Source organism: Lynx rufus, unplaced genomic scaffold, assembly GCF_022079265.1.
Source record: "Lynx rufus isolate CCGP_SWC_20201006 ecotype Redwood Valley unplaced genomic scaffold, mLynRuf1.p SCAF_6, whole genome shotgun sequence".
NCBI lineage: Eukaryota > Metazoa > Chordata > Mammalia > Carnivora > Felidae > Lynx > Lynx rufus.
In genome coordinates, this window is record NW_025814878.1 from 45541620 (window position 1) to 45829977 (window position 288358).

The window sequence follows — 288358 nt, forward strand, 5'->3', positions numbered from 1 at the left end:
ATCAAAGTGAAAAAGAATCAGCAGAATTTCCTGTCAAGGTGACACAGTAAATTCATGCTTCAATTCATCCTGTATACTCTAAACACACAGTAATGACAGATACAATAGAAAAAGAGAAACCTGAAAGGTCATTGCGGGGCTCAAAAAACAAGATAAACATCTTTGTGGACCAGAAATACAACAAAAATGCAAAGCAGTGAGCTGGGCTAATGCTGCAGCCTATCAGGCTCTGACTCTTAAAGCTGCTAGTGGCAACTGGAAATTCAGCTCTGGTGGAACAGTGGGGCTAAGATGCTCTACTCAAGATGGAGACCAAAGCCAGCATTGTTACTGAAAGCCAGGAACTGGAGCAGACAAACAATCCTGGTTTTCCCATGACTGTCCCTGTTTTAGCCCTGAAAATCCCAAGTCCCAGGATAACCCCTTAGTTCTGGGCAAATAGCAATGATTGGTCACTTGACTTTCCCTAGCCTCATGATAAGAAACTGAATGAAACTACTGCCAACATACTGCCTGGAGCTGTGGATTTATGGGAAGCAGTGGGCCCATAAAAGCAAAAGGACAAAAGACAAACATCAAGACAGCAAATGAACTGAGATACCAGCTGGCTTAGACACTAGATCAGCCATATTCCTAATATGGATAAGGAGCATTAATGGCCTCTAAAGCCATTTTAAGGTCTTGTTCTAGAGTGGGGCATGGAATGGAGAGAAGGGCAGGTGGGAAATAGTCATCAAATAGGAGATCGGTTAAGAAAGGATGACAGAAATAACTCTCACTCAACGTGACTGTGCAAATCAAAATTCCAAAACATATAAAGAAGTTAATGCTAAAAGAGACAGTTGGGCAATGATGGAGGAAGTGGCACTAGACCACTGCTCCTGCTATAAACAGTTATAAAAATAGGCTATATATAACACAACCATTTTCAGAAGTTGAACAACAAGCACTATGGGACTGTGATCCCTGGGAGAAACAAAACAAATGAGTTCCATGAGTGCCCCAGCTTTCTGCCTGGAGGCTCTCTGTGGATCAACATACAGAAAGGCAGAACTCAAGCACAGCACAGTGATTTTGCTGTATTTAAGAGTGATTGGAACTCAGGAAAGTGACCACAATCTGAGTAACAGGGTACTGGAAAAGAGAAAGATATGCAGAGACAGAGCTCCAGAAATCTGCCTAAGGGTCACCTCGAGTGTTTGAATATTAAGATGCATAAGCATAAGGGAGGACCTCATAAAGCCAGGCAAAACAACTACTGGGAGAAGAATAGCACTCGGAGAAAGAATTACTGGGGATCTGAGACTTGGGCAACACTTTCACAACCTGGCAAGCATTTGAGTTCCAACCAGTGGAGGGTCCTCATAAACATGGGGGGCTAAGAGACGATCTTCCCTGACATTTCTCCATGTCGGTTCTCTTCTGACAACCGTTGTCCCTATCTTGCTAAGGATATTTGTATAGTCAATAGCCTTTGGAAAGTATGGTATCACCTTCTAGGAGAAAGGGCAAATTTGTTTCCTGACCAAGATAATGGAAAATACCTCCTCCCAGGGCGAAGTTTGGACAGATTTGCTAGCAGCTATCTTATAAAACGAGGTTTTCTAAGCTCAGGATTCTACAGCTGTGATTCAGACCCATGGTGTATGTAACATCCACTTGGACCCACTCTGCATTTGCCTCATGAGGTTTGAGGGACAAGGGAAACCAATAGAACATGGAGCTCATGCTGCCTGCTATGCTGTGAGTAGTAAAGTCCTTTGTCTCTGACCTAGAAGTCTCATGTCTTCTGCCAGCATCTAGGCAATCATTACCGGCTTGCAAGTAGGGTAAAATCTCAGACACTAACTAGCCCCTGACTTGACAACAGGCATTTAATAGAGACCTTAGAAAGGCCATCCAGCCTACAAGCTAAATCCAACCTATAGCCGCATTTTGTATAGCTTTTGAGCAAAGAGTATTTCTTTCTTTCTTTTTTTTTACATTTTTAAAAAGGACATAAAAAAATAAAAAACAACCAAGAATATGCAAGAGACTGAATATAGCCTGTAGAGCCTAAAATACTTACTATCTGGCCCTTTAAAGAAAAACATTGTCTACTTCTACTTTAGAACCATCTTAACCAAGCTTTAAAATACGACTTGAAAGGATCAAGCTGATGGGCAAGTAATTAACTGCTGGCTGAAACAATGCACTTTTAAAAAGAAGACAAATCTAGAAATTCAACAGCATGGTAAACACAGTGTCCAGCACCAATAAAAAATTATTAGACATGTAAAGAAGCAAGGAAATGTAACTCATAACCAGGATCAAATCAGTCAATAGAAACAGAATTGACAGCGATGGTAGAATTAATAGAGAAAGACTTTAAAACAGTTCTTATAAGTATGTGCAAAGATATAATGGAAAACATGAAATAATTTGGAAACAAATCAGGTATCTCAATGGAGACAGTAAAAGAATTTTTAAAAAGGACTATATATGGCTTTTAGAGATGAAGATATATTATTTAAAATAAAAATTTTTAATTTCATTGGATGGGCTTAACAGCAGCAGATTATATACTACAGAAGATCAGTGAACCTGAAAAATGGGCAATGGGAATTATACAACCTGAAGCACAGGAGAAATGTAGGAAGGACAGAGCCTCAGTGAGAAGCAATACCGAGGAGCACGGTTCAGAAGAAGAAAGAGTATGGCAGAAAAACATATCTGAAGAAATAAAGGTTGAAATGTTACCAAATTAGGTGAGAATTTTAAACTCACGAATCCAAGAAATTCCATTTCTATGGAAACAAAAGAAAAAAATAAAGGTTAATGATTGGAGAAGATGGTAATCCCAGTTTCTGAGTCTTGAAGGCAGCCAATTGAGATTTCTAGATGTCAGGCTTTTAGTATCTTCAGATGAAGTGAGGGCAGAAAGTGGCAATCTAATAGATTTCCTGGTTTGCAGTTTGAATGTCTCTGGTGATCTCTCTGAGTGCCCACACAGTTAACAGGCACAAAGATTTGTCCATACATCAGCTGTCGTCATTTCTCTTAAGTTTATATCAAGTCGTCCCACTTTTGTTTGCTTGGCTTTGGGAAAAGGGTGGTTTTAGTTCTCAATTCCAAGCCAAAGGGTGGGAGAAAAAGCAGAAATATTAGTTTGAAGAGTTATAGTCAAGTATACGAGGAAATGAGAAGAATTCAGGATCCAGTAGAAAACAAAACCTCAAAGACAATAGAACTAGAATCTAATATCCACGAGTATGTATTATTCTACTGAAACATAACTTTTCTCTCTACAATCACCCTTGTTCCTATCAAAGATAATTGTAGTAAGACTAATTTTTTCCAAATGAAGTCTGGTTTCAATATACTTGGCCTGATTATTTACATAAATGCAACAAAAATAGTTATTGACCATTTAGGTCCTAAGTCTGCTTTGCTGGAACTTTTCATAAGGAATCTCAAGTTGAACTTTCAAAAGCCTCTCAAGGCTAGGAAGCCAGGCCAAGGACTCATCATCAGACTTTGCCTGCAATATCTATGGATTTGGGAGAATTCCTCTCTTTTTTGGGGTCCCCCCAAATATCTTTAGGTTCCTGCACCTACCAGGAAGCAGCCTTCCTTACTCACCTTGCAAGATGGCTGGGAACAGTATAATCAAGATACCAGGCAAAATTTTTCAAGGGGCTTTATTGGCTCCATAAAATCAACCTTAGTTCCTTAAAGCTGCCTGGTGATATCTGAGTTTGTACATACCACTCTCAAATATGACAATAAAATCAAAGCCTTGGTGATATAACCAATGTTTCCAAGTATGTCCTGTTACAGAGAGAACAGATTGTCATTGAGCTTATGCAAATAACTATATTGCCATGAAAATAAGAATATTCACTGAGAGTTTCTGAATCCTGGAAAGATTGGGTAAGGGGGAAAAAAGTAACTGTTCCATCTTTGTTTGCAAAGATACCTTACCAAATTGCTCTGAGTCATAGTTAGCTAAAAAAAATAATAACAACAAATAATTTTTAAATTTTTAAAAAATTTCCTTAAATCTAGAAAACAAAAGATTAAAGAACCAGCAATGTTTTGAACAAAAATCCTATAAAATTAGAATCAACTCACTGGCTTATTCAGTCCTATGTAATTAATTTTTTAATTTTTATTTATTTTTTTAAAACTTTAAAAAAGTTTATTCATTTATTTTGAGAGACAGCATGTGCACAAACAGGGGAGAGGCAGAAAGAGGAAGAAAGAGAATCCGAAGCAGGCTCTGCACTGTCTGCAGAGTCTGATTGGGGACTGGATCCCACCAACTGTGAGATCGTGAGCTGAGCCAAAATCAAGAGTCAACTGCTTAACCTACTGAGCCACCCAGGAACCCCTGTAATTAATTCTTGATCTTGATCTTTTGTTAGCAGTTGTATGAATTCGGTTTTTCCTTAGAGTTCTGTAAATTCTTTTTTTTGTTGTTTTAAATGTTTATTTATTTTTGAGAGACACAGAGTGTGAGCAGGGGAGGGGTAGAGAGAGAGGAAGACACAGAATCTGAAGCAGGCTCCAGGCTCTGAGCTGTCAGCACAGAGTCTGACGCGGGATTTGAACTCACAAACTGTGAGATCATGACCTGAGCCAAAGTTGGGCGCTCAACCAACTGAGCCACCCAGGCGCCCCCAGAGTTCTGTAAATTCTTATCCTGTTCAGTGGTATGATCTGAAAAGTCATCAGAAACCTATACTTGTCAGAATCCTTTTCATGAATCTCCTCCAAGATGGACTACTTTTGAAAAGCATCAGAGTAAAACAATAAAGGTCTGTAAATGACAAAAAACTTAAAAATGCCCATGTTTAAGATCTGATGAGAGTTCATTATGTTACTGACAGAGAAAGTTGGTTATTTCTGTGACAAACATTCTAAGAGAGTAACTAGAATTACAAATGTTTTTAGGTGAACTTTTCTGCAATTATTATGTTATATTATGTCTACTGAAAAATAGTTCCCCAAATTTTTGGTAGGACATATCAGATTTCTAGGAATTTCATACAATTTCTAGAACACTTATATAACAGCATTTGCCCATGTAATATAACCTAAGAAAGTTTATCATCACTCATTTGATTATGTTTCCCGTGTAATTTAATATGACAATATATGAGAGAGAGAGAACAAAGTTTTTGAGATGTTCCAGGGACTCTCTAAAAGTCTTAAGTTAGGTGTTGCCTGGGTGGCTCAGTCAGTTAAGTGTCCAACTTTGGCTCAGGTCATGATCTCACAGTTTGTGAGTTTTAGCCCCGCATCAGGCTCTGTGCTGACAGCTCAGAGCCTAGAACCTGCTTCTGATTCTTTAGTCTCCCTCTCTCTCTCTCTCTCTCTCTGCCCCTCCACTGCTTGTGCTCTCTCTCTCTCTCTCTCTCAGAAATAATAAAATGAATCAACTTTAAAAAAAGAGAAATTTTTGAAAAAGTCTCAAGTTAGTATGAAATAAAAAATAGTTCATTTAGAATTTGAATTTTATAAGATTTGTCAAAATATCAGAAAGGCTTGGATGCAATACTTAATTACCCATTTAAAGTGACAAAAAAAGATTTCAAAAGCAAATATACAGATGAACATAAGGGAAGGGAAGCAAAAGTAATATAAAAACAGGGATGGGGACAAAACATAAGAGACTCTTAAATATGGAGAACAAACAGAGGTTTACTGGAGGGGCTGTGGGAGGGGGGATGGGCTAAATGGGTAAGGGGCATTAAGGAATCTACTCCTGAAATTATTGTTGCACTATATGCTAACTAACTTGGAGGTAAATTAAAAAAAAAATTAATAAAAAAAAATTTTTTTAACTTTGACCAAAAAAAAAAAAAAAAGGCAAATATAGAAGGTTACATGGTTCTGAGCAAAACTTAGCTCTTTTAATACAGAAGACTTGGATTAAGTAATCAAAGACCCAATAAAGACAGTGAAGCACAGTTGATAAGACACAAAACCTTGACTTTCTAAGCTGATCACTTAAAAGGTAAAGAAAAGCCTTTGTTTAAATTTTGTGTTACAAGCAGACCAAAAATCTAAGAAACCTGTCTTTTGGCAGATGAAATAAAAATTAGTTTCATATAAGCACACTATTGGTATTAAAGCTTAATTTTAAAATCCTTATAAACAAGAATTCCATTTTCAGCCAACTCGACCACACAAGATTCTGTCTCTTTCCCCCCACCTCCTCCCTCCACCCCTCCCTTCTTTCTAGGTATGTAGTTTGTCCTTCATTTTCTCCTTTCCCATTCTGAAATAACCAGCTTTATTTTAGATCAAAATCCCTTTCATTGCCCTCAACAAAAATGCATCTCCATATCTCATACCTTTTCTAACAAAAAAAAAAAAAAAAAGGAAAAAACCAAAACAGAACACCATACATCCTCCTTTTCTCACGTACAGAATTGTTTCCTGTATAATGTCTAGTAGCTTTAATTACATACATTAGAATCCTTAACACTTAAAAACTTAATTTCTAGTGAAAATTAATAAGTAGAAATTGTGAACTGTTACACCAGTACTCTTTAGACTGGCAAATTTATGAATACATTTCATGATTTCTAGAAACATACATTTCCTTATAGTATTTTTTTTTTAATGCAGCACAACATATGTTTTGTAACAGACCCAAATATCTTCATTTTCTCTGCAATAAGAGGTCAAACATAGGTAAACTTAAGTTTGTTTAACAATTAATGTTTCAGTATTTTATCTTATATGGAAATGATTCAGACATTCAATGAATTCCCATCATTTAAATGAACTTAGCAAAATTCTAAGGGTGGAAGTTACCAAAGTTTGGGAAACTATTTTGGTGTGGGGTGCAGGGAAGGGTTTATTTTTAAGTAGACATAACATAATGATTGCTGAAAAGTTCACTTATCCCACTTACATCTATCTAAATTATTTGCTTCCAGCAATTGTGTTTAGACCACCCATGAAAACTTCATTAGACTCCAGACAAAGTCAGCCATCATACGAAGCTACTTTTCTAGCTGACAAATGTTGTAATAGAACATAAATTTGTTTGACTGGTAAACTCAGGTAGAATAAAAGTTGTTTATCTGCATAATATTTAATGCTGACAACTCTGAAGACACCCGAACTTAAACTAGCTTTTATTTACCAAAGATTATGCCAGATTGCATGAATTTGAAAAACATTTGGGTTAGTTTCCATATTTCTGAGTTTTGGAGATACTTAATACCTAAGCGTTTCTTTCTAAGCCGGTTAAATAGGGCTCTTTTACAAATTAATTTTGGCAATACCATCCAGAGTTAGAGAGAAAGAAAAGAACAAGAAATCACATACATAACTTACATCCGCAGACACACAGAGAAACACAGATATAAACAGAGACCCTATAAGCTTCCATTTCAAACTTTTAGCCATGGGTCAGATACAATATAAAATTCACTAGTTTATGAAAAACAGTTGAATCCAAACTGCTTCTGACAGAGGAACAAGTTATGGTTACCCACTCCATGGCTAAAGTTTTTTTTTACTCTTTGTAGAGAAGACTTTTAAGTCTTTGTATTTGCCCTTGACAAATAATGTTAGGGATCATTATCAGCGTTTGGACAAGAGACCTTTCATAGCAGTTTATATTTTAAAAGGCCTCTTACCTCTGCCCCCCTTTTTTTCCTGCAATCTCAGGCGGCGTTTTAGTTCCCTCCTGGGGTGTTTACATTACAAAGACATGGTAAGATTTACATCTTCAAGGGACAGAGGAAGAATGTAACTTTTCTCCTGGGAGTTCCAGTGCCCTTTGGATGGTTTTGCAGTCCCCCCAAAATGTAGTAATGCCCTACTGTAGTTAGGGTGAGTGCCCTATAAAAATAATTCTCAGGGTCAAATGGGGCCTCTTTAGGTTGGAAATGCAGAAGGGGTCATCTGGGTCACTGTGTCATGGGAATGATGAACGCATTGGATCATGGGAATTTTGTGCAGCAGGAGATGGGCTTCCTCTGTGAGCCTCAGCAGTAACCATGGTGATGGAAGGACGGGTGCAGTACCAGGCAGTATATACCCAGGTGAGTATATATCCAGGGAGGGCTCGGCTATGAGTATCAGTGGCTCTAGGGGCCTTTGCCTTCCCAGTTCCCTCTTCCTCCTCTAGGAGAGGCCTCGATAATCCTGTCAGCTCTTCCCTTGTTGGAAGGGACACCTCGTGAGGCATGCTTCTAGTGGAAAGCTGTTCAGTGGAAAGCCGAGGGGGCTCAGGATTTATGGTATCTCAGAAGGAAGGACAATATAGCCCAGATGGATCTCTGAGAAAGTTATGGATTTTAGGGTCTTTAGATACTGGCCTGTCAGTGCATTTTGGCCACTGTGAGGCATTTAGAGCCTGTTCCAAACAAACAAGAAAATCCACAATAGCCAATTAGCTCTCTTCTTTCCTTCCTGCTGCATAAAATCTTTAAGCAAGGTTTGAGTTTCATTAAGGTATAGTTTTTGATCTCGGTTTCTACGTGTTTTTTCTCCTGTGACCTTAATCTTCCATGTTGTTACCAGAAAATTTTGGATGACATCACTGTCAGCCCTCTTCATAGGTGGTCGCTTTCTTTTCCAGGGTGTCCCAATAGACATCTCCAGGATTGGAGTCTGTCTTCAGTAGCATGATATGCACAGGCTGTTTGGGAAAAGTCCCTGGGCCTCTGGAGCATAAACCAGAGTCTTGGCATGTTGGCATGCATGACATTGAATAATACCCAGGAAGCATCCATGGGGTTTCACATTCATCAAGGAGCTGGTGTACCTCCTCGGGGTTCTTAGGAGGTGCTGGCTCCAGATGTTCAAAACATTTATGTTTGTTCACTGATTTAAAAAAAAAAATTTTTTTTAATGTTTATTTATTTTTGAGACAGAGAGAGACAGAGCATGAACGGGGGAGGGTCAGAGAGAGGGAGACACAGAATCTGAAACAGGCTCCAGGCTCTGAGCTGTCAGCACAGAGCCCGACGTGGGGCTCGAACCCACGGACCGCGAGATCATGACCTGAGCCGAAGTCAGCCGCCCAACCGACTGAGCCACCCAGGCGCCCCAACACTGACTTTTTTTAGTAACACCATACCAAGGAATTGAACCCACAATAAATATCTCATTGGGTCAGGAGAAAAGAGCAACAGTAGTGAATGAAGGGGTGACACAGAGGCTGTAGGCCTCTGTTGTATTTTCCTTCTGTGATGCCATTGGCTTCCAGTTGCAACACTATTTCACCCTTCTGGGTTAGGACACAGTCCCGGCACAACCCACCGACTCAGTGGTCACAGACAGAGGTCTCCCATCCACACCGACAGGAATCTTTTTTCCTGCCTTTAGCCCAGAGCCCTCCTTGGGCAGTGACAACAGCCTTGCAATCTAATCCACCCTCCTTACCTCTCCTTGGTGTGGAGGACCCTTATGCAAATTAATGGTCACTTAAGGCCTTTGTAACTAGTGTTCTAATCATCTAGTTATACCATATGGCCTGATCACACTGCTCTGGGAAGATTGTTGGATTATTATGCCAGCCTCTTGCACTGGATACTGTAGGCAACACACGACAGAGGCAATATGTGAAAGCACACAGCAGCATGACAGACCCCAGCTAGTGGTGCTTCTTTCTTAGATGGTGTTACCCACCTGAGTTTGGCAGTCAGTAAGCAAGTCGCAGATAAAGACGTTTCCCTCAGTTAATTGCAAGGGCAATCATACAATCCTGCCAACTATGCCAGCTGTGTATTGGTTCCAGCCTGTCAATAACCAGTGTTGTGGCCAGAGCGGTCCTTATGGTTCTGATCATTACTAGGTACCCTTCAGCAATAACTATCAGGAAACTTAAAAAAATATATATATAAAGGTTTATGACTCAGAGGACCTGGAAATTACCCAGCACATTTGGGGCCACACAGCAAGGCCATGGGTAGAAAGAGGAAGAGAGCACGGTGCATGCAGGGGTCTGGGGTTCTGCTTTTATTGGGCGTCAAGGTGGGAGTCGAAGGTTTCATGCTCACGCTTTATTGATGAGTTTAAAATGTAAAAGCAGGAATTTAAAGACTGGAAAGAGGAAAAAACAAAAAAACAAAAAAACAAGTGGCCCAAATGGTCAGATATCAAGATCAACCAAGATCTCTAAAACAAAGGAACCACACTTCGGGGAGGTGGCCTGGCTCTATGTCCAGTAGTGTGGCTGGTCAATGTATTTGTTAGATATGGCCATCTTTGAAGTGGATGCAATCAAAGCTTAAATAAGGCACTTGCAAACTAAACCAAAACAAAACAAAACAAACCAAAACACAAAAAGCAATCGTCAGGGCTTATACTACACCCATGTTATTTTCCAGTTTTCCAGTTACACTTTCATAAAGACAGATTCATTCTTGGGGCCCCTGGGTGGCTCAGTTGCTTAAGCGTCCAACTCTTGATTTCAGCTCAGGTTATGATCTCTTGGCTCATGGTCTTGAGTCCCACATTGGGCTCTGCGCTGATAGCGCAGAGCCTGCTTGGGATTCTCTCCCTCTCTCTGCCCCTCCCCAGCTCTCTCTCTCTCTCAAAAAGAAATAAATAAACTTATTTTTTAAAAAGAGAGATTAATTCTTTCAACAGATATGTATTGAGAATTTACTATGTGCAGCATGCTATACTAGTAATATGGAAAGGAGGTAAAAAGGGGAAAAGATGTCCCAACCACTCATGGATTTTATTTGGGGTGAAGGTTACGGGCAAACAGACTATAAACAGTAATTAACAAGTGAAAACATATAGTATTTCACCACATCTAGAGAAGTGAAAAATAGAGCGGGAGAGGTAGGGGGAATTACAATGTTCAAGAGTGGGCAGAAAAGACCTTATTTGAGAAAGTGGTGTTTGAGGAAAGATCAAAAGAAAGGAAGGAATGGGGCGCCTGGGTGGCGCAGTCGGTTAAGCGTCCATGTCTGACTTCAGCTCAGGTCATGATCTCACGGTTTGTGGGTTCAAGCCCCACGTCGGGCTCTGTGCTGACAGCTCAGAGCCTGAAGCCGGCTTCAGATTCTGTGTCTCCTTCTCTCTCTGCCCCTCCCCTGCTCGTGCTGTTTCTCTGTCTCTCAGAAATGAATAAACATTAAAAAAAAAGAAAGAAAGGGAACAATCCATGTGAAAATCTGGAACAAGAAGTATGTAGTATCCATGTGGCTGGTGCAGGAAGAGCCCAGGGAGAGCAGCAGGAGATGAAGTGCAAGTGAGAAAGGGAGGGGGAGTCCCTTCATCCCTAAACACCACTGTAGGGACTCCAGTTTTTATACTCATACATGTGAAGCCTCGGGAGGGTTTTGAGCACAGGGGTGACAAGATCTCCTTGGATTTCTGCAGAAGCATGCTGGCTGTGGTGAGGAGTACAGACTGAAGGGGAGCAGAGGCTGAAAGAAGGAGGCCAGTTAGGAAGCCCCTGCAAGAATCCAGGAGAGAGCTGATAGCTGCTTCCACCAACAGTTATGTGAATGGGAATGATCCAGTAGAAAGGGAGGGAATGATAACTGTGGGAGAGAGTTACCGATTCACTATCCTGGAGCAGGGCAAGGGATGGAATCTGGCATACAAGCCGCAGAGATGCGGGGCTAGGAATGTCTCATTCAGAGTAACAAACAGGAAGACAGGAGGAGAATCTGGAGGCAGGCGCTGGTAGGTGACTGTGGCACTGGCGGGGGGGGGGGGGGGGGGGGTCTGTGAAAGTTCTTTTCAGATTACTCCTATTTCCCAGGGAGATAGGAAGCAAGGGCTGACAAAGAAGATGGGGGAGGAGGGATTGCTGGCTTGAGGAGGAAAAAGTATGAACCAGTAGAAGAGTAAGAAAACTAGTAGTTTGGGATTTGCCATGGTTGGTCTTTTCAACCCAACATACATTTGAGATGGCTCTCTAAACATTTTGCTCATAAATCTATGGACATGAAGAAAGCATCATTTTGAAGCCAAGTAATTATCAGTGCCTATCATCTTTATTATGCCCCTTCTACTCCGGAGAGAGAGGGAAAATTCTGCCCTCAGAAATGTATAGCTAAACGTGAATGGAATGCTGGCAGATTTGTAGCTTTCTCGTACTTTCGCAGAAACTAGATTGAGTTTCTGTTTTGAATTCCTTCTTTATTACAAGACTCCTTTCAAAAGAGAATCAGCGTATTAAAAATGTAAATGCACTTATTATTATACTTCCCATTTCCCCTAAAATTACAGCTGAAGTAAGCACTTGAAGGAGAAATTAATGTCGTAGAGGGGAAAATGCTTAAAGGGCTGGTTATTAGAAATTTTTTCAAAAAGGCCATGAAGCTTTCTAATGACCAGCTACCATGGAAAGCTTAGAAAAAAATAAGTGGTCGTTTTTTCACAGCCTGAAGATAGCATCTAATAATTCATCTCAAAATAAATAAGGGTGTAAGTTGTGTCATAAATAAGCTATACATCAAAATTATAAATCTAGAAAACCTATGATGAAGTGACAAGACTAATTATCATTTTATATTTTTTCTATGGATGCAACTCAGGAAAATAGAAAAGCAATCCTGGTGGTTTACAAGACATGAGCTGTGTTGATTCTTCTAAGACATCTTATCCTCCTAACACTCTGTATTTGAGGGAAAAAAAATCACACTTAAATTACATTATTGGACTACATTTACATGTATATATTTTTCCAGAATCTAAACCTTTTGTAAATGTCTCATCATCCCAAATCCCCCCATTAGGGGATCTTTATGACAGGAATTTCAAGACAAGAATCTCCTGCACCCTGCAACATGGGGATCCAAAGAACACGTATCTTTATAACTGATGACTTTTTAACAAGGAAATGATGAGTTTTCCTTTTGTGCATGGTGGGGTGGTGAGACAGCAGATTATTATTTTTAAAAAATTAGGCCACTTCCTATAAAAAATTTACTGCTCATGCTTGGGACTGAGGTGTTTAAAATATCATTAGGAATATTCAAAGCCAACCGAAGACTCAATATATTCTACCTTTTGGCATGAATGAAGCAAAATCAAGGAAACAAACTCACTGCTTGCTAGCAAACATTTAAGGTTCTAGAAATGCTGTTTCAATTACTCTTAGAGGAAAGCAGTTATAATTTTTAGGCAGAACTATTTACTCAGCTTAGTTCAAGTTTTAGTTTTGAATGGCTTCAGGCAGTTTTTCACTCTTGGGCAAGGCCCATTTGGCCATTCGTAGGTAGGTTTGACTTTTTCCAGATGGGCAATTTAAAAAATATTAGTTGAAAATGAATAATACAAACGTTCAGATTAGATCCAACCCACGATCACATGGCCATTGGGTCTGTGCATGTAATGAGGGACAGGTTAAAAATACATACCAAAGCAACGTGGATTCCTTTAACTATACTATAAATGGTTGAAACATGGCCGGAGGGCAGGGAGAAGACTCAGATTTTAACTAAAACAATAAAAAAATTTAGGGGTTATTTATATTTTCAGCCCATACTATGTCTTAAACAAGAATTTTCATAATTCACTGAAATGCTTTTTTTTTTTAAATGTCTATTTTTGAGGGGGGGAGGGGATCCAAAGTGGGCTCTATGCTGACAGCAGACAGCCCAGTGTGGGGCTCGAACCCACGAGCTGTGAGATCATGACCTGAGCTGAAGTCCAATGCTCAACCGACTGAGTCACCCAGCCGCCCCTCGCTGAAATGCTTTATTATTTATTCTAAATTTGTCTTTTCACTCCTTCACAGAAAGGGAGTATAACTCAGACAACAAACTTCAGTTGTGATGTCTCTGGTGTAAGCTATTTTTGATAAATAAGTTTTAAAAAAATCACTAAAATGAGCTTTTTGTTTTATTCATAGCTTTTAATCACCTCAGCACTTCTTGCTCCTCATTTGCACACATAATTGAAGGTTGATGGTACCGCTGCTACGCTCTGAATTTCATTCTGCCGCCATCAACCACGTTCAGAGTTTCAAAGTTTCTCAGGTGTAAACATTTGTGCTTTCTGGTAATTGTGTCTTTTGTGTGAAAGAGGAGAGGGGACAGCATGCCTTATGTTGATTATTTAAATAATAGTTAATCCTGAAGTCTCATTTGCATCATTAATACCAAACAGAAGCTATCAAACCTGGGGAAACTTAGAGCCAGCCCAATAAGCCCTCTCACGCGGGGCTTATCTGATTCTTCCTCAGGAAAATGGAGGCTGTGCTGGCCTCTGTGTTTGTGAGTCCTCTGTCAACATGCCTCATGGGGTCGTGTTACAGACCACTGTCATCATTCTTAGCTTCTTCAGGGGAGCCTCACTGTTGTCACTTACCTATCATGTAAGTATCTATTCAGCACTTACAGATATGAGGTACTGAATCCATCTTTGTCAAACTGATAAAGAATTCCATAAGACAAGGAGTCTGAACTTGATGACCTCAGAGTTTCCTACCTGGTCTAAAATTTTATGATTTTTATTTGTCTCAATCTCTACCTATAGATTTTCCTACGAATGCGAATATACAAAAGTTGCCAGTTTGGTCATTCATGGGGTGTGAATCCTTTTCCTCCATTATGTTGGTGAGCTTAGACCCAGAGTGAAGTAAAATCCTATTAATAGTTATTCTAGATGAGTGCTATCCAATAAAAATATAATACATGCCAAAAATACAAACCACAAATGTAATTTAAAATTTTCTAGTAGTCATCCAAATGATAAAAAGAAACATGTGAAATTAATTTTAATGATCTATTTAACACCATACATCCAAAAAATCACTTCAACATATATTAATATAAAATAATTGTTAAGGTGTTAATATAGTCTTTGTGTGTGTGCGTTAAGTCTTCAAAAACCAGTGTGTATTTTACATCTGTACATCTCAATTCTGACTAGCCATATTTCAAAGACTTAATAGCCACACGTGGCTAATTAGTGGCTGCTTTCTTGGCAGGGTAGTTTTAGAGCCTTGATACTCAAAGTTCTCTGTGGACCAGGAGCAGTGGAATCATGTGGGAGCTTGTTAGAATTCTAACACAGATTCTTGGAATGAGAATCTGCATCCCAGCAAGCACTATGGCTGATATATGTGGACTTTCAGAAGCACTGTTTTAGAAGGTGTATCCAAATTCTTTTTTTCAGTGATACTTAATTTGAATATTTTTATAACATTCATATTTCTCATTTGTATACATTTTTTATGAGTCAGTATGCTTCCAGGTCTCCCCCCCATTAAAAAAAAAACCTATTTATTTATTTACTTATTTATTTAGAAAGCAAGCAAGCAGGGGGGTGGGGGGGGGTGGAGAGAGAGAGAGAGAGAGAGTGTCCCAAGTAGGATCTATGCCATCAGCACAGAGCCTGATGCAGAGCTAGATCTCACCAACTAGAGAGATCATGACCTGAGCTGAAATAAAGAGTGGGATGCTTAACTGATTGAGCCAGCCAGGCACACACCCCCGTCATTTCTAAAAGTAACTCGTTTTTTTCTAGTTACAAAAGCATAACTTGTTTATCCTGAAAAATTAGAAACTACAAACAGGAAAAAAGAAAACAAAAACCACTTGTCACCCCACCAACCAGAGATAACTACTATTAACATTTTGGGTGTTTATCCTTCCAGTCTCTAAAATGTTGTTTCTTTCTTAATTACATAACACATAAATAAATTATTAAAAATAATTCACAGGGCGCCTGGGTGGCTCAGTCAGTTAAGTGTCTGACTCTTGACTTTGGCCCAGGTCTTAATCTCATGGTGGTGGGATCAAGCCCTGTGTAGGGCTCCACACTGGGCGTGGATCCTGCTTAAGAATCGCTCCCTGCCCCTCCCCCACTCACACTCTCTTTTCCTTTCTCTCAAGAAAAATAATTTAAACAGTAACATATAAAATAAGATCCCTTTAATTACTTCCCAAAATGCAGTCCCTGCCTGATTCACTCATCAGGTGAAGACCATTTGGATTGTTTGGGGCAATTATGAATAGAGTTGCTATAAACATTGACTTCCAGGTTTTTTAGTAAATACACAGGAGTGGGATTGCTATTAGAAAATATCTTTTTTTTATGCCACATTGTACTTCAGAACTTGAATGTATTTGAAGATATATCCAGTCAACAAATACTGAATATGTGCGCTGTATTAGGCAGTAAGAATATAGCAAATGTAGTACGGGTCAGTGTTGGACCCAATCCTCATAGAATTTTTTTTAATGTTTATTTTTGAGAGAAAGAGTGTGCGAGCAGGAGAGGGGCAGGGGTGGGGGGAAGGGGTGGGACAGAAGCAGGCTATGCACTGAGAGCAGAGAGCCTGACACAGGGTTCAAACTCATGAACCGTGAGATCATAACCTGAGCCGAAGTTGTACGCTTAATCAACTGCGCCACCCAGGCACCCCTAGAATTTATTTTTAATAGAATCTCTATTAATAGACATTTATTTTCAATTTCCCTATTATAAACAATGTGTTTTAAAATTTCAGTTCAGTCACTACTGATCATCTGCTATCTGCCCAAAATTCTCCTAGGAGTTTTCAAGGAAAATAACGAGCAACTAGATAGTCTTGGTTGACAGAGTCACCTAACTCTAACCACTGAGCCTAGCACTGGTTAGAGTTGGGGCGGGGAAGAGGAGGGGAGACTCTACCCCCAGGCAGGTGTTGTAGGTGAATTCTAGGTTAATGTGGAGAACCAGGGATTCTCCTTCATCTTCCTAGGCCAATAGTTTTCACACTTTAGTGTATATCAGGATCACCTGGACAGTTTGTTAAAACACAGATTCTTAGATCCCACTTCTGATTTAGGAGGTCTGGGATGGGCCCAATAATTTGTATTTTTAACAAGTTCCCAGGTGAGGCTAACGCTGCTGATCCCAGGAACATACCTTGAGAACAGCCCGCTGCTATTTCTGGGAGTTTCTGGCCCTGATACCTTAAATTTGTACTCTCCTTCATCAGCAGTTAGGAATTCAGAGATCTAGAAGTAGCCATCCTTGAAGTTACTGAAGAAGTTACCGACGCAGAAGAAACTTCAGTGCGCCTAAAAGCTCCTTTGTAGGACTGGCTGACAACTCCAGTTCCTAGCATTTTATTTCTATTCCTCTTGAGCTACTACTTCATGCAGGCTTTTCCCCGAGTTGCACTGCTTGGCCGGGGAACTTGTCCTCCGGCACTCTCAGCACCCTCGGTGGGCAGGGAGGGGCTTCGCACTTGAAGGGTTCTTCTGGAACAGCATCTTGATATCAAGCTCTAGAGTTTCCTCCTCTGGGTTAGAGGGGACTGGGTTTCTGGTGGCAGGAGCCTTGTGAAAGCTGCAGGCCATTCTCCTGAGACTTCAGAAGGGCTGGGAGAGGACAGGCTTACCCTGAATTTGTGTGTGGGTGGGGAGGCCCTGAAGAAATGAGCTAGCTCTGGGAGCTGCAAGGGTCCAGGTCCCACAGGCAGAGGAGCCAGAGTTCTCAGAGTGGCTGGTGAGGGTAAAGCTAACCGCATAGAAGCCTTCTTGGTTTTCTCTCCTTAGCTAGCTTAGTGGGCAGGTTTAAAGAAGGGATCTGTAGTTCATTCTCCTCATAGCAGGGTTGAATGCAGTTTTACCATTCACTAACTCCATCACCAACGTTCCTAGGAAATTTCCTCATCTGTAAAATGAGGACAACACCCCCATCCTCAGGGTTACTGTGGCGATTAATACAGTAACATAAGTAAAGTGCCTCATTACTACAGTACTTAACACACAGGCCCCTCTTTATCTGATGGGAGCACGGGTCAGTAGTGAAGCTGTTATACCATGCCATGAGACCTTCAGTGGACTCAACACAAGAGGTTCTTTTTGTACTTAAAAGTATGGGCATCATTTCCTCTGGAAATGAGGCTAGCTAGCTTTGGGGGCCTGTTGTCAAGTGCTAACAAGCATACACGTGGGGCCTAACATAGCTGACAGGGTAACAGTCACACCATGCTAGCATTTAAGGACTTTACAGGGTCTACGGTGACAATTCACAGACGGGACTTTTAGAAATAGGGCTGATTCATTTCAATCATTCATTTTACTATTTTGGGAGGTTAAATGACTGTCTCAGGCTTAGAGAACATTGTCATGTTTGGAGTTCCCAATTCTGAGCTGGTCTTGTTTTCAGCTATTCCACACTTTCTGGATCTTGACTGTTGCTCTGTCTATAAAGCACTTGCTCTATTCCCCCCCCCTTTTTTTTTAAATGTTTGTTTATTTTGACAGGGGGAGGGTCAGAGAGGGAGAGGGAGAGAGAATCCCAAGCAGGCTCTGCACTGTCAGTACAGAGCCCGACACAGGGCTCGAACTTATGAACTGAGAGATCATGACCTGGGCTGAAATCAAGGGTCAGATGCTTAATTGACTTGAGCCACCCAGGCGCCTGCTCTATTTCCCTTCTTATTTCATACTGCACACAAAGGGAGGAGAAGTTGATAAGCGCAGTTCTGCGGCTCCAAGTTCTTGCTTAGAGAAGGGTTTTGGAAGAATAAGAATTTAAGGTCAGTTTGCAGGAGTTAGAGTATAGGTTGGCATAATGAAAGCATAAGAGCCCATCTTTCTGTTTTGTCATTCCCAGATACTCTAAAACTTAATGCTACCTATAGGTTCCTATAAACATTATTGCAACAACCTGATTTTAGCTTATTGGCAATTTGATACTTATGTTTATATTACAATTTTCTGTTTTAGTAGTCAGGAATCTTCTTGTTATTTTAGGTATATCTCAGCAGTGAAAATAGTTTTCCTCTATGTCAGAAACTTACCCAAAGAAGAAAGTAATCATAAGCCTACTTCTAAAAGTCTGTAAAATGTAAACTTTAGATACGACACAGAGTATTCATTTTATAAAGGAAGGTTTCTTTTTGATTTTTTTTTTTAAATAAAAAGGCCTTAAAAAAAAAAGGCACAAACTCCACTAGCAGAAGAAAAGGTAAGTAAATTCAGAATGATATGTACAGAGTGCAATCCCACCCCCACCCCCTCTTATTGTCTTCTCAGCGTTCCCACTGGTGTTGCGGAGAGAATCAAGAACGCATCATGGACACGAATCTCCATCACAGGTGCCTGACTCCCCACTTTCCTATCCCCCATACTTAGTAGAAGGGAAGATGGGTAGCAGTTGTCTGTAGCATTCCAACTGCAAAGGAAGTATTTTCCTACTGAAACGATGTTAAAAGAGGTGCACGGACTTCCCTTAATGTGAATTAGATAAATCACTGAGAGTTGGCCTGAAAAGCAAATAGCCATTTTAAGATTATTTCTACGAGAATCATATTTATACATCCAAAAATTAGCTGACCATCAACAAACATTTGAAATACAATCTGTCATAGGTTGGGAAATAGTTGGATATTTTTAAAATTTTGATTTATACAAATTCTTTCAAATATGCATTAGGCCACAACCATTTCTTGAGTTCCTGAACATCTGTTGCATTAATAAATGTGGTACCTATATTAACATATCACTTAAAGCTCAAACATAACTTGGGGGTTCATCATACTATTTGCTCTGCTTTTGCATATGTTTGAAATTTTTTGTAATAAAAAGGATATAAATTTCAAAATTCCCCAAGGATTAACCTAGGGCAAAATTAGGTGGCAATACAAAAAACTCTAATAAGAAGTAAAAACTTGAGGCGCCAGGGTGGCTCAGTCAGTTAAGCATCTGACTCTTGATTTCGGCTCAGGTCATAATCCACTGTGGTTTGTTAGCTGGAGTCCAGAGTCAGGCTCTGTCTTTACTACCAGTGTGGTGGCTGCTCGGGATTCTTTCTCTGCCCCAGTCCCATGCACGTGCACATGCACAAGCTCTCTCAAAATAAAAAAAACATTAAACAAAAGGTAAAAACTTAAATTAAAAAATTTTTTTTTAAACTTGAATTTCTAATTGCATCCATTATATAGACAGCAAACTAGCTATCAAAACATTGAAACTATTTCAAATGTGGACCTATTTTAAAGCCTCCAAAATCTCACGTCACTATTGTTTATAATTAAGAATATCTTTCAAATGCCTAAGTATGACATTTTTAAAAATCCACAGCAATTAATATAAAAAGGAAAATTAAATTCAGATTTTAAGCCTCTCTCTTTACCACATTTATCTCTTTAAAATATAGTTTAACAAAAAAGCTACTTCTTAAGATATAATTTTATTAAATTCAGAGTTAAAACATTTACTCTTTAGATATCTGCAATCGGCTAATAAATTTTCTGTAACATCCTTTCATAGCTTTTATAAACAAAATATTTTGAAGACCTACAGCGATATGATAGAAAAGAGCAATAATTATAGTAGACAAAATAATAATAAGTGAAAATAATAAGTGAAATATGATATAGCTTCTGCTATACACCTATGAGTTTTACAGAGTAATCATTACAACAGATGTCCTTAGAGAACAAAGAGGAATGAGAAAGTAAAAGGTGAAGGAAGGCATGGAAGATATTTTCTGTTATCTTCTACTGTGTGGTCTCTCGCTGCACTATTCTTTAAACAAAAAAAGGTCTCCACAAGGGCAGGTCCTGTTTCAAATGTCCCCTTACCCTTCTGACTAGAGAATAATGTGTTTGTGTAGTATATGATTACACCAGACAAGGCTGTGAACACATGTGACTTACTCAATGATCCTATTCTGCTTCCTTTTAAAGATAAAGAATGCATTTAAGTCGATTGTGTATGAGACTCTAGTAATTCCTTAGAAGGCTCCATTCAAACAGAGAATAATATTACCTTACTTTAAAATGTTAGGAGCATGGCCATTTCCTCAGTCTTCATTTTCTTTCCAGACAATATGAATTAATACTTTCATTTATTTTGAAGGAGAAAAATAGGACACATGTAATTACTTTAAAATAGTTTTAATTTTTCTTTGTATAAGCAAAACACCCCCATAAAACATTTACTTTCAAAAATGTTTATATACAAATAACTGTAAGATGGAAGAAACAACTAAAAAAAAAAACACAGCCACCAATACAACTCCTAACAGTAGGCCAAGTCAGGGTGCAGATCTCATGAAAACAAGCTGCTCACATTCCCAGAACCACAATCTCTTGGGAGGAATCTTGTCCTGTTTAACTCGCTGGGTGGTGGAGCCCAGAGGAATTAACTCAAACTATGAAAATCCCAAAGCATGGTCACCTATGGGGAAATGAGGAGAGAGATATAACTCGAGCATGGTAATTATTTTCTTGTAGTAACGATAAAGAAAACAACTGTAAATGGTAAAGGTTTTGTGGGCCCCAACCTCCACAGGTAGCTAATTGTGTATTTACCAAACATAAATTTGTTGGCTATGGTGGAAAACATACAATGTGTGATTGCCATTTGTCTTTAAAATGATATTCTCTAGAGCACTAACATTTACTGATTATAGATGCATGTAAGTAGTATGTAAAATAATAAAACACAGCCCAACATTTGAGGGTTTACTGTGTATCAGACATACTCTTCTAGGTTCTTCATATGGTTTGTTTCACCTAATCCCCACAAGAACCCTAAGAGGTAAGAACTATTATTATTCCTATTTTTACAAAGAGCTAAGGCATGGAAAAGTTAAAGTTTACACAAATAGAATGCAAAACCAGGTGCCTTGTCTGCAGAGCTCTTGTTTTTCATTTAGGGCCAATGCTGTAATGTGAAACTGGATTTTATTTTTACTTAAAAAAAATGTTTATTTAGGGGCACATGGGTGGCTCACTCAGTTAAGCAACTGACTCTTGATTTCGGCTCAGGTTGTGCTCACACCTGATGACAACAGTGTGACAACAGGTTCAAGCTCTCCCTCTCTCTCTGCCCCTCCCTCTCCCCCAAATAAATAAATATTTTAAAATAAAATAAAATGTTTATTTATTTTGAGAGAGAGATTGAGAGAGCAGCATGTGGGAAGGGTCAGAGAGAAAGGGAGAAAGAGAAAATCCCAACCAGGCTCCATGCTCTCAGCACAGAACCCAACACAGGGGTCAATCCCACGAACCATGAGATCATGACCTGAGTGGAAATTAAGAGTCGGACGCTTTGCTGACTGAGCCACCCAAGCGCCCCTGAAATTGGATTTTAAACCCCATTATCATACAGAACTGTTCCTCCACAGAAAGTCCATTTCCTTGTGAACTTCTACCTCCTACTACCACTCTGACTCACTGTTCACCTTCTGCTTCCCAAGTCACCTTCTGGTTTCACCTGCTTCCATATACAACCTGGACCCCTAGTCATTTCAATTATACCCCAAAGTCCTGCCCTGGCCTCTCCTACTGAAGTCAAACCAAGGTGGTGGCCTGCACCAGCAATCTCTGGTGCTATTACTGCTCCCTAGCAGTGAAACATTACTGCTGATTTAATTCAAGAAAAAGTCATGCTTCCTCTTGCTAAGTGGGCCTTCACTGCTGCTCAGCAATTCTTTCATTGACACTTCATAGCATCCACAGCAGCTGTTCCCAACTTCTTCCAGAACTAAATCCCCAAATGCACCCATCTATCCCTTTGTAGATTATTTTACTATGGATTTACTTAAAACTCATCCAAAGTAGAGTTGCCAGATAAAATACAGGATGCCCAATTAAATCTGAGTTTCCAATAAAGAAGAAATCATATTTTATTTTAGTATAAGTATGTCCCAAATATTGCATTATGGAAATATTTATATGGCATGTAAAATAATAATAATAAAAAAAAAACCCAGCAAGCTAGGTACTGAGAGCCTGCCAAAATTGTACAGAACATACCTAATACTAAAAATTTGCTCATTGTTTATCTGAAAATTGAATTTTACCTGGCATCATATATTTTAATTTGATAAATCCAATCCAATCAAATTCCCTTCTTTCCATTCCCAGAAGTACCCTTCCTTTTTTCAAAGGTTAATTCTTCTCTGAGCTATGGTACTGGTCTCTCTCCTTAGTTCACTTTCTTCTTCATTCTACATATTCCTTCTTTTCTACCTTCAAGAATGCTCAGATCATCCCTACTACAGTATTAATGATCCTAATTCTATACCCCTCCAGGAGTCCACCCATGCCCTTTGCCATGTCACTTTGCCTTTTCTCTGCAAAGGTAAGTTCTACTTCCTTAAATCTGAACTTAGCCATATCATCTGATCTGGTCAATAGAATGAGGCAGAAGTGCCAGTGTGTCAGTTTGGAATCCAGGTTTCCAGGGGCCTATGTATTTCTGCTGATCTTCTTAAAATTCCTTTCCACCTCCATGAGAAGAGTATGCCAGGGTAAGCCAGGAAGGAGGAGGATGTCAAGTGAAATAGAGTCAGCATAGAGCAAAGTCCCCCAGTAGGCTTGTAGATGCACAAGCAAGCCTCACTGAGATCAGCCAACCCTCAAGTATGACCTATAATTACAGTCTCAAGTCAGTGAGTTTTCAAGTGTTTGTTATGCAGCAAAAGCTAATGGAAATATCTACCCTGAAAAAGATCTTCTTGACCTTACTATTCTAACTTTTCTTTCTTGCACCCCCGAACTGCTGCAAAAAGTAGTATTTTTTTTTACCTCTGCTCTCTCACCACTTATTTTTGTTACCTGTACCACTTCTCTTAATTGATACCAAAAACCTCCTAATGGGCGCTCCTATAGCTTTGACTCTGTCCTGATCCACCTTGGCCTCTGTATAGCACCTGACACTGTACATCACCTGACACCTCTGTTAAATTTCCCCCTCCCTGATTGTACTGCACTGGTCTCAACGTCTTTGATTATATTGTCTATGTTTATTCATTCCCCCAACAGTAACTATCATACATTTGACTCACACATCTTTATCTCCACCCCAAATCTCCTTTCAAGCTCTAGTTGAATTGGTTCTCAAACTATAGTTTGAGTGCATTAGAGTCACCCAGAGGGCATACTAATATTCAGGTTATTAGGGCCCCACTGCTTGAGTTTCATATGCAGTAAGTCTGGAGCAGAGCCTGAGAATTTACCTTATTAACAAGTTCTCAGGTGATGCTGATGCATGACTTTGAGAACCGCTAGTTTTATATTTCCTACTACATAACAGTCTCCACCTGGTTACCCAAAGGTGCCTCAAACATTACATACAGGGTCAATTCGGTTTTTTGTTTGTTTGTTTTAACTATAAGCCCTGGGAACCAATTTGGGCTGGCCAAAACAAGAACCAAGAATATATCGGGGAGCTCACAGAATCAGTGTGAAGGCAGATGAACCATGCTCCAAATAAGGAAACCAGAAAACAGACTACTTGACAGTAGGAGCATTTTCTCTAAATCTGAAGAAGTACACAGTGTTTCTTGTGTCTTAGTCCCTCTGTTCAAGATTCAATTCCAAACAAGAGTCCCCTACCCATCCTTTAGTTGTACCAGGGCAGGGATAGAAAGGATTATATCGGAAGTAGCTACCAAGGATTGCTCGTCTTTCATACTGTCTTTATTCAGGCCCTCACAATCAAGCGAGTGGATTACTACAACAACCTCTTAACTGGTTTTCTTGCCCCTAATCTAACCTCCAATTCATTCTCCACATCAACCTCAGTTATCTCTTTAAAACACATGTCATTTTCTTCTTCGCCTTGTCTGGTAGTGTTCCTGTCTTATCTTGTTTTAAGTAATAAATTGCTTTTCTTTATGTGCAAGTGGATGGGATACTTCTGCCTTAGCAGACTCATAAAATGGAAAAGTAGTTTTAAAAGGTAGGAAATACATTTCGTTGTTAAATGAGGACCTAATTCCTTAGTATCCAGGCAAGGGTCAGAAGTGGTCCCAAAATAGAGACCCTTCTAGGAGCCTTTAAAAGATCAACGCCTCACCAGATTGAAAACCCCCTCATGACATGGACTAGTCCTCACTGCATGACCAGCACCTAGCTTATAGCAGGCACTTAATGAGATGAATACAGTCTTCATCTCTGGGCCCTCCCTACTTCAGATTACTGCATTAGTCTCCTGACTTCCTGGTCTGCAATCTCTGCCTGCCTATCTCCTCACTACCAACTCCTTCCTGAATACCACTGTTAATCAAGCCAGTTATCATTTCCTGCTCGAAACCTTCTGACTTCCAGCTATGTTTGCCAACTCTAACCTTCTTTGTACTCAAAGCCTTCCATTATAATCTGGTTCCAACCAGTTTCTCTAAGCTTTCTTTCATTTCTACTTATACTGTCCACTACTCTAGATGAATATTTTTAAAAATTTTTTTTTTCAACGTTTATTTATTTTTGGGACAGAGAGAGACAGAGCATGAACGGGGGAGGGGCAGAGAGAGAGGGAGACACAGAATCGAAACAGGCTCCAGGCTCTGAGCCATCAGCCCAGAGCCCGACGCGGGGCTCGAACTCACGGACCGCGAGATCGTGACCTGGCTGAAGTCGGACGCCTAACCGACTGCGCCACCCAGGCGCCCCTAGATGAATATTTTTTAAACACAATTTACTTTTTCTGTTCCTGTTTGCTTGGTTCTACTTTTTGGGATGCCTTTCTCCCATGGTGTTTATCCTACCCTACCTTCAAAGTCTGTTAACTTAACCTGTCAGTATTCTCAATCTTTTTAAATCCATGACCCACCACCCCAGGTTCTTTTGGTCGTGTCCCCTGGAACCCCATATCCCTCATTCCCTGATTAGAAAGTTTTCTATTTGAAGCTTTTGTTAATTGATGTTTTATGTGTATACATACTTCCTAAGAGTTGAACACATACTATCTTAAATTATCACTATATACTTTTGTCTATTTGTCCTACCCAATTTTAAGAGCTTTCTATCACTAATTAATCTTCTATATTCCTCCAGAAACTACTCTGGTGGTTTACACATAGTAGTGATGAATGAAATCTGTTGAGCAGATGAATAAATGGATGTTTAGATTATGGGCTAGTATTTGGGGTTGGTCTTGAGGCAGCAGCCAGTGGCTATGCTAGGAATTCCAGAACTGCTAGAATCAAGGGGTTTTATACCCTTGGCAGCTTGGAAGTAGGTGAGTCTAAACCAAAGATGATCAGATTGAGCACAGAGTCAAGTGCCAACAAGCCAAAAGTAAGCATCAAGTAAAAAGATCCGAAGGTCAAACCTGACTTGAAGGGTAGAGCAAAGAGTTTTGGAATCAGGCAAAGACACAGTAGAAGCAACAATAGTTTAATATTAGGTTGATGGGGATCTGGAAAAGTGGACTTCTTTTAGGGGCTTGTGCAGAGGATTTATGGAATTAAAATGAGTGGTTTATTAGCAAAATGGAGTTGCCTAGGAGTCAGAAGTTGAGTGGGCAGCCATTTATCATTTCTAGCAAAGAAATACATGGAAACAAATTTATAATAGCAAATATGGTGAAATATAAATAGACCTGCTTTGAGAGTATTTCATCTGAGTTTCATTTTCTTGCTTCTGCCCTGTCATTTTAATTTGTTTCACACATTTGCATAAGTTCACATCCAAGTTCTAATGCATTTTTGATCCCTCCATATTATAGGTAAAGAAAAATATGTTTTAAGAGATGTAATATCATAGTACCCAATACCAAACACAAAAACTCACAATGTTTTTGCTGTATATTTTAGACTTTTAAAGTATCAGTCAATAAAGCTACAATAAGAATGCTGTACCTAATAACAACTGATTTTTTTTTTCCTACACTAACTGTTCATAGACTGGAAAAATCTAAGAATATTTTACAAAGGTTTAAAAAATAAAATGTAAAACAAAAAAAAAATCCTATTTATAAAAAATGCATATTTTACTATTGAGAATTCTAAAAAGTTTAATTCCTACACCTACCTTTCCCTATAAAGAATTTGTTTGCTTTCAGTCTGTGAGGCTGGATCGAAGAGCTCTCTGCCACACACAGTGTTTCCTTGTACTAATTAGCAGCAAGCATTGTGGCAAAGACTAATGTCCACATGAAAAGCACAGCAAAATTCACTTTAAATCCTACTGTAAATGTGCAATAGTCCTTTGCATGAATTATAAAATAAATTTTGTTATTTTGAATTAAACAATGAATAAAGTACACTTTTCAAGCCTATTTTATTCTTCCTGATAAACTCCCATATTAGTTCCTTGATAAGTTAATATATTTTGGCAGGCAACATAGAAGAATAGTAAAATCACTTATCCAGGAGCTAGGTGACCTTGATCCTACCAATTATATGGGGTCTTAGGCAGGTCATTTATTCTAAGTCTCACTATCCTCATCATAAAATACAAAGACTTGAATTACTTCAGTGGTTCTTGCAAGGAAGACTGCATTGGGATTGCCTGTGGACATTTTATTTTGACTTGGTAGATGTGAGAAGGGAGGGCCTCGGTAACTGGAGCTTTACAACACTTCATAAGTGATTCTGATGCATAAGATTGGTTAAAAACCAATGGTCTAAATAATTTCTTGACTCTTTTGCAATTCTAAAAGTCTACTTTTTACATCCAATCAATGGAATTTTAATAGCTCCTAGCTTTCATCATTAGTCTCTTCTTGTAATGAATAAATGTATTTTAAGAAATAGAGAAGCTGCCTCTAAATTATGAATAATAGCTTACAGTTACTGAGTGCTTACCAGTTCTAAGGTATTAACTCATTTACTATATGGAATTCAATCTTCACAACAGCATTGTGAGGTTGGTACTAGTATTATTCTCTATGTATCACAGATGGGAAAACTGAGGCATACAGACTAATTTGCCCAAAGTTACAGAGCAGGTAAGTATAGAAACTGGGTCATAGAGCCTGCACTCTTAACCAGTATGCCATGGCCATTCAGTAAGTAACCTACACCTGCAAACAGTACCCACCACTGTTCCCTACCCAAGTAGCACTGTTTTCTCTGTCACTTGCAGAAAAAAGAGGGGTCTGTTTTTAGAAAATTTGTGGGATCAAAAATGATGGGAGGGGGAAGCTGGGAAAGGCAAGAATGAAATGACTCAAGGGAGCTGAGCCTAAGGCCCTTGACCTAGAGATTACTTAGATTCACAAAAGCCTTGCTTTCTAGGGTAATCATATGCAGGAGTGATTTTCCTTCAGTTATTACTTCATCCCATAATGTTTAAAACATGTCCTTTTGGACTGGTCAAATATTAATTAAAAAAAAAATTAGAAATTCACCTTATTGGGTGAACTAGACCCAAAACTATAAAGTTAAAACAGGAAAGGGGCGCCGGGGTGGCTCAGTCGGTTGGGCGTCTGGCGTCGGCTCAGGTCACGATCTTGCGGTCTCTGGATTTGAGCCACGCGTTGGGCTCTGTGCTGACAGCTCAGAGCCTGGAGCCTGCTTTGGACTCTGTGTCTCCTCTCTCTGCCCCTCCCCTGCTCACACTCTCTGTCTCTCCCTCAAAAATGAATAAACATTAAAAAAAATTTAAAAAAAAAACAGGAAAGTAAGCACAAAAGCTAGGATAGAGAGTCAGGGAGAAGGTAATGACAATTGAAATTATCCAGTCTGGGGGCGCCTGGGTGGCGCAGTCGGTTAAGCGTCCGACTTCAGCTAGGTCACGATCTCGCGGTCCGTGAGTTCGAGCCCCGCGTCGGGCTCTGGGCTGATGGCTCAGAGCCTGGAGCCTGTTTCCGATTCTGTGTCTCCCTCTCTCTCTGCCCCTCCCCCGTTCATGCTCTGTCTCTCTCTGTTCCAAAAAAAATAAATAAACGTTGAAAAAAAAATTAAAAAAAAAAAAAAGAAATTATCCAGTCTGTTACTAATTTGGGGTATATAAAAGAGAATTTATGACAACTGTACTTTGGCATATGGAGTAGAGTCTAGTGCATTATAAGGATAACCTTCCCTTCCCAACATCATGGACACAGTGACCTATCTGGTCTGTGGTCCTGGATGTGCAGTATTAAAGCCAATCTGCACAGCCAAGCTATCTCTTCCTAACTGGGTGCATGCACTTAGCAATCTGGGTGAAGGCACCCAGTTAGAGCTGGTGTTTTGCCAGGTCAGTGACAGCAGGGCAAGCAGGGCAAAGGAGATGTGGTTTTTGGCAACAGAGGCAATTTAAGCTAGAATGCAGCAAAAAAAATCAAAGGGAGTGAAGGAAGGAGAAGGCTGATAGGGAGAAAAAAGTGAAGTCTGGATCAGAGGTCTCACGTCAGAGAAATCTGAGAAGGACAGAAGGCTGAGGTAGAGAGAGGAAGAACACTGGAGACATCAGGGAACTGAGAATGATGTACTGGGAGGAACTGAGTGAGAGAGCTGGGATGAGTGTTGTGGCCAGAGAATGTGAAGTCTGCGTTTATGGAGTTAGAGGGGAAACAGACTGGGTGTATGACAAGATCTAGCGTGTGGCAACAGAAATGAGTGACTGAACATCACTGGAGATGAGATGTCAAGGAACTTCAAGACTGGTATTCTGGCTTTTTTGGTGATGCATTCACTCAGGACGAGGGTAGTAGTTAAGGGAAACAGGAAGACTGTAAGCCATGTGTCAGACTTTAATAATTTAAGTCTTGAAAGACTTTGGATATGCTTAGTATAGGGGACTGGATATTCTAGAAAGGGGATCATTCCCCCCTTATCTATGAGTTTTCAGTCTAAAAACAGTTGATACTACTGCAGAAGCAAGCAGCAGCTTAAGAAAAATAAGTAATGTTTTCCTTCATTCTTAAGACTAATCTTTGCTCCACTTTTCAGACTTGGTAAGAATCTGTGTTTCACATTTTCATCCTAGGGCTAGCTTAGTATTTTGCTAAAACTGAATAGAGAATGAAATTAACCTGCTAATTCAGGCAAGAAAAATCTCTGTTCCCTGTTCTCATAAGTTTGTGAAAATAAAGTTTAAAAAATAAATTACAACTCAGTTGCCCCAGTCCTGATTTGAAAACATCTGGTGAGGGGTGCCTGGGTGGCTCAGTCGGTTAAGCGTCCGACTTTGGCTCAGGTCATGATCTCATGGTCCGTGGGTTCGAGCCCCGCGTCGGGCTCTGTGCTGACAGCTCAGAGCCTGGAGCCTGCTTCCGATTCTGTGTCTCCCTCTCTCTCTTCCCCGTTCACGCTCTGTCTCTCTCTCTGTCTCAAAAATAAATAAACATTAAAAAAAAAAAAAAAGAAAACATCTGGTGAGATCACTGGGTATAGCTTCCCACCACATTTTTAAGTGTAAAAAACACACGTACAAAGGTTTCTTATAATCTTGAAAGAACAGGGTGGCATGCTATTTACTGACAGGTTGACCTTTACACAAAGAACCTTCACCTTCAACAAGCTGAAATTACTGTTACTGATGCCTTCAGAATATCATTGCCTCAGAATGAAGCATGTTTTGTCCAAGCCATACAGAAGTGTCTAGATAGACACTATTTGTTCACCAAATGGTGCAACGCAGAGGGTAGGGGCAAATTATTTCTACAGTACCAACCATATGGCTGATGCTGTGCAAAGAATAAAAAAGGAAATGTCAAATATGATTCCTCATACCAAGAAGCTTACAATTTATTGGTCAATTACATAATACTTGAGCCCAGACCCATGTCTTACATTTTTGTAATTACTCACAGCATCTAACATAGGAATTTATATATATCAGTAAGAAGTGAATAACAAAATAACAATACAAAAAGTTTAGAATTAAGTAATAAAACACACGTTTAACATAGGTGACTGAGAAAAGAGAGAGAACAGTTGAGCTAGTGTCATTGTAATCTGTGAGAAATCTTGTTCCTATTCTATTTTGAGCAGTTACTGACACAGGAAGGTCCCTGTTCCTACTCACTGAAATCTTTAGGGAAGAAAAGAATCAGGTCAGCTTTTCCTACAGGTAGAAATTGAAGGTCAGGTTTATCCTGCGCTAGGGCATCCAGAGGGGCTGTGTCCTTACCGGCATCTTTTCCCAGTTAGCCAAGGAAACTGGCCTTGAGCAATAGCTCTTTTAAATACATAAAACTATTGGCCAACCTGTTATTGAAATCCTTTCCCTCTTGGATTCTTTGATTTTACATTGTTAACCTTTCATTCATTTATCAAAAAATTATTGAGCACCTACTATATACCAGCAATGTATTCCTATCTTTGTTACTTCTGATTCCTTTGCTACCTCTTTTCTACTCTATGACCCCTCCCCTCCACCTCTTGTTCAGCTCTCAGCTCTATTCTCTCTCTGTATCCCATCCTTCAAAAGGTGAAGTTTGCTGAGGTTCATGTAGCCTTTAGGCTGACATCTACCAACCAACATATCCTACACATACAGATGGAAGAGGAGGTTCGAGTGTCTCCAAGGTCTTAAATTTCCTGCTACTGGTATGCTTCATTGATCGTTCCTTCTCAGTCTTTCCTACTGGCAATGCTTCCTCTAGACAGTATTAGTTTTTGAAAATTTGTCAATACTCTGAATCTGTCTTTGCCCTCTATACTTTATCCTTACACAATTTCATCTCCCTCTCCCTATCACTCTCCAAGCTTAAGAATGAATTTCTTTCTATTCTTGTTCTTTCTATACTTTGGGTCTTCATTGAGTCTGTTGCCCCTGCTTTATCCAGGTAGTTCCTCTTTCTTAAGTTTTAAGTCCTATTCCTTAAGGAAGTCTTTGTTCTTCTCCCTCAACTAGGTTACACAGCTCTGCCATGTGATTTTATTGCACCCTGTCCTTTTCTTTTGAAGTATTCATCATCTCATATGATCTGTGTAGTGGTTGTCTTGTCCAACAGACCAGGAGTAAACAATGCATCAAATCCAGCCCCACTGCATGTTTTATTGGAACACTCTTATGTATTGTTGACGATTGCTTTTGCATTTCAAAAGCAGAGTGGTTGTGAGAGAGGCTATATAGCCTGAAAGCCCCAAATATTTATTATCTGGGCCTTTACAGGAAAAGTTTGCCAAATGCTGCATTAGACTATAAGGACCATGAAGACTAAAATCATGCCTGTTGTTCTCATTTCTATATTCCCAGCACCTAGAATAATGCCTGACACATCAGTATTTCTGGACTAACTGTATTTCAGTCTCAAGCTTTAACCCATCTTGTCAGTGATCAGAATGAGATCACATTAATCAGCCTCTGTTTATAACAGCATTATAATCACTGCTTATCCAGATAATGATTGTAGTATTGTAGTCTAAGGGAAATTAAGTAATATACAAATGAGTAGATTATTACAACCAGAGATAAGTGCTATGGAAAAAAGGAACACTGTACAATTAGAATATATAACAGAAAACCATAATCAAATATAAAGTTTGGGAAGACTTCCTGGAAGAAGTGGCCTTTGACTTGAAATCTAAAGAGTGAACTAAGTGGGCAAAAAGAGGTAGACAGAAGGAACATGGTATGTACAAGGAATTGATGCTCATGTCAAATAATACACTATAAAGTAAGTTCCTTGAGAAGTTAAGGGTAGGGTTCAAAATGGAGCAAACGCTCAGTGGGACATTTATTATAATGTAAAACCTGAAACACTGTTGTTGGCCAACAGTGGCAAAATGGTGAACTATCAAATGTCCATAGCCCAGTATATTCTGTATCCATTAAAACAATGGATATGAAGAATTTTAATGTATGGAAAATGATTTTACTATAATGCAAAGTTAAAAAAACTGGGACATTGTTTCAGCTAGGTAATATATTCATAGAAAAATTTTCTAGAAGAAAAATGGACTAAAATGTTAATTATAACTGCCTCCAAGTGGGAATGAGTATCCTATATTTTCTTTATGGTTTTCCTATTTTTTATTGAGAAAATAAATAAAAGCGTTGATCTTCATGCACACATCTGAGGATAGTCTTTCCTGAACCCTGGAATGAGGATGTAAAATGACAATCAAAACCCAGGAGAGTTCACTGTCAATAAAGATTATTAGTGGAAGTTTTCTTGGAATATGATTTAAACTGTAGGTATAAAAGTGCAATAGGGACATTAGGACCCCTGAGATATGGTGCTGTATATAGACACCTTGCTTCTGGGATTCTGTATCTTGACTAGTTAAATTGGGAACTTAATCTAACCTTACTCTATGTGTGTTTGGTCTCTTCCTGCCTAGCCATAATCCATCAGAAATGCTCAGTTTCAATTCTGGATACATAATTTAAATGAGGGTCCTGGAGAGCTCATGCATCAGTTCTAATACTACTCTATTCTGAAGGCTTCTTTTATTTTTTGTTCTGCAAATATCATCTTTAATTTATAGGCTCATTGGTCTCTCCCTTAAAACTATTACTGCTAATTTATGGAAGTGGGTGAGTTGAGAGTTGTTTTTTAAAAGTTTTGCTTCTTCCTGTAACTGAAATAAAAAGAGAAGAACAGAAATTCTCACCACAATGATTAATTTGACTTCCCTCAAGTTAAAAAAAAATAATAAAACTCCATTCTTCTGGTTAAAATATATTTTATTAATCATTCAAGCAATACATATTTATGTGCCTATCTTATACCCAGGCAGGCACTATGAATCCTTTGGGGAAACCTGCATGAAGTCTTTTCATAGTGCGTAGTTATAGCAATTGCCTCCAGAGTTTGCCATACAGGGCTTCCAAATCCCTTTTGGGAGAGGGATGAGTTTCTTTTCCATCATGATTTCCTACAGGCAACAGAGTGGATGAAGGGCTTAGTAAAAACTTCCTTTAGACTAGACTAGATCAAATTTGGCTCTACTGACATTTGGGGTCAGATAATTCCCTGTTATGGGGGCTGTCCTATGCATAAGATATTTAGCTGCATCCTTGGATGCTTACCTACAGGATACTGGTAGCAATCTTTCTGATATGATAATCAAAAAGGTGTCCAGACATTTTACCAAATGTCCTCTGGGGGTGGGGAGGACTTTCACTGAATTTACTGGAAAACAAACAAAAGCAACCAAACAAATTGGAAGAAAGAGAATACAAATTTTGTCAGATCACTATGCCCTTCTGGTTGTTCCCTAGATTAGAGGTGAATGGAAAGACACTGACAAGACAGGCTGTTGTACAACAGAAAGGATTGGCATTTAAACACTACTCAGAAGATTCTCTGCAGTAAGGAGTAAAAGTAATAGATCTGGAGTTAGAAGACTTGGGTTCTCAATAAATAGCTTCATTTCTTTGGGACTCAGTTTCCTGATCTGTAAAATGGAGGTGGAGGGGGAAGGCAGTAAGAAGAGTCGTAAAAAGATCTTTTAATTAAAAAAGAAAAATTATGTTCATTTATTTTTTAACGTTTATTTATTTTTGAGACAGAGAGAGACAGAGCAGGAAAGGGGGAGGGGCAGAGAGAGAGGGAGACACAGAATGGGAAGCAGGCTCAGGCTCCGAGCCATCAGCCCAGAGCCCGACACGGGGCTCGAACTCACGGACCGCGAGTTCGTGACCTGAGCTGAAGTCAGACGCTTAACCGACTGAGCCACCCAGGCGCCCCTGTTTATTTATTTTTTGAGAGAGAGAGAGAGCGCAAGCTGGGAGGGGCAGAGAGAGGGGTGGGGGGAGAGAGAAACCCCAAGCAGGCTCTGCACTGTCTATGCAGAGCCCGATGTGGGGCTCGAACCCACAAACCGTGAGATCATGGCCTGAGCTGAAACCAAGTCGGATGCTCAACTGACTGAGCCACCCAGGCACCCCAGATCTTTTAATTTTTTTTTTTTTTTCAACGTTTATTTATTTTTGGGACAGAGAGAGACAGAGCATGAACGGGGGAGGGGCAGAGAGAGAGGGAGACACAGAATCGGAAGCAGGCTCCAGGCTCTGAGCCATCAGCCCAGAGCCCGACGCGGGGCTCGAACTCACGGAGCGCGAGATCGTGACCTGGCTGAAGTCGGACGCTTAACCGACTGCGCCACCCAGGCGCCCCTGATTTTTTAATTCCATTAATGTTGAAGACTTATTCTAGCCACTATACATGTATATGAAAGATAAAAAGGGTCTCTTTCTTCAAGGAGATTATAGTCTTTTAGAATGACAAACAAATAACTACAGTAATCTAAGAGTCACAACAGAATCATGTACAAAAAGCAGTGGAAGCCTGGAAAGAACACCTAAATTTGCTTGCAGAAATGAGGGAGACCCTTACAAGGGAAGTGGCATTTTAACTAAAACTTGAAAGATGAATAAAAATTTTGACATGAGACAAGGGGGAAGACATTCCAGTTAGAAAGGCAAAAGCAGAGAAATCTGATGCTTTTTCCGGGGGGGAAAAAAAAAAAGTGTATTTAGGGAAATATAAGTACTCCAGTGGTGCTAAACGATATATGGAAAAGGTGAAATTACATATTCTACTGTAGATGATAATTTAAAATTTATGTGATCTATCACCCTTGCAATACTATAGAAAATAATTTTGGAGAGGAATGAGCCAAGAGGCCAATCAAATGACTATTACAATAGTCCACCTAAAGATAGTGAAAGTCTACAGAAGGCCAATTATGTGGGTAGGAATGGAGAATATTCAGAGAGAGAATGGGCAAGATTTGTAGTCAGAATGTTGGAGGGATTATAGCTAAGACTTATTGAGCATTTTGGTAACTACTTTTTGTGTGTGTGCAATAGCTCATTTAATCCATATAATAAGCCTAATAAGTATTTGCTAAAAGTTAATTTGCCAAATGATCAGGTAGTTAAATTTATCAAATACTTGTTTTACAGAAAATTCACATTAAATTTATTGAACAAATGTATTCTTTGGTAAGATTACTTTTTAGTGCATTGGCTTTTGGTGAAATGATAACCTAAGATAATATACTATTATCCTCATTTTACTGAGGAGAAAACTGAGGTTCGGCATTAGCAAAGGTAAGACCAGGTCTGTAGAGCTAGTGCTTTTAATCTCTACGTGGCTAATAATAGTATGGCGATAAAGGAAACAAATGATCTACGATATCCTGTTTCAGCTCTAATATGCTATGATTTTAATAATCTTTTTTTTTAAGTTTATTTATTTTGAGGGAGGGGGAGGGGCAGAAAGAGAGGGAGAAAGAGAAACCCAAGCAGGCTCTGTGCTTGAGTTCCCAAACCGTGAGATTGTGACCTGAGCCTAAGTTGGATGCTTAACTGACTGAGCCACCCAGGTGCCCTATGATGTTAATATTCTTAAATCACAAACCAAAACTTAAAAAAACATAGACATAATGAAAACTAAGTTCAAAATCTATTAAGAGTACCATAGCTTCTTATGGAAACTTCCTTAATTTTTCTGGAGAGCATTTAAAATTTTTCTCCCTTCAGCCCATTGACGAAGATAATGACAGTAAGATGGTTTTACTTTTCTGTAGTTCTCTGCTCTTTTTCTTAACTATCAGACATTGCCTTCTATCTGGAGTCAACTACCATCTATACCCATGTGACACATAAAAACCCACTGATCACCTTTAAACTGTCATCCCAAATATCTGTTTCATCACCAACGCAGATGGTATTATTTTTCTAACAATCGGAAGAAGGTCACCATAATTCTGTCCTCTCAGATATGAGACTTGTGAAATTTTAAAAACTCAACTTTGTATTTTTCCCTGCCTGAGAATCACTCGCAAAAACTGCACATGACCTTTCCTGGATCTGTAATGACCATGGTTCCCAGCTGCGGACAGTGGAGTGCACTCCAGTTCAGTGGAAAGCAGTAACTCCTATTTGGGCACATTTTCGTTATAGTAGCATGTAGTGCCCAGGGGCCAGGATGTTAAATATCCTGCACAATGTAGAATTGTTTCACCTAAAACATCAGGAGAAGCCCCCCCCCCTTGAGAAACACTGAGCTCAGGGTCCACTTCATGGGCATGTAAACTGTGCAGTCCTACAGGGCACAGTGCTTGGTTTAGTGCTCTGCAGTCACCATTTTGAAGATCTTCATATTATGTTTGAACATCTATTTTATAAATGAAGTCCAGTGGTACAATGGATCACACACGCAAGCAGAGGAGCAGAGGAAGTGAGGCAATGTATGCCTCTTTCCTTCCTTGCCACCCCGTTTGCATATAGTCTTCATGGTGTCTCATAAACACAGGATTCTGATGGACCTAATGAGGTGTAGGAACTCAGAGAGTCACAAAGTGATTACAAGGCAAGCATATTACATCTATGGCTGATTTAGTGGACTCTTCCAAGAGGCTACACTTTCCATTTGAACCAGAACTTGCTTCAGATGCAAAAAGAAGGCAATGGCATCCTAAAAAATACACGTGACAAAAGAATCCTGTCATATCCTTTCTTACTAGTGCATATTACTTCCCTGTATTACTATTTACATTGAAAATGATGACACAGAAGGAAGGGGAGAGGTAGAACAACCCATGGTTCCCTTTCCTTTCAGTCCTCCCATATTCAGATTGGTAGGATGTATGCATATCAAAAAGGGAAACAAAAACAGGTGAGTTGGTTTTGTGCAGCATTTACGCATTCTGATAAGCACAAAATGCATATACATGTAAAACTAGGATATGAATTGTGTACTTTTAATGATTTTGTGTATGAGTTAATTGGTTTTTATATTTGCATTTTAAATGGCATTGCACAAAATAAAGATGAATGGTAAAATTCATTCTAATAATTTAAAATTCTAATTTTCCTTTACTTAGAATGACATTAAAAAGCAAATAAAACACATCATTACAAGTCAAAAGACAGATGACAGAAGAAAGAAAAAGCTTTATATTTCAGTACATACAATGGTACTTTTTACCTGCTTTTTGAGCAAGGGGCCCCACATTTTTCATTTTGCTCTGGGCTCAGCAAATTATGTAGCTGACCATGACAGAGCTAGTTTAAGCAGAAAGGGATTAAATGATAGTACTTAGCTCACAGATCTCAGAGAGGACCAGAGAACCAGGCTTGGATAATACACAGCTAGCTAGAAACAACATTCAGGAAAAACCAAACCAGGAAGAACACTCATCCCACCTCACCAAGCTCTTCTAGTGGAAAACTATCCAAACACCAACCGCCAGTCAGCACCTATGACTCTAAAAATATGAGAGCCCTTCCTCAGCTACCCAGAAGAACCAGACATCTCCACTATGGCATTTGCCAGAAAATCCCATATCCCTGAATGCACTTGCTCACCTTCACAAACAGGTCTTGAATGGGTGCATCCGATTACTGGAAACTAGGTCACATGTACTGATATGCTGAAGCCAGCTAGTGATTGTTAGCATCTTGTCCAACTAACTCCACATTCAGTGAAGTCATTTTGGTAGTTTGGGAGTATTCACACCATGAAAACTGGTCAATGCAACAAATCAGAGTTTTTTCCCTCCCCCAGCCGTTAGTAAACATTTACCAGCACACCATCATCTACAAGCGGCACTCTAGATTCAAGGGAGTCTAGAAACTGTTGTTTTTAACTTGCTAGCTTCTAATGTACAAGCTAGACAGGGGCTGGATGAGTGCTGGGTAAGCCATTGTATAATACCTGCTGAAAGATTATAGCATCCATTGCCTTCTGCTCTAAATTGCTAGTAGGCAAATACTAATAGAGGTTGAACAGTTGTGGTACAGAAGGTTGGGCAGGCTTTTACTAAAAGCATGACATGATGAGTATACATCAGTGGACTAAAAGAGATATATATCAACTGATATCACTAAAATACATTTCTATGATGCTACACTATAAACTCTGTAAGAGCAGGGGCCATGTCTGTTTTGTCTTTCACTATATCTTATATATCACCTGGCAAATAGAAGCCACTCAACAATAACAACAACAACAAAAATAACTTTAAGAATAGAGAGAGTTCAGTTTTGGCATTTCCCTTATTCTGTGCACATAAGACAATGCCATATGATTTTATTTACTCCTTTTAGATGAATTAAACTTCTGGATGTCAACAGTTTACAATGATACTTTCACAGGTTATCTCATTTGCACCTAAACCATCCCTGAGAAAACAGGAATTACTATCCATTTCATAGATGAGGAAACAAACTCCAAAAAATAAAGTGATCTTTCCAAACTCATTTAGCTAGTAAATGATTTAAAATTTTCATTTCCTAACTCAAAATTCCAGAACTCTTTCTTATGTCAGGAGACTGTATTTATAAAACACATTTGATAATGATTAATTAGGGAAGTATTTTCAAGTTTTCAATTTGAGCATCAACTTAAACTCAGTTACATGCAATGGACAAAATATCCTGATTTCATGCCACAAATGTTTTTCTTCAAAGTGAACATTCTTCCCTTGGCACTTTAGAAGGATTAGAATTGTGGTTGCAATTATCTTTTCTTAAAGTCAATGATGTTGATTCAAGAGGTAGGGGGAAATAAACCCTTTTCTAGAAATAGCTAATCCATGAATTCTATGCTTTTACTTTTTTCTAGCTAGGAATAGTATAACTTAAATGTTATGATGTACTTGGATTAAAATATAGTACAGGGACTCTCAGTTTTATATTACTTTAGAATCATGAGTGGTGGGTGAGGAGGTTGCTAATACAGATTTCCAGGCCTCATCCTAAAAATGTGACTTTGTAAAGGCCAAAATATTAAATTCTAAAGAACACTCAAGAGCCCAGAATACTAAGAATGGTGCCTCTGACATTCAGGTTGTACAAGAGTATCTATTTTACCAGAAAATGCATTTTAGCATGGTAGTGCTATTTTTAAATCACTTCCATAGCCTCCTAAAACTTAAACCAATTTAAGAGATTTGCCTCTTAAAATTATTAGGTAATTTCCTGTATATTAGAAATCTTGCTGCCTATGTTATTACAATCATGCTCCGAGGTTGAAAACTGCAGGTTAATTTACTGTCCTAATCAGTCTCAAATCTCTTTGAGTATAAATTCCTACTAGCATTATGTCATGGAATTTATAGACAGCTTCTTACCAGTGATCTGTCCCTTTGAGCCTTTTGATTTCCCATTTGAAGAGACACAATGGTTCCAAACGAGGATCTCTTACACCACTTAAAATACATGGCAAACTACTAACCATTAAAATACACCAGTATAATACATAAGAGTGGATGCATGATCTCTAATTAGGGTAGACTGAAAATGACTGTCAAAAGTCCTTTATTCAGTGCCATACTTCGAACTTGAAACCATGGTTTCTCTCTCCTGCTTAAACCGTTTTGATAAGGTTCACCTAAACCGTTCTGGATTTAAGTGAAACTCTCGTTCCAGGGAGGAGAAAACTAAGGTTCCAAGAAACCAAATTATTTGTCCAAGGTCACACCCAGTATTAGTGACCAAGTCAGACAAAAACCCATCGATTCCAATATAATGGCCAACCCAACTCCTTCTGTTAGTACCCCTTTTTTTTTTCGATTTCACAACTGCACCCCATCTCCCAACCTCTTTTTGGATAAAGTTGTTTTGTTTAACAGTCCTTCCCCACCCCACCCCCGTTTGCTTTCATGCCTTTGGATGATAAAACCTCCCATGATCAGTTAGTGAATAACACTGGGTGTCCATATCTAACGCGATGACTTTCACGGGCCTTTTTCTTTGGCCGAATATTTCTCTGAAAGGCTCTTAATCCTGGATTCCGCCGGGGGAGGGAGAAGGGAAGGGAGGTCACCCAGTGCTGACAAGTCCGTACATGTACAACGCGCGCGGGACGCAGCCTGCGGGGCCGAGGAAGGATATATTAGGGCGGAAGGGCAGAGGCGGAAGAAGAACACCGTGGTGGGAAACCCCTGTGTACGGGATCTGTCAACCCCTGGCAAAGCTGAGCAGAGCCGAGCGTGAACAAACCCTTTTAGGTGGCCAGGCGCAGACACTGCAGCACAACGCAAAGGGAGGGGGTGCGGCGGCTCGAGCCGCACGATCGGGAGGGAGCGTCCGGGCGGCCCTTTTATAGGCCGAAGCCCGCGCTCGCGCGCCCCCGCCCCTCGCGCCGCCCCCGGGCCACGCGCGGAGCCGCGGCGTTACCTGAGAAGGGCCGGCTGCGTCCGCGCCCGGCCCCGCCCGTTCCGCCGCCCGCCCTCCCGCGAGGCCGCGGCGGCACGAGATCTGCGCCTCGCCTCCCTCCTCCCGCGGGCGGGTTTTCTTACCTTGTGAAAAGCCGTCTCCACGGCTGCCCCCGCCTCCTTCGCAGGATGTGAAATGGCGGTCGGCGAGGCGACCGCGAGCACCGCAGCTCCGGCCAATCCCGCCTAGCCACCCAAACGGCCCCGAACACTGGCGGCCCCCTCCCGCAAGCCCCTACGAGCCCATCCATGACATCGGCGCTCCGCCGCCCCCCCTGCTGCCCCCGCCCAGGTGGCCGTGCCCACCGGCCGAGTCATCGATTCCCCGCGCCAGGCGCTAGTCCCGCTTTCCACCGGCCTCCTCCCTCGCAGCGAGCCTGGGGGCGGGGGAGAAAACACCTTCTCGGCCCCCGCCTGGGTGTCCCGCTCGGGCGCCCGCCCTGCTCCCTCCCTTTCCCGCCGCGTCCCCTCCCCCAACTACTCACCGCCCTCCCTTCGCCACACACACAACCCCATCTCCCCTCCCCCAGTGGTTGCGTCCGTGACATCATCATCATGGCAACAAGAGCTGCAGCCTGGGACCGAGGAGCCCGTGTGATTCCCGGCGGCGGCGGCAGTGGCGGCAGCACCAGCACCGACGATAGCGCCAGGGCTTCTCTCCTGTTGCCCCTCGCCAGGTGCTCCTGAGGAGGCGGCGGCAGCAGTGCCAACACCGCCCGGCCCGCCGCCGCTGCTCCCGGTGTCTGTGTGTGAGGGGAGGGGGCCGAGCCGAGGAGGGGAGGGGGCGCCGCCGCCGCTGCTGTGGGGCCGTCGCTGCGGAAGAAGCCGCCGCCGCCGCTGCTGCTGCCGCTGCCAGATCGCTCGTGAAGAGAAGGCGGTGGCGGCGGCGGCGAACATGTTTTCAGTGAGGATAGTGACTGCCGACTACTACATGGCCAGCCCGCTGCAGGGGCTGGATATCTGCCAATCCCCCCTCACCCAGGCCCCTGTCAAGAAGGTGCCCGTGGTGCGAGTCTTCGGAGCGACCCCGGCAGGTAAGCGGGCGCGGGGCGCGGGCGGGAGCCGGCGGGGCGCCCGGGCTGCCCTCCCCGCCGCGCACACGCGCGCACACCGCCGGCTCTCGGTGCATCGCTGCCGCCTCTTCCCTCCCCTCCGCCCTCCTCGCCTTTCCCCCGGTGCGTGACAAGAGGCGCAGAAATGTGGGTCCGCGCGAGCGCTGCGCCCCCTCCTCCCCCGGCGGGGAGGCGGCGGGCGCTGAGTGCCGAGTGTTTACACTGCGTGCGGCGGCCGGGGACCGGATCCGCACTCCGGGTCTCGGGCAGGGGGGAGCGAGCGCCGGCGAACAGCGCTCTGGCCCTGCAGGATGGGCCAGGTGGCCGCGCCATGTCCTCCGTGAACGGGTTCACAGGGCTGCGCTCAGAGGTCGGCCGCTGGTGGGACTGCAGACAGCCCCCTGCGTCTCCCAAGTGCCCTTTCTGGAAATGGCTTTAAGAGGAGTGAGGAAGTGTCAGCTCTCTGTGGTCTGCCTCTCCTCCTCGCTTCTCGCCTGCGCTCTCCTCTGCCCCTTCCGGAGGTGCCGTGGGCTGAAGAGTGGCGCCTGGGGCCAAATAATCTTTCTCATTGAAGTGACCATGTGGTTCTGCTGTGAGTGCAGGTCGTGACTCCTTAGAGTTTAAGCCTCAGAGTCTGGGGACAGGGCAATATCCTCAGGTGCAATGCTTTGACGGAAACGTGGATCCATGGAAGTGGGAAATGTGTGTTTGTTGCCCAACGTAAAATAGCCCACTCAGTAGCGTGAATTTCTTATGAACCACAGCTGAACTCAGCAACACAAACATTTAGAAATGCTCTATGCTGAGTTGCAGTATTGCGTTTTAAATGCACGTATCTTTAAAACGAAAACTGTTTTTGATGAACGAGTGGGGTGGGGAGACAGCAGTGACAGAATCTGCATTCTCAAGAGCTCTTGGGGACTTACGATAACATAAATAAGTAGTGGCCAAATTTACAAGGTTTTAAATTGTTTTGGTTTTCTACATGCTTTGAACTGTCTGCGTGAAATAACGGAGCTGCCTCCTAGAAAGGGATGCACCTACCTCTAGCGATGTATTATTGCCCTATGGGATTTTAGAAGGCATTTCCCACTTGATGCTTCTTGCCCTAATCACCATTCCTCTTATTACTACTGTTTCTGTGGACCACCCAGATAATAACACTTTCCCAAACACAAGCACTCATTTTCAAGCAGTTATCTTTTACTGTGAATTCTCTTTGTTAAAAATTTCAGCGGTGTTAGTGAGATTTGACAGAGCATTCCTTTTTAAAAATAACGGAAACGATTTTGATGATAGGGACCCTTGTAAGATGGGGAATTTGAGTGCTGTTAATTTGTTGAAAGGGTAACACCTGAAATTTTGGAGGCTGGAAAATAGAGGCAGTAGAGTTCTGAAGGATAGATTTTCTGCCCTTTTATGTGTTTATCGGTGCTGTCTTTGTTTCTAATTGGAATTTCAGTGTAATATACTATTTGTTCTCACTTCAGGTACAGAGAAATAATAAGGTAGTGACGTTGATATAGCTCTGTTTAGCCAGATTTCCAAATCGTAAAGTGACACGTTAATAGGACATACTGTGGCATCTCTGTGTATTAAAGTTTGTATGGTTTGGATTACTTTTCTACACATAGTTTTTTTGTTTTTTTGTTTTTTCCCCCCTACATAAGTCATTAAATATGTATCCCTGAGTGATTTTCAAGCTGTTTTATAGAAAACTTTTGTTTGTGGAAATGGGTGAAGATCTACTGTGATCTAGCAGTAATTCTGTAATGTAAGAAAACATTCTTCAAGAAATAATGATGATGAGGTACTTTTGTGTTTCTTAATATAAAAAAAAAATAGACACAGGGACTATTCTGTGTTAAATATTTATTTCTTCCCTCCTGGACATCTTACAATTGATTACCAGCTCCCTTAAAAAAAAAAAACTTTTAAAAAATATACTTTGAAATGTATAATGTAAATGAATATGAAATACTTTTTTGTACATACATTGAAAGATAAGAAACTTAATACAAAGGAACTGAAACTTTTAAAGGTGTATCAAATTGAGTTTGCTGTAAATATAGTTCAGTTACAAACAAAACTTTTGTGTTTCTTCAACAGGTGAAAAATTTGAAGTCACTGGCAAACATTTAGAGTTTATAGCTTTCAGAAATTAAGCCAGCATTTTTAACATGTTAGAAACTCCCAGTAAAATGAATATTAATCATAAACAAAAAGTGTACAATATCTGCTTCCAAATTCTCTCCCCAAAGAAAACTAGTCCAGTTCTCCTAGTAAAATAAATTTGAAAATAATTAACATAAAAGGTCAATCTGGCTTAGTAATAAAAGTCTGAATGCTAGAATTTTTAATGAAGACCGTTTTATCGTTTGAAAGTATAAACTATGTTTATGAATTATATAAATTAATGAAAAATAGTAACACATGATAAATCTATGTTATATAAAGTACCAGAAACTTAAGTCTTTCATATATAAGAGGTAATTTTGGAAGTCCTTAATTCTTTATCTTGGTTTGGAGAAAAGCTGTTTTTAAACTGAGTTTACTTTTTATAAATGAGTCCTGAAAAGTAGAATTTTCTCCCAAATAATGAGGCCATTTCATATTTGTATTATAAATTCTGAACTGATTTATTTTTCACATTTTTACTAGTTCAGTTTTTCTATTGCATAAAAGGTGTTTTTCTGCTTTAGAAAACAGTCCAGTTGACTTCTGATTGTCGTGCGTTTTGAGGGCATATCTTGAGTAATTTAAGAAATAAATTAACTATCTTAGGTTTAAAAGCTCTTCTTGTATCTTGTGTTGCTGAAATTTGAAAAGGTATTTAAAAAAAAAAAAGTGGCATAGTCAAATTTGAATGGTAAATCCTGACTGATTTAATCCCTGAGGATGTTGATTCCTGAGAGAATCACTTAAATTTTCATGTGAGTGAGTGATGGAATTATTTTTACAAAAACCAAAAAACCTGCTTTTCTTCACTCATTGAAAAAATGTCTTGAGCACTGTTTTGATGTCACAGTGTATTGAGCAATGTTAACAACAGCGTTTTGGTAATATGTTTTAATGGAGAGAAGCAAGGTTATAAATAACTAAAGTACAGGGCAGTGTTTTTTCACTTGGATTTGAATACGGGTGTAACTGCTCTGGGAATTCACTTCAAATGAAATCCTAAGGCTTCATTGTGAGGACCTGACTCAGGTGGATCTGAGTTTCCATATCCCAACTCTTGCTTAGTTGCTTGACATAACTCCATGTTGAGCTTAGAAAGCTCTCTCAGTTTTCTCAGCACCAAGTTAAACAGAATTATCCTCTCAAAAAGCTTCCCTGCTGAGATGCAGAGTAGGAGTAAATAGAAGAGTGTGAGTGAGATGTTCACATAGCAAGTAATTAAACAAAGTAGGCCAAACAGACTATAGAGGGAGCTGCTTGTCTTTAAGATTACTGTACAGAACTCTGCCACTCCCCCCCCCCCCCAGTCTTCCTCCAGATAATGAAAATTTTAGTAGATTGTTCTGGATGCTAGCTGTTAAACATGAAATCAAGTTCTTCAACATAAGAAATTGGTTATTCTGAAATGCTATATATAAGTTTATGTCGTTGCTTAATACCTTCACTTTTTTTGTGAAGTGGCAGATCAAGTTTGAGATGAGTACTGTTTTGAAAACTATAGCGTTTATCGACAACTCAAATTACAGATAATTTCTCTAATAGTCTTGCTTGTTCACAGCCTTTTAAAATTTTTTTTCACTTAAACCATCTAAAAAAATTTAAGATCACATAATACCGATTTGATATAATTATTAGAAAGGTTTTTTTCAGGAGCACTGCTGAAATTTAGTGATTTTCCACAAACAAAATTAGTCACTCTATTTAGTAGGCATTTGAAGCCCTGAGTACCAAATTTTATTAGCTTTAAAATCACAATCAGTAAATTAGAGGCTAAAGCAGGGAGGTCCCTCTTAAATCTGGACACAGTAGAATCTGGTAATACTCGGTTCATTCAGTGAACACTTAATGAGAACTTACTATGTATATTGAGCTATTTTTGGTGTGGTCATTTTAAACAACTTTTATCCTTTAGACTCTCACAATATAGTAGAAATGATAGACATGTAAGCATAAGTCAAATGTAGTTTGATTATGACAGATGTGTATAAGAAAGCAAGGACTCAAAGGAGAACATGTTAGTGACCAACTAGCAGGCAAAAAGGGGAGTCAGGGAAGGCTTCATGAAGGAAGTATGGATTAAGACATTTTAAAGGAATTTCAAAAGAATTTTAAAATTCTGATAGAGGAACAGATAAAAGGTAATTCACGAATGCGTAAACTGCTCTTGGCAGGGCAGCTTGGCAATGCATATCATAATCCTTGAAATGTTGTTTTTTGACCCAATAATTCTAGCTTTAGGGATTTTAATCTATGAATGTAAATCTTTTGGCAAAATCTGATTATCTTTTGAATCCATCTACTTCTTTTCATTATCCATCACCACCTTAGTCTAAACTACTAGCATTTTTGGATGCATTTACAACAGTAGCCTCCTAATCTTGGCCTACACCCAGTCCACTCTGTTCCCTTCTAATCTGTTTTCTACACTGTAATCAGAGGGATCTTTTCGAAATGCAAACCTGATTATATCACCCTACTACTTGGTATGCTTCAGTAGCTTTCCATTGCATTTAGGGTAAGGACAAAGCTACATGTCTTATGTGGTGGCGTCTACATGTCTTACAAGGTCTTGCATAGTCTGGCCCCTACCTTTCTATCCAGCCATGGCTTGAGCCATGTTCTTCTTGCCTTGCTCTTTGTGTTCCAGCCATATTGGCCTTATTTCAGTCCCTTATTCTTGCCATGCTCCCTTCCACAATGAGGCCTTTGTACCTGCTGTTCCCTCTGCCTAGAATGTTTTTCCTTTTCCTTCACCTAAACTCTGATTTACCTTTCCTCAGGGAAGCCTTCCCTATCATAGACTCTCAGAATTCCATAAACTCTCCTTCATAACACTTGCTATAGTTGTAATTTTATATATGTTGGAGATTAATGTCTGTTTTCCCCAGTAACCTCCATAAATGCTGGTAATGTGTTCATTTTTTGCACACTGTTATACAATCAGTACTTACCACAGTGCTTGAAACTCAAGCATTTTTGCAAGAATTAATCAATAGATGATAGTTATCACAGGGCACAACCTCAAATATTCAACAATTGGGAAATGGTTATATAAATTGGGCACATTCATATAGTAGAACTTATGTCATTAAAATGATATTTTAGAAGAATATAGAGTAATATGGGACAATGCTGTTAGTATATTATGTGAAAAAATCAGCTTGCAAAATAGTCATTTATTAAAATCCAGAAAAAAATACACCAAAATATAAAGGTTGGTTATCTCTGGGAGATGTGTTTTGAATTTTTTAGATTGTCTACAGAGACTATGTATTGATTTTATAATTTGGGGAAAAAACTGTGTACAAACTTAAGGAAAAACTGGCTTTTTAGGTATGGTACATAAATATAGCAAGAAAGACTTGAAGTTCATATTGGGCTCCAAAAAAAGTATCAACCACAATGCATGATTGATTGCATAATGATAGTATGGAACTTTATTCTATAAATTCAGTTTAGGAACTGCAAAATGATTCTTACATTAAAATAGCCGATAAATTCTGGCTTTTTAATTTTACCATTTATATGTAAATTGATTTTAATTTTAAAATGTTTTGAAAAGTAATGCAGTTTTGGCACATGGCAGCAGTGAAACAGAGTGGAGGCCAGAAACTGACTTAAACATAAATAAGAACTTACAGTATCAAAATGTATGCTACCCTTACCTATTAGTATGGAAAAGAGTTATTTAATAAACAGTGTTGAGATAGCCAGTTAATCATCTAGAAACATAGAAAGTTGGCTTCCAGGTGAGACAGAAGATTTAAATGTGAAAACGAAACAAAACAACATAGGATAATTATTTGTAATGTAATCTAGGAATGGCGAAGACCTTTCAAAGTATAAAACAGAACTGAAGCCAGATTGCTCACTTTTACAACATAAATGAAATTCTATACAGAGAAAAAAAAATCATAAAGTTAAAGAGAAACAGATTAGTAATAACTTATTTGTATACTTTTCACAAAGGAGTCCTTTCCTCTTGATACATAAACAGCTTCTAGAAAATAACTCAGTAGAAAAAATGAGCAAAGAGAATTCATATGAAAAGATGTGCAATTTTATTTATAAAGAAGATATAAGTTAAAACTACAACATACTATTTATCACCTATCAAATTAGGAATAATTGATTACATAATATAACTTGGGGAGGTTGAGAGGAAGGGGAAATGGGCATTCTCATATTGCTGGTGGGGATATAAAATGTTCATTTTCTATGGAAAGCAATATGGAAATCATTTTAATACAAGTATATTTTGATTTAGCAATTTCATTTAAGGATTTCATCCTCAAATATTTTACATATGTGTTAAATGAACATATGAAAATATTTGTGGCAGCATTGTTTGTCATTGCAAAAAATTGGAAACAACCTACACATAAGTCAGTAGGGGAGTGGTTAAGTAAATAATGGTGTATCTTTTCAATGGAATACTAGGCAGCCTTTAATGTAATGAGGCAATACTATGTATTCGGCTATGGTGCCATGTCTAAGTTATATTAAGAGGAAAAAAAGCAAGATAGGAGACTCCATGTTTAGTATGTTGCTATTTGTGTGGTTTAAAAAAAAAAAAAATATATATATATATATATATATATATATATAATACAGGGGTGTGTGTGTGTATGTGTCTGTGTGTGTGTCAAAGGATACATGAGAATTTGGTAACAGTGGTTGTCTGCAGTGAGGGGAACTGGTAGTCTAGAGGACAATGGTGGGAGACTGTAATTTTGGAATATTTTTTATCATGTGCATGTAATACCTCTTCAATTTTAGTTTTTTAAATTATGTTGTGTTTCCAGGAATTGGTAAGGAAGAACAAAACAAAAGTATAATAGTTGTAAACAGTTATCAAATGATTACTCCAATACTGTTTAATTTTAGATTTTGCTAGAGGTCTTCTAATCCAGTGCTTCCCATTGATGTTATGTGGCTCACTGGAGGGTGGCCCTAGTGGAGTGGGATCTGAAGGAAGACTGTGGGGTTCCTTTGAGCAGATAACACAATGAGCAACAACCCACAGTTACTACTCCTTTTGATATTTTCAACGCATTAGAGGAGGTGCTTTATTATTTGGAATCTACTTCAGCTAACTACAGAGTATGCAACTGCCTCTTGTGGAGAAGGGATCATGGAGCTACTATTGGAGTTTATATTCCCGGTGCCTGATGAGCATGTCACACAGCACAAGATGTAGTCCGCTGTCAATGAGAGCAGAGGGTAGCAGGGATGTTGGTTGCCCTGGGAAGCTCAGCTCTAGGCCTGAATTTCTTTCCGTATTCACCTGTATTGGATTTCCTAGTCATGTGCATCTGATGTGTCATTTAGCTTGCTGCAAGATGACTGCTAATAGTGCATGTATGTTCTGCAAAAATAAACACCATTGTTATTTTGAAATATTGTTCCTGATGTGAAAAAGGTTGGATTTGAAATTAATTCATATTACTACAAACCTCATTTAAATTTTAATTTTCTTCTGTAATTATGTAAAGGAAATGTGATAATTTTTTCACAAAATACCGTGTTGATGCCTCCAAATGCTCTTCTGTTGGTCTGTGTGCCGAACAAATATTATTTACAATGTGAAAAAGATTGGGAAACACAGTTCTGGTCAAATCTTCTCATTTTATATAAAGAAAACTGGAATCTAGCTAGGTAAGCTCAGAGATCTGTCCAGTGTCCAATAGTTGCTTGTGTGGGCTAAGTCTGAAAACTGGGAATCTTGACTCTCAGCTCTCACTGGCTCCCCAAATCTAAGGGGAAATTAGAGAAAGGCATTGATGGTAATTGAAAGGCGAACATACTGTACCTTAGAGGAATTATGAGAAGACCCACATGTGCACAGTTTAGAAATCTTTAAGGGCCTACAGTGTCCAATAGTGCTTAGAATCTTCCTGTAGAATAGGTTATAGTGGGGTTTGTTTTGTGATGACTGTAGCTATCTTCTTTAAAAAATATATAGTAAAGGCTAGAGTATAGTAAGAGGAATTTAGGACAAAATAAACAAAAATTGATACTAGAGGTATGTGTATATAGTTTTCCAAAGAAAAAGAGAATGTATCAGGAGGCCTTTCAAGTTCCTCTGGTGCTTTAATTTTCTCTCACCTTGTTTTTGATTGGATTAGAATTTGTTCAATAAAAAAGTGAATGAAAATTGATTCAGGTTTAAGGAGGTTGGGGTTAAATAGACTTCAGAGGGTGTTGTCATTAACCCTAGACATTTCAAAGAAATACTTAGCAACTTAGTAAGATATGGGATATGGTATATTGTATGTTACATTGGTACCTGGCTGCCATTTCAATGCCACAGTGATACTAAATAAGAGAGGAAATAATGAATGTTAAGGTACAGTAAACTTTGGGTAAAATGTGTTAATTAATAGTTTCCAGGTAAGATACAGATAGGGAAGGAGGAGTAGGTGTCTTAGGCAATTAAAACAAAGCTCCACTGTTAAAACATAAAGTAAATACATTTTTGAGATCAAAACAAATCATAAGTAAAAATCAAACCCTCTTAAATACAGTCTATTTAACCTTTTGGTGTGCAGGTGTGGTTTTTATTTTTGTTGCTTTTTGGGGTTTTTTTTTGTTTTTGTCATTTCTTTTAAGTTTTTTCACATGATCGTCTATATTTCTTCCAGTTGTCTGTAACTTTTTAAATATTTTTTCAATGAAAAATATTTTGTTAATTAGTATTGGCAAACTGGACTGTTTTCTGCAGCAGAAATTGAATATATGCCTAGCACAGTAAATTCTGAGAAAAAAGGGTAGTAATTGTCATTGTAAATGTTAGGGTTTTTGTTTTTGTTTTTTTGGTCCAATTCTATTTTCTTTTTAGATGATAGTTGTGGGAAATACTAAGAATTTGAGGTCAATTTCCTTGGGGGTAGTTATTTAATTTTCTTTGGGTTGAGAGAGCATTTACTATATAAACGATTCAATAATGAAAGAAAGCGTGTTACCTCAAAATGCTTGTGTAATATATAACAATATAACGAGAGTTTTCTATTTTTCTTCCATTTATTACGATTACCAAGGAAGTATAATTATAATTAAAAGAAATATTTTATTTTGCATATATATTTACACTTCAAAGCAATTTATATATTAAATTAGGTTTTGTTTGAGATGGTGAAATGAAAGATTTTGTGAGTAAGAATACATGTTGATATGTGAAAAAATGTGAAGTTAAAACATGTTGGCATACTCCTAGTTTCTCAGAACAAGAAAATGACTAATCTAAATTTCATTTCAGAATAAAAACCAAGACAAGCCACATAAAAGCAACCTAAAAATTAAACTGTCATCATATTATTTGTTTTAAAACTATGGAATAATATATCTGAGGAAGATTTCTCTCAAAATTGTTTTTCTCAATTTCAAGTAAGTAATTTATTTTGGTTAATATATTGGGGATGAGGGGGGTTGGGGGTGAGCCTTGGCATTGAAGTTGGTAAATCCTACTCATCCTTAAAGTAACAATTAAAATATTAACCTCTTTTAAAGCCTTTTGTGACTCCTTTGCCCATTCCCAAAAGGTTATCTCTTTGGTTTCCCGTAGTCTTAGCCCCCTTTCACATGGCTGATAAAGGACTTCCTACACTGAGTGTTGTGTTTGTCTGTAGGGATAGTCACATGGCACTACCCTTGTGTGCCTCCCTGCCCCCTCCCCGCCCTTGTACCCCCTACACTGCCTTCTGTTCAGAGACCCTCAGCAAGTTACTTTACTTCTATGAGCCTTAATTTCCTCATCTGTAAGATGAGTTTTAATAATTTTTACCTCATTGGATTATTATGATTAAATACAATAATCATCAAATGTGTGGCATAATAGTAATATGTTATTTTCTTTGCCCTTCTATTCCAGAATCTGCCACATTACTTCATATGTAATAAGCTCTCTTTAAAATAATTGAAATTAAAAATGGAATATTTGTAGCATTCCTTTCTCACAATAGGGCAAACTAGAATACCTGCACATTGTGGAATAAAGCTTTTTGCTGTTGGTCACTGACTCATATATCTTCAGGCTAGGTAATTACCTGTTTACAGTACTTTTTTAAAAATTGACTTTTTTTTTTTTTTAACCTACTAGGCCTGATTTTTCTTTTTTAACTCTTGATGTATATATAGAGATAGAAAAGTGTCCAGGCCTGATCTTGCCTTGAAAAAGGGCAATGTTAAGCCATTGATCCAAGGAGTAACTATGATTTTCCAATGCTACAAATTAGGTTAAGTTTATTTCTTGTGAAAGAGCCTTATTTTCCAAAGCCTTCAGTAATGCCTTCTTTTTTAAAAATGATGGTAGAATGAATTGAAAGTGTGTGTTCCAGAGATCACAAAGGTGGCAATAGAATTTATTCATCTCTTATTTTTGCCTTTTGTGAATTCGGAAGACACAAGAAGCCTTTGGTATTTAAACCTATGTAGGATTGTGGAATGTGTACCAAATGAAGTAATTCATTATTGCCTGGAGTTTGAATTTCTTCACCAAAATTTTTTATACGTATTCCCAGATTTTGTTTAGTTTTGTTTTAATAATGTTGTCTTTTAAATTTTTCGTGAAGTCATTAGAAAGATTTTCAAATTAATTTTAATGAATCACAGTTTGTTTGATGATTTTACAGTAGAAGCCAGGAAAGGGCACCTGGGTTGCTCAGTCAGTTAAGCATCGACTTTGGCTCAGGTTGTGATCTCCCCTGTTTATGAGTTTGAGCCTTGCATCAGACTCTCTGGCTGTCCATGCAGAGCCTGCTTCAGATCCTCTGTCTCCCTCTCTCTCTACCCCTGCCCTGCTCACACTCTCTTTCAAATAAAAATAAAAAAAAATAGAAGCCAGGTTGGTCAAGAGACATTACTTTTACATCATTTTACTGACAGAGGTTATAGGCCATTAATTGACCCCTTACTATATGCCCAATGCTAAATTGTTTTAATCTGTACAACAACTCTATAAAGTGAGTACTATTATCCCCATTTTACAGTTGAGGAAATGAGGCTTGGAGAGGTTAATTAACTTTTGCCTAAAGTTATTCACATATTTACCGCATAGCATGTGAGGATTAAAATGAGGGAACGTGTATTAGCCTAAACAGAAGGAACAAAGAAGCAAATTATGAAATGTATGTGTCCTAGCACTGTGGAATTTGATGATAACCATTATTGAGACATGACAGTGACCATGAATATATTCTTACTCACTTTTTTGTGTGTGTATGATAGTATACCCTGCTATTCTATACTGACCCTTTTTTTTCCTGAGCAATATTAATGTCTCCTCTCAAACTCATGTTCCTATTTGGACTGGATTGTTTTGTTTTACGTGTATGTTTTTATAAGGTGTTAGTGGGACTTTGTTATCAGTCTGATACAAAATATCTTTGTAAGTTTAGTTTGATTAAACAAGTAGTGTATGAATATATTCTCGTCGTGAAATTTAGCAAACAGAAACAGGTAAAACATAAATTTTCCTTAATCGCCAATCCGACTGCCCTCTCCACTTGTATGAGTTTTTGCGTAATAAACCTCCCCAAAACATAGTGGTATAAAGCAAGCCTTTTGTTGACCTATGATTCTGGGATGGGCTCAGTTACGCAGTTTTCCTGCTGCTGGCTGGGCTGCTTATGTGGCGCAGTCGGCTGAGAGTTCAGCTGGACGCTGGTTGGTCTAGGATGGCTTTGCTCACATGTGTGGATATTGGTGCTAGCTGTAGACTAGGATGGAAGGCCATGTGTCTCCAATAGGCTAGCCTTCACCTGGAGGCAGTAGTAGGGTTTACAGAAGCAGCAAGTAAAGGCAAGCCCCGTATATTTTATCTTGTCCCATGGGCCACAAAGCACATCACGTGGCCAAGCTGAGTCCGTGTGGCAGGGGTTTCCTAAGAGTGTGACTCCTTAGGGGGCCACTATTCCAATAATCTACTATATCACTATTGCTGGCTGACTCATTTTTCAGGAAACGTTTGTCAGTGTGACAGTGTCCTGCTCTTCTTGAAAGAGTATAGTGTTTAAAAATTTATTCAACAATTCTGATAAATCTAGCTAATTCCTTGTTCTTAGTTGTTTTATTCCATTCTCATCACCCCTCAGCATCATTCCTGGTCCCGTTTACCCAACAAATACTTACTCTGAGCACCCACTAAATGCACAGTAAGGTATCAGGTGAGCAGTAGATGGAGCAAGACCACTGTGATCATCATCCAGGTTTCTTTTTATTTTTTTAAAGTTAATTTTGAGAGAGAGAAAGCATGAGTGGGGGAGGGACAGAGAGAGAGAGAGAGAGAGAGAGAGAGAGAATCCCAAACAGGCTCCACACTGTCAGCACAGAACCTGATGAAGGGCTTGAACCCACGAACTGTGAGATCATGACCCAAGCTGAAATTGGACACTTAACCGACTGAACTACCCAGGTGCCCCAATCATCCAAGTTTTTAAAACTTGCCTACCTTTCTGCTTCATTATATGAACAGAATTCTATAAAAGCAGGCAATTATAACCATTTTTTGAAAACGACCAACAGCCTACACTAGGCAAAATATATCTTGTGTACTAAATTTTTTAAAGGTCTTACAAGAATATCTTCAAGAGAAGAATAAGTGTAACTCAGAGATTGTTTTGATCTGTACTCCCACCAGCAATATGAGACTTTTTCCATCCCCTTACCAAGATTATGTTCTCAAGTGTTTTGATCTTTGCCAATCTAATAGATAAAAACATGGATCTCAGTGTAGTTCTAATTTGCATTTCTTTTATTATGAATGAGATCGAGTGTCTTTCCATATGCTTGAGAGCCATTTGTATTTCCTTTTTGGTGTACTACGTGTTTATTTTTTATCTACTTTCTGTTTTTGAGTTTTGGTCTTTTGTTTATTGATTCCTAGGAGCTTATCATGTAGTAGGAAAATTGGTCTTTGTGAATGGACTTTCTGATATTTTTTCCCAGTTTATTCTTACGGTAAATACATTTTATTTAAATAATTTTTTCATTTTATAAAGAACTTTTTATATCTTACATGAGGCTTTAGCTCACATTTAGTTGAAATTAGTTTTAAAACATTAGGCATGGGAAGGGAAGAAAAAGATCCTGACTTTATCACTTCTTCTTTAAAGAACTTACTTTTTAAAATGTTACGACTCAACTTAAAATGAACAGTTTCAAAAGGATCTTATTTTTGATTTTTTTCTAAGTTTGGGTCTATTGTGAGACCACTCCTTTTGGGGCTATTTTTAGATGATTAGACTGTGTAGCATAGGTGGAGAAAATTTGTGTTACTTAGAATAACTTGTTAATAATATTGCTTTGAGTCTTGTTCAGTTTGTGTGTGTGTGTGTGTGTTTGTGTGTGTGTGTATAATGTGCACACAATCATAAATAACAGCAGTTCAGGCAATGCTCTGACTCATATATAACTCTTTACCTATTTAGCCAGCCTTTACCTAATCAACCATGTAGCTGTATTAGAGTGGCTAGATTAGACTAGCCTTTGCCCGGTGGGCCAAATAGAGGAAAGACAACAGACTCTGACCTTTTTTGAGAAAGTAGTAATGCTGCCCACTATCTAAACAGTTTCATTTTTAATCAGATTGTAGGGAGGTAGGAAGAGGGTAGCAGACGCATCTATGATCTCCTGTGTGGCATCTGACATTGTGAAATACTTGGACTTTTCCCCTTGACTTCTGTATAAAAGGGGATTAGAAAACCTCAAGGCTGTAGACATGAATGTGTCTTGAGTCATTTAATGTAGTTTTCAAAAGTTTTTAAAGTGGTCAGACCTTTTCTTCATACATAATTTTACCCAGCAGGATACAAAAACAGAGAATCCTAAGTGACTTATAGTGGGAAATGGTAGAAAACTAGTTTTTGCCACGCTTTAGTTTTTAATTTTTCAAAGTTGTTGAAATGTTCTTTAAGGTCTGTTATGTCATCAGTATTGTTATAAATATTTCATTGACAATTACAAGGTTTTCCAGATGGTAACTGTAATTAAATCATAGTGAGCATTTCATAATGAATATAATTGTTGAATCATGGTTTTATACCTGAAACTAGTATAATATTGTATGTCAGCTATACTTCAATAAAAACAGTTGTCCCTTTATTTGATACCAAATTGTGAACATATAATTCCTTGATTAAAAGAAATTTAGGTATTTCTGAGGTTGTAATACATCTTGCAGTGTATATATTTAACACAGTAATTTTCCCTTCTGAAAAGTTAATATTAAGTTGATGGGACATCTTCTAATGGACGACTTCCTAAAAAATATATATAACATTTCATGATATGTTTTCATCCTCTGTATACTTATACTTTTACATAATTACATCATGGAATGAAATCGCTTCTCACTTCATTTTGTTCTTCATTTTTGCCTGACATCTCTAATTGTTTTAACTTTATATATTTTGTATATTTTGATGTTGAATTATTTGGCACATAAAACTTCACAACTAATGGGTCTTTTATGGCAGTGCTTTCAAACTGTAGTGAAGAATAAATTTCTTTCTAATACATTAGAAAATGTACTTTAAAATACATTAGAAGTGAATTACTAGAAAAATGAAACAAGGAAGAAAAACCAAGCAAAATACAAGCTTCCTTTTTTAGCATTATATTAAACAGGTATGCAATTCCCCTGTCTGGTTGCACTAAGAGTTTCTAAATGCTTACTTTCAAGTTTTAAACTTGTCTTGTCCCAGACCAATAACAAACAGCTAGTTCATACACTGTATTTGAATAGCTTTGTAAACATTGTTGTCTCAGTTTACAGAGACACTTTAATTCTTTTCTTCTTGAATCCTACTTTTTCTCCAACATCAAAATTGTTATTCCTGTTTCCTTTTAGTTTTACTATTTCCATGATAGTATCATTGTCTATCACTATTTCTAATCTTTTTTTTATGTCATTTCATTTTTTAACCCCATCTGAGGATTTTTCCAATAGAAAGGCTTTAAACAATAAAAATTTGTTGTTATTGATATTTTTGATTTTTACTCCTATAATTTTGTACATTTTATTAATTTTGTTTTACTTTTGGCTTTTTGCAAGATAGTTTTATGTTTTATTTAAAAAAATACAAAAATCATCTTAAAAGCATAAATACAGAAATGTAGTTGTAACTATATAATTTAAGAACAACTCAAAAATATTTTTTCTTTTATGTAACACAGGGAATTTAGCTTTTTTACATTGTCAGCTTCCCAAGTTAATATTTAAGACTAACTTATAAATGTTGAATATTTTAGATTGTATATCTTCTTTTTCAAAAAAAAATTATAGCTTATGTATTAAATTTCGGTAGAACAACTTAGACTCAACTCTACATGCTAACTTGGTATGGAGTACCACCACTCATCTATTTATACCATACCACTTATACTCATTCTTGAGTTCCAATTTCGACTTTTTTTCCTTTGGTTGCCATGAGTATGTTTTCAGGTACTATTTTTCGGAAGATATTCTTGTGGGTTACTTTTCCTGAACCCTTTGAATATCTGAAAATGGCTTTTTGTTGCACACATATATTAATGAAAGCCTGACTCAATATGGTATTCATGTGTCCCAGGCTTTTCCTTTATAATTGTCTAGCCATTATTCTGGTTATCTTTCATTTTTGACTGAGACAAGAAAGTCTTTCTGTTGTAGAAATGCTGGTGCTTTTTATTTTGGGATAGTCTTCTATTATACCTTGGAATATCGCTTTCATTTCACTTGTTAAGCCTTTTTTTAAAAAAAAAATTAAATACCTCTTATTGGTGGATTGGTTCACATTTCTTTTTTATACCTATCTTCTTATTTTTAACATTGTCTTTGCATTCTCGGTGAACATTTTTATTTTCATCTTTTACTTTACTGATAGGTTTTTTGCAATATTGATTCTGTTGTTTCTCATCTCAAGTGCAGAATTTAATTTTGTTGTTTATTCCTGTCATTTTTCTTATTTCTTAGAGTATAGGTTTGTATCTTAAGTCTGCATACATCTATTATGTTCTCATTTCTTCTTGGTGTCTTTTTAATGGATTATCTTTCCTTATGAAAGATATTTTATAGGAAATTAATTTTCTTGTATTTTACTGAGACACACAGCAAATACTTTCTACGTTTCTTTTGTTTCTTAATGTAACAGTTGACAATTTAAGAAGATGTTTTATCTATGCTGCCATTTGTATAGGTCCCTTGTTTATCCTTCTATGAACAAGAGGCCATTTATTCATTCCTGGTGTTTGCCAGGAGGCAGAGTATGGAAAATCTGGTTAATTGTCTTGTTTTCCACTTCTAAGCTGATAGAACTGCCCTTCCAGATACACAAAATTAATAATTGTGCACAACATACTTAGATGAAAACATTCATCTAATAGGTTGTGGTCAAGTCTTTCCTCTGTTCTCACTGTGCATCCTCTCTATCATGTGGAAGAAGAGAACTTATTACTGGATAACGTGAGATGGTGTTTTTGTTTTTAATCAGAGCATTACTTGAAAGTCTCCAGATTGTAAAGGCCCTTAGGACTTTTGGTGATTTCATCAGTGATGGAAACTAATTTAACATCCGGAATGAAGAGAGCTATGCTCCCCTCAGTTACATTTTTAGGTGTAAAACATTCCCTGGGTTTGATAACTCTTGTAATTGAGCAAGTCTGTTGTGAGGCTCAGGAGACAGTCTGTGGAACTGGAGATAGTGGTTGCTATTTGATATTTCTCAGCTAGGGTGGTTATTGCACCATCCTCTCATGCTTTACCTGCCTCCTATGGAGAGCCAAAGAGAGTATCTCTGAATTGCTCTGCAGACTCCTGATGAAGACTAACTACCTGACACTGCCTTGCTGGCATGTTATGTCATGTTTTATATCCTGTTAAGTATAACCATGTGGCCTTTTTGAGTCATGTGAGTGTCAGTGTCTAGTTGGGCCTAATGTATGTATTTGTATTTCGTGATTTTTTTTTTGGCTTGTTTTTAATATTTGCTGAGTGAATCAGTATTTATTGCTTATTCTTTGTAAGCATTTTAAATTATAAATATATAAAAACATGAGAGTATCTATAGTACATACAGATTAAAGAATATAACAATTATCTATTTTAATACCTAGGGTGAGAAATAGAATATTATAGATATCTTTGAAGTATTTGATTGCCTCCTTCTCTCCTGTCTAATTTTGGTTTTGAATTTTGGTTAATCATTTCCTTGATTTTCTTTATAGTTTTACCTCAAATATATATGTCACTAAACAATATGTTGTTTTATCTTTCTGGAGTTATTTATAACGTGCTTGTTCTTCTGTCATTTTTTTCCCTCCAACATTATGTTTTTGGACATTATCTTTGTTGAATTATATAGCTGTAGTTCATTCATTTTCACTGCTATATAGTATTGCGTTATATATGACTATACCACAATTTTATTTTTTCATTCTCCTATCTTTGAACATTTGAGTTGTTTCCTGTTTTTCTTCCCCAATTACAAACAATGATGTTATGAAAACTGTTGTGCATGCCTTCCAGTGCATGTGTATAAGAATTTATATGGTTATACTAGGGGTTGAATAGTTGAGGTAAGAGCATGCACAACTCTCCTTTACTAGGTAATGCCAAATTGTTTTCTAAAGTGGTTCTACCAAAGTGTATTCCCACCAGCAGTGTGCGAGAGTTCGGATGTTACGCATCTTCACCAACATTTAGAATTGTCAGACTTAAGTTTTAAATTTATTCTTATAGGCATAAATGATATCTCACTGTGAGTTTGTATTTTTTTCTCTCACTAGTAAGGTAGAATTTTTCTTTATGTTTATCTATCAAATATTGAGAGAGATGTGTTGAAGTCTCCAACTGGTGGATTTGTCTAATTAATTTCTCTTTTAGTTCTCAGCTTTTGCTTCATGTATTTTGAAGCTTAGTTAGGGCCTTACATATTTAGGATTATTATGTTGTCTTGGTGAGGCGGCCTCTTTATCCCTGCTAATGTTCCTTGTTCTGAAATCTTCCTTGTCTGTTGTTGATATAACCATTCCAGTTTTTTTTTTTATTAGTGTTTACGTGATATATATCATGTCAAGAATGAAGTGTTTGAAATTTTATCTTCTCGCAAACTAATGAATTAACTTGCCACAAATTTCATAGATACTGTTAGTAGACATGAGATTTCTGGGATATTCATTTTTTTTTTTTCAACGTTTATTTATTTTTGGGACAGAGAGAGACAGAGCGTGAACGGGGGAGGGGCAGAGAGAGAGGGAGACACAGAATCGGAAACAGGCTCCAGGCTCCGAGCCATCAGCCCAGAGCCTGACGCGGGGCTCGAACTCACAGACCGCGAGATCGTGACCTGGCTGAAGTCGGACGCTTAACCGACTGCGCCACCCAGGCGCCCCATGGGATATTCATTTTATTGACTGCAGATGGGAGATGGTTGCAGATAAAGTATGGAGAAGTAGATTGAAAAACTGCTACCCCAACAGAGACCAGTGTAGAATCGTCTCCCAAGACATCTTTTTTCATCCATTTACTTTCAACCCATTTATGCTTTTGTATGGGTTTCTTGTAGAAAGGATCCAGTATATAGTTGCGCTTATTCATTTAGTCCAGTAGTCTGTCTTTTAATTTGTGTGTTTAGATTGTTTACATTTAATGTGATTAGTAATATGGTTAGACTAAAAGTCTACCACAGTCCTAGCTGTTTTCTACTATTATCTGTGTTCTTTGCCTTGTTTTCCTGCTTTTGGATTACTTGGATGTTTTTTATTCCCTTTCTCTCCACTTTTTGCTTATTTATTTATACCTTTTGAAATCAATTTAGTGGCAGCTGTAGGTTTGAAATACACATTTGTAACTAAGCACAGTCTTCTATCACACAATAGTACATAGTTTTATATGTACTATAAGGGTACCCAATTCTTCCTGCTTATTTTTTGTGCTTTTGTTGTCTTACATTTCACTTTTATATATACTATCAACACACAATATGTTGCTACTATTTTCGCTTTAGACAGTTATCCTCTTTTTTTTAATTTTTTTGATATTTGTTTATTTTTGAGAGAGAGACAGAGCATGAGTTGGGGAGGGGCAGAGAGAAGGAGACAGAATCCAAAGCAGGCTCCAGGCTCTGAGCTGTCAGCACAGAGCCTGACGCGGGGCTTGAACTCATGAACCGCAAGATCATGACCTGAGCCGAAGTTGGACGCTTACCCGATTGAGCCACCCAGGCACTGATAGACAGTTACCTTTTAGAGCAATTACAAATAAGAAATAAATGAAGACTTTCATTTATGTCATTTCTAGTGTTGTTGATTTCTTTGTGCGGATCCAAGTTTCTGTCTTGTATCCTGTTCATCTGCCCCAAGAACTTTCTTTAACATTTATTGTAGTGCAAGTCTGGTGGTAATAAATTATCCCAGTTTTACTTTTCTAAAAGAGACTTATTTTTCCTTTATTTTTATAAAATATTTTTGCTGAGTATAGAATTGTGGGTTGCTTTCCCCTCCCCTTTAGATACTACTCTGCTGTTGTCTGGCTTATGTAGTTTTGCTGTAATTCTTAACCTTTGATTCGATATATTACGTGTCTTTTTTTTTTTTCTATCTTTAAAATTTTTTGTCTTTGCATATTATTTGCCTTTACTTTTGAACATGATATGTCTGTTTGCTTTTGCTTGGTGTTCTCTGAACTGCTTGGTTCTGTGGTTTGGTATCTTTTATTGAATTCGGAAAATTCTCAGCCATTATCTCTTCATGTATTTCTTTCGAACCGTTCTTTCTCTTCTGTGTGATTTCAGTTAAGTGGATGTTAGAGCATCAGGTACTGTCTCATAGCTCTTACATGATTTATGATTTTTTTCTTATTTTCCCCCACTTTTTTTTTTTTCTGATATGAGATTTATCTTTTAGGGAGATTTCCTTGATGATAATGATTGTTGCTATTGCTGAAGTATTAATATTTCAGAAGGTGACTCTATAGTATAAAGTCATGTACTTTTTTGGCATATCCTGAGATCTTTCAGATTATTAGTAAAAGTGTAAGTTTATAATAAATTTTGTCCCTACTGAAAACAGTCTGATTAGATTTGAGGGCCATGAGATTGTGGCTATTGTTATGAAGATAGAATATAATTCTAATGACTCAGGGACCACAGTATGTTTTAATTTTACGTTTTATGTCTTATTTTTCTATTTATGTTAATCCCTTGAAATTCACTAGATTTTTATTCTGAGCCTCAGTTATTGTGATAGTACATATTTAATTTGGAATAAAAAATTAATACTACATATTATGAAGTAGCTAGACTCACATATGTTTGTTTATTACGCTCCTAGGACTATGTAGAATTTTTTTTTTAAGATTTTATTTTTACCTAATCTTTATTCCCCAGGGTGGGGCTCATACTCACAACCCTGAGATCATGAGTTGCATGCTGTACTGACTGAGGGAGCCAAGCACCCCTGGGACTATATAGAATTAAATAGACATGAGGTACAGTACAAGTAAGAAATCAATATGTTTTGGTTTTTGTGGTCAGTTAATTGAGAAAGTGTTGGAAGTTATTGGAAGTGTAGATGGAAGCTTTAAGATCACTAAAAATTCATAAACCAACTAGTATAAATAAAACTTGGGGGGCGCCTGGGTGGCGCAGTCAGTTAAGCATCCGACTTCAGCCAGGTCACGATCTCGCGGTCCGTGGGTTCGAGCCCCGCGTCAGGCTCTGGGCTGATGGCTCAGAGCCTGGAGCCTGTTTCCGATTCTGTGTCTCCCTCTCTCTCTGCCCTTCCCCCGTTCGTGCTCTGTCTCTCTCTGTCCCCAAAATAAATAAACATTAAAAAAGTAATAATAAAATAAAATAAAACTTGGAAATTTCAAAGTATGGGAAAGTTTTTTGAATATATATATATATATATATATATACTTTGAATTATCAAAAGTGATAAAAGACTTCTAGTGTTTTATTTTATTTTTTGATTATTTTTTAATGTTTATTTATTTTTGAGAGAGAGACAGAGAGTGAGTGGGGAAGGGGCAGAGAGAGAGGGAGACATGGAATCTGAAGCAGGCTCCAGGCTCTGAGCTGTCAGCACAAAGCCCGACGCAGGGCTTGAACTCACAAACTGTGAGAATATGACCTGAGCTGAAGTCAGACGCTTAACTGACTGAGCCACCCAGGCGCCCCAGAAACTTCTAGTTTTTTTTTGTTTGTTTTTTTTGTTTTTTTTGTTTTTATTTTTTTTGGGACAGAGAGAGACAGAGCATGAACGGGGGAGGGGCAGAGAGAGAGGGAGACACAGAATCGGAAACAGGCTCCAGGCTCTGAGCCATCAGCCCAGAGCCTGACGCGGGGCTCGAACTCCCGGACCGCGAGATCGTGACCTGGCTGAAGTCGGACGCTTAACCGACTGCGCCACCCAGGCGCCCCGAAACTTCTAGTTTTTTAAAGAATTATATGGTAGATGAATAAAAAAAGTAGTGTTATCTCAAAAAGAAAGTAAGATATGCCAATTTTTTTCTTCTACATCAATTGAGATGTGTCAGATTTACTAAATACAGAATCTTTGTATATGTGTGATTCAAGAATTTAATATTTAATTATAAAAAATCCTTTTGAAATCTGAAGCTTAATGGATATTAGTATTTAAAAAAAAATGTTAGGTGGAACTTGTTCATTGTAAGCATTTTTATGTGATCTCAGCTTTACCTAGTAAGATTCCTTGTCATGATACATTACACTTTTTCATAGAAAGGAAAAATGTTTTGTTTGACCCATGTTTCAGTAGCTGGCAGATTTTGAAATGGGGAGATCTCCAAGTTGATATTGGACACTAGCCACATGAAAGGACGAGGAGCCAAATGCATGAAACATTTGCTTTTTTGGCAGAAAGCCCCAGTATATGCAGATTCTTTTTAAAAACTGAAGTAAACCTGATCACGGGCAATTTCTTGTGTAGTGTGTTAAAATACCACTACAGCCCCAGCTTATAACTTGAGAACAGAGGGTCAAGCTTTTGTTGACAACTGTGACTCTTTCTGGCTCTACTTTTGTAGTTGTACGTTCAGAATAGGGAATTGTTTTTCCTCTGATGAAAAGGAAGACTCTAAATTACTTAAATGCAATTGGAATCCTGATCCTACGCATGCACATATACACAAATAAAAGAAAGTGCAAATGCGTAGTATTCTTCTAGTGTATTTTTCTTAGTAATCATTCTTTGATACATTGTCGGGCTTTGGTAAACATTTATTGAAGAAGAGGAATTATTTCTTTGTATATAATCTTAAACAGATGACAAATCTTTACATGTAGATTGTAGACTATCAAATCCACTCTCTGTCCGTTTCTATTATTACTACTTTGAGTAAAATTTTAGGCCATCGTAATAGCCTCTCAGATTATCTCTGAATTCACCTCTTTTCAAATTCAGCCCTTATGATGTCACTAGAGTGATCTTTCTAAAACCCACATTTTATCCAAATGTTGACATATTGACAGTGGTATAGGAAACTAGGTGAAAAATTGCTAATAACTTAAGTACTTAAAAAAAGGGTAGTTACATCTATATGATGCATGTGACCTGCCAGACAGCCATCAAAAATCTTAGAAAGAGGACATGTGCACATGCATGACTAAGTGAAGAACATAGAGTTTAGTCTGTACAGTATGAACCTTCTGTTGAAAAGTTTATATAGGGGCGCCTGGGTGGCTCAGTTGGTTGAGCGTCCGACTTCGGCTCAGGTCACGATCTCACAGTCCGTGAGTTCGAGCCCCGCGTCGGGCTCTGTGCTGACAGCTCAGAGCCTGGAGCCTGTTTCAGATTCTGTGTCTCCCTCTCTCTCTGACCCTCCCCCGTTCATGCTCTGTCTCTCTCTGTCTCAAAAATAAATAAACGTTAAAAAAAATTAAAAAAAATAAAAGTTTATATAATATAAACATTAGGAAAATAATAAACTATTGAATGTGAAGGTTATGGATTTGAGTGGTGTTTTTCTTTTTTGGGCTCTTTTATATCTTATAAAAGCATGTATTACTTTATAAACGGGGAAAATTAATAAAACATATAATCTGTTCACATTATTGTCTGCTTTGAAGCCATCTTTAGTTTCCTGTTTTCTACAGAGGTATTTCCTGAAAAGTAGTTCATGGATATACTTGTTTTAGAATCACCTGGGGTACTCATTAAAAATACAGATTCCTGGGGCTCCTAGGTGGCTCAGTTGGTTAAGTGTCCGACTCTTGATCTCAGGTCATGATCTTACGGTTCATGGATTTGAGCCCCATGTGGGGTTCTGCACTGATAGTGCAGAGCCTGCTTGGGATTCTCTCTCCCTCTCTCTGCTCCTCCCCCACTCGCTCCCTTGCTCTCTCTCAAAACACACACACACACACACACACACACACACACACACACACACACAAAATAACTTTAAAAAAAATACAAATTGCTGAGGTCCATCTCAGACATATGAAATAAAAACCTCTGGGGTTGTCTAGGAATGTGTACTTCTGGCAAGTGCCACTAATGATTCTTATATATTCTAAAGTTCTCAAACTGGCCTACAGTATAGAGTAAAACTCTGGATGACTTTTCCATAATCTGATACCTGAATCCCTTCCCAGCCTCATCTTATTTTTCCCCAAGCACTTTGCTTTTCAGTCTGAACTACTTAACTCTTCCTCGGATGTGTATCTCATGGTTCTGCATTTACTTTCAGCTTAGGGGAAGCAGGAACTTTGGCTCTTGTAGGTGTGGAGTGCTGGGTGTAGTGTTGTCCTTCCTTAAATGTTTGATGAGTGAATGAATGCCATTCCTCTGGAGGAAATGACCATTTCCATTCAATGAATTCAATGAATATTTTAAAATGTCCTGAGACGTTACCTCCATTGCGAAGCTTTCCTGACTTTCCTGAGTTAATTAGTCCTTTGTGCCACCATTGTACTTTGTACCTCTGTTAGAGCTGTTATCACACTGACTTGCAAGGTTTTGTTTTTGACTTGTCTGACTTCCCTATTAAAGTGTAAGTTTCCTGAGGGCAGATTAGTATGCTGCCAGTCTTTGTGTCCCTCAGGGCTTGGTTCCTAGAGATGTATTAAGAATTAGTAGAAAATACTCATGATGGAAGGACAAATATTGTATGATTCCACTTATATGAGGTATGTGGTATAGAGAAAGAAAGCAAATTAGTGGTTACTAGGGCCTGAGGAAGGAGGAAATGGGGATTTAATGTTAAATGAGTTTCAGTTTGGGATGATCCAGATGTTCTAGAGATGAATGGTGATAATGGTTACACAGTATTGTGAATGTGCTTAATATCACTGAATTGTACACTGAAAAAGTTAAAATGGTGAGTTTTATGTGTATTGTAAAACATACACACACCACCTCATGAAGGTAAAGAACTTGGCTATTCACTCAGCTTTGTTCTCTACAGTTCCTAACATTGTTTTGTTTCATTATTAAATTGTATTTTCTTTTGACGTGATTTTAAAGATGTTTGAAATTAAGTTGAATATACAGAGAAAGCCCATAGGAAATTCTTTAACAAATCAACAGAATTTATTAAGAGGAGAATATAGCATATGCTTTTTAAAATCACATAAAGAAACTATTGTGATTTACAAATAGTAATTAAAATCAAAGTGGCTGTCACCTGCTACTAACAACTAGATAGTGGTGAAACAGAAGCAATATGGCAACATGGAACTTCAAACTTGGTATGGTCTCGGGTCTTTTTATTTTCTTTGCTTAGAAATTGTCTATTTAAGTCCAGGGTGATTGGAAGGCAATACATTGAGTACATTGGGAGTTTCCTAAATGGTTTTGGTAGATGATCTCTTTTGAGATGCTTACATCTCCAGGAAGTAATTAAGGATGATTCTCTGTTCCCATAAGGAAATCATACGTTAGGGGCGCCTGGGTGGCTCAGTCAGTTAAGCCTCCGACTTCCGCTCAGGTCATGATCTCACAGTTCAGGACTTCGAGCCCCGCGTTGGGCTCCGTGCTGGCAGCTCAGAGCATGGACCCTGCTTTGGAGTCTGTGTCTCCCTCTTGCTCTGCCCCTCTCCTGCTTATGCTCTGTCTCTCAAAAAATAAATAAACATTTAAAAAATTAAAAAAAAAAAGAAACCATATGTGCTGTTCAATACTATTGACTTGGAGCTTTTTGCAAACCTAAATTGGGTATGTGTGTATGCAAGCACGTGTGTACATTCCTTCTAGTACAGTGGTTCTCTCTGATTCGGTTTGCAAGATAATTTCTGCTTCTTTTTTTTTTTTTTTTTTTTTTTTTTAAGATTTTTTATTTTGGAGCACCTGGATGGCTCAGTAAAGCATTGGAATCTTGATCACAGCTCAGTTCATGAAATCACTGTGGTGAGACTGAGCCCTGGGTTGGGCTCTGTGCAGGGCATGGAGCCAGTTTGGGATTCTCATTCTCCCTCTCTCTCTGTCCCTCCCCAGCGTATGTGCTCTCTCTCAAAAAAATAAAAAAAAAAATAAATTTAAAAATATTAAAAAAATTTTTTTAAAAGGAGAACAGAAGTTTTTGTTTTTTTTTTTAAGTTTATTTTGAGAGAGAGCACAAATGGACTAGGGGTGGAGGGAGGGAGGGAGGGAAGGAGGGGGAGAGAGAGAGAGAGAGAAAGAGAGAGAATCTCAAGCAGGCTCCGTGCTCCAGGCCGAGCCCTACATGGGGCTTGATCTAATGACCATGAGATCATGACCTGAGCCAAAATCAAGAGTCCAATACATAACCGACTGAGCTACCTGGCTGCCCCAAGATTTTTTAATTTTAAGTGATCTCTGCACCCAACATGAGACTCAAACTCACAACCCTGATATCGAGTCATATGCTCTACTGTCTAAGCCAGCCAGGCACCCCACAAAATAATTTCTTTGGGAGCAATTTAAGAGGTAGACTGGGGACTGCACCTAGAGTTTCTGGCAGAGAAGGTCTAGGATGCTTCTGATTTAGGTATCCCTTAGAACATAATGGAAGAAATACTTTTAACAACAAAACATATTTTGGACTGGTCAAGGTGTCTTTTAGAAGCTGATTATTCTCATTTTTGGAATGGTTGAAACCTAATAAAAATGGCATATTATTTCTTCATTTGATTGCATCATTCCTATAGACTCCCTATCCTTTCTTGTCAATGATTTCCATGTCTCTGCTTTCCTACCTGCTGCCATTTTCTGTCAACCGTTGAGAAATCCTGGTGAGTGACAGATAAGATGAAGGAAGATGTGTTCATTATTTTTCCTTAATTAGTAGTATTGAGATATAACTTGTGTACAACAGAACTGACCTATTTTAAGTATACAAATGGTGAGTTTTGGCAAATGTAGCAATCCTATAACTACTGTCACCACAATCGTGATATCTAGAAAATTTATCACCCTAAGAAGTTTCCTTGTGTTCCTTTCAGTCAAACCTCTCTCCCCACTTCCAGCAATCATGGATCTGCTTTGTCACTATAATTACTATAGTTTTGCCTTTTCCAGAATTTCATGTGATGGAATCCTACAATATGTAGTCATTTGTGCCTTTATCCATATTGTTGCATGTATGAGTAGCGTGTTCCTTTACATTGCTAAGTCATATTCCATTATATGGATATACTGCAATGGTGTATACTGGACATTTGGACATTGTTTCCAGTTTGGACTATTATGAAAAAGCTGCTGTGAGCAGTCATGTACAAGTCTTTATGTGACTGTATATTTTCATTTCTCTTGGGGTAGGATTTCTGGGTCATATAGTAAGTTTAGGTCATAAGAAACTACCAAACTCTTCCAAAGTAGCTATACCATTTTGCATTACCTCTAACAGTGTATGGAAGGTCCAATTTCTCCATATTCCCAACATTTGCTTCTGGTTTATTCTTTTTAAAAGTGTATCTTTTTCTGGTGGGAATGTAATGATATCTCGTTGTTTTAATTTTCATTTCTAAGGACTAAGGATACTGTAAATCTTTTCATGCGCTTATTTGCCATTCACATATCTTTCTTGGTGAAGTATCTATTTAAATCTTCTGCCCATAAAAAGAAGATTGTTTTCCTTCTGTCCAGTACTGGCACCCCCCCCCCCCCCCCGGCTTCCCCACCTGCCCCAGATTCCATTACTTGGCCCTGCTCTCTTTTTCTGTGTCCTTTAGAGATCTGATTTCTTACACTTAGAACTTTCCAAACTCTCAGCTCAGGCCTAGGCATTTCCTTACTCTTCATGTAGAACTGTGCATCTCTTTTATCTTATATGGGAATTCTTTGTGGTTCCATCTCCTTTCTGCAGTTCTTATAGCTCATGTGGGATAAATTTAATAAGCAAATAGTTTCTCTGGCTCTTTATCTTGTGAGCTGACTAAAATAGTTTGTAGTTAATATCTTATTCCGCTCTTGAGCACTCTTAAGATTTAAAGAATGAATAATTTGCTGTCCCCTTTTTAAAACTTAGTTGTTCTACCCAGGAGATGCTATCTTAGTTTTCTTGGGTGTATTAGCTTCTACATAACACAGTTTGGTTGGTTGTCTTTCCTAGCCAAAACAACATAAGCAACAGATTGAACAAAGGCAGATATGAGAACCCAGCTTTCTCTTAGTAAGCCAGACATTAGAGAGATGTACAAAAATGTAAAACAGTTTGTATCTTCCCACCAATGTTTTTCTTTTAAAAAACAAAATGTTGCTCATGTGCACATGTAATAGGTTTATTAATTTTAATGAATGAAAATGTCAATACTTTATATATTTCTCAGTTTTAATATCTAATATGGTAAATACTGATAGACTGCCCACATAAAATTCTTTGGGGTCCTCCATAACTTTTTTTTTTTTTTTTAATTTTTTTTCAACGTTTTTATTTATTTTTGGGACAGAGAGAGACAGAGCATGAACAGGGGAGGGGCAGAGAGAGAGGGAGACACAGAATCGGAAACAGGCTCCAGGCTCCAAGCCATCAGCCCAGAGCCTGACGCGGGGCTCGAACTCACGGACCGCGAGATCGTGACCTGGCTGAAGTCGGACGCTTAACCGACTGCGCCACCCAGGCGCCCCGAGTCCTCCATAACTTTTAAGAGTGAAAAATAGTCCTGAGACCAAAAGGTTTGAGAACTGCAATAACCAGTATTTATTAAGCACTTACTACATGTCAGAGTACTTTCCATGTTTTAACTCATTTAATTCTCAAAACAGCCCTATTAGATAGGTACTACTATATTCTACAGTTTGCTAATGAGGAAACTAAGGCAGAGAGATATTAAATAACGTCTCCAACTTCGTATAATAAGTAAAAAATCTGGGATTCAAACTTAGCTTGGTCATTTTCGAAATTTAAACTTCTTAAATTGTCCTTTCCAGTATATAGTTAATCATGAATTCCTATTATTTCTTCCTTTAAAATGTTTTCAGTTCTCTCTTTTCTTACCATCACATCCTAATCTGGGTCCTTACTTCTTTCTTAAAGGCAGCAGCTTCTAGCTGTGTTACTTGTCTGCCATTGTCAGACAAATGCCATTGCCATTTCTTTCCTACTCTCCATAATCCATTAGAGCTTGCTCTTGTGTACTACTTTCAGCCCATACATCCCTATCTTTCTCTTTCTCTCTCTCTTGCTTTTTTTTTTTTTTTTTGTAATTTTATATAGCACTTATCCTCCATCTTGAGGACTCAGATTACAAGTATATGAGACTGCTTAAAGCTCATGTGTAGGTTACTAACATTTTCATTTTTTTTTTTTCAGGCTTATTTTATGCCTCATTTTGAGTAATTTCTATTGCTGTTTTCCAGTTCTTAATCTTTAATTCTACCATTTCTAATATGCTATTAATTCCATCCATTGTATTTTTCATCTCAAACATTTATTTTTCATCTCTGGTAAGATGAAAATTTTGATTCACATTCTTTTTATGTTGTCCACATCTCTGCTTAACATGTCCAAGCATTCCTCTACCTTCTTCAACATACAGATTACAGTTATAAGAACTATCTTGATGTTTTTATTAATTCTAGTATTTATCAGTTTTTTGCCTTGTTTCTATTGCTGCTTTTTCTTCTCATATTTTTCTATTTATTTTCATGCCTGATAATTTTTTATTACATGCCAGACATTGTGAATTTAACCTTGTGTTTGGGATATTTTGTATTTCTAGAATACTTTTTTTTTTTTTTTTTTTTTGAGAGAGAGAGAGAGGGAGGGAGAGAGTGGGGGAGGGGTGGGAAGGGGAGAGAGAATCTTGAGCAGGCTCACGCCCACAAAGATCCCCATGTGGGGCTTGATCTCAAAACTGTGAGATCATGACCTGAGCTGAAATCAAGAGTTGGAAGCTTAACCGATTGAACCACCCAGGCACTCCTAGAAGTAGTCTTTTTTTTTTTTTTAAATGTTTATTTATTTTTGAGAGAGAGAGAAAGAGAGAGACAAAGTGCGAGTGAGAGAGGGGCAGAGAGCGAGGGAGATACAGAATTGAAGCAGGCTCCAGACTCTGAGCTGTCAGCACAGAGGCTGACGCGGGGCTCAAACTCATGAATCGTGAGATCATGACGTGAGCCGAAGTTGGTCACTTAACCGACTGAGTCACCCAGGCACCCCACCCCTAGAAGTATTCTTGAGTTTTATTCTGGGACACTGTTATTTGGAAAGAGTTTGACACTTTCAGTGCTATTTTTATGCTTGTTCAGGTGGAACCCAGAGCAAACTTTATCTAGGACTAATTTTGTGCCACTACTGAGACATTATGATTGTTCTGCCTGATGTCCTGTGAAATATGAGATTTTTTTTTCCTTTCTCGATGAAACAAATTATTCTTGCCACTGTCTGACCCCCTGGGATTGTTCCCTCTGTTCCTTTTAGTTCTTTTCCTAGCTTTGGGTAGATTCCTCACAAGTATGTGCTGATACTATACTACTCAATAGTCTTGACGGGGCCCTCTGCAGACCTACTCTACTATCTCTCTGCGACTCTCTCCTCTCTAGTACTCTCCCAGGCAAATTCCAGCAGTCTTGGACTCATACTTTCTCAGCTCAGGGAGATTGTTGAGCTTCCACTTGGCTTCCTTCTCCCTCTGCTCCCAGGGTTCTGACTTTGTTTCCCTTCTGTCAGGGATTACTCTCCTATACCAGCCATTGTCCAATGTGTGGAAACTATTGTTTCATATATTTCTTCTGTTTTTGTTGTTGTTGTTTCAGGCAGGATTGTAAATCTGTTCTCTATTACTCCATGTAGACTAGAAACCCTGTCTTCATTTTTTAAGAATTCATCTCAAATATTAACTCCTCTCCAAAATGTTTCATAATCCATTTTCTAGTCAGGAATCATTTAACTGCAAAGAATAGAAGCCCTTTCAAAGAAGCTCTAATAAAAAGGAGATTTATTATTATAATGCAGAGAAATCTCTCAGATCTTCACTGCGTGGTACAGACAGTTCTGTCTTTTCTTCCATTCCCTGCACACACATCTTCTCTGCAGGGTTCTTTCCACCTGCCTTTGACTCTCACTTGCCATGGTATTAATCCTGGCTTTAACTCAACATGACCTTTCAGCTCCAGTCCTTATACTATGTAATCAGATTACCTATTTATGTAAATGGCCTGGAAAAGCCAGAAAATTAGTATTAATCTTGGGTAGGCAGAGTTCAGTAGTGACATGATTAATATTACAATTAAAGTTTTTTTTAATGAAAAATATTTATATATTTTATGTGAGAAATATCAACCTATGAACTCTAACTAGAATAATAACTCACATAATACTCAATAAGCACGATGTTTGTCCCACGGTAGCTCAGATATTTTGCTTCTTTTTTGATTACTAAATAATATTCATCTATAAACATTTTCAGAGCATATATTATGTACCAGGCACTATCCAAGACAAGCGTGATAAAAAAGAGCTTATATTCTAGAAAAGAGCTTATACTCTTATACAGCCCTGAGAACCAAATCCAGTTGTAAGTAAAGTTTTACTGGATCACAGCCCTTTCCATTCATTTTCATATTGTCTGTAGTTGCTGTTGTGCTTCAGAAGGATAAGGATAGGGGTGCCTGGGTGGCTCAGTTGGTGGAGCGTCCAACTCTTGATTCTGACTTGGGTCGTGACCCCAGGGTCATGGGATCAAGCCCTGCATTGGGCTCCATACTAAGTACACAGTGCTCTCCGTCTCTCTTTCTCCTCTCCAAAAAAAAAAAAAAAAAAAAAAGATGGAGAGAGATATGGATACTTGAAGAGACTCTATGGCCTACAAAGCCTAAACAATTTACTATTTGTCCTGTTAGGGTAAAAGTTGACCAACCCCTGGCATAAGGTGATTATAAATATAAATATTTTTTAATATCAAAAGTTTTGGCTTTTTGTTGTGGCAAGACCTTTTTTATCTGGTCTTAGACTTTGACCAGAATGAATATTTAGAGAGAAGTTAAATTAGGGGCACCTAGGTGGCTCAGTTGGTTAAGTGTCCGCCTTTGGCTTAGGTCATGATCTCATGGTTCATGAGTTCGGGCCCAGCTGTCAGTCTCTGTGCTGACAGCTCAGAGCCCAGAGCCTCCTTCAGATTCTGTCTCCCTCTCTCTCTCTGCCCCTTCTCCGCTCATACCCTGTCTCTCTTTCAAAAAATAAATAGGGGACACCTGGGTGGCTCAGTCAGTTGGGCGTCCTACTTCTGGACAGGTCATGATCTCACTGTTCTTGAGTTCAAGCCCTGCATTGGGCCTTGTGCTGACAGCTCAGAGCCTGGAGCCTATTTCAGATTCTGGGTCTCCCTCTCTTTCTGCCCCTCCCCTCTCATGCTCTGTCTGTCTCTCTCAAAAATAAATAAATATTAAAAATAAATAAATAAACATTAAAAGAAAAAGAAAGCAGTTAAATTATTTTCCTCAAGTACTGACATTAGAAGTTCTTGGTTCGCTTGTTTCTTCCTTTCCCTGTTTTTCTTTCTTTCCCTTTTTCTTTCTTCCACTTTCCCTTCTTTTCCCTCTTTTTCTTTCTTTCTTTTTCCTTCCTTCCTTCCTTCCTTCCTTCCTTCCTTCCTTCCTTCCTTTTCTTTTCTTTTCTTTTCTTTTTTTTTTCTTTTTTCTTTTCTTTCTCTTCTCTCTCTTTCTCTTTTAGAAGTTCTTTGTTTCATTCATGAAGACCATATTGTTTTGTCTCTTAACTTCTGGATGGATTTGAAATATCTCATATAAGGGCATCTGGGTTTACTGGTGATTCAGAACACATGTGATGTGGTATTTGGCAAGAGGTTAAAGGCCAAGTGTTGCAACCACCCACATAACAAACCATGAAGTGTTTTCTGTAATTTTAGCAGTAAAAACATTTTTTCTTTCTTGTAGTGTATTAAAACAAAAAGAAATATGCTTTGAGATGGTTGGTATAGTTGAAAATTAACCTGTTTTCAAATAAACACAGAAACTCTGGGAATACCATCTAAGTCTAAATGTGCTTTTGTGAGGTTAGTAATCAGTATGTAGTTCCTCTGTGTTCATGGTTGCTGTTAAAGAAGTCTGACAGATTTGCATGAAGTTATTCACCCTTCAAGTCTCTTACTATAAAAAGAATAGGTCTGTTATTCATTTTTAATGTGTGCCTATCTCTTTAAAATGCCATAGCCACTAATCTCAATATCAAATACTAGATTCTTCTCCTGCTTCATAGTAGGAGTTTCCCACTGAAGAGAATCTAAGAAAGAAAAAGTAAGGAGTCCCTTTGATTTGGGGAGTTTTTATAACAAGGTTAACAATCCACCCCAGTTTGCTTGGGACGTTCCTAATTAATACTAGCATAATTAATAATAGTTCCCCCCCTTTATTCTGAAAAATCCCAGTTTAGATGACAAATTATATGGTTACCCTATTTATTCTATAATCATATTGACCATTGAACAGCTGAATCTATTAAAATTTAGTGTTTAACTTGCTTCTGCATTTATTCTGATTCTAAATCTTGCAGAAGAGTTGGTGATTGATGGCTGTAAGATAACACAGTTGTTAAAGTGAAATTTAACTCGTACACAGGCTCATCTGATAGTGGGAACCTAGATTCTGTGTGCCTCTAAGGCTCAAAATAATTTGAATCCCCACTGCTAAAAATGAACTTTTTGTGTAATGTTTAGGGACTTCCTCAATCTCTTTTTCAATCTGCTTTTCTAGGCTTTGCTTTTCTTTAATTTTATTTATTTATTTTGAGAGAGAGACAGTGTGAGCAGGGGAGGGGCAAAGAGGGAGGGAGAGAGAGAATCCCAAACAGGCTCTACACTGTCAGTGCAGAGCCAGATGTGGGGTCAGAACTCACAAACCGTGAGATGGTGACCTGAGGCGAAACCAAGAGTTGGACTCTTAACCGATTGAGCCACCCAGGCGCCCCTCTAGGCTTTTCTTTTCTCATTTTTGTCTCCCATTACTATGAACCCTATATTCCGGCCCCACTTATATACTTGGATTTTCCTGAATATATCCTACACTTTTTCCTAATTTCCATACCTTTCATATATTATTCCTTCTGTTTTTTTTCTTGCTTTACCTTTTTCTGTCTTTGCCTATTAAATTCTTGCCCATCTAAAGCTCAGTGTAGGGGCGCCTGGGTGGCGCAGTCGGTTGAGCGTCCGACTTCGGCCGGGTCACGATCTCGCGGTCCGGTCCGTGAGTTCGAGCCCCGTGTCGGGCTCTGGGCTGATGGCTCGGAGCCTGGAGCCTGTTTCTGATTCTGTGTCTCCCTCTCTCTCTGCCCCTCCCCCGTTCATGCTCTGTCTCTCTCTGTCCCAAAAATAAATAAACGTTGAAAAAAAAAATTAAAAAAAAAATAAATAAATAAAGCTCAGTGTAAATAGCACTTTGGTGAAATCTTTTTTGCCACATTCCTATTCTGAATAATTTCTCTTTTCTCTAGGTTCCCTGGGCATTTTGTTTGCCACTTCTGTAATGTTTTATATGTGTCTTTGTGCCCCAAACCCTATCCCGAGTTGGGGATGGGGCAAGAGACTATATTTAATTCATTTTAAAATCCATATTACCTATAAAAAACCATTTATGTACTATGTGTTCAGTAAAAATGTATGGTTGATAGTTTATTCTAATTTCCGTACAATAGGCAAGAAAATATTTTTAAAAGATACTTTCTTTGTAAGCATAATTTTAATAATCCAGTTTCTAAATTTATTTACTACCTTTAATTGTCTTTATTTTACCTGCATTCTTAACACTTTTTTTTTTTTTTTTTTTTTTTAACATTCAGATAGAAGTATATTCTCATCGACACTTTAACTGGGACCAAAAGTTTCCATTTTTCCTTCCCTTCCAAGGCAATTTGCTGTGTTCCAAGAGTTTATGTTCTTTTCTCATTTCTGTCTTATTATCTCCAGTTAATTCTGGGAGATGATGGGATGATCAGTTGCCTGACTACCTAGGTTGGTTCTGTGGATTAATCATTGCCTTCCGTAAATCTCCCTTATTTTGGCCACTATATTTCTAGGGAAAGAAATAGGATGTAAATTATTACATTCTCTGCCAGTTGAGGAAAGTATGCCTTAAACATTAACCTACTTTGTAAAATTTTTCTAATAGCAAAAAGGAAAAATGAGCAGGTAACATTACAGGCCTAGCATTTTTTTTTCTTTCAAGTAAGCCTAATTTCATTATACGTGGAGTCCAGCTGTTTAGACATGTTATCTTGGCTATATCAAAAATTTCAATTAAAGTAGAAGTTCACAGGAATTTTCAAAACCTAAAGCCAAAAGATGAAGCCATATTCTAAACAGCTGTCTTTGCCATAGCTGTTAATAATGAAACCATCATTTGTCCTTGATCTAGTGACTGGCATTGGGAAGTTTTGTTATAGAGTTTTATATTCACCACTCTGATTACATCTTAAATGTTTCATTTTCTTCACTTAAAATAATAATTGAATTTTATTTCATATAAATTATGAGCTAAGGGTTGTGGCTTATAAATGAAATAAGATAAATCAGTTGGTCTCATGTACCTTATTCATGTCATAGACTAAGTTCTTGGGCCATCATATGTATGGTAGATTAGGTCTAAAGTTAATCTGTTCTCATGTTAGGAAAATTAGGATAATAATCCCTAACTTGTGGGAGCATTTCAAATTAAAATAGCATCTACATGTGCTCAGTACTTCAAGGTGCACTTTATACTTCACCATGTTCTTATGAGATGGATGTTGTTTTGGAATACCTGAGAGCTCTAGAAACCTATTAGAGGGGAACCATACAGTGGAACTTACACCAAATATAATAGATCCATAGATCCGTTCATATCTTCTGAGGAAGAGACCTCAAATTTTCCATTACTTCATGTTAAGCAAGTTCATTGAGATTGGGCCAAGATACAGGGTATGTATGTTTGGGGCAATAGAGGAGGTGATGGGACAACCCAACCTAATGGCAGTCTCCCTCTTGGTAGTCTACTTTTGACCCTTCAGTCTATGGCAGTGACTTAAGGTCATGTTGAATGGTGCTACCATAAACTTTCATCATTAGGGGAAAGTAGTAGCATTTCATGCTACAGAAAAATTATCATTCTTAGATCAGAATTAGTCAGTTGTAGTTTGAGAAGGAGCTTAAAGATTATGGGTTGAAGAAGAACTGTCTTTTATGTTATGTTTTAAGGAGAGATAGATTGATGGATTTTCTAAGTAGGGAATTAAAAATGGATGATTTGGCAGACTTGAGACACTCAGAAGGCTAAAAATTGCTTACAAATGTTAGAATTAGGAGAGTATTCTTCTTGGTAGTTAATAAGTTTAAACTGAAGACATTAGTGAATATACAAATTACTTTCCTGTAATTGACTGAAGATAAGGTAAATGTTTAAGAGATATTTGAGAAATGCCAGGTAAATTTGAAATCAGCATTGGCAGAAGTAAGGATTAGGAAGGAGCATGGATTATGGAAGAAATGTCAGTGTTGTCACCTGTACAGATAGATATTCTTAAAGATTTAAAAATATTTGATTCAATAACCTTTTAATTTTGGATATTTTTCATTTCCTACTAAGAATTTATTGAAAATTATCACAGTGATTTTTTTAAAAAATATTACATCTGTGATGTGATTATATAGGTATTTCCTTATAAATCACTAAATTTATATGATAAAAAATATATCCCTACAGTTTTTGTTGTTATTTTAAAAATTTGTTTGAAGTGGTGCTTTTGTAAAGTGAAAAGAACACCACACTAAGGATCAAGAGTTTATAGTACTTGTGGTTCTGAAGTCCTTGGAATTCTTCTCATCCAATTAACTGTGTGACTTTAGGCACTTTGAATCTCTTGTCTCATATATAAAATGGGTAAACAAACTGATACATCCATAGAAGAAGTTACCTCGGAATAACAAAAAGGAATGAATTACTGATACATGTGACATCCTGGATGAATATTAACATCACAGTGCTGGGCAAAAGGATTCAGGCACAAAAGAATATTATACAGTGTGATTGCATTTTTATGAAGTGCTAGACAAAACTATTGTGAAAAATCAGACCACTGATTGCCTCAGAGGAAGTGGGGATTGACTGAAAAGCAGTACAAGGGAATTTTGGAGGTGATGAAAATGGAAAATGTTCCATAACTTAATAAAGATACACACATTTGTCAAAATTAATAAGGTATAGTTATTGTGAATTTCATTATCTGGAAAATTTACCACTCCTCCCCCCTACAAAGGAAGAATAAACAAATTTGCCAATCATCCTTGCACGGTAGGCCATGCTAATCTTCTCTGTATCATTCCAATTTTAGTATAGGTGCTGCCGAAATGAGCACTAAACAAATACTTTGAATTTTAGTCAGTATATGTGCTTTTCTTAGTGGTAGTAGGTAGTAGTTCTAAAACTACTTTTTATGTTTTTTAGGATTATGCAAACGAATAAATATATTAGGAAAATAAAAGCCAGGTTTCTCACTGTTGGACAAGAGAAAAACATGGATATAGGGACAGCTAGAATGTCTCTGGGGTGTTGGGTTGAATTTGGAGGTAGGAGTATGAACTGTTTTTACCATATGCAGAGAAGGATAGATGGATAGAGAAATATGGGATGTGTGTGTATGTATATAAATATATAAACTTCTCAGTGCGGTGCTTAGAGGTTCTAGAATTAATGATACCCCCCATAGCAATGAGTATACTTTGTATCCACATCTTGATTTCTAAACAATATTCTCCACTAAAAGTAACCAAGACTCCCTTGAGAAAACTACAAGATGAATCTGGAACATCTTATTGTTCCAGAAAATAAAGTGTACAAGGAATGATGGAAAGACATCAAAAGGGCGTAAAAATTCTGGTTTCCACTCAGACATGAAAGAAAAGTCACCACTCTTGTCCTTAAAACAGGAACAAAGTTGAACAAACTAAAAGGCAACAATTCTTCTTAGATACATCAGAGAACTGAGGTCACAGAGTAAACTAATGCCCCCCAAACTGGGGAGACAGGTGAATACAAAGAATCACAGCTTGCTGGGAGCATAAGCTAATGTAAGTAGGAAGTGGTAGGAGAACTGTAACTGATGACCAGCCAGAAGCTGAGTGTGGATTAGCTTGATAGTTAAAAACTCCTGGGGTCCAGTTTTAGGAGGGCTCCCCACACTTTTGTAAGTTTTTCCTCCACAAGCTCCACCAGGTTCTCACAGTTAAGATTGGGGATACAGTTATTTCCTCATGCTTCCAGCAGGAGAGGAGTAGTCACCATGTTGCAGTATGCTCACAGCATTCTGTTCTCTCCTTGCCCAAAGGGGAAACTCCCAGAACCTAACCAACTTGGGGAAATCAACTTCCTCTCTAGTCTTGCTGTCTCTTCTAAGAGGGGAAAAAAGACAGGCACTTTCAAAAGCACTCTAAAAGACTCAGACCTCATCATAGGGTTATGGAATACTTCCCTTCCCCCTACATTTTACATCAACAGGGCTCCTGTGTAATAATAAGGGATTACAGGTTAAAGAACTATGAGGCTTGCACTTTAAGGAGTTTCTAGGGAAACCCAAAGACAACAAGGAGAGATAAAAACAAGGACCTTAGGGGGACCTGGGTGGCTTATTTGGTTAAGCATCTAACTCTTGATTTCAGCTCAGGTCATGATCTTATGGTTCATGAGTTTGAGCCCCACATTGGGCTCTGCGCTGACAGTACAGAGCCTGCTCGGTATTCTCCCTCTCTCTCTCTGCCCCTCCTCTGCTTGTGTGCTCTCTCTGGCTCTCTAAATAAATAAACTTAAAAAAAAAAAAAGAACCCACAGCCTAATTCCTAGTGAGATATAGCAGAGATTTTGGAATTATCAGAAGGTGAATTTAAACTATGATCAATATGCTTAAGGCATCTAATGGAAAAGGTGTACAAAATGTAACATGTAAGAACAGATGGGTAATGTGAGCATTGGGATTGAAATCCTAAGAGAGAATCAAAAGAAACTACTAGAAATCAAAAGTACTGTAACAAGTGAAGAATGCCTTTCATGGGCTGACTCATCAGAAAGAGGAAGGAGCAAAAGAAATATTTGAAGTAATAATGGCTGAGAATTTTCCAGAATTAATGACAGACTCCAAACCACCAATCCCGGAAGCTCAGAGGACACGAAATATGCCAACTACCAAATCTACACCTAGACATATATACAAACTGCAGGAAACCAAAGACCAGGAGAAAATCTTGAAGGAAGCCAGAAGGGGAAGAAACACCTTACCTATACAGGAAGAAGGTTAGGAATTACTTTGGAGTTCTCTTCACAAACCATACAAGGAAGAAGAGAGAAGAGTGAAGTGTTTAGTGTTGAAAAAAAAAGATCAATAACCTAAAATTCTTTATACATTGAAATTATCTTTCAAAAGTGAAGGGAAATTAAAAAGTTTCTCAGACAAAAACTGAAGAAATCTGTCGCCAACAAGAACTGTTAACTTGCCTTGCAAGAAATGTTAAATTCTTCAGAGAAAAGGAAAATTAGAGAAGGAATAAATGAAGGTAAAATAAAACCTTTTGTTTTCTTATTCTTAATTGATGTAATAGGGAAGTTCAAAACATAGAAACAATGTATTGGGTGATTACAGCTTATAGATAAGTGAAAATAGGTAGCAATGTTATAAGGGGCAGGAGAGAAGAATTTGGAATACTGTTTTAAGGCACTTACCCATGAAAGGCAGTATAATGTTATTTGACAGTGGAGGTAGTTTAGAGTAAATGTATCCTACAAACTCTAAAGCAATCACTAAAAAAAATTCAGTTTTTCTTTTAATACTTTAAAGATGGTACTCCACTGACTTCTGGTTTGCATTGTGTTTGATAAGTTTGGCAATATGTTTTTGTCCAACACTTTGGAATTCTAATTTTCATGACTTATAACTGCCTTATTCAGGCCCCCAAGTAACCAATTTTATGCTTAGGAGAACTAATTGGCCTTATCAGTCTGGTACTATTAAGTAACTAAACACAGTCCTAAGAAAACTTCCATTTAATTCATATACAAAGTTGTGTGACATTTGGTGGGGGGGTGGTTTGAGGGTTGGGAAGAGGCTATGCTGCTTCTACTTTTTGACAGAGCAAATATTAAGTATGTTTGGTAGTTCAGTTTTATTGTTCTTAAGTAAAGTCTGAAAGTTTTACTGTCTGAAAAAACTTTCTTACATTGATAGTTCTTAATCTTTAACTTTTTATCTGTTTCTGGTAATGATCACATTAAGTAGAACATCTCTCTGTAATTTGACAACATATCATCATGTGATTGAAGGTTTAAAGTAGTATACTTAGTGCATGATTAAATGGAAATAAAGATATGTAAGTTGTGTTAGTGGCTAATGTTCATACATCTCTCAATATATGCATGATTTCTGTGATGCAAATCTAGTAATTCATTTTAAAAGAATTTCTTTTAATGTTTATTTATTTTGAGAGAGACAGAGATAGCGCACAAGCAGGGGAAAGGCAGAGAAAGAGGGAGACACAGAATCTGAAGCAGGCTCCAGGCTCTGAGCACAGAGCCCAATGCGGGGCTAGAACTCACGAGATGTGAGATCATGACCTGAGCCTAAGTCAGACGCTCAACCGACCGAGCCACCCAGATGCCCTCCAATAATTCATTTTAATGTATGCATTGACTCTAATGGTATATACAGAATTAGATCTTCTTATTAGAGACCTCAAAAAAACAAAAACAAAAACAAACCATGACTATGGGTAGGTTAAAAAATTATACAAGAGCTTCATTCAGATACAGTTTTACAGATTTGCCTATTCATCCATGTTATACCATCTGTCAGTACTTCATTCCATTAAAATGGCTGAATAAACCATTGTATAGTTGTTCCACATGATATTTATCCATTTGTCAGTTGATGGACGTTTGAGTTATTACCACCTTTTGGCTATTATGAAAACTGCTACTATGAGCATTCATATACAAGTTTTTGTGTGGGTGTATGTTTTCATTTATCTTGGGCTATATAGCTATATATATATTTTTTTCATTTATTTTGGGCTATATATATATATATATATATATATATATATATATATAGCTATACACATACACACACACACACACACATACATCTATTCCTACATATATATACATAATATGTAGGAATGTAATTGCTGGTCTTATGATAACTTTGTTTAATCTTTTGAGGACCTACCAATCTATTTTCCAAAGCAGCTACACCATTTAACATTCTTACCACTAGTATATGAGGTTTCTAGTTTCTCTGCAACACTTGTTATTGTCTGACTTTTTGATTATAGCTGTCTAGTGGTTGTGAAGTGTATTTCATTGTGGTTTTGATTTGCATTTCATTGATGGCTACTGATGTTGAGCATCTTTTCATATACTTATGGGCCATTCTTATATCTTCTTGGAGAAATGTCTATTCAGATTCTTTGTCCATTTTAAAATTGGGTTATTTGTCTTTTTAGTAATGAGTTGTAAGCCTTATCAAACATGATTTTTAAATCTCTTATTCCCTGTGTTGTCCTTTCACTTTCTTATATTTAGGTAAAATTCTCAGGTCCTTCAGTGTTCAGCTACCATAGTGTGGTTGTGCAGTTTAATAGATTTGCATGATTTAAATTACCTGTAATATTTTATTTATGTGTCCTTGAAAGAAAATTCAGGTATTTATATATACAAATTTGACTGCATAGTAGTAACTTTATCTTGGTTAGCTATTAATACTGTTTTATTTTTATTTACTTATTTATTTATTTCAAATGTTTATTTTTGAGGGAGAGCATGAACTGGGGAGGGACAGAGAAAAAAGGAGGGAGGACAGAGGGTCCAAAGCAGGCTCCATGCTGACAGCAGTGAGCCTGATGGAGGGCTCGAACTCACAAACTGTGAGATCATGACCTGAGCCGAAGTCAGATGCTCAACCAACTGAGCCACCCAGACACCCCTGTTAATACTGTTTTAAATCACCAGAGGCAAAGTTTCACATATTAATCAGATTATTAATTTTACTTCAACACCTTGAATTACTTACCTTTCAATTGAAATACCACAAAGATTAATATGTGTGACCATACTGGCTGTAAAACATCTGAAACTAAAACAATATTTATTTTTTTCATTTTTTGTTTTTTTAAGTAGGCTCTACTCCCAGTGTGGGGCTTGAACTCATGCCCCTGAGATTAAGAGTCACATATTACCGACCGAGCCAGCCAGGCGCCCCAAAACAATATTGGTTTTATAAGCCAGAATTTTATTTTTAGCAAAAGCTAATAGACACTAGTTATTTTTATGACATTTAGTCTGAAAGGTACACATTTTCTTGGAGATTCTGCCTTGAAACCGCTGTTAGCAGTTTAACTTTCTAAGGCTAGACTTTTTAGAAAAATGTGATGATATACCATATTGTGTGAGCCTTTAAGTAGTACCCAAACTGAGGTGAACAGTCACTGTGAAGGTCAAAGTAATTACTAGTTTCCTTTCTATGATAATAATTGCAAACTAAGTTACATATGAATTTTGGACATGTCATTTCATCACATTTTGGATATATTAATCATAAAAATATTTGTATGTTACATTTTATTGCTGGTTAGTTTACTGTTATTTATTAAGGAAAGTTGATCCTTAATTCAATCCCTTCTAGTCCCCTTGCAAATATGGGAAGGTAGGAGAACATTTTAAATATCTTTGTTAGGTTTTGAAAAGAAATTGTAAGGAGAAAAAAGCAGTCCAATTTTCTAGACTTAGTTGAAAGACATCGTATTTTGTTGGTTTTCCAACAACAAATTCTCAATTCTCTGACATCACCTGTGGGTGTCTTGTAATTCAGTTCAGTTATGACACTACTCAAAATTAGTGTAGACACCACAGGGTAAGGGATCAGCTCCACAAGACTGCCCCCACTTCAGATGCCAGCCATAAATGGATACCCAGGCTACCTGCACTTCTGCCAGGCCGATTACAAATTTGGGGGTTCTCTCAACCCTTCCTCAGGCTCAGTAAATTGCTAGAATAACATCTAGAACTCAGAACCCTATGTTTGCACAGTTTATTATAAAGTGTACAGTGAATAGCCAGATGAAGACATACATAGGGCAACGTTCAGAAGGGTCCTGAGCACCAACCAGGAAGCTTTCCCAAGCCTTCATTGTTCCAGAATGTCTGTTGAAGTTTCATTACACAAGAATGATTGATCGAATCACTGACTATTTATGATTGAACTAAATCATAAGTCCTTCTCTTCTCCCTGGAGGTGAGGTGGCAGATGGGGAAATGGGGTTGAAAATACCAATCCTGTAATGATATGGTTGATTCCTCGGGCAAGCAGCCCTCTGTTGTGAAGCCATCTAAAGAGCTCATCATGGGTCAACTCATTAGTATAAATTCCATTGTGATAGAAAGGGGTTCATTATTAATAACCAAAGATAGCCTATTGTTCAGGAAATACCAAGGGTTTTAGGAGCTCTGTGCCAAGAATTAGGCACAAAGACCAAATATATGCTGTTGTTTTTTCTTTTTTATCAAACCACACATGCCTACCCAACATGTATCAAATACCTACTGTATTCTAGGCTCTCTGCTAGGCATTGAGAGTAGGAAGAATAAGAAGACATGGTACATGGTGTTCAAGGAACTCATGCTGTAGGTATGGAGACAAAGACAGTGAAGTTGTATCTTAGGTGGGAATTAGGTTTTGAAGCAAACGTATGAGATTAAAACCTTTTATAGGCAGAATTTCCTTGACAATCGCTTAAATTGCATGAATTCTATCACACTATCTTTTAATAAATCCAATGGCTTAAATTTCCTTATATATTGACATAGGGGCACCTGGGTGGCTCATTCGGCTACACATATGACTCTTGATTTCAGCTCAGGTCATGATCTCATGGACAATAACCTCATAGACACTAATCACTTTTCTTCAGTTGAGCTCTAGTTGAAAGAGTTGATCCCCAAACAGGGCCATGTTTTATGAAAACTGAACTGTATCTTTTTTTTTTTTTTAAGTTTGTTTATTTATTTTGAGAGAGGGAGGGGCAGAGAGGGAGAAGAGAGAGAATCTCAAGCAGTCTTGGTGCTGTCAGTGCAGAGCCCAACGTGGGGCTCAATCCTGTAACCATGAGATCATGACCTGAGCCAAAATCAAGAATTGGACACTTAACCTACTGAGCCAACCAGGTGCCCCTGAACTGTATCTTTTAGACAGAATCACACTTACTTAGTTGCCTCTTTCAATAGGAGATGCTTCCATTTTAGAAGTACAAAGGAACTGAAACAAAATAAGGAATTATATAAGGATTTATATACCCCATCTCATGGTGCTAGATCATAAATTTATTAACTGGGCACACTGCACCATTTAGTTGTGTTCTCCTATTCATTCACTTTGTCTCTTTCTCTCCCTATGTGAGTCTCTTCCCATCCCCCTTGATCCCTTCCTACCCAAGTAAATAAAATGCATATATGATGTGATTCTACTGTATATAAACATACCTGTCACATAAGGGCATAATAGATTTATATATCATATAAATTCCTTAATTATTCACATAAATAAGGAAACAAGTCATACACTTTTGTAGGTAGAAGAGGGTGCGTATACTTGAAATACTTGCTATTTCAAATAAGTAATAGCAAGTATTTCAAGTATATCTCTCCAGCCAGGGAGCTGGCTCTTAATAGATGCAGTTATAGTATTTTCTATCTAAATGTTTTTTGTGTTTTTCAGAAAATACTTTACATCAAACTTTTCTTCTATTTCCTCAGTGATGATTCTTCTGGTTATGGAGTACGTTAATTAATTCAAGGATGTATATTGAGCATGTTTGAGACATGGCTGAGACAAAAGATTCTGGTCCTCAGAGTTTTTTCTTTGGCTTGTGATGCTTCTATAAGTTGTCTTCATTTTGCGTAGTACTCAAATTGTATTGGTGAATGTAAAGTGGGAATATTGATCTTCCCCATTGAGTTGAGAGCTGTAGGGCAAGATATGTATGTCCTTCAGCCACCTACCAGTTCTGAGTAGTTTTACACCTCCCATTTTGCTGTTTGTTTTCTCTGTCTTATGCTCTTTTGTTGTTTTATTCCTCCATTACAGTCTTCTTTTATACTAAATAGATATTTTCTAGTACATTTTAATTCCATTTCCCTTCCTTCCTTCCTCTCTCCTCCTATCTCTCTCCCTTTCTTTCTCTTTCTTTTAGTTATTTTCTTTATGGTTATTCTGGGTATTACAATTAACATCTTAATAAGACACTTTAGTTTGGATTAATCCCAATTTAATTTTCATACAGGCATACCTCAATGTACCTCACTTTGTTGTGCTTTGCCAATACTGTGTTTTTTACAAATTGAAGGTTTGTAGCAACCCCGCATCAAGCAAGTCTATCAGTATCATTTTTCCAATGGCACTTGATCACCTGGTGTCTGTGTCATATTTTGGTAACTTGCAGTATTTTAAACTTTGATTATTCTGTTTGCTATGGTGATGTGTGATCAGTGATTTTGACTTGCTAAAACCTTAGATGATTGTTAGCATTTTTTACCAAGAAAATACATATTTTTTAAATATTTATTTATTTTTGAAAGAGTGCAAGCAGGAGAGGGGCAGAGAGAGGGTGACAGAGTATTTGAAGCGGGCTCTGTGCTGACAGCAGGAAGCCCGATGTGGGGCTTGAACTCATGAACTGCGAGATCATGACCTGAGCCGAAGTCGGATGCTCAACCAACTGAACCACCCAGGTGCCCCAAGAAAATATTTTTTTAATTAAAGTGTGCACATTGTTTTTTCAGACATGATGCTATTGCCCACTTAACAGACTACAGTATAGTGTAAATATAATTTTTAGATGCACTGGGAAACCAAAAAATTCTTTTGACTCACTTTATTGCATTATTTGCCTTATTGCAGTGGTCTGGAACTGAACCCACAATATCAGTATACCTGTAGTATATGAAAACTTTGTTCCATTATAGCATCACTTATGCAGATTACATCATTACACATTATAAACCTCTCGACACAATTTTATAATTATTATTTTATGCACCTGTCTTAAGGTCTTAGGTAGCAGAAGGAAAGAATTATAAAAATAAGTGTTTATTATCTTTTTTATTTACCTATGTAGTTACCTTGACTGGTACTCTTTATTTCTTAGTGTGGATTTAAGTTACTGCCTATTGTCTTTTCATTTTAGCCTGAAATGAAATTTCCTTTAATATTTTTTGCGGGTCAGGTCCGCAAGTGACAAGTTCCCTTAATTTTCAATTAGCTGGGAATATCTTGATTTTTTCTTCCTTCTCATCTCACCTAGGTCTCCTTTGTTTTCACAGGGTAGTTTTGCTAGTTACAGAATTTTTGGTTAACAGTCTTTTTTTTTTTTTTTTTTCATCACTTTGTTTTATCCCTCTGGCCTCCATGGTTTCTAATGAGAAGTCAGCTTTTAATCTTACTGAGGAAATTTTGTACATGATGAATTGCTCTTCTTTTGCCACTTTTCTTTTTCTTTTCTTTCTTTCTTTTTTTTTTTATTTATTTTGAGGGGTGGAGGGACAGAGAGAGAATTCCAAGCCAGCTCTGCACTGACAGTGCAGATGCGAGGCTTGAACTCAAAACTGTGAGACCATGACCTGAGCCAAAGCCTGATACTTAACCAGCTGAGATCCAGGTGCCCCTCTTTTGCCACTTTCAAGATTTTTTCTTTGTTTTTTGGCAGTTTGGTTATGATACATCTTGGCATGGATCTCTGAATTTCTCCTGCTTGCAATTTACTAAGGTTTTTAGATAATCAGATTAATGTCTTCCATCAAATTTGGGAATATTTTTGCCATTCTTTTTTCAAATATTCTTTCCATCCTTTTCTTTCTCTCTTCTGCTGCTGAAGCTCATATTATGTATATGTTGGTATCCTTGATGGAATCCCATAGATCTCTGAGGCTCTGTTAATATTTTGTCATTCTTTTTCTTTTTTGTTCCTCAAATTAGCTAACCTGTCTTCAAGTTCATGGATTCTTCTGCCAGTTCAAGTATGTTCTTGACCCTCTTTAGTACAATTTTCATTTCTATTGTACTTTTCAACATCAAAATTTCTGATTCTCTTTTATAATCTCTTTCTATTCATTTATATTTTCTATTAGGTAAGACATGATTCTCAAACTTCCATTTAATACTTTAGACACAATCTCCTTTTATTCTTTGGAATATTTTTAATAGCTGGTTTGAAGTCTTTGTCTAGTGAGATGAACGTCTGGGCTTCTTCAGGGACGGTTTCTATTAACTTCCTTTTTCCCCCTGTGTGTGGGCCATGCTTTTCTTTTTCTTTGTATGTCTTATGTTGAAACTAGATGTTTTGAGTAATATGACAGTTAAGGAAGTCATATTCCTCCCTAACCCCATGATTTGTTTTTGCTCTGTTGTTGGTGATGTTGTTTGTTTCTTTAGTGACTTTTCTGAGTTAATTCTGTACAGTCTCTGTTCTTTGAAGTCCCTGTTCAGCTAACTTATTGGTCAGAATTTCCTTTAAATGTCTTGAGCCAATAGGTCTCCTTCCAGCTTTTGTTGAGGGGCTCTATATGCGTGTGTGTTGGTGCAGAGCCTCAAGGTCAGCCAGTATTGAAAGATTAGGGCTTTCTCAGCTCTTCCTGAGCATAACTCCACACATATACATAGCCTTATGAATTCCCAGGACTATACTACACCTTTCAAGTTCTTATGGACATTTCAGTCCTCAGTTTTTCCTTTTAAGCTTTTTTGTTTAGCCTTTTGTTAGCTGCAACTAGTAAACCCCCCTCAGGCAACTGTAATGTTAAACAGTTGCTGCTGATTGTTTTCCACAGTATGTTGCAGACGGAACTGTCTGTACACATGGAGTGAGCTCTGCGACTGATCAAATAAAGACAAGTCCTGAGAATGGAGCTTTTCATTTTCAGTGAGCTGCCAGGCAGGTCAAATAGTGACAATTTTCTGGTAATCGGGCTTTTGGGGAACTATAAATCTGTTCTCTTTTCTGTAGTTGCAAAGCTTTGGTTTTCAAGGCTGCTCTGGAGCTGAGGAGGGGAGGGGATTGGATTAGGGCAAGTTAGAATACCACAAAGCTTGCTCTTCTTGCTAAGATTCAACTGGTTTTCTTGCATAAACACTCCTTGGACTGTCACCAGCTTTTTAGGTAATTTCCAAAGGGCTGAAAAAAGTTGATTTTGACAGAATTTGCCAGTGTTCTTGTTGCTTTTATGGAGGGGAGTGGGTTTTTAAAGGTTCTTCCTCTGCCATTCTGGAAGTGTCTCTTGCCATTTCTACATACTGTTATCTGCCTCCTGCTTCCAGTCGCTGATACAGCCCGTCATTGCTTATGTTTCTCTTATACATTTCTTAAGTTTTTTTAAATTTTAATGTTTATTTATTTTTGACAGAGAGAAAGAGAGAGAGACAGAGCATGAGCAGGGGAGGGGCAGAGAAAGAGGGAGACACAAATCTGAAGCAGGCTCCAGGCTCCAAGCTGTCAGCACAGAGCCCGACGCGGGGCTCGAACTCACAGACCGTGAGACCATGACCTGAGCTGAAGTCGGACACTCAGCCGATGAACCACCCGGACGCCCCTCTCTTACACATTTCTAATGAGCCCTTGGAACTTTCTGGTTCCATGGCTAATACGCTTGCCTGGCAACCCTCTCAGGGGCTCATTCTCTCATATCCCAACCACATAGATCAAAATCTTTTATTTCCTCCTTTAAATACGAGTATTCCTCAAGTTTCTGATCTATGCTCCTTCTCTTACCTATGCGTTCTCTTGGGCATTTTTTACCCATTATTCGGACTCCCAAATCTGTCTTCTTCTCTAGCTCAGATCTCTCTCTCAAGCTCTTTATCTTTGTACCTAATTGTGCTTAATGTAAATCTCCATTTGGAAATTCTGTCAACATGTAAAATTCCACAAGTTAAAAATAGAAATCAGCCTACTGTTCTTTCTTAGTTTTCTTTGAAAGACATTCACATCAGTCCAGTTGGCTAAACCAAAAACTTGCCTCATCTTTGATTCTTTTACCCTACTCCCAAATTCTAGTCAGTTACCTCTGAATTCTGTGCCCTAAATCCATCTTGATGTTTTCTCCATCTCTACTGACTTTCTCTCCTGAATTACTTCAACAGCCTCCTAAACAGATTTTCCTATTAAAGTTCTGTCCCTAGCTTTCGCACAATGTGTCCACAAGGAAACTTTATAAAATGCAAATCCACACAGGTCACAGAATCTACACATGACCACATATACACACATACACACTTTGCCTTTCTCCCCATTGAACTTTTTGCTTCTTCCTGGCTACATTTTTCTTATTCCCAGACCACGTATGTTCTTACTTGCTTTCAGACTTTTGTACGTACTGCAACATTCTTTCTCACTTTGCTCTTTTTGTTACTTACTCTGGGAAGCCTTTCTATATTCTCACAAATCTGAGTTAGATACTTTTTGATACTGTAATTGCCTGTTTACTCATCTTTATCTCTGAGTAGAATGTAAAAAGTTCATGAGTTCAGGGACTGTGATTATGAGCAGCCTGTGGTCTAGCACCTGACATTGGCCTTTCACAAAGTATTTAAAGAACAGAGAATTTATGCCTACATTTATGAATGAAGAAACCAGTGACGCTTGGGTGGCTCAGTCAGTTGTGTCCAACTCTTGGTTTAGGCTCAGCTCATGATCTCATGGTTCATGAGATTGAGCCGCGTCAGGCTCCACACTGACAGTGCAGAGCCTGCTTTCTATTCTCTCTCTCCCTCTCTCTGCCCCTCCCCTGCTCATGTGTGTGTGCATGTGCACTCTTCAAAATAAATAAACTAAAAAAAATAAATGAGGAAACCAATCGTGTTTAACACTGGAAATACAAAGATATATTAGACAAGTGTGTAAATAAAATAGGCCTTTGAAACATCTGGTGTTTGAAAGATACAGTTCTGTTATTAATGTAGGATTGATAACTTAAAGCCAGTGATTCTAAATAAAGCCATGTATAATTTAGTTGAAGAAATAAAATGGCATTAATAAATGTGAAACCCCAAAGCATTATTTACAAATGAAAGGAGAAAATGAAGAGAAAGTGTCAGGAAGTTATATATGTATGCCCTTTGTATGGTTAATGATAATACTTAGGGGTTTTTTTTTTGTTTTTTGTTTTGTTTTTTAATTTCTGAGTCATTTAGAAGTAGATGACTTCTTCCTGCCTTTTTCTTACACAAACTGTATATTTAGAAAATCTCCATAAGCAAAAAGAAAATAAAATCTTTATCTCATTTAATATGTTATATATATATATAAATAATTGAAATAAACCTGAATATTACCTGAAGTAAATATAAACATCTCTTCATGCCAGGAAACATACTTCTACACCATCTGTTGCTGAAGTTGGCACACTTTTTTTCTGTAAAGGGCCATACAGTATATATTTTAGGCTTTGCAGGCTTGGTCTCTGTTGCAACTTCTCAACTCTGCCTGTTAGCAAAGCAGCAATAGCCCATTCCAAATAAATTTATTGGTGTGTTCCAATAAATTTGTACTTACAAAGACAGTAAGCAGGAATTGGTATAAGAGCCATAGATCTATGATAGAGATACATCATAATTAATCTATTTTTGGAAGTTTATATTGTCTTCAATTTTTTTTTTTTTTTACTATTGGTAATACTGTCTTAGCATCTTAATATATATTTATTTATTTTAATGCTTATTTATTTTTGAGAATGAGAGAGAAAGTGTGAGCAGGGGAGGGGCACAGAGAGAGCAGGGGCAGAGGATCTGAGGCAGTTTCTACACTGACAGCAGAGAACCTGATGTGGGGCTCGAAGTCACAAACTATGAGATCATGACCTGAGCTGAAGTCGGATGCTCAACTGTGACTGAGTCACCCAGGCGCCCAAGCATCTTAATATTTAAATGTTCATGTATATTCTTAATTTTTTTAGGATAAATTCTGAAAATGTAATTTCTAGAGCTAAGAGTACTTAAGATTTTTTTTTCTTAGATGGTAATGGGTGATATAACATTTGCTTTCTGTGACTAAGTTTTGCTTGGTTCATTTTGTGGTTTTGTGGGAATGGGGAAAAAAAGATGGAGTGAAATTTTAGAAAGAAGCAAAGAAAGACTGCTTGGAGGGAAACAGATTGAGGTAATTACAGTGATATAAAACTTAAAAAGAGATATTCCAAAAAGAAAATATGAAAAATTCCATAAATACACATTTTCCTGTTCACATACCAAGTTTTTCTGTTTGATAGCTCTGTAGAGTTTTGTTTAAAATCTTGTGTATATTGAGTTTGAGATTTGGGAGATGGGTTGCAAGTTACAAAATAAGCATTTCTTATTCAGTCTCCTAGGATACTCTTAGGCCAGCATGATTTTGATTGTGGTGACCAGTCAGCTTGTTTTAAAAAGAAAAGAGAAAACATAAGCTCTTCTGTTCTGGATGATGAAGTCTAATCAGTTGGAGCAGGGATTGGCAAACTACTATCCATGGACCAAATTCCTCCCGCTGCCTGTTTTTGTAAATGAAATTTTGTTGGAACAACACAGCCATGCACATACTACTGTCTGTGGCTGCTTTCAGGCTACAGTGGCAGAGTTAAGTAGTTATATCAGACACAGTATGGCCCATAAAGCCTAAAATATTTACCATTTCCCACTTGACAGGAAAAAATTGCGGACCTCAGAATTAGAGAAAAGATACATGGTAGTTTTTCTGTTTATCAAAAATGGATCTACAAAAAAAATAGGTAATTTTGCTATGGATAAACTAAGATTTTATGCACAATTTAATTAAGAGACCAAATCTAGGCACTTAAAATATAGAAGACAATGTGGGAAAATGACATAAGAAATGTTGGAATACAGAGGACTTAATATTTGGTGTACTTCTAAGTTCTGTAAAAGATTAGCTTCACAGTGCCCGAGTACTCTGGCTGTTACAGAGACACCTACCTTTGTTATAGAAGCCCTACTTACACAGAGTTGGAAAGTAGCCAGCTCCACACAGTTTTGCCATGGTGTCTAAAAGCCAGCAGTTATGCTGTGACAAGTTTCTGTGGAGCTTTCCTGAAACATCTTTATTGCACTTTCTGAATTAGGCAACATCAGTCAAATTGCAAAGTCCAAACTCTTAAAAAATTTTGAAACCTGTATGTATGCGTGTGTGTGTGTGCACACACACACACACACACACACACACACACACACACATGCTTATTCTCCAAATGGCAGTCTTTTTTCCTACTGAGTTTGCTGCTTTAATTCAGTTTGACATGACAGTAAGAGGGGACATTCAGAAATTAGAGATACAAAGAATGCCGGTTGCTTGCTTTCTTTGGGTACATATGTTACTTAGAAATAGCTAATACTTTAAACAGTTTAAGAATCCCAAATCATTTAGCAGGGTTTCAAAATAGCATAGTTTTCACTAGTTTTATAAAAGCATTCTTAAAAGAATCCTGTGTATGGAACTCTTTAGAGTATAGTGAAAAGGCCTCTGTATTGAAGATGCAAGTTCTTGTCTACAGCCATACCTCCCTGAATGCGTCCAGTCTCGCCTGAAGTTGCAAGTTCTTAACTAGGCAACTAACTAGATGTTGAAAAAATCCTAAGTGCTCAGTACCAGCTGCCTACCTGTGGACTTAATTTATGAGAGAGAAGCCACTGACTGAATGCTGAAGGCACTGATTTTAGGGTGTTTTTCTCATAGCTGAATCTGATCCTAACTGATGGGGGTGGGGCAGAATAGTTTATCTCCAAGGGACTTTACATATGTGTGGCCCCACACATTTGCGTGGGGTAGAGCTGATGAAGGGAAATCTATAGAAGTTGTCTGTACCTTATCAAGATAAAGTAATACAATTACAGAATTACAAGTTTTACAATAATAAAAGACCTACTGTTGCCAGACAAATTGATTGACACATTCATTATTACACATTTGTTTTTCCTTGCTTAACTTTTTGAACTTATTTTGTCTTGTTTCTCCTCATTTTCTTTTCTATGATAGTCATTCTATATTAGAGCCATCAGTGCAATGCCAAGAATTCTTTCTGCTGTGGTTGTTCTTCAGGAGGTTATTCTTGAGCAAGAGTGGTAAGGCACAGAGTCATCCCTAGCTTCTGGAGAACCAGAGGGGAATACACCCGTGTTGATGTAGTGACTACAGTGTAGCATGGGACTTTGGGTTATTCGGGGCAGGAAAGAGCAGTAAGCTGAGGACTCACCCCAACACCCATGTCCCCCGGTAACTCTGTAATCCTTAGTTGTATCAAAGTCCCTCTGTTTTTATAGATTCCTTTTTTCAGATACTCAAGGCTTTTATACCATTCCTTTCCTCAACTAATAAATCTATTTAGCTAAGGGATTGTTCATCATTTAATAAATATTTATTAAGCACATATTATGTGCTCTCTGCTAGGTTTGGGGATATTATGATCTTTCAACCACACTACCAGCTCCAAAGAAGTTTCAAATGAGAGATAAGGAAACAGGCGTTTACATTACAAAATAAGAGCTTAAGAGTTAAGGGAGCCAGCATTAACTTTTTAAAAAATTGAACCAGCATGGTTAAATGAAAAGAGCATTGATTTTAGATTTTATTGATCTGCTTTTAAATTTTGATTCAGTTACCTAATAGGTATGTGATTTTGGGAAAATAACCTTTGTGATACTTGTAAGGTTGTTGTATGTTTTAGAAATAAATACACGTAACGCACTTAGTTCAGTGCCTGCTAAATAAATCATTTCTTTTTTCCTAAATCATATACCTAAGTTTCAAAGCCTATAAATAGATAATTGTTCTGGCCCCTACTTCACAGGAGATGGAAAAGTGGGAATTAAAAAAAAAAATTCTATGACCTTTGAATATCCTACCTGTAAAGAAACTTGGTAGAAATCAGATTTTATAATCATTCCTTGTAAAATTTATCTAAATTTCCATTATTGAGATATAGGGACTATAAAATTAATACCTTAAGAGCTTACAGAATTGCTTATAAAATACACTGTTACACTAAATATGTAACCACTGGTCTTAGATTTGCCAGCTTAGAAGAGGATACTTCTGTCTCTACCTCCCTTACCCCCACGGTGTAACATCCCAGTTGCTCTTAACCAAATTGAGGTTTATATCTTGAATGGTAATAGTTGTAACATTTTTTCATGAGATGTTTAAAAAGCATTCAAGTAGATCATCAGTAAACTATTTAAATATGTTTTTAAATACTCAGAATTTGATTTTTTTCTATTTGAAGAATTAAAAAACTGCAATATTTAGGAAATAGTACCATGTTTGAAATGAAACAAAAATAGGCACTGAATTTGCTTTTAACTGAAAGGGTTTTTTTTCTATTTCTTTGAGATTAAATTAAGCAGCATAACTGCTGCTAAAAATAGAAAGTGGTCTAACAGCAATGCAATTTGTAATTGTTCAAAAGTGTGGAAGTTGGTAGTTGAAATTCGAATTCCACACTTGTGAGGCTATAGATCTTATTCCATTGTGTGATTGTTCTTTCCAGTTTTGCTATGCTGTATGTAATAACTGTTCCAGATTTATTTGTTAAGTCTGTTGTAGCCGTACCTTAAAAATAAGATAAGCTGATGTTATTTACTATAGAAAGTATGAAATACAACAGAATATAGAACTATTTTCTGGGTATTTTATATAAATCATTCTGAATTATAAATAGGAAATAGTAAGCAAACAAATAGTTACTTTCCTACCAAGAAAGAAAAAAAATCTCAGTGAAGCAGAGTAGGGTAAGGGGTGGGGGAGAAACCAGGGCTTATGTTGGCAGGGCAGTGCAGGGATAGTGAGTGACAGCCTGAGGAGAAAAATGGATATGTTCTTCCATCACTGCCATTCTCTCTGTTTGAAATAGACAAATGGCATGTACCCAAGGGGAGCTAGGGACAATGCTCTGAGGATAGGAGCCACTTCTGTACAGCCCTGCCAAATTCATGAGCGTAATGGTGCATCTGTTTTTTGTTGCTGCTGTTGTTACTTAACCTTGTCATGGATACATTACTGTTTCTGTGGCACTTCTTTCGTGGGTTGTTACTCATACTACTTTCTTTATCATGGCTGTGCTGGATTTTCTGTTGGCAAGTCCGCACCATTTACCCCTTCTGCACCTTGCCTGATACAGTGGCTTCCTGGGAAGTGTACATGCTTGTTTTTTCATCTCTCATTGTGTCTACCCCTGTCCACCAAATGTGCAGTTTAGATATCCAGAAGTCTATTATAGACAAATGATATATTTTTGTCTTTTTTGGTTTTGTTTTCTAATAGCAAAATTTCATTTTTACCCCTCCCAAACTCCCCTCCCCACCCTTAATAGCAAAATTCCACATACTGGAACTGCTTTTATCCTCTGAACAGCAAACGTTCAGAGTAGTCTGTCTCAGGAAAGTCTCTGGTTTGAAAACATTTATGCCAAGACAGATATTCATTGATTTATTTAATGAACTTTCAGTGACTTTTTATAAGGTTCATAACACTGTGCTAAGTGGTATTATTATAGGGCAATTCAGTGAAGTATATAAAGCTAGTTAGATTGTGAGGGTAAAATATTCAAACGTTTTCGCCAAAACTATTTAAATCATACTGGAATGCTTATGTTTATAAAATGCTTCTAAATGTTCTGTTGTAAAATGTAGGTGTAAAATGTAAAAAATAGGTGGCTTTAATTATACGTTAATTTTCTTCAACTGTTAGTTATCCTAGATAAGCCGTGTTGTCATTAGAATGTTTAAATGACTTGCATTCTGTGCTTTGTAATGTTAAAAATTTTAAATGTATCTCAAGACTAAACTTTATAATGTGTTACATTTTAGGTCAGAAGACATGTCTTCATCTACATGGCATCTTTCCTTACCTCTATGTGCCATACGATGGTTATGGACAGCAGCCAGAAAGCTATCTTTCTCAGATGGCATTCAGTATCGACAGAGCACTTAATGTGGCTTTAGGCAATCCATCTTCCACTGCTCAGCACGTGTTCAAAGTGTCATTAGTATCAGGAATGTAAGTATATGTTAACATCTTTTTAAATTTTTATGTTTTTAGTACTAAGTAAAAGAAAAGCTATCTGATTTAAAGATACTGTTTATTTTTCTTCTACTTCTAATGGGAGTGGGGCGAATTTTATGTTGTAACTTTAAAAAAATTTTTATTAATGCTTATTTTAGAGAGGTGCAAGCACACGCACGAACAGTGGAGGGGCAGAGAGAGAGGGAGACAGAGAATCCGAAGCAGGCTCCAGGCTCTTAGCTGTCAGCACAGAGCTCGACATGGGGCTTGAGCTCCCAAACTGTGAAATCATGACCTGGGCCAAAGTCGGATGCTTAACTGACTGAGCCACCCAGGCGCCCCTATGCTGTAACATTTTAAAGTAAATTTTTGTTGCAGTGAAAGATAGATGGTTAACAGTGATTCTTGTTTTAACCTTTTCCATTTCTACACTTCTTAGACCTGTAGAAATTCATGTAATTTATTCATCAAATACTTATTGAGCACCTTCCATGTGCTAGGCTCTGATCTAGGTGCTTGGGATATATTGGTGAACAAAACAAAGATCCGTGCCACCGTGGAGGTTACAGTCTAGTAATGGGAAATAGAAAATAACCAATCGATATAACATGAAATAAATTTATTCATTTATTATGTGATAGTGCTATAGAATAAAGATGTAGAGCAGGATAAGAAGTTTCAATAGTGTAGGGTAGAGAAATGGACTGGTGGCAGTTTTATATAGGATAATCAGGAAAGGTGTTATTGACAAGGTAAATAGACTTTTGAGCAAAGACTTGAAGGTGAGGGAGTAGGAACAACATGGAGGCCAGGTAGCTAGAATGGAGGGAAAAGAGAGTAGGACAAAATGAGGTTAGGGAGAGATGAATGGATGGAAATTGTGTTGGCCAGTGGTTCTTAAAGTATGGTTTCCAGGATCACCAACTTCAGCTTTACCTGGTTTGAAAGCTATGAGAATGCACCTATCAGATCTCCGAATACAAGGAGCATAATTGAACAGTGGCCCCACTATTGCACTGAAATCTATCATTCCATATAAACTGTAGCTGCTTTCCATAAGCTACTTCCAGCCAATGGCTAAGCCTGGGAAGGATACTAGGGCAGGCCTGTTCCTAGGAAGCACTTGAGAACTCTCTGAAAGCCTTTCTGCACTTAGTTTAGAATCACATTGCTAGAATCATACTTCTACATCAGTAGAAGATATTGCTACCGATCTTCCCTCTGTCCCTCTTTCTTTCTTCTTTTTTTTTTTTTTAAATTTTTTGATGTTTATTTATTTTTGAGAGAGTGAGACAGAGAGAGAGTGTGTGAACAGGGGAGGGGCAGAAAGAGAGGGAGACAGGATCCGAAGTAGGCTCCACGTTCTGAGCTGTCAGCACAGAGCCCGAAGCGGGGCTCGAACTCACAGAGCGTGAGATCATGAGCCGAAGTCAGACGCATAACCGACTGAGCCACTCGGGTGCCCCTGTCCCTCTTTCTTTCATTTGGGACCAGATGTTATCTAATTTTGGTGGCTGTCCCAGCCTTTCCTGGGTCCTGCTTCATTTTCTCTCACAGGTGTTTCCCAAATAAATTTCTTGCACATATTGGCATCAACTTCTCAGAGGACTTAGATTAACATACTGGGGAACTTATTTAAAATATATTCTTGGGTCAGGGCACCTGGGTGGCTCAGTCGGTTAAACGTCTGACTTTGGCTCAGGTCAAGATCTCACAGTTTGTGGGTTCGAGCCCCGTGTTGGGCTCTGTGCTGACAGCTCAGAGCCTGGAGTCTGTTTTGGATTCTGTTTCTCCCTCTCTCTCTGCCCCTCCCCTGTTCATGCTCTGTCTCTGTCTCAAGAATAAATAAACATTAAAAAAATTAAAAAAAATATATATATATATTCTTGGGTCTCACCCTAGACCTAATGAATCAGGAACTCTGGTTGTGGGGCCCAGCAATTTGTGTTTTAATAGTAAGCCTTTGTAATGATTCTGATGCATACTAAAGTTTTAGAAACACAGCATTAGGCTGTTCTGAGGACTCTGGCTTTTACTCTGAGTTTTTTTGCAGGAATTTGAGTAGTCACAATCTAACTTAGACTTGAGAGGATTACTTAAGCAGTTGTGTGAAGGGTAGATCATTGGGGGATAAGGGTAGAAGTAGGGGAGAACATTAGGAGACTTTCATTAATCTGGGTGAGATGAGAAAATACAGTAGCTTGCACTTGGGGAGTAGTGGGAGTACTGAGCCGTGGTCAGCTTCTGGATCTGTTCTGAGAGTTGAGTCTATGAGCTTTGCTGTCTGATTGGATGGAGATTATGACAGGAGTCAAAGATGACTATAAAATTGTGAGTCTGGAAGGTGCAGGTAGAATAATAGGCTGGCAGGAAAGATTTGGAGCTCATACTAGAATGTTTTCAGTTTGATATGTGTATATTAAATTCATCTTAAATCTGTCTACTTTTTCCACCTTAATCTAGGCTTTCCTCTGGACCACCACAGTATCCTTTTAATTGAATTTCCTTCTATTTTTGTCTTGTTCCAGAGCTGCAAAAGTATTCTTCTTCTTATATAAATTGGATCCTTTTAAAATCATTTAAAATCATGGGGCGCCTGGGTGGCGCAGTCGGTTAAGCGTCCGACTTCAGCCAGGTCACGATCTCGCGGTCCGTGAGTTCGAGCCCCGCGTCAGGCTCTGGGCTGATGGCTCGGAGCCTGGAGCCTGTTTCCAATTCTGTGTCTCTCTCTCTGCCCCTACCCCGTTCATGCTCTGTCTCTCTCTGTCCCAAAAATAAATAAAAAACGTTGAAAAAAAAAATTTAAAATCATTTAAAATCCTTGAGTGGCTTCATATTGTTCACAGAGTAAATTGAAGCTTCTAACCACAGCCTGTGTGATCTGACCCCTGTTCACTACATTCCATCTAGAAACATGGGTCTTCTTTCAGTTCCTCTGATGTGTTGAGCTCTTTCCCACCTTTGTGCATGCAGTTTGCTTTCCTTGAGTTCTCTACCCTTCTCCAATCTTTCATATCCTTCACTTCTCCAGAGAAGTTTTTTCTGACTTTCCTACGTAAAATAGGTTGGGGCACCTGGGTGGCTCATTCATTTGAGTGTCCAACTTTGGCTCAGGTCCTGATCTCACAGTTCATGAGTTTGAGCCCCGCATCAGGCTCACTGCTGTCAGTGCAAAGCCCACTTCCCCTGTCCCCCTTCTGTCCCCCTTTCTCACTGCCCCTACCCTGCTTGCGCTGTCTCTCAAAAACAAATTTAAAAAACATTAAAAAAATAAGTTGTCATTATAATTACTCTGTATCTCTGTCTATTCTTGTTTCCTTTAGCACAATATAGTTGGCAGTTATTTTAATTTTTTGATTACTTAATTTTTATGTATTTCTCCCACCATCATGTAAGCGCCATGAGAAAAAGGACCATGTTTATCTTGTCCATCATTATATCCTTAGCACTTTGCTTTTTGTTTTTTTGTTTTTTAAATTTTTTTTAAGTCTATTTATTTTTGACAGAGACGGAGTGCGAGCATGAGCTGGGGAGGTGCAGAGAGAGAGAGGGAGACACAGAATCCAAAGCAGGCCCCAGGCTCCAAGCCATCAGCACAGAGCCCGATGCGGGGTTCGAACTCATGAACTGTGAGATCATGACCTGGGCCGAAGTCGGACACTCAACCGATTGAGCCACCCAGGCACCCCTATCCTTAGCACTTTGTATGGTGTTGGGCACTTAGTAGATATGGCTCAGTAGCTGTTTGGTTGACTAAATGAGATGGAAGTTCACACCTGTCCTATGATAGTAACAATTAGGTTAAAGATAATTATCAGTTTTATATTCTAACTTTGTTTTATGTTTAATAGTTTCTAAGAACTTTCCTATACATACTCTCATTTCAAAGTTGAATCTCCAGGGGCACCTGGGTGGCTCAGGTGGTTAAGCTTCTGACTTCAAATCAGGTCATGAGCTCATGGTTTGTAAGTTCAGGCTGCCCGTTGGGCTTTGTGCTGACAGCTTGGAGCCTGGAGCCTGCTTCAGATTCTGTGTCTCCTTCTGTCTCTGCCCTTCCCCTGCTTACACTTTGTCTCTCTCTCTCTCTCTCTCTCTCTCTCTCTATCTCTCTCTCAAAAAACAATAAATAAACATTAAAAAAAAATTTCAAAGCTGAATCTTCAAACTGCCTAGTGAATTGAATAGTCACCAGTCTTTTTTTTTTTTTTTTTTTTTTTTTTTATATTTTTTTAAATTTTTTTTTTTTTAACATTTATTTATTTTTGAGACAGAGCATGAATGGGGGAGGGTCAGAGAGAGGGAGACACAGAATCTGAAACAGGCTCCAGGCTCTGAGCTGTCAGCACAGAGCCTGACGCGGGGCTCGAACCCACAGACCGTGAGATCATGACCTGAGCCGAAGTCGGCTGCTTAACCGACTGAGCCACCCAGGCGCCCCTTTTTTTTTCTTTAAATTAAGCAAGCTCTGTGCCCAATATGAGGCTTGTACTCATGACCCTAAGATCAAGAGTCACATACTCTACCAACTTGAACCATCCAGGCACCCAGCCACCAATCTTTCTGTTGTCATATTTTTAAGAGTCTGAATACCTGGGGTGCCTGGATGGCTCAGTAGGTTAAGCGTCTGACTTCAGCTCAGGTCATGAACTTCCGGTTCGTGAGTTCAAGCCCTACGTCAGGCTCTGTGCTGATAGCTCAGAGCCTGGATCCCACTTCAGATTCTGTCTCCCTCTCTCTCTGTTCCTCCCCCACTCGCACTCTGTCTCTCTCTCTTTCTCAAAAATAAATAAAAAATTAAAAATTAAAAAGTCTGAATACCTGAGGCAAAAGATGAGCTGTTCTTTGGCTGCCATTCTTTCCTCTTACTCTAATTTTTTTCTTAACCTAATTCCCCTTTTCCTTACGATACATTCTAGCTTTGTGATTATTTTAGTCTTTCAGTTTTCCCTACTTTTTTAAGGTAGACAAGGTTGCATCTAGCTACCAGTGCATCTTGCCACTACCATGATTCTAGAAAATATCCTATAAAGAGATTCTTAATCCATTTGAGTTAATTGAGTTTTTGCTATCCATTTTCATTTTCCTTCTCACTGCCATATGAAAAAACTAACTCTTAATTATCAGATATAATTTTTTTAAGCCTAAAATATCTATTCTCAAACTCTGTTCCATTCTACTTTTTCCCTCCAAAGAGTTTCCCTGTTGAGGAATTCTTGTGGCAGAATTAACTGAAGCCAACAGCAAGAAGTAAGGGTTGCAGGTTAAATTACACAGAAACAGAAAACTGAATTTGTAGAATTTCCAGGCTATATTTTGGGTCAGCAGATGTGAAAACAGAATCCTAGATGTACAAAGAATTTTAGAGGTTTGATAGTCTTACCATATTCAGTTTTTGAAATTTATGAGATTCTAATTGTAAAACCCTAAAAGATTCTTGCAAAATCAAAACAAGCAAAGATAACATGGACCACACTGCAGATTTAATTCCCCCCTCTGCCCCCATTTATTTGGCTTAAAATAACTCCTGTCTTCAGATAAATAGCTATATTTACCTACATGAAAAATACCATAGTAGGAGGAATAAATAGTTGAATTTTGCCAGTGAGACAGAATGAGATCATTCATGTAACGTGTCTTTGTTTCACCCCTTCCTTCGTGGCAACAAAAATGGAGTAAATAGCAAACTAGACAGGAAGTGGTTAAGTGTTACTAAGGGAAAAAAAATCAAAGAAGAATGAAGGGTAAGGGATAGAGAGTGATGGTTAGAGAAGACTTTTCTGAGGAAGTGAGTCTAAGTAGAGATGTGATTGAAGATTGAAAGCAAACCATGCCAGGGTTCAGGGCAGGCTTTCGAGGTAGAGAGAATGGCAAGTTACTTGAGTGTAGATCAAGTTGGAGGGGCTAAAATGTTTAGAATGGCTAGAGGAAAAGGTGATTGGAGTGAGTAGCAAGGACAAGATAACCTTGTAGGGGCGCGTGGGTGGCTCAGTTACTTAATCGTCCAACTTCGGCTCAGGTCGTGATCTCACCATTCGTGAGTTCCAGCTCCATATCGGGCCCTGTGCTGATAGCTCAGAGTCTGGAGCCTACTTCAGATTCTGTGTCTCTGTCTCTCTCTGCCCCTCCCCTCCTTGAATGCTGTCTCTCAAAAATAAACATGAAAAAAAGAAAAGAACCTTTTAGACCTTGGTAAATAGTTGGATTTTTTTTCTCCAATGTTTGTTTATTTTCAAGAGAGAGAGTGCAAGTAGGTGAGGGGCAGAGAGACAGGGAGACAGATTCCCAAGCAGGCTCTGCTCAGTCAGTGCAGAACCCAATGCAAGGCTCGAAGCCACAAACCATGAGATCATGACCTGAGCTGGAGTCAGACACTTAACTGACTGAGCCACTCAGGCTCCCCTAGTTGGATTTTTTGAAAAATAGAAATTGTTTTACAACAATCATATAGAAGGCTCTGACTTAAAAGCTTGAAAATAGCTAGGGAGGAAAAAGTTTATACCGCAAATAATGACTGCTACCAGATTACTCCTGTATTTGATGTCAGCTACACTGTCAGACGTGACAGAAATGGGGTCCTAATGAGGGTAAATTCTACTTAGTGTCCATTAGATAGAGACAGTATTTTTTATTTTTATTGATTTATATTTTTTAAAAGCTTATTTTTTTATTTTGAGAGAGATAGAGACTGTGAGTCAGGGTCAGAGAGAGAGGGAGACCAAGAATCCCAAGCAGGCTCTGTGCTGCCAGCGAGATCATGACCTGAGCAGAAACCAAGAGTTGGATGCTTAACTAGCTAAGCCACCCAGACACCATGGGAGAGTTTTTTTGTAAATGAAAAGTGAATAGTTTATCTACCTAAAGATTTCACCAACCACTTATTTACAACTAAACTCTAGGGAGATACAAAACTTTTTTGCATGCAAATTCATACCTGTTTATATATTATTTCTAACTACATCATCTTTGAAAGTGACAGTCTGGGGGTACCTGGCTGGCTCAGTTGGTAGAACATGTGACTCTCAATATCAGGGTCATGAGTTCAAACTCCCATGTTGGGCATAGAGCTTAGTTTATGTTTTTTGTTTTGTTTTGTTTTTAAGTTTATTTATTTATTTTGAGAGAGAGAAAGAGGCAGAGAGAAAATCCCAAGCAGGCTCGGTGCTGTCAGCTCAAAGCCCAACATAGGGCTCAATCCCATGAACCATGATCATGACCTGAGCCAAGAGTCGGATGCTTAACCAACTGAGCCACCTAGGTGCCCCAGAGCTTACTTTAATACATAAATAAATAGGGGTGCCTAGCTGGCTCAGTCGGTAGAATATGCGACTCTTGACCTCAGGGTTGTTAGTTGAAGCCCCATGATGGGCATGGAGCCTACTTTAAACAAAAAAAAAAAAAGAAAGAAAATGGTAGTCTATATCAGAGGTACTGGTGTAGTTGCAAATCCTAAAATGATGTACCATGATATTCCAGCTTATTTCATCTTGCTCTGAACACTTGTTTCTCTCTCTGCCGTGTAGATTTTGCTTCTTCCTTTCCCCATTCTAGCTGATGCCCGAGAGAAAAAGCCAGCCTCAACATAATTAGGGTCCTTAAGTAAGGTCATGGTCTTCTTAATCTCTTAAGTTCCTGTCTACACAGTTTTCATGGGCTTCATTTGACTTGCATGAGTGTTTTATACAAACACAAACACACACACACACACGTACATATATATAATAGGCAAATTGTCTCTGCTTAGTGAATTTGTAAAATTAATAATAAGCAGACAAGCAAAGTGACTTGAGTGCTGTTAATTAAAGGACTTTGTTAATGAAGAGCTTTAACGTTTGACAGAAAATCAGAAATGGGTGAAGGTGCTTGAAAGGTCTCGGGTTTTCTCATACATGTTCAGAGTATAGAGAAAAAAAGTCATTTTTTAATAGTCATTATGATTGAAATTAAGGTGTAAACAGTTTTGCACTCCTTTTTGTCCCTAGTTTTTTGAAAGTGGTATTTTTTTTTTTGAAAGTGGTATTTTTAAAAGAAGTAACCAGATTGCAATATTTTATATGTTAATCTGTGGTAAGTTTAATTGAAAGGTTTTGGAGCAGTTTTTGGTTGTTTTTTGAGGTTTTGGGTAATATTAAATATAAATAAGGCTGAATTAGGCTAGCTGAGTCTAATTAGAGAAATAAGTTGCATTACTTCATCTCTGAATGATAAAAATAATTTGAAATATCTTTTTCTTTTATTTCAGGCCTTTTTATGGTTATCATGAGAAGGAAAGACACTTTATGAAGATCTATCTTTACAATCCAGCAATGGTGAAAAGGTACAAAGATAAAATATGAATAGCTATCACTTAAGTATTTTAATAAAAAATAAAAATCTAGAAGAAAGGATTGTGTCATTTGTAGCATTATTAAAGAAAGGGACCATAATATGTGTATTTATGTGCAAAGAGAGATCCATGGCTTGGCCTCTGGGAAGGATGTTTTTAAGAGTGAAGGGACCTTGCTTTTTACAGTCCCTAACTGATGCTTTTCTGTTTTAGATTTAGAGAGCTTGTAGAAGTAGATAAGGAGAGATGATGGCTGCCTTGTAGGATCTTAGTGCTCTACTAGCCAGACCAATGTTCAGTACCAGGAGAAATCTACTCTTCAATTTCAAAGCAAAAAGAAATGTGTGAGAGGCCAGAGTGTAAGGGCTTCTGAGATCTCAGAATCCTGTTGACTCTTTATTAATGCTGGTGAAATTTTATATCCCAGATTTTTTGTTTGTTTTGTCTCTGGTTGCTTTTTGTTTTTGTGTTTTTGTTTTTGTTTTTCTTCTCTCAGTAAGTCTATCTGTCTGTATCTTATTCTGTCAGTCATCCTGGAGTCTAAGTTCCTGATGGCAAGAAGGGCACATACAGAGAAGACTTCATTCGTTCTCTAGGGCTCAAAACAAGGGTTTTCAGTCTGTGTGGTGACAAGCTAGGGTAGAAGTGTTCTTGGATAAATGCTGAGTGTTTTTTCAGAAGATCTTCTCTGTTAGTTAAGTACTAGGTTTCAAAAGGTAACCTTTTGGTAAGACACAAATTCAATACTTCCCAGAGTGAATTTGGGCAAGAAGAGGAGCAACTATCCAGGATATGAGGTTTACCCTGAGTTAGGCCAACTGAGTGCTTCACTGAATCACTGCCCTAATTAATCCCTATGGTTATTCCCTTCTCCAAGTAACCAGCGAAAACTAGTTTTCTCTGTAATGTGCCCCTACCCTTATCCCAAACAGCTTCTGTTAGGTAGGGTACCAAAACCATTTTCCAGGATAGGCACTTAGAGATAATGATGTTTCTTGTACCACTTCCCTTTGGTCACACTTTCTCATATCCATGGAGTCCAGAAGAGTCCCTGTGAATTCTTAACCCTCTTTCTCATACACAGTGGTAGGAGAGTACACCTTAGTCATCCCAAGTCCATGCTAGAGAGGGAACCTTGAATAAAATTTGCATACATCTTTTATAAATAGCCTACAAACTGTTTTTGAGAGAAAATATGTAAATATAATCTGTTTTTCTTCCTTGTGACTATAGCAATCAAATATTTATTAAACTATTTCCAGTAAGTTTGCTTTAAATTACATAGTTTATCTCAGTCCTTATCTGAAATTCCCTGATTTATTGAGAGATACATTCATTTATTTATTCATTTCAAAATAAATATTTGTAAAATACCTACATTATTTAACGCACTATGGAATTTGCTGTAAACAGTGATAAGGTTTGCTTGGTTCCTGCCCTCAGGGATCTTCTAGCATATCAGAACATACAGGCAGTAAACCTGTAACCCAAATATATAACAAAAAATTGTAATATATACTATTAAGAAAAAGGATTCTATGAAATAAAATACCTTCTCCCTTTTTAGTTATTTTTTATAATACCTTTATACATGAATCATTTGCATTATAGTATTAAATTAATACATAATGTAATAGTTAAGATTGTAGATTCTGAAACCAGATTGCCTGTATTCAAAATCTGGCTCTGCCATAACCAGCTGGGAGACTTTAGGCAAGTTATCTAATCTCTCTGTGACTTATCTTCCTCATCTGTAAATAGGATTGATGTTAGTGCATATTGTTTTCTTGAATGAAAGTGCTAATATCTATAAATCACTCAGAACAGTGCCAGGCACATTATAAGTGCTGTGTAAATGTTGGCTGTAGTATATATGTAAAACGTTAAACTACAACATACTCTTACCCTCATTCATAATCCTTTTCCCTAGAGGCAATAATTTTTAAGAGTTTGGTGTAAGTCCTTATATTTTTCGTAAATATATATGTACATATATACACATATCCTCTTTTTAAATTTGCCATATAAAATTGGTATCATGCTAGAATGTAAGTCCACATTTTTTTTCTGCTATGTTTGCTGCTTAGTCCTCAGTGTTTAGAATAGTATCTGGCACATAATGGTCAATAACTGTTTGTGGAATGAATGAATGAATACTATGACGTATCATTTGGAGACTGGCCTCTTGATTTCTCTACTTGGCCATCTCCTATGAGCTTTACTTCCATTCTTCTTGAACTACCTACTCTCACCACACTCTAGAACTTGTCCTACCTCTGAGATTTTAAATGCAAACGTGTTGGCTTCTGACTGTAATCTTCTTTTTTTTTAAATAAATTTTTGAGATATAACTTATCTACGACAAAATTCACACATTTTAAGTATACACAATTCAGTGATTTTTAGTAAATTTACAGAGTTGTTTACTTAGGTACTATGATTCAGTTTTAAAACCTTTTCATGGCTCCAATAAGATCCTCTGTCTTTTTTTTTTTTTTTTAATCTTTTCAACTCTGTCCCTGAGTTACTCCTACTCTACCTGTTTTTAGGTTTTAAATTCTCTAGCTTCAGTACTACTGTCCCATTTTGTAGCCTTCTGCTGCAATTAATTTTTTTCCTTTCCATCTTAGATTCTATTCTTTATCTTCCCAGCTCCTTTCTGCCAGGTGAAACCATCAATTCTGGGTTAATCCATTTATTTACTCTCTTTCTCTGCTAAACTGGCTTCTGAGTACTGTAGGATACAAAACAAAACAAAAACAAAAAAACAAAAACAAAAAAATCACAACAGAATGGTGCCACTGTGAATTCAAGGTCTTCAATTTCACCTGGGCCCTTCCCTGCCATGCCTTTTTTCTGCTTTTCTCTAATTATCTTACCATTCTCTACCCTCTTTACTCAAATGTTAACCAAGCCTGTCCCAAGGCTTTGCCTCCTACTTCATAGAGAAAATAGATAGAACTCATCAGTCTAGCAAAGTGGTTGTCAAAGTGTGCACTGGGGAGTCCTGAGACCCTTTCAGAGGATATGCGTGGTCAAAATCATTGACCTCCATGTTGTTAAACTTAGTTAACACCTTTTTGTCCTTACCTTTTGAACTTCTGTCATTGTTTATAGTGCCTTAAAATAAGCCCAAGTGTTAAGTTTCTTTGATATAAACCTCCTCTGATTTTCCTCATACCATCTGATTATTCGTATTTATGTCATTTTGTTAGTTCCTCTTTGAATATCTGCAGCTGTTCTTGGGGTTATGTCTTAGGCTTTCATCTTTTCTCTCTGTACTTCCTCCTCACTGTACAATCTTATCTACTCTCTTGGTTTGTTTTGCCTTTTTTCTTTGTTGATCTTCATGCATTTGACTTCCAGGTATATATCAATAGCCTAAATTTTCTCCAGAGCTCTGGATTAATGGTATCATAGGTTTGTAGTGAGGATTACTTGAGAGTAAGCATTTAAAACACCTAACACAGGGGCGCCTGGGTGGCTCAGTCGGTTAAGCGTCTGACTTCAGCTCAGGTCACGATCTCGCGGTCCGTGAGTTCGAGCCCCGCGTCAGGCTCTGGGCTGATGGCTCAGAGCCTGGAGCCTGCTTCTGATTCTGTGTCTCCCTCTCTCTCTGCCCCTCCCCCGTTCATGCTCGGTCTCTCTCTGTCTCAAAAATAAATAAACGTTAAAAAAAAAATTAAAAAAATAAATAAAACACCTAACACAATGTCCAGTACATAATGCTTAAATAAATATATAATGCTATGTAAGTAAAATTATTCTTATCTTCATCTTCATTGTCATTTGTCATTATTTTCTTGGAAATATACCTTAATACCTTACTATACCTAAACCCCAGTATGTCTAAAACTGAGTTTATCCTTATTCCTCCTCCAAAAAATTCTGCAAAGAAACATGTTTCCTTCCAGTCCTTTCTCTTCCAATAAATGTGGCACCACCAAGAAATCAAGGAATCATCTTCAACTCCTCTATTCTGCCACACCCTCCACATCTAGTCAGTCATCAAGGCTTGACCATTTTATTCTTTGTATGTATCCTGAATCAACACATTGCCCTGATCTTTGTTAAAGCCACAATCATTTTAGTTTTCCACAGTAGCCTTCTCACTTGTATCTTCAGTACTGTGCGTTCTCTAGGTAACTTGGTCATTTCTCTTTTTCACTCTTCGGAGGCAAATTCTGCTATTTCTTGAGATGTCTTAGTAGGCTGTGCATGATCTGACTTTTCATTACCTTTCTAGCCCATCCCCTCCATAGACACACTCACCACAGCTTTTGTCACTAAGCCACACTCAGTGGTTTCAGTTCTCAAATAAGCCACATTTTCTTATGATCCTTTACATGTGTAATTTAATTTGTGTGAAATACTCTTCCCTTTCTTCACAGAAGTATCTTTAATTCATTAGTCTCTTGCTCAGAGACTTCAGGAAGCCTTTTCAGAAATAACCTCTATACCTTTATCTTATTAATGTCCCTTCTGAATGTTTCATGTACTTCAATTCTTTTCTCAGTTTTTAAAAGGAAAAGCTCATATTTTAAAAACTTCTGACATTTTGGTTTTTTAATATAGTTAGTATTAAGTTGGTTTTAGAAGTCAAAATATTCTTCATCCAAGATTTTTGTCATATTCTTTCAGAGTGTGCAGCTGACTTTAAAACTTGACAAACTTGTAATTTCTAACAAAATATAAATTTCCAGTAAAATTTAAATAAAAAATTTGTGTGCTAATGTATTTCATTCTCTATAGTAGTGTAATTATTGTTGCACTTAACATTTTAGGAACCATAATTTTAGAATATGACTTTTTTTTTCCTAACTTAGGATATGTGAACTTTTGCAAAGTGGAGCCATAATGAATAAATTTTACCAGCCTCATGAAGCGCATATTCCCTACCTCCTACAGCTGTTCATTGACTACAATCTCTATGGAATGAATTTAATAAATCTGGCTGCTGTCAAGTTCCGAAAAGCAAGAAGGAAAAGTAAGGTTAATTTCTCAAGTTCAAATTAAAGTTTGAGACAAGTGTTAATGTAATTAATGATTTATAAAATAACATATACTTAGAAAATAGCTACTGGGTGGATAAAGAATAAAAAAGGAATATGCAGAATGGTATTAGGTTTTATCAGGAAAAGGAATCTCAAAAGAAAATTTTTTGGTAATTGATTGAAGTAGAATTCACATACCATACATCTCACTCATTGAAAATGGACAGTTCATTGGCTTAGTATGTTCACACAGTTGTACAACCATCACCACAATCAAATTTAGAACATTTCCAGCACCTCTAAAAGAAACCCTGTAGTCTTTACTACTGTGTTTTACTGGGAAAAAACATTTTTAGATTACATATCTGATAAATTACATGTATCTAGAACATACAAAGAACTCTTTCTTAATAGTAAGAAAGCAAAAACCCAATTAAAAATGGCCAAGGGGCGCTTGGGTGGCTCAGTCAGTTGAGCATCCAACTCTTGATTTCAGCTCAGGTCATGATCCCAGTGTCGTGGAATTGAGCTCCATGTCAGGCTCCATGCTCAACTTGGAGCCTGCTTAAGATAGTCTCTCTTGCTCTCTCTCGTTACCCCCCCCTCCACTGTCCCTCCCCAACTGCCCCCTCTCCTCCTCTCTCTAAAATTAATTTAATTTAATTTAATTTAAAAATGGCCAAAAGACCGGGACAGATACTTTAGCAAAAAAGATGTAAGGATGGCAAACACATGAAAAGATGATTGTTAACATTATGTATCATTAGGGAAATGCAAATTGACACCACAAAGAGCTTCCACTACATACCTATTAGAATGGCTAAAATCTAAAAACTAGCAATACATGCTGGTAAGGATGTGGAAGGAGAGCAACTCTCATTCTTTGCCTGGTGGGAATGCAAAATAGTGCAACCACTTTGGAATACAGTTTGGCAGTTTCTTATAGTGTTAAACATAGACTTATTAAACATAACATTATAAACATAACATAAACATTCCTTCTCATTTATCCAAGTGATTTAAAAGTTGTATCCGCCCAAGAACCTGTATGCAAATGTTTATAGCAGCTTTATTCATAATTGCTAAAGGTCTAAAGTAACCAAGACGTCCACTTTGTTGTGGACAGTGGATAAACTGTGGGCAGTGGATAAACTGTGATGTAACCATACAGTGGAATACTATTTATCAATAAAAAGCATCAGGCTATTGATTCACACAACATTGGTGAGTCTTTAATGCATTTTACTAAGTGAAAGAAGCCTGACACAAAGGGCTACTAATTGTATGATTCCATTCATACAACATTCTGGAAAAGACAAAATGATAGAAATGAAAAGCATATTAATTAATTCTCAATTAATAACAGGTTTGTTATCAGTATCAAATATAGATGAGAGTTCAAGTAGGATTGAGGATTGGAAAAGATTATAGACCGTGAACAGTAGGCATTTATAGGAAAAGGAAGTAATTTTCATAAAAGTTTGTTTCCAGTAGGTAAAAAGTGTGAGAAAAATTTGAATTCTCAAATATATGTAAGACATTTATTTCAGTTACTGAAGTTAGATGAGTATTAGAATGTTAATTGGAAGGAATTTTTTTCAAAATATGGAAAATTTTTACAACGCAGAAATACATGAAATTTAGTTGGGGGAAATTAAAAGGAAAATTGCTGTGAGTATGATGAAATAAAATTTATATCTTAATTCATTATACTAAATAGCCCTCAGGTTTTTGTTTGCTTTATTTTGCTTGTTTTGTATAAAAGATTATAGTGAAATCACGGGAAGAATAAGTGAATCACTTTTTGTATTTCATGTTTCTCAGACACCATTAAAATGACAATAAACTTCTTATTAAAACTTAATTCCTACATATTACATGTATATATGCATAACTCAACATTTTTATCTTATAAGACAAGTTATCCTAGTACATAATGTAGTCTTACTTTTGAAAATGGAGTAAATTCAAAAGTGAAAAAGATGTAGAAATTTTAATAGTATATATGCATATACAATTTTTCTCTCAGTACTTCAGTTATATGATCATGTGTCAGATGAACTGGAAATGGTGCTAATTACTACATTGTTAAGGTGAAGTATATAAAGTAAATAGATTAAATATTTTGAGCACATAGAGGCATTTTGTATTTTTTACCATCCATAGTTGAAAAATTATAATAATATATATATTTAAATTAGGGAGTTTCCCTGTTCTTTAGGGAAATATGCTAAAACAACGCATAAGAAGTGTAGGTAAGATGTGAATTTTTTATGATGTTATCAGTAACTCTGAATCAGTAAACTTGTATAGACTCTTTATTCACATAAATTTATTAGAAAATAATATTTATGGTAATGTACAACCCTATAAAGTAATTTCATATTAATGCCCTAGCCACCTAATAGCAAAGCCTTTAAAAACTTCTGAAGATATGTAGAATCAGTTTCATGTTTCGGCATATGTTTTGCTGAAATAGCAAAGATGGTAATACCTAATCTCAGTCTTAATTACACCATTTTGTGATCAAGCTAAACAAATAAGAAAAAGTATTAAATTTAGCTGGATTAGAAAATTGCAAATTTAGTGTCTTTCTCAATGTTAGGATTCTTTCTGTGCTACTCATTTATGCTTTCTCTTAGAATTTAAATTCCCCCAAGAGATTGCAAAACAGTTGCTAAAATTTAGAGAATACTTTCAAAGCATGACCCCAGGACTCAGTTCCTGAAACTTAGACAACTAAGCAAACATGCATTTTCCCCTTCTACTGGTGGTCAAATTGTATTTGCATTTCCACTCACTGTTAACTGCCATCACTTCTGGAATGCGTTGCATATTTTCTCTTTGTTCAGGGATTAGTATTAAAGTATGTTTTGAATTTTATCTGGAATCTGAATTCCATTAGAATTTTAGTTTAGACTCATACAGAATACCCTAGGAATTTAAAGTCTATAAACAATCTTAACTCTTCATGATTTTCAAAATGAGATTTTAATCCTACCACAATAGCACATTTAAATGTATCATACTAGTATGTAAGCATTGTAGCTGTTTCTCTTTCATATCTATATTAGAAATACTTTCTTCCCCTTTTTCTTTAGAGCCACTATTCTCAACTGTGCATATGTGTTCCTGTGTGTGTATGAATTTTAAGGACACAATTGTAGGAACTAGTCATGTTTATATATTATTTTACTTAAAGGGTATTTATATGCAAGTTAAAAGTAGAACTTATCTTCTTTCACCTTTCTGTTCCTAGGTGATTCGATGCGTACAACTGGATCTTGCAAGGATCAGCTACCAGGAAATTCTCTTACTGGTACTTTATTTCGGTGGGAAGAAGATGAAATACCAAGGTTAGTTAATGTTGTAAAGGGAAAAAAACCTATTTGTGTATATCCTACTGTATTCAAAACTCAGTGGTTATTATAATTTAATTTTAATCTTCATTTTTTTAACCTATAAGCTTATCAGAGAAGCACATCTCAACATTAGTATGTTACATGGAATCACAGATTTTATTTTTATTTTATGTTTTTTTCTTTATTTTTTTAAACTTACATCCAAATTGTTAGCATATAGTAAAACAGTGGTTTCAGTAGATTTCTTAGTGCCCCTTACCCATTTAGCCCATCTCCCCCTCCCACAACCCTTCCTATAACCCTCAGTTTGTTCTCCATATTTATGAGTCTCTTTTGTTTTGCCCCCCTCCTTGTTTTTATATTATTTTTGTTTCCCTTCCCTCTTATGTTCATCTGTTTTGTCTCAAAGTCCTCATATGAGTGAAGTTGTATGATTTTTGTCTTTCTCTAATTTCACTTAGTATAATACCTTCTAGTTCCATCCATGTAGTTGCAAATGGTAAGATGTCATTCTTTTTGATTGCTGAGTAATACTCCATTGTGTGTGTGTGTGTGTGTGTGTGTGTGTGTGTGTGTGTGTATACCACATCTTTATCCATTCATCCATTGATGGACATTTGGGTTCTTTGCACACTTTGGCTATTGTTGATACTGCTGCTATAAACATGGGGGTGCATGTGTCCCTTCAAAACAGCACACCTGTATCCCGTGGATAAATGCCTAGAAGTGCAATTGCTGGGTCGTAGGGTAGTTCTACGTTTAGTTTTTTTTCCTTTTTTTTTTTTTTTTTTTTCAACGTTTATTTATTTTTGGGACAGAGAGAGACAGAGCATGAACGGGGGAGGGGCAGAGAGAGAGGGAGACACAGAATCGGAAACAGGCTCCAGGCTCTGAGCCATCAGCCCAGAGCCCGATGCGGGGCTCGAACTCCCGGACCGCGAGATCGTGACCTGGCTGAAGTCGGACGCTTAACCGACTGCGCCACCCAGGCGCCCCTATGTTTAGTTTTTTGAGGAACCTCCATTCTGTTTTCCAGAGTGGCTGCACCAGCTTGCATTCCCATACTTTTATTTTTTTTATATTAAATATAATTTATTGTCAAATTGGTTTCCATACAACACCCAGTGCTCATCCTAACAGGTGCCCTCCTCAATGCCCATCACCAGCTTTCCCCTCTCCCCCACCCCCCATCAACCCTCAGTTCCTCCCTCAGTATTTAAAAGACTCTTATCATTTGCCTCCCTCCCTCTCTATAACTTTTGTTTTCCCCTTTCCCTTCCCCCATGGTCTTCTGTTAAATTTCTCAGTGGAATCAGATTTTAAACACTGACCTTGAAAATAGGATGAAAATGGACCTAGTTATTACCTAATTAATAAAAGTAATTGGGTATTAATTTTTATACTTCTTTCCAACATATGTCTTCATTATGCATTCTGAATTGATATGCTATAACTTGTCAAAAATCACATAAAATAACAATTTAAAATCTAAGAAGCAAATATTTTTGAAAAAATAACCCCCAAATTTCTAAATGTTTTTATGGAAAAAAGTGGGTTGACATACTGTATATGAATAAGCAATTTGCCATCTTTTTTAATGTTTATTCATTTATTTTGAGAGAGAGTCTACACGGGGAGTGGCAGAGAGAGAATCCCATGCAGGTTCCATGCTGTCAGCCTGATGCGGGGCACTGTGCTGTCAGCGCAGAGTCTGATACGGAAGTTAAGAATCTCATTAAGGGCACCCGAATGGCTCAGTCGGTTAAAACGTCCAACTTCAGCTTAGATCGTGATCTTGTGGCTCCTGAGTTCAAGCCCCACATTGGGCTCTGTGCTGACAGCTTAGAGCCTGGAGCCTGCTTCGGATTCTGTGTCTCCCTCTCTCTCTGCCCCTCCCCTGCGCATGCATGCGCTCTCTCTCTGTCTCAAAAAATAAACATTAAAAAAACAGAAGACGTCTAAGAAAGAATCTCATTAAATAATGATAGAAACACATTGTTTAATGACAAATATTGTGCCAGAATAAAACTTCAAGGACTTCAAAGTGAAATGACACCCTACCTCTTGATTGACCTAGACAAGTATCAGGACTTTTTGACAAACATGCACACACACTTACACATACGCATACATGTGTACTTCTTGGTTCCTTCTCAGATACGGCAGAAGTATTTTTTAATCAGATTGAAATGGCATAATTTCTTTTCACAGAATATTATTACCACATCAAATTCAAGTTCTAATCATTCCAGACCAAATTGATCAACAAGCAACTTGCTTTCTTCATTTTTTTATGCCTGTGATACAGTTCCTCTATCTCTCTGAAATTGGAGCACATCAACTTGACTCAAAATTTTACCTATTCACTAGAGCCCTTGATTTTCAGAGTTCTATATTTTTAATAACTTGTTTTTGCATGATCAAATAAGACCAGAGTTTATTAGCATTTGAAATCTTTTTGTAAGCAAACTATCTTTCTAGCTAGGTCATAGTAAAGCTTTATTGGTTAGAAGTAAGTTTGGGGAGACCTTATATATTATAATGAAAAGCTTACATTTTAAAATGTTTTTAAAAGAAACCTATTTTATTACTCTTAACGAATGACACCTTATTAGCAAAGATATGTGTAGGCACACTAGGGAAATTAGACAAGGTATTCAGAATTAGAATCTGTAATAAATACAGTATAGCTATATATTTTTGTCTCAGATTATCCCATATTTTTGTATTTTGGAGATGCTTACATTGTAATAAACATGAAAATCCATTATTTCATCAAGTACAAGTAACATAATGTCAAAAAATTTTACTATAAATCAGTACTCTTTAGATTTTTATCAGTCTCATTTCTATCCCCAGTGCTGCTAGCACCATCTTGCTGGGTGCCTTTTTTTTTTTTTTTTTAATAAATATTTTATATTCCTTCACAAACATTATTACAAGGACTATGACAAATAGCAGCAAACTCATAAGAGATGGGGAGTGCTGAGTTAGCAGTTCTACTAAGCCTACTTGTTAACTCATTATAAATTACCACATATCATGGACCTTCAGAGTCATTTGCCAGAGTGTTGAATCTACAAATGTCAAGTATGCTGAAGTAATCTCAACCCTGACTGCCCATCAGTTGATCAAAAGAGACGTTTTAAATTGTAGATGTCTGAGCTCCACCCTAAGTGATTCTAATTAGTAGGTCTGTTGTGTTAAGCTAGGAACAGAAATGTTCAGAGAGGCACAATTGTCTAGTTACTGTCATATTACTTATCTATTTTTCATGACTATAATGAATTGTTTATATGTATTTGCTGACTCAAATTTTTACTTGTGGTGTTTTATCTACTGGAGACATTTTTAATTGTGCAAACTATTTCCTTTCCCTAGGAACACTTCCTATTCTGAATGTCTAGAGTAGTTTTGTAATAAGGGCAAGAAATGGTTATAAATTTCTACTATGAGATTGCATTTTGTGCTGTTATTGTTACCCTCCTTTATCACAGATGTGCTACTCCTGGAAAATTCACTCTTGAAATTTACAATATAATTCTTCCAAAAATTGTGAAACTTTTGATGTAAGGAAAAAACTGTTGGCTAAAAACTAAGGAAAAAACTGTTGGCTAAAAACTATTTTATTTACTACTTTAATTCATGGAAAAACTTATGTCATTAAATTATATGAATAAAAAAGACAAGCTACATTGAGAATTATTTTTTCTAAAAGTAAAAAGGGATATATTGTGATAGGTTGGCTAATATGTCCCTTCTGTATCAATGGTAAAAAGATATGTGTGTGTGTGTTTTATCTACATGTATATATGTATATACATACAGATTTATTTGAACTATAACAATTCTGTGGTTAAACAAATTTCTAAAGTTTCGTCAGATTTCTTGAGGGATAGACAACGGAAAATGAGGTTTTGCTAATATGTTTCTCTTAAAACAAAAAAAAAATCTTTCAAATAAAAATGTTAATCAAATCTGCCATCAACCACTTTCTAGTAAAAGTTCTCCTTTTCATTTGGGGTCTGTATTAGTAGAAGATCTAAATTTTGGAATGAGTAAACTGGTATCCACATTAGATGTATATTCATTCCTTCAAGCAGGGACATATATATGGTGTCTTCCTGATTTTATTTATTTTTTTTGTGGCTCTGAAAAACAAAATGCTTTTGAGTCACACAGCATTAATGGGGAATAATCCTCTGTATTATTACAATTATTACAGCTATACAATTATTACAATTATTGTTACAATTATTATTACAATTATGACCATTTTGTCATAAAAATTAATGACCTCATACTATCACCACTTCTCTTAGCCATGATCCCATTGTTGAACTCCTGTGATTTCTCAGTTTGCAGTTATAGAGACTTTTAAAGCATTCCTCAGCTCAGCAGTAGTTGGGGGCTGGGAGAACAGTATCATTTGCTCACTTTTCAGTATGCTCACTTCCCCTGATCTCTTGTAGCATACTCTGTCCTCATTTTTAACAACTGTCTGTGATTGCTAAGAAAGATGCCTCTGGGCAAGTGATTTTGCATATGTATATGGTTTTTGATGTATCCCTCTGTTATCCCTCTGTTATCTAATCCCATTCTACCCTGAATATGACTCACATGCTAAAACATTGTACATTCTTTATATATAAAATATAATGAACCAAAATATGTAAAATATACTGCAAAAGTATCTCAACAGAGCAGGTTTTGTATTTTTCTCTTCCTGTTTTTTATTTATATGTACACAGAGTATCAGTTGGGTCATGAATAATTGTGACTAAACATAAAAGTTCTATAAGTAAAGTCTTCAGAAAATTTGCTCTTATGTGGTTATTATATATGTATATTTATTTAATCTGTTATTTTATTATTTTTTTTACATAATCTTGTGCCCAACTTGGGGCTCCAAGATCAAGAGTTGCATGCTCCACCAACTGAGCTGGGCAGGCGCCCCTAATTATTATATTTTTTTAATAATCTTTTTAATACAGCTCTTTAATACTGGAAGGTGTTGAACCACGGAGTACATGTGAATTAGAAGTGGATGCTGTCGCTGCTGATATCTTAAATCGGCTAGACATTGAAGGTATGTGCACAATTAATGTGTTTGTATTTTTTTTTAAGTTTATTTATTTATTTGGGGGTGGGGGGGAGGGAAGAAGGGCGGAGAGAGAATCCCAAGCAGGCTGTGCACTGTGCAGAGTGCAAAGCCCAACATGGAGCTCGAACTCACAAACTGTGGGATCATGACCTGAGCCAAAATCAAGAGACGCTTAACCAACTGAGCCACCCAGGCGCCCCTATGTGTTTTTATTTTTAAAATTTAATGATTAAAATACAGTGGAAAAAGTAGGGAAGAAAACATTAGTAGAGAAGTAACATGTTATAGAAAGAGGATGCAAAATGTTATGAAGATTTCTTAACCTCTGATGAGATGGTCATTATTTTTTCATTAATATTTTCATTCATGTGAGTATGTTTGCATAGACGTAAGCCTAAAGTAAGTGTGACACTAAATACATTAGCCATCATTAAAGAATTTAATATACTCTGCCTTTTAAACTTACAATTTTCAGTTTATATAAAAGGGAGGGGACTCTTAGGTATATTGGCTGTCATCAGATATTTTGGTCTTATTCACCACTTGCTGGGTTTGGGGAGCCAGTAGGAGGAAAACAAAAAGGAGTAATAAATGTAGGTTGGGTAGTTTGGTCATTATGTTACACAAAACAGGTAAATGGTTGTTTTTGTTTTTTTTAAGTCAGTATTTATTTTTTTAAAGTTTGGATTTCTTTTTTTGAGCAAGTATTTTTCACTTTGACCCTTGTCGTATTGAAGTATTGTTGTAATTATAGCTCAAATTGGTGGAAACCCTGGTCTCCAGGCCATATGGGAAGATGAAAAGCAACGGCGAAGAAACAGAAATGAAACTTCTCAAATTAGCCAACCCGAATCACAAGGTATAAACCTAATAGTATTCTGGTGACATTTTTTTTTTACACCAGATATTCTAATGGAAAAGTTTAAGCCATTGAGTTTTTACCTTAACATTAAATTTTACTTTTCAAATTACCTTTCTGTTCTGTATATTTTTTCCTATTGTCATTGCTCTGAACTGTAATTCTTTACCTCCCAGGTGTCATTCATTGTTCTCTCCTTCTATCTTCCCCTGCCCGCCCAAGAATTGGCATCCTCATTGTCCTTGGTTTTTACCTTACCTCTTGCCCCACCTCTTTGCTCCTTTTTTATTTTCTAGTATATTCTAGCCTTTTGTATTTCCAAATGAGCCAGAATACTCACAGAAGATCATGGGTCCCAACTTAGAGACACCACACTATTTTGTTCATATAAACTCCCACTTTAATCATCTTATACAGCTTTGAAGAAAATACTCATTTTATACATTCTACAAAAAGAATTTGAGGACTTACATAAATGCCATGTACACAACAAAAATTTTTAAATAAAAGTAAAAGAATAAAAGACCTAATTCAGAAGGTAAATATATTTGTAATATAGCAGTAAGCGTATATTGAAGTCCAATTAAAATTTTTATTATGTCTTGGGCACTAAAAATGCTGTGGTAAATTTTGAATGCCTTCTAAAATAGCATTATTATATTTTATAGGGTAGAAATTTCTAGGTTCAGAGTGTGCAATACATTTATAGGTACAGAACAGTGTTTTTGTTTTAGATTTAAGTTATAATTATAGAACTTAATCTTGAACTGACTTTAAGTGCTTAATTTTATAGCTTCATTAACAACCATTTCTCTTTTGTTTGCTGTTATGATAGAACTACTTTTAGGTGGTATTATGTGTGTCAAGAGAAAGATAAGAAATTGTTACCATTTTAAAAGCTACTCTAAGAAAAAGGAAAATATTTCATTCGTTATCTACATTTTTTAATGCACTTTTGAAATTCAAAGATCGCAGGTTTGTGCCAGCAACAGAAAGTGAAAAAATTTTTCAGAAGAGACTTCAGGAAATTCTCAAACAGAATGATTTCTCTGTGTAAGTCGTTATTTATTATAGATCTCAAAACTAATTTTATTGCTTTGTTATCTAGTTTGTTATAAAGGATATGTTTTAATTAACCAGAACATTATCAGGATCTGTGGACTACAGCGATGGATCTCAGGAGTTCTCTGCTGAGTTAACATTGCACTCTGAAGTTCTGTCTCCTGATATTCTTCAATGTACGCCAGCTAATCTGGTAGAAGTCCACAAAGATACAGAGTTGAGCAAAGGTGAGGTTTTCAAGTATGCAGAAAATACTATAATAGACATCTGTATATCTGGCACGGTAATATTACTATTTGGTTGAATTAGCTAAGTTTCTCCCATTCCTTTACCTTTTCTTGATCTCTAGATGTAAGCACTATTCTAAGTTGGTGTAAACTGTTCCCATATATGATTTTACATTTTCTTATATATGTATGTCCATGATATATACTGTTATTTTATATTTAAAATCTTACATAAAATAGGGTCCTACTTGGCATAAAGTAAGCAACTTGCTTTTTTCATTCGACATAGTTTTTTATTAATTGAGGTATAATTTGTATAATATAATATGCACTCATTCAAGGTGTACAATTCATTGATTTATCAGAAGTTTATAGAGCTGTGCAGGCATCCCCATAATTCAGTTTTAGAACACCTGCTTCACCTCAGAGGATTCCTTGTGTCCATTTGCAGTCATATCCGTTCTCATCTCCAACCCCAAGTAACCTCTAATCCACTTTCTTGTCTCAAGATCTGCCTTTTCTGGGTGTATCATATAAATGAAATCATACAATATGTGATCTTTTGTGTCTTCTTTCATTTAGCTTAATGTTTCAGGTTCATCTATATTGTAGTATCTATCAATATTTTGTTCCTTTTTATTGCCGGATAGTATTTCATTGTATGGATATACCATATTTTGTTAATTCAGTCATCAGTTGATTGATATTTGAGTTATTTTCACTTTTTGGCTCTTAATAATGCTGACGTGAACACTTGTATGTAGGTGTTTGTGTGGATGTAGTATTTTCATTTCTCTCGAGAGACACCAAGTAGTGGAATTGCTGGCTCATTTGGTGAACTTGTATTTAACTTTTGCATAAACTACAAAACTGTTTTCCAAACTGATTACACTGGTTTACATTTCCTCCATCAGTATGTTAAGGTTCCAATGATTCTGCATCCTCACTAACACTTGTTATTTGTCTTTTTTTGTATAGCCATCCTAGTGTTTGAAATGGCATCTCATTATGGCTTTAATTATCATTTCCCTCATCACTAATGATGTTGAGTATCTTTTATGTCAACATATTATAACTTTGATCTATCTTTGTTCATACATGTTTCTAGTTCACTCACTTCAGCTGCTGATTAGTGTTCCTTTGTATAACTAAACAAGTTTATTAGCCCTCTACAACTATTAGATGATTTTCACTTTTGCACTGTTATTAATAGTGTTATTTCTGTCATTTTGTGGCTGTATGCAAGAGTGTCTCTATAGAAGACATATAGAAGTGTAATTAGCCAGGTCTTAGGGTATATGTACTCTACCTAGATAGCATATGTTCTAATAGAGTTTCTGTAAAAATGTAGTTAGCTTATACACAGTTGGTAAATAAAAGAATAATCAAAGTTTTATTCCATAGTCACATTGTTTCATATGCAGTTTTTCTAAGCAAGGGAGCCAGAGTAGCAGGAGTAAAATTACAGCTTTAAGCAGTAATAGAAAAGCCTCTTTTATACTGCCTCATTAGCAGCAGAGGCTCTTTTGACCATATATATTTTTAAAGACTTTATTTTATTTATTTCTTGAGAGAGGAGGAGAGGGATAGGGAGAGAGCACAGAGTCCAACATGGAGCTCAATCTCATGACCCTGAGATCATGACCTTAGGCAAAATCAAGAGCCAGACACTTAACCGACTGAGCCATCCAGGCACCCCTCTTGACTATATTAAACTACAATTCAAAATGAGCATCTACACTCAGGGCTTCCCCCTCCCTAAGAGATGCATCCCAGCATTGTGCAATCTCTGACTCATGGCAAGTTACACCTGAGATCTCTTGAGCTCACCTTAATGGCAGCCTACTGGCTCAGAGTTCTGCTTGCATTTGCTTTTCTTAGCATCTGCCAGCCGCACTCTAATAAAAAATGTACCCAGCATTTCCATACTGTTATTTTCAGAGCATTTTAATATCCACTATGACAGCTTCTAGCCACACTGGGCTGATCAGAGTTATCTCCTTGGGTGCCAATTATTGGAATTTGTTAGTGCTGTGGTTACAAAGTTGCATTGGTTTTGCCTTAACCTTTCCACGCATAAGCTCTGTTATTTTTAGAGCTCCATTTTTCAGATTTCAAAGTATGTTAACAATAAAAATATCATTATAGTAGTAATGCCATATTACAAAAATTAGTCTGTAAAATGATTATATCTAAGTTTACATTCCCACAGTGTATTAGAGCTTATATTTAAATTCTTTTATTTATTTTGAAAGAGAGAGAGAGAGAGAGGAGAGAGAGAATCCCAAGCAGTCCCCATGCCATCAGCACAGACCCGCCTGATACAGGGCTCAAACTCACAGGCCATGAGAGCATGACCTGAGCCAAGATCAAGAGTCAGACACTTAACTGACCAAGCCACCCAGGCACCCCTAGAGCTTATATTTAAAATTTTTGGGGGCACCTGGGTGGCTCAGTCGTTTGAGCGTCCGACTTCAGCTCAGGTCATGATCTCGCGGTCCGTGACTTCGAGCCCCGCGTCGGACTCTGTGCTGACCGCTCAGAGCCTGGAGCCTGTTTCGGATTCTGTGTCTCCCTCTCTCTCTGACCCTCCCCCATTCATGCTCTGTCTCTCTCTGTCTCAAAAATAAATAAACGTTAAAAAATGTTTTCTTTTTGCCATTCTGATTCTTTGAAATGGAATCTTCTTAGTTTAATTTGCATGTCCTGATTGCTAATAACTTTGAGCATTTGTGTTTTTTATCTGAGAATTGCCTATTCATATTTGTGGCTCATTTTAAGTGTTTGCACATCTTCAATTTCGTTTTTTTGTTTTTGTTTTTTGACTGTAGTCACCATGTGTGCATTATGTTCTCATGACATTTTTTTGCTATTTTTTTTAATAATTTTTTAATATATAATTTATTGTCAAGTTGGCTAACATACAGTGTATATACAGTGTGCTCTTGGTTTTGGGGGTAGATTCCTGTGATTCATCACTTGTATACAGTACCTAGTGCTCATCCCAACATGTGCTGTCCTCAATGCCCATCACCCATTTTCCCCTCTCCCCCAACCCCATCAACCTGTATTTAAGAGTCAGTTTGTTCTCTGTAATCATCAAGATTTGTTCTCTGTATTTAAGAGTCTCATCGTTTGCCTCCCTCCCTCTCTGTTTGTAACTATTTTTTTTTTCCCCTTCTCTTCCCCTATGGTCTTCTGTTAAGTTTCTCAAGTTCCACATATGAGTGAAAACATATGATATCTGTCTTTCTCTGATTTTTTTCACTTAGCATAATATCCTCCAGTTCCATTCACGTTGCTGCAACTGACAGCATTTCATTCTTTCTCATTGCCAAGTAGTATCCCATTGTATATATAAGCTACATCTTCTTTATCCATTCATCAGCTGATGGACATTTAGGCTCTTTCCATAATTTGGCTCTTGTTGAAAGCACTGCTGAAAACATTGGGGTACCTGTGCCCCTATGAATCAGCATTCCTGTATCCTTTGGATAAATTCCTAGTAGTGCTATTACTGGGTTGTAGGGTAGTTCTACTTTTAATTTTTTGAGGAACTTCCACACTGTTTTCCAGAGCGGCTGCACCAGTTTGCATTCCAACCAACAGTGCAAGAGGAGGGTACCCATTTCTCCACATTCTTGCCAGCATCTGTTGTTTCCTGAGTTGTTCATTTTAGACACTCTGACTGGTGTGAGGTGGTATCTCAGTGTAGTTTTGATTTGTATTTCCCTGATGGTGAGTGATGTTAAGCATCTTTTCATGTGTCTGTTAGCCATCTGGATGTCTTCTTTGGAAAAGTGTCTATTCATGTGTTCTGCCCATTACTTCACTGGATTATTTGTTTTTCAGGTGTTGAGTCTGGTAAATTCTTTATAGATTTTGGATACTAACACTTTATCCGATATGTCATTTGCAAATATCTTTTCCCATTCCGTTGGTTGCCTTTTAGTTTTGCTGATTGTTTCCTTTGCCATGCAGAAACTTTTTATCTTGATGAGGTCCCGATAGTTCATTTTTGCTTTTGTTTCCCTTTCCTGCGGAGATGTGTTAAGAAGTTGCTGCAGCTGAGGTCGAAGAGGTTTTTGCGTGCTTTCTCCTCTAGGATTGTGGTGGTTTCCTGTCTCACATTTAGGTCTTTCATCCATTTTGAGTTTATTTTTGTGTATGGTGAAAAAGTGGTCTAGTTTCATTCTTCTGCATGTTGCTCTTCAGTTCTCCCAGCATCATTTGCTAAAGAGAATGTATTTTTTCCATTGGATACTTTTTCCTGCTTTGTCAAAGATTAGTTGGCCATATATTTGTGGGTCCAATTCTGGGTTCTGTATTCCATTGGTCTACGTGTCTGTTTTTTCTGCCACTACCATACTGTCTTGATGATTACAGCTTTGTAGTAGAGGCTAAAGTCTGGGGCTGTGATGCCTCCTGCTTTGGTTTTCTTTTTCAACATTACTTTGGCTATTCGGGGTCTTTTGTGGTTCCATACAAATTTTAGGATTGTTCTAATTTTGAGAAGAATGCCGGTGCAATTTTGATTGGGATTGCATTGAATGTGTAGATAGCTTTGGGTGTTATTGACATTTTAACAATGTTTATTCTTTGAATCCATGAGCATGGAATCTTTTTCCATTTCTTTGTGTCTTCTTCAGTTTCCTTCATAAGTTTTCTATCGTTTTCAGCATACCGATCTTTTACATCTTTGGTTAGGTTTATTTGCACATCTTCAATTTTGATATCCATTTAACAACTTCTTTTTCCTTAATGGTTTGGTTTTTGTACCTGGTTTACAAGTCCTTTCCTACCCTGATGTAATGCAAGTGTTATCCGTAAGGCTTATGTGTGCTTACAATTTGGTTTTTCACTTTTAGGTCTTCAATGCATCTGAAATTTTACTTGAATATAATAAGGATCTAATTGTATCTATTTTTCTAAATATAAATAGCTAGTTTTTCAACATATTTACTGAAAAAAATTTTATTCCCACTGAATTCTCTCACTTCAGTCATGCAGTCACATTCCCCTATGTTAATGTCACATTGCTGTAATTACTATTGACATGTAAGTGTTGATATATATCAAGGGCAGACCTTAACTTGTTCAACTTCAAAATTGTCTTACCTGCTTTTGATCTTTTTTTTTTTTTTTTAAGATTTTTTTTATTTCAAGTAACCTCTACACACAACATGGGGCTCGAACTCACAACCCTGAGATCAAGACTAGTACACTCCACTGACTGAGCCAGCCAGGTGCCCCTACTCTTGATCTTTGAAAAAAAAAACAAAAAACTGTCCCCTATTAATTTTAGTATCCGATTGTTCATTTCTGGGATTTTATTGAATTTATATACTGATTAACATTTTTAATCTTTCTGTGTGCCAAATCATCTCCTCTATGAACATGATATATTTCTCATTTTACTAGGTCTTCTTTCATATCTTTTAATAGAGTTTTGCCATTTTCTTTTGTAAAATTTGGTATCTTTTATTAGAGATACTCCTGGTGTCTTAATTGTTGCACTTTGAAAGAGTTTATCTTTCAAAAATCACATCTTCTAATTACTGGTATTTAGGAGCTTCACTGACTTTTGTATGTCAGTCTTATATACAGCAACTTTTATTACCGCGAATAGTTTTTTTTAATGTTTCTTTTTATTTTGAGGGAGGGAGAGAGTGAGCATACATGCACACACTTACGCAGGGGAGGGACAGAGAGAGAGATGGAGTGAATCCCAAGGAGGCTCCTTGTGCTGTCCTCATTGAACCGGACCTGGGATCGCACGGTCCATGAGATCATGACCTGAACCAAAATCAGGAGCCTGATGCTTAACTGACTGAGCCACCAACACACCCTAGTGCTAATAGTTTTATATGTCTTTTCTATTGGATATTTTGTGTGTAGAGTCATCATGTGTAAATAACAACTTTACTACTTCTTTTCCCATCTTCATACTTAAAATTTTTTTAATGCATTAAGAACTCTGGAGTAATGTTAGAAATAATGGTCTTTTTCCTGGTTTTGAAGGGAAAGGCTTCTATATTTTGTCATTAAATATGAAATTTACTACAGGATGTTGGTAGATAACTTTAATTAGGTTAATATCTCTCCTCTTTCTTTGCTATGAAGTTTAGTTTTTCAAAACTCATGAATGGGTATTAAATGAAATTTTACCAAATTTTCTGAATTTGAAATAATCACTTTTTTTTCCCTTTTATTATCCCTCTGATAATATAGTTACATTAAAATAATTTTTATTTTCTAATGTCAAGTTATGTGTGCACTACTGAAATAACTCTTCTTTGTCATGGTGTGATGTTTTTTGAAACATTGCTATGTCTACTTTGCTAACACTTTGTTTGGAATTTATACTTTTTGTTTTTAACCAAGAAAGATTCATACTTTGCTTCATTAAGTGAGTTGTGGAGTTTTGTTTATTTCGAACTTTTTTCAAGAATTTTAATGATGTATAAAATTGTCAGATCACTATGTTGAAAACCTGAAACAAATATAACACATTATGTCAACTATACTGCAATTAAAAACAAAACACAATTTTTATTGGATTTGTATAATCTATTTCTTAGAGATTTGATAGATCTCATCTATAAAAACATCCAAACTGGATAGTGGGTAAATTTTGTGTTGGGACTGAAAATAGAGTGAGTGGATTTTAAACTACTAGTTCAACTTCCATAACTGTTACAAGTCTACTCAAGATTTCTATTTCTGTTTGAGTCAGGTTTTATATCATGTTTTTCCTAAGAAATTATTCATTTTATCTGATTTTTCCATGTTTTTGGTATAAAGTTGTTCATAGTATTACTTTAGTATCTCTCTTATTTTTGGTACTTTAACTCTTATTTCTAACATTATTTATGCCTTCTATTTTGTTTTGATCATTCTTGTCAGTCTTGTCTATTTTATTATTAACCTTCTGAGAACGAGCTTTTGTTTTTACTGATCCTCTCAGTTGTCTTTTGCTTGGGGATGAGCTATTTTTCACCGTTTGTATATTTGTTCTTTTGTTTTGATGAAATACTCTTTATTAGCCCACTGTGTCCTAGGATGTGTTAAAAATATTTCTTCCTGAGGGGCACCTGGCTGGCTCAGTTGGCTAAGCATCCAACTCTTGATTTTGGCTCAGGTCATGATTTCACAGTTTGTGAGGTCGAGCCCCATATTGGGCTCTGTGCTGAGAGCGCAGAGCTTGCTTGGGATTCTCCCCCCCCCCCCGCCCCTCCCCACCTCATGCACATGTGGACACATGCAGTCTCTCAAATAAATAAACTTTTAAAAAACTTTTTCCTGAAGACTTTAACTTTTTGAAAAACTGTTGAAAGCACTTAGTTTTAAGTCTGCATACCAGAAGTAGAAAAACAGAACTGTTTTCCAGTTAGCTCTAACTACGTGCCCTTTTTTGCTATAGTCTTTTTTATCCTACTGCTATTTGCTTTTTATTGTTACTCTCTCTCTTTGACTAGATTATAATATGAGACTCATTTTATCTTTATTCTTTTTTTTTTTAATGTTTATTTATTTTTGAGAGAGAGAGAGAGAGAGAGAGCATGATGGGGGAGGAGCAGAGAGGGAGGGAGACACAGAATTGGAAGCAGGCTCCAGGCTCCGAGTTGTCAGCATGGAGCCCAACGCGGGGCTCGAACTCACAAACCGTGTGATCATGACCTGAGCCAAAGCCGGACACTCAACCGACTGAACCACCCAGGCACCCCAATTTTATCTTTATTCCTAAAATTATTGAATCCCTTTGTACAATTAGACTTATAAAAATCAAATGTTGAAAGAAATTTTTATTTTTTTTTATTTTTATTTTTTTGGTGTCGTAAAACCGTTTTGAGTTCTTTTTTTTTCAATATATGAAATTTATTGTCAAATTGGTTTCCATACAACACCCAGTGCTCATCCCAAAAGGTGCCCTCCTCAATACCCATCACCCACCCTCCCCTCCCTCCCACCCCCCCCCCATCAACCCTCAGTTTGTTCTCAGTTTTTAAGAGTCTCTTAGGCTTTGGCTCTCTTCCACTCTAACCTCTTTTTTTTTTTTTTTCTTCCCCTCCCCCATGGGTTTCTGTTAAGTTTCTCAGGATCCACATAAGAGTGAAAACATATGGTATCTGTCTTTGTCTGTATGGCTCATTTCACTTAGCATAACACTCTCCAGTTCCATCCATGTTGCTACAAAGGGCCATATTTCATTCTTTCTCATTGCCACGTAGTACTCCACTGTGTATATAAACCACATTTTTTTTATCCATTCATCAGTTGATGGACATTTAGGCTCTGAAAGAAATTTTTAGATCATGAGTTGAAAGCTGAAAAGTGTAAAATTTACAGTTTTTAAGCCATAGAGAATAAAGAATTGTATTACACGTTTCCCTTTGTATATTTTAATTTGCAATGATTTTTATCAGAGTAGTATAACTGTACAAGCTGGGTAGGATTAATGAGATTGTAAATATTTAGTGAATTACAGATTCAAGGTCCTTGTTTATTTCTTTTTTTTTTTTTAATCCACGTGACTAGATATTCCTGTGGCTTTTACTAAGTTTTATTATGTTTTTATTTAACATATATGTCACTAATGCCTCAGATTTTTAAATAGGTTTGCATTGTCATGTTTCCTAATTTGCACAAATTCTTAACAATAAATTTTAGATTTAAGCCATCGCTTTAATGTTTTTGTATTTTTTGTCATCTTAAGGTCACACTATACACAAAGTGGAGGAAGCTCTTATTAATGAAGAAGCAATTTTGAACCTCATGGAAAATAGTCAGACTTTTCAGCCTTTGACCCAAAGACTGAGTGAGTCACCAGTTTTCTGTAAGTAATGATTCTACCACAAATTTTCAGTATTTTAATCAATGAAAATATGTATGTGAGGGGGGATTTTTCCTTTGGTTTAAAGAGGTTACTGTTGCATGTTCAGTAAATCCTTATTGTAAGTATAAAAATGAAGCCTTGAATTAAATGAAGTAGCTACACAGCTTTTCCTAAAAAAACAATTGTGAAAGAAAAGAATTCCTTTCCTTTCTTTTTTTTTTTTTTTTAAGTTTATTTATTTTGAGAGGGAGAGAAAGCACATGTCGGGGAGGGACAGTGTGTGTGGGGGGGGGGGGGGAAGAGAGAGAGAGAGAGAGAGAAAGAGAGAGAATATCCCAAGAGGGCTCTGCACTGTCAGCATGGAGCCTGACACGGGGCTTAAACCATGAACTGAGATCATGACCTGAGCCAATGTCAGACGCTTAACTGACTGAGGAACCCAGGTGCCCCCACCCCCACTTCCCTTTTTTTTTTTTTAACTTCACTTTGGTTGGAGAACAGCCATATTGTTTTAGGGGGAAAATGCATTCATTTTGAATTCAAAATTCTCCAAAGTTTAGTACATAATTAAATACCATAATTGAGTCTTCCTTTGTGAGTATCAGAAATTTCCTGAACAATTCTTTTTGAGTCATTAGTTTTTGGCTAGTATAGAACATGACAGTTATTTCTGTGTGTCTTTGCGTTTCCCTAGATGCATTTTCATTAGCATCATAAGGCATTTGCTAGATTTCATTTCATTAATTTAGTAGAAATTACTGACATCTTATTCAGAAATTTATTTAAAATTTCATTATGGGGCATTGGGTGGCTCAGTCGGTTAAGTGTCAGGCTCTTAATTTTGGTTCAGGTAATGATCAAGCCCCACATTGGGCTCTGCACTCTCCTGCTTGGGATTCTCTCTTTCCTTCTATCTCTGTCCCTCCCCTGCTCATGCCCTTGCACTTGCTCTGTCTCTCAAAAATAAACATTAAATTAAAATTTCATTGCAGAAAGTGATATGTCATTGAGTTTCATGCCTCTTGTTTTGCTTGGTGTCATGATTTTATGTTTCTTTTATTGTGAACTTTGTATTTTTTCCATTCTTACTGTATCAAATGAGAGATGGCATCAATTGTGTTCCCAGCTTTCTACAGTGTCCTCTATCTGTTATCTTCATTTTCATTCGAATGGAACACAAATTGACTAGGACCAGTTCCAAAATTATTGTACACAGTCATATTTCAAGAACAATTTAGACAAGAGTAGGAAACTTTCTTCTTTTATAAATGAATGGCATATCGAGAAAGAAATGATCCAAAGAAAAAATAGGCAGCTAAAAGAGAGGAACACAGAGAAAATGAAAGAATTGAAAAAAAGAGTGAGAGAGGTATATCCTTATTTCATTACATTAGGCAAATAAAATGTATCATTAGTAGATAAATTCCACCTTGCCCTAAGCTTAGAATTTATGTGTTAGTCACAAATGCATTCTCTGTGTTAGTCAAAGAAGTGAAAGTCAAATATCTGTAGTTCATTTGGTAATACTAGTCTTGTTTTTAAGAATGAGACAGGAAAAATGGATTGCAGTTCTAGGTTTAAGAAAGATTTTTGCCAAACTGGCTTTTCCAAGCAAATATCTTTTATTTTGGCCTTATGTTTGGTAGCGTATGTGAACCAATTTCTTTAATGTCAGTGAAGAAAACCTGAAACCTGATATTTTAGTAAATAGGGAGTATATTATCTCATTTGACAGAGAAAAAAGTTATGTATTAGCTTCGAGCAAACCTCCATCTTCATGGTCTTTTTTTTTAATGATAGCTTTTATTGAAATATTTCACATAACCATAAAATTTACCTTCTGGTGTGTACAGTGAATTTTATCATGTTCACAGAGTTATGCAACCATTACCACTATCAATCCAGGACATTTTTAGCACCCCCTCCAAAAAAAAACCCATAACCATTAGCAGTTACTTCTCATTCTTCCCTCCTCTCAGCTCTTGACAACCACTGATCTGTTTTCTCCTTTACCGGATTTACCAATTTTGGTAATTTCATATAAATGGAAATCATGTAACTTTTGTTGGTGGTTTCTTCCACTTAGCATAATGTTTTTAAGTTTCATCCAAGTTGTAGCATGTGTCAGTACTTCATTCCTTTTCACTACTGAAGAATATTCCATCATAGGGATATAACATCGTTCATTTATCCATTCGTAGGATGATGGATATGTGAGTCGTTTCCATTTTGTTTGGCAGTTATGAATAATGCTGCTGTGGTTATTCATGTGTATGTTTTTGTGTGGACGTATGTTTTTAGTTATCTTGGGTATATATCAAGAGTGGAATTTCTGTATCTTATGGTAACTGTGTAACATCTTGAGGATCCATCAAGCTTTTTTCCAAAGCTGCTGCACCATTTTAGACTGATCAACAATGTAGAAAGGTTCTAATTTCTTTACTTCCTTGCCAGTACTTATGGTTTGTCTTTGATTTGGCAACCCTAGTACATATGAAGTGGCATCCTCATATGGCATCGTTGTAGTCTTCAAGGTTTTTTAAATAATGTCATTAACCACTTTAAAGCTTTCTTGTGTTGTTCAACTGCAGGTTTCATTTGTCTATCCTGTGAGCTAAATAAAACTTAAGTGAGGATAAGATGTTCACATGTATTGTTTTTAAGGCACTTCTTGCTTAGCATCAATCATACATTTATTACATATTTTATGTTTGAACACTAGTGACTGGATGTTGTTTAGTGCTCCTCAAGCTTACTTGTGCAGTAACAGTTTGGGCAGCTTGTTAAATGCATATTCCTAGGCCCTACCTCAGAAATTCTGATTCCTTAGATATAGGATGGGGTCTGGGAAGACACAAAATCATTCCCGTGCAAGTAGTCCAAAGACATCACACTTTGATAAAAGCGCTACATCAACAGAGAAGTCAGCTGTATTCTTTCAGTATGTGCCAGTATCTGTGATTCTGTTGTTTTATAACTGATCTGAATTATGTTGAAAAGTTATTTGTTAGTGATGCTTCACTTGTTTTATAGTGGACAGTAGTCCTGATGAGGCTCTGGTACATCTTCTTGCTGGTTTGGAAAATGATGGATATCAGGCAGGAAGAAATAGGATGCCATCACAACGTCATTTCTTTGGAAACCCTAAAAATTCCCAAAATAGTGATGATGAAGAAAATGAACCACAGATTGAAAAAGAGGAAATGGAGCTTAGTTTGGTGATGTCTCAGAGATGGGACAGCAATATTGAAGAACCTTGTGCCAAAAAGAGGTAACGTTTTAGTTATTTCCATTACTTTAATAATTTCCTATTGTCATTATCACTCTTCTTTAATTAGAAATTATTATTTACTCTTATTCGTAATGTTAAATACTTTATAAACTAATAGTCTTCTTTTAAATCCCTTTAAAGTAGTGCTTTGTTTTTCATGTGGCATAAGCTTCATATTCTAAGCAAAATAAAAGCTACATTTAAAAAGATTAAATCTAAGTGGGGATTTTTGGCAGTTTTATTGAGATGTAATTATCTTACATCACTGTATGAGTTTCAGTTGTACAGCATAAAGGTTTGACTTACATATATTGTGAAATGATTACCAGAATAAGTTTAGTTAATATGCATCATCTCAGATAGATACAGTAAAAAGAAATGGGGGGAGGGGAGGAAAAAAATGTTTCTTCTTTTAATAAGAACTCTCAGGATTTACTCTAACAACTTTCCTCTTTATCATACAGGAGTGGTAACTATAGCCACCATGTTGTATATTACATCCCTAGTACTTATCTTATAACTGTAAGTTTGTACCTTTTGACCACCTTCCTTCAATTCCCATTTCCCCTATAAACCTAAATTACAGAAGTCATCTGTTTATGTATGTGTGGATCATAAATGGGACAAAGTAGAAGGCCTCCTTCTCTCTGAATTTGGGGAAAAAGAATACCTTCTGAGAGTTAAACTGTTAATGGGTTGGAGCAACAGTTACAGGGTCAGCTTGAAAATAAGAAAAAGCTTTTAGGTCTGATTAGACTGAAGGAATTAAATATTAAAAATAAAAGAGTCTCAGAAACAGACACTGATATTCTGGTTCATTTCTCAAGCTAAATGAATAAGATGGCTGAATGCATAAGATAGTTTTCCACATCAGTCTCTCTCTTTTTTTTAATGTCTATTCATTTTTGAAAGACAGAGTGTGAGCAGGGTAGGGGCAGAGAGAGAGAGAGGGAGACACAGAATCCGAAGCGGGCTCCAGGCTCTGAGCTGTCAACCCAGAGCCCAACGTGGTGCTTGAACCCACGAACTGCAAGATCGTGACCTGAGACGAAGTCGGTGCTCAACCAGCTGAGCCATTCAGGTGCCCCCACATCAGTCTCTTGTGAGCCTGATTGGTTTGAGTTGTATCTCTGTATGTAGAAAAAGATTAGGCTTCTGAGACTGAAACACTGAGTATGCCTCTCCTTTAAAGTTATGTAGACAATACTAAAACCTCCAAACTCTCTTGTTTGAAATTTTCACCCTCAAAGCCATTATTGAAGGGTGGAAGAGATTAATCCATAAATATTAAATATACATGTAAGATTTCCTCTAGTTTCTCAACACTACTTAAAAATAAAATTTCTGGCCCCTTGTTATCTGGGTGTATATCAGAATCCGTTCTTCTATATTTTCAAACTGTGTTCCTACAAAGAATTCTGTTTTCATTCTATGAGTAGAAAATTCCAAACCTGCATAATATTATTTTATACTTTTCCTAGCTTCATGTATTCAGCTCCCTTTGCTGTGACAATTATAAATCATTCAAAGACTCAGCCCTTGACCTTTGAAGAACTAATGCTACCTGGTCCAGACAGAATCAGTGTTTGATTTCCTGATAGATTTGACCCTCGACAGTGTCATAAAATGTCTTTTGCCAATATTTCCTAATCAAAAAAAAAAGTATGGTGGAATTTAAGATACAAAACAGATGAACATAAGGGAAGGGAAGCAAAAACAATATAAAAACAGAGAAGGAGACAAACCACAAGAGACTCTTAAATACAGAGAACAGACTGGAGGTTGCTTGAGGAGTATGGGGGGGGTGGGGCTAAAATGGGTGATGGGCATTAGGGAGGACCCTTGTTGGGATGAGCACTGGGTGTTAAATGTGAGTGATGAATCACTAAATTCTATTCGTAAAATCATTATTACACTAAATGTTAACAAACTTGTATTTATAAAGTAAAAAAAAAGAAAGTGAGGTGAAAGACATAAAGCTTTTTGTAGCTCGTCTGTATGTTGTTTTTTATATATAAACTTGATAAATCTTTCCATGAACTATCAAATGCCTCAACCACATCAACCTATAAAAATAGCTTTGTTCTTGTTTCTCTGTTATTTCTTTAATAATAAATTCTCTACCCTCACCTCACCAACTTCTGAAAGTTTGTAATTTCAGTGTTTTATTTGACTTGCCCTCCTTATACCCCTGTTTATTGTTTGGTCATGTCGGTCAACTCTTGTCTCCATAGCCTTTGTTCTGTCCTACCCCACTCCTTCCCAAGGTGATATCCTAATTTAGGCCTTCATTATCGTTTATGTGGAATACTATGATTCACTTTTTAACTGGTCTTCTCCTTGCTACTCATTTATAGTAGGGGTAATAATTATGATTATTAAATAAACATTTTATCAGCACTTAAGGAAGTAGAGAATATCAGGACCCTTCATGAGTCCAAATCATGCTCTATCGTCTTTATATCCTTTTTAAATATAGTTAAGGGAATGTTATAATCATATTGAATCTTAATTTCAATAGACTTTTTAGTAAAATCTTACATATCATCCTTATAGATAAGAATACATGAATTTGAATTTAAAAACTACCTAACTGCTTAAATGCCAACTATCATGCTAGATTAGATTGACGTTGTCACAAACATTAGAGATTGGTAATTCATTGGATGACAGAATATAGATTCAGAAATACCTTGAAACTAAATAGGTGATGCCTAATAGAGAGTCATATGTTTAGGTTCAGTGAATCAGTTGTATAAATATAGACTGGATAGACCTTTAGTTCATTCTGGACTTAATAATTTCTATGGGAACGCCATGATTTTACTTGATTAAGAGCACAGTAAGTCTGTAGTGTTATATGGTTACCAAAATAGTGAATTTAATTATTGGCTACCAGCTGTACCTGGGGTAACATTTATTATTCTAACAGATTTTGGATTTTATTAATAAAATAATTATAATATTTACTTGATATAGTTAAGTCTTGCTGTCTTGCTGTAATAAATTGGATTGCTTCTTTCATATTTTAGCAAAGTGTTGACTATTTGATATTTCTATTTGATCTTGTGGCATTTTACTTTTTCTTATTTCCATCTGTTTCTTCACTGTTTTATTTTGGTATTGTTTCTTTGATTTTTACCTCCAATATAACATTAACATTTTTTCTACATTTCCTTAGATTCTATCTTGTTTAACTATTTATACCTTTATACCTGTATCCAGTAAATTCACATTCAAATATACAAAATTCTTATAAAGTCCCTCTCTACTTGTAATCAGTAATGTCACCCTGTTTATTTTTTTTTTAATTTTTTTTTAACATTTATTTATTTTTGAGACAGAGAGAGAGAGGATGAATAGGGGAGGGTCAGAGAAAGAGGGAGACACAGAATCCGAAACAGGCTCCAGGCTCTGAGCTGTCAGCACAGAGCCTGACGTGGGCCTCGAACCCACGGACCGTGAGATCATGACCTGAGCCGAAGTCGGACGCTTAACAGACTGAGCCACCCAGGTGCCCCAATGTCACCCTGTTTAAAATACTAGTCATGGTTTATCCCATGATTAATGCTTACATGTTCACTGACTGAATCAATTCTGTGAAAACCATGCCCAAGTCAACCTTGGGAAAACAAAACCTTTCATTTCATAATATTTAATAAACATTTCATAAATGCATATTAGATAGAGATTGAAAAATAGAAGTATGGTGTCTAGAAAAAGACTCATTCAATTCTCTTGTATAGTGGATGTTCTATTCTGCCCTGAATACCATATTTTAAGAATCCTGAGAAAGTAAAGAGAAAAAAGAGGAAGAAAAGGAAGGATCTGTGAACATTCACTTTTAAAGAGCAATGACGAGGGGCACCTGGTGGCTCAGTCAGATGAATGTCCAACTCTTGATTTCGGCTCAGGTCATGATCTCATATTTGTGAGATCAAGCCCCAAGTTGGACTCCATGCTATGTGTAGAGCCTGCTTAGGATTCTCTTTTCTCTTTCTCTACCCCTACCCTACTCACGCTCTCTCTCTTTTGGAATAAATAAATAAACATCCTTAAAAAATAGGGGCACTTGAGTGGCTTAGTCATTTGAGCGTCCCACTTCGGCTCAGGTCGTGATCTCATGGTTCATGAGTTTGAGCCCCACATCGGGCTCTGTGCTGGCAGCTCGGAGCCTGGAACTTGCTTCAGATTCTCTCTCCTTCTCTCTGCCCCTCCCCCACTCATGCTCTATCTCTCTCTCAAAAATAAACATTTAAAAAAAAAACAGTACGAAGAATAGATGTTTGGTCTAATTAGAGAGGAATTATGGGGCAAATGATAAATGCCTTCAAATATTTTAAAGGTTATCATGTGAAAAATAGCATAGATAGGCTACATATAGCAACACCAGACAAAAACAGGAATAATGTATGGAAATTGGAGAGTTTTGTGTAATATAGGAAGAAAATCACTAAAAATTAACAGTGGAAAAGATTAATTACTCTGTGAGACAGCAAGCTCCTTAAACTGAGAATGTAAAACTGGAGGTTTTAGCATCTATTAAAAATAAGGTTTTTGAGTAGAAAATTGGACCAGATGACCTCTAATAATTCTTTCAGCTCCTAAGAAAGTGACTTTAGGACAAATTGTGATTTGGTAAAGGCTTAATGGAAAATCTGTTCTATGTATAATTAAGGGACATTTTCAAATTTTTGAGACAAGAGAAAGAAAAACTTAGGTATAGATAGAAAGTAAGTTTGCCCATCTGAATAGAAGGGAAAATATCAAGCCTAGGACCTAGTGAAAAAATTTTAATCAATAAAAGATGAAGTCATTCTGGATTTCACAGCCCATCTGAATTCCTTATTAACCCTCTTTACAGCCACTGCTGGGATTGACCCAACACCTTTACTAACACTTCCTAGCCTCTCTCTGATCCCTGTTGTTTTCTCTTTCAACCTGACCAGCGTACCCCCTTGCTTACCTATTTGTTCGTTTCCAGTTCACAGTATAGAGATTGTATATTTGTGGAGACTTCTTAAAATATTCTGAGATTCCACCTTTTTTAGATGTTACTGGGTTCTTACCCATGCTGTTATATGTGTATATTTAATGATAGGATGAAGGGGAGAATATATGGAAGAACATAATTTAGGGGTGCCAGGGTGGCTCAGTTGGCTAAACATCAGACTCTTGATCTTATTTCAGGTCTTGATCTTAGGATCATGAGTTCAAGCCCCGTGTTGGGCTCTATGCTGGGTTTTGTGAAACCTATTTAAAAACAAAAAACATGATTAGATATGATCATCCAGGATATTACAGAGCTTGGATACAGAAATGATGTTGTCTTGTAGCTCACATGAAAAGGATTTTAAGTCTATCTGCAATAACTTTTTATAGGACGTGATACTAAAGCAAAATAAATCTGCTTTTATTTTTAAAGTTACAATTTTCAGATCTTTTTAGTTTTACTATTATAGCATCACATTAGGCAGCTGTTCGAATCTGACATGCTTTTTTCTATGATCGTACTCACTAGTGAATCTTAATATTCTCTAGATCACTGTGTAGAAATAACCATAGAAGCTCAACTGAAGAAGATGATTCGTCTTCAGAAGAAGAAATGGAATGGAGTAATAACAGTTTGCTTCTAGCCAATCTTTCTATACCTCAGTTAGATGGAACTGCAGATGAAAATAGTGGTAAGTAAACTGATACACTATGAGCATTTCAGTACGTAGGGGCTAAATATGTATTTGATTTTAAAACTGTAATCACACTTTCTTAGGAAATTGGGTAACTGTGAGGCTCTGACAGTACTGTTACGTTTTGTCCTGCAAGATTTTTTCTTTGAGTATGTAGATATGTGATTCTTTCTCATTTCTAAGAGGATAACGTTTGTAAATCACTGATTTAAAGTTTCATAAACTTTAATCAGTTGATCATGTTAACATTTAAGTAGCATAAGAAACTGCAAGAAATATGCTCAGATGTTAACTAACGAATTTAAATAAAAACTTGAAAAAAAGAAATAGCTTATTTGAAGTGATAATGCAAAGAAGCATATTGCTTAAGGAAAAATTTTCAAGATGACTGTCTTTTCCCCTATTCCCCAAAAAGGCACTGAATATGAATATAATTTATTTCTGATCAAAGGAATATATGTTTAAAATAATGACTAATAATTAAGTATGACTGCCTCTTGATTATTTAGATTGAGTTATTATCCTAATGATAGGAACAACCTTTTTGTTGAGACAACCATTTTAAGCATAGAAAATTTCATACAATTCCTTTCGTGGTGTTAGCATGGGAAAAGATTTTAAAAATTAAAAGCACGGAGGTGAAATAAATTCTTTTCTCCCCCATTTCAGACAATCCATTGAACAACGAAAATTCTAGAACTCACTCTTCTGTGATTGCAACGAGCAAGCTATCAGTAAAACCTTCCATCTTTCACAAAGATGCTGCTACATTAGAACCCCCATCTTCTGCTAAGATTACCTTTCAGTGTAAACACACAAGTGCCCTTTCTTCCCATGTTTTAAACAAGGAAGATTTAATTGAAGACCTCCCACAGCCAAACAATATAGAAAAATGTCTAGATCATTCAGTTGCTTCTTTTACAAATGAAAGCACTTACTCTATGAAATACCCTGGATCTTTAAGCAGTTCTGTCCATTCAGAAAACTCTCATAAAGAAAGTAGTAAGAAAGATATCCTCCCAGTATCTTCCTGTGAAAGTAGTATTTTTGATTATGAAGAAGATATCCCATCTGTTACAAGACAAGTACCAAGTAGAAAGTATACAAACATTAGAAAAATTGATAAGGATGCCCCTTTTATCCATATGAACCGTCATAGTAGTGAAAGTACATTGGGCAAAAATTCTTTCAACTTTTCTGACCTTAGTCATTCAAAAAGTAAATTATCCTCTGAAGGAAATGAAAAAGGAAACAGCACAGCTCTGAATAGTTTATTCCCTTCATCATTAACTGAAAATTGTGAATTGCTATCATGCTCAGGAGAGAATAGAACTATGGTACATTCTCTTGATAGCATTGCTGATGAAAGTGGGCTAAATAAACTTAAAATTAGATATGAAGAGTTTCAAGAACATAAAACTGAAAAGCCAAGCCTCAGCCAGCAAGCAGCACATTATATGTTTTTTCCCAGTGTTGTTCTTTCTAACTGTCTCAGTAGACCACAGAAACTCTCGCCTGTAACATACAAACTACAATCCAGCAGTAAACAGTCCCGATTAAAAATAAATAAAAAGAAGCTCATAGGTCATCAAGAGACTTCTACCAAAACTAGTGAGACTGTATCCACAAAAGATAATTGTATACAAAATAATCCCTGTAATAGTAATCCTGAGAAGGATAATGTATTGGCCAATGATTTAATTAAAGTCACTCGTGGAGCTTTTGAAAATAAAACCCACACAGACGGTTTTATAGACTGTCACTTTGGAGATGGAACCTTAGAAACTGAGCAGTCCTTTGGATTGTATGGAAATAAATATACACTGAGAGCGAAACGCAAGGTGAATTATGAGACTGAAGATAGTGAGTCAAGTTTTGTAACACACAACTCAAAAATTAGCCTACCTCATCCCATGGAAATTGGTGAAAGTTTAGATGGAACTCTCAAATCTCGAAAACGAAGAAAAATGTCTAAAAAGTTGCCCCCTGTCATCATAAAATATATTATTATTAATAGATTTAGAGGGAGAAAAAATATGCTTGTGAAGCTAGGAAAAATAGACTCTAAAGAAAAACAAGTTATATTGACAGAGGAAAAAATGGAACTATATAAAAAGCTTGCACCTTTGAAGGATTTTTGGCCAAAAGTTCCTGACTCCCCTGCAACCAAATATCCCATTTATCCACTAACACCAAAGAAAAGTCACAGAAGAAAATCAAAACATAAGTCTGCAAAGAAAAAAACTGGTAAGCAACAAAGGACAAATAGTGAAAATATTAAAAGAACTTTGTCTTTCAGGAGAAAACGGTCACATGCTATCCTGTCTCCTCCCTCACCATCCTATAATGCTGAAACCGAAGACTGTGACTTGAATTATAGTGACGTTATGTCTAAACTAGGTTTTCTTTCTGAGAGAAGCACAAGTCCCATAAATTCTTCTCCCCCTCGCTGCTGGTCTCCCACAGATCCAAGAGCTGAAGAAATGATGGCTGCTGCAGATAAAGAAGCAATGCTTTTTAAGGGTCCTAATGCATGTAATAACAAGACTGTTAATTCTCGCATGGAAAAAAATAGTCGAGCAAGAGCGCAGGTTAAGAAATCCAAAACTAAGCTTGTTAATCCTTCTGTAGTTACTAAGAAAAGGAACAAACGAAATCAGACAAATAAATTAGGAGATGATGGAAAAAAGAAACCGAGAGCAAAACAGAAACAAAAAACAAATGAGAAAGGTATGTCAAGAAAGCACATAATGAAAGATGAAAAAATTAAATCTCAGTCTGGTGCTGAAGTTAAGTTTGTGCTGAAACATCAGAATGTGTCTGAGACCTCAAATAGTTCTGGAGGCTCTCAACTACTTTTTAAACAGAAAGATGTGTCACTAATGAGCTCTGCTGTAGATCTTCCCCTTTCTGCTCCCCTGCCCACTGGAATTCATGCACAACAGAATTTATCTGGCTGCTTTTCTTCTTTCTTAGAAAGCAAGAAGCCTGATTTACAAACATTCCCCAGCTCACGAGATGATTTGCATTCATCAGTTGTTTGTAGTTCTTTGGGACCTGGAATCTCAAAAATTAATGTCCAGAGGTCTCACAATCAAAGTGCTATGTTTACTCTAAAGGAATCAACTTTGATTCAAAAAAACATATTTGATCTTTCCAACCATTTATCTCAGGTAGCCCAGAATACACAGATATCTTCGGGTATAATGTCTCCAAAGACGGAAGAGAATGCAAATACACAAAAAAACTATTTGTCATCCATCGGAAAGTTAAATGAATATCGTAATTCTTTAGACTCAAAGCCAGACCAGGCATATGCCCCTAACTTTTTGCATTGCAAAGACAGTCAGCAGCAGATTGGGTGCATGGCAGAACAGTCAAAGCACAGTGAAACTTGTACTCCAGGAAATGCATCTTCAGAGGAAAGCCAAATGCCTAATAATTGCTTTGTAACTTCCTTGAGAAGTCCAATCAAACAAATAGCATGGGAGCAAAAACAAAGGGGCTTTATTTTAGATATGTCAAATTTTAAACCTGAAAGGGTAAAACAGAGGTCATTGTCAGAAGCAATTTCACAAACCAAAGCACTTTCTCAGTGTAAAAGTCGAAATGTGTCAACACCTTCAGCATTTGGTGAAGGCCAGTCTGGACTGGCAGTTCTAAAAGAATTGTTACAGAAGAGACAGCAAAAAGCACAAAATGCAAATATTATGCAAGACCCATCATCTAGTAAACCTCAACCAAACAAAAATATTTCTGGCTCCCTTGAGCAAAACAAAACAATTAAACGAACACGATCAGTAACATCTTCAAGAAAACCTCGAACTCCTAGAAGTACAAAACCTAAAGAAAAAATTCCCAAACTTCTTAAAGTAGACTCTCTCAATTTACAGAACTCTGGCCAGGTGGATAACTCTCTATCGGATGACAGTCCCATCTTTTTTTCAGATCCAGGTTTTGAGAGTTGTTATTCACTTGAAGATAGCTTGTCTCCTGAACATAATTATAATTTTGATATTAATGCAATAGGTCAAACTGGATTTTGTAGCTTTTATTCTGGAAGTCAGTTTGTCCCTGCTGATCAGAATTTGCCACAGAAGTTCCTAAGTGATGCAGTTCAGGATCTTTTCCCAGGACAAACGATAGAAAAAAGTGAGTTTTTAAGTCATGATAACCAGAAGTGTGATGAAGACAAAAAACATCATGCCTCAGACTCAACCTCATGGATGAGATCAGGTACGCTAAGTCCTGAACTATTTGAGAAGTCATCCGTAGATAGCAATGAGAATCATCGCCACAACCAGTGGAAAAGTAGCTTTCATCCTCTAACAGCTCGCTCTAATTCAATAATGGATTCTTTCTGTGTCCAGCAGACAGAGGACTGTCTGAACGAAAAATCCAGATTGAATAGGAGTTCGGTAAGCAAAGAAGTGTTTCTTAGCTTCTCACAGCCAGGCACTTCAGACTGGATTCAAGGTCATACCAGAAAAGAGATGCAACAGTCTCTTGACTCAGTCAGTGCCTCTTTTACTACAATACTATCCTCCCCTGATGGTGAACTTGTGGATGCAGCCTCTGAAGATTTAGAATTGTATGTTTCAAGAAACAATGATATATTGACACCAACTCCTGATAGTTCACCAAGGTCTACCAGCTCACCCTCACAATCTAAAAATGGCAGTTTTACCCCTCGAACTGCTCACATTTTGAAGCCACTTATGTCCCCGCCAAGTAGGGAAGAAATTATGGCAACTTTGTTGGATCATGATCTTTCAGAAACTATTTACCAGGAACCATTTTGCAGCAATCCTTCTGATGTACCAGAAAGGCCCAGGTAATCAAAATTATTTTTTCCCTTTGAGTCACTCTGTATATTGTAGCGAGTATAACATTGGTACCTGAATGCTAATTTTCTGGCTGTAATACTATATTTATAAGCAAATCATTGTAAAAGCTATTCATAATTGTGGACTTCTGAGAAAATTCACAAACTAGCTGGATGGTTGCCCCTTGAGAACTTTAAGTTGAAGAGTATTGGTCTTGGGTTATTAACATTGTGTCAACCTTAAGGATTAGAGATGCAGAGGCTCACTGTGACTTGATACCAGATTAAGAAAGATGTCATAATACTTGAAAAGTATATTTATCATTTTAAAAATGATATTTGTTTCTCAAAAGTGTAACTTTATAATTTTAAAAGAACTTTATTTTTTAAAAGTGAAAATGAGCATACATATGTTTTAAGTACTTTTATGATATATCTCTAAATGAAGATTAAGTTGTTTGTACTATATATCACTTTCTTTTCACGTTGCCAACATCTTCAATCATACCGTTACTACTGTTAGTTTGTATAGTTATTAGGGTGCAAGATGGACTTCAGTTCCTCTTATTCCTCCTTTTTTTTTTTAAAGAATCTCCAGAGAAGCAGTAGACGGATACACACACACGCACGCGCACGCACACACACACACACACACACAGCCGATAGCAAAATGCAAAGGAATCAGTATTGGTTTATTTATTAACCAGTAAAGTAGGTATTCTGTACTACTTGCATCACCAAGGTAGAATATAACTGATAGGGGCTAAGTTGGAGAATATGACTTAATCCATGTGGTTTAAGCGTTGACTTTGGGTCCTACCCACCTGTGTCTTGATTCCATTTACCTAACCAGTTGCAAGAAGAGGCAGTTCTTTTCAGCCATTCAGTCAGAAGCAGAGGAGGTTGGCTAGGACTGCAGAGGCCCACTTGGCTTAGTCTAAATGATGGGAAGAGATAGGAAGAGTCTGCTATATACACTAACCTGACCATGTTAGTAAAAGCACCATGTTCTTGACTCTAGTAAAAAAGACACAGTGAATGCCAGACTTTTACCGTGCAGATCAGCAATAACTCCTGCAGGAGTCCGTTTAAGAAAGGGTTGAGGGGCGCCTGGGTGGCGCAGTCGGTTGAGCGTCCGACTTCAGCCAGGTCACGATCTTGCGGTCTGTGAGTTCGAGCCCCGCGTCGGGCTCTGGGCTGATGGCTCAGAGCCTGGAGCCTGTTTCCGATTCTGTGTCTCCCTCTCTCTCTGCCCCTCCCCCGTTCATGCTCTGTCTCTCTCTGTCCCAAAAATAAATAAACGTTGAAAAAAAAATTAAAAAAAAAAAAAAAAAAGAAAGGGTTGAGAAAAAGTGATCAGAAATATAGGGTAGAAGTTTCCTCTAAAGACTTGAAGTGGGAGACAGAAAATTTCCTTCCCACCCTTCCTAATACAGTTTTCGTTTTGTTTTGCTTTGCTTAGTTCCCATATGTGGTCTTTTAACATGAATGGGACTCTTTCTCTTTATTTCACTGCCAGAATATATGAATATCTGTTTCTTACACATTAGTTTCCATTATATGAGGGGCTTTGGCTTTATAGGTGGTAAATATGGTATATTTTTAATTGAACTGTTTTTTCTGTCTCAGCCTTACACATCTAGTTTTTAGTTCTCTGTTAACTTACCATGTGTTAGTCATTAACTCTGTGTTGCTGTTACTTGTCCAAATTTGAGACTTGTCGTGCAGCTGAAATAAAAGGATGATAGTCATCATTTTTGAAAAACACAATTTTTATTAAGTTTATTTATTTATTTTGAGAGAGAGAGAGGGAGAGAGAGAATCCCAAGCAGCCTCCGCACTGTCAGTGGAGAGCCAGATGCAGGGCTCAAAACTCAAACTGTGAGATCATGACCTGAGTTGAAATCAAAAGTCAGATGTTTAACCAACTGAGCCACCCAGATGCCCCTGGCATAATATATATATTATATAATATATATTATAATATATATTATAAAACATCATTGTTTTTAGTAATATATATAATATATATTACATATATAATATTTAATATATAACATATTAAATGTATATAAATGTAATATTAAAAACAATATTTTAATATTAAAGTCTTCACTGTAGTAAATTTAGGAGGTATAAAAGCATAAAAATCACACCATTTCTCTACCTAGTAATGACCATTCTTAATATTTTAATTTTTTAAAATTTCTTTAAATTTATTATTTTTGTTTTATAAAATGTAATCTTACTATAGTCATAGTATTACAGATTTTTTTCACTTAATATTATAAACATTTTCTAAATTTATGAGTTTCTTGAAACATTTTAATGGCTACATAATAATCCTATCATATGTATATATTATTGGACAGAAACTTTGTTCCTTATTCTAATATGATAGATAATTATGTGATTGTTTTCTTCATAAAGCATTTTTTGTATTTTGGGGGTTTTCCATATAGTCTTGTAAGTAGGATTACTGTTATATGTAAATGATGAATCACTAAATACTACTGAAACCAATTTACACTATATGTTAACTACTTGAATTTAAATTGAAAAAAAAGGATTTCTAAAAAATTTAAGGCTCTTAATATATGACATGCAATTATCATGCTGTTGACAATATTTAAGAGAGCTGAACTTACTACACCTCACCAATTTTGGGGTTTTTTTGTTTTGTTTTGTTTTGTTTTTTTACTTGATTATCTCTATACCATTAATGTTAGAGATGGGCATGGCATATAATATGTACTCATTTTCTTCAGTAGCAGTAATTCTTCTAGTTTTTCATATAGCTGGGAGGTGGATACAGGAAAGGTCTAGATTTTGGTTACAAAGTTAATAAGGGCCAAAGTCTTACCATGTAAAGAGGAAAAGGAACTGTGGTAACCCTTCAGTCCAAATTAGAAAACGTGAATCCAGTTCATTGAGTTTTATGTAGGGAATGACTACGATGTTTGGAAAATCATGCCCTAGAAGAAGTGATTGAAAAAACTAAGATCTATTTTCATATCCATGAAAGAACTACCATAAGGAAGAAAAAGTTGACTTCTCTTGCTGCAGATGACAAATAGTACCAATGGATGTATGTTAGAGAAAGAGAGAGGTTTAGCTTGATACTTGCAACTATTGGAAAACTAAGCCAGGCTACTATTTAATAGTGGTTCCCCACATACACAAACATTATCAGCATTTATGCTATGCATCCTGTGTACTCTGGTAACTCAAAGTTTGGATGTAGTGTTAAACTTTGCCATGTAAAAGGGAGAAAGAATTATGGTAATTTACTTCAATTGTGTGTGATTTTTTTTTTTAATGTTTGAGGGGATTTGGTCGGGGCTGGGAGCGTTACAAAGATATGTTTGAATTGACTGGTTTTGCTAAACTATTGTAGATATTAGAAAATGTCTAGAGAGGCTATAGATAAAATCCAGGCACACAGTCTCTAATGATAAATTCTTCCATTGTTTTTATTCATATGTGGTAACAGTGGAAAGTTATTTAAGATGAGTAGAGGAAAGTAGAGGATCAGTTTGTGCCATCTCCTTGGAGAAAAGAAAGCTTCGTGGGTCACTTAAAACAAAAAAGACCTTCTTTCCCTGGTATTGATGAACTTAATTTAGTCATATACCTGGAAATTAATTTAGTCATATACCAGTGAAGAAAAACATATTAAGACTAAAGAGGCTGTACCTGCATAAAGTATGTAGGAAGAAAGTGTAGAAAGGGAAGATATAGGCATTTTTAAGAATCCAAAAGGGACTTTAAAAAATCTCTAGAGGGGTGCCTGGGTGACTCAGTTGGTTAAGTGTCTGACTTCCACTCAGGTCATGATCTCACAGTAGGTGGGGTTGAGCCCTGCGTCGGGTTCTGTGCTGCAGCTCAGAGCCTGGAGCCTGCTTCGGATTCTGTGTCTCCCTCTCTCTCTGCCCCTCCCCTGCTCACACTCTTGTCTCTCTATATCTCTCAAAAATAAGTAAAAATGTTTTAAAAAATTTTTAAACATCTCTATGATAGGGAGCTAAATATTTTGGTAATTGCTCTTTGAGATGAAACAGTTGTTCTAAAATATGTTGTTTGTAGGGAGATTGGTGGACGGCTTCTCATGGTAGAAACTCGACTTCCAAATGATCTGGCTGAGTTTGAGGGAGACTTTTCCTTGGAAGGACTTCGTCTGTGGAAAACAGCATTCTCAGCAATGACTCAGAATCCACGACCAGGGTCACCCCTTCGCAATGGCCAGGCAGTGGTCAATAAAGGGTCAAGTAATAGCTGTAAAATGGTTGAAGATAAAAAAATTGTGATTATGCCTTGCAAATGTGCCCCAAGTCGACAACTGGTTCAAGCATGGCTTCAAGCCAAAGAAGAATACGAACGTTCCAAGAAACTGTCTAAAACTGAGCCAGCTGGAGTCATAAAATCTGCTGAGAACTTCAGCTCTTCAGTTAACCCAGATGACAGACCTGTAGTGCCTCCAAAAATGAGTACAACTCCACATATACTCCCCACTACAGCACATACCAAGGAAGATGTTGATACTTCTCAGATTGCTTTACAAGCGCTAACCACAGGATGTAGTCGAACTGTAAGTGAAAGTCAGACACTGCCACCAGTTGCTTCTGCAAATGATCCTGAGAAAGGTGAAGATGATGATGACGACTATTATGTTAGTTACAGCTCCCCTGATTCTCCAGTAATTCCGCCTTGGCAACAAGCAGCATCCCCAGATTCTAAAACATTAGATGGAGAGGAGAGACCCGCATCACAAGTAGAGGAACTACATTCCCTGACTATTGAGAACTTCTTAAAACCAGTAAAAGATGATATACAGAAAAGCCCCTGCACTGAGCCTTTGGAGCCTCTAGTGATATCTCCAATTAATGTTAGGGCAAGAACCGGAATATGTGAATCACTTTGCCTTCATAGTACACCAATTATACAGAGAAAACTTCTAGAAAGGCTTCCTGAAGCAAGTAGCCTGAGCCCTTTGTCAACAGGTAAGGTTACAAAGAAGAGGAAGACTTCATAATTCTTCTTCAAAGATTAGAAATTAAATGAAAACATTAGACTATATAATGAAATTCAGAGCTTTTTAAATGAAATTTTAACTCTACTAGTGAGATGTTATTATGACAGTTTCTTGTAAAGTCATCGATCATCTCATGGAAACTTAATTTTTATCTTTCTGCTGTGAAATCTACTTATATATGCTTCCATCCTATCTTCTTACCTTCTAGGTGAAATATAGGAGGCCTCTCAGAAGTCTTCCTTTTTCTCAACTTGATTTTTCCCACTGGCTTTAATATATACCCAAGTCTTTCTCACCCTTTAAGATATAAGGAAAACCAAAAACCTTCCTTCACCTTAGATCTGTAGCTTCTACTCTTTTTCCTCTTCTTCAAAGCCAGATTTCTTAAAAGATTTCTGTAATTTGACAACTCCCATTTCTTTTACCTTCATTTCTCAGCCCATTCAACATTGCATTCAACCCCCATCATTCCACCAGTATTGCTCTTGTAAAGAATGTCAATAAGTTTCATGTAGCTAAAGCCAGTGTGTATTTTTTGTTCTTACTGTCACATGGCCTGTTAAACAGCCGTTGTCCTGTCGACCATTACCTTGGAGCCTCTTCTACCCTTCGCTTTTCTCCTACTCCTCTGTTTCTGCCTACTTGATTTCCTTTGAAGCTTTACTCTATGTTTTCTCCCTAAATGAGTGAATTCCTGCCCACAGGATTACTACAGATAACCCACAAGTTTAAATTTCCAGTTCAGAACTCTCTTAACCTCCAGAACACTATATCTAACTGTCTATTTGGGATTTCTACTTGAATGCTCAAAGGCACCCCAACCAAGGTCAATATTTTTAAAACTCAATTCATGATCTACAGCATATACTCACTACCAATTATGTGTACTCATAAACACAAACATGCATGCCTACACATAGAAGCCCATATGGTCCTTTCTGGGTTTTCCTTCAATAAATAGTACCACCATCTCTTTGTCACTGAGTTACGCAAGTCAGAAGCATGGGGTTTATTTGTAACACCTATCTGATTCACCTCACTGCCCATCCTGTGATTCCTAGTCCATTACTAATTTCTATCACTTTGTTCCTAAATTACCCAAATCTCTACTGTTGCCTCTGTCTCTACCACCACAACCTCAAGCCAAGCTATCATCATCTGTCACCTGGACATCTATCCTAGCCTTTTTATTCACCCATAGTAATTTCCACTTCTTTTGCTGGGTAATCAGGGGAAATCCTCACTCTGTTCCTAGGTAATTACTACTCTTTCTCCTGATTTTTAGCACAAAAAAGCCTTCCTAATCTCCCTGACGTGTAAAAATTCCCAATTACATTCCACTTTGTTATACTTACCCCAATTATAATTTTATTTTTCTGTATTGGATGAATATATGATTCTCTTTCTAGACCGTGTGAGAGAAGAAACTGTATCTTTTCTTCCTCTTCATATGTTCTCTATAAATAAGTAAATGAATTAAATGATTGCCTAGGATATGACTGAAGTAAAAACTCAATAATTAAAATAGAAACGTTTTTATTTAAAAATACAAAATTTTAAAGTTATTTTGCTGGAGATCAGAGATTTGAATTAGTTTTGTTTTTAAATTATGAAGTTTTAGGGAGGAATTAATAGGACAGTATTCATAGATGGTACTCAAGAGTTTGGAACAGCAATTTTTTTTTTAAAGCAGGCAATTTTGATGTATATGTTAAATATGATCTTTCTTTCTACAGAACCAAAAACCCAGAAATTGAGTCATAAGAAAGGAAGTAATACTGACACTCTTAGAAGAGTACTCTTAACACAAGCAAAGGTAACTATGCTAAACATATTTAATGTTCAGTGGACGATCCATTCTTATCTTAGATTTCAGTTAGATAATTGATAAATTTGTGTCTCATTTTTAAAAATTTTGTTATATTTTTTACATCATTTTATTTACATATCTTTGAGACAACAAGAAATTGCCTAATTTTTTTTTAGTTTATTTTTTGTTGTTGGGATCTAAAAGATTCTTATATGTAAATACAAATATTACAGAGAAAGTGAATATGATAGCCAAAATGTGGATTATGAGGATACAAATACATTAACTGATTACTGGCAAAATCAGAACAATCCAATGACAGCAGAGCTCAAGTAAGTGATTTTTTGATCCCACCAAAAATATATCCTTTTTCTTGGTTTATTACTTTTTTCTCAAATATAACATTGACTTTTTTCAGTTCATTTTACTAAGTAGCAAAGGAAAGCAACATTGTTTACCACTGAAACTCTGAAAAATCATAAATATCTTCATTTAAATACTAAAAATATGGTAATACTTAGAAATACATGGCTATATAAAAAAAGTAAACATTAGACATGTATCCTTAAAAATAGATGACAGAAATCACTTCCATATTGGCTACATTTCATTAATATTAACCACATGAAATACATTTCAGTATTTCTATTTTAAGACTATAAATACGTTTTTAAACCTTTTATTTTTAAATACTATTGAATTACAAGCTATGTCAAAAAATAAATGCAAATGTGTTGTGGACATAAATCAACACTTGGGGGAAATGGTTAATGGATTTGGAAATCAGAAAATATTTTAAAAAATAGATTCTATTTTTTCTAAACCCTTCAAGATTATATATATTTTCATTCATCTTTCAGACACATGTTGTATTTGGGTAAAATACAAACCCAGAATTTCAAATCTTTTATAAACTTTAGCCAAAATTAGTTGCAAATATATTGCCTGCTTGTTTGCCATACTTCCCAGAATTTGGTCAAGATCAATGTCCATGTGGTGTAATGTCAACTCTCCAACAAGACTATTAGTTTCGTTATTTGGGGTTTGAAAACTCAAAGATCAACATATGGTTTGCTTACAGATTGTATCAGATATTTCTACATATATCCAGTTCTGCTATCTTGAATTCCTAGCATGAAAAGAATGTTAATAAAATACTTTGTTTCTTCTTGGGCCTAAAGAGGTGATACTAGTTTATCATGTATTATTTTACCAAACACTTAAAGCAGATTATCTAGGTAGAAATAATTGATTAAAAAAAAAAAAAAGATTGCTCATTTATCTTTTTTCTGGCTATGTGTGTGTTTTTTCTTTGATAGAATCAATTTGCAGCAGTAAATACCCCAAAGAAAGAAACTTCTCAGATTGATGGACCATCTTTAAACAATTCTTATGGTTTCAAAGTCAGCGTACAAAACTTACAGGAGGCAAAAGCTTTACATGAGGTAAAACTGCAACAGTAAGGACACATCCACTGTTTAACTCTCATGTTTTATTTTATAGAACAAGTATGGGAATTTCTTACTGAGGGAGGAATACATTGAATTCTGTTCCTGTTAATCTTCATTTTGTTATTATTTATGTATCTATATAAAATAGACAAACTTTTAAAGTAGCCATCAGTTAGACTGCTTTGTGGTTTCACAATTTTCACAAATCTTATAGCTGAAATTCAGGTTATAGAAGCTAAAATTGGAAAAGCTTTTATAACTATTAGAAAATCTCTATATTATTCTGGGATTGTTATATTAGGATGTTATATCCTAAATGAGATATTTACTAGTATTTTCTGTTTGGTTGGTTCAGTGGATTAGTGCTTGCTAATTCATTTGCTACAATTCATTTGTTCACATAATCTCTCTATAACCCAGTTCCCTTCACAGCACAGACCATATGCCAAAGAGTAGGAAGCTATTTTGTAAGAATGTATGTTGGTCACAGGATGGAGTAGAGAATATGTGTGAATGGATCACTGTAAATTTATCTGTATTAAAGAAAACACAACTCAGAACACATATCTGACTGGCAGTAAAGTGGAAATTAGAGTATATTTTCATTGTTTATACCTGTGCTGGCCACCACTAGCAATGTGCCTATTGAGAATTTAAAATTTACCTTATCCATCTAGGAAGTGAATTCTATATTTTATTTAAATAATTTAGATTTAAAACTGATACTTGACTCGTTTACTAGAAAACTTTTAAGTATGTGTGGAACAACTTAGGTTTTTAAAACTACTTTTTCAACTGTAAATTTTATGATATCTAAATACAGGTCAAGTATTTATTTCCATGCAGAAATTTCGCACCCACATTGAAATGTGCTATAAATGTAAAATGCACACTGATTTTGAAGACTTTAAACAGGAAGAAAGGATGTAAAATATTCATTAGTAATTTTTATATTAATTACACATGTTGAAAGGATGATATTTTAGATGTATTGAATGAAAATATTTTTAAATTAACCTATTTTTACTTTTTTAAATGTAACTACTAGAAAATTTTAAATTATATGTGACTTTCATGTTACACTTTTTTTTCAGTTTATTTATTTTGAAAGAGAGAGAGTGCACATGAGGGGGAGCAGGGGAGGGGCAGAGAGAGGGGAAGAGAGAATCCCAAGGAGACACAGGGCTGGATCTCACAAACCATGAGATCATGACCTGAGTTGAGACCAAGAGTCATATACTTAATCAACTGAGCCACCCAGGCACCCCCATGATATTTCCATTGAACAGTTGTTTTAGGTCCTTGTCCTCTTTAGAGCACAGAATTCAATTTATTTTTTGTGTTTTTGTTCTCAAGTCAATTCTGTCTTAAACTGTTCTAAGGATGAGCATAAACTAAAAGAAATATTCAAATATTGTCCTCATTTTTATCCTAAATTTGAACTAAGATTTGTACTTTTCTAGAAGTAGATTAGAACATAGTCTAATTGCCTAATTGTTTGTACATTTTTCCATTCAACAGCATTTCATTTAGTTCCTGAATTTTACCTGCTTGGCCCTGTACTATTCTCTGTAGCCAAGATAAACTAAGTAATAAACTCAGGAATACATGTCTTAATGAAGAATACACCCAAAATTAGAAAAATAAAATACCATGATAAAAAAATCTTTTATTAATGCAAATTTAATAGACCTTAGCAAATACTTGTTACATTTGATTATCCTTTATTTATTTGAAAAACTTAATCTTCTTCTTATGCTCTTTATTTCTACATAACCTCATCTCAGAATCATGGGCCCTCTTGAAGTTAAAATCACTTGGGAGGACTGGCAGGTTGCTCACAGCTTCTTCCCTAAGAAGGCCTCAAGGCATACTACAAACAGCCACCTGGTGGTCAAATAGGGAATGAACCATAAAAAATCTGCACTGTGTATGCTGTCCTTTTTCTAGGAAATTGTGCCCTCAGCACTTTTTCTTCTGTGTCCCATTATGCTACACTAACTTCTCTCTCTTCTGCATATAAATACTCAGGGTAGAAGAGAAGGGGTATAATCCTCATCCACCTTTGTCCCCTACCTCTTTCTTAGTCATACTCAGTAAATCTCTCCCCCATCTCTTCATTTCATATATTTGCTTATAAAGAAAATGCCCCTAAGATCAGTGCATTTTATATCAAAGAGTAGAAAGGGCAAAATTTTATTTATTTTTTTTTATTTTAAAAAAAAATTTTTTTTTTAACGTTTATTTATTTTTGAGACAGAGAGAGACAGAGCATGAACGGGGGAGGGTCAGAGAGAGGGAAACACAGAATCTGAAACAGGCTCCAGGCTCTGAGCTGTCAGCCCAGAGCCGGACGCGGGGCTCGAACTCACGGACCGCGAGATCGTGACCTGAGCTGAAGTCGGCCGCTTAACCGACTGAGCCACCCAGGCGCCCCGAAAGGGCAAAATTTTAATGTGAAGTTTGACCTACTAAATAAATAAACCTCCACAAATCTTTTGACCTGAAATTGTCTTCAGTCTTCTCCATAGTCTTTGCACATGTTCATCCTTTTCTAACTAAACCAGTTTTTTGGTTTTGTTTTGTTTGAGTTAGGGAAAGGTTTTCCAGTTACATTTTTTTACTTACTAAATTAATACGTGCTTTGTGTTAAAAATATATGCTCTTTAGGTTTATATATATATTTAAAAGTAGTTCTTTCCCTTAGCTCCCCATTTTATTGGTTAGATTTTTTTTAAGTAAAAAAAAATTTTTTTTTGACATTTATTTATTTCTGAGAGACAAAGAGAGACAGAGCATGAGCAGAGGAGGGGCAGAGAGAGAGGGAGACACAGAATCCAAAGCAGGCTCCAGGCTCTGAGCTGTCAGCACAGAGCCCGATGGGAGCTCGAACTCACAAATTGCAAGATCATGACCTAGGCGGACGTCAGACACTTAACCAACTGAGCCACCCAGGCGCCCCTTAAATAATTTTTTTTTACGTTTATTTTTATTTATTTTGAGAGAGCAAGTGGGAGAGGGATAAAGAGAGAGGGAAAGAGAGGATCCAAGCAGACTCCAAGCTGTCAGTGCAGAGCGCGACACAGGGTACGACACAGGTTCAAGCCCCGTGTCGGGCTCTCCGCTGACAGCTCGGAGTCTGCTTGGAATTCTCTCTATCCCTGTCTCTCAAAAATAAACTTAGAGAAACAGCAATGTATAAGGAAAGTGGTAGATTTGTGGATATTTGTTTTATTATTCTTTATGCTTTCTATGTGCATAGTTAATGTTCTTTATAGTTTAAAAAGTACTTAACTACAAATTTACTAACGAATACACACAACATTACATGTATATGGTAAAAAAAATTCAATCAGGACCAAAAGATTTACAATGAAAATTAAGCTTCCCTCCTGCCTCAGACTAAGTAGCCCTCCTACCTCAGACTAAGTAGTCTCCTTCCCCAAAGGCAGTAGAAGTAGTTCTGTGTTGTTATGTCTCTTTGCAGAAATTTCCTATGCATGTGCTTTAACATTTTTTACATACATATACACATACTACACTCACTGGTTCCACTTTTCAATGTGTTATGGTGATCTTTTTGTACTAAAACATCCAGATCTGGCTAATTCTTTTGAAAATTTTAAAGGTTAAAGAGTATTCCATTGTATGTAGTCTTCATGGGATGTCACATAATTTATGTAACCAGTCCTCAACTGATAGACATTTATGTTTTTAGTCTTTTATGACTTATGAAATATTAGAAATATCATAATTTTTAATGCACATCCTCATACATAAATTTTGGCTACATGTATGATTATATCTGCAGGATATATTCTCAGGAATAAAATTGCTAGATCAAAGGGTACGTCTATTTTTAATTTTGATAGATAACTTCTAAATTGTCCTCCAAAGAAGTTTACTAAATTCTACTCACATCACTAGTGAGAGCCTTATATTGATTACATTTCTTCAACAGCTGGCATGCAAAATAAGTACAAAATACAAATCGTTCATTAAATCTATATGACTTCAATAATTACCAATATTGTAACAGTAGTCTACTGTTTTTCTATTGCCAGGTACTACTGGTACAGTGATGGTTATAATTCCGGCCGTAATCATGAATCTAACTTAAGTTGTTTTTTTTTTTACCCAGAATTTCTACTCAATTACAGTTAAATCGTTTTATTTTTTATTAACATAGGAAAGTAGGTATAAAAAGCAAAATACTACCTTTTTTTGCATTTTTGCCAAAGAGAAAGTGTGTATGGGCAGAAATCTAGCTATTGTTGTAGTTGACGCCATAATATTCTTATGATATTTTTTAAAGAAAAACTATTATAAAAAAAACTTGCCTAGTACATACAGAAGTAAATTGAAGTAGTAGAGAATTAATAGGAGCTTCAAACTAAAATACATCTCTCTTTTTTTTTTTTTTTTTAATTTTTTTTTCAACGTTTATTTATTTTTGGGACAGAGAGAGACAGAGCATGAACGGGGGAGGGGCAGAGAGAGAGGGAGACACAGAATCGGAAACAGGCTCCAGGCTCTGAGCCATCAGCCCAGAGCCTGACGCGGGGCTCGAACTCACGGACCGCGAGATCGTGACCTGGCTGAAGTCGGACGCTTAGCCGACTGCGCCACCCAGGCGCCCCACATCTCTCTTTTTAAACTATAGGTGAAACCATAGTTAACTGGGTAGAAAGTAAAAAGTAGCAGACTTTGATTCAAATAAACAACCACTTGGACTAGTCATTCTCTTTCTCAAACAGGAATGAAAAAATTGAGAGGCACTTGCATGTATTTTAAAGAAATAGTTTTAAGTATGTATTGTCACTGAGAAATTATAGCATAAGCAGTTTTTCTAGAATAAAAACATGAATTAATTTAATCTAATCTTAGTGAAAATCCTTAATCTGTGGAATATTAAACTGTGGCTGTGTCCTTTATGGTTTTTTTTTTTTTTCAATTTTACACATATTTCCTTGGAATCTTTGTGAAACATTTCTTTCAGCATGTCCCAAAAAATAATCTAAAATCCTAATTTTTATTTCCTTTTATAGATACAAAATCTTACCCTAATCAGCGTGGAGTTACATGCTCGAACTAGACGAGACTTAGAACCAGATCCTGAATTTGACCCAATCTGTGCTCTGTTTTACTGCATTTCATCTGACACTCCACTACCAGATACAGACAAAACAGAACTCACAGGTGTAATAGTGATTGATAAAGACAAGCCTGTCTCCAGCCAAGGTATTTGTTCATTTTTATTAATTTTGTACCTACCCACCCTAGGATGAACCTTTTAATGGGGCAATTTCTGTGCTGGAGATCTAAGCCAAGCAAGTATAAGGAACTCCTTTTATATTGTTCTAAGTATTGTTTTATAGTATATTAATTGCTAATACTGAATTAAAATGATAATCTGTAGGTTGGGTGAACAGTCTTCCTTATGTATACATTGCTGGTATTTTGCTGCTAATACAGAGTTTCTCTTTGCTTTTAAGAAGTTATTAGTGTCAATTAATGGATTAAAAGAGACTTTTAAGATGTATTCCAATTTTGTTCATATGTATGTTTTTGGCTTAGATGTTCTTCATATAGTATACCATATAAAGGCATTTTATAAAATATCAAGTGTCCTTCTGCAGTTTTGAATAATAATACATGAATTCAGTCAGCTGAGAAGGAAGTCTTAGCACCGAACAAAACCATGTAGGAATTTACAGTTTAATCAATGGTGTGCTTGAGCTGACTTGTACCAGCTCACAATCCAGTTACTAAATTTTTATGAATTCTTTGAACTAGTTGGTGTCACACTGGTAGTTTGAGATCAGCATGGAGAGGAGTCTTTTGTGGAAAAAGGCAAGCACTACAAAGCAGGTCTTTTTTTTTTTTTTTTTTTTTTTTCCTTAGGAGGTAGTTATAAACAGTTACCAGCATACCATTGATTAAAATATTCTCTACTAGGGGCACCTGGGTGGCTCAGTGGGTTAGGCATCTGACTTTGGCTCAGACAATGATCGTGTTGTTCATGAATTTGAGCCCCCCATTGGGCTCTACTGTAAGCACAGAGTTCAAATCAGATCCTCTGCCCCCCTCTCCCTCTGCTCTTCCTCCACTTGCATGCGTGTGTGCACACACTCTCTCTCTCAAAAGTAAACATTTAGAAAAGTAAATAAAATATTCTCTACTAAACAAAGCTCTTCCTATGGGAAGAGTAAAGACAGAAACAAAGTAATGAAATTTTTTGAGGTGACACATTATTACTTGAGGAATTTGGTGACTGTAGACTTTTCAGGAAAATAACGGAATGAAATTTGAATTTTCAGTTGCATATTAAACTAGAAAAACTTTAGGAAAGTTTTTAAGAAATAGACTTAAATTATGTATTTACTTTGGGGAATGCTCTTTTTTTTTTTTAATGTTTATTTTGAGGGAGACTCCATGTGGGAAGGGGCAGAGAGAGAGAGGGAAAGAGAGAATTCCAAACAGGCTCCATGCTGTCAGCACAGAGCCCAAGGAAGGGCTGTAGCTCATGAACCATGAGATCATGACCTGAGCCGAAGTCAAGAGTTGGACACTTAACCAACTGAACCACTCAGGCACCCCTGGGGAATGCTCTCTTAATTTAAAGTATTTCAGTAGTATAATTTCACTCAAAATTTAGGGTTTATATTACTTACACAATGTGTGTAATAAACATTTTGCTTATTTTTTAGATATCAGGTATCAGACCCCATTACTGATTAGATCTGGAATTACAGGACTAGAAGTTACCTATGCACCTGATGAGAAGGCACTTTTTCAAGAAATTGCAAATATAATAAAAAGGTATTGTTTTGTATTTTCTGATTTTTCCAGCTTTTGTTCAGAGGGTCCTTTCTTGCTCTTGATTAATAACATGGGCAAAGGTAGGAAAGAAGAAGAGAATTTCTTCCTGTGGCCCTTAAAAGTAAAATTATCCTTGGAAAAATTTTGCCCTTACCTCTCATCACCATCCATCACCATTTCCAGCAGACTAGGGACGGCAAAACAATATTCGGTTCTCAAGATGGAAGAAGAAATATTGGTTTAGCAACTCTGGCTTTCCCAGTTGGATTTTAGTGTGATTTTTCTATGGTAGTGAAATAATGGGGAACTGTACTAAACTTAAATTGTATTATTCATTAAATAGGCTTCTACCTTGGGAGTCAGCCACATTTCAATACATTTTTTTTTTATGTTTTCTGAGTTCTAAACCAATGTTTTCAAAAAGTGTTAGTATGCAATCTATTTGTAAATCTAGGATTATGTGGTCCATACTCTTTTATAATACATAGTTCCTTAAAAATCTCTTTTGATCATTTGATGGTTGGCCTGGATGATTGATAGTAGAATCTTGTCAAAATTTATGAAAAGGGTTTTTTTTTTGTTTGTTTTGTTTTGTTTTTAATTTTTTTTTTCAACGTTTATTTATTTTTGGGACAGAGAGAGACAGAGCATGAATGGGCGAGGGGCAGAGAGAGAGGGAGACACAGAATCGGAAACAGGCTCCAGGCTCTGAGCCATCAGCCCAGAGCCTGACGCGGGGCTCGAACTCCCGGACCGCGAGATCGTGACCTGGCTGAAGTCGGACGCTTAACCGACTGCGCCACCCAGGCGCCCCTGAAAAGGGTTTTTTAAAACAGAAGTATTTTAATTTAAAAATAATTAAGTGAATCTTTTGCATTTTCTAAAGACTATAACTTTTGGTAACTATGGACCCTTCTGTTAAATGCTTCACTTTTCCAGGCACTTAAAATTTCTTCCTATTGCTAGGCTTAGCTTTTTAAATACCTAAAGCAGTCTGGAAAATAGCCTTTGTATCTTTATGTCTGGATAAAAGCTCTCCTTGAGCGTGTTGTTACACTCACCCCTTTCTGTTTTGCTTTCTGTGGTTTGCTTTCTGTAGTTGAACTCTTTCCTGTAGAACTGAGACAGTATTCTGCATGAAAGATCAAGATGATATCCTACAGACTGAATATCTGATTCAGTCCCACCCAGATGCGTTAGCATAAACCATTTTGAAATTTAGAAAACCAGAACATGTTTTCAACAAAACAAAATTAAATTAAATGTCAGGACGTCAAAAATAATGCACTGCTTACCCACCACTCTAGGGAGGAAACAAGAGAAAAGTATTTTTACTCTTTGTAGTACTGGTGACTGGATGGATTCCCATCCATTTGAGTCTTGCCATTGTCATTCCTACCTTTTATCTTCTCACAGAGGTTGTCATCAACATGTCAGATGCTTCAGTGCCCACACTTTTATTTCTGCAAGCAGCTTAGCAAAAAGAACATGCAGAGTTTTAGTCAATACCATTTTGTGTGCCAGCACATGTTCAATAATGTCCCTGGGCTTTGTATGCTTGTGTACTCCTTGTTAGATATATTCCCAACAACAGGCTTATCTGCCAACATTGAGAATTTTAGCAATCATTTGCAAGTGTAGTAACTTTCTTCATGTCCATAACATGAATTATATTAGTCATTAAGAAAAATGTAGTAAACAAAATAAAACTAATTTCTGGTTCTTACACTAGAAGATCATATGATTATTAAGTGCCTAAATAGCAACATTTCAGTTCTGTAATGTCCTTTATAATTATTCTAAACAGGCCCCTAAAAGATTATTTTATTCTTTCAGCCCCTTTGTTGAGTACCTACTCAACACAGGCTTTGTTAACAACATAGATTTTGGTTTGGGTTTTTTTTTTTTTTTTTTTTTTTTGAAAATTAACAAATACATTTATTTATTTATTTTTTACTTTTTTTCAATATATGAAATTTATTGTCAAATTGGTTTCCATACAACATCCAGTGCTCATCCCAAAAGGTGCCCTCCTCAATACCCATCACCCACCCTTCTCTCCCTCCCACCCCCCATCAACCCTCAGTTTGTTCTCAGTTTTTAAGAGTCTCTTATGCTTTGGCTGTCTCCCACTCCAACCTCTTTTTTTTTTTTTTTTTTTTTTCTTCTCCTCCCCCATGGATTTCTGTTAAGTTTCTCAGGATCCACATAAGAGTGAAAACATATGGTATCTGTCTTTCTAAGTATGGCTTATTTCACTTAGCATCACACTCTCCAGTTCCATCCACGTTGCTACAAAGGGCCATATTTCATTCTTTCTCATTGCCATGTAGTACTCCATTGTGTATATAAACAACAATTTCTTTATCTATTCATCAGTTGATGGACATTTAGGCTCTTTCCATAATTTGGCTATTAACAACATAGATTTTGAAGTCAGCCAGCTCTGTTTTGTTTGTTTTTTTAAGAATATGGCTATTTTATATGCTTCTGCATCTATATTTTAAACTTATATATCTTAATGAATGGAAGATGTTACTGGAAGGACAGGGTTTTTTTTAAGTTTTTATTTTAATTTCCAGTTCGTTAATATATGGTGTAATATTAGTTTCAGGTGTACAATATAGTGATTCCATAGTTCAGTACATCATCCCTTGCTCATCACAGCAAGTGCATTCTTTAGTCTCCATCACCTATTTCCCCCATTGCCCCACCACCTTCCTTCCACTAATCATCAGTTCTCTATAGCTAAGAGTCCATTTCTTGGTTTGTCTCTTCCCCCCACCCCTTTTTTCATTTGCTTTTGTTTCTTAAAGTCCACATGTGAGTGAAATCATGTAGTGTTTGTCTTTCTCTGACTGACTTATTTTGCTTAGCATAATACTCTGTAGCTCCAAGTCATTGGCATATGTTTTTTTGTCTTGAGCAAGTTACTTATCTCTCTAAGCTTTAGTTTCCTCATCTGTAAAATGGGTAATAGATATGAAAATTAAATGAGATAATGCACATAAAACTCTTAGCCTGGTCAGTACATAAATGTTAACTCTGAGTGTAAGGTATAATAGTAGGTGCTAAATATAAAATTGAATAAAATATAGATGCACACTTTAAGAGTTTTATTGTTTGTATTTTTCCATTCTTAATATTATATGTCCTCAAATGGCAAACATAAAAAGTAGTATGAAATTATATTAGACAAGTAAAACCAAATCCATTGTGTTGTCACAGTCATTTTTTTCCTCTGTATTTCCTTGAACTTATTAATAATTTTCCATTTTTCTCAGCCTTCCTAACTTGGATATAAGCTTTGACCTCTTCCTTTTTCTCATTCCTGCATGCATATATTACATTTATCTAACCTCAGAATTATGTTTCAAGATTATTCCTTTCCCCCACCCCACCCTGCCATTGACACTGCCTAGTTAGAACCCCCTCATCTCTCTTCTGTACAGATGTTAATGGGTTATTTAAAATTCTAGTTGCGGAAACAGCTTTTTTTTTTTTGCCTAAGCAAGTAAATCATTTTCATATTTCTGCTGCTTCTGTTTTCTCCAGTTTTATTTTTTCCTTCACCACTAATCCCATCTACCCAACCTTGTTCTTTCCATAGCTTTTAGAAACCAGGTACAGTTGATAAAAGTCACCAAAATTGAAGAACAAGTCACAAAGATTTTGTTATTGTCACCAAATGTTTTCACAGAAGAAATGAAATTCTTGTGGTTTTGAACTTGAGTTGAGACCTGTCTTATCAGCCTTAAGAGTCTCTTTAGATGAAATGGCCTCTAGGTCAAAAAATAAATATACATAATAGATCTGGAAAATATTGAAAGGACTAAAATCTAATCAGTTAAGAGAAGCTGAGTGTTTTCTGGGTTTTTTTTTTTTTTCCAGCAGTCATCTCTGAGCAGTAGCAGTTTATAAAATAGACAACTTTTAAAAATATACATATTTTTTCAAAACATCAGAAAATAAGTGTACTTAACCGACTCTATTAGGTGCTGCAACATAGCAAATAGCTAACTGGAATAATAATCCTTGCAGTAATAAGATATTTTATGAATCTGGGAAATTCAGATAAAGAAGTCAGAACTGCCTTTATAGAAGAAGAAGGGCTCTGTAACCATCTGGCATCTTCTTCATGTACCTGTGCTTAGAAATATATGCAGTAGGCATTCCAGCAATCTTCCACATTCTTAAGATCAAGGCCAACTGTGGCCACATTGTAATGCCTGTTCTGGTCGTTCTTGGTATTGAGGCAGTCAACTGCATGGGTTCTGGTATATGGGTATGGGAATCCTTCAAATCTCCTATCCCTGATAATCCTTAGAGCCACTTGATACGGTATTTCTGCCCCAATTTCTCAAATTTAGATGGTGCATAGTTTTCAGGAAGATGCACTTGTCTGTCAGATAACTGCCCTGAAGAGAGTTTAACTTAATTGAAGAATTGATGAAATTGCTATCAACAAAGATATGTTAACCTATTAGATGTTATGTTAGAAGACTAATGAGCAGGAAGAGTGTTGAGAGACTTCTGTTTTCTTGGGTGCCCTAGGATCTTTCTGGACTTTTTGTTTAAGAATTAGTCTACCTTTTTAGCCTTTAATCTCTGAGATTAAATATTTGCCTCATTGTTGCTTATTGCCTTATTTTCCTTTGCTTCCCCGTACTCATGTATTACCCCTGCCCTTTGTTCCAGAATTGCCAGCCATGAGGCACTTTCTTCCAAGAAAACACTTTTTTGTAGGTTGGTGAAAAGGTCCATTTGGCTGTTCTGTTAAATTGATCAAGTGGTTTTCTCAGAAATTTCAACCCTATTTGTATGGAGAAAAACACATGGATAATATATACATTATCTTTTTCTCCTGACAAGTTTGAGAGCTATTCTGTAAGTCCATGGTATAATAGCAGGTCACAAGCAGATTACCAGATATTGAAATTTATATTATAGAATGTATTTTGATAGGGCCTTTAAGGGATGGAAAGAATAAAAAGAATGATGTTGCAAATGTTTGAACCTAATTCTTTTGACATCAGCCATTTAAATATACTCCAGGATTAAAAATGAGACATTTTTGTGACATTCTTGTATTCGTTGACTAAGTGAAAACTAAAGCCATTCAACCCCATCATTTTAAGAAAGCAGTTATGGAAGTATGGTAAACTATTAGCAAACCAGTTCTAAAAATAGATCTCATGATCTGCTTATGATTCATTGTTATACCAGAGACTTCCAGAGTAGCCATTTATAGCTTGCATCAGTAAATTAGTAGGATCCTACTACTAGGATACTTTGAGTGATACTTCAGGTGTTAAATAATACAATATGGACAGGCTGCACATTCCCCAATTCAGAGTGACTATAACCAATGAGGTAAAACCCAAATTTATAGGTTTTTATGATTTTTCACTCTGCTTTTTGGCTTTTATCAATAAGAAAATAATCTGTAATTTAGAGCTTCTAATTGGGAGCATAATCATAGCTTTTGCTCTCAAAGTTTTTGTTCTCATACAATTTTTTCCATTGAAGTAAATCTTCAAGTTTATTTTTCCTTGCACTGTAACCAAACATTTTTCTGTGGTGGTCACTATGAAAGTCCTAAGAGGAGCCACAAAGAGGCTTTTTCTGAGTTGGATGCACATTATCAGTGCAGTTTTACCAGTGCAACTGTGTGACTGCAGTGAGCACCTTTTTTCCCTAGTTTCTGTTGCTTAGCTTCCCCACATTAATCTCACCCCTGTTAATATTTCATTCTTCCATTAAGCTGAGTCACCTTCTTCTTAAGTTTAGAGGACAAACTTGTCATTACCAAGGCCTTACTTCCTGTAAGGAACAAGTCATTAATTAAAATTAAGTGGGAAAAGGAAGATGTTTTCATTTTCTTTCTCAGCATTAAAACTGTTTAAGGACAATATAGGTTAGAGGGGTAGGGAAGTAGCAACAAAATGACCTGGGGGGATCTTTTTCAAAACATGTGTCCACACATGCCCTCACACTTCACCCTGCCCCTACCCTCATGATAGTCTCAATCATTCTCTCATTCTTGTACTTCAGTGGTAATGCCTCTCTCATCCCAATTTCTATCAGCTTCTTTCCTAAGTCATATCAAATGAATATGTAGTCTCAGTAAAAACTATGTTTGCTTTATAAAAGTAGCTTCCAATCAGAAACTCTAATCTATTCCTTCTTATATAGAAAGTGTATAGGTGCCATTGTACCATCCCTTCTCCATCTGAGAAACCGAATAGATTTTTATCTTTTGCACTTTATATCACAAAGAAACAATTCTTCTGATTAAAGCTTCAAATGTGTGGTCCTTGTTCAATTTTTTCATTCCTTTAGGTATGATCCTGATATTCTGCTAGGATATGAAATTCAGATGCATTCCTGGGGTTACCTCTTACAAAGGGCTGCTGCCTTAAGTGTTGATTTATGTCAGATGATCTCTCGGGTGCCAGGTACGAAGCCTTGTGAATATTTTATGGTTCAACCACAGAGTAAATTACAAAGTGAATAAAGACAAGGTGTTAAAAAGTACTATTGCCTGATTTTAATACTAAATTATGTAAGCTCTAGATGTATCGTAACTCCATTATGGACAAATTCAAAAATCAAGAAAAAAGAAAAAACACCCCCATGTTGCTGTTATATATGCTGTTAATATATTTGTTGGTATCTTTTCTTTCAGTCATTTTTCATATACATATGTAAGCCTCTTTTATATAACTTTAGTCACATATTTCTCCCATTTTTATTATGCTTCTTTCATCTAGTATCTTATTGTGAGTATTTTTCTGTATTCTGAGATAGTCTTCATAATCATTATGAAGCACACAACATTTCTTTGGTTGATGTACCATAATTTTATTTTGTCTGGTTCTATGTTTTATGCTTTTGGTTGGAACGCTGTTTATTTTTATTTGGGTATCAGGCTAAAAAATTTGCATGAATTTTGAAGGCTGTTTCCCACAAGTCTGATTCTGTTCGAAGGAGGGAGGCAATAACATTCATACCAAAATTAAAGTTGATAAAGCACCTTTCAGAGTTATGTTTTTCCTTATAACTGTAGAATTTTTAATAACTTGGTTTTAAAGTCACAAGTCTGACTAGGACAACAGCATATACTTTGGGTATATTGATGAAAACTAATCAAGAGAACTCCTGGGAGAGGTTATGACTTCAGTACAATGTCTTAAGTGTTAGTAATTTTAAAGGGAAAGGCTGAAGCTAGAAGATTCAAAGACCATAAATATTTTGAACTATGCAAAAAGCTTGGAATAAAAAGGCAGAGATAATTTTAGGTTTTCACTGCATAAATTTCTTGTAGCTTTTGTGTCCCTTGGGTGCTAGGAATAGTGTGGTATATCTCAATTTTCTCAACATTCATTTGGGATAGGTTTCTGAATATTCAGGAGAGGCAGCATGAATGTTCAGGTGTACATATTAGTTTAATTAGCTGTAACAGGTAAGGTATATGACTTAAGATCAGGAGAGTGAATGAAAGCTCATCCTTTATTTATATATATATACACACACACACACACATATATATGTATATATATACACACACATATATGACATACACATATATATACACGTGTGTGTGTGTGTGTATACATTTTTTTTTTTTAAGTAGGCTCCATACCCAATGTGGGGCTTGAACTCACAACCTTGAGGTCAAGAGCCCCATGCCTGACTGAGCCAGCCAGGAGCCCCAGGGTCTTGTCCTTTAAGAATACCACAGAAGCCATTTTTATGAGGCAACATGGTACAGTAGAAAGGGGATGGTTAGGAAGGCAGTAAAGAGCACAGATTCTGGAGAAGGACTAGCTAGGTTCAAATCCTGGTGATCCTGCTAACTAGCTATTTGATGTCAGACAAGTTACTTAACCTATTTATACTTCAGTTTGTTCAGCTGTAAAACAAGAATGATAATACAACTTATCTCATAGAGCAATTGTGAAGTACTTAGAATAGTGCCTAAGACCACAGTAAACATTATGTAAGTGTTAGATGAAAAAAACTTGTAAACATCATCTCTTTAAATTAAAGAAGAGGGATGAATGTGTGTACATGGTCTCTCTGGAATCAGGTAACCCTGGTTTATAGTACTGGTTCTGTTTCTGTATGACCTGGGACAAGATATAACATTTCTGAGTAAAATTTACTACAATGCAAAATGCAAATTATACTAACATAATAAAGTGGCTAGGTTAAAGTAAAAGAAACAATAAAGTTCTTAGAACATAATAGACATTCAGCATATAGTAAATATATTTATTATTCCAGATCCTCTAATTAACAACATTTGTATATATCCAGTGTCATATAAGAGAAACACATTTTAATTTCTATTCTAGGTAAAGTCATCACCTAAGAAACTAGACTCAGAACTCTACTGTTCATCTAGTGGTCCATGCAAAGTTAGAATTTCATTCTGAATAGGAATGTCATTAATTGATGTCAACAGATTTTCAGAGAGTTTAGGTTAAAAACTCTACCATGTTTTCCAGGAAGTGACCAGTGTAACTATAAACATATTCATCCTAATACTAAAGGAATGCTTTAGTGTTAGGTGTTCATAAAAATGGCACCAAAAATTAACCAAATTTAAAGTAAAAAGTATTATTTTTAAAATATGTGTGTATGCACATTTTTATTATTTAAAAATATATAATTTTCAATTACATTTCACAAAATTCCTTCATAACTTAGAGTCTTTTTTAAGTTTCATTTGTTAGAGCATGAGCAGGGGAAGGGCAGAGAGAGGGAAAGATCACATCCAAAGAGGGAGAGATTTTGCCAAGAGAGTCTGCTGATAGTGTTGAGCCCAGTGCGGGGCTTGAACTCACAAACCATGAGATCATGACTCGATCTAAAATCAAGTCAGAAACTCAACCAACTGAGCCACATAGGCTTCCCACTTTCATAACTTAGAGGAAAGAAAATTGTTTCATTAATCAAAATAGTGATTATTCACTCTCTAAGTCTAATACAAAATAGTGAATTATGTTTCATCTTTAATCTTTCTCTTTCATTTTTATTCTCATTTTATTTGGCATAATTTGCTTGGAAATTTGGTTTCTGTGAGTCCTGATACAGTCTATTCATTTCTGTAGATGACAAAGTTGAGAACAGATTTGCAGCTGAAAGAGATGACTATGGATCAGAAACAATGAGTGAGATAAATATTGTTGGCCGAATTACACTAAATCTTTGGAGAATCATGAGAAATGAGGTAAGGTGCTTCATCTAAAATTTCATTGGAAATAAGAGATTAGGTCAGTATAACTGTTTCATTTATTGTAGAGTATTTAGTATAGTCCACCACGTAATTTATGCTTCTTTGTGAATTATTTTTATTATACTTAAGTAGAGTTACAAAAATAAATACTACCTTCTAAAATGCAAAGCTACAAGAGTATTTAATGTTGTTGATGTGTTAATTTTTTTTTTTCCATTTGTGTCTAAGGTAGCAGTAGCTAGGAAAGTCTACAACTATCATGAAGTATTATGTTGTATGTGTCAAATGTTATATAGTTTCATCATTTTTTTCACTTAATACCAGATAAATTCAGCTTGGCCTTTCTGATTTATTAAGTAAGAAAAATTTAGTTTACACATAAGAAGGAACTAAGGATATTTAAAAACTAGGTCAGACGAAGAAGGTAAATTGGAGAGACAGTACTTGGAAATAGTTAATAGCAGCTTCCAAGTGAGGCTTTGGGGGTCCAGATAAGGATTTTTCGTAGTATAAATTTCAACAAATTATCTCATTAGTTTGCAGTCACTCAGGAAAATAATTCTTTCACCAAAAATGTAAGATCATAGGATCTTAAAGTATGTTTGCATTCTTGAAGTTGCTTGAATGTAAACTTTTATTAAAATGCAAATGTAAAAAATGTAAAAATGTAAAAAATTTTATTAAATGTAAAAAAGGATACCTACTGTAAATTGGTCTGTTCTCAAATTTTGGACTTTAGGTAATATTAATACAGAATGTTTATATTTAAAAGAAAACTGTGTTCTTCAGTCGCTTCTCTTTGAAACTACTTTCTCATTATATGCTTTTATTATACACTCATCATTAACTATGATCTTTCTGACTCTTCTAGATTTACATAAAACATTTGACTTTCCAAACATGCCCTCTGCAATTCTTTTGGGCACCAAGACACAGTAATCCTTTCACATAAAGAAATATATTCTTTATATAAAATTCAGGTGTCCTTATTTTTCTTATTTCCTCTCTATACCGTGAGCCTAACGTTATTCTCACGTTTCATCCAATTTGAAAATGTTTAGTATATGTAACTGCTTGAGATGATTTTATGTTATTGTCTTCTCAAAATATTATCAGAGCATAAGAATCCCTAATGACTTCAAAATAGCTCCTAATGACACAGCATAGGACATGGAAGGTACAAGAGATTGTGGTGTATTTGGTTTGTTTATTCCATTATATAATTTAAACTGTGGTCTCTGATATTGTCTGTGATGAACACATAAATTATGTAAACACAAAATTAAATTCTTGAATCTTAGTTTCATCCTTGAAGATCCAAAAGGCAGCTATACAGTTATTCACTATTAGCTTAGAATCAGAAATTGGAGAGTAATTTTTTTTTTTAATGTACAGCTTTCTTTAGTCCTTTCAGAGGCCTCCTCTAATTATAAGCTGAATATATAGTCTATCTGATCTTTATTTGTAAATAAGGGAACGACTGTGAGAAAGTATGAATTGGATAATTTCCTAGATGGGCCAAACTGTGAAACCGGGTAGTCGCTTTTTTTTTTTTTTTTTTTTGCTAATCCAAAGTATTCCCGATAATTTGGAAATTTCCAGGAAATCCTGAATGACTTTGGACAGAAGGTGGCCCTGAGAACTTTCATATTAGAGATCCTCAAAGTATTTTTTTCTGGATTTAAACAGTTCCAGAAACTCCTTTTTTTAAATCTTTATTTCTTTTATCTATATCTTCCTCATGACACTTAGCAGTTTCTAACTAATTGATTTTAATATGCTTTTTGTTAAAAATAATTTGTACCCACTATTAAAACAAAATGAATGCAGACAAGTATGCAAAATGAAAGTGAAATCCTTTTGTCTCTCTAGGACATCTCCTCAACTGTTATACTCTCCTGATATAGTTTACAGTTGAATGAATATCTTTCCTTATATGCCTAGTTTGAGTTTTTTAAATTTTGTTTATTTTTTAATATAATAGTTTTCACTCTCCTGCTAACTTTAACATAAAATTACTGCTAGACTTTGAATCCTCAGTAACAAACACAGTGCCTCTTAAATAGTGCTCATGACGTACTTGTTGATTGCTTGAATAAAAGAATAAATGAGTCTTCCCCAGAAGATGGTGTTTAGAGGCCTTCTGGATATCAACTGAATCTAGACCTTTCAAGAATTTGCCACCAGATACTTATTACATGCCATCTCTATAGCCCAAATTTGAGCCAGGGGGTAGATCAATTAAGAGATTCCTCTATTTTAATAGGCAGAGAGGCATGTTATATGGATGCAGATGTTGGTAGGTGGGTAGATGTAGCAATGTGTGGAAGTTCTCTTCTGACCGCTTCAATTTTCTCAGTGAAATAGCAGTCATGGTTCTCAACTGAGAGTGAGCATAGTGGAGGGACTTGATGGGTTTGAGGGGAGAAGAAGAGTATGAAATAGTTATCTAGGAGAATTTGAGGATAGTTATTTAAGAAAATAAAGTATAAAAGCTAGGCAGTGTGGACAGCACATTTGAGATTCACATCATAAAATTAAAGTGATACCTGCCAGCTATGTTCAGATTCACAGATACAAGCGTAGATAAGACAGGGTTAGATTCAACCACCCCTCATAAGCAAAGGATTATGACTTTGTGAAAAAGTAATTAATTAATTGCAGAGCAGGTGAGGGGCAAAGAAGGAAATAGTAGTGAAAGGTTGTGATTATGATTGTGCAAATTGAGCTAGATAGGAGCTCGGGGTACTAGAGGGAGTAAACTAGGAGGATGAGAGATGGTGGTCAGAGAATGGGATGAGGAGGGGGTAATTATTGGTAATAATAGAACTTGGAGTATGATCATGGGACTGGATGGCTAAGGTGGGATGGAGGCAGTGACAGGTGAATTTGCCTCATACCTCGCTCTCTGGTAGCAGTATGGAAGGGGACAAGAACAGAGGTAAGGAAACCAGGGAGAAGATTATTGGGGTAGCTCAAATGAAAGTTGGCAGTCATGTAAGGATTTAAAAAACAATTTAGAGGATAAATCCACAAGAAAAAGATGAAGAGGAGGAGGTGTCAAGAATGAGGATCAGGGTTCTGACATAGATCATGTTTAGGTGGGAAAATGATTTAAGAATATAGAGCATGAGATATCAGTCAGATAACCAGGTGAAGGAAGATGCGCAGCAGGCATATACCTAAGTCCCAAGTATGGGGTAGAAGTCTAGATTAGAGATCCGGCCTTGGAAGTCACATCAGAGTAGATGAGCTCACAAAGAAGCAAATACAGGGAGTGATCGAAATTGAGCCAAGGACATTTTTGTGAATGAAACCCTTTGAGTAGACAGAGGAATCAGCTCCTAAGAAATAGTCATAAGATGAAGAACCTGGAGAGAATATTCCTAGCAGAGCCACTAAGGAAGTCTGATGTTTCCACATAAGCATGTAAGCCTCCCATTATCTCAATTTGGCAACATCAGAATCTGTTTGTAATATGTCCTATTAAAATCTCAGTCTGTCAATAAGCATGTCAGGTGCTTTTAAAAAATTTTTTTAACATTTTATTTATTTTTGAGAGACAGAGAGCACAAGCTAAGGAGGGACAGAGAGAGGGAGACACAGAATCTGAAGCAGGCTCCAGGCTCTGAACTACTAGCACAGAGCTTGACATGGAGCTTGAACCCATGAACTGTGAGATCATAACCTGAGCCAAAGTCAGATGCTTAACCGACTGAGCCACCCAGACGCGCCCAGCCTGTCGGGTGCTTTTAAATAAAGACAATGTGATGGGCAATGAAGATTAGGTAGAAGTAAAATAATATACTTGCTACCATTCATATATTGTTTTATCATTTATAAGGCATTTTTACAGACTTGTCACTTTTACGTTTTGCTACAAACTTGTGGTATAAATAAGACAACAGAGTAGTGAGGTACTATTCCAGATAGAGAAAACTGAAATTCACGGAGGTTAAGTGACTCGTCAAAAGCCTCATACCTAGTAAGGGGTCAAGACTGAGACTCATTGTAGGCATGCTGTCTGTCTTTAGAGAGCTTAGTGTACATTTTATTTTAAATATAAATATGTATAAAATATAAAATAAAATATAAGCTCTCTGAAGATAGCCTTCCAGTGTCCTAGAAATTTCTTACATCTTCATATTGGTACTGGTTACATGGTTGTGTGTGTGTGTGTGTGTGTGTGTGTGTGTGTGTGTATAAATTTATGAGTTCACTTTAAATTTTAATATAATTCTTTATATAAAGTATGTGTCAGTCAAAAAAATTTTGAATTGGAGACTCAGGAAATGAGCAACTGAGGGAATAAAGTGATGGAGGATATAGGGCACAGGTGCTTGCTTATGATCTGCTTCCATTTTTCTTTGATTTCATCTTTATTTCCTCTATTCCCCTTAACTAATTCTCTGCCTCTCCCAGTTCTGAGTAAGTTTATTTCTAAAGTGATTAACCATTGTGTTATGCACATTGACTCTGTGAATGGATAAGTGTAACCCACCTCTGTCAGACCATTACCTACCAATAAATAAATGGACAAGCATTGTAACACTTCATTTATATCAGTTCTGACTTTGATCTACATATTACATTTATTCAGTGTTGAAGTTACTTAGATTTCCCCTGAAAACAAGTTGCAAACTCCTGCTTCATATTTCTGGATTCATATTCCAACTTCCACAGTAAATCACTCTCTATAGATTAGAATATTCCGAAGATAGATCATCTTAGAGTTCACGTTTCCTTCCTTTAGTTTTACTCACAGCTGAGATTATATAGCTAAGTATATTTATGTGCCTGTGAACACCAGGAAGACTCAAAGTAGAGTGGGTGTCATAAGGTTATATTTGTGTAGTCTTAATTCAGTTTGTGAAGTTGTTCTATTTGAAATAAAATCAATCCAGAACATAGATCTGCCATCTGCCTCAGATATTGGGGACCAGTTTCTTAAGATTTTAAGTTTACTTTGAGTCACAGAATCCCCTAGTTAGTACTTACAGGTCAACCTACATGGCAAGCTTCAAAATGTTCCCTAATGAGAGAGCTACAGGACAAGAGGACCTTTTCTGAAGAGGTTTCTTTCTTTTTTCTCTTTTCTTTTTCTTTCTTTCTTTCTTTCTTTCTTTCTTTCTTTCTTTCTTTCTTTCTTTCTTTCTTTCTTTGATTGCTTGTGTTAATGAGGATAAATACTCCAGCAGAAGTTTAGATTTGGTCTAAAGTGATATATGTGTATTAGGTAATCATGTAACTACCTGAAATCAGATGTTTGGCTACATTTTCTATAACATTAAATGGGAATTTTTTTAAAAAACAAAACCGAATGAAAATATTCATTAGAAAGTAGAAGAATCACTCAAATATGGGGATTTAATAATAAAAGGAGTTATTCATTTATTTTTGAAAGAAATATTCCAGGTCATTACTGATTGTTGAAAAAAATGATGATTAACTTCCAAGATAATGGGTTAGTACCTGCTTTATACTGGTGACTCTAACTGTGTGTGTGTGTGTGTGTGTGTGTGTGTGTGTGTGTGTGTGTGTGTATGTTTGCAAGTATACTAATTCCAGTGCTGTAAGTAAGACCAAAGATCTTTTGATTCTTTTGGAGATGAGCTTTTAAAATTCAGTCCCTGTTTTACACCTGCTGGGTTATAGAAGTGGAAAAGAAAATATTTTAAAATTATAATACACAAATGTGAAGTGCTTCTGAACTATTCCTCAGAATCCCAAGCTGACCTGAGAATGAGGACTGCTGATTCCTCAGTTTCCATTATGCATTGAAATACCTGCCATTGTCTAGATTGCTTCTGTCCTATAGGTATTTTTGAGACATTGTCTAGGTAGAGGTATGTTTCATGAATTTGGACCTTTTTAAAAAAAGTATTCTTTTCCCATTAACATACTTTTCCCTACATATTTTGAAGATGGGGAAACATTTCTGCCATTTCCTTTCATCTTTTGCTTTTGGAATGAAATTAACTGACTCTATAATGTCCACATGTTGGGTCTTAGTACCAGTGTAATTCTTGGAAGCAGAATGAGTGCCTGCCCTTAACTAGATAATTCATTCTTGAATCTGTGGAATTCTGTTAATCAGCATGTCATCACAGACCAAAAAGTAGGTGTGCAAAAAACAGAAAATTAGTGTGTTTAAAAATGCTTCTTACTGTAAGAGGTGCCTGAGTGGCTCAATGGGAAGAGCATTCAATTCTTGATCTTGGGGTCATGCATTCAAGCACCACATTGGGTATAGAGTGCTAAAAAAGATAAACTTAAAAAAAAATTTAATGCTTCTGTCAGTATTTGCATTGGTATAGAGTATAAAAAGAAGTGATGAAAACTGAGATCTCTGAAGTATGTCATGACCAAGTTGAACTCATCAGGTGTGATTGTTTTCCAATTAAATGGTAATTAATTCTGGACAGAATATTTCTCTCTAGAAGGCTATATATATATGTAGTTTTAAACTATTTATAGTTAACTTGTAACATTTTTGCAGGTAGCTTTCATGCCTAGTATGAAAAGTTTCAAGTACTATTTTGGATCTCTTAGAACCAAATTTGCTCGTAAATACAAACATTATTATAATGAAGTCTTGGTTCTTTTGGTTTTTTGTTTTTTTTTTAGGTGGCTCTAACTAACTACACCTTTGAAAATGTGAGCTTTCATGTTCTTCATCAGCGTTTTCCCCTCTTTACCTTTCGAGTCTTATCAGATTGGTTTGATAACAAGACAGATCTGTACAGGTAATGTTTTATAACTCTGAAAAGGATAATAACTCTTTGTTAGTAAAATCAGTATCATTAGAGTGTGATTTACATACAATAAAATGCACACATTTAAATTGTATTGTGCAATGACTTTTAAAAAATGTATGCACCCTGTAGCCACTACCCCAATCTAGACAGTGAACATTTCGAACACCCAGAAAATTCCATCGTGAGCTTTGCAGTCAACCTACCTATCCATTAATCATCCAGGTAAGTGCTAATTGAATTTCTGTTATGATAGATCTGTTTTGCCAATTCTAGAACTTCATATAAATAGAGTTATTTACAATCTACCACTTTTTGTCTGGCTTATTTCAAGAACTCAGCATGCTCTGTTTTGAGATTCAGCCTTGTTGCTGTGTAAACCAGTAATTTGTTCAGTTTTATTAAGAAGTAATACTCCATTGTATGGATATACCACAGTTTATCCAGTCACCTATTGATGGACAATTGAGTTGTGTCTTGTTTGAGGCTATTAAGAATAAAACTACGTGCAAGTCTTTGTGTGAACATACATTTTCATCTCTCAAGGAGTGAAATTGCAGGGTCCCATGGTTAGTGTGTTTAACATTTTAAGAAACTGCTAAATTGTTTTCTTTGGCAATTCTTCTAGTGCAAGTCTGCTGGCAACAAATTCTCTCAGCCTTTATCTGTAAATATCTTTATCACAACCTTATTTTTGAAGGATATTTTCAGTGTCTAATTCTGGAGTTGAGTTTTTGTTTTTTGTTTTTTGTTTTTTTTTTTCTTTCACCATTTTAAAGATTTCACTCCTTTTTTTTTTTCTGGCCTCCATTGTTTCTAATGAGAAATCAACAGTCATGCTCCTCATTTTTCCAGTGTATGCAAACAGAAGGAATTACTCAGCTCTCCTGGTCCAGAGTCAGGCTTTAGAAGTTTCTATTCTCCTGAGGCTCAGGGATGAGTCTTTCTCAACATTCCTGCACTTCCCACAGTGCAGTGGACTTCTGCTTTGTACCCTTGGCAGGTCTTGGCCCCAAGCAGACTTCTGACTCTCCCCCGGGGGAGAGTCCTTCTCTCCTTCCTCAGCAGCGCTGTTTCTTTGCCTGGAATCTATGATGGGAGGGTCTCCTGCCTCTTTTCCAGTGGTAGACAGCTGCTGCTTGTTACTTAGTACAAGGCACACAGTTGGAACAGGGGAGGTTGCCTGCCCTTCCCAGCATTAGACATCTTTTGCATTTATTCTTTCCCCAGAGATAATGGATCTCTGCTTAAATCCTGAGGATTAGAGTTTCTTGCCAGTCCCATAGCACCTCAAGCCTTTGCTTCATATGAGAGATGAGTCAGAGGAAGATTTCAATCCTTTGTGCCCTGCCCCCAGTTTTCATGGGGGGCCCATGGAAAACTACTCTTCTGGTATCTGGGGTTCCTAGTGATTCTAAACTATCATGCATCCCATGCATGACCTTTAAGAATTTATTAACATTTTAACTTTCATTCTTAAATGATTTTATGGCAGCTGCCTTGGCTGCCAGTGCTCTGCCAAAGATGAAATAAGTTGTGTGTCCTCAGATGTGTTTGTCACCTGTGAAATTTAGTTCACCTGATTCTCTTGTAACTGCAACTGTCAGATGGCTTCCAGAAAACATGATTGTGTAGATTTTCTTGCTTTTTATTATTGTTAGACTGGAGTGATGTACTTTATAGCTTTCAATATCTGAAGCAGAATTCTGTAATTTTTTTTTTCCTGGCTGCTTTCAAAGTTTTTCTCTTTGCTTTTGGTTTTCAATAATTTCACTATTGTGAAATTTTAAAAATTTACCTACCTTTCTTGGTGTTTGCTGTGCTTCCTAGAGATTTAAGTTGATGTTTTTCATCAAATTTAGGAAATTTTTGGCTATTTCTTTAAATAATTTTTCTGTCCCAATCTCACTCTTTTGTAAGACTCCAATTACATGTGCATTAAACTATTTGACAGTGTCCCACAGATTTTTGAGGCACTGTACAGTTTTCTTCAGTCTTTCTCTAATGACCTATCTTTAGGTTCACTAACTTACTTCTGTCATCACCAGTCTGCTGTTAAGGCCAGCGAATAACCTTTTTGAATTTCAGTTATTGTATTTTTAGTTCCCAAATTCTCACTTGGTTCTTTCTTTTCAGAGTTTCCATATTTTGTTTCCCTATTCATTTGCTCATTAAGACTTTATTTTTCTTTTAATTTTTTGAATATTTTTTTCCTTAGATTCCTGAACATACTTGTAATAATTACTAAATGCAACACCTGGCTCTCTCTGTATTAGCTTCTGTTTAACTGCTTATTCTCCTAACTGTGGGTCATATTTTTGTTTGTTTCTTTGCATAATTATGTAATGGATATTGTTGATGTTCTGTTGTACAGATTCTGGAGATTTATTATCTTCCTGTGAAGCATGTTTATATTTGCTCTAGTTTGCAATTCAGTTATTGGCTGATCACTTATTGAACTTATGCAAACCTAGTTTTTATTTGTTAAGGTGGTTTTCTGGAAAGCCAGGGTGTTTCCTACATCCCTCAAACTTGGCAGGACTCTGTCTCCAAACTCTATCCTGTTGGCATGTTGCTAGTGCTTAGTTTGAGGTTTGTCTAGAGTAGGCCTTGCTCTAGGACAAAGGCCTCCGAAGGCACAGTTTTTCTGGGCTCTCAGCTGGATGCCCAATTGTTAATAAAGGGATAATGACATCTCTCCTCTGGCATTGCTAGCCCTCCAACCCCAGCACTGTCTGAATAGTTTAATTCCAAACCCAAGCCCACAGCAGCTCTCCTTAGTAAGCTTCATATGGTTTCATCTTCCTCATTTTCAGTGCGGCCCTGGGCCAGTCACTCACAGGAACCCCCCACCTGGATTACTGACTGCTAACCTCTGCTCCTTGCACATATACCCTGTCCCATAGATTCCAGCTACAAACTGCATAACTCTAATCTCTGTCTCCGTGGCTTAGCAAGACAGCCACACTATACTTAGACTGTAGTATACTGCAGTATATTTTAGGAAGTTTTCTCCTCGTGGGCTGGGGTTCACCTCATGGGTTTTTCTTCTCTCGAGAAGCACAGTCTTGCATTGCCTATTGTTTGTTGCCCAGAAACAATCATCTCAACTGTTATATCAAAGCAGCTTCAGACTAGTCCAATACCAGTTGTTCTGTCATAGTCAGAAGTGAAAGTTCCCACCTCTACTTTTCCTTAAGTTGAAAGTAAAATGATAGTAATAAGCTTAAAAAATAGCTATGTAAAGAAAAAAAGCCATGAAATTAATGTGTCTGATGTTTGAAAGGAATGAAGCTCTGCTTATTGAATTGGAAGGCCACATGATGATGAGGCTGGAAAGATGTAGCCTTAGAAATAACTTGGTGTGTTTAGGGGAACTGCTTTCTAGCATGTCATCTGCAGTCTCCTTTGAGGAATCTCAAGTAAACTGAAATCACAGAAAGCACTAAGCTTATAATGAAAGCCTTATAGAAACAGAAGTTTAGAAGAAGTTATCTACCAGTAAATAAAATGAAACTTTTATTATTTTTTTAATGTTTATTTTGGGGAGAGTGTGCATGTGAGTGGGGGAAGGGCAGAGAGAGGGAGCCAGAGGATTCCAAGTGGGCTCTGCGCTGACAGTTCAAACTCCCGAACCGTGAGATCATGACCTAAGCCAAAGTCAGATGCTTAATCGACTGAGCCACACAGGCACCCCTAAAGTGAAACTTTTAATGGTAATATTAAAGTTTCCATTGAAAACTACATTTATTGGTTTATTTTTAAGCCCTAAAGTGCTGTAAATGCATGTTTTGCTACCTCTAATTAGGATGATAAATAATTGCTCTTGCCAAGTGAAATCAAGAGCTGGACCTAACATATTACATAAGGGACTTGAACTAGACATTAGACCATTTATGTTAGATGGCTTGTGTTACATGGAGAGTCCATATAGTCTTTCTTTGGAGATACTTTGGAAGATCACACAATTTTATTTTAAAAATTTAAGTGGATTTTTACCAACAAAGTGAGTCATACTCTTTAATTTGCATTTGCTTTGTACAGTGTTTTAAGTAAATATATACATATTTTATAAATGGTCTCAGAAATTAGAGTAACTTGCTAGTCAAGAATTTCTTGTATTAAATCTGTTTGTAAAGCTTGGAGGAGCCCTGATTATTATCACTTTGTTTTTATGAATTCACATTCGGTCTCCTGAAAACCCTTGATTTATATAAACAAGTTATGTTCCTGAAGTTTTGTTGTTTGGGACTTAGAATGTATTTTTCCATAAAATACTATGTTTCGTGATTAGATTCCTCTATCAGTCTATAAAACCTCTCCTAATCCCTAATATTACTGATCTAGAGAACTCATAGTAGCATTCTGATTTCATCTGCTTTCCAAGCAATAGTTATTAAATACTATCCCAGTTTCTGAGGTAGGAGCTCTGTGTTGGTAGTAGAGTTACGTAGCTCAAGAAGATAACGTTCAAAATGTTTTTCTTCATTTCCTGGATGTAGATAGAGCCAATCCAAAGAAAAAAGTTCAGAATAAGAAATTTGTACTTAGAATTCTTAAATCTCCTTTTTTTGTCACCTTCTTACATGCCCTGTCCCAAAAAATACCCTGTACCCTCAAGATGCTCTAAGTTCACCACCTACCCAGGCCTATCATGAATAGCTTATACTTTATATTTCCCTTCCTCTTCCTCTTTTGTGTTGCCTATCACACTTGAGTTTCACAAAGCGTTAGGAGGATGGCATAATTCTTTAACGACAACAACAAAATTACCTAACAAAATTCTGCATTGTCACACTATGTTTATTTTTTTTTAAGTCCACAGTGTAATTCCATTCTCTTTTTATATCACTTGGCTAACCAAATAGGTCTAGAAGTTAGGGATGAAGGTGATTTTATGTTAAAAAGATTGCTTTTTTAATTTAAAAAGTCCACGTTTTAAATACTTTAAAAATATACATTAGGAAAGATACAGAGTGACATCAGCAAGATGGTAGAGTAGGAAATCCTAGGCCCTCCTTCCCCTATAAACACACTGATTCAGCAACGCTTCACAGACAGATTCCCTTTATGAGAAACCCAGAAACTGATTGAAAGATTCTTGCACCCTGGGTGAATGCAGAACCAGACTCAACAAAGCTGGTTGGAAGATTTGGGGCACCCTCTTGCCAGGGACCCTGCCTCTGGCGCAGGGCCATATGATCAGGAAAAGGCCCCTAGCTTCTCTAAGGGAAGGGTATGGGAGGGTGGTTTGCATGTCCAGCACCCCAACTTTTCCAAGGAGTTTCTAACAACCAGCACAGTCTAGCTGGCAGAGCCAAATGGAGATGGTGGTATGGGCTGGTAGATGCCATAGATCCTTCCCCCTGCCCACAGAGTGAGTGGATGAAAAATCCTACCTCCCAGCTTACCCCTGGGGAGAGAAAGAGATACATGCATCCAGTGCCCCAACTCCTCCACAGCTACACAAAGAACTTCCATCTGTCTTTCTAGTCTTAGAGCTCTGACAAGTAGGACATGGTCCAGCTGGCCAGAGGAGAACAAAGATAGTGGTTTGGACTAGCAGATAGCATAACTCCCCCTTCTCAGCACAGTGGATGAATAGAAACCACAGCTGCCTGCTTCTTCCTGGGAAGGGAAAGAGTTGGTAGAGTTCCTCAGAATCTCTGGCAGGGATGATTGGACTATAAGGCTAGTCCATGAAGACTGGGAGAAACGCCTGCTTTGTCTAATGTTGGACACCAACATAAAGAGTCAAGGAAAATGAAGAATCAGGCAAAGATGCTCCAAACAAAGGAAGAAAATAAATTTCCAGAAACTGACCATAATGAAACAGAGCTATATGGTTTACCTGACAGGTGTCAAAATAGCAGTCATAAAGATGCTCACCAAGGTCAAGAGAATAGTGCATGAGCAAAGTAAGAATTTTATCAGAGATAGAAAATATTTAAAAGTACTAAAGAGAAATCATGGAACTGAAGAACACAGTAACTGAACTGAAAAATTTATTAGAGGGGTCCAACAGTAGACCAGACTAAACAGAAAAAAGAATCTGGGAACTCAGCAGGTCATTGACCATCCATGACCACAGAATGCATGAGTCATTAGATCTATTTTGTTTTATTTTAAAGGGACTGACTGAATCCACATATAATGTGTTATCTCAGATTCACTTTTGCCAAATCTGTATTATTGAAGGATTACCTTAATAATCTGAAACAAAATATATTAAAATGTGATACATTTTTTTTTGCCTATAAACTAGTAATAACTTAAAAAATTATAATCCCCAATATTGACAGAGATGCAAGAAAACAAGCACTTTATCATCTCTAGTTTGAATGTAAATTATTAAAACCCTCTGGAAAGTAGTGTGAGACTAATATTAAAAACAAAATCAGGGTTCCTGGGTGGCTCAGTCCGTTGATCCTGATTTTGGCTCAGGCCATGATCCAAGGTTGTGGGATCAAGTCCTGCATTGGGCTGAGCATGAAGCCCACTTAAGATTATCTCTCCCTCTTCTGCCCCTCTCCCCTGCTTGTGCATGCTCTGTCCCTCCTTCCCTCCCTCAAATAAAAACTTTAAAAAATTTAAAAACTAAATCATAGCAGACCTTTGACCATATTTAGGCATTTATTTTAAGGAAATATTTCAGCATCTGTACAAAGACTCAACTGTAAAGATATTCATTATAGCATTGCTTATAGTAATAAAAGATACTCAAAACCAAGCCACTAAATTATAAATGATGTAATAGTCATGTAAGGTAAATATCATAAACTCATGTAATAGTCAATAGCTATAAAATACATAAATATGGGGAAACAGTCACAATATATTAGGTTAGAAATACAAGTTATAGAATAGTATTTCTGTTTATTTTATTTAAAAATTGAATAATTATATAAAGTTTTTAGGATAGGTTTTTGTTATTTCTTTTTAGCTGTTATTCAGATACAATTCACATACTGTATAATTCACCCATTTAAAGTGTACATACAGTTAGGGGTGGTGAGTGACTCAGTTGGTTAAGCACCCAACTCTTGGTCTCAGCTCAGGTCTTGATATCAGGGTTTTGAGTTCAAGCCACATGTTGGGCTCTGTGCTGGGCGTGAAGCCTATTTATGAATAGATAGATAGATAGTACAGTTAGATGCTGTTTGTATATTCAGTTGTGCAACCATTACCACAATAAATCTTAATATTTGCATTATTCCAAAAAGAAACCCTGCATCTCCTAGCCATCACCCTCCAGTCTTCCCTTCTCTACCCCCACCCCTACTAATCTACTTACTGTCTCCATAGATTTGCCTATTTTGGACATTTCTTATCAATGGAATCATATAATGTGTTGCCTTTTGTGACTGACTGCTTTCAGTTTATGTTGTCCAGATTAATTCATATTGTAGCATGTGTCAGTACTTCATTTCCTTTTGTTGCCAAGTAATAATTCCATTGTATGAATGTATACCACATTTTATTTATTCATCACTTGATGTATACTTGGGTTATTTCCACTTTTTGGCTATGAATAGTGCTGTTAAGAACATTCATGTACAAGTTTTTGTGTAGATGTATGTTTTCATTCCTCTTGGATATATACTAAGGAGTGGAATTGGTGAATTACATGGTAACTCTATGTTTAACAATTTGAGGAATTTCCAGACCATTTGCCAATGCAACTGCTCTATTTTACATCTAGTTTTTCTACATGTATGAATCATGTATCATGACTTTTAAAACTTTATTGAACAGTTATGACTATTCTAAAAGATATACTTAAAGGTTGCAATATATTTGAACCTTAATCATTAAATGAATAAATTTTATTCTTTAAAACTTCTGTTTATAGCTTTGGGGGAAGGTTTATTGTTGTTATTTGTTTTCTTAACAAAAAAGGTAAGGAAGGAGCACCTGGCTGGCTCAGTCGGTAGAGCATGTGACTCTTAACCTCGGGGTTGTTAGTTTGAGCCCCACGTTGGGCTTGGAATCTATTTAATTAAAAAAAACATGTTAGGGTAAAGAGTTTAATTTTTGTAAAGGTTTAAGTCAAAGAACAGAATATTAGTATTTTCATAGAAAATACTGATTTGACATATTTACCCCATGTATAACCTCACTAAAGCTATTTTCCTAACTCACCAAATTATTGTATTTTTTCCCATTAACAGACAATGCATGCTGTTAGACTGGTAGTTACGGTGATATCCCAAAGCTTTCACATTCTTTTTTTTAAATTATTTTTTAATGTTTTTATTTATTTTTGAGAGAGAGCACAAGTGGGGAAGGTGCACAGAGAGAGGGAGACACAGAAACTGAAGCAGGCTCCAGGCTCTGAGCTGTCAGCACAGAGCCCTACGCAGGGCTCAAACTCAGAAACCACGAGATCATGACCTGAGCCGACGTTGGACACAACCGACTGAGCCACCCAGGCACCGCCCCAGCCTTCATGTTCTTTAAGAACATATATGTGATAAATTATAATTGTGTAATTATTGCATCAGCAGCAGTGGCATCTAAGAGAGAATGTTAATTTTTTATAACAAAAATAGAGCAACATCAAGCAAAATACTGAAAATAATTATCCTTAATCCTACCACCTTATCGCAAGTACTATTTTAAACTTTGATATTTTCACTAGGTTTTATGCCCTTGAAATATATGAAATTTTCTAATGTTTAACTCCTTTACATATTTTGCTAAAGACTCACACCATGACTCCCTCCTTAAATCCTCATTTTTAATGTGTAGGTTTTGGCAAGAATTAAAACAGTACTAGTTTCAAGTGTCCAAATTTTTTCCTAATGTTCATAGCATGGATTCTCTTTTAACAGATGGAAAATGGTTGATCACTACATTAGCCGTGTCCGTGGAAATCTCCAAATGTTAGAACAGCTGGACTTGATTGGGAAAACCAGTGAAATGGCTAGACTCTTTGGCATTCAGTTTTTACATGTACTCACAAGGGGTTCACAGGTAGGAAATCAGTTTTCCCTATATACCACGAAAGTTATGTGTGAGTGATAACTTGTGAGATGTTTGAGGTGATTTGATATTTTGAACTTTCTATGTGGTACGAACTAATATATAGCTGGTTAATCATATCTTGTAATTTATTTTCTGGAAAAGCTTTAATTTCACTTAACAGCTCCACTTTTTATTTTCTCTCCATACCAACTTTCTGGCCACTGCTAAGTTTTTTATGCTGTTGAAAAATTCAATGGCTGTGTCCGTGAGAATATTTGTGCCTGAATAATATCAGTGTCATCAGGGATGCCTTCAAAGGCCCCTTAAAACTAGGGAAGCATCAAAGAAAGTCAGCCTCTCTTTTGTTTTATATTCCTAATTTCAACGTCTCCTATTTCCCAACAAATAAGGTTTTTTTTTTTTTTTTAAGTTTATTTATTTTGAGAGAGAGAGAGAGAAAATCTCAAGCAAGCTCTGTGCTGCCAGCACAGAGCCCAATGCAGGGCTCAAACTCACAAACCCATGAGGTCATGATCTAAGCTGAAATCCAGAGTCAAACACTTAACCGACTGAGCCACCCAGGCGCCCCACAAATAAGTTTAATATAAAAATAAAGAAGAGGATTTGGGAATCAATATAAGTGGCTGTATCACTTTTTTAAGAAGTTAAAAATAGGATCATAAAGTCATTTAATTCATATCTTTTTAATTAATTTCCCAGGGATATGAGAGATTTCGTCAGATGCATCACCCAAAAGGATTTCATGCATTCATTCAACAAATATTGATTTGAATACCTTTAGTGTGTTAAATAAACACTGTGCTAGACATCAGGGATACTACATTAATTCACTTAGGTTCCTTAACCCCACAGAGCTCTAATTTGGCGTGTTTATTAATAAACAAGTATGTTTATGGGGCGCCTGACTGTCCGACTTCGGCTGAGGTCATGATCTCACAGCTTGTGAGTTTGAGCCCCGCATTGCGCTTTGCACTGACAGCTCAGAGCCTGGATGGAGCCTGCTTTGGATTTTGTATCTCTGTCTTTCTCTCTCTGCCCCTCCCCGACTCGCACTGTGTCTGTCTGTCTGTCTCTCTCTCTCTGTCTCTCTCAAAAATAAAATAAACATTAAAAACGTAAAATAAACATGTTTGTTTATTTAGCTGTATTGCTTAATTTTTTAATTTATATCCCCCCACAAGTTTTTAATCTATATCCCTCCACAAGTTTTAAAAACAATTTGAAAAGGCAAAGATACCTTAAAACCACATGAGAACATTTCTGTGATCCATGCTGGTTCTTGTGAGTGCTTTCTTTTTCTAATACTCCAAACTATCTGCTTATTGGTGGATGTTATAAACAGTCAGTAATTGCTTGATTCAGTTTTGTGAGGGACCAGTATTAATCTGACTACTGTTCAGTTCTGGAATCCTTGTGTTTCCTTCCTTCTCGGAAAATTGGAGTAACTTGAGATTTATCCATCTCAAGTCTCCCGACTTTCACTCTAACTTTCTCAAATCTGTCAAAGACCACTGGCCAACTTTTCAAATGAAATTGTTAAACTATACAGTCTTTCCTGTATCTGGTTATTATTAAATAGATGTATTTAAATATAAGAAGAAATCTAATTGTGTCTCTTTCCAAAATTGACTTGTAAGATATTTAATGTATTTTACAGTTTTTATATAAGTTATAGGAATACAAGAAAAGGATTTATGAATGCCTTCTCTGGCACCTGAAAGCTGACTAAGTAACCTGTATTATATAACTGCATTGTAAGAAAGCAGCCTTCTTCTGAAGAGCAAAACATCCCCTTAAATAATTATCAGATGTTCAGAGACCAATATATTTTTATTTAAACTGTTTCTTCTTTTCTTCCCACTTCCACCTCTCTGCCTGCAGTACCGTGTGGAATCAATGATGTTGCGTATTGCTAAACCAATGAACTATATTCCTGTGACACCTAGTGTTCAGCAAAGATCCCAAATGAGAGCCCCTCAGTGTGTTCCCCTAATTATGGAGCCTGAATCCCGCTTCTACAGCAATTCTGTTCTCGTTTTGGATTTCCAGTCACTGTATCCTTCGATTGTGATTGCATATAACTACTGCTTTTCCACCTGCCTTGGCCATGTGGAGAACTTGGGAAAGTAAGGGGTTTTTTTTCATATTTATAATTATGTTGTGCTTGTACTTCTTACTAAAATTAGACTTTTTTTGAGTGTCTCTTTGCATTTGAGACTGTCCTTTTGAGCAAGTGGATGGGCTGTAGCATAGCTAATTCATTCTTTGTTGTTACCATACTAATTGACCTGGATTTGGGTAACTGTATGACTAATTCAGCATCATGAATGGATGATTCATATGAAGAAGATTATGAATAGATCAGTCTTGCAGCTCATTTGTTTCATTCTCTGTGTATATCTATGCATGCTCTCTTTTTTTTTTTTTTTTTTTTGAGAGAGAGAGAAAGTGTGAGCAGGGGAGTGGCAGAGAGAGAGAGAGAGGAGAGAGAGAGAGAGAGAGAGAGAGAGAGAGAGAGACACTCTTAAGCAGGCTCCACACTTAGTGCAGAGCCTGACACGGGGCTGAATCTCACCACCACGAGATCACCACCTGAGCAAAAATCATGCTTAACTGACTGAGCCAGCCAGACGCCCCCTGTGGTCTCTTCAAATGAGAGTTAAATTTAATTTGTTGATATAAATCACTTTTCAGTGGAACAGTTTAAGGATTATGATCTTCTGTCTCCAGCTATCGCCTCTTCTTGACTTTTCTTAAAAATAGTCTATGATTTTTTTAAGTTAAATTGTTAAATGTTAGGTTTTATATATTCATGTCAACTGAATTGTATACTGAATGAGAATAACATTTTTAATACTCAAAGGAGTATGTATTTTTCTCATATAAGAAATAGTCTTCATTTATAATGATTATTGTATGTGTAAAACCAAGCATTGTAGTGTTAACCTAGAGTATACTCATTCCTTTCTAGAAAGCATTTGTGGAAATTATATTGGTGATCCTGTCTTTTTATTAAGAACAGAATTTGGAAAAGTTATTTATAATCTTTTTATTTAAGGCTTAAAATTTTTCTTTAAGGAACTTAGTGTAAGGTGATCATATGTTGAGTTGAAATCTGGTATTTCAATATAGATTACCCATAAATTTTAGGATAATGCCATTTAAGAAATGTTTCTTTTAATAATTTGTGAAAATTTGAAGAACTGCTATTTGGTAATTAAATAACGATATTGCTAAGTAAATAAATTCATGCTTAGATATTTGAAAATGAATTTCTAATGGAATCAGATTCCTAAAATTGTCTAGTATCGCTATTCTATGATTTGAGAAGTATTTGCTTAATGTTTTCTTTCTTAATAGGTATGATGAGTTCAAATTTGGCTGTACCTCTCTAAGAGTACCTCCAGATTTACTTTACCAAATTAGGCATGATATCACAGTGTCCCCCAATGGAATAGCTTTTGTCAAGGTAATACTCTCTTATAAGTGAAAGGTATCAACTGTGGCTTAACCTTTGGAGAGCTAATGGTTTAGATGCTGTTGGCATATAATACAAAGAAAAAAGCCCAAGTCTGCTTGAATATCTTATCTTAAAAAGTAAAGATTATAGGAATTTTCTAAGAAATTATTTTTAAAAACCAGTTGTCTTATTTTGCATGAATTTAGATTTAAAGTCTTTTGTTAGATTTTAGTTTTTAATAAAATACTGAAAGAAATGTGCATATGTGCCTTCTGACCTCTATTAGAATCTGAGACTAGCTAATTGACGATCACAACAATGTTAAAAGATTTAAATTGCTCTAATATGTAAATTCTAATTGCCCTACAGTATTTTAAAGTAAGACTGCCTTAGAAATGATACTCTAATATATTTATTGATTGCATTTTTAAGATACCCAAACCAGTAATAGGATCTCTTTTCTTCTAGCCCTAATCTCCCCATAAAAGAGACAAAGAAGAGCCTCATAAATGAATAAATTAAAGACAAATAGAGGAGAGATTCTAGGAGAAGAGTATATTGCCTCTTTTATGCCAACTTCATTCCTTTTTTGTTCTATTTCCTTAGCAGTGAGTCTGTATTAGAATCACGGTACAGTAGGGTGGTTGATGGTAGCATGGACCCCACAAGCCCTCAGATTCATTCTGGTGTACTTAGCAAAAGTAGCATCATTTTCTACCAGTAAGAGGATGCTGTGTTTAAAGAGTACCTAAAAATTAGCTATTTAGATAGGAGGAAGATTCTCACCAGAGACTCATGACATACTCCTCTTTGAAAAATATTACCTCTTTAACATAACATATATTACATCTTAACAAAAACATTGTGACTGCTTCATAAGGTACACAGAATGAATTAGAGGTTAGAATATGTTTTCATTGTCACATATGTAGCAGCTTGTTATATATGATCTCCCCTTAACAGCATTTTTAAAACTTGCATCTACATTTTGACCCAATATGTAAAGCTTAATAAAACTAAGATTTTTTAATATTCAGGAGTGTGATTATCCTATACCTAAGGTTTTAATTGTTCAGTCCGACATGCATTACCTTGCACGTGTCTGTGAATCATCTTCAAAGTTAATACTGTTTTGTGGTTTTCATTCCTACTGGAGTTCTCATAAATTCTCCCTAGTCTTGATTAATACAAATGATTTTTTTTTTTTGGCATCAACAAATTTTATCACCTCACTATTCATCCCCTCTTCCAGATTGCTAATAAATATAGGCCGGAGGGGATGGCTTAGTGGTCTAAGCATCAGATTTGAAATACCTAGAGTCCCTGGAACTGCAGGTTTGAATGTCAGCAGAGTCAACCCAGCTCATCATTCTTCCAAGGTAGATAAATGGAGTTCCATGCAGATTACTGTGTGGGGTCATTAGGATGAGATCTTTAAAAACTGAGGTTTGTTATGAGTGATACAAATCCCGTGTGTCTTTCTGAAAGAGTGGGGGTTTGGATCAAAGTTTTGGACAAAATTTCCCTCTGAACTTGTTGTATGATCTCTTATGCGCTAGCTTGACATCCTCCTTTCTGGAGGTCTCTGAACTCACATAATAGTGCTACATTAGATTTATAAACATTATAGGAACTTTTAGGAAAAAAGTGCTCTTCAAAAGAAGGAAAATGTGATGATTTTGTATTGATGGCCACTGGCCCTGTGGCCACTCAATTGTTAGTATGTTTCAGTTCATGACAGTTGGCCATTGTTATACTTTGTACTTCCTTCTTAATTATCTAAATCTATAACTATTAAGGGATTTTAAATATTCTTTTTTCTTTACAATAGCCTTCAGTAAGAAAGGGTGTGCTACCAAGAATGCTTGAAGAAATTTTGAAGACTAGACTCATGGTGAAGCAGTCCATGAAGGCTTACAAGCAAGACAGAGCCCTTTCACGAATGCTCGATGCACGTCAGCTAGGACTTAAGCTTATAGCAAATGTCACATTTGGCTATACAGCTGCAAATTTTTCTGGGAGAATGCCATGCATTGAGGTAAGTCATAGAAATCTGTAGTTTTTTCAAGATACTAAAGCAGCATTAAATGAATATCTGTTCATTAAAGTATTTTGTTTTATTTTAAAACTTTAAAGATTTTCATTTCCGTGACATAAGATCAGCTTTTCTCAAACTGGAACTTGTATACATAAAAAAAATCTTCTGAGTTTTGGGCTTTTCTCTATGAGAACTCTTTATCATACATCTATTTCTCCATAGCTCGATGAGCATACTGTAGCAAACTATTATCATGAGATTTTAGTGCTGCATTTATAGCAGTGTTTACAACAACCTTGGTACTGAATAATTCCTTTTAATGTGTTGACAAATCTGATGTTAGGTTGGCTTCTCCGAATGTCAGAATGACCAAACATTCCATGTTTACTAATGTACCAATAGATGTAAAACAAAACCTTTCTTTTGCCGAGGTAGTTGCAATTGAAAGATACTTTTCATAGAATAAGGCTAATTTCTTGCTACTCACTAAATTAGGGTGTAAATTTAACATGAATACAATATAGTGTGACAGAGTAATGCAATAACTTACTAGTGATTGAGAAAAGAACAGAGTAGTATTATTTTATTGGTGCTCTTTTTATGCCAGATGAAAGCTAGAACATTGCAGTATACCATGTTAGTAGTTCAGGAAGGGAAAAGCAGTGGAAGGATAAAGTCCCACATAGCCCACAATAGGCAGAATAAACTTTAAAAACTTGTGCAAGGGACTTTCAATTTCAGGTCCAGCATATAAGAAACTCAGAGGAGCCACTCTCTCCCCACAAGTAAAAAGCTGAACATACTAAAAAATCAACCATTCTGAGATCTGTCAGAAGTGAGGTCACAGGGCAAAGCACTACCCCCAAAATTGAAAAGACCCAACAGGTAAATACAAAGAAGCACAGCTCACAAGAGCAGAAACCTCTGCAGGAACCAGTGCTTGAGGTAGGGAAACATCAACTGATGAATTGCTGGAAGTTCAGTGTGGACAAATCTGAGAGACTAAGACTCCAAGGGACCTAGTCATCAGGGCCCCCACACTTTTGTGATTTTTACCTCTAGGAGCTCAACCAAGTTCTCACAAGTTTTCTCTCACACAAGAAAAATTCCCTTGTGCTTCTGACACGGAGAGGGGAAAGGAACCATTTTGAAATACACCAGAGCATCCTGTTCTTAACAAGGTCTGCCTTCAGGAGAAACTTTAACTGGAGCCTAACCTGCTAGCGTTCTGTCAGAGCCTAACTGACCTGAGAGAAGGGAAATACCCAGCTCCGAGTGCTCTGGCCTTCCATGTGGAGGAAGGGAAATACTCCAGCCTCTTCTAGCTATCCTGTCCCACCAAAGGTGGGGAAAAAGACTGAGAAGCACATGTAAAGTACATAGTCCAGAGGTACAGTTTCACTGAAAGACTAAGTCTTACTCCTAGAACTGTAGAAGACTTCCCCTCCCCCCGCACAGATTACCACCGTATTACTAAAGGCCTATTTCTAGCAATTCCTTTTTACTTGATACTTCATGTCTAGCTGTCAAAAAAAAAAAAAATTACAAGACATATATAAAGTAAAAGACACAGTTTGAAGAGACAGAGCAAGCATCAGAACCAAACTTAGATGTGGCAGAGATGTTGGAATTATTAGACTGCAAATTTAAAACAACTATGATTAAGGTGCAAAGAGCTCTAATGGATAAAGTACACAGCATGCAAGAACAGATGGGCAATGTAAGCAGAGAGATGCAGATTCTAAGAAAGAACAAAAAAGAAATGCTAAAGATGAAAAGCACTTGAACAGAAATGAAGAATGCCTTTGATGGGCTTATTAGCAGACTAGACATGGCTGAAAAAAGAATCTCTGAATTTGAAGAAATCTCAACCCAAACTGCTAAAACTGAGAAGCAATGAGAAAACAGACTAAAAAAAAAAAAGAACAGAATATTCTAAAACTGGGACAACTACAGAAGTTATAACATACATGTAGTAGGGATTCCAGAAGGAGAAGAAAGGAAGGAACAGAAAAATATTTCAAACAATAGTGACTGACAGTGTCCCCCAAATTAGTGTCAGACACCAAACCACAGATCCAGGAAGTTCAAAGAACACCAAACAGTGCAAAAAAATAAACCTAGGGATATCATTTTCAGACTACAGAAAATCAGTAAAAGTGTTAGATCCTGAAAGAAGATGGGGGTCAGGGATAACTTACCTATGCAGAAACAAAGATAAGAATTACATCCAGCTTTTCCTCTGAAACCATGCAAGCAAGAAGAGAATGGAGTGAAATATTTAAAGTGTTGAGAGGAGAAAGTACTCCAACCTGGAATTCTGTACCCTGAAAAATTACTGTTCAGAAGCAAAGGAGAAATGAAGACTTTCTCAGACAAACAAAAATTGAGGGAATTTGTGGCAGCAGAACTGCCTTGCAAGAAATGTTGTAAGAAGCTCTTTAGAAAGAAGGAAAATAATATAGGTCAGAAACTCAGATCTACATAAAGAACAAAAGATCCTCAGAGAAGGAATAAGTGAAGGTAAAGTAAAATAAATACTTTTATTTCTCTTATTCCCTTTTTCTTTTCTTTTAAGCTTATTTGAGAGAGAGAAGGGTAGGGGCAGAGAGAGAAGGAAAGGGAGAATCCCAAACAGGCTCCACACTGTCAGTGCAGAGCCCGACATGGGGCTTGATCTCACAAACTGTAAGATCATGACCTCAACCAAAAAAAAGAGTTGGACATTCAGTCGGCTGAGGCACCCCTGTTTTTCTTATTTTTAATTGATCTAACAGATAACAATTTGTTCAAAATGATAATAGCAACAGTGAATTGGATTAGGTATATATATATGCATATGCTTATGTATAAGTAAAATGAGCGACAGAAATGACATAAAGGCTGGAAGTAATTAGAATTATTTCATCATTATGAAGTACTTGCCCTGCTGTGAAGTGGTATAGTGGTATTTCACAATGGTATATTGAAAGTAAATGTATTATTGCAAAATCTAAGGCAACCACTTTTACAAAAAATAAAAAGAAATATGACTGATGTGTAAGAAAAGAGAAAAATGGAATCCTATCAAATAGAACCACAAGAGGAAGAAAAAGAGAAGAAAACAAAAATAGGAACAAAAAACAAGGGCAACAAACAGGAAAAAATAAGCAAAATCAGTAAGAATGTAGTTGAACTCAGGACAACCAAATGAATATAGTGGGCATTTATATATAGACTACTTCATTCAACACCGGAAAATGCATTCTTCTCAAGCTTGCATGGAACATGCACCAAGACGGATCTCATTCTGGGTCATAAAACACACCTTAACAAATTTGAAAGAATATGAATCGTATAATGTCTGCTCTCAAATCATGTTGCAGTTGATAGGCTAGATATCAATAACAGAAAGACAGCTGGAAAATCCCCAAATGCCTAGAGACATTCTAAAAGAAATTTTAAGATATTTTGAACTAAATGAAAACACAATTATCACAATTGATGGAAATCAGCAAAAGCAGGCGTAGAGTGAAATTTTTATAATATTGAATCCATTATTAGAAAAAAAAAAGAGAAAGATCAAAAACTAATCCTCTAAGCTTCCACCTTAGGAAACTAGAAAATAAATTCAAAGTGAACTGAAAAAAAGTAATAATAAAAATTATATCAGAAATCAGTGGAATTAAAAACAAATTGAGAAAAATCAAAGAACCCAAAAGCTAGGTTTTTTTAAAGAATAATAAAATCAGTAAGCCTTTAGCCAGCCTAAGAAAAAAAAAGAAAGAATACACAAATTACTAGTATTAGCAATAAAAGAGGAGACATCACTTCAGGCCCCATAGGACATTAAGAAGATAATAAAAGAATACTGTGTACACAAATTTGATAGCCTAGATGAAATGAACCAATTATTTAAAGGACATAATCTGCCAAAACTCACACAGGAAGAAATAGCCTGAATAGGCTTTATCTATTAAAGAAATTGAATCAGTAATTAATAACCTCCAAAATAAAAGGCACCAGGCCCAGATGGGTTCCCTGGTAAGTAAATTCTACCAAACATTTATGGAAAAAATTATACCAATTCTCTACAATCTCTTTCAGAAAATACAAGCAGAGGAAATACTTTCTAAGTCATTTTGTGAGGCCAGAATAATCGTAATACCGAAACCAGGAAAAGACATTACAAGAAACTACACACCAATCTCTCTCATGAACATAGATGCAAAAATTTTCAACAAATATTAGCAATTCAAATCCAACAATATATAAAAACAATTACACACCACAACCAAGTGGGATTTATCCCAGGCATGCAAGGCTGGTTTAACCTTTGAAAATCAATTAGTGAGATCCATCACATCACATGCAGGGAAAAGCCACATGATCTTAACAATAGATGCAGAAAGAGCATTTGACAGAATCCAATATCCATTCATCATAAAAAGCCCTCTGTAAACTAGGAAGAGGGGAACTTTCTCAGCTTCATAAAGAATATCTCAAAAAAACCTAGTGCTAATACCATACTTAGCTATGAAAAACTTGAAGCTTCCCTACTAAGATCAGGTACAAGGCAAGGATGACCCCTCGCACCACTGCTTTTCAACATCATAGAAGAACTGGAAGTTCTAGCTAATGCAGTAAGACAAGTAAAGGGCATAAAAAATACACAGATTGCGGGGCACCTGGGTGGCTTAGTGGTTGGGCAACCGACTTCAGCTCAGGTCATGATCTCACAATTCGTGAGTTCGAGCCCCGCATCGGGCTCTGTGCTGCCAGCTCAGAGCCTGGAGCCTGCTTCGGATTCTGTGTCTCCCTCTCTCTCTCTGCCTCTCCCCCACTCGCACTCTGTCTCTCAGAAATGAATAAACGTTAAAAAAAAAAAAATTAAAAAAAAAATACACAGATTGGGAAGAAAGAAATAAAACTGTCTTTGTTACATATGACATAATCCTCCATATAGAAAATCCAAAAGAATTAGCAGAAAATCTCCTAGAACTAATAAGCAGTTATAGCAAGGTTGCAGGATGCAGGGTTAATACACAGAAGTCAGTCGCTTTCCTATATACCAGCAATGAACAAATGAAATTTGAAATTAAAACTGTATTACTATTTATATTAGCACCCCACAAAATGAAATATTTGTTATAAATCTAACAAAGTATGTATAAGATCTGTATGAGGAAAACTGTACAGCTGTTGAAAGAAATGAAAAAGCTAAATAAATGGAAAGATATTCCATGTTGATAGATAAGAAGACTCAGTATTGTCTAGATGTCAGTTCATCCCAGGGCACCTGGGTGGCTCAGTCGGTGAAGCATCCAACTTCGGCTCAGGTCATGATCTCGCAGTTCATGAGTTCCAGCCCTGCATTGGGCTCTGTACTGACAGCCTGGAGCCTGCTTCAGATTCTGTCTCCCTCTCTCTAACCCTCCCCTGCTTGCGCTCTCTCGCTCGCTCTCTCTCTCTCTCTCAGTAATAAATAATAAACATTAAAAATTAAAAAAAAATTCAGTTCATCCCAAATTGATGTATAGATTGAATGCAATCCTAGTCAAAATCCCAGCAAGTTACTTTGTGGATATTAACAAACTGATCTTAAAGTTTATGTGAAAGGTAAAAGACCTAGAAAAACAATAAATTTTGAAGAGTAAACTCAGAGAACTGACAGTACCTGACTTTAAGCCTTACTGTAAAGCTACAGTAATCAAGGTAGTGTAGTATTGGCCAAAGAATAGACAAATGTATTAGTGAAACAGAATAGAGGTTACAGAAATAGACCCACGTAAATATAGTTAATTGATCTTTAACAGAGGAGCAAAGGCAATACAATGGAGAAAAGTAGAAGATAGTCTTTTCAATAAATGGTGCTGAGATAACTGGATATCCACAAGCAAAATAAGTGAATCTAGACACAGACCTTACACCCTTCACAAAAATTAACTCAAATTGGATCACAGACCTAACTATAAAACACAAAACTATAAAACTCCTAGAAGATAACATAGGAAAAAATCTAGATGACCTTGAATTTGGTAATGGCTTTTTACTTGGCAACACTAGAAGCATGATTTATAAAAGAAAGAAAGAATTGATAAGCTGGACCTCATTAAAATAATTTTCAGCTCTGCAAAAGACAGTCAAGGGTGAAAAGCCACAGACTTGGAGAATGCAGGGATTAAGGGCACTGACCCTCCCCACAGAGTTGAAAATCCACATATAACTTTTGACTCCCCAAAACTTAACTATAAATAGTCTACTATTGATTAGTAGCCTTACTGATAACATGAACAATTAACACATATTTTGTATGTTGTGTATATTATATGCTGTATTCTTACAATTAGAGAAAAGAAAATGTTACTAAAATCATACGAGAAAACACATTTACAATACTATACTGTATTTATTGAAAAAATCCACATATAAGTGGACCCATACAATTCAAACCTGTATCATTCCAGATGATTTTCTTTGTGCATTCATCTGTCAGTGGCCACTTTGGTTGCTTCCATGTCTTAGCTATTGTAAATAATGCTGCAGTGAACATAGTGGTGTATATATCTTTTACAGTTCGTGTTTTCATTTCCTTCAGATATATACCCAGTAGTGGAATTGCTGGATCATAATGGTATTTCTATTTTTAATTTTTTGACGAACTTCCATATTGTTTTCCATGTTAGCTGCACCAATTTGCACTCCCACCAGTGGTGCACGAGAGTTCCCTTTATTCCTCATTCTTACTAACACTCTACTTATTTTTAGAAATTTTGTACTTAAATATTTTTCTTATTATGACTTTTCAGGATCCCAACCATTGCCTAAACTGTAAAACCAGTTCCTTTCCTCTTTTTAAATCTAATCTTTTAGCCCTATAATGGAGTAATGTTCAAATTAGGAACCATGGCACAAAGTAGCAGAATCACTTTTAATTTAATTATCACTCCTTCCTTCTTCCATCTCCCACCACTAAATCCTTCACAATGCAAGGTCTTCGGGACAGCTGCAAGAGTTCTCTTTAAGAACAAGAGTTCTGTTCTTCCAGGTGTAACTTAAATGGGCCAGAGTAGGTAACAGGAGGCAGACATTTAGGGTCAGTATGTGTATTTATTCATATGTGTGTAGCTTAAAAGCATATTTGATTCTGACACTAGATGGTTTACCCTTCCAGCTATTTGCCATCACATATTTTTAAAGTTTATCTTGTTTTGAAAGTGGCAACAGATGACAAATTGACCATTTTATTCAAACATGAGTTTCAATTAGATAACATGACTTTTTTTAATGTGTCAGGATATATATAGTTTACATTCTCAAGGTTTTCTGATATACTAAAGGTCTCAATAGAATTCATGGTTCTTAATTTAAACCCAATAAGTTTCTGCTACCAGTTTAAATCTATTCCTTTGTTCATTTAACGTTTCCTTTGTAAAGCAACTATAAAGAGCCTTTTTTTTTTTTAATTTTTTTTCAACGTTTTTTATTTATTTTTGGGACAGAGAGAAACAGAGCATGAACGGGGGAGGGGCAGAGAGAGAGGGAGACACAGAATCGGAAACAGGCTCCAGGCTCCGAGCCATCAGCCCAGAGCCTGACGCGGGGCTCGAACTCACAGACCGTGGGATCGTGACCTGGCTGAAGTCGGACGCTTAACCGACTGCGCCACCCAGGCGCCCCTAAAGAGCCTTTTAAACACTTATTCCATCCTACATTTAGTTCAGGTGATTCAAATTTTACAGTAAAAAGAGAAAGATCATTATAACTGTTGTTGGCTTCTTAATACAAAGAAAAAGTGCATAATTCTTCTAAAATTTTAAAAGGAATGCTCCATTTATGCCAAATGGAAGTTTTCCCCAGCTCTTAGTTTTAATGAGTTTAGTAAATGGAGGCACCTGGCTGGCTCAGTCTGTAGAGGATGTGACCCTTGATCTTGGGGTTGTGAGTTCAAGCCCCACGTTGGATGTAGCGATCACTTAATATATATATAAAGCAAGCAATAGTCCTATGCTGGTCTCCTTAATTTACTTAACTATAAAATATAATTAGCTTGTTGTATTTGTCAAGATCTATCATCTTTTTGTTTTGTCATTATGTCATGATCTTTGTTTAAACTCACTAATCACCAATGAAACTGTCCTTGTTAGGAGAGCCTTGTTGGCTCAGTTGGTAGAGCATGCAACTCTTGATCTGGAGGTCACGAGTTCAAGTCCCATGTTGGATGGAGACATTACTCAAAAAAAAAAAAAAAAAAAGGTATTCTTGTTAGACATATCTGTGTACTTGATTAAATTGAACACTTATATTTTCCATCATAGAATTATACATTTTTCATTATATTCTGTATTATCTAAAAATTATGTATAGCCAATCACTAGGATTGAAGTTCACCATTAACTTTAATGATATTAAAAGAAATTATCCTAATACTCCAATAGAAAAATTTTGAAAGATATACACACACATACTCATACACATACACAGTGTAATTTCCTTCTGAATTGGTTATAAAAGCATATATGAGGGGCACCTGGGTGGTTCAGTTGATGAGGTGTCTGACCTCAGCTCAGGTCATGATCTCACGGGTTGTGAGTTCGAGCCCCGTGTCTGGCTCTGTGCTGACAGTGCAGAGCCTACCTGGTTCCCCTGCCTCCCTCTCTCTCTGCCCTTCCCTCAGTAGTTTGTGTGCTCTCTCTCTCTCCTCAAAAATAAACATTTTTTGGAAAAAAAAAAAAAAACAACATATGAAAGTCCTTGAATAAACCAGACTTATTCTTCCAGGAATCAGATGTAACTGTATACCTTGTATAAAGTATAATCCATTGTACTTACTGATACATTCACAGGTGAGTCTATGTATCGATTGATTCCTTTCTTTATATTCTTCACCTCATTTTCTTCATGAGTACTTGTAGAAAGAACTATGACACTAATGACTGTTTTCTTTTTTACGTTCTTTTCTCCTTGTTTCATATTTAGAAATAGTAGTGAAAATTAAGTATTATATGTTAAAGTCTACTGATACATACTAAGCTGTGTTAAGAAATTACTTCCAATGTGTTTGTACCAACAGGTTGGTGATAGTATTGTTCACAAAGCCAGAGAGACCTTGGAACGAGCTATTAAACTGGTGAATGATACCAAGAAATGGGGTGCCAGGGTTGTATATGGAGATACTGACAGGTAATTAACTTCCTACTTTATAGTTGTCTTTTTGCATCTCTTCAGATATTCATTTCAGTGTTTGAAATGGCTTAAGGGTAATCCTTCCTAAAAACAGAGTTCTACTTAAGTCTTCCTCAGTCCTTATGATCTTGTGATCAGAAGTAGCACAAGTCCTGAATTACCAGATATGATCTTAAGAGACAGAAATTTTAAGTGTCCTGAGCCACAGACTTATGGAGATTCCCATGGCATGCCTGCAGGTAGCAAAGTAGATAGTGATCTGCAAAAAACTGTATACACAGGGGTCTAGTCTAGTCTTTTTAAAAAACAATAGCTCTTAATGTAAATGATTCTTCATATAGCTTCAGCTCTGTGAATTTAAATACATATCTTAACTTTGGAAGATATCTGCCAAAGCTATGAGTGGTTAACTTTCCTTGGCCCAAAATACTTTTGACCTTCTACAAAAAGTGCATGTAGGCAGATACAATTTTCCATTTGATTCCAGAGGGCTCACAGACTTCCTGAAGTCCATCATCCATGGGCTGACAAAGAACAGGACTGCCTCTGGGTCCTCAATTAATAACCTCAGCTTGGTTGCCTGCCTTGGTATTTTTTTAGGGCCCAGTTATTGATGTAACATCTTATTTGTATGACTTCATAAATTCTTCTAGATTATAAGTATTATGCAGATTTCTTAGAGTCTGATATTTTTCATATTGAAGGCTTAGATTCACAGTGTGATCATGCTTAGAGCACTTGCCTCAGGACCTCTGATGACTTTACAGCCCAATGAAGCTGTAGGACATAATGCTTCTAATCATTAAAAATAGCTTCTAGGTAATCTTTGAAGAGCACTTAATCTTCTCCAGTTCTTTAATGCACGTATAATCAGCATAATCATATTAATGCTGAATGAGACTTGCCTCATACAGCAGCTGTTTCATTACTAACAGGTGGGTATACTTTCAAGTTATCCAGGCCCCAGCTATCCATAGTGTCTACTGTTCTCCATCAAAAGCGACTCTTCAGCTTGACTTTAGTATTTCACTGCTCTGTAAAACCACTTCTGCTGAGTAGTCTAGCAAAATAAAAGTTACTAGAACATGGTTTTGTACCTTGTTAGCAGAGCTCCTTGCAAAAAATTTAGGGAAGAGGAAAAAGTTAAACATTGAATTGTTGAGTTTAATTCAGGGTCATACATGTCATGGTTGATGACACACACAATCAGAAGTTGGCATGGTTCTCATTGTAGTTATCTTTGTTTAGTATATAAGATCTTTAAGAATTCAAACCAAAAAAACAGACGCACAGAATGTCAGAACTGAAAGACAGCTTTGGTGCTATTTAGGTCAGCAGTTTTCACACTGCTGGCGGGAACCCTTAGAAGCATATTCTTTTTTTTATTTTTTTTTTTAATGTTTATTTATTTTTGAGACAGAGAGAGACAGAGCATGAACGGGGGAGGGGCAGAGAGAGAGGGAGACACAGAATCGGAAACAGGCTCCAGGCTCTGAGCCATCAGCTCAGAGCCCGACGCGGGGCTCAAACTCACGGACCGTGAGATCGTGACCTGAGCTGAAGTCGGACGCTCAACCGACTGAGCCACCCAGGCGCCCCAGAAGCATATTCTTATGTGCTGCTTAAAAGCACATTTCCCTAAGATAAGAAACTTGTCTAAGATCACCTGACTAGTCAGCAATGGAGCCATAAATTAGTACTCAGTGTTTTTTGATTCCTAGCTGGTACTGTCTCATTACATCAGAATTCACAGGTATTTTATGATTCCAATCAAAGAATTTACAATATTATTAGAACTTTTGCTCTCCATTCACTAATTCATTCAACAAATGATAATTGAAATATACTGTATGAGGGCAGTTCATTCTTGAGCATGCATTATCAATGGTAACAGTATCACCCTAACCCGGTACAAATTGGTTCTCAGGGAGCAAAACCACTTAGATAGTACAATGGATTTTTGGCCCTACAAAGTTCAACCACCCAACAATATTTTATTTCTTAATAATTACTTTCTCTTATTAAATTTACTTTTGGGGCACCTGGGTGGCTCAGTCAGTTAAGCATCTGACTTTGGCTCAGGTCGTGATCTCATAGTTTGTGGGTTTGAGCCCCATGTCAGGTTCTATGCTCACAGTGCAGAGCCTGGAGCCTGCTTCAAGTTCTGTGTCTCCCTCTCTCTTTGCCCCTCTCCTGCTCACTCGCTCTCTCTCTCTCTCTCTCTCTCTCTCAAAAATAAAACATTAAAAAAATCTTTAAAAAGTTTTTTTAAAAAATAAATTTTAACTTTTTTGAGAGAACAATAATGATAAAAGATTGAGAAATACTGCTTTAGGGATAATAGATAATGCTTGGTGAAGTGAAAAAGTTCTTAACTGAGAGTGAGGAGATCTGGATTTGCTTTCTAGCTATACGTCTAGTCGGTGCATGGCCATTAACAAGTCTTTTAGCCTCTCTGAGGCTCAGTTGCCTCATGATCAGAATAAAGGAAATCTGATAGATGATGGTGAATGATCATTGCCTCCCTCCGATTTCAAGACTGCTGATTTTATGAATCTTGGGATCTAGCTAAGGGCAATCAGTTACCAAAGCATCAAAATTACTGTTACAGAAAGGTGTTTCTGTCTCTAAAGCAGTTATGCATTATTGTCCATTTAGAAAGTATAATAAACACACTATTTCTTTTTTCAGTTAAATGATATTTTTTATTAAAATATAACTGGGAGTGCTTGGGTGGCTCAGTTGGTTAAGCATCTGACCCTTTTTTTCCCCCCCACATTTATTCATTTTTGAGAGACAGAGCATAAGTTGGGGAGGGGCAGAGAGAGAGGGAAACAGAATCTGAGGTAGGCTCTAGGCTGTGAGCTGTCAGCACAGAGCCCGACGCAGGGCTTGAACACACAAACCGGGAGATCATGACCTGACCCAAAGTCAGATGCTTAACGGACTGAGCCGCCCAGGCATGCCAGGTGTCTGACTCTTGATTACAGCTCAGGTCATGGTCTCATGGTTCATGAGTTCAAGCCCATGTTGGGCTCAAGCCCCACGTCATACTACACACTGACAGTGCAGAATCTACTTGAGGTTCTCTTTTCCTCTCTCTGCTCCTTTCCTACTCATGTACTCTTGCTCTCTCAAAAATAAACTTTAAAAAATAAAATTGACATACAGTATTGTTTCAGGTATATAATACAATGATATGACCATTATATACATTACAAAGTGGTAATGTGGTTTATACAAAGTTTGTAATGTGTATATACATTACAAAGTGGACAAGTGGTTTAAACAGTTATTTTATAGAAGAGTGGTTCTCAGTCATATTTACTACACCCTAGTGGAATATGACCTACTCCCATCAGTTATAGGAATTCTCTATAGTAGTGCTAATAGCTCTTATATAGAGTGGCAGCAGAAGAGTGGTGTGGAGCTAGAATCCGAATCTCTAGAAAAATTCACCTGAGTATAATTGAGAAAGGCTTTCTAGGTTGTTCTAATATCCCCACTCACGCCCTACTATGTGAAAATCACACTCTGTATGTGTGCTTGGATCTCTCAACCCAAAGATGATTGTTACTTAACTAGATTAAAAGCACCAGTGACAGACAAACTTATTTTAAAACAGTCTTTCTCTTTTTTGTAGGACAGTCACCTCCATTCTGTTAAGTGATCAAAAATTTCCATTAATCTTGGCCAGCAGTCTTGAAGCTTAGCTCCAAATAAAACTGGCCAAAGCAACATAGATGGACTCAAACCCACTAACTACTGGGTAAAATCTCATATATGTAGCCTATAATAATATTTTTTAAGATATCAACTTCATTGAGGTATAATTTTTAACAAAACACATAATTAAAAAAAATGTAATGTTTGTTTTTGAGAGAGAGACACACAGAGACAATGTGAGCAGGGGAGGGGCAGAGAGAGAGAAGGAGACACAGAATCCCAGCAGGCTCCAGGTTCTGAGCTGTCAGCACAGAGCCCGACATGGGGTTCAAACCCACAAGCCTTGAGATCATGACCTGAGCCCAAGTCAGACATTTAACTGGCTGAGCCACTCAGGCACCCCAGAAATCCTTCCGTCTTGACCTGCGTATACTGCTGGTGGAATTGTACATCAGAAATTTCTTTCTGGAATTCAGTTTGACAGTATCTTTCAAAAAATATTTTTAGAGTATACATTTACCCAGAAATTTCACTGATAGAAATTTGTTCTAAGGATACAACCAGAGGTGTGCCAAATTATTATATGTGAAATATTAGCAAAAAAATTTTAAGTAACCTAAATTTCCAGTGATTGAGGTTTGGTTAAATTATGATACATCTGTACATTGAAATACAGTACAACGGGGCACCCGGGTGGTGCAGTCGGTTAAGCATCCGACTTCAGCCAGGTCACAATCTCGCGGTCCGTGAGTTCGAGCCCCGCGTCAGGCTCTGGGCTGATGGCTCGGAGCCTGGAGCCTGTTTCCGATTCTGTGTCTCCCTCTCTCTCTGCCCCTCCCCCGTTCATGCTCTGTCTCTCTCTGTCCCAAAAATAAAAAAAAACAAAAACCAAAACCAAAAACGTTGAAATACAGTACAACTGTTAAAATAATGTAAAAGAACTAAGCAGTGTGAGAAAATATTATGATGTACAATTAAATGAAAGAAGAAAGTTATCCAACAATCTGATCTGTGATCCCGAAGGAGAAAAGATTTACAGATATACAGAAAGGTTTGTAGTGCCTGTTTTCTGAATGGTCAGATTAGGTGGCTGTTTTCTTCTTTGTGCTTTATGTTTTCTGACATTTTCTTCAGTGAACATATATTATAAAATATGTGTGTGTCTTTTTTAAGTTGGGTGGTTCTGGAAGGAAGTTTCCTCCCATATCACAAGTAAATTTTTCATTTCTTTATAATCACATTTTCTTTTATTTTATGACTGATGTAATGGTGCATCATATAAAGCCATTTTGTCTAGGAATGACCCAAGACCTTCTTGGCATCTCTGACAGCTGAGCTGGTTTATGTGAATCTAAACTAGAAATATTAGATGTTTTCAAAATCTGTAATAATACAAGGAAAGTATGATAAAGCAAGAAAGCTTAAACAGGAAGCAACTTCATAAGGAAAAGGGGCGAAAAAGCTTTCTTTGGTATTAGGGTATTATCCAGGAAAGTAAAGTTACTCTTGATGAAATTTTTTTTGTTACAACAATCTCGTTTTTAACCCTCTTAGTATGTTTGTGCTACTGAAAGGAGCTACTAAGGAGCAGTCTTTTAAGATTGGTCAGGAAATTGCTGAAGCTGTAACTGCTACCAATCCTAAACCAGTGAAATTGAAGTTTGAAAAGGTAAGAGAAATATAATTAATACTGGAAATAACAGATGAAATTCACATACCTTATGGAGATTTTGGTCTTGCATAATACACTTTCAGAATCAGTAACAGTATAATGCCTACAAATTGTTGTATTTAAAATATTTTCCCTGAGTTTTATATAATTTTCTCAAAAAAAAAAACCCTTTTGTTCCAATTAACTATTGCTGTGTAACAGACCCCCCCCCCCAAACTTAATGATGTAAAACAGCCACTCTTTTATTATGCTTACGGATTTTATGGGTCAGGAATTCAGAAGAGGTGCAGCAAGGATGGCATGTCTCCGCTCCACAGTGTCTAGATCCTTAGCTGGGAAACTTAACGGCTAAAGGTGATACAACTTGAAGCTTGCTCACTCTGCTGTCTGGGGTTGATGCTGGCTGCTGTTGGGAACATCAGCTGGGGCTGTCAGCTGGAACACCTACATTTGGCCTTTCCCTGGGATTATTTGTTCTTCCTCACAGCATGATGGCACTGAGTTCCAGGAATGAACATCCCAAAGAAAAATAGACAAAAGCAGTTTTGTTTTTTATGACCTAGTCTCAAAGTCACACCACATCATAGCCTGTCTAGATTTAAGAGAGAGCATAGATTCCCATCTCTTAATGGGAAGAATGTCAGAATCACATTGTAAGGTCATGTGGAATGGCAGATATTATTTATTTGGACAGTACAGTCTGCCATAAGGACCTTATTAGACTCTTTTCACTTTACCTTCCATATCATATATTTAGTTCTTTCCATATAAAAGCTACTAAGCTAGGAGAGGTGTGGAATGCAAAGAAGCATAAGACACAGTCCCACTAAGCCAATAATCATGAGAGCAGTCTCCCTAAACACTGTAAGAGCACAAAGAAAAGGAGGTATTATGTCATCTTGGGCTGGATGAGGAGACTCCATGGAGGAGTACTTCCATGAGGAGGTAATATTGCACTGTGTCTCAGAAAATGGTTAGAATTTCAATGGGCAGCCATGGGGCTGCAGTCATTCTGCATAGAAGAAAATAGCATGTAGGAGGATAGGGAGTTGGAAAAGCACAATATGGGAATATAGAGTAGTGGGAGAGAACTCTAGAAAATAAACTTAAGACCAGATTGTAGAGTGTCTTGAATACCAAGCTAAAATGTTTCAACCTGATTCAGAAAAGTGTATCAAACAAGAACATGACATGATCAGAGCTGTTTGGGGAGGATTAGTCTCACAGTGGTATACAAGATGGTTTGGGAAGGGGAGAAGCTCAGGACAGGATGCAGCCTGTATAACCTGAACTAGGGAAGATAAAGAGCAATTCAGGAGATACTGAGAAAGAAGGATCGGTAGGAATTAGAAATGGTTGATTTAAGAAAATGGGTGTGAAAAAAAAAAAAAAGAAAAGAAAACGGGTGTGGAAAGGATAAAAGTACCTACTTTGAAGCAAGAATTGTCATAGAAGAGATTCAAAGAGGACTCAGATATGGTATCTGCCCTGAAGAGTGAGCATTCTGATTGGGGCAGAGATGGGGAGAACAGTTAGAAAACAAAGTAAGAATGAAGTACATGTATGGTACTATGGACACAACCCATCTGGCAAAAATGAAGAGTATGGCCTGCTTAGAAAATAGCACCAGACATGAAAACTTACCTGAAATAGATCACAGACCGAAACATAAAAGCAAAAAACTGCAAAACTTCTTAAAGAGAATAAACATTAGTTAAGAATTGTGATGTATAGGTTCATGATGAATATTGTAGTTTTTTTCTTGTATTGTCTTTGGCTTTGGGACAAAAAAAGGGGGGGGCTGGTTTCATAAAATGAGTTGGCAATATTCCCATTTCTATTTTCTGGAAAAAAAAATGTAAGATTAGTACAATTATTTCTCTTAAAAGTGGTTGATAGAATTCATCAGTGAAGCTCTCCAGTCCTGACATTTTATTGGGGGAAAGGGTGGGTCATAGATTTTTAATTACAAATTAAACATCTTGATAAATATTGAAATATTCAGGTTTTCTTATATCAGTGTTGATAACTTGTGGTTGTCAGCGAATTTGTCCATTTCTCCTAGATTGTCAGATTTGTTGGCATGAATTATACTTCCTTAATGTCATTTTGATATCTGTAAGATCCTTAGTGATCTCCCTCCTTTCACTTTTGATATTGATAATTTTTTTTGGTTTTTTCCCCACAATCATCTACCTAAAGGTTTATCCATTTACTGAACTTTTTGAAGAACCATTTCTTCAATTTCCACTCTTTATTCTTTCCTTCCTTATACTTACTTTGGGTTTAGTTTGCTTTTCTTTTCCTGTCTTCTTAACTTAGAAGCTTGAATCTTTGATATTAAAAAAATATTTTTTAATGTAAGTGTTTAAAGATATAAATTTCCCTCTAAGTACTACTTTAGCTTTGGGGCGCCTGGGTGGCTCAGTCGGTTGAGTGTCCGACTTCGGCTCAGGTCATGATCTCGCAGTCCTTGAGTTCGAGCCCCGCATCAGGCTCTGTGCTGACAGCTCGGAGCCTGGAGCCTGTTTCAGATTCTGTATCTGTCTCTCTGCCTCTCTCTCTCTCAAAAATAAGTAAACATTTAAAAAAAAAATTTTTTTTTTCAACGTTTTTATTTATTTTTTTGGGACAGAGAGAGACAGAGCATGAACAGGGGAGGGGCAGAGAGAGAGGGAGACACATAATCGGAAACAGGCTCCAGGCTCTGAGCCATCAGCCCAGAGCCTGACGCGGGGCTCGAACTCACGGACCGCGAGATCGTGACCTGGCTGAAGTCGGACGCTTAACCGACTGCGCCACCCAGGCGCCCCTAAAAAAATTTTTTTAAATAAATAAATACTACTTTAGCTTCAATTTTTGGTATCTTGTATTTCCATTATTCATTTGATTCAGTGATAAAGACCCATACATCATTTAGACTTGTGTTAAGTTCCAAATATTTAAGGATATTCCAGAAATAATACCATTATTTCTAATTTAATTCCATTGTGGTCAAAGAACATACTCCGTATGATTTTAATGTTTTTATTAAGTTTATTGAAATTTGTCATTTGGCCCAGGCAGTGGTCTATCTTAGTGATTATACCCATGTGACCTTAAAAGCTTTCTGTATCCAGCTTTTTGGAATATCCTATAAATGTCACTTAGGTTAAGGTAATAGTGATGTTGTTGAAGCCTTCTGTATTCTTAATGATTTCCTGTCAATTTCTAAGGGAGAGGTGCTGAAGTTTCCAAATATAATCATAGATTTGCCTTTTTCTTCCTTTTAGTTCTGCCAGTTTCTATTTCAGATATTTTGAAGTTTTCTTTGTAGGTATATACACATTTAGGATTATGTATCTTCTTGATAAATTGTTATTTTTATCTTTGATAATACTTGTCTTGAAATCTACTTTTTTCTGATGATAAAACACTCTTGTTTTGATTAGTGTTAGCATGTGTATCTTCCATTTTTTATTTTTAACCTTCTTATGTCCTTGTATTTGAAGTGGATTTCTAGTAGTTTATTGCTTTGTCTCATTTTTTGATCAGATCCAATCTGATCACTTCTGCCTTTTAATTGGGATGTTTAGACCATTTTATACTTAGTATAATTACTGATAATGTTTGAGGACAGAAGAAAGGACCAGTTTGGTAGGTCCATTGGACCCTTAATCTAGGAATTCAACTTAAGGGAATTTAGTAGATTAATCCATGCAAGATTGTTCACTGGAACACTATTTGTAATAACAAAAGATTGGAAACATCCTAAATGACCCACAGCAGTAGGTAACTGGTTACATAAATTGTGATATCCTCCCGTCATGGACTACTATACCTACAAAATAAAAGGAGCTTTCTGTACAAGGATGGAATATTCTCCAAGATAGATTATTAAAATAAGCAAAGTACAAAATGATGTATACACTAAGCTACCATTCATATGTATAAATATCTCTGGAAGGCTATACAGGAAATCAATAGAGGATGCCTCTAGGCATCTCTAGGTCAAAGACAGTAGAGGCTAGGGGATGAGGACTTTTCATTATATAGTCTCTTATAACTTTTAATGTTGTACTTAATAACTTTTAAATATATAAGTGTTACTTAAAGTGATTTTAATTTTTAATAGACTTTTGAGAGAGTAGCCTCAGTTGCAGTAGGGACAAAATTTGATAGTGCAAACAAAGGAGTTGAGTGGGAAGGAAATAAAGACAACTAACTAATTTTGTGTGCTTTATGTTTAAATGTTATATCATGAATTTCATTGGTGCTGAGCCATATTTAATGGGGGTTTTTGGAATTGATTTTTGATTAATTTGGTTAAAGAGAGAAAAAGGGCGCCTGGGTAGCTCAGTTGGTTAAGGATCTGACTTTGCCTCAGGCCATGATCTCATGGATCATGAGTTCAAGCCCCACATTGAGCTCTCTGCTATTAGCACAGAGAGAAAAAGACATAAAAATAAGATATTCATGGTAGGGAAAAATGGTTATTTAGAGGCGTTTTGTTAATCCATCACAGGTATATTTGCCCTGTGTCTTACAAACAAAAAAGAGGTATGTGGGTTACATGTATGAAACACTGGATCAAAAGGACCCGGTATTTGATGCAAAAGGAATAGAAACCGTCAGAAGAGATTCCTGCCCTGCTGTTTCTAAGGTAAGGTTTATCTATCTTGTGTTCATCTTTAAGAAATAAGTAGGATTTTCACCAGATTCTTTAGCTTAAACACACATGAGGTGGTCCTCCTAGTCTCTTTGTATGTAACCATCAGTGGAGGAACTATATGATTTTGAGAATTTCATTTCTAATGCAAACGACTTATTTGATTTTAGTCCTTAGTTTCTGACTTCCTCCCTCACCTTACCTTTTATCACAATTACTGAAAAACAACACATGAACTTGACAAGAATTTCCTGCCTATCACCTGGATGATGATATGTTATCATATAACAACACCCAAAAGCTAGGGAGCAGGATAAAGAAAACTAGCAATGGAAAAATTTTATAAGTAATCCATTCTAGATAAACTGAGTTACTAACACAAGTTAGAAAGATTTCTGAACAATGGTACCATAAATTACCTAAATTTCTCAACCACGGTAATTTTAACCATAGTATTTTATATTTTTTATTTACTCAGGTCCAGACTCCTTCTGTAACAAACTAAAAATAAATGGTATAAATGGAATAGTACTCTACACACTGAGTTTTTTAAGAGCATAAAAAGCGTAATAGATGGACTATTGTCAGTGTGTCAGTATGTTATGCTATATATGTAATGTTATGTGAACTTGAGATATTATTTAATACTAGTCCCTAGAAGAGAAATCCACTGCATTCTTTCTCCAAGGGTAGAATTGTGCTTAAGCTAAATTAGCAAACTTAATGAGTAAATATATATTGGTTCCAGTATTCACAAAATACAGAACTTCCACCCAGAACTAATTTAAATTCAATCCATTCCATAAATCCACTGCATGTCAGTCATTTCCTAGTAGAAATATTTCCAGAAAATATAGCAACAGTGATTAAATATACTAGGGGATATTTTATCTTTATGAATGTATCCTTTTTTTTTTCTTAAGATACTTGAGCGTTCTCTAAAGCTGCTATTTGAAACAAGAGACATAAGTTTAATTAAACAGTATGTTCAGCGACAGTGTATGAAGCTTCTAGAAGGAAAAGCCAGCATCCAAGATTTTATCTTTGCCAAGGAATACAGAGGAAGTTCCTCTTACAAACCTGGAGCTTGTGTGCCAGCCCTTGAACTTACAAGGTAATGATGGGGGCACCTGGGTGGCTCATTTGGTTGAGCATCTGTCTTAGCTCAGGTCATAATCTCACAGTTCATGGGTTCAAGCCCCATGTTGGGCTCTGCACTGACAGTGCAGATCCTACTTCGGATTTTCTGTTTCCCTCTCTACCCATACCCTGCTCATGCTCGCTCACTCTCAAACAAACATTAAAAGGTGGGGGGGGGGGCAGTAATGATGCATACAACAGCACAACTCTGTACCTAACAAGTGTTGTCCTAGGATGCTGAGTGGTTTGAAATAGATGAAAAGATACCTAGTCCACAGGCACATAATTGTTTCTTCACCTGCCCCAATGAAGCCGCACTAATGGTAAATAGATGCTCCCCCATACTTTCTAAGCTCTGAAGAGGAGGAAGGAACTCCTTTTCTGGGCTTCTCTTGGGAAACTAAATTCAGTGAAATTTTAATCTTGTACAGAGCTTGAATTGTCATTTTCCCACATCAAAATCCCTAGGTAGTCCTTAATAGGGATCTACCAAAGCACTTAGATGGCATCATTCTAGAATCAGATCATCTAACGAGCTAAATTTTCTCTTTCACTGTTAGATTTATGATCATTCTGACTCTTAGGAGATAGAAATTAATACATTTTAAGCTAGTTGATATATGGCAACTCATGTTGTTTTTCACAGCAATGATTTACAGATCAAGTTTTAAACTCTTAACATTATATCCATTTGGTGCTGAGTCAAATGTATATAGCTCTCAAGAAGGTTGTAACTCGAAGTTGTAATCTCGTGGTTTCATAATTATTTCACTCTCCCTTAATCTGCTAGTAAGATGCCTTCCATAACAGCCTTTGAGTGAATATTTATGTGGTTTTAAATAGGAAAATGCTTACTTACGATCGGCGCTCTGAGCCTCGAGTTGGAGAGCGAGTGCCATACGTCATCATTTATGGGGCTCCTGGAATACCACTTATCCAGTTGGTGAAGCGCCCAGTGGAAGTGCTGCAGGACCCGACTCTGAGACTGAATGCCACTTACTATATCACCAAGCAGATCCTTCCACCCCTGGCAAGAATCTTCTCACTTATTGGTATTGATGTCTTCAGCTGGTATCATGAATTACCCAGGGTAAGCCTACTAAATAGTATATACCTGTGCTGTGACTTGCAATTTCTAGTAGAACTAAAGATTTTATTTCTGTGCTGAGAGGCAACGTGGATACTCTATTATCCTAAACTGACAAAGGTGCCACACTCTTCTGGTTTCCTAAAAAAAAAAAAAAAACTTTAAGTTTTCTACAAACACCTTCCCAGTTTCTGTCAGACTAGCCAGATTGTAGAATATTAAAATAAATCCCACCACTATGTCAGTAGTAAATACTTAATAAACCAGCTAATAAATAAATGGAGAACCAAAATTCCTTAAAAGTGGGTGTTTAGTATATAGAATACAGTGTCTAGACATAGTGCTGAAGAAATCAAACTAAAGAAGTAATGTTAAAATAGCATTATACTAAAGTAAAACATGGAATGTGGAATCTTAGCAAAGGGAGTTTTGCTTGAACTCTTCTTAGTTAGCTCATTGGAAGCCTGAAGGAACTATAGGTGATTGTGTAATAATCTGCGCTACATTAGTCGAGGAGAGGAGCAGTTTCAGTCTGCTGTTGAGAATTAGATCTGCTCAGTCATTTGCTGTTATCTCAGACTGTGAAAGACTGATGGTATTCAGGGAAACTGGTGAAAGTTGATCTTCAAATTACTTTTACTTTCTCAGCAAGCACATATGGCCTCAAGGAAACTAATACTGAGGTTGAGGCTGTGCTTCAGAGAAGCTGTGCTGGCCAACATCTGTGATGCTGTATCCTGGCTTTGCACTGGAACGCTGTTACTGATTTTCATTTCGTCAGAAGAATGTTAAGCCAATGGCATTTGTTAAGAGACTGACCTAATAATCTCTATGAAGAGTGATTTGTAAGATACAGGAGGAGACACCAAGGGTATAATAACCACATGATAATGTTATTTCAGTGTAAAAACAGTTCCAGAAGTCAAGTCTCTGAAACCAGTATTAACTTCAAATGAAGAATGCTTAGGTGACGCAGCCTAATTACATTTGAAATTCTCCAGGTTTACTTTTGCTTGAATTTTGCACCCTACTGCCTACCAAGTTACTTTTAACCCTTTTCTTGCCTTGTTTCCATGGCCGAGTTGTGCAGCCTTAAACAGTATCCACTCTCAATGTGGATTTCTTCCATTGCCCTCTCCAGTCTCCAGTGCCCTGGATGATCTCACACATCTATGTATCTCAACCAAAAAACTGAGTGGCAGGAGACTGTTTTTTTCCCAAAAGAAAAAAAGAAAAACATCATATCTGACGATATTAACACATAAGCTCTGTAAAAAGGATTTTGTCCATTTCTATAGCCCCATTATGTAGAACAGTACCTGACATAGAGTAGCTACTTAGTACTTGTTGGAAGAAGGAAATAGTGCCTTCGTAAACCTGCAGTTAGCATGAGAGCAGTGGCTCTACTGTGAAGCTGGATCAGAGTTTCATTAACTTTTTAAACTTTTATTCCACTATAGTTAACATACAGTGTTCTTTTATTTCAGGTGTACAATATAGTGACTCAACAATCCCATACATTACTCAGTGCTCATCATGATAAGTGTGCCCTTAATCCCCATCACCTACCCCCCCCCACTTCCCCAAAACTTATTTCTGAATTAATGTTTTCATAGATACAGAAAGCCACCAGCTCCTCTCGAAGCGAACTTGAAGGACGGAAAGGCACTATTTCACAGTATTTCACTACTTTGCACTGTCCTGTGTGTGATGACCTGACTCAGCATGGCATCTGTGGTAAATGTCGGAGCCAACCTCAGCATGTTGCAGTCATCCTCAACCAAGAAATTCGGGAGTTGGAACGTAAACAGGAGCAACTTGTAAAGGTACGGCCTTCTTTGCTAGACCTTTCCAGGAAATACCATCAACCCTTGAGGTATAGTTTGAGATACGAAACTGGTATGAAAAGTAGGAGTAAAAATTCTAGTATCAAAATATATAATTTGATTATAATATATAATCAAAATATCAAAAATATAATTGAACTAAATTAAAGATGGCTTGGTAAAGATTTTGGATACTAACCCTTTATCAGATATGTAATTTGCAAATATCTTCTCCTGGTCCATACATTGTCTTTTAGTTTTGTTGTTTCATAATTTATTTTTGTTTTTATGGAATAGTGTATTGTTTATTAAAACCTAGAACTACAATGTACCTCTACCCAATTTCTTTTATAATATTTACCAGTTTCTCTATCATGTCTGTCTATTTACCATTCTCATAAAAATCTGGTTGTTCTAGAGAATTGCTGGTAAACTTGAAAGGTACACAGTCTAAGAGTCTAGATAGAAAACTAATAGTTAACATGATTGAGTCTTATTATATGCTAGAGACCTCTTACAAATGAGTAAACAGACACAAGAGGGCTAAGTATTTGCCCTATGTTATGCTGCTGATAAGTAGCCAGGCTGGGATACAGACATAAAATACAGAGATGACTTTTCAAATGTGGGAATTCTACCAGTAATAAACAGCAGAAACCTCTTTAAGTTGGAAAATGAAATCTGAGGAAACATTATCCTAGCACATTAAAAAAAAAAAAAAGTATTTCTTAAAGGAGCGATTGTACCTTTTAAACCATTGTATTGCCAGTACATTTTTTGCTTTCAGGCTAGAGAAGAACAACTCCAGAGTGAAGTTTATTTTGTGTTATAAGAGCAATATATAAAGTTATTGAAATGTTTAAAAACCAACCAGATAATTGAGAGGCAGTATGATTTAGTGGAAAATGAACCATAGGGCGCCTGGGTGGCTCAGTCGGTCAAGCGTCCGACTTTGGCTCAGGTCATGATCTTGCAGTCCCGTGAGTTCAAGCCCTGCATTGGGCTCTGTGCTGACAGCTCAGAGCCTGGAGCCTGCTTCAGATTCTGTGTCTTTCTCAAAAATAAACATTAAAAAAAAAAAAAAAAGGAAAAAAATGAACCATGCTGATAATAAGGAGGGACATCAGGATTCTAGTCTGGACTTCATTATATTGGACTTGTCCTTCCTTGGTTTTATCAGAGTTCTTTCACGGGTCCTGTCTACTTCCAACGTTGTAAATTCTTTTATAAAATCATTCCTCACGGTCCTAATAGAATTCAAACCAGGATGTGAAGGCCAGCCTCTGCACCTTGTCCTCAAGGTAAAGAAGCTTTTGAACCAAGACAGAGTATCAAACTTAGCTGCCATGAAGGTGAACAGGGAGAGAAACCATGTCTTAGGAGACAAGGCTTTTAAAAAATTTGAGCATCATATGAACATGATTAAGGATTGATAAAGCATAGACTATTTGCTCTGTACCATTCTAGCTGCCACATTTTGTACTGGCAAAATTGTTAAGTTTTAGAGAATATAGCCAGTCATCTAGAATCCATTAAACATTTCATTAAGGATGGTAGAATCTTAAAGGTATGATTATTTTGATGCAACCACAGAAACCTAGCTGTTGAAATAAGTTGATTTTTTTCCCCTCTCCCCTTTCATCTCCTATATACTTCTTAAATACCCTCACTTTTCTCCTTCCTTTCTTTTATCATCCTAGTCCAAACCACCATCCTCTCTCCCCTAAACTCCTGCAGCAGCTTCCTAGCCTGACCCCCTGCCGCTGTCTCCATTCTTAAAAAAATAGATCATTCTAGCCAGTGTTAGGTAAAATAAACTTATTTTGGGGGGGTGGGGGCCTAGAATCCCAAGCAGGCTTTGCACTGTCAGCGTGAAGTCCGATGTGGGGCTCGAACTCAAACTGTGAGATCATGACCTGAAGAAATCAAGAGATGGACGTGTAACCGAGACACCGAGGCGCCCCTAAAATTACATTTTAAAAGTAGAAGTCTGGTACTTTCTCTTTCTGTCTGATAAAATTCAAACTCTTTAGTATGCTTTATTAGTCTTTCTCCATTCTAGCACCTACCTGCTACCTTTCAGTCCATTGCTTAACCTTCTCCCTGTTACACTCTTCAATACAATGCTATAAAGCTAGAAATTCATTATAAACTCAGAAAACAAAATGATTGTTGCCACTTGGGGAAATTTTAACTCCCAATTAAACACTACATGTAAGATTCTAGACAGCCATAGCAAATCTCAGAGAAAATTTCCATCACCTCAAACACTTTTAATAATAAACAGGAAAGAATAAGGAATGAAATAAGCATCTGATTGGCTTACTTTTTCAAAAATTTTCAGAGGATAGCAAAAAGAAAGACTAAAGCAGCTTTTTTTTTTTTTTTTTTTTTTTTTTAAATGAGCTAAGTAAGTATCCCGGTTGTGGTGTTTTGAGTTTTTAAACATAAGCTGAATTTAGCTATAGTGCTCACGGTTGAAATCACCAGTAACAGATCTTGAAACTCAACATTGAGTTAAATTTAAAGAGGCAAGTAATTCCATCCTGGCTTATTTATCAGACAAGCACAGAGAGTTGCATAAACATTTATCAGTTTGTCCTGACACCTGAATATAGCTGCAGTACATATAGCCTCAATACAGAACTTCTGTATTTGGGGATAGTTTTAAGTCTCATGGCAGAGATCTCCTTAGTGAAAGACTTCATAGAAGAACAGCATACTTTGTCATCAGAGAACACAGAGTAAGTACACAGTTTCTCAGCAGTTTGTTTGGACAGCATAATAATTGGTACAGTAACCTCAGGAAAACTCCTCTTCACTTGACTAATACAGATGAGAGAATGAACCAGAGCAGTTTGATTTTTCTCTCAAAAGACATATCTAGAGCAGAAGCAGCTATTTGGTATCCCTTTTGGATAAATTTTTTATTGGCGTCTGAAAAGATAAATCTGAGTAATGTGAAAAAATATTGTTTATGGCTCATTTAAAAGACGGTCTTTAATGGTAATTGGATAGCTTATTATATGAATCTTAACATACCTTTGACCTTACTAAATGAATCTTAATATACCCTATGAGCTACATAGGAGTTAGGGGTAACTACTCTCTCCTAGACAAAAATCCACATATGAATTTTGACTGTCCAAAAATTTAATAGCCTGCTGTTGACCGGAAGCCTTACTAATAACAAACAGCTGAGGAACAATATTTGTATGTTACATGGATTATACACTGTATTCTTTCAATAAAGTAAGCTAGAAAAATCATAAGTTAGAGAAAAAACATTTATAGTACTGTACTGAGTTTATTGAAAAGAAATCCATGTATCAGTACTTACCTGTTAGAAATGCCTCAACATAGGGTAGGTGAGGCTTCAGGGATGAAAAGTAATGAAACTTCTTGTAATAAGTGTTATTTGTCTGCCAGTAATCTGTGGTGGGTCAGAGAGGAGGGACTATAAAAGTTTGTTAACACATATACATAGGACCTCTCCTATTGTTTTATGTATTCCTCTTATACTTTCAGATATGCAAGAACTGTACAGGGTGCTTTGATCGACATATCCCGTGTGTATCTCTGAATTGCCCCGTACTTTTCAAACTCTCCCGAGTAAATAGAGAATTATCCAAGGCACCATATCTCCGGCAATTACTAGACCAGTTTTAAATTGTCAGTATCACAGAATTCCAGGTGCTATTTTTTCAGTGTTTACCACTAAACTGTTGTGCATGGTGCTTTTTCAACTTTCATCGAGTCAAGTATGTTCACTGTCTATTATCTGAAGACTATGAAGGCTTTTATGCTAACTGAATTAAAAATTGTTCTTATCGATCTCTGAATAGCTCACTTCTTACAATGTACAAAGTCTCCATCCTTACACCTTTTTAACATTGTTTTATAACGTATGTGTTGAATTTGCTCCGGTATGTGTAACATCTTGTAAATCCATTTGCGTAGATCATACTGACTTCCCTGTGGAAGGAGCACTGAAAACCTCTTTAAAAAAAAACAAAACAAGACAAAAGAAAAAAAAAAAAACCCATTCGTGTTTTCCTTGAACTGTCTGTATCAAGACGTGTTACTTAGAGATACTCATTCACTTTATAATTTTGACTGCGAAATATTTTGTAAATACACTTTTTTACTTTTCAGACAACTGAGTAAAATAATGTGCAATGAATTTTATACAAATGATTTTCAAGTTGTTAGGTATATTTCCTCTAGGTTTTGCTTGACTCAGAGTAGAGTTGTTATTTTGATCAAACTGTGCAAACAATAGTACCATGTGTAGCATTTTGAAACCTTATTTTCTAAAACCGCTGTCTTGCTTTAGCTATTAATGGGGCATTGTGAGGAACTGTGCAAAGACATTTTTGTTACAAACCTGTGGGCCTGTTGCAATACTTTAAAAATAAAAATTTTATTCCATTTTTGCTTGTTTTGTATAGACATTTCTATTGCTTCTAAATATGCTTAAAATATTTTCTTTCCTTATGTACTGTACAGTTAATCTTATTTGCCATCATCTTGAACACAAAATGTGTATTTAGAATATTTGTATAACTGTATAAAATTAAAAAGGAATTATGTGGTCAGTGCATTGTTTTCTAAACTGGAAATCATTTTGTTTTAAAAGTTAATAATGGAAACCATATTAAAATTGAATAAAATATGAAATATGGCAGTGTGATTTTATCTTGGTCTAAGTGGTATTTCTCCACCTGTTGTATTAGCCTGTGATGGTTGCATCTTAGTAATGAGGTAAACTTAATTCATTGTTATATTCCAATTGATGCTACAAATTCCTTCACCAAACCATGCAGATTAAAAGGGAGGAGGGCAGCACAAGTAGTCTAGTCTAGCTCTTATCCTTTTATAGTTGTAAGAAGCTACTTGTTAGGGTTTCTGTGTACATTTTCATTTAGATATGACTAGTCTTGAAGCCAGGACTTTGTGGAGGGAAAACAATAATTACATTATTCCTTTTAAAAAAATTAAACACCAATTTTTTTCAATAGAAAACAATATGGAAATAATTACTTTCTCTTTTCTAAGTTCTGTGCTATTAGGATTCCCACTCACATCAGCTTTCCCCTTGAAACTGGACATAGTATTCTCAACAGAATAACCATTCTTAATATCTTTATTAACTGAACACTTTATAACTCTTTATAACTGAACACAACCAAACTAATCGTCGTTAAACCACAAGTGCCCAAAGCTAGCTAGGTTTACATTCTTCCCCTATCTCTGGATCCCTTTTCGGTAGGAAGTATGTCCCTTGTAACACTGTCCTCCGAGTCTGTTGGACTACCTTTTTAAAGGAGACCCCTTTGCTGTTTAGTAACTGTCACCTGTGAGGGTACTGAAACTTGGACTTCTTTGACCAAAAAAATATTTTGCAAGAAGCTTGCAGCATACTTTCCTAATTACTTTCCCTGCCTTTTTGATCAGCGGTTAATACAAGTTTTGTATTTCACCCAGACCAAAAAAAGAAATTCGAGTAATGCTGGAGAGAGAATGTCATTAACATTGGCTTAAGTTTGCCCACTTCCCACCAGTGTGTTCCTTTCCCTAGATGTGAAGTCTTAACAAAAGTTACCCACAACTGTCTCTCTTCCCCATTCCCACAGCCCAGTCAAGAGTGGGAAACAGGCAAATGCTGAACCTATAATACTCCATTCTGTATGAACTTCAGTTTCCTGTCTGTGAAGAAGGCTAAGACACTGGGGAAAACTGATAAAAATGTGAACAGAGAGCAAATTGGAGAATTTTGAGAGGAGGTAGTCCTGTGAGGGCTGAAGCAGGCCGCCCAGAGAGTCTGTGGACTCTATTAAGCCCTGCTAATTGTCACAGGTACATCTCCATTAGTCTCAGGAGGCACACAGTCCCTGCCAGCAATCACACTGCCCTGATGACCTAAAGGTCTCTTCCAGAGCTGTATTTTATCCAAGTAAAGTCTTATAGCTATGTAATCTTTATCCTTCCATTTCTGTTGTTTACCTTTTCAAAATAACTATAGGGATATTCCTTTAGGGCCTATCAAATAAGCTTTTAAATTGATTTCTCAATTTCAGAATAGTATTTCTTAAAATATACATATGTTTGATTTTATAAAGTAAAACACTTGGCTACAAATGACATTAGGGCTCTGCCATGAACAGAGGGAAGGCAGTGGTACACCACTAGCTATTTTTAGGCTACATGTGTTCCATTCTCTCTCAGCAAGACCTACACCTCTTTGAGTACAGTCTGCCTAGAGTACCCCATATGATGAGACATGTTACCTCTAGCCATTTGGGGTTTTATAAAAGTGAATGAAATCTAATACCATTAATGCCCCTGAGTTCTGTTCATCATTGCTCTATATAGGAAAATTGTCATGGATTGCTTCTAGCATTTGAGATCTGAAGAAGTCGTCAAAAGCCAGCACTGAGTCCACTGTGTCTTCCTCGCCCATACCTATAGCTGTTTTCTCACTTTGGCAAAGCTCCAAGGGGGGCTAAAAAGCAAAATATCTTGTAGAGGAGCTCTCGGGTTTATAAAATCAGGTTTCTGCGTATATTTGGGGAGAAGAGAATGTGACCAGGAAGATAGTTGAGGCATTGTTAAATCAAAATATCATCTTATTGCCTCAGAGTCTTTACCTGACTTGCTTATTAATACCATCACAGGTGCCTTTGTTGGAGGGAAGCACTGGGAGGTTCCAGGAAAATAATATGCTTGGAGTAAAGAAACCCCATGCTCTGGTCTTTCTCTTGATTGCTACTGGAAATGCAGCCCTTTTGAAAAGCTACGAATTTGGTCATAGAGATTAAGAAGCTTAAAAATAATCATTCTTACGGACTTCAAGCTGTATTACAAAGTTGTAACCATCAAGACAGTATGGTACTGGCACAAAAACACATGCAGATCAATGGAATAGAACAGAGAACCCAGAAATGGACCCAAAAACGTACGGCCAACTAATCTTTGCCAAAGCAGGAAAGAATATCCAATGGAATAAAGAACAGCCTCTTTAGCAAGTGGTGCTGGGGAAACTGGACAGCAACACGCAAGAAAGTGAACGTAGACCACTTTTCTTACACCATACACAAAAATAAACTCAAAATGGATAAAAGACCTAAATTTAAGACAGGAAGCCATCAAAATCCTCGAGGGGAAAGCAAGCAAAAAATGTCTCTGACCTTGGTCACAGCAACTTCTTAACTCGTCTCAGGAAGCAAGGGAAACAAAAGCAAAAATGAACTATTGGTACCTCATCAAAATAAAAACTTCTGCACAGCGAAGGAAACCATCAGCAAAACTAAAAGGCAACCGACAGAATGGGAGAAGATATTTGCAAATGACGTATCAGATAAAGGGTTAGTATCCAAAATCTATAAAGAACTTATCAACCTCAACACCCAAAAAACAATCCAGTGAAGAAATGGGCAAAAGACATGAGTAGACACCTCTCTGAAGAAGACATCCAGATGGCCAACTGACACATGAAAAAAAATGCTCAACATCACTCATCATCAGGGAAATACAAATCAAAACCACAATGAGATACCACCTCACACCTGTCAGAATGGCTAACATTAACAACTCAGGCAACAACAGATGTTGGCGAGGATGCAGAGAAAGAGGATCTCTTTTGCACTGGGGGTGGGAATGCAAACTGGTGCAGCCACTCTGGAAGACAGTAGGGAGGTTCCTCAAAAAAATAAAAATAGAACTACCCTACGACCCAGCAATGGCACTGCTAGGTATTTATCCAAGGAATACATGTATGCTGCTTCAAAGAGGCACATGCACCCCAATGTTTATAGCAGCACTATGGACAATAGCCAAAGTATGGAAGAAGCTTAAGTGTCCATCAATGGATGAATGGATAAAGAAGATGTGAGATATATATATATATATATATATATATATATATGTATATATATACACACACACACACACAAATGGAGTATTACTTGGCAATCAAAAAGAATGAAATCTTGCCATTTGCAACTACATGGATGAAACTAGAGGGTATTATGCTAAGCGAGATTAGTCAGAGAAAGACAAATATCATATGACTTTACTCATATGAGGACTTTAAGATACAAAACATGAACGTAAGGGAAAGGAAGCAAAAATAATATAAAAACAGGGAGGGGAACAAAACCTGAGACTCTTAAATACAGAGAACAGGTTTACTGGAGGGTTTTTAGGAAGGGGGAATGGGCTAAATGGGTAAGGGGCATTAAGGAATGTAGTCCTGAAATCAGTTGCACTATATGCTAACTTTAAATGTAAATTGAAAAATAAACAAAAGAATAAGTGAAGCCAAAAAAAAAAAAAAAAGCGACATGAGATATCACTCCATTCTTCTTAGAATGACCAATATCCAGAAAACTGACACTACATCCTGGTGAGGATGTGGAGTGACAGGAACTCTCATTCGTTGCTGGTGGGACTGTAAAAATGGTACTGCTACTTTGGAAGACACTTTGGCAGTTTCTTACAAAGCTAAACAATACTCTTACCTACAATCCAGCAATTGCACTACTTGTTATCTACCTAAAGTTGAAAAATAAAACCCACACAAAAACCTTCAAGTAGCAGCTTTATTCATAATTGCCAAAATGTGGAAGGAATATATCCAGACAATGGAATGTTATTCAGCACTAAAATTAAATGAGCTATAAAGCCATGAAAAGACACAGAAGAACCTTAAATGCATATTACTAAGTGAAAGAATACAATTTGGAAAGGCTACAAACTGTATGATTCTAACTATATAACAATTTAGAAAAGTTGGGGCGCCTGGGTGGCTCAGTCGGCTAAGCATCCGACTTCAGCTCAGGTCACAATCTCACAGTTCGTGGGTTCGAGCCCCACGCCGGGCTCTGTGCTGACAGCTCAGAGCCTGGAGCCTGTTTCAGATTGTGTCTCCCTCTCTCTCTGACCCTCCCCCGTTCATGCTCTATCTCTGTCTCAAAAATAAACGTTAAAAAAAAGAAAAGAAAAGGTAAAACCATGGAGGCAATAAAGACCAGTTGTTACCAGGTTGGGAGGAGAAGGGGATGAATAGGTGGTGCATGGAAGATTTTTAGGGCAGTGAAACTACCCTGTATGATACTACAGTGGTATATATGTATGTCATTATACATTTGTCTCAATCCATAGAATATACAACACCAAGAGTGAACCCTAATGTAAACTATGGACTTTAGGTGATAATGATGTGTCAATGTAGGTTCATCAGTTGTAACAAATGTACCACTCTGGTAGGAGCTGTTGAAAATAGGTAGCTATGCATATGTATAGGGCAGGGGATATACGGGAAATCTCTTTACCTTCCACTCAATTTTGCTGTGAACCTACAATTGCTCTAAAAATAAGGTTGCTGTAAACACACACACACACACACAATCAGTCTTTGAAAACAACACCTTCTGCCCTGATTACTTGATAGAGGCTTTATGAAGGGGAATATGAGTGAATGCAAAGATTTACACAAATGTAAATTATTAGCTGTTCAGTAAATATTTACTGAGCACCTAAGTTGTGCCCTGCATTTTGCTCATTTAAAGATACCAAGGTAACCCACTGCATCAAGTATGTCACACTATTGGGAGAGATAGATAAGTAATGACATTTTCAAGATGATGACATAAAGATGTTTTTGTCTCTTCCTCTTCTGTTGGATGAACCCAAAAATAAGAAAGAGAAAGCCAGCATTAGAGAACTCCAGAAAATTTTAGGAACAGAAGACCCCAGATGTGAACTAATTATTTAAAGGGAGAAGTTAGACCTCACAGATCACCTAGACTCCACATATTCAGGTGACCACACCCTCCCCCCCCCACACACACACAGTTGACTTTAGTCCTACTCTATAGCAAATGAGAACCAGAGAGGCACTGAACTTGAGGATGCTGGGCACTGATGGGGACAGGACTAGGTATATACCACTAAGAACAGGGAGATTAAGTCTGAAGTGAGACCCTCTGCCCCACACCTCGCCAAGGTGCAAAACACCAAAAGCCAAGTCCACCCTCCCATATCACTGTGTGCTTCTTTGGCTTATAATAATTACAGTTGCTTATTTATACCAACTTTTGATATCAGTCTCTCCATTAAATTCTATATATCATGAAGTCAGAGATCATGTCTGATACGCTCCCCAACATAACCCACCACCAGCATAACACCCTCATATTACTGATAAATAACAGTGAATTAAAGGGTTTAAAATGCCCATCTGGTGAAAAACTGACAGTATTTCCCCTACTGTTATTCAGCAGAGTACTGGAAGTCCTAGCCACAGCAGACAAGAGGAAGGAATAAAAGGCATCCAAATTGGTAAGGAAGAAGTAAAACTTTCACTGTTTGCAGATGACATGATGCTATATATACAAAACTCCACCCAAAAAAAAGAAAGAAAAGAAAGTAAAAAATAAATATTAAAAAAAAAATTTTTAAATAAACTCCACCAAAAAAAACTACTGAAACTGATAAATTCAGTAAGGTTCCAGGATACAAAATCAATATACAGAAATCCATTGTATTTCTATACACGAATAAAGGAGCAGAAAGAGAAATTAAGAAAATACCATTTATAACTGAGTCAGAAGTAATAAACTACCTGGGGATGAACTGAACCAAGAAGGTAAAAGACCTGTACTCTGAAAACTATAATGTTGATGAAAGAAATTGAAGATGACACAAATAAAAAGATATTCCATGCTCATGGATTGGAAGAACAAATACTGTTAATGTGGCTATACTACCAAAAGCAATCTACAGATTTAATGCAATCCCTATCAAAATGCCAATAGCATTTTTTCACAGAACTAAAATAATCATAAAATTTGTGTGGAACCACAAAGGACCTCAAAGAGCCAAAGCAATCTTCAAAAAGAACAAAACTGGAGGTATCACAATCCCAGATTATAAGGCATACTACAAAGCTGTAGCAATCAAAACAGTATGGCACTGGCACAAAAATAGACATATAGATCAAGAGAACAGAACGGAGAGCCCAGAAATAAATCCCCCATTATGTGGTCAACTAATCTTCTAAGAAGTCAAGAATATTTAATGGGAAAAAGCCTCCTCAACAAATGGTGCTGGGAAAACTGGAGAGCTACATGCAACAGAATGAATCTGGACCACTTTGTCACACCATACACAAAAATAAACACAAAATGGATTAAAGACCTAAATGTGAAACCTGAACCATAAAAATCCTACAAGACAACACAGGTAGTAGTTTCTCCAATAATGGTCATACCAACATCTTTCTAGATATGTCTCATGAGGCAAAAGAAATAAAAGCAAAAACTGTTGGGACTACATCAAAATAAAAAAGCTTCTACACAGCAAAGGAAACAATCAATCAAACTAAAACACAGCTTACTGAATGGAAGAAGGTATTTGCAAATGACATATCCCATTAAGAGTTAGTATCCAAAATACATAAGGAATTTATATAACAACACCAAAACAAAAAAGAAACCCAATTAAAAAATGGGCAGAAAACATGAACAGACATTTTTCCAAAGAAGACATCCCCATGGCCAATAGACACATGAAAACATTCTCATCACTCATCATCAGTGAAATACAAATCAGGGGTGCCTGGGTGGCTCAGTCAGTCAAGCATCTGATTATTGATTTGGTCTCAGGTCATGATCTCACAGTCATGAGATCAAGCCCCAGATTGGGCTCTGTGCTGACACTGTGGAACCTGCTTGAGATTCTCTCTTGCTCTCCCTTTCTCCCCTCTCTCTCTTCCCCCTCTCCTGCTCTCTGTCTCTCTCTCTCAAATAAACATTTTTAAAAAATTAAAGAAACAGCAAGTGTTGGCAAGGATGTGGAGAAAAAAGAATTCTCATGATCTGTTGGTGAGAATGCAGACTGGTGCAGCTGCTGTGGAAAACAGTATGGAAGTTCCTCAAAAAGTTAAAAATAGAATTACTATTTGATTGGGTAATTTATCCAAAGACTGCAAAAACACTAATCTGAAAAGATAAATGCCCCCCCTGTTTATTGCAGCATTATTTACAATAGGCAAATTATGGAAGCAACCCAAGTGTTCATCAATACATGAATGGATAAAGAAGTACATACATACATATATACAGACATATACACACACATATACCTACAATGGAATATTATTCAGTCAAAAAAAGAATGAAATTTTCCCATTTGCAACAACATGGATGGAGCTAGATAGTATCATGCTAACTGAAATAAGTCAGTCAGAGGAAAACATATGGTTTCACTTATATGCAGAATTTAAGAAACAAAGAAAGAAAGAAAAGAAAAGGGTCAAAAAACCAGAGGGAGAAAGGGAGGGTGAGAGAGTATCCTAAATGTATAGAACTGCTGGTTACCCAAAGGGAATAAACTGGTGGGAGAATGGGTGAAATGGGTGAAGGGGATTAAGATTACACTTAATGTGATGAGCAGTGAATAATGTATACAGTTGTTGAATCACTGTATTGTACACCTGAAACTAATGTAACACTGTATGTTAACTGACAACCAAGGCCTAGGAAGAGTTGAACAGTAAAGATCATCTCCTACAGGAGACCACCCCTTTAAGAAGTGGCTGTTTTATCTAGAAACCAACACAGAGAGTCAAGGAACATGGAAAATCAGAGAAATGTGTTCCTAACAAAAGAACAAGGCAAAACCCCAGAAAAAGACCTTCATGAAACAGACGAATGATTTACCTTGTAAGGAGTTACAATAACAGTCATAAAGATGCTCACCAAGATCAAGAGAATAATGCACGAACAGAGAATTTCAATAAAAAGATACAAAATGTAAGAAAGTACCAAACAGAAGTCACAGAACAAAAGAATACAATAACTGAATACATTTAGAGGGGTTCAATAACAGACTAGATGAAGCTGAAAAAGAATCAGCTCACTCAAAGACATAGCAATGTAATCCATCCAATCAGAGTAGCAAAAAGAATGAAAAACAGTGAAGCCAGTTAGAGAGACTGATGAGACAACATCAAGAAGACTAATATTTGCAGTACATGGAGGGGGAGGGAGGAGTCCAGAAAGAGGAGAGAAAGAAAGGAACAGAAAATTCATTTAAAGAAACCATGGTTGAAAACTTCCTTAACCTGGGGAAGGAAAAAGATATCCAGGTCCAGAAATCACAGAGAGTTCCAAATAACATGAACTCAAACAGACCCCACACCAAAACACATTAAATTGTCAAAAGTTAAAGACAAGGAGAGGATCTTAAAAGCAGCAAGAGAAAAACTTGTTATGTATAAGGACATCCTACTAAGACTAAAAGCGGATTTTTCAGCAGAGACTTTGCAGGCCAGAAGGGAGTGGCATGACACAAAATGCCCAAAGGAAAAAAAAACTGCCATACAAGAATCCTCTACCCAGTAAAGTTGTCCTTCAGAATTGAATGAGAGATAAAGAGTCATCCACACAAGCAAAAGCCAAAGGAGTCGGCGACACTAGACCAACCTTACAAGAAATGTTAAAGGGACTTCTTCAAGCTGAGATGAGGGGGTACTAATTAGTAAGAGAAAATATATATGAAAGTATAAATTTCAGTAGTAAAGATAAATATACAGTTAAATTCAGAATAATCTAATGTGATGGTGATAGGCTAATCACTTGTAAACCTAGTATAAAGGTTAAAAGACAAATATAGTAAAAATAATTATAACTACAATAATTTGTCAATGGCTACACAAGATAAAAATATTTAAACTATAGGGCACCTGGATGGCTTAGTCAGTTAAGCATTCAACTTCAGCTGAGGTCATGATCTCACAGTTTGTGGGTTCAAGCCCTATGTGGGGCTCTGTTCTGACAGCTCAGAGCCTGGAGCCTGCTTTGGATTCTGTGTCTCCCTCTCTCTCTGCCCCTCCCCCACTCATGCTCTGTCTCTCTCTCTCTCTTGAAAATAAACATTTAAAAAAAATTTTTTTAAGATTTAAACTGTGACATCAAAAACAAATGTGGGGTAGGGAGAGTAAAAATATAGAGCTCTAAAATGCATTCAAATGAGACTTGGAGGGGAAGACGGTGGCACAGTAGGAAGATCTTGGCTCACCCTGTCCCACAAATACAACTAGACAACTATCAAATCATCCTTAAATACCCCAGAAACTGATCTGAAGATTGCCAAGTCTCCACAACTAAAGATAGAGAAGAGGCCACATCAAAGAAGGTAGGAAGTGTGGAGATGGGGCTTAGGAGAGAAACAGATTATGGCCGCTGTGGTGGGAAGGGAGCCACAGTCATGGAAAAGGGCAAGAGGTAGTCTAACACACAGGGAAGTACATGAGGGAAATAGAACCCACAGCACTGGCTTAGAAAGCAAGTGGGGCCAAATTTTTTGAGTTCTTGAAACCAGTGGGGCATAAAGCCTGGAGTTTTAAAGGTCAGCATGCTTGCCTGTGGGAGAGCTTGGAAGACATTGGGGCTGCTCTTGGAGAAAAGGCAGGGCAAACAGCCCAGGGACTGGGAAACATGGAAACAGCAATCTGAAGGGCACCTGTTACACACAGTGGGGAGGTTAGTTGCCCATCTTGGAGCATGTCCCAGAGAGGCAGCATTCACAGAGAGATCTCTCTGGGATCAAAAGGACTGGCAGGTGCTATTTCCCATCCCTGCCCCTCAGCATAAATAGAGCCACCTGTGGGAGCCACCAGAGGGCCAACACTCACTACCTAACTTGCTTACACCAAACCCGCCCCACTGCACTCCAGAAGAACCATGGTTCCCAGTCATGTTTGCCTCAGTCCCAGCATGACTGGATCCTTCCCCGAGAAGACCAGCCCAACCCCTGCCAACACTACATCCTCTGACTGGGGAGTTTTGCAAGGCTTCAGTTCCAGTGGCAGTGGCAGCAGGTCTCATTTCACAAGCAGACCAGAGCACACCTATTTAAAACGTACCACATTCAGGTCAGGGACCAAACACTACCCATAGCAGGCATCTGTAGATGACTGGCCTGAAGGATAAAGAGGCCAGGACATAACAGCAGAGTGTAGGCAGCACACATTAAAGACACTCCCAGAATTGCCAGGGCCTGGAGAATAGCAAACACTACACAGCAGGGCACTATAGAACCTCTTCTTCACAAAGCCGTTACTCTTGGGGTGCCTAGATAGCTCAGTTGGTTAAGCATCTAACTCTTGATTTCAGCTCAGGTCATGAGTTCACAGTTGTGAGATCAAGCCCTCTGTTGGGGTCCACGTTGAGCACAGAGTCTGCATAAGATTCTCTCTCTCCCTCCCTCTCAAAAAAAAAAAAAACAAAAAACAAAAAACAAAACACCCAAAGCCTTTATCCTCAAGAACAGGAGACATAGCTGACTTTCCTAACACAGAGAAACAGGCACAGGACTTAGACAAAATGAGAAGACAAAGGAATTTGTCCTAAGTGAAAAAACAGGGTAAGGCCACAGCTGAAGATCTATAAGGACACTACAAGAAAAGAAAATTACAGGCCAATATCCCTGATGAATGTAATTACAAAAACTCATTAAGATTTTTTTTTTCTTTTTTTAAAGCAAGGGGGTGCCTGAGTGGCTCAGTCAGTTAAACGTCTGATTTCAGCTCAGGTCATGATCTCGTGGTTCATGAATTTGAGCCCCTCATCAGGCTACATGCTGACAGCTTGGAACCTAGAGCCTGCTTCGGATCTGTACCTCCCTCTCTCTGCCTCTCTCCTCCTTGTGCTCTTTCTCTCTCTCAAAAATAAACATTACAAAAATTTTTTTAGCAAATTGAATTCAACAACACATTAAAAGGATTATGCACCATGACCAATGTACCTATCAAGTGGGAGGCAAGGATAGTTCATCATGTGCAAATTGATCAATGCAATACACCACATTAGCAAAATGAACGATGAGAATTATATGATCATCTCAATAGAAACAGAAGTATCTGACACAGTTCAACATTCATTCATGATAAAAACTCTCAACAAAGTGGGTACGGAAGGAACATACCTCAACAGAATAAAGGCATATATGACAAGTCCGTGACTAACATCATACTCAGTGGTGAAAAACTGAAAGCTTTTCCTCTAAGATCAGGAACAAGACAAAAGATGTCCATTCCCACCACATACTACTGGAAGTCTTAGGCAGAACCATTAGGCAAGATATAAAAGTCATCCAAATCAGAAAGGGAAAGTAAAACCATCTCTACTTGCAGATAATATACTGTAGAAAACCCTAGACTCCACCAAAAAACTGTTAGAACTAATAAATGAATTCAGTAAAGTTGCAGGATACAAAATCAATACACAGAAATATGTTGCATTTCTATATACTAATAATGAACTTTCAGAAAAAGAAATTAAGAAAGCAATCCCATTTACAATTGCACCAAAAAGAATAAAATACTTAGGAATAAGTTTAACCAAGGAGGTGAAAGACCTACTCTCTGAAAACTGTAAGACATTGATGAAAGAAATGGAAAAAGACACAATAAATGTACAGATATTTCATGCTCATGTGTTGGAAGAATAATGTTAAAATGTCCATATTACCCAAAGCAATATAAAGATTCAATGCAATCCTGAATTCCAGATATGGCATTTTCACAGAACTAGAACAAAGAATGCTAAAATTACTACAAAGCTGTAGTAATCAAAACAATATGGTATTGCCATAAAATCAGACACATCAGTCAATAGAACAGAGAAGGAGCCAAGGTGGCAGAACAGCATGGAAGTTGTTGGGATTTTCTGTTTTTTATTTTGTGTGTGTGTGTCATGCCTGAAATGCAGCCAGATCAATGCTAAACCATCTTGCACACCTAGAAAACTGATTTGAGGATTAACACAACAATCTGCACAACCTGAACCACAGAACTCAGCAGGTACATGGTGCAGAGAGGTGAACTGGGGGAGAGAGAAGCCATGGGGGCAGGGAGATGTTTTTGCTTGTGGAGAGAGGATGGAAATGGGGGGAGAGTATGAGAAAAGCACCCCCCCGCAAAAGCAGCTGGAGAGAAAGTGGAAAATGGAAACAGCCACAGGGACTGAACTAAAAAGAGAGAAAGGAGAGAGTTTAAATTCCATTAAGACTCTATAAACAGGAGGAGTGCAGAGTCTGGAACTCCACAGCTTGATACCTGGCAGTGCTCTGGTGGGAAAAGCAAATCACCAGGAGCAGAGAGCGAGTTCCGAGGGGTCCTCCGGCCACACAGGGAGAGGTGGTTTCCCTGCTGGGAGGGCATTTGGAGAGGCTGTGTGACCTCCTCACAGGCAAAGGTCCCAGCGGACCCCAGAGAACAACCACATTCACTGGTGTTGGAACAAGGACGTAAAAGGTGAAGCCTGGTGCCAGATGTGTGTTGTCATTTGCCATAATCCCTGAAATGCTGTAGCTACATGATCACAAGAACTTTTTCTGGGATGGGCTGGAACCCACCCACGTCTCGGCATCAGCAGCAGCACAGTCTTGTGAACGTTCCTGGGGGTGGGCTGGTACCCAGCCATTGCTCAGCGAGACCCTCCCCCAGAGGGTCTGAGTGGGTCAAAGCTGCAGTCCCTCAGAAGTGAGAGGTTGGGAAACGCAGCTGCATCTGAGATAAAACTCAGGAGGGAGGTGCCACCTAGCAGACTGACAGCCTGGTCACAGACAAAGTAGAAGCAAGAAGGAGATGGGAAGCCAGAGACAAAGGAGGGGTGCTTGATTGCCAGTCGGGGAGAGCACAAGAGTTCTGATACTAGAGACTGGGTAGCTGGGTGACGCCATTTTCACCCATGGCGAAAGACATGGTGCATACATGCCTACAGGCACCACAACAATTGACCCCAGTAAGCTAAGCAGCACTATATAGTGGAGAATGGAGCCATTACACTAAGCCCTGCCCAACTGGGCCAACCACACTCTTAAGGAACACCACAAGTCTCTCTGCCTGCTTAGTTTATGGACTATAAAGTGCTTCAATAGTCTGACTTCTAAGGGAAACCAGATGTAATCTCAATTGTATTTCATTCTTTTAGCTGCTCCATCTATTCAATAGTTTTTTTTCTTTCTTTTCTTATTCTTGAATACAGAAAGAAAAAATTTTTATTTTACATTTTTATTAAAACTATTTTTGTTTTCTACTATATTTTTTACTTTTTTGTAAAAATTTTAAATTCTATTTTACTTCTATTATTTCATTTTATTCTATTTTATCATATTCATTTTTGCAAATTTTCAAATGTTTTCCCTTCCCCCCCCTTTTTTTTCTTATCTTTCCCTTTTTTCTCTAATCTATCAAGTTTATTTCAACAACCAGACCAAAACACACCTAGGATCTAGCATCATTTATTGATTTTTTGTACTGTTTTTAATTTTTAATTTTTTTTTACTTTATTAATTCCTTTTGTTCCTTCAAAATGACAAAATAAAGGAATTCACCCCAAAGAAAAAACAGGAAGAAATGACAGGGATTTAATCAACACAGATACAAGCAAGATGTCTGAACCAGAATTTATAATTATGATAATAAGAATACTAGCTGGGGTTGAAAATAGATTAAAATCCCTTTCTGCAGAGATAAAAGAAGTAAAAGCTAGTCAGGATGAAATAAAAAATGCTATGATGGAGCTGCAATCTCAACTGGATGCCATAGTGGCAAGGATGGATAAAGCAGAGCAGCGAATCAGTGATGTAGAGGAAAAACTTATGGAGAACAATGAAGCAGAAAAAAAGGGGGGACACTAAGGCAAAAGAGCAGATATAAGAATTAGAGAACTCGGGGCGCCTGGGTGGCGCAGTCGGTTAAGCGTCCGACTTCAGCCAGGTCACGATCTCGCGGTCCGTGAGTTCGAGCCCCGCGTCAGGCTCTGGGCTGATGGCTCGGAGCCTGGAGCCTGTTTCCGATTCTGTGTCTGCCTCTCTCTCTGCCCCTCCCCCGTTCATGCTCTGTCTCTCTCTGTCCCAAAAATAAATAAACGTTGAAAAAAAAAAATTAAAAAAAAAAAAAAAAAAGAATTAGAGAACTCAATGACTCATTAAAAAGGAGTAACATCAGAGTCATAGGGGTCCCAGAAGATGAAGAGAGAGAAAAAGTATAGAAGGTTTATCTGAGCAAATCATAGCAGAAAACTCCTAACCTGGGGAAAGACACAGATATCAAAATCCAGGAAGCACAGAGGACTCCCATTAGATTAAAAAAAACCCAACCATCAACAAGGCATATCATAGTCAATTTCACAAAATACTCAGGCAAGGAAAGAATCATGAAAGCAGCAAGGGAAAAAAAGTCCTTAACCTACAAGGGAAGACACATCAGGTTCGCAGCAGACCTATCCACAGAAACTTGGCAGGCCAGAAAGGAGTGGCAGGATATATTCAATGTGCTGAGTTGGAAAAATATGCAGCCAAGAATTCTTTGAATGACAAGGCTGTCATTCAAAATAGAAGAAGAGATTAAAAGTTTCCCAGACAAACAAAAATTAAAGGAGTTTGTGACCACTTAACCAGCTCTGCAAAAAAATTTAAGGGGAACTCTCTGAGGGGAGAAAAGATGAAAAACAAAAACAGAAAGACTACAAGCAACAAACTCTAGAAAAGACCACAGAACATCACAAGAAACGTCGACTCTGCAGGCAACACAATGGCAATAAATTCATATCTTTCAGTACTCACTTTAAACATCAATGGACTGGGGGGACCAGAAGATGGCGGCTTAGGAGGACGCTGGGCCCACCGCGCGTCCTGCTGATCACTTAGATTCCACCTACACCTGCCTAAATAACCCAGAAAACCACCAGAAGACTAGCAGAACGGAGACTCCGGAGCCAAGCACAGACGAGAGGCCCACGGAAGAGGGTAGGAAGGGCGGAGAGGCGGTGTGCACTCCACGGACTGGCGGGAGGGTGCCGGGGCGGAGGGGCGGCCCGCCGGCCAGAGACCCCAAGTCTGGCTCGCAAAAGTGGAGGGGCCGGACGGAGTGTGTTCCGACAGCAAGCGGGACTTGCTTAGCATCTGGGAGGTCATAAGTTAACAGCTCTGCTCAGAAAGCGGGAAGCCTGGAGGACAAAGGGAGGGAGAGTTGCTGAGCCCCGGGATGACAGAGCTCAGTTTGGCGGGGAACAAAGGCGCTCGCCAGCACCATCTCCCTCACCCATCCCCCAGCCAAAATCCCAAAGGGAACCAGTTCCTGCCAGGGAACTTGCATGCTCCACGCAAACACCCAATGCGGTGCTTCTGCGGAGCCACCCCTCCAGCAGAGGGTCTGACTCCCTCCCGCTGCCACAGGGCCCCTCCTGAAGTGGATCACTGAAGGAGAAGCGAGCTAAGCCTGCCCCTCCTGCCCCCGTGCACCTTGCCTACCCACCCCAGCTAATATGCCAGATCCTCAGCTCCACAAGCCTGGCAGTGTGCAAGTAGCCCAGACGGGCCACGCCACCCCACAGTGAATCCCGCCCCTAGGAGAGGGGAAGAGAAGGCACACACCAGTCTGACTGTGGCCCCAGCGGTGGGCCGGGGGCAGACGTCAGGTCTGACTGCGACTCCACCCACCAGCTCCAGTTATACACCACAGCACAGGGGAAGTGCCCTGCAGGTCCGCACCACTCCAGGGACTATCCAAAATGACCAAACGGAAGAATTCCCCTCAGAAGAATCTCCAGGAAATAACAACAGCTAATGAACTGATCAAAAAGGATTTAAATAATATAACAGAAAGTGAATTTAGAATAATAGTCATGAAATTAATCGCTGGGCTTGAAAACAGTATAGAGGACAGCAGAGAATCTCTTGCTACAGAGATCAAGGGACTAAGGAACAGTCACGAGGAGCTGAAAAACGCTTTAAACGAAATGCAAAACAAAATGGAAACAACGATGGCTCGGATTGAAGAGGCAGAGGAGAGAATAGGTGAACTAGAAGATAAAGTTATGGAAAAAGAGGAAGCTGAGAAAAAGATTAAAAAATCCAGGAGTATGAGGGGAAAATTAGAGAACTAAGTGATACACTAAAAAGAAATAATATACGCATAATTGGTATCCCAGAGGAGGAAGAGAGAGGGAAAGGTGCTGAAGGTGTACTTGAAGAAATCATAGGTGAGAACTTCCCTGAACTGGGGAAGGAAAAAGGCAATGAAACCCAAGAGGCACAGAGAACTCCTTTCAGACGTAACTTGAATCGATCTTCTGCACGACATATCATAGTCAAACTGGCAAAATACAAGGATAAAGAGAAAATTCTGAAAGCAGCAAGGGATAAACGTGCCCTAACTTATAAAGGGAGACCTATAAGACTCGTGACTGATCTCTCTTTTGAAACTTGGCAGGCCAGAAAGGATTGGCACGATATCTTCAATGTATTGAACAGAAAAAAATATGCAGCCGAGAATCCTTTATCCAGCAAGTCTGTCATTTAGAATAGAAGGAGAGATAAAGGTCTTCCCAAACAAACAAAAACTGAAGGAATTTGTCACCACTAAACCAGCCCTATAAGAGATCCTAAGGGGGATCCTGTGAGACAAAGTACCAGAGACATCGCTACAAGCATAAAACATATAGACATCACAATGACTCTAAACCCGTATCTTTCTATAATAACACTGAATGTAAATGGATTAAATGCGCCAACCAAAAGACACGGTATCAGAATGGATAAAAAAACAAGACCCATCTATTTGCGGTCTACAAGAGACTCATTTTAGATCTGAGGACACCTTTAGATTGAGAGTGAGGGGATGGAGAACTATTTATCATGCTACTGGAAGCAAAAAGAAAGCTGGAGTAGCCATACTTATATCAGACAAACTAGACTTTAAATTAAAGGCTGTAACAAGAGATGAAGAAGGACATTATATAATAGTTACAGGGTCTATCCATCAGGAAGAGCTAACAATTATAAATGTCTATGCGCCGAATACCGGAGCCCCCAAATATATAAAACAATTACTCACAAACATAAGCAACCTTATTGATAAGAATGCGGTAATTGCAGGGGACTTTAACACTCCACTTACAGAAATGGATAGATCATCTAGACACACGGTCAATAAAGAAACAAGGGCCCTGAATGACACATTGGGTCAGATGGACTTGACAGATATATTTAGAACTCTGCATCCCAAAGCAACAGAATATACTTTCTTCTCGAGTGCACATGGAACATTCTCCAAGATAGATCATATACTGGGTCACAAAACAGCCCTTCATAAGTATACAAGAATTGAAATTATACCATGCATACTTTCAGACCACAATGCCATGAAGCTTGAAATCAACCACAGGAAAAAGTCTGGAAAACCTCCAAAAGCATGGAGGTTAAAGAACACCCTATTAAAGAATGAGTGGGTCAACCAGGCAATTAGAGAAGAAATTAAGGAATATATGGAAACAAACGAAAATGAAAATACAACAATCCAAACGCTTTGGGATGCAGCGAAGGCAGTCCTGAGAGGAAAATACATTGCAATCCAGGCCTATCTCAAGAAACAAGAAAAATCCCAAATACAAAATCTAACAGCACACCTAAAGGAAATAGAAGCAGAACAGCAAAGGCAGCCTAAACCCAGCAGAAGAGAAATAATAAAGATCAGAGCAGAAATAAACAATATAGAATCTAAAAAAACTGTAGAGCAGATCAATGAAACCAAGAGTTGGTTTTTTGAAAAAATAAACAAAATTGACAAACCTCTAGCCAGGCTTCTCAAAAAGAAAAGGGAGATGACCCAAATAGATAAAATCATGAATGAAAATGGAATTATTACAACCAATCCCTCAGAGATACAAACAATTATCAGGGAATACTATGAAAAATTATATGCCAACAAATTGCACAACCTGGAAGAAATGGACAAATTCCTAAACACCCACACTCTTCCAAAACTCAATCAGGAGAAAATAGAAAGCTTGAACAGACCCATAACCAGCAAAGAAATTGAATCGGTTATCAAAAATCTCCCAACAAATAAGAGTCCAGGACCAGATGGCTTCCCAGGGGAATTCTACCAGACGTTTAAAGCAGAGATAATACCTATCCTTCTCAAGCTATTCCAAGAAATAGAAAGGGAAGGAAAACTTCCAGATTCATTCTATGAAGCCAGTATTACTTTGATTCCTAAACCAAACAGAGACCCAGTAAAAAAAGAGAACTACAGGCCAATATCCCTGATGAATATGGATGCAACAATTCTCAATAAGATACTAGCAAATCGAATTCAACAGCATATAAAAAGAATTATTCACCATGATCAAGTGGGATTCATTCCTGGGATGCAGGGCTGGTTCAACATTTGCAAATCAATCAACGTGATACATCACATTAATAAAAGAAAAGATAAGAACCATATGATCCTGTCAATTGATGCAGAAAAGGCCTTTGACAAAATCCAGCACCCTTTCTTAATAAAAACACTTGAGAAAGTCGGGATAGAAGGAACATACTTAAACATCATAAAAGCCATTTATGAAAAGCCCACAGCTAACATCATCCTCAATGGGGGAAAACTGAGAGCTTTTTCCCTGAGATCAGGAACACGACAGGGATGTCCACTCTCACCGCTGTTGTTTAACATAGTGTTGGAAGTTCTAGCATCAGCAATAGACAACAAAAGGAAATCAAAGGCATCCAAATTGGCAAAGATGAAGTCAAGCTTTCACTTTTTTGCAGATGACATGATATTATACATGGAAAATCTGATAGACTCCACCAAAAGTCTGCTAGAACTGATACATGAATTCAGCAAAGTTGCAGGCTACAAAATCAATGTACAGAAATCAGTTGCATTCTTATACACTAACAATGAAGCAACAGAAAGACAAATAAAGAAACCGATCCCATTCACAATTGCACCAAGAAGCATAAAATACCTAGGAATAAATCTAACCAAAGATGTAAAAGATCTGTATGCTGAAAACTATAGAAAGCTTATGAAGGTAATTGAAGAAGATATAAAGAAATGGAAAGACATTCCCTGCTCATGGATTGGGAGAATAAATATTGTCAAAATGTCAATACTACCCAAAGCTATCTACACATTCAATGCAATCCCAATCAAAATTGCACCAGCATTCTTCTCAAAGCTAGAACAAGCAATTCTAAAATTCATATGGAAACACAAAAGGCCCCGAATAGCCAAAGTAATTTTGAAGAAGAAGACCAAAGCAGGAGGCATCACAATCCCAGACGTTAGCCTCTACTACAAAGTTGTAATCATCAAGACAGCATGGTATTGGCACAAAAACAGACACATAGACCAATGGAATAGAATAGAAACCCCAGAACTAGACCCACAAACGTATGGCCAACTAATCTTTGACAAAGCAGGAAAGAACATCCAATGGAAAAAAAGACAGTCTCTTTAACAAATGGTGCTGGGAGAACTGGACAGCAACATGCAGAAGGTTGAAACTAGACCACTTTCTGACACCATTCACAAAAATAAACTCAAAATGAATAAAGGACCTGAATGTGAGACAGGAAACCATCAAAACCCTAGAGGAGAAAGCAGGAAAAGACCTCTCTGACCTCAGCCGTAGCAATCTCTTACTCGACACATCCCCAAAGGCAAGGGAATTAAAAGCAAAAATGAATTACTGGGACCTTATGAAGATAAAAAGCTTCTGCACAGCAAAGGAAACAACCAACAAAACTAAAAGGCAACCAACGGAATGGGAAAAGATATTTGCAAATGACATATCGGACAAAGGGCTAGTATCCAAAATCTATAAAGAGCTCATCAAACTCCACACCCAAAAAACAAATAGCCCAGTGAAGTAATGGGCATAAAACATGAATAGACCCTTCTCTAAAGAAGACATCCAGATGGCCAACAGGCACATGAAAAGATGCTCAACGTCGCTCCTCATCAGGGAAATACAAATCAAAACCACACTCAGATATCACCTCACGCCAGTCAGAGTGGCCAAAATGAACAAATCAGGAGACTATAGATGCTGGAGAGGATGTGGAGAAACGGGAACCCTCTTGCACTGTTGGTGGGAATGCAAACTGGTGCAGCCGCTCTGGAAAACAGTGTGGAGGTTCCTCAGAAAATTAAAAATAGACCTACCCTATGACCCAGCAATAGCACTGCTAGGAATTTATCCAAGGGATACAGGAGTACTGATGCATAGGGGCACTTGTACCCCAATGTTTATAGCAGCACTCTCAACAATAGCCAAATTATGGAAAGAGCCTAAATGTCCATCAACTGATGAATGGATAAAGAAATTGTGGTTTATATACACAATGGAGTACTACATGGCAATGAGAAAGAACGAAATATGGCCCTTTGTAGCAACGTGGATGGAACTGGAGAGTGTGATGCTAAGTGAAATAAGCCATACAGAGAAAGACAGATACCATATGGTTTCACTCTTATGTGGATCCTGAGAAACTTAACAGAAACCCATGGGGGAGGGGAAGGAAAAAAAAAAAAAGAGGTTAGAGTGGGAGAGAGCCAAAGCATAAGAGACTCTTAAAAACTGAGAACAAACTGAGAGTTGATGGGGGGTGGGAGAGAGGTGAGGGTGGGTGATGGGTATTGAGGAGGGCACCTTTTGGGATGAGCACTGGGTGTTGTATGGAAACCAACTTGACAATAAATTTCATATATTGAAAAAATAAAAAAATAAAAAAATAAACATCAATGGACTAAATGCTTCAATCAATAGACAGAAGGTAACAGAATGAATAAGAAAATAAGATCCATCTATATGCTCTTTACAAGAGACCCATTTTAGACCTAAAGTCACCTTTAGATGGAAAGTAAGGGGCTGGAGAACCATCTGTCATGCTAATGGTCGCCAAAAGAAAGCCAGAGTAGCCATACCTATATCAGACAATCTAAATTTTAAAATAAAGACTGTAACAAGAGATAAAGAAGGGCATTATATCATAATTAGCAGTCTATCCACCAAGAAGATCTAACAATTATAAACATTTATGCTGCAAACGTGGCACCATCCAAATATATAAATCAATTAATCACAAACATAAAGAATCCATTGATAATACCATAGTAGTAGGGGACTTCAACACCCCATTTACAGCAATGGACAGATCATCTAAACAGAAAACCAACCAGGAAACGATGGCTTTGAATGACACACTGGACTGGATGGACTTAACAGACATATTCAGAACATTTCATCCTAAAGCAGCAGGATATGCACTTTTCTCCAGTGCACATGGAACATTCTCCAGAATAGATCACATACTGGGTCACAAATCAGCCCTCAACAAGTACAAAAAGATCGAGATCATACCGTGCATATTTTCAAACCACAACACAATGAAACTTGAAATCAAGCAAAAGAAAAAATTTGGAAAGATAACAAATACTTGGAGACTAAACAACATCCTACTAAAGAATGAATGGGATAACAAGAAGTTAAAGAGAAAATTAAAAAGTACATGGAAGCCAATGAAAATGATAACACCACAGCCCAAAACCTCTGGGATGCAGCAAAGATGGTCATAAGAGGGAAGTACAGAGCAATCCAGGCCTTCCTAAAGAAGGAAGAAAGGTCTCATATATACAACCTAACCTTACACCTTAAAGAGGTAGAAAAAGAAGAGCAAATAAAACCCAAAAACAGCAGAAGATAGGAAATGATAAAGATTAGAGCAGAAATCAATGCTATTGAAACCAAAAAAACCAGTAGAACAGATCAAAGAAACCAAGAGCTTGTTCTTTGAAAGAATTAACAAAATTGATAAACCCCTAGCCAGTTTGATCAAAAAGAAAAAGGAAAGGGCCCTAATAAATAAAATCAAGAATGAAAGAGGAGAGATCACAACCAACACAGCAGAAATACAAACAATAATAAGAGAATATTATAAGCAATTATATGCCAATAAAATGGGCAATCTGGAAGAAATGGACAAACTCCTAGAAACATATACACTACCAAAACTGAAACAGGAAGAAAAAGAAAATTTGAACAGATTCATAACCAGTAAAGAAATAAATTTAGTAATCAAAAATCTTACAAAAAACAAGGTCCAGGGCCAGATGACTTTCCAGGGGAATTCTACCAAACATTTAAAGAAGAGTTAACACCTATTCTTTCGAAGCTGTTCCAAAAAATAGAAATGGAAGGAAAACTTCCAAACTCATTCTATGAAGCCAGCATTACCTTGATTCCAAAACCAGACAAAGACCACACTAAAATGGAGAACTTAAGGCCAATTTCTCTGATGAACATGGATGCAAAAATTCTCAACAAAATGCTAGCCAACCAGATCCAACAATACATTAAAAGAATTATTCACCACAAGCAAGTGGGATTCATAACTGGGGTACTGGGCTGGTTCAAAATCTGCAAAACAATCAATGTGATACATCACATCAATAAAAGAAAGGACAAGAAGCACATGATCCTCTCAACAGATGCAGAGAAAGCATTTGACAAAATACAGCATTCTTTCTTGATAAAAATCCTCAAGAAAGTAGGGATAGAAGGCTCAAACCTCAAGATCATAAAAGCCATATATGAAAGACCCACTGCTAGTATTATCTTCAATGGTGAAAAACTAAGACCTTTCCCCCTAAGGTCAGGAACACGACAGGGATGTCCACTCTCGCCATTGCTATTCAACACAGTATTGGAAGTCCTAGCCTCAGCAGTCAGACAACACAAAGGAATAAAAGGCATCCAAATCAGCCAGGAGGAAGTCAAACTTTCACTCTTCGCAGATGACATGATACTCTGTGTGGAAAACCCAAAAGATTCCACCAAAAAACTGCTAGAACTGATCCATGAATTCAGCAAAGTCGCAGGATATAAAATCTATGCACAGAAATCAGTTGCATTACTATACACCAATAATGAAGCAACAGAAAGAGATATCAAGGAATCAATCCCACTTACAATTCCACCAAAAACCATAAAATATCTAGGAATAAATATAACCAAAGAGGTGAAAAATCTATATACTGAAAACTATAGAAAGCTTATGAAAGAAATTGAAGAAGACACAAAAAATGGAAAAATATTCCATGCTCCTGGATAGGAAGAACAAATATTCTTAAAATGTCAATACTATCCACAGCAATCTACATATTCAATGCAATCCTTATCAAAATAACACCAGCATTCTTCACAGAGCTAGAACAAACAATCCTAAAATTGTATGGAACCAGAAAAGTCCCACATAGCCAAAACAATCTTGAAAAAGAAAACCAAAGCTGTAGGCATCGCAATCCCAGACTTTAGCCTCTACTACAAAGCTGTAATCATCAAGACAGTATGGTGCTGGCACAAAAACAGACACATAGATCAATGGAACAGAATAGAGAGCCCAGAAATGGACTCACAAATGTATGGCTACCTAATCTTTGACAAAGCAAGAAAGAATATCCAGTGGAATAAAGACAGTCTCTTCAGCAAATGGTGCTGGGAAAACTAGACAGCAACACGCAGAAAAATGAACCTGGACCACTTTCTTCCACCATACACAAAAATAAACTCAAAATGGATGAAAGACCAAAACATAAGACAGGAAGCCATCAAAATCCTAGAGGAGAAAGCAGCCAAATACCTCTTTGACCTCGGCCGCAGCAATTTCTTACTCAACACGTCTCCAGAGGCAAGGGAAAATCAAAGCAAAAATGAACTATTGGGACTTCATCAAGATAAAAATCTTCTGCACAGCAAAGGAAACAATCAGCAAAACTAAAAGGCAACCAACAGAATGGGAGAAGATATTTGCAAACGACATATCAGATAAAGGGTTAGTATCCAAAATCTATAAAGAACTTACCAAACTCAACACCGAAAAACCAAAAAATTCAGTGAATAAATGGGCAAAAGACATGAATAGATACTTCTCCAAAGAAGACATCCCAATGACTAATAGACACATGAAGAAATGCTCAATGTTACTCATCATCAGAGAAATATAAATCAAAACCACAATGAGATAACATCTCACACCAATCAGAATGGCTAACATTAACAACTCTGGCAACAACAGATGTTGGTGAGGATGCAGAGAATGAGGTTCTCTTTTGCACTGCTGGTGGGAATGCAAACTGGTGCAATCATTCTGGAAAACAGTATGGAGGTTCCTCAAAAAAATAAAAATAGAACTACCCTATGACCTGGCAATTGCACTACTAGGTATTTATCTGAGGGCTACAGGTATGCTGTTTTGAAGGGGCACATGCACCCCAATGTTTCTTTTTTAATTAAAAAATTGTTTTAAATATTTGAGAGAGAGAGCAAGGAAGCATGATCAGGGGAGGGGCATAGAGAGAGTGGGAGACACAGAATCCAAAGCCGGCTCCAGGCTCTGAGTGGTCAGCACAGAGCCTCATGCAAGGCTCGAACCCATGTACCATGAGATCATGACCTGAGCCGAAGTCGGATGCTTAACCAACTGAACCACCCAGGCACCCCACCCCAATATTTATAGCAGCATTATTGACAATAGCCAAAGTATGGAAAGAGCCCAAATGTCCACTGATGGATGAATGGATAAAGAAGATGTGGTACATACATACAATGGAGTATTACTTGGCAATCTAAAAGAATGAAATCTTGCCATTTGCAACTATGTGGATGGAACTAGAGGGTATTATGCTAAGTGAAATTAGTCAGAAAAAGACAAAAATCATATGACTTCACTCATATGAGGACTTTAAGATACAAAACAGATGAACATAAGGGAAAGGAAGCAAAAATAATATAAAAACAGGGAGGGGGACAAAACATAAGAGGCTCTTAAATATGGAGAACAAACAGAGGGTTGCTGTAGGGGTTGTGGGAGGGGGAATGGGCTAAATGGGTAAGGGGCATTGAGGAGTCTACTCCTGAAATTATTGTTGTACTATATGCTAACTTGGATGTAAATTTAAAAATTAATTAAATAAAATAGAACAGAACGGAGCCCAGAAAAAAAATACCACTCATATTGTCAAGTAATATACAATAAAGGAGCCAACAAGATACAGTGAGGAAAGGACAGTTTCTTTAATAAATGGTGCTGGGAAAACTGGACAGCCACCTGCAAAAGAATGAAACTGTGCCACTATTTTATACCATATACAAAAAAGCAACTCAAAATATATTAAAGACTTAAATCTAAGACCTGAAACCATAAAATGTCTCAAAGAAAAAATAGGTGGTAAACCCCTAAACGTCAGTCTTAGTGATGATTTTTTAAATTTGACACCAAAAGCAAAAATAATCAAGTGGGGCTACATCAAAGTATAAAAGCTTATGCACAAGAAAGGAAACCATAAGCAAAATGAAAAGGCCATCTATAGGTTTAGAACTCCTCTCTCAATGACAGAAAGTATTTACAAATCATATATCTGATAGGGGGTTAATATCCAAAATACATAAAGAATTTGTACAATTCAATAAAAAAAGCAAAAAAAATCTAATTTAAAAAATGGGCAGAAGATCAGAGAATCTGAATTGACATTTTTCCAAAGAACACACACGATGGCCAACCAGTACATGAAAAGATGCTCAACATCATTAATCATCAGGGAAATGCATATCAAAACCACAAGATATCATCTCATACCTGCTCAAATGGCTGTTATCAAAAAGACAAGAAATAACAAGTATTGACAAGGATGTGGAGGAAAGGGAATCCTTATGGTGGGAATGTACTTTGGTACGGCCAGTGTGGAAAACAGTATGCAGGTTCCTCACAAAACTAAAAACAGAACTACCATATGACCCAGCAATTTCACTTCGGGGTATTTCTCCAAAAGAAATGAAATCACTTTCTCAATAGTTAAGTATTGTGTACAATAGCCAAGACATGGAAAGTGTCCATTGACAAATGGGTAAAGAAAATGTGATACAGACACACACACACACACACACGGAATATTAGCCATAAAAGTAAGGAAATCCTGCCATGTCATACATGAATGAAACTTGAAGGCATTATGGTAAGTGAAATAAGTCAGATTGGGAAAGACATATCCTGCATAATAAATCTCTTACGTGTGCAATCTAAAAAAAATGAAAAAGCAAAGCCAAAAAAACTCCTGAACTCAGAGAACAGATTATTGGTTGCCAAAGGTAAGGGGTCGGGGTTGTGTAAAATGAGTGATGGTGGTCATTTCAGAATGCATACATATATCGAATTATGTTGTACATCTAAAACTAATACAGTGTTACATGTCAATTACTTCTCAATAAAAATAAAGCAGAATATATTTATATTCATTTTATATATGTGCATATAAACACTTTTTTGTATATGCACAGATATCTCTAGATGATGCACAAAAAGGACAGTAAGAGCGGTTGCCTTAATGAGGGTTGGGGTCAAGGGTGAATAAAATCTACTTTTAATTTACCTTTATATTGTTACTGATTCTGTTACTGTACACGTGCATTCTCCATTAAAAATAATTGTGTGCTTTTGCTGTTTCTCACTCTTTTATTGCCAGGGGCCCCATTTACCTTCGCTATTTGGTCAGGTCCAAGGAAGTCCATCCTTGGCATAGTACCTAAGCAGAGAGCTCCCAAGGCCAGGTGTGTGAACTCTCAGCCACCTGTCTTCTTACTGGTGTGGCGGGACAACTAAATAAATGTTCTTGTGACCCATACCTTGTTAGCTTAGTTAGGGTGTCCAACCTGGCCTTCCCAACCACAGTTATTAAAAATTCTTATCATTTCCATTTTGTTGGTGGTCTTTTACTAATCTAGTGAATATTCCTTTATGAATAAAATTCCCCATTTGTGGCTGCTTTATTTTTTCTTTTGGCTTAGTGGTTTGGAAATAAAAATAGTAATAGTAACTAACCTTCACTGTGTACTTATTATGTGTATTAGTTCACTGGGGGTGCCATAACAAAGTACCACAGAGTAGGTGTCTTAAACAACAGAAATCGTTCCCACAATTCTGGAGGCTAGGAGTCTGAGATCAAGGTATTGGAGGGCTGGTTTCCTCTGTGGCCTCTCTCCTTGGCTTGTAGATGGCAGTCTTCTCCCTGTGTCTTGACATAGTCTTCCTTCTGTGCCTGTGTCCAAATTTCCTCCTCTTATAAGGATACCAATCACGTTGGATTAGGGCCCAGCTTAATAACCTCATTTTAGCTTAATTGCCTTCTTAAAGACCCTATTTCCAAATATTCAGTCTGGGATACTGGACGTTAGGACTTCAACATACAGATTGGAGTGGGGGCGGGGGGGCGCGGGCACAGTTCAACTCATAAATGTATGTATGATGCAGTATACTAGATGCATTCAAGTCTCACTGCCTACCCCATGAAAGAAAATAGAGGCCAAGAGATCGAGTAATGTGACAAAGGTAGTAGGTGGCAGTCAGAATTCAAATCCAGGCTGACAGACTCCAGATTCCACACTTAACCATTACACCACACATGAGCTTTTGTCATGTGCCCTATAGGATCCATTCAAGTTTCCCAAAGGACAGAGAATGAAACAGTTGCTATAGTGAGCAAATAGAAAAATCCCATCTCCGAACTGGAGAGTGTGATGCTAAGTGAAATAAGCCATACAGAGAAAGACAGATACCATATGGTTTCACTCTTATGTGGATCCTGAGAAACTTAACAGGAACCCATGGGGGAGGGGAAGGAAAAAAAAAAAAAAAAAAAAAAAAGGACGTTAGAGTGGGAGAGAGCCAAAGCATAAGAGACTGTTAAAAACTGAGAACAAACTGAGGGTTGATGGGGGGTGGGAGGGAGGGGCGGGTGGGTGATGGGTATTGAGGAGGGCACCTTTTGGGATGAGCACTGGGTGTTGTATGGAAACCAATTTGTCAATAAACTTCATATAAAAAAAAAAAAAAAAGAAAAATCCCATCTCCCAAGCCATTGTCTTTTCCAGTGGGTGGTAGCCAAGAGCCCCATGTCTGTGTCCTTGTAAACCACATCTCTCACCCTATCCTTCCCGCCCAGGGAACACTTAAGAGCAGGTGCTGTGGCCATTTAATCCGTTCTCATGCCCAACCAAATCCATGGAAGATGAAGTAGGAGTGGAACCATAAACGAAGCCCCTGCTTCATCAGGGAAAGCATTAGGGACCCTGGATATCACCGCCAGTTCACTTGAAATCCTATCCTATCTGGCCCAATGCCAAGGCTTCTAGAGTTTTGTATTTAGGAGGAGTCAGAAAAGGCTAAGCTTTGCCCAGAGTCCCTGGCATGATGCAAAGGTACAAGATCCCTGCCCAGGGCAAAGTGCACAGCTGTAAACTTAGATCACTGAAAGCTGAGATGGCAGGAGTCAAATGAGGACACCTACAGTGTCATTACTAACTGCTCAGATAAGACCAGGGAGAGTGTGCCATTTAGTTTCTCTCAGCTCAAATGCTCCCACTTTAAAAACGATCTTTTCCCAAGACTCCAGTAAAAGTGTGAGGGGATGGGGAGGCTGCTATACACCTGAATCACACTCTAAGTGAGAAGCATTTAACCAGATCACCACCACAGTTGTTTTAAACAAGACAAAAAGGGCTGTGGTCACTAACAGCGGGCTTTCAGCTGCAGGGCCCTGTATGAACGAGAAGCAAGGAGAAGCACCCCCGTCTCTGCTTGACGCACAATTCTGAAGACCTTTTTCCCATTCTGAGACAGAGATAGAACTGTAATCATCTTAATTAGGGGATTATTCTTCAAATAAAATATTAGTGAAGAAAAAAAATATTAACAAAGATATCCAGCTAGCAATAGCTTCTTTGGTGGACTTGGAAATTTAGAAATTGGATCATAGGGGCACCTGGGTGGCTCAGCTGGGAAGCGCCAGACTCCAGCTTGGGTCACGATCTCACAGTTCGTGGGTTTGAGTCCCTAGTTGGGCTCTGTGCTGACAACTCAGAGCCTGGAGCCTACTTGGGATTCTGTGTCTCCCTCTCTCTCTGCCCCTCCCCCCCATGCACTTGGTCTCTCTCTCAAAAATAAATAAACGTTAAAAAATTAGAAAAAAAAAAAAAAAGAAATTGGATCATAAACCTAAGAGAAGCTGAAGGGCCAGAAATGTTAGACATTATAAAAAGATGTTAGGTGTCATTTCTAAAATATCCACGTGAAGTGAAAAAATACATACTACTCACATTTTAGGAACTCAATACAACTACCGTATACGTTTTGGAGCACTCACAATCTGAAGTCTGGGCAATATTCTTGACTAATCTCTGGAAATGCCAAATTCATTTTTAAGCATCCATGAAATGAAACACCAATCTTATCTGAAGCCAACATTACCATTTATTTATATCAATATTTTATTCAAATAAGCTTTACATTGTACAAAGCCATGTAAGTAGTGAGCAGTCTTAAATACAGAGGTACTCAATTTACAAGGTCATCCCTACCACTTCAAGCCCCCCAAATCAAAACTAGTGAAAAATCTGTCTAGAAGGGCAACCTCCAAAAGGTCCAGGTTTGGTTTCATTTCAGGCAGGATTTCAAAGAAGCTCTCAAACACTTACTCAATGACTGAATAATAATAAAAAAAAAAAATTCTGAAGTCGAGATAACAAAACTTTGAGGTAGATGTCTGATAGGATCTTCCATCTACTCAGGATGTGGGTGATACTAACTTGATTATAACCGGCTAGAAGTCTGCCTAGAGTTTGAAACCATACTAACAAAAGCATGGGTTTCTCCATCCTCTTTCCTATAGTTGGTTTCTTCTGAAAAAACAGGTATCTAAGCCAAATAATGAAAGCACCCAAAAAAATCAAAAACAGAACTACCATATAATCCAGCAATCACACTTGTGGGGACACCTAAAAGAATTACAGGCAGAAATTCAAACAGATGTTTGTACATCAATTTCCATAGCAGCATTATTCACAATTGCCAAAAGGTGGAAACCCCAGAGTCTATATAATAGATACACGGATAAACAAAATATGCACTCAAAAGACTATCCCTTAGCCTTACAAAGGAAATTCTCACACATGCTACAACATGGATGAAACCTGAAGACATGCTAAGTGAAATAAACAAGCCATAAAAGGACAAATACTGTATGATGCCATTTATATGAGGTACTTAGAGACAAATACTGTGTGATGCATATATGAGGTGTGTAGAGTAGTGAAATTTGTAGAGATAGAAAATAGAATGATCGTTTTCAGGGCTGGGAGGAGGGTGGAATAGGGAGTTAGAGCATTTAATGGGTTACAGAGTTTCAGTTTTGTGAATGATGGCAGTGATGGTTGCACAATAACGTGAACATACTTAACTAAAAATAAATAACTCTTTTAAAAAGCACCCTATAATCTCAACAAATTGTTCAGAGGCTAAAATGCCTTAAGTCACTCATGTCATCTGATAACTTCAACGTTTTTTATTAATATATATAAACACATCAAAGGCAATTTGCCATAAAACTTAGAGACCAGACATGAAAGGCATTCTGCAATTAAAAATACAAGCCAAAAGGAAGACAATATATGAGAATTAACAGCCACAGTGTAAGAAACTAAGGGATCTTCTCTGCAAGAATTAAAAGAAATAAACAAGGCAGAAATCGAGGACATGAGAACACATAGTTAAGACAATTACCCAAAAAAATGCTGGAATATATAGAAAAATTATCTCTGCCAAAATTCAATGTTATGAAACTTCAGAACTTATTAAATATGAAACTATTTATAGCTAAATAAAAATCCAAGTCAAGTTCAACTTAGCTCAAATGCATTCAGTGGGAGGAGCTTAAATCCTCCTGGCCACCAACATGACCCAGCCTCGGTTTGCTTCCTTAACACACATGGAAAGATAAACCTCTTTTAGATCACTGAACACCACTGTCTACCACTATGACCCATTAAAACCAGGCCTTTCCTAAGTGCCATGATAATTTACATTATGCCGTTTGAGAAGGTATCTACGACAACTTTTCTGACCCCAAATACTTGTTAATTTCTAATATAACAGAAAATAAAGTCTTCCTGGAAACATCTTGTGTGATGTTTCTCCCACTTGTTTCTCCCACTATACCTGCGTTATCAAATATGGAAGCCACCAGCTAATGTAGATATTTAAATTAAAAATTCACTTTCTATGTCTTACGTGCCATATTTCAAGGGCTCAATTCACCAAATGTGGCCAGTGGCTACTGGGCAGCACAGATGTAAAACGTTCTCACCATTATGGAAAACTCTACTGGACAGTACTGCCTTAGAGGCCAAGTTCCACGGAGGGAGGAACCTCCTGATCTTCTCACCCGTGTACACATAGCATCTCCCCCAGAGACTGCCAAATAGGAGGCATTCAACAGACATAAGGAATAAATATTCAACAGCGAATACAGTAAACGGAGAGGACTGGAGAGAATTCAGAACAGAGTCCTAGAGAGTGTGTGTATAAGAAAGAGGAGGGAGTACATGGGGACTATAGACTCCTACAGATTTAAGGTCAGTAGAGAAGCTAAAACAAAAACAAACTGAATTCCCCAACGCAGTAAAGAATTTGACATTCCCAAAAAGTGAATCTTGCAACCCAAAGTGGTCGGTCCCCAGGCCAATAGCTCCCTATCTCCTAAGAGTTTGTTAGAAACGTAGACTCTCAGCCCCTATCCCAGGCAGTACTGAATTCGAATTTGCATTTGAACAAGCAACTCAAATGCACATTACAGTTTGAGAAGCGCTAGTCTAGTGCTCTACCCTTGCAGACTGAGAAAAGATCCCTCACTCAGGAAATTTGAAAACAAAAAACAAAGAGCCACTACGTACAACTGCATGAAAATCTGTAATAATCACGATAAAAATTTCAGTTAAAAAAAGGAACGTTTCTGGGTGCCTGCGTGGCTCAGCCAGTTGAGTGTCTGACTCTTGATTTTGGCTCAGGTCACAATCCCAGGGTTGTGGGATCAGACTCTGTGCTGAGCATGGAGCCTGCTTAAGGTTCTCTCCCCTTCATGCTCTCCAAAAAAAAAAAAAAAAAAAGGAACATCTCTAACAAACTTGGAATCATACCTCAAGCTTTTTTGTATCCCTTCTCTGCCACCTCTACCCCCACTGCACCCCCCGAGTATAGGAAAATATCAAACCCACATGATATCTGTGAGTTCACATATGCAAACACACACACATTCACAGCACTGTGAACAACTGGCCCTTAACACACACAGACACAGGGTATCCCAGAAGAACAGATGTTCTTCCATTAAGAACTTCAAGCTCGATTTTAGTGATAACTTTTAAGTGGCAAGACTGAGTGATGCGTTGCTATGGTTTTATTTTATATATATATATATATATATATATATATATTACAAGTCTTCAAACTAACAACCAGTCCATCAACTATAGTGTCCATGTACTCTGGACACAAAATTCAAGTTGTTTCTGAAACTTTATCTGGTAGGAGGAAATTCTCTTTTTACCTCTTTACCCAGGAAATTACATTGATGAGAAATTAAGAACTTTTTTTAGGTGTTTAAAATTATAAATTACTTATACAGGCCTGGCTGGTGCAGTCAGTAGAGCATAAGACTCTTGATCACAGAATCCTAAGTCCCAGCCCCACGTTGGGCACAGAGATTACTTTTAAAAAATAAAGTAAATAAAAACTATATAAATTACTTACACTTGTCCCTTACATTTTTATGTACTTCCCTAATCTTCCAGCATGACCTTTCTTTGTATAAATTACTTATACTTGACCCTCATTACTTTTATATAATAAAAACTGATTTTTAGGGGCACCTGGGTGGCTCAGTCAGTTGAGCATTTGACTTCAGCTCAGGTCATGATCTCATGCTAGTGAGTTCGAGCCCCGTGTTGGGCTCTGTGCTGACAGCTCGGAGCCTGGAGCCTGCTTCGGATTCTGTGCCTCCCTCTCTCTCTGCCCCTAATCCATTCACATTCTGTCTGTGTCTCTCAAAAATAAATAAATATTAAAAAAAATCTATAAAAACTGATTTTTAAAAACAATTTTTCTTTAAAAAAGAAGAGTAATTGAAAAATGCTCTCAACGTCTTCTTGGACTTTACTATGAAAATACAATTAAACTGAAATTTACCTATTTCCCTCATAGTAAGCTGCATTTGAACAGGCTAAAAGCATAGTGGTAAAGGACATAAAATGTCAAGGGAAAAAAAGGCGTAACTCGGAGTTAGCCTATCCAGTACCCCACAAACAAAGAGATTCTCCCCTATCAGGTTTGTTGGCCTGGCCTATGGGGAGCCTTCCATCCCCACATTAGTTCACTCGGTTTGGTACCTATATCACTTTCAATGACTTCTGAGGGTTTCTTTTCCCCAGCTCAAACTTTTTAGTTCTCTTAAACCTTCGTTCTATAGGTACCAGAGAGTAGCAAACACACTCTAAGTCGACCCCCTATGAGTCACATCTCTGTATTAGCCTCTCCCCTGGAGTTTGGGTAGAATTTATGACTTGCTTCCCGCCAAGCGCAGATGGAAAAGGTGACGGGAGGTCACTCCTGTGATTATGTTATAGAAGATTCCAGCAGAGTGGACTCAGGTGAGAGATTCTCCTGCTGGCTTTGAAGAAATAGGCTGCCATGTTGTGAGAGGATCTACAGAGGCCTGCTTGGCAAAAAAACAAAAAAACCAAAAAAACCCGTGGGAGGTTCTGGGAATTGGTACCGGTGCTGGCTGACAGCAAAACAACAGGGACCTCAGCCTACCACAGCAAGGAACTGAGGATTGTCAACCATCGCACACATGGCCCTGGAAGAGAACCCGAAGCTCCAGAAAGGAGCACAGCCCTACCCAACGACTTGACTGCAGCCCCACGAGACCCTGAGCAGAGGATCCGGGGAAGTCATGCCCAAATTCCTGACCCAAGAAACTGTGAGATAATAAATGTCCAAACTGCTAAATCTGCTCTTCAGCAAGAGAGAGCTTCACTCTTGGTTACTCACAGATCAACAGACACTTACCTAAGAACTGCTTAGGATGAATGCTAATTCTTGGAATTGTACTAAGTCTTATCCTTCCAATATGGAAATACATCATCAAACTTTCACAATGCCTATAATCTCACATGGCCATTCACATTTTGGTTTGTGGAACCCTAGTGGATTTTCCAGTTTGGATTTCCAAATTTGCTGCCATGTTCTTATTATCATCCTTCTCTCCCCGAGCTGCATCTTCTACCCCTTAAATGTAGATGCTGCAGACAGAATCCCTGTTCCAGCAAGCCTCCCGGCTGCCAAACAGTAGCAACTGCCTAAATTCCACCAACCTGAGAAAACGCACTAAATGCAGCAGTGGTGGTCTCCAAGTTCTAGCTAGAAGTACAATATAAAAAGAGCAAGAATAGGCGTTTTACTGTACATTTCTCCACCAGCCTTCTCCAAAAGTGCTAGATTACTAACATAAACGATTATCGCAGCAGGTAGAGAAGGTGAGTGGGCAGTGGTTAAGAAAGAGACCGTATTTCGCTTAGGAAAAAACAAAGGCAAAATTATAGAAATGAGATAAGAGAAAGCAAACATACCGCAATCGAGTAGAAATTAACTGTTATTCACCATAAAACTAACAAAAACTATCATCAGTGCTAGTCATTTGCCACGCTCCTATGAAGTACCCTTTGTGGTCCCTGGACCCCTAAGCTACCAAGCCACTTTCTACTCATTATTTTGGTTTCCCAGATGTTTCAAACTCAGAAAGGAAGAGCCCTAGATGGGTGATACAAATATTCCCAACACTGGAAAAGACTGTGCCTCTTTGTAAATTAAACTAGCAGCCTAGTTTACAGTGTTAACAATGTGATTACCAGCCAGACTCAACGAGGAGCGAGTCCTGGAAATGCAAGGCTCAGGTAGACACTGGAAATGCGAGTCCTGGAAATGCAAGGCTCAGACCCAGAGCCTGTTGCTAAGGAAGACACTGTCCACAGATGTACTAACATAGTAACTCTGAAGAAACAGCTTTTCAAGTCGGAACATCGCGCCTCCAAATCCTGCTTGAACATCAAGAAAGTCAGCATATAAAAATAACTTTTCTCTTTAAAATATCTGTAAAAATAGTAAAATCTCCATAACTGAATGGATTACTGTTTAAGACACTGATTGTAACATGCAACATTACTTCGTATATGTACATGGACAACCATCAGTTAAATTTTATCAGTGTTAAGAAACTACTGAAAGACAAAGTCTGATTTCAGAGATGTTAAAAATGTGAAAATAGGCAAGGGAATTAAAAGCAAAAGTGAATTACTGGGACCTTATGAAGACAAAAAGCTTCTGCACAGCAAAGGAAACAACCAACAAAACTAAAAGGCAACCAACGGAATGGGAAAAGATATTTGCAAATGACATATCGGACAAAGGGCTAGTATCTAAAATCTATAAAGAGCTCACCAAACTCCACACCCGAAAAACAAATAACCCAGTGAAGAAATGGGCAGAAAACATGAATAGACACTTCTCTAAAGAAGACATCCAGATGGCCAACAGGCACATGAAAAGATGCTCAACGTCGCTCCTCATCAGGGAAATACAAATCAAAACCACACTCAGGTATCACCTCACGCCAGTCAGAGTGGCCAAAATGAACAAATCAGGAGACTATAGATGCTGGAGAGGATGTGGAGAAACGGGAACCCTCTTGCACTGTTGGTGGGAATGCAAATTGGTGCAGCCGCTCTGGAAAGCAGTGTGGAGGTTCCTCAGAAAATTAAAAATAGACCTACCCTATGACCCAGCAATAGCACTGCTAGGAATTTATCCAAGGGATACAGGAGTACTGATGCATAGGGGCACTTGTACCCCAATGTTTATAGCAGCACTCTCAACAATAGCCAAATTATGGAAAGAGCCTAAATGTCCATCAACTGATGAATGGATAAAGAAATTGTGGTATATATACACAATGGAATACTACGTGGCAATGAGAAAAAATGAAATATGGCCTTTTGTAGCAACGTGGATGGAACTGGAGAGTGTAATGCTAAGTGAAATAAGCCATACAGAGGAAGACAGATACCATATGGTTTCACTCTTATGTGGATCCTGAGAAACTTAACAGGAACCCATGGGGGAGGGGAAGGAAAAAAAAAAAAAAAAAAGAGGTGAGAGTGGGAGAGAGCCAAAGCATAAGAGACTGTTAAAAACTGAGAACAAACTGAGGGTTGATGGGGGGTGGGAGGGAGGGGAGGGTGGGTGATGGGTATTGAGGAGGGCACCTTTTGGGATGAGCTGGGTGTTGTATGGAAACCAATTTGTCAATAAATTTCATATATATATAAAAAAATGTGAAAATAAATGTGGAAAAAAAGGTGCATCTTAGAATGGATGAAATACTAAAAATGTGTTTTGCAAATCATTATTAAACATGGAGTCTCTGAAACTGACACGTATTCACAATTGGTACTATGCCTAAAACTATCAACTTTGCTTCATTTCTCATTTGAAAGGAAGAATGGATGGCACTTATATTAATTTCTAACAGACATCTTGCACAAACGTTTTGTTTTTTTTTTTCCCCTTGCATATACTTTAAATAAAAAAACTTATGGATTCCTAGTTTGAAAACCACCTCAGTTTCACTTTTGGAATCACAGGTCAGGAGAGAAGATAAATGAGGCCTGCGTAAGTTAAGTGACTGAGTGCAGGACCAGATAAGTAGGAAGCAGCAGTCAAGGTTTGAAGCCAGGTCTCTCGGGTCCCGTTCTGTGTTCTCTTCATAGAAATCAGAAATCAGAAATCAAATGAGGATTAGCGTTTTCTGGTGCGCTACTACAGAGAGGGCAAAGCAATGAAAAAAATCCCTGTCCACTTGCAAAGTTGCTCTTTTATGAAACGACACTCGTCAACTTCCCTGGCAGAATACTGATGACTGATCATTTGTTCGGCTCATCGATTCAACTGCTAGACGGTTTCACACGCTATTTAGAATGGCACCCAACCTCTCAACAACAAACACCTTCTTTGCACGCTCTGAGGGATGGAGACCATAAAACATTACTGACTCAGCCACGTGCCAAACACTAGCCTCACAACAAGATCCTGCTGTATGAGACCATTTGTTCTTTATGGAAAAGTCTGGGAATTACAGAACCTCCCAAAACTTTTTTAGCATTTGCTAAACGTACTCTGAGCTAGAAATTTTGATTCCCCAAAGCATTTTGAAAATCCGTTAAGGCTCTGCTCTGACTGGCTTCTTTAGAACTGGAGACTATTCAGGGAGGTCAGTAAATAATCCATCTTCTCTAGGTGTTAGTCCCTTTTAGCCTGGTTTCTTGCAAGGTGATTCACAGGGGACTTGCCAGTATTAACTGGAGAGGACTCCAACACCACCGCACTGGAGTGGGAGTGACTGGAGACTTCAGCTAAGGGCTCTGTCAGAATATTTCTAGATGTCTCTATTACGGAATTCCTCATTGTATCATTCATTTCAATCACTTCAAAATCCATTTCGTTCCATTTTTCTGCATCTTCTTCTTCATTGTCTTCCTCGTAGTCATTTAGCTCAGAACTAGAAAGCAAAGCTTTCTGGTCCTCGCTTTTTCTGTGTTCTTTCCGCTGTTGATCGAGAGGTGAGGTGGCGAGTTTATAGAGCACAGGAAATAAAACAGCAGTGGCTATCGATGCCCCCAAAGAGGTATACAAAACTACAGGCAAATCAGGGTATTCTCCTTGAAGAATTCCAATTACCGCAGGAATAGCCATTTCTCCCAGGGCAGCACCAACTACAAAAAAAGCTGCAGATTTCCCATGGATAGTGGTGTATTGCTCAATCCAAGAAACACCACTGGGAAATGTGGTTGCCATCGAGGCCCCATACACTGACGTTGCTATCCAGAGACAAACTGGGCTCTTGTCGAAAAGCACCAGCAGTAAAGATGACCCCAGGCTGCCGATGTTGCTTAACACAATCATGGTTCCAGGTTGTAAACACGTAGCAAAGAAGATTGCCAGGCCCCTGCAGGCCGCAAAGGTCCCCCAGAAGATGGAGTTCAACCCAGCTGCTTCACTCTCCTTCATGCCGGCGTGGGTGGTCGCGAACGAGAAAACGTAAGAGCCATAGGTTACCTCGGCCCCCACATAAAAAAAGAAGAACAGAAAAAGCAGACACAGGAGAGCGTTGTGATATTTCGCTCTCCGAGACCTCTGAGCTGATGCTTTGTTTTTTTCCTGCCTTGAGCTTTTCTTCAAAAACAGAGCCAAAAAAAAGACAGAAACTACAAAAATGTAGGTACCGATAACAGCGTAAGCCCACAGTAAATTCAGATTGTCAGGTACTCCAAGTAGAGATTCTGAGTCAGCTTCAGACGACTGGTTGAGAGAACTGTGAGAGTCAGCTTCTGTGTGGTTGTCAGCAGACCCCGTCGTGCCCAATGCCAGTTTAGCCAGTAGTGGAGCCAAGAAGGCACCCAAGGCAAAACTGAAGTGTAAGGCCTGCATATGTGGGGCTCCTCTGTCCCCCCATATGGCCAAGATTAGGACGTTACCACCTACCAATGAAAGATGAGGAAAATGATTTAATCACAGAAACTTGGCAAAAACCCGTTCATTACTATCAGAAAGAGGAAGAGCCTACTTTATGTGGCACTAGGATTATATAACATTCTAAATGATCAGATGTTACAACTCGCCCAATTCTGTGATTAAGGCACTCTAACCTCCCACCACCAGAGAACTGGAAGCAGTGTAACATCACATACTCACAAATGGATTCCTCAAGCTAGTAAACCACTCCCTCCTAGAGCTAGGGACATTAGCCCAAGGCTTTTTATAACACAGTTCTAATACCAGGATGGCAGGGCGAGGGTGGATATTTATTTATAAACATTTTAAGTATATATGATCACCAGATACTGGTCAAATTACCAAGCAGCCAGTTGAGGGAAATGATTCATGTATATAACAGATGCAAAACACGTGTTCAGAAACCTGAACACTATAGAGTTCTGCTGTGCCCATGACAGGTAACAAGGATACCTCCTCTACAAGGTGAAAGGCAAGAAGCATCAAGTCTTGGGTTTTCTTTCTGTTGTTTTTTTTTTTTTTAAACCACACGAAGCCTAAAGTACAAAACATCCCCGATCTATTAAGTAACAGTAGAGCAAGGGATAAGAGTTGCTTTTAGGGGTGGACAAAAATGCCAAGCATATTATTTAGTAGGTTTTTAAAAGATACCAAGACCCATGGAGAGGATCTCCTGCAAGAAGGCAGGAGGTTTTGAGAGTAAACAAAAGAGCAGGAAAATAATACAGAGCACAGGTTGCTCAGAAAGGCAGAGTGCTTTTTAAAACTGGATAGCCACTTCTAGGATTCCTCAGCCAGCTGGTTCAACCTAGTAACCCATCAATTCCTCCCATACTACACTGATCAAGTTCTATCCCAAAATGAAAGCCCCTTCACCTGCACCATAGTTACCCACGTGGCGGACCCTTTCCTGTTTGGATACCATAAAGCAATAATCCCTCACTGAACAAAGTTCTTTAAATTCACTCCATGGTTGGCTGCTCAAAAACAGGTACCCGACTTGGCAAGAAGAGTAGTTGCCAAAAGGGTGGTTCTGACTGGGTGACCCCAGGAGCAATTCAGTAGGCTGGTGTCATTTTACACTGCAAATAGCCATTTGATGTCATCCATTCTACTTTTTCTAATAGGAAGTCCCCACTCCCAGAGGGGACACTGAAGGGCTCACTGACCTGTATCCAGAATGCCAATTGAAACACCAAAGATGGACATCATGACAATCAGTAATCCCGCTGTCTTACAGAATGGAACAAGATAGAGACCAACTGTCGTGGCCAACATTGACACCCCTGAGAAGAAAGGTAAAAGTCAGCTATCAAAAACAATATTCGCGAATCAAGTCAACATCATAAAAACTATAAATAGAAGTAGGTGAAATTACAATTAAGTAATAGTAAGTGGATGAGAGGTTCAGCATCTACAAATGGTTATTTCCTTTACAAGCTTCCATAATCTTTATGGACCATAAAATCTAAGTTGTCCTAACAGGAGTTCATTTCTAGCAACGCTAATAATCAAATTAGATACCATAAGACAAAGTTTTATAGCAAACCAGACAGCTCAAGAGAACCTAGAGGGATTTTTAGATAGGAGGTAAGAAATTAAAAAGAGAAAAATAAGATGCAATTACTATAGTTTGTTGTAGAAGTGTATTAAATAATTAGGTAGGGAATAGGGAGGGAAATACCACACAGATATGCATTCTCAACCCACTTTGGAAATCTGAGTGGTTATTCATTTATTCATCAATAACAGTAAATTATTCTCCTTACTTCCAAAGCAGTTTTATCACATTAATCCAAATTATTTTATTTTTTTTTTTTGAAAGAGAGAGAGAGAACGCAAGCAGGGGAGGGGCAGAGAGAGACACACACACACACACACACACACAGACTCTGAAGCAAGCTCCAGGCTCTGAGCTGTCAGCACAGAGCCCAACGAGGGGCTCGAACCCACAAACCATGAGATCATGACCTGAGTTAAAGTCGGATGCCCAACTGACTAAGCCACCAAGGTGCCCCAATCCAGATTTTCTTTAAACATATCTATTTATTCAGGGGCGCCTGGATGGCTCAGTCAGATAAGCATCTGACTCTTGATTTTGGCTCAGGTCATGATCTCACAGTTTGTGGGTTCGAGCCCTGCACTGGCTCTGTGCTGACAGTGCAGAGCCTGCTTGAGATCCTGTCCCCCTGTCCCTCTGCCCTTCCCCCACTTGTGCTCTTTCTCTCTCAAAAAATAAACTTCAAACATATCTATTTATTCAAAAAGAGTAAGTTAAAAGCTTTGCCATCTATTCTGAGGGTGGGGTAGAGAGGTCTGGAGTCACCATTAACATGGGGCGGCAGGGACAAAAATTTAGCCTGTGTCATTTCACCCACCGTTCCCTCCCACCTTCATGCTCAGTCCAGGGTCTAGCCTGGGCAGGGTCAAGGAATTCATTCTGACCTATGGTGGCCCTCGGAGATCTGCCCTAAGCCCTGACAAGCCAAGATCTTTGGACAACTGGTATGTTGGTTGGTGGATCTAGGGGTGGTGCCTAAATTACAGTGATGGTCAGGAAGGTGAAAGACAGCTAGCACACCCTGGGGCTAATCTAAATTTCCAGCGCGGGCCCAGCACAGATTCCCTGTAACTGCAAAGATGGAAACAGGCATGACTGTATACCACCCATTTGAGTCGTCAACCACTCTGCAAGCTAGTATATTTCATGTTTTAAAACAAACTGTGAATTCCACAAAAGTTGCAAAGAGCTACAATTGGTGTTGTACTTACCCAAGAGTAGAAAATGATTCATGGCGTCAAGAAGAACTCCGCCAATCACAGAGCCACTCAAATAGCCAAAGGCACGGCCCACAAAAATCAGAGAAAGACTGCTAATGTTGCGGTTCACATTTGTTGCCAGATCTTGAAATGTGGGTCCCAGTATAGCAACACTCATTCCCTAAAATTTAAAAAGACGAAATCTCTTACTTGCAGCCATTAAAATAATGTCTACGTGGTAGCTTTCTTCCCTATTAAAAAGACAGGAGGGGATTTCAATGTAACGTAGGGGAATATTTTAAGTCTTACAGCCAGGAAAATTTCAGGACGACAGTACTAGTATACTGGAGCTTCAGGCTCCCTGTATCTGGTGTGTCAAATCCTACTGGTTTTCTAGTTTTGACAACTCTCAAGTTAAAAAATATATATATTTAATTTTTTTTGGCTCTTTGCTGCAGTTTTGTTTCCTTTTCGAAGAATACCACAGAAGACTCTTTTGTACCAACAGTAAAATGTAACATTAAAATAATTTTTGTCTTGGCATTTCAATATACTAGATTATATACAAATAATAGGAACTTAGAGGTTAAAAATTTTAATTTATTAAAATATTGTAATATTGTTCCTGTTTTTTTTTGATGTTGTTAAAACAGAGCAATATTTCTGGATGCACTTGGGGGTCCTTCCTCTGACACATACAACATCCGCAGGAGATAAGCAATTTAAGTGTTTCTGAGTCTACGTTTTTCTTCAAAGAAAACCCCAAGCCATCAGAGGATAGTTGCTGGACACATAAAAAAATGTTTCTATCGGTCTAGGCTTCAAGATTAATTGATTCTAATTGGACTGCTCTGCTCTAAAACTTGGGTGTGCCTCTTGCCCCAGCCAGAGCAGTCCCAGACTAAGGGCAGAGTGAGCACCTGGTATATGGAGGGAAGGCTGAGCTTCATCTCCAATCAAATTACTTCCCGCCTGCCAAGCACTTAAAACAGGACCTGGCGCAAGGTGAGGACTCCCCAAGCGTCCGCAATGAGTTTTCCTTTTTCCACATTGACACATTCTAAGAATCCGTTGTGACTCCACAGAAAGATGCTAAATGACCAGAAGCGACTCTCCTCAGAGAACTCACCCTACCAAATCCCCAAGATCCCAATATTCCAGACAAGTGACGAGACGGAGAGGTCCAGAAATAAGGTAATGGCTGGAAGGTCAAGGGGTTGGTCAAAAGACGCTTCTGGCCTTGCAGTTTACTCTAAGAAAAACACCGAAGGATCTGCGGGTTTGTTTTACATAAGATTGTGGGCAGAATAAGAGACATATTATTCCTGGCTCCACCACTTAAAGCCAGCTGTGTGGTCTGGAAAAGGCATTTTCCCTCTCTGGGTCTATTTCCCCATCTGCAAAAATAAGGAGGTGGCTATATTTTGTCAGACGAGGAAGAAGAAATCCCAGAAAAGCAGCTTTGTGTAATAATATGGGGTCTGCGTGGGCGCGAGGGGCAGGGGCTTTAAACCTGGCAAACCCCCTTGCAGCTCCCCACCCCACGTAGGAGAGGGAGGACGGTTGGCTGGAGCTGGAAAATATATTAGGAAAATCACTTGACAATAACCCTCCAAGATTAGAACTGTGCCCATTTTTCGGATTAGGAAACTAAGTCTGGGGGCAGATGAATGCGCCCAAGGTCGCACAGTTTGCAAGAGGCAGAGGCGAGACTCGAACTCGGAAGACCGCGTTCTCTGCAGGACGCCTGCTCACGCCCCCGGCCTGGGAGGATTCCAGCCCCCGGCTCTCACCAGACCCAGGAAGGCAGCACACAGGATCACGGTGATGAACCAGCGCAGCATACTTGCCGCCCGGCGGCTCCGCCGGGAACCCGCCACCGCCTCATTCTCCGCCGCGGCCTCGGCCTGGAGGAGCCGCTGCCCGGCACCCGGGGCCCCGGCCCCGCGGAGTTCCAGCTCCAGCTCCAGCTCGGCGGCTCGGGAGAAGCAGTCCTGCTGCCGCCCGGCTTCTCAGCCGAGCCTCGGGAACTGGGAGCTGAGCCAGGCCCCGCCCCTCCAGGCCCGGCCGTCCCCGCTGGCGCCACCTCCCCACCTTCCTGGCCCCCTTCAGGGCCGGGAAGTCCAACTTCGGAACTAGCCGGAGGTTGCAGGCCCGCGACGCGCGCCCTTCAGCCCTCAAGGTGCCTGGCGGGGGGTGGGGGGGGGGTGTCACGTGGCGGAAATGTGGACTCTCGCCAACCCCAGCCTGCCTCAAACCGGAAGTTTATGTGGTTGCCTGGGAGACCGGACTTCGCCCTAGGGCCCGGGCATCACACACAGCTGAGCCCACAGAGGCCCCGCGAGCGGGCGCCGCGTGGCGGAGTGAGCTGAAGCTGCAGCCTGGGACCCGATCGATCGTGAGGAAAGACGCGGCCACACTGTCCCGAGGAAATGCGGACCGAGGTTTGCAAGGTATGGCTTTGCGACCGCTCCCTGGGTCTCCTCGCTGGGCAAAGGAAGCCCGGAGGTCTGTGTCTTAGCTCCCTAGAATTGCTGCCCTCGTGCCTTTGAACTATGTCGTCCATCTGTCACTCCACAGCATTTGTTGAACCTCATGGAAGCGTTCACGGGTATCATCTCAATTAACGCTCATAACAACCCTCCAAATTCCATGTTACTCTCGTTTTACACAGAAGAGAATTAAGTCATAGAGAATAAGTAGAAACTTGCCCAAGGTCAGTCAGCGAATAAGGGGCTGTACATACACAGTGTAACAATAGCTCAAGAGAAATCTGGACCCAAAGCCGAGGTTTCAAGCACACTCTGGCTTCAATCCCTGCGAAGAATACCGTTGTTGTAAGAAAGCGGAGCAGGACGTGGGTTTTCAGGATCCCTGAGTAAAAGGTATGCCGCCGGAGGAGGAAAGGCCTTGTCTTTATCCGATTCCAGCTTTTTGATTCCTTTTGCCCTTTGACCGGACCACAGCCTCAAAACGCGTAAATATTGTTCTTTATTGTCTATTGGAAATGTTCTTTTGCACCTGGTTTCTTTTACCCACTTAGGCTCCCAGACTACAAACCTGAGCCTCCTCATCATTTCCCTTCCAACCCGTCTCTCCAGCCCCATCCATTTGGTCATTAAGCCCTTCCCAATTTACCTCAAAGTACAGATGCTGTGATTTAAGGGAACCTGTTTTAGATTGCAGAGTCCGGGAAGGCCTCTGAGAAGAGTTTGATGTGGTTGAAGCAAAACAGAATAGAGGATGATAGAAGAGGTAGGTTAGGTGCACATTACCGAGGGTCTTGTACGCCATCCAGAGGAGTTTGGTCTTGAGCTCCATGCTTCAACTCACTGAGATTTAATATATTCTGTAGGAATTCAAGCTTCACAGTATTTTATCTTTATCACCTGAAACCGAACTCCTCCTTTTCCTAAAGAAATCTGCTCCTGCTCTGGGCTACTCCATGCTGATACCACCAGCCGCCTGGCCATCTTTGTAAGGAACGTGAGATCCTGCCTTGCTGCTTCCTTCTTTCTCCTCGGTTTATCTCCAAGTCCTGCCAGTTTTATTTCCACAGATATTTCTAAAACTATGCTATGATCACAGCCTACTTTTATTTTTTTTAACATTTTTATTTATTTTTGAGACAGAGAGAGACAGAGCATGAACGGGGGAGGGGCAGAGAGAGAGGGAGACACAGAATCGGAAGCAGGCTCCAGGCTTCGAGCCATCGGCCCAGAGCCCGACGCGGGGCTCGAACCCACGGACCGCGAAATCATGACCTGAGCCGAAGTCGGACGCCCAACGGACTGAGCCAGCCACCCAGGCGCTCCAATCACAGCCTACTTTTAAAACTTGATCACCTCTCACCAAAACTATCCCCCTAAGCTCCTAATTAGGTTTCTCTCCGCTAGTCTTCTGTTCTCCCATCTTTCACCCCTGAGTAGTTCAGTGAAATGAAAATCTGCGGTATAAAACCCTTCAACTCCTCAAGAATAAAATCCATCTTCCTCTGCCGCAACCCACTCTCTAGCTTTATCGCATTATTTACATTCCAACAGCATCAAAATTGCTATTAGCTCTTTACATGTTTTTTCTCTCTTCCATACCTTTGATCATATTGTCTCCTCTTGTCCAAAATGCCTTCCTCTTTCACCTGCTGCAGGAGAGGCTGCTAGCTATGCATCAAAATCCATTTGCCTTTTCTTCCTAAGTAACGAAGCTATAACCCAGTGTGTGACTCCCCCAGCTCCACTACATCTCCCAGCTGAATTTGTAGTTAGGATGCCAATAGAATGTGAGCAGAAAGGCCAGAGACAATGCCTCCCTCTGTGATATGAGAGAAAAAACCTGTTTTTTAAAATCACTGAATTTTTGTTACAGCACCTTAGTCTCCTGTAACTAAGAGCATCTGCCTTATTCCTGCTTGTCTTCTCAATAATCATACTTAAAGAATTTAAGAGAGAGGCACCTGGGTGGCTCAGCTGGTTAAGTGTCTGACTCCTGATCTCAGCTCAGTTCTCAATCTGTGACTTGCAGCCCGGCATTGGGCTCCACGCTGGGTGTGAAACCTACTTAAAAAAAAAAAAAAAAAGAATTTAATATAAAAAAATAAGGATTTTTACATTAACCTAGATAGTTAGATTTGCTGCTGCTCCTCCTTCATTCCTAAACATCCACGTTTCCTTCTGGGCATCCTTTCCCTTCATCCTCAGCGTTTTTTAGGGCAGGTCTACTGACAGCAGCTTTTTAAGTTTTCCTTCATCTAGGAATGTCTGTATTTCACCTTCATTACTGAAAATGTTTTCACTGGATATAGGCTTCTGATTCTTGTACTTTACTTTCCACACCTAGAGGTGTTGTTCCAGTGTCTTCCGGCTACCCTGAGCTCTGCAGTCATTTGATCTTTGCTCTTTATGTAGTGTTTCATTTTTCTCTGGCTGCTTTCAAGATTTTTTCTTTATCGCTGTCTTTCAGTAGTTTGATTTTGAGAGATCTAGGCCTGATTGTCTTTGAATTTAAGTGTTGGAGTCCACCAAATTTCTGGAATCTGTAGATGTGCCCTTTACCAAATTTGGGAAGTTTCTAGCCATTACTTTTTCACATGATTTTTCTCAGCCTCCTTCACCTGTCTTTCTGGGACTCGAATGACTTGTACGTTAGACCTTTTGATGTTGTTGCATAGGTCCCTGATGCTCCTGTGTTCTGTTTTTTTTTCCAGTCTTTTTATCCCCTTCTCTTCAGTTTAGATAATTTCTGTTGACTTATCTATCTTCAAGTTCACTGCTGCTTTCTTCCATCATCTCCATTCTGATATTGTAGCCATCTAGTGAATTTGTTTCTTTCACATTCTGTACTATTCAGTTCAAAATTTCCACTCAGTTCTTTTTTATACTTTCTCTGCTGAAAATGTCTTTACATTTGTATCACGTGTGTTTATCTTTACCTCCTGCAACATGTAATAGCTGCTTTAGAGTCTTTGTCTGAAAACCCCAACACCTGTGTTATCTTGGGGTTGTTATGGTGATTGTCTTTTCCCCAAGGATTCGGCCACCGCTTCCTGGTTCTTTGTGTGACAGGTGTTAACCTTAAAACTAAAACAGCCAGTTATTTTACCAGCAAAAAAAAAAAAAAAGAAAAAAAAAAAGGACTTATTTGTGAATAGCATAGAATTGCAGTCTGGAACAGGAAGCTACCACAAAACCATTGGCAAGTCCAGAGAACAAAGGGGAGGAACACTCATAGAGGAAAGAGGAGAGTTGGGAGAATTATTATGAACAAAATGTCCAGTGGAGTAAACAGGAATTCACAGTATGGTGGATTTTCGTTGGCTGACTTGTGACATTCTGTCATTGGCAGGGCTGTTGCCAGAGGAGGAGGAAAACCTCTCTTCCTTCTTGCTAGGATAGGTAGTATTTAGAAGTAGTCCCCAACTTACTATGCAGCAAGGTATGTCTCCTGTTGGATCTGCAATTAAGGATGAGTGGTGGGGTGAAAGAGCTCCCCCTGCTGGCCTCTTGGCTCTATTTTATTTTTTTATTTTTATTTTATTTTATTTTATTTTATTTTATTTTATTTTATTTTATTTTATTTTATTTTATTTTATTTTATTTTATTTTATTTTATTTTAAGTTTATGTATTTATTATTGAGAGAGAGAGGGAGTGAGAGCACAAGCTGGGGAGGGGCAGAGAGAGAGAGGGAGACTCAGAATCTGAAGCAGGCTCCAGGCTGAGCGCTCACTGCAGAGCCCAATGCAGGGCTCGAATTCACCAACCGTGAGATCATGACCTGAGTCGAGGTCGACACTTAACCGACTGTCCTTGACTCCATTTTAAACAAAGTTTCCTTCCATTAATTTTTACACAGGTTGTTTTCTATCGTATCGTGGACATTGTGAGAGTTAACATGGTGCTGCCCTTGGATCCTGTTAAAATCCTCCTCTGGAGAATGTATGTTTGTTTAAGCAGACTTTCAACCTGGTTGAGTTCACATTACAAGTTTTGTATCACCTTCTGTGGGTGAGGATTTCATTCTCAGTTCGGTTTTCAAGGCCTCTGCTCCATTGCTCTGGGTCTGTCCTGAACATGTACCACTCAGGGGTTAGTCTGAGATTTGCCCTGTGGTTTGACTCAGTTGTCAAAGCCTTTGCTTTGCTGCTTTGGCTAAAAACAAGTGCAACTCAGCAGTGAACGAACCTAAGACTTAAAGTGGTTCCTACACAAAATTAGGAATCACCTTCTGTAACCCTGTCCTCTCCCCACTCCCTCCTCACTTTCCAACTCACAGGGGAACCTTTTCTCAGTTCCCAGGACCTTTCCTCAGTATCCCTGGATAGAGGACAGTGTTTCTATCAGAGTTTTAGCTACTCAGGCAGCCGAACAGTTCCCTGGGGAACTGGGGCCTCCCCTCAGGAAAAAATCACAAGAGAAAGGAAAAAAAAGGCCACAAAACCCATCCCCCTTGCAGGTTTCTTTTTCAAGTTGTGCCTCTCCTTCACAGTCTTTTACTTTTCAGAATCCTCAGGCAGTTGCTGCCTGTATTTTGTGATGAGTTTTTAGCTGTAATCGGTGGGAGAGATGGACGAGAGTAGACTTACGATGCCAAAGCCGTCCCAGAACTCTCCCTACCTTTAAGAACCTGCTTAGGTGTTACCGCCTCTAGAAAGCCTTTCCTGACCCTCCTCTCCATCTCGAGGCTGTTTTAGTTTCCCTCCTTTGTGCATACTTTCCAAGAGCCCACCTACAGAATGTTCCTCTTTATGTATCATCTTCTCTACCCGTACTCAGAGTGTCCGAAGGGCCAGTACTGTGTCTTATTTATCCTTCAGCACAGTGCCCGGCACACAGTGGGTCTTCAGTAAATACTGAACATAGTAGACTTTCTTTGATCGCGCTAACCAAGTATCTGAATTCCTGTGTAGTTATGCCGCTCCTCAGTTTTCTGACACATTCAAGCTTATGTTATAAATATTTTAGCACTTATCTTTAGTTTCCTGGTAGATTGTAAGCTCAGAAGGTTTTGCATCTCTATCTCCCCTGTAACATGGTATTACATACTCAATAAATATTACTTAATTGAGGATCACTGAACTGATTTAAAGTGTTTAAAAAAATTTTTTAACGTTTATTTATTATTGAGAGACAGAGACAGAGCATGAGCAGGAGAGGGGCAGAGAGAGGAGGAGACACAGAATCTGAAACAGGCTCTGGGCTCTAGGCTCTGAGCTGTCAGCACAGAGCCCGACGCGGGGCTCAAACCCACAAACTGCGAGATCGCGACCTGAGCCGAAGTCTGACGCTTAACCGACTGAGCCACCCAGGTGCCCCTCAAGTTAAATGTTTTAATTCATCATGATTAAACTTTCAAAAACAAACCTCCTCTAAATGGAAGGATCTATTTTCTAATTCTACCCCCACCCCGCCCCTTCACTCCTAAAAATAGCAGGATATTTTTTCCAACTGCCTCCAGAGGTCACTCACCACCTTTTAAGAAAAAAAAAAAAAAAAAAGGGTGTAAAATGGAGTATCGCTTCATGCAGTTTTCTCTTTAGGCCAATTTGTGAGAATAACTTCTGTGCGAGACAATTCAGGAGAAATAAAAATATTGAAGGGCTATTTTTTTCAGTTGAAAATAAATATAGCTTTATTGTTTCCTTGAAAAAATTGGTATTTTACAATCTACATGATAATGTATCAAAAAGGAAAATATCTAGACCTTAGTCATTAATATGGTACTATATTGGCATATTTGTGAAATGGCAACAAGGAGGGAGATTTTTTCATTTAAAACAATTTTTTTACATTTATTTATTTTTGAGAGACAGCATGAGCAGGGGAGAAGCATAGAGAGAAGGAGACACAGAATCTGAAGCAGCCTCCAGGCTCTGAGCTATCAGCACAGAGCCCGACACGGGACTCAAACCCACGAACCATGAGATCATGACCTGAGCTGAAGTCAGACGTTTAACTGACTGAGCCACCCAGGAGCCCTGGATTTTTCATCTTTTAACTTGAAATTTTATCTTGAGTAAGAGTGAGACGTTAGACGGATCATGCTTGGGGACTGCACATCACTGTTAGACCTATTCAATCTATATTCTCTGGAGGGACCATTCTTTTTACTTTATCAAATAATATCTAATTAGTCCTTAAAGCACATCATGGAAAAACGAGGTGTCATTAACTATTTCTATCAGTATGCTAAATTGTGGTGTCTGGGGCACCTGGGTGGCTCAGTTGGTTAAGCGTCTCTTGACTTCAGCCCAGGTCATGATCTCATGGTGCATCACCTGAGGCAGAACAAATGTGATAGAAGTTTATTGAATACATTGCAAGGGAGCGGCAGGCAGGACAGCAGAGGAGAGACTTCAACGAGGTGTGGTGGGGGGCTATACCTAAAGGGGGAAGATGAGAAGATATGGTGATGTATGGAATTCTCCCTTTTTTGGTAACTGCCTGGTTGTAAGTAGCCCCTTGGTCAGTTGTGGCCTATGGATATTTTGAGGTGGGTTATCTGCCGTGCCTGTCTGTATTTAGCCACGGGGTCACTGTGGGCCCTTTCTACATTCCATTCATTGCTCGAGCCTGTTGCCTAAAAGCAGCCTCTATGTAAATGATCATTCTTTAACTTTAGCATTAAAAACCCAGTCTAGGGTTGCCTGGGTGGCTCAGTTGGTTAAGTGTCTGACTTTGGCTCAGGTCATGATCTTGCAATTTGTAAGTTTGAGCCCCACGTCAGGCTCTGTGCTGACATCTCAGATCCTGGAGCCTGCTTCAGATTCTGTCTCCCTCTGTCTCTGCCCCTCCCCCCCTCTTAAAAATAAACAAACATTAAAAAAAAAGTCTGTTACAGCCAACTCTCAGAAAGATTTAATTTCAGCAAAATAACTTTTGTTTGTACTATATACTTTGAAAAGTTTAAAATAATACTGAAAGGATCTGACTTGGGCGTCTGGAATTTTGTATCTCATTAAAAATAAAAACTTACTGATTTTTACATTTCCTTTTTTTTTTTAAATCAAAACTTAGAATTTCCTTTAGTTGGATTCATTGTAACATTCAAGACTATAGAACTCTTTGATCTACCATCATAATGGTCTCCTCTGCCGTTTAGATCAGATAAAATCTTCGGCATACTGTACTGTTATTAGCCAAACTCAGCTTATCAGGAGAATAAAAGCAACCCAAAGTTGAGAGCTTGCCTACTATAGGCTCAAATAGAAACAGACTAACATTTCTTAATGTACTAAGTGTTTCAGGAGCAATTAGAGTTGTCTGCATAAAAAAGGAAACTACTTTAGGGCTTTAAGTGCTCTGTAAGAAATATGATCTTCCCTGTGTCTGTACACAGAGGCAGCCTCTTATCCAGAGCTGGATACTACTCTGCTCCAGAGCAAAGCCATTCTTGTTCAATCTCTGCCATCTAATATCACACTAGCTACTACCTGCTTGGAAAAAGTCCAGCTCCTTTGCAGAAATCCCTACAATGACAGGGACTATTGTGTTGCTAAACTAGGAACAAACACCAGTAACAGTATTTTTTTTTTTTTAATTTATAAGCAAACTAAATAAAAGCCCACCTCGTCATTGATTTAGTCATTAGTTATTAAATAGCTAGTCCGTGCCAGGCATTGATCTAACAGTGAAAAAACAGACAAAAATTCTCGCCCTCGTGGACAGGTAGAAAATGAACAAAGGCATTTGTAATGTGTTGATAGTGATAGTAACCTACCGAAGAACAAAGAATAAAGGGGATAGAGAGTGATTGAGAAGGGGGTATTTTTAACTAAGGTAGTGTTGCAGAAGGCAGTGTTGCAGAAGGGAGTGACATTTGGACAGAACCCTAACTGGAGTGAGAGAACCAGCCATGCAGAAGAGCATGCCAGAGAGAACAGCAGGGACAAGCCTCCGGGAGCAGGAGCCAGCTTGGTGTGTTTGAGAAGTAAAAAGTCTGGTGTGGCTGGAGCCGTATGAATGAAGGGAGAGTTGGTAGAAAATGAGGACAGAGAGCAAGCAGGGTTCCTGGGTACACACCCAAGCCTTATGTTAAGGACTTTCTGGATGTGTTGAAAGAATACACTAGAAAGGAGCAGGATGGAGAGCCGAGAGAATGGAGGTCTAATTGAGAGGTTATTTGGTTAGGTGCAGATACTTGTATTTGTGAGAGTGGTCAGATTTGGGAAGTTACTGAAGCTAAAAACAGTAGTATTTGCTAATTGTGAGAAATAAGCCCATCGACCCATCAAAGGAGGGATGCGGAGACTTGGAGCACAGAGAAGCGAGGCTTTAATTAATGTTCTTGCAAGAGTGGGTGTCTGATGGACAGGCACACTCGGGCAGTCACAGCAGACAATTTATCTCCTAGCATGCAAATCCCTCCCCTGGTTCCTCATTGGCTGAGTACTACAGAGGTTACAGCCTTACCCAGAAGTCACCTATGCCCATATAAGACAAAAAGTAGTCTGACTGGAACAAGTGTACCTTCCCTGAGATGATGCAGAGACTTTCAGTCCCTCCTTTGTTCTTTGGAGCATGCTCATTGCAAAGCCCATGAAAATAAGCCTGCAAAATGGAGAGGGGAAGAAGAACCAGGAAGGGAAGTGTCTAAGGGTTTGGGACTCCATTGTGGGGGTTTGTACATATTTCCAATAGGGTGTAAACCTACTGTTAATTAGCACAGCTTTTATTTAGTATGTCTGAAAATGAATCATCTGCCTTACTTCTCACACTAATGGACTGGGTATGTGAGACAAAGAATATATAAAGTATAAAAAAATGACTGCAAGGATTTTTACTTATGTCAAAGAAAAACTAGAGTTGAATAGTAGTTGAAGCCATAAAAACAGATTTTACTCAGGGACTGTTGCAATAGGGGGAAAGTATAGAACTGGGCTCAATTTTATTTATTATTTTTAATGTTTACCTTTGAGAGAGAGAGACAGAGACAGAGAGACAGAACGTGAGGGGGCAGAGAAGGGCAGAGAGAGAGGGAGACACAGAATCCGAAGCAAGATCCAGGCTCTGAGCTGTCAGCACAGAGCCTGATGCGGGGCTCAAACTCACAAACCATGAGATTATGACCTGAGCCAAAGTCTGATGCTTAACCAACTGTGACACCCAGGCACCCAGAACTGGGCTCAATTTTAAATACAAGGAAAAGTGGGAATCTATAGCCAAGGGGCTGGGTGCAGGAGGAGGTTAGAAAATTACTAGGAGGAAACATCGGGTAAGGGGGGATTCTGGCTAAACCAACCTTACAGGATTCTTGCTGAAGGCAGGCCAGGGTGATCAGACATCACCAAGGGAACAGTAGAGGTTGACGGACCCAATCAGATGCCAACAGGATTCTGGCTAAAGTTGGGCAATTCAAAGATGGACACAGAAGTCCAAAGTCCAGGCCTTATTGGGAAGAGAATTCAGAAGAGCCTGACTAAAATTTGGTCAAGAAACTGTTCATTAAGCTACTGGTGAATAATAGTCCTCTTTATTCAGATGGAGAAGATTGTGGAAGGAGCACAAATTCTCCTGGGACATGGAAGAAAATCAAGAATTCTGGCTGAATGTGTTAAGATTATATTGTATAAATAAATGAAGGCATCAAGTGGGCAGCCAGATATTCCCCTCAATAGAAGGAGGAGACACTAGATATAAACTGGGAGTTAGCACGTAGATGGCATTTAATCCTATGTAACTGGGTAAGATTGCCTCAGTTGTGAGTATAGACCAAAGAGGGCCAGGGACTCAATAATCCCTGAGGCCATGCCACGTGTAAAGGTAGGGAAGGTGAGGAGCTTCCCACAAGGGAGACTAAGAAAAGAGGAAAATTAGGAGAGTGTGTGGTTTTAAAACCCAAGTGATCACCTGTAATTCCTGTGGAGAATACACTGGATTTAAAGAATCACAGTCATGTTGGATAATTATGTAATTTTCCTCAGCCTCCCTTTCCAAATGCATGGGTTAAAGTAGATATCTCTGAGGTCCCTTGTAATTCTGACTTTGAGAAGAGCAGCAAATAACTTAATCCGTTTAAAACCATTTCTTACTCATTTTTGTCCCAATAGTAAGAAAGCAGCTTGAAACTGGTATACCAGTAGTATTGGTACTCCCTTCTTCAAACCTTCAGACTGGGATTGTCCTTCAAAGTTTTGCTGTAGGTAATTATAAAAAGGGATTGTCATAGGTGCTGTGTTTTGATAATTCTTTAACAAAATTGTTGTAACCAAAACTACAATATAAAGAGAGTCACTGAAAACTTTCACTGTAGACATCTGGGAAGAATTAATTGAGTGTGAACCCGACAGCGGTGAAGGAAGGATTCAATGAAGTCTGAGGTAAACAAATTATTCAAAGTATGTCAAAGTAAAGAGTTGAGGCAGAAAAGGCTTGGGAATTTGGACAGAGGAATCATGGTGGAGTAGCTGAAGGGCCAAGAGAAAAGCAAGCATTGTGGGCACGAGGCTGTTTGGCAGGGGTTCAGGAGACATGTGAGATTTGAGTCAGGATTGAGCTCGGAAACAGCATTAAGAGAGGCCCAAAGGTGAGGACCGTCTAAAGTGAGTTTAAAAATAATGAGTTGACCACCTTTACTAAGTGGAAAGTTCTTTGAGAGTAATAGGTAAGTCTGGAAAGGCATTTGGGGGCTAGATTGTGAGGAACTTTGAAAACCAACTGAAGACATAATCTTTTGATCATGGTTTGACTCCAGAAAGCTGTAAAAGGTTTCTGAGTAGTAAGAAATCACGTGAATGCGGAGGACTAAGAACATGAGCAGGCAGTATTGGCCAGTTGAACTGGAGTAGGAAGAATCTAGAGAAGGGGAAATAGCTTTAGTGGTTTTATTACATAGATTAGCAAGGTGATCATTATATTTGCACCAGAGTGGTTTGGTGAGGATGGAAAGGTGGGTATGGGGGCAACGCTTCCCATGACCTTGTGTGTGTGTCTGTGTGCGTGTGTGTGCGTGTGTGTGCACATGTGTGCCCATGTGAAAGTGTGTATTTTCCTCTGCACATACATGCTCAGTGGTGGTTCCAGAATTTCTATAGAAGAAGGTGTGAGGTAGGGCTCCTGAGAGGTTCAGTCAGTTCAGCATCTGACTCTTGATTTTGGCTCAGGTCATGGTCCCAGGATCTTAAGATCTAGCTCCGAGTCAGGCTCTGTGCTGAGGGTGGAACTTAAGATGTATTCTCATTCTCTCTCTCTCTCTCTCTCTCCCTCCCTCCCTCCCTCCCTCCCTCACTCCCCCTCTCCCCTTCTCTCCTTCCCCCCTTCCCCCCCTTTTCCCTCCCTCCCTCTGCCTGATTCTCTCTCTCTCTCCCTCTGCCCCACTCATGTGCCCCTGTCTCTCTAAAATGATAAGATAGATAGATAAATTTTTTTAAAAAAGAAGGTGTAAGGTAACAATCCGATTGGAAGGTGGGGAGAGTTTGGGGACTTGTATTCAAGATAAACCATTTTTGGGGCCCTGGGTGGCTCAGTTGGTTGAGCACGTGACCCTTGACTTCGGCTCAGGTGGTGGTCCCGTGATTGTGGGATGGAGCCCCGCCTCAGCTCTGTGCTGAGTGCGAAGCCTGCTTGGCATTCTGTCTTTCTCTCCCTCTGCCATTCTCCCCACTTGCTCTCTCTCACTCTAAAATTAAAAAGATATACATATAAAACATTTTCACCTCAATTGTAGCTTTATTTAGAGCGGCTGAAGGTAAGGAACTAAAGGAAATTTTAAGTGAGCTAAACTGTTCCCTGTCACACTCCAAGCCACCCTTTGCTACTAATCGTAATACAGGGAAGGTTCAAATGATGTAAAAAATATGGCCCTAAGATCCTAGGTCTAGCTTTGAGGGCTCTTCAAAGAGAGAAATTATGCATAGTGGAAAATGTTCATCCAACCCAAGCTGAGTCAGGGTCAGCTCTGACCATTAACTTGAGACGGAAATGCTTCTTATCTATTATTTCAGTGGGTTAGACCTATTGGGAACCCAGGGAAGGGAGCCAAAATAGTCAAAATCCATGAGAATGAGTCAAACTGAGTCATTAAGCAAAAGGGTCTAGTGTAGAATAGGAGCTAAACTGATAAGCCAAAACAAGGGGCTTGTGAAGCCATAAGAATGAGTTAAGGCATGCCGAAATAGCATATTCCTAAAGCCCAGCTTCTATCTGGTTTGTACATCAGTTACCACCAATAGTTTATCATTTTACTATCTTCCTTGACAATTAGGGAACATTAATTACACACTCAAAACCATTACTGAGTAATAATTTATTGGAGCTCCTCGGTTAGGTTTTCAACTCTTTCAGGGCCTCTTCGATGACAATTTCATAAAGAAACAAAAATAATCTGCTATGGACTAAATTGTATTCCTTCCCTGCAAAGTTATGTTGATAACCTAACCCCTCTGTGCTAGTATTTGGAGGTAGGCTGTTTGGGAGGTAAGTAGGTTTAGATGAGGTCATGATGGTAGGGCCCCATGATGGGATAGTGTCCTTATAAGAAGAGGAAGAGAGACCAGAACCAGTGAGCTCTATTGTGAGGACACAAAGAAGGCAACCTTCTGAAATCCTGGAAGAATGCCTTCCCAAGGAACTGAATTAGCACCTTGATCTTGGACTTCCCAGCCTTTGGAACTATGAAGAATAAATACCTGTTAAGACATCCAGTCTGTGGTATTTAGTTATGGCAGCCCAAGATGACGAAAATATAATCTTTCATAATACTTTGTGTTTTTAATGCAGATAACAACTCTTCATGATAATAGCTGAATTGTTAAAACTGAATATTTTCTCTTATATATATAGACTGATTACTAAACCTAAAGAAAAGCCTGTTTGGTTAGTAGTACATATTAAATATTATTAATAATAAAAATAAAAATTAGTATATTGGTGCTGTCATTTAGAGATGGTGAAAAGAGGAAGAGAGATTGAGAGGGAGAGAGAGAGAGAGAGAGAGAATAGTAAATGAATGAGACAGGTGAGCTACTCAGGCCAGACCCCAAGGTCAAGTCTCTTCAGAGATCAACTTTTCAAGGTTAGGAACTAAACTGTTAGCTCATGCAGAATGGATCAGTTCCCAGAAAACTGACTGATATGACCACACCCAAAGATGCTAATCTGTAAACAGAGCGATATGCCCTGCATCTAGTATTCCCAAGGCACCCCTTCCCAACTAGTTGGACCAGTCTGGTCAGATCAATGATAGGTTAGGTAAGAGGTCAGCAAACTGAAGCCCACAGGCCATATCTGGCCACATCCTGTTTTTGTAAATAAAGTTTTACTGGAACACAGCCACATATATTTATTTACCCATTAGGTATGGTCTGGATTTGCACTACAGTGACCAAACTGAGTAGTTGTGACAGAGACCCCCAGGGCCCGAAAAGCCTAAAATATTTACCATCTGGCCCTTTACAGAGAAAGTTTGCTGACCGCTGTATTTCTTTTTTTTTTTTAATGTTTATTTATTTTTGAGACAGAGAAAGAGTGTGAACGGGGGAGGGTCAGAGAGAGGGAGATACAGAATCTGAAGCAGGCTCCAGGCTCTGAGCTGTCAGCACAGAGCCCGATGCGGGGCTGGCACTCGTGGAGTGTGAGATCCTGAACTGAGCCAAAGTCGGATGCTTAACTGACTGAGCCATCCAGGTGCCCCCTGACTGCTATATTTCAAGTTTCTCTATTATAGCAAAAGATTGAGGAGAAGGAATTTCTATATGTCCTTAGAACTTTAGAACCAGATAAATTGCCCTTTTCCACTGTCAGGCTAATTTTTTGGCTGTATTAGCAAAATCAGAATCGTAGAAGTATTGGGGATGTAGGAACAAATTGTTACCCTCTAAAGCTCTTTTTAACAATATCCTTGACTTCTGAGTTATGAGTCTTCCAATCAGTTTAGCCCTGATTGTTAGGATTTTAGATTTCTATCTTTCCTTTCAGGGAGATGACCTAGACCTGTCTGAGATTTAGATTGTACCCTACTTTTATCAGTAGCATCTTTAGAAATCGTATACTCTGGTATGTTATTTTCACAGAAGATGTCCACAGATAGCTACTCCTATCCATTTAAGGTCGATTCTTTTTAGTTTCAAAATATAAATTCCGCCCCCCCTTCCACTTTAGGGGTGAGATTTTCTGACTTGGTCCACAAATTCTTAGAATGGGTTACATTTGTGGCTGTCAGATCAAGGGTATCCCACAGCATGTACTGACCATCTGAGTTTCTCAATATTTAATCATAAAAGGAAACTAATTCTCTGGTAGGTCAAAAGGTTGAAATGAGCAGTTATTGGTAGCTTTTAGCATCATGTCAACTAGTTATCCACTGATTGCCTCTGAGCTCCACATTCACCCTCAAGGACCTGCCCTGCACTAACAGACTAGACTCAGGCATTTCTCTTTTACTGTGAAGCGCACTGTTAAACCTCTCTGGAGGGGGCGCTGGAGGGACATTGTAGGAGGAAGGGGGCGGGCGTCTTCTCCTGCTTCCTCTTTGTTGCATTTTGCTTTCTCTTGCCCTTGTTGCCCAGTCTAACAGCCGTGAGCATGAGATTGGGAGGTATCCCCGCAAGTGGTGCTCTGCCGCCACTGTGTATAGTCCCTTGGCTATGGCAGTGGCACAGACCCGGCCTGGGCCCAGTGACCACCTTCTCCCGGTCTTCCCAGAAGCAGACCCCAGGCCTCAGGTTAGCAGTAGCTTACGACCTCTGTTTGCACATCTACCCGCCAGCCTCGGCTCATTTGGTCCCCGGAAGATTGTTTTCTGCTGCCCTCCTGACATAGACCTCGTCTACCCCCAGGCCACACCAGCCTGCCAGCAAGCCGACCCCTGAAGCCTTCTGTGTCCACCTACCCTTGGGTTTATCAGTGAAGCTGTAAGTTAAATTATAAAAATATTTAAATCCACTGAAGTTTTTTTTTTTTATCATGTGATGAGAATGCACGCATTTGCATCATGTTTAGTATCCGTTATTTAGATCGAAAACCTCAGGGGCTCCTGGGTGGCTCAGTCAGTTCAGCGTCCAACTTCAGCTCAGGTCATGATCTCACGGCTCGTGGGTTGGAGCCCCACGTCAGGCTCTGTGTCCACAGTGCAGAGCCTGGAGCCTGCTTCGGATTCTGTGTCTCCCTCTCTCTCTGCCCCTTCCCCACTCATGCTCTGTCTCTCAAAAATAAACATTTAAAACAAAAAATTTAGATTGAAAACCTCAGGAACCACATATGCATAAAAAAATGTAAGTATTCATTCATCTTACCTTAGTAATCCCATTCTGGGAAACCCAGTTTAAGAAAATTACCAGGAATGTAGAAGAAAATTTACATTAAAGTGGTCACAGCAGCATTCTGGTTTTTGTTGTTTGTTTTTTTTTAAGTAAACTCCATGCCACAGGTGGGGCTCAAACTCAGCAGTGGCATGATTCGACCCTAGATTCTGCCATATCTGATGTCAGATGATACCTGAACTTTTCATTCTTTTGCTTGAAGCAGTTTTCATTTTTTGCCACCAAAAACAAGAACATGAGAAGATATTTACAAATACCAAGTGAAAAAAACATTTTGCAAAAAATTGCATGTTTAGTATTTCTTCACTTTTGCAAAACATTTCCATAGATGTAGTCTTAAGGGATACATTCTGTAATTATAAAGGCAATTAATTATCTCTGGATGACGGATTGGGGTATTTATTTTCTTCTTCTTTAATGTCTGAAAACAAGCTTTTCTCTTCCTATAAAATTAGGAAGTACTGTAAGATTTCCATGAGTGTCCCGTTCAGCTCCATTATGCTAGCATTGCATTTTACATTAAATACAAGGACGTCTATTTAGCTGAGTATCAACCATCTGAGTCCCTGCTGTTACAAGGTCGAATATGGAGGTATACTCATGGCTCCTGGAATATCATTGCTTCTAGGCCCTCTAGAGGGGCCTGGAGGGGCAGAGGTAGGAAGTAGACGTATGAGCACATGTGTATCCCTGCCCCCAGCACAAGTGCACACATAACACACATATTCATACCACATTTTCCAGTTCCAGTCCATCACCACAGCACCATGTTGGAAGCCTCCCTTCTCCAACAGTGGAAACCTCAATCTATTCACTTATCTGTTCAAGCCCGATATATGGCATTAATCTCCTGACTGTGTAGGCCCTCTCCTTGGCCTTGGGGCAGCCATGCCAGCCAAGATATCCTCAGTCCTGATCCTGATCTTACCAACTCACTCCAGCTGCACTGGCTGAGTTCTCTAGGGGAATGTTCCCAAGATGGAGAAAGTCAATATTATAGTGTTGACAAGTTTGGAAACCATGCAGTCAACAAATAATTATTGAGCACCTTCTCTATGCCAGGCGTTTTTCTTTCATTGTCTTATTTTTTTAAAGATTTTATTTTTGGGGCGCCTGGGTGGCTCAGTCGTTAAGCGTCCGACTTCAGCCAGGTCACGATCTCGAGGTCCGTGAGTTCGAGCCCCGCGTCAGGCTCTGGGCTGATGGCTCAGAGCCTGGAGCCTGTTTCTGATCCTGTGTCTCCCTCTCTCTCTGCCCCTTCCCCGTTCATGCTCTGTCTCTCTCTGTCTCAAAAATAAATAAAATGTTAAAAAAAAAAATTAAAGATTTTATTTTTATCTTATTTTTATTTTTTATTATTTTTATTTTAGAGCAGGGGAGAGGGGCAGAGGGAGGAAGAAAGAGAGAGAATCCCAAGCAGGCTCCACACTCAGTACAGAACCTGACGTGGGGCTTGATCCCACAACCCTGGGGTCATGACCTAAGCCAAAATCAAGAGTTGGACACTCAGCTGACTGAGCCAGTCACCCCTGCCAGGCATTTTTCTAAGTGCTAGAGATAAAACAATAGACAACAACCTTACCCTTGTGGAACTTACAGTCTAGTGTAAAAGCCAGACAATAAAGAAGATAAATAAAACATAAATTACTAGTGATAACTGCTAGCTAAGGAGAAAAAAATTAACTTGGGAAGCAGGATAAGGAAGTGTCGGGGAGGGGGAATTTAAAAAAAATTTTTGTTTAATGTTTATTTACTTTAGAGAGAGACAGAGACAGAGCACGAGCAGGGGAGGGGCAGAGAGGGAGAGACAGAATCTGAAACAGGCTCCAAGCTGTCAGCACAGGGCCTGAGGCCAGGCCGAACTCTCAAACCTCAACATCATGACCTGAGCCATCCAGGTGCCCTGGGGGTGGGGGGAATTAAATTTTAAATAGTTAGGGAAGGCCTCGCGGAGAAGACTTTTCAGTAAAGCCTTAAAGGACATGACAGAACAATGCAGGTGGAAGGAACAGTCCAGCCAGAGGAAGAGCAGCCTGGGCAAGGGGCAGCAAGGTAAGGGCGGAAGTGGAAGGAGGCAGGTGGTTCAGGAGGAGAGAGCAGGAGATGCAGTCAGAGACATAACAGGTGCCAGAACACGTGGAGCTTTGCCGGTGATGGCAAGGACTTTGGCTTTTTCTGAGAGAGAGAGGGAGCCACGGGAGGCTTCTGAACAGAGGACTGACTTCACCTGACACATTTTGACTGGGTCGTGCTGGCTGTTCTATAGAGAAGAGACAGAGGAGAAGCACGGGATGGCAACAAAGAACAGAAGAGATCATGATGGCCTGGCCCAGCATGGCAGCGGGTGGCAATCAGAAGTGCTGACTCTGGATGCATTCTGGAAGGAAAGCCAGTAGGACTTGCTGGCAGACCAGAAGTGGGTGTGAGCATGAGGGGTGAGGATAACTCCAAAGTTTTTGGTCTGTATAACCAGGAAAATAAAATTGCCATTTACTGGAATGAGGAGAGCTACAAAAGAGGCAAATTCTGGAGGGAGTATCAGGAGCTTAGTTTGGGATATGTTAAATTACGAGATTCTTTTTTTTTTTTTTTTAATTTAAAATTTTTTTTTTCAACGTTTATTTATTTTTGGGACAGAGAGAGACAGAGCATGAACGGGGGAGGGGCAGAGAGAGAGGGAGACACAGAATCGGAAACAGGCTCCAGGCTCTGAGCCATCAGCCCAGAGCCCGACGCGGGGCTCGAACTCACGGACCGCGAGATCGTGACCTGGCTGAAGTCGGACGCTTAACCGACTGCGCCACCCAGGCGCCCCACGAGATTCTTTTTAGTCATCCAGTTAGAGGTGTTAGGTTGGCAGTTGAATCTAAGGTCTGAAGTTCAAGGGTGATGAGGTATGTGCTCCCACAGCCTCTAGGTAACAACTCGAGTTGTGAGCCAGGGTGGTCACCTAGGGAGAGCATGTGGGTAGAATAGAGAAGGGGTTCCAAAACTAAGCTACGATGTGCTCCCAGTGTTTAGAGGTGGGAGACTGGGAAGGAGTGGCTAGAAAGAATGGAGGAACACCAGGTATGTGTGTTGCACCGGGAGCCTGATTCAGGGATCAGGGATTGAATCCTGTGCTGAGTGCTGCTGGTCATTCAAATAAAATGAGGACTGAAAAATGACGATTTCATTTAGTGGCGTGGTGGCCAATGGTAACCTTGAGAAGGGCAGTTTCAGCAGAGTGGTGGGGGCAAAATCCTAATGGAGAGGACTTAAAAGCGAATAGGAGATAAAATCAAAGAGGGTGAGTAGAAATTTTTTCAAAGTTTTGTTTTTGGCCTTTTTTTTTTTTTTGGCCTTTTCTAAATGGATGGAAAGAAATGAGATAGTAGCTGCAGGGGGCACATGAGTTTAAAAGAAGTCTTTTTTCCCTCAAGATGGGAGAAATAATAGCATGTATATAATGATGATGGAAATGATCCAGTAGAGGAAAAATTGATACAAGACAGTTGAGGAAGCTAGAAGTGTTTAATGTGAGGAGTGGGGGGTGTAGGGGGAACTAGTGAGCTGAATATTTGGAGAGCTGTTTGGCGGTTTTTAGATCCCTGGAGTAAGGGTAGGGAGTAGACAGAGGGAACAGATCTGGTAAATTGAGAGTGAGTGGGGATTGGGAGAGAATGGAGTCAACGGGAAGATGAGCTCAGAGTTGAAGAGCAGGTCAAATGGAAGCGAGAAAGGGGGGATAACGTGACACTAAGTCATAAGAGAGAGGGATGTTGATATTTGAGATTTCAAAGATGAAGGGCACCTGGGTAGCTCAGTTGGTTGAGCATCCGACTCTTGATTTCGGCTCAGGTCATGATCTCGAAGTTCATGAGTTCAAGCCCCACGTTGGGCTCCATGCTGACAGTATGGAGACTGATTGGGATTCTCTCTCTCTCTCCCCTCTGTCTCTGTCTCCCAAAATAAATAAATAAACTTAAAAAAAAAAGACTTGGGGCACCTGGGTGGCTTAGTTGGTTAAGCATCTGACCGACTCAGGTCACTATCTCACGTTTCGTGAGTTCAGGCTCCACGTCGGGCTCTCTGCTGTCAGCACGGAGCCTGCTCCGGATTCTGTATCTCCCTCTCTCTCTGCCCCTTCCCTGCTTGTTCTCTCTCTCTCTCTCAAAAATAAATAAACATTAAAAACAAACAAAAAAAAGACTTCAAAGATGAAGCCACTTCCAGAGATGACAAGGTTTCAAGTGTTGCTTTTGGGTGTGAATGGAAATAAAGTGGCTCCCCATAAATACTGGCCGTTTGCTGGAATCACTAACTGACAGAAGTACAAGAGTGGCAAGGGAGGTGGTTAAGCTGGGACAAGGGGACAAGGACAGGTGGTTAAGCTGAATGGGGTGAGTGTGGGAAGCAAAGGGCCCAGCTACAGAAGAGACCACCATTTGGGGTGGGGGTAGTGAGCTTCCTATCCCTGGAAGGGTTCAAGAAGACACCGGTGACTCAAGAGTTTAAAAAAAGAACTCTTCAATCTAAAGTTTTAGGTTCATTAGCAGGAGATTTGAGAACTTTCTAGCCTAAGTCGGATACAGTAATTATTTGATTTGAGCTATGCCTCTAGAAAAATGAAGTTTTCTATATACATTAGAAATTGTTTTCTGTAAAAATTATTTTCCCGGGAGAGTGAATTTTATCCTACTTAAGATCAGTACCAATCTGTCAAACCTAGTCCCTCACGGTTCTCTCAAAAGGCTTCCGGTGGCCTGCACATTCTGGCACCTATGTGCAGGCATGTAAATAATTTTGAAGTGATACATCACAGATCCCATATTCTCGAGTTTAATGTATACATTCTCTTTAGCACCGTTAAATGTAAATAATGATTGGCTTTGTAGTTAGGGCACATCAAACAATAAGTAACCCTTGACTACAGAGTCGGTTTTTCTCTAAGTGGGTCTCCACCAAAATGCCAGCCTGTTCTGGATCATCCTTGAAAGTGCCAGCGAGGCAGGGGTCTCAAGTACCAGCTGAATGTAATACGTTTCATCAGTTTAAGTAAAACAGTAATGTAATTCAAACTACAAAAAAAGAGTGTCAAAGAGAACTACTTTTGGGACTAGCCAGTGCTTTGGGATTATTTCTATCCGTGTCGCTTACCAAGGAGGAATAACAATACCCAAACACACTTGGAATACGTGTATGCAGCTTAAAAAGCACACAGCTTATTTTTCTTTTATTCAACACAGTTTCCTTCACCTCAGTAATTTTTCCTTCCCTCATCTCCCCGGGGAACTCTGTAAGTATAATCACAAAGCCTTAAAGAAATTTGCTAGAATTTTTTTATTGTATTTACTGAGAATATCACATTGTTCCACAGTAAATGATTTTCTTCTCCAAATGATTACAAAGCTCTTTTCATTAAAAAGGATTTGCTTATCTATATGAAATTGCACATTATAAAAAAAAATCAATTATAAATTATACTCCTTAAAAAGAAAAAAAACAGTTTTTAAAGGCAAATACTAAAATACTGCATACTGATCAAATCCAGCATAATCGTTTCACATAGTGATCTACACTTAAAACAACTACTGTGCCAAAAATGGCATCCTGTGTAGGTAGAGAAGCAGAGCCACGCTCTGGTGCACAGTGTGCACTTGGAATAATTTGGTTTTGAGGTCTAAGATATAGCATGTTTTTCTGACTTTGAAAACATGCAAATAATTTAAAAATTGCTTTTTGAGATAAACATTAAAATAAGTTGACATGAAAAATGTCACATTATATGAGGAGATACTTAAAATATCCAAGCTGTCTCTTAAAACTGTAGGGTTCTGTTTGTTGTGGCTCCAACTTTCAGGCTAAAATAAACCGATCGGAGAACGAACTGACAAAATGCAAATTTATCAAGCATTGTGCAGTGCCTTTGCAAAACGTACAGTTCTCCAATCACAATAAATTAAGTTACATCAGAAGTTACTGAAGGGATATTTAATCTCACTGTACAGTGACTTCTGATGAACAAGTCCCCATTCTCCCCTCCACATTTAACTCATGTTAACAGTAGAAAGGAGTTATCGTTAGTTAGCAGAGAATCCAGTATACTCTAGTATGGTCTTCCTAATTTTCTATAGTGCACCATTTTCCTAATTTACATTTATAAAATCCTCATAGTTAAGGCAGTCTACAAAAGTCAGCAGGATTAAATAAAAACCTGTTGTCCTCACTTCATCTGAATCCTACTTACGAGACATTAAAACTCAGAGATCCATGTGGAATTTTAGGTGGGTGTCATACAATTGGCTACAACCATGAAATGCTGAGAACCCTTAATAAATCATAGATCTGAGGTTTGCTGACACCCAGATGTGGTCCTTACTCACTCAATTCTTTGTTAAATCTGAAAGACAAACAATGATACTTTCAGTGAGAATTTTTTTAAATGTAACTCATTGTCCAAGTTTTGAGATTGATGACTCCCCAAACTCGAATTTTAGCCTGAAAAATAGCTTAAAATATCTACTTAAAATAAGCTTATTAGAAAGCTATTTTGTACATATGTAAATATAGATACATGATGAAACATACATAAAATTTTCTCTGTACCCTCTCAGAGTTACAGAATACTTTGAATAGCTAACTTTGTGCTAGAAACATTGATAAGGGACTTTTGTATTTTTTAACTGAGATATAATTGACATATAGCATTGTACGGGACCTCTTCCTTAAAGTTATTACCTTGGGGGGCTATGTTCATTACTAAGTTTTCATTTAGTGATTATTTTCGTACCAGTTTTACACTTGGAAGCCTTATGTGTTAACAAAAATCATATACCTCTAAGTAGATACTGGTTTTTAGGTGAGGTTTTTTTCCTTAGATGTATATACAAAATACAACATGCATAATACTGCTGGATCTACACCTCTCCTATTGTGTTATATTTAAAAAGAAAAAATAATTTTGAAAGGAACATGAAATTTAGCACCAGTTTTGACCTTATCTTTCTTTGGTAGGAGAAAAAGGCACCAAATATATAGTGTGCTCATTGTATGGGATCCAAAAACAGCACTCATGAAACTCTCAGTCCCTGACATACTCTTCCAATATAGACTGAATTATGAAAGATACTTTGACCCATTAACTTTCTAGCATATTAGAACATACTACAGAAGACTACATTTAGAGAATATCATAATAGAAAATGTTTTTGTGCTTACCCACATTTAAGATATTTAACGGAAAGACTCTTCTAATATGGACAGATATTGAAAAGTATTATCTGGTAAAGAATAAAAGTTATACATCAGAGGCTCCAAAATATTATCACAGAATTAATTATAATGTTAATTTATATTGATAGTTCCTACAATATGCATGGTTAGTGACATTCAACTCCAAAATACTTTTCTTACAACATGCATACTGAAAGGCTAGAAACATCTTTAATTAGATTAGGAACTTGGGAGTTAACTCCTTCACTGTTGCCATACTCAATGACAGCATTTTTAAAAACTCCAGTGGTCCCTGTTCCACTAGGAAAGGGGTGCCTCTGACAGGAGTTTAACATGTAAGCTGTAAGGTTAAGTAAGGCACAAGCATATAATCTGTTGTCAGTGATCATCCATTTTCCTGCCAAAGAAAACACAAATGAAAACAAGAGTTCATCGTCAAGCTGCCACTATAATTTGAAAAGCCACTAGTGAAGCATTTTAGTAAGTGTCCATTATAATATAGCAATTATAAATTTCTCCAGTTTTTCTGTTTCAGATTATCCACAGGGCACATTAGTTAATATTCCTTTTTTTGTTCTTCTTATAGCCACTTGTCAGAACAAAGCACTTAAGAAATTTTACTGATATCGTGGCCCCCTTTACTACTTGGACTCCCTTGCCTTTCGATCTCAGAATCACCACTAGCTCCCTTCTGATTAAGCAAGAATTGATTAAGCGGGGCTTTTAGTTGGACACTGAAAGCTGAGGTAGGTGGACCATCAGGATCAAGTACTTAGAAAAGTTTGATTTCATTCCCAATGTCTTTCTAACATACTAACAAAAATTTGAAATCATCTGTTTTGTAAATGAGGTAGCCTCCTATATTGTATCCTGTCAAGAAACCATGAGGATTTCCTTGAGTGTATAGATGTCAAGATGATTAATGTTTACTCTTTCAAAACTGACAATTTTAAAAAGGACACGCTAAGTAAACTATGTCCCAAGTTTCAAGGTTTCTTTGAGTGATTCAGAGATGTGACGTAAATTGTTTTCTGGGTCTTTATTGTCTCAGGAGTCATCTAAAGTCATCTGATCAAGTCCACATTTATGTAAGTTCAGTAACTGTGGTTCTAAGTTGTATGCGGTTTTCACATTTAGCTATGGGCATTTGGCCCTTTATTTTTGACACTGTAACCTATCACTCTATAGTGTATTTATAAAGCAAAGCGTTAGTGTTTGCCAACAAATCAACTGATGAAAATGGCTGTGACTATAAGATTATAGTGAGCCCAGGAGCTCTCTGTTGCTCTCCTCGTTCTTCTTTGCCCCGCGAACCAGTCTCAAACTCAGCTCTAGATGGTCTTTTTAGTTCCTTTACACCAAAGTATCAACAAAACTCAGTTACTATAATATGAGCAGAATTAATGATTGTCAGCCTTCCTTGTCTCCTGTGTCCTTATTTCACATTACCACATCACCGTTAACAAATGGCCAACTTGTTCTTCTGTTTTAATAACAAGGCACAGTTTTGTTCTTAAGAGTTAATTAAATTATGATGGATGATACATTTTTCTCTTAGCCAAGATACCACTTATCTTTCAAATTAAAGAATATATATGTACGGGTGCCTGGGTGGCTCAGTCGTTTAAGTGTCCAACTCCTGATTTCGGCTCAGTTCATGATCTCACAGCTCATGGGTTCGAGCCCCATGGGGGGCTCTGTGCTGACAGTGCAGAGCCTGCTTGGGATTCTCTCTCTCTCACCTCTCTCTGGCCCCTCCCCTGCTTGTGTTCTCTTTCTCAAATAAATAAAAACTTAAAAAAAATTTTTTAAAAGAATAGAAATGTAAAATAATGTTTCACTTCCTTCTCCTTTTCACACATGGGAAAAAGCAACAATTTTTAGCCTAATGCAAAAAATGCTCCTTAATGTTTATGCCAGCAATGATGAAGTTTTCAATTAGAAATTTCCTAAGGAGTCTAAAACTTAAATTGTTTACATATTTTAAAAAAATTGTTTTAATGTTTTTATTTTGAGAGAGAGAGAGAAAGATTGTGAGTGGGGGAGGAACAGAGAGAGAGAGGGAGACACAGAATCCAAAGCAGGCTCCAGGCTCTGAGCTGTCAGCACAGAGCTCGAACTCACAAATTGTGAGATCGTGATCTGAGCTGAAGTTGGACGCTCAACCAACGGAGCCACCCAGGCGCCCCTGATTGTTTACATTTTTTTTTAAGTTTATTTTATTTATTTTGAGAAAGAGGTGGGGGGCAGGCAGAGGGAGAGAGAGAATCCCAAGCAGGCTCTACACTGTCAGCACAGAACCTGATTCTGGGCTCAATCCTATGAACTGCAAGATCATGACCTGAGCTGAAACCAAGAGGCGGATTAACTGACTGAACCACCCTGTTTACAGGGCATCCCTTTTTACCTATTTTTTTAATTAGAGCTAATTAACTTATCCTTTCCACTTGTACCTCTAGACTCTGGGAATTTAACACCCTTTACCATAAAGTATCAGCCTGCAGCAGATTTCATTAGGAGCCGTCTCTGAGAGGCCACTACATTCCACAGCATCCTCCACGATGTGCTCTCAATGGAATATGAAAATCAAAGTAAAAAATTATGCTCTCTGAAAATATTTGAGAACTTGACGATCTTTTCTCTGAAAGCATTAAACATTTAAATAAAGTTTTATATATTAGCACAAAAGATGCCAAATATATAACACCTATCACTTCCTCCCCAAATTTTAATCACAGAATTAAACAATTTTTTTCAATGGAGACCAATAGATATCTAAGTTGAAGGCTGAGAGCAAGCTATTCTACCAGGTGACAGGTGACGTGAAACTGGATGCGATTTCATCCTGTGAAGCCATAGGGACCAGTAAGTAGTGCAACTAAACAGCCAGTGGAACTAAGCAAGGATGTCAATGGACTCTTGAGCAGGTTTTTGAAAGACAGAGGGAAGTAAAGGGGGAAAGAATGATAAGGATAAAGATAATAGGAAGAGTAAACAAATGAGGCCTAAGAAAGGGTAGGGGGGTGCCTTGGTGGCTCAGTTGGTTAAGCATCCGACTTCAGCTCAGGTCATGATCTTGAGGTCTGTGGGTTCAAGCCCCACCCCCACATCAGGCTCTCTGCTTGTCAGCAGGGAGCTCACTTCAGATTCTCTGTCCCCCCCCACCTCAAAAATGGATAAATATTAAAAAAAAAAAAAAAAAAAAAGGTGGAAAAGTGCATGGCCAGGAACTTCCCTAATGCCACCCATGCTGGAGGTTGCCTACCCCTAATCGCATTTTCTATTCAGTTTTCTATTCACTTAAGCACAAAAGTCATTTGGACATAAAGTGGTTTGTAAATAACAATGGTACAAATTAAAATATTCTTAAATGCAGTTGAAAGGATTAGAATTACCATAAGTAAAGACAAACCTATGTTTATTTACAATTAGGTGTACATTTACTTTAAAAGTGTGGAAAGTTGAAGCCAACAGAGTTAAGGTTTTCTTCATACTTGGGAGGGGATCTTCTGCAAACATGTATAAACAGATGCAATGGATCAGGAAGTACAAATGAAGTCTTGTTTCTATTTACGGATAGAATTTGAAGCTTAATGCAAGCATGATGCAATTTCCAGTGGATATTACAAGTCTTGTCGTAGGACTGTAGACTAGGGTTTTAACTGGGATCAAAGAAATTTATAAATTTTGAATAAAGTATCGATCTGGGTGGTTTATTACTACTGAAATGGATGGATCCTAATAATGTCTACTGCAGTAAAATTTAACTGCAATGTTTCTGGAAGATCCATAGGCAATAGTACCTGATCCAGAGTCTCTGTAAAGGGAGCAAATAGTTGCTCCCTTTATGTTGTTGGTCTCAAATACCAGAACCTTTGAATTTGAGAATTTGCTGAGTTTTATCAGAATTAGGATGATGAGATAGAAAGCGGAGTTCTGACTCTATTCTTTTCCTCTCAAAAAAGTGTCTGGATTGAACCAAAAAATTTAGGCCCATCGAGTCACTTTATTGCAATAGTAACACTCTGTTCAGAGATTACAAAGGATTTACTTTGAAAGATTATGGTACTATTTCTTGTCTAAAACACAAATCCTTATGAATATTAGTATTTTTCATTTTATCTTTAAACTTCAGACTTCTAGAACTTTTTGTACCAAACAACATATGTTATGAAATATGCATTTTATCGAATTCAGCATCGTTTATACTTTTTAACTTTATATTATTACAGCACAGACCTCCCCATAACAGTCTATTATAGTGGAGCTCTTTCAGTATCACAGATCCCATTTAATTCGTTCCATTAGACTGAAAGCTGCATATGTGTAATATTGTACACAAAATATTCTGAGATCTAAATACTATACTAAATACTATTAATACTTCAGTCACTTTGCTCTTTTATTATGGAAACTAACCAAGCAAGAGCAAGTCAGATTGTTACTTTTTTTTTCTTTCTAAAATCAGCCAAATTTTGAAAGGGAAAACATTTTGGAGGTCTTTACAG

At 37.8% G+C, this 288358-nt stretch overlaps 2 protein-coding genes and 1 non-coding gene across 3 annotated transcripts; 1 reads left to right on the forward strand and 2 right to left on the reverse strand.

Annotated features, from left to right (window-relative positions):
- The first annotated feature begins 41525 nt into the window (after window positions 1-41525).
- On the forward strand, window positions 41526-217443 carry REV3L (REV3 like, DNA directed polymerase zeta catalytic subunit). Its single transcript, XM_047101371.1, has 32 exons — window positions 41526-41747; window positions 97207-97396; window positions 105642-105716; window positions 110552-110712; window positions 113979-114075; window positions 119076-119170; window positions 119940-120044; window positions 121013-121097; window positions 121185-121333; window positions 130050-130169; window positions 133203-133440; window positions 138982-139124; window positions 139797-143961; window positions 148039-148952; window positions 150721-150800; window positions 152114-152239; window positions 157294-157486; window positions 158956-159067; window positions 165410-165525; window positions 168187-168305; window positions 174939-175057; window positions 183901-184042; window positions 185936-186180; window positions 187415-187523; window positions 189346-189552; window positions 198605-198714; window positions 203938-204052; window positions 208560-208697; window positions 209627-209817; window positions 210687-210933; window positions 212547-212756; window positions 216285-217443. The coding sequence occupies exons 1-32, from the start codon at window positions 41609-41611 to the stop codon at window positions 216423-216425; spliced, it is 9396 nt and encodes a 3131-aa protein (XP_046957327.1). The 5' UTR covers window positions 41526-41608; the 3' UTR covers window positions 216426-217443.
- Window positions 78580-78684, reverse strand: LOC124529481 (U6 spliceosomal RNA). The gene has a single exon (XR_006966373.1). It is a non-coding gene; the product is annotated as a U6 spliceosomal RNA (small nuclear RNA).
- A 36412-nt stretch (window positions 217444-253855) lies between the features above and the next one.
- MFSD4B (major facilitator superfamily domain containing 4B) lies at window positions 253856-260748 on the reverse strand. The gene is given in 5 exon segments (XM_047102606.1): window positions 253856-254881; window positions 254883-256090; window positions 257294-257410; window positions 258897-259065; window positions 260678-260748. Coding segments are annotated over 5 exon segments (1581 nt in total). The 5' UTR covers window positions 260729-260748; the 3' UTR covers window positions 253856-254845.
- Window positions 260749-288358: the final 27610 nt, after the last annotated feature.

Coding starts and splice junctions, on each gene's coding strand:
- REV3L (XM_047101371.1), top strand. CDS start 41,609: ATGTTTTCAGTGAGGATAGTGACTGCCGACTACTACATGGCCAGCCCG. Junction 157,487..158,955: donor CAAGCCTGTCTCCAGCCAAG/GTATTTGTTCAT, acceptor CTTATTTTTTAG/ATATCAGGTATCAGACCCCA. Junction 204,053..208,559: donor TGAAATTGAAGTTTGAAAAG/GTAAGAGAAATA, acceptor AATCCATCACAG/GTATATTTGCCCTGTGTCTT.